The sequence below is a fragment of the Leptosomus discolor genome, chromosome 6 (genome assembly GCF_034619465.1).
Source record: "Leptosomus discolor isolate bLepDis1 chromosome 6, bLepDis1.hap2, whole genome shotgun sequence".
In the NCBI taxonomy this organism is placed as follows: Eukaryota; Metazoa; Chordata; class Aves; order Leptosomiformes; family Leptosomidae; genus Leptosomus; species Leptosomus discolor.
The window spans coordinates 62,887,440-63,175,797 of NC_141396.1; the positions used below are offsets into that span (position 1 = coordinate 62,887,440).

Below are 288,358 nucleotides of genomic sequence, written 5' to 3' on the forward strand. Positions count from 1 at the left end.
GTTATCACAGTATGAGCTGTCACCTTTCTGTTCATGGAAGTTGATGATGTTTGCATCCTGGAGTGCCTGAGCAATGATCTTGTTATCCCCTCTGACGGTAAACAACTGCACCGATTCTCTGTAAAACTAGACACGTACGTACGTGTTAACAGGGTGCCAGCGTCTCCTGCTCCTTCACTCTCTGACATTGACAGTTTAGCATTTCTGCTGCAGTTATTGTCATTGCCAGCTGCTTCTGGCTGGAAAACTGTAAAGTTCTACTCAATGCATCAGTAGAATGGGCAGGAAGAGACACTAACCTGCTTCCAAAATGCTTGCAGAAAAAATAGATCCATTTGACAAGTTCCCCCCATTTGTCTCTCTTCTCTTAAAAGTTGGAAAGGCTTTAAGGCTGTTTTAACAAGTTAGGGGGTTTTTACCTCAGTTTTTGTGGCTCACTTTCTTTCATGCCACATATGTGTTACCTGCTTCAGTGTTTGCCAAGCAGCTGCGATATTGCTGACTGCATGGCTGATTACAGCAGTGCAAAATGCCTCGCATTAATGCGTAATGTAGCGGGGCAGTCGTCACAGCCTTTCACCATGCTCACCATGGGTTTGGCTGCCGTTTACTTGAGAAAGAACAATGTACAAATTCTCATAATGCATCCACAAATTCTCATAAGACATACACAAATTCTCATAATGCATCCACAAATTCTCATAACGCATCCAACATAATGTGCTTGCTCTGTGGAACCACAGCCCTGTTTCTCTGATCACCTGGCAGCTTGTAGGAATGAAGTTTTCTTTGAATTAAGAAACCAGAGAAAATATTGAGAACTGAGACGGAGCACAGACATAGCTATTGAATGTGAATGCACGTGCTTATAGCCATGCTCCGTATTAACACCATTTGCCGTGAATGTTTATGTTGTAGATCTTGGGAATGAGCTGGAAAACTCCTAAAAATCAGAGAGGAGGTGTTAGCGCATAGCTAATAGGAAGTTTTTCACATGGCCTGTCAACCACATGGCGTATAACTGCTTAATCGGTTTTGGGATTACCATCTGGCCTACTCCATGTGCTACACCTTCACCTTTTCTCAACTAGATTTTGTCCTGAGCATCAGTGAAGCGCTTGACAAGTGCAAGTCGAGGATGTTTAGACATGGTAGACTGTATAAAAATGAAAGGCTACACAGACCCCTGTATTTTGAAAAATCTATAGCTGAGGTGTGTTGCATTTGGGTGCTTTGTATTTTTCAGGTACCTTGCACAGAAGGATGTAAGGGAATTGTTCTCTGAATGTTTGCTAGATTTATGAGGTTCTATTTGCTTTTACACTCTGAGTGAGTGGAAACAGCACTTTATCTATGACTTCTATACATGCAGCGCCCTTGCTTACAAAATTACCCTGTGAGCAGATGCACCAGTCATGAAATGCCCTTGAAAGGTGTTTGCTCAGAAGAGGGATTTTACATACAAATAACTATGTAAAAGGATCCCGAAATCTTTCAGTTGGCTTAAAATAAAGCTCACTGTCTGGGATATTTCACAGCTGCCTCCTTACTGGTTTTATAGACCCTCCAGAGAGCTGAGGAGCAAGAACTCAGGTTCTCAGTGTCTCCAGAAACAGCTTTGTTCCTTGTCAGAGCCGGTTTCTCACCTAGTGCAAACAGAGCTTCTGACGCCATGTGTGTAGGAGGCAACATTAGCCACCAGAGCTGACACTACTGTTCAATAAATGCCAGCGGGATGAGGAGAGGTGGGGGATTCTTTGGAGGAGGTATCGACGTTTCCTAGGCAATGCTGACAAAAGCGTGCTGCCTCTAATTGGCTGCACTACAAATATTTACAGCTGTGAAAAGACGTTTGCTGGTCCCACGACGGTAGCCATGGTTGCCTATATTTTAGCTGCTGCTGCGCTGGTGAGAAACATGAATAGGTTGCGAGAATCCCTCCCTGGCTTTGCAGTAGGAACATTTGCTGACCCAAATGTAGAAGCCAATTAAGCGCTAAAGCTTCTGTGTGTTTTTCTGGTAAGCCTTGCCATTTGTCCTGTTCATTAGCAAAAAAAAAATAAAAACAACCAACGAACCCATGGTGAGGGGCTACAGTAAATCCAGGGCTTGTTACCATTTATATCGCTTGTGTGTATATAAATAAAATATTACATTCCAATATAATGTCAATGTATCACTCTACGAATTCAAATTCCCACGCTGGCAGTGTCTGTTTGCAGGCCTGTGCACACAATCGGCCCCTTGAAGTCAAAATGTTGGTGCAATAAGTTTTAATATTTGTTCTGAAATTACCTGTTGGTTTGAACGTGTACTCACTCCTGATGGGAGGAAGGGAAGAAGATGGAGACAGGCTCTTTACAGTGGTGTCCAGTGACTGGACAAGATGCAACGAGCACAAACAGAGATATTGGAAATGTCTTTTAAAGGTAAGAAAAACTTTCTTGCTATGAGGGTGGTCTAAGACTGTATCAGGTTGCCCAGAGAGGTTGTGGAGTCCCCACACTTGGAGATATTCAAAACCCTATGGACACAGTCCTTGGACACCTGCTATAGCTAACTCTGCTTGAGTAGGGTGGTTGGACCAGATGATTATCAGGAGACCCTGCCAACCTCAACTATTCTGTTATTCTCTGAATGCACCATAAATTCTACACCTTCTATTTTAGCATTGCTGTGTGTTTTGTACAGTGTGTATCTTGTTTTAAAGAATGGATCTGAAGTCCCGCAGAATGAACCTGTAGAAGTTACATTGACCACTTGATATTACACACTGGCATCCTGCACAGGTAATGGACTTTAAAATCCCCCAGTTTGCATGCCCTGGTGCACCAGACTGCACACTCATTTTTAGGAGTTGAAGGGGAGTCAGAATATGCCTGGCAGATTTTATTTTTCAGGAAGTGAAGATGGTTACCCATGAAAATTTTAATCAGAACACTGCCTGTTGGCAGTTGTGTGCTCTAATGGAAGAAAGTATGACAATGACTATCTGCTTTCAAGAATCTGAAATAATGCCACGTTTTTCAATAGATGAATGTCCCCAGGGGTCGCTATTCCTTCCATGCTTCAGACTTCAGTAAAATACGATTTTTTTGGTGAAAATCCAGGCTGCAGAATTACTTGGCAAACTTAACAGCCTTGCTTGCTAGTCAAGGACCATTAGGCTGAATGTTTGCATGAGCTTGTCATAGGCACTGTAACAGGCAAGACTTCACATCATTGACATTTAATGCTGAATGTGTTTCTTTTCAGATAAAATGTGGGCTGCTGTATTGTGCTGATATTTGTTCTCTGTTTTCCAGCCAGTTCTTGAAAGTGGCTTGTGAATGCACAGTGAATTATTAACATCTGTTTACTTTCAATTTAGCTTGAGAAATTTTTCATGAGGTTTGTGCCTTCTTGCTTAATGTAGTGCTTGGATGGGCTTTACTTCTCATAGTTACTGCTGTCAGTGTTGAGTCTTGAGCTGAGACTGATGTTGCCAGTGACTTGATATGTGGCATAATGTGGCCAGTCATGTGAGAGCTTTCTGTAAATATGCAATGTAGTCACAGACAGTAAAGACAGTAAAGATTAAGCTTACATGTTGGTTTTGTATGTCAGCAGTTTGTCAGAAAAGAATTCCATAGTGATTTAGTATGTATGTACTTCTGGAAATTGTGAATTAGACTTACTTTGTGCAAGCAAATATGATTTTGGTGGTAACTCAAAGCACGGACAAATGAGATCATAAAGATAGGTATCTCATTGATGAATTAACAAGTTTGTACTCCTTTTTTCTCTTAAGTTCTATTTAAGCTATTAGCATGCCTAATAGCGTTGGAGGACTTGTGCATTTTCTCACAGAACTGTGATTTTACCTCAACTATGAATCATTGCATTTAGTTGCAAGAGTTGATTCTATGCTTTGTCTCCTGGGCAGTATACTCTGTGGGTAGCAAGCAGATAACTTCAGGAACATATAAAAAACATTAGTTTCTTTCTTAATTTATTTCATTTTTCTTGTGATCCTTTTCCTAAATGTGTGCTATGTTCTAGTCTCTTTGTTCCTTTGCATTGAGTTTATTCCGTATCATTCCAAATCAAGGCTTGCATGATATTTTTGACTGGAGGATCTCCAGAGGGCTCTTGCTGCTGGAAGCATTAACCCTTCCTGTTTACAGCAAATGGAAATAGAAAAGAGTTTGACTCAAGGGAGGACATGTCTTGCTGCAATCTTTGTTGGTCTTAAATTGGTCGTTGTACTTCCTGGTGCTGGGATAATGAGACGTCATCTTTCTCAGGTGCGTTTTGTTGCGTGTGCTTTGTCTGCACAGAAGTGAGGACCGTCCCACCTGCCTGCTAAAGGTGATCACCTTTCTGTCCCATTTTATTTGCCCCAGCTGTGGTTTTCATTTGCTATTCCGTAATTCTCAATTTTTTTTGAGATGTCTGCCAACATATTCAGCAGATTCCCTGACTTAATGGCTACAAGAAGACGCATATGGCTCTGCGAGCAGAATATATGAACAGCCTTCCATCACTAACTTATTTTTTCTTTTCTCCTGACATTTGTGACAACTGCCCTATGGTACCGAGCTGGGCTTTACAATCTGCTGCTATTTTATGGTAATACCTGTTTTACAGACACTCGTGACAGGTTTCAGCTTTAGTAGCGTTGTCTTACTTAGGTTGCCTTTCCACCCAACCAAGTCATTATTCATTCACTTATTCCTTGATGTGCCCCTCTGTCATGTTCTGGTGTCATTAGCTCATGTCCCACACACCCAGACAAGTTTTTTCAACTCCAATTTCCTTTGTCCCTTTTTCTTCTAATTGATTAGCTGCACCGCTTCCTCCACAGTAATTTCTTAGGTTTCTTTCAAGCCTGCACCTATTTATTGCAAGTACATCTGCCTATGTTCCGTGCATTGTGTAGTGTTTTACTGATCTCACTCTCAGTTTTTAATACATATTGTTAATCAGTACTGCTGCTTTTTGGCAGTTACCACTCCGTTCCAGTGGGCAGTCACTTTTCTGGTTTTGAATTTTTGACTCCACTCTGCTGTTTTGTGCTTTGTTTTTTGTTTTTTGTTTTTTTTTTGTTTTTCTTTTTTTTTTTCCTAATTTGTAGCTGCCTTAGTGTTAGTACCACAGCAACATGCTGTTTGAGCTTTTTCCCATCCGTGGCCACCAGGTTTGTGTCTTCCCTACAATAAGATCAGGTCACTAAGTTCTTTCTGGCAAGCCCAGATAAACTCCACGTGAAAAGTAATGCTGTGGGTGATGATAATTTCTTCCAGCTCCATGGCCACAGCTGACAATTCTCCAGCTCTGCAGTTCTACATATCTGCAGATCTGCAGTTCTCACTGTGCTGAATGAGCATGATACAAGCCTGATGGATTTCTTTAATGGATTTAAATGCAAGACCAATTTTAGGTTTCTTTTTAGCACACTGTAACAATCCACTAATAAATCCTGATATGCTTCAGTATCCAATTTCCTTTCTCTTAAGGCACTTTCTCTAGGAAGGTGAGATTTGCCTTTTGGAAAGAGGCAGTCGTGGGCTTACCAGAAAACAGTATATATGTTTATCAGAAACCTCCCTGGGGGTGTGTAGGAGCTGCATTTAAGGTCAGGCCGTTGTCCTATGTCCTTACCTGAGACAAGTAAGCTTGTGCCCAGCCTTGTACCCTACTGATCCTGACCTTGCCTTGCTGACATCTTCCTGGTTTGATCTTGGCCCTGCCACATCACTACTGATTTCCTTGGTCACCTAGGTTCTTGGATGATAACGGCTGCTCGGACAATGAGGGACTGTGCCCTTGTTGGTGAGGGCAAGGCCTTACCTGCCTTTCTGTCACCCTTCGCTCAAGGCTCACCTTCCTTTGTAGGGCTCGCCCACTACTGTTGCTCCCTGACAATGGGATAGCGAATGGACTACTTTTCCTTTCTGCTTGGAATTCAGTAATCATCAGAGATAAAGAGAATGTTAATGGTCTGTTTCATGATACGTATGTTTCCTATACCATCTGTATAAATGATTAATGTTCTTTTCTATGTATTATTCTGTCACGGCTTTGCTCTCAGACCTGTTTCTATTTCAAAGACTTCTACCATAGCAGTTTTGTTTTGAACTGGTCTCTAAATAAGAAGTTAGAGTGTTTACGAGTAGAGGTTTCTAGCTCCTTTATGTTTGGTGACTGATAAGGGGAACAACTTTTTGTATTCTGAATAACGTTTTCAGCAATGTCTAGATCATCCTGAGAAGTATTTCAAGGTAGTAACACCACAAAGGAGGGAAAGCTTAGTAAGTATCTGCAGCTCTGATTTTTGAGCTTTTCACTCTTTTTTTTTTTTAGAGAGTGATTTCCAAGCAGTTCAATATAGTCTTAGCAAATTCGAATTGTTTGTTTAGATCGGGGTTTTTTTACATTTAGATGTGAGAACACAATCCGCACAGACTGTCTCACTTATCCTTTTGGTGGATCAGATCTACTATTTTGGGCATGTCCAAATGGGGAAAACCAGAGATGTTAAAAGAACTGAACACTAGCCAGCAGTTATGATGCAGAGGTATTGTCTCAAATCAGCTTGAATTTTTTAGGATGGAGACGGCTTCATCTCACAATTACAGCTGTCATATAGTGTTAAGAGACTATTCTGAGTGCTGTCTTAGGAATGACCTTACTCAATGCCAGTTAATTAAGGGCTGGCTGGCGTACAGTATCTGACTTCTTTGCTGTCAAACTGTGAGATCTGTTTGTAGGATTTATTTCAGCTAAAATTCACATTGTCCTACAGATGTAATTGTAAGTGTCAAGCTTTTCTTGGGATAGTACTTCCCTGAAGATAAAGACAACTAAGTACCTGGTCTTCTAAATACTCACATCCATGAACTGTATTTTAAGTGCCAAAATATATATGATGATGATTTCCTCTCTAAAACTGCCTCTTTCTCTTTTTTTTGTTACAAAAGAAGCACAGAGAATTAGCTCAAACAGGAGTTTTAAATGGCTAAAATAATAGGAGGTGAACCCTGCTTTATATGCAATGGAAGACCCATAAACTTTGATTCAGACAGATAGAGAAGACATCTTGACCGTGGAAGGCATGAAGTACTCAGCCTCTGTTCTCCTGGCTCAGATGGATGCATGACCCTTTTGTTCTCATCCAGGTCATATTTGCTACCTATTACACAATTTGTAGTCATTTCCACTTTCCCTGTGGTATGTCCCTCTGTTCCCCCAACACTCTTCAAGAAGAATGAGATGGCAAATAATGCTATGGGAGTTTGTCATTGTCTTTTTAATTCCTCTGGCACACACTTTAAAAACTGAGAGTTGTGTCAGCCTCTGTTCAAGGACCGACACATGCGGATACTTGGCCCTTCACAGGTCCACGGCTTGTTTGTAGTACCAGTGATAGATGGGAGAAGGAAAGCAGCACAGTGGTACAGATTTTCAGATGTTGCAACTTGATATTTCTGCTGTGGTTGAATTGGGATTTTTGTCTTGAATTCAAATGTGCTAGAAACCTCTAAAAACTCACTGAGGTAGGACCACATGGAGTGGTAGTGGAATTTAATAGTGTATAGAGGAATATAATAACCTCTGATGGCAATTCTGAATGATTGTGGATTTGATGAAGATCAACTCATCTCTCAACACCAGATCTTCTCTGTCTTTATTTACAAGGCAGCTAAATAAATACACATCAGTGCATACTTGGCTCTTACTAGCTTTTCAAGCAAGGTGATTGTGATCTTGTAAAATCATCCTCTGTTTTCCTTTTATGTGGGTTTTTTTTTCTGTAAAAGAACCGTGAGTGTGAAATTGAAATTAAAATTTGTTATGGAACTTACAAAAGCAGAGAGAAAAGATATTGAAAAGACAATGCCAAGTGAAGGCACTGTACAGCAACACAGAGAGGCTTTTGCAATAGGGCATTGCTACCTGCAGTGAAGTAATCCTGGGAACCAGTGGTAATGAGCATGTTCTACAAAACACAGGAGAGAAGTCAATACAAGAGTCAGTGTGCAAAACCAACAACATATTTTTTCAGACTCAGCTATCTAAGCAAGACCAACAATAATATTATTTGAAATACAGGATGCTGTACGAACAGTGCATTAAGAGACTGGGTTTTTCATCTAATGAACCAAATTGCTCTGTTCCTGCCTGCAGCTGAATTTCTACAAACATTCATGAAAAAGATATGCTGGTAGAAGAATGCAGAACTAAGTCCTGAGCTTTTTAGAACACGATGGACTTCGGATCAGATCCTTAAAAACAGTGACCATGGAATACAAATGACTTCTTTAACATGCCAGGGACAACGGTGTAAAACAGGTCTTGATCTTATCTTCTGTGCCCAAGAAGCACAGTGACTAGTGTTACGAATTCAGTTGCAGAGCTCTGCACAGATGTAGTGTAATTATTTCATTTGTGAATCATTTAGTCTCATCGTTCAGACTAATCATCTTTCCAGCTATTTATAGGATGCAGCTGCCAACTGGAAAACCAGCAAGCACGGGAACAGTAGAGAAAAAACACAGTTTCTTACGTGCTGTAGGCTGCAACTGAATGTTTTAACTGATCTTGAGACAGAGGTAGCTATTCCTCTGAAGCATAGTTTCCTTGCCTAACAAAAGGTTGCAGTAGCAGCACAATAATCCCCACCCCAAAATACAGTTACCAGGGAGGAATTTTTGAGTTATTGCTTTTTGCTACTATGTATTTCCTTACATTTTTCCTGTGAAACATCATTTAAGGAGAATCTTTACTGACCTGAAAAGAACCACACAGAGGAAAAGTAATTAAAGAATTTTCCTCCATCAGTGTAGTTGATGGGAAAAAGCAAACACAATAATGGTTTTTCCTTCCGTGTATTTCAAGATAAATCATTGTGTTCAGCAGGGAGGTAATGGGATTTATACAGAAGTACTACATCAAAATGCCTTGTGTGCTACATCTTCCTGAAGTAATAGGAAGAGAATGCGTCTGCTCTTAGCTGTGGGAATGTGATTTCCAGACCAGGGCCTGAAAATTACAGTTTTTACCTCTAATAATCCGGAATGTTGATTTTTTTTTTTTTTTTTTTTTTTTTCCTGAAGCATGACAGTGCTGCACTGCTAGTCTCTGTGTCGATCTTCCTTGGTGAGTCTTAGAAGCTCTGCCCTATGCACTAAATGACCACTAGACCTTCTTATTTTTAACCTCTGCTTCCACAACTGGGAGAGACAGTCATTGACATTATTTCTATTGTTCGCATTCATGCTTGAACAGCTAGTGAAGGAATCAGATTCAGTCCCCTTTCTTTGTTTGACTTTCTGTTCCTTTCATCGCTGTGAGATAAGGCAAGAAATAATCAAATCTGCACATACTTGTAGTTAGTAGATCAGTCCAAAAGTTTTTTAAGATCTACTAGAAACTCCTTTTTCTCACTTGCACAAGTGTTTGGCACTAGGGTTTAGATCCCTATTTGTTTGCTAGATCATAGAATTGTAGAATGGTTTGGGCTGGAAGACACCTTAAAGGTCACCTATTTCCAGTCCCCTACCTTGATAATGACGTGGATAAGCCTGAGACTGACTCTGGGACAGGGATTTCTGCGAAAAATCCATATAAATGTGGTCCCAGAGAGGAGATACACCTGTAAGAAATTAACTTTCTTGAAGGTGATGCTCTACTTAACTCAGAATTAAAGTTTCAGGCATCTGTTGAATGGAGAGCTGTCTGCTTCTCCAAAAGGATTTGCCCAAATTTCTTCCAAAGTAGCAGGCAGGATTTATTTATCACCAGTCAACATGGGTAGCTTCAGGTCTCCGGTGACATCACCACCATTTCTATTTTTACCTTGAGACACTACCACTAGGCTGACAAGTCAAACCAACAAAAGGTGAACCACATTCATCTGAAATCCTGTGAAAGGCAAAATCTTGCACTCAGCCTTATAACCTGGCCCTTCTCACTGTTGTTTTTAGCACTTCTGCCTTCTACACGGTGCTTGTTGATGTTGGGCTGAATCAGTCAACGGCTTTCTAGGCACTGACTAAAGACTTCCTGCCTGACTGCTGGGTGCAGGAAAGTCAATTATTTGTTAACTGAAAATTCAATGCTGTGTTACAACACTTACTAGGTTCTTCTTTCACTTAGAAGCTGTCCGGAAGTTGTCGCGACTCTTGACCTCAGTGTCCTGAATATGGGTCACACAGGGTGGAATCCATTTATCCTTAATTTAGGAACTTAAAAAAAGCAAATGTCAGTTTTTAAACTCACTTTGGAGTCAGGGAAGCAAATACTTTTTTTTTTGAGAGGGCAGTTTCTCTTGTTCTAAGACAGGTAATTTTGGGGAAATCAAAAAAAAAAAAAAAAAAAAAAAAAAGCAGCTCTAGAGGTAACTATTTTTTCCAGTGGCTATAAAAGAAGTGGTGAACAATTTAATAAAAATTAATACATCAGCTATGCTGGTGGTTTGTTATTTTTTTGCTGGTCCTGTCTGAATCCTTTGGGAAAGGCACATGGAAAAAAATCAGCCTACGGAGGAATAGCTTTTTTACTTAAACTCTACTTGGTGAGTAATGGAAATACACATGCATTTTGTTCATCCCCTTTTCCCACACCAAAGGTGGCTGCAGTTCTACCTACTCCTTCTGCAGACAAAGAGCCTGTCTCACCATCTGTATAGGGTACAGCATAGTAGGGGAAGGTAGCAGATTTGACCAATCTCTTTCCTCTGTGTCTATGAACGTGGAATAATATCTGCAAGCTCTATTGATGAACTCAAACTTTCTCTTCCAGTAGTGATGCTTAGTAGCTTGCTGCTTTGTTGTTTATTCATGCGAAGGAGCTGTTCAAGATGAAAGATAAAAATACGTCAACAAAATTATAAATTTTAATTGTAAATTAAAAATTAAATAAAAATTAAAATAAGTTAACAAAAAATTAATAAATTATAAAACCCCCAACAGTTGCAAACCGTATATTTATTTTTAGAGGTACTACAGATCAATAGCTTTTACTGCTGTGGCAGCTTATCAGGCTGTTGAAGATGCTGGTATGCATGCTTTAAATACTATTTCTGAGTTACTATTAATGATCGTACTCATCACAGATAACTAACACAGGCAAGTGTTGGTTAGTTGTGCAATGAGACATGGGAATGAGCATGGCACACACATGCTTCCCAAGTTTCTAAGAGAGAAAAGGCTTCTCTCTTTGCATATGGCACAAATAAGAAGAGGAAGATGCTCTCTAAATAAATGAAGGAGCTGACTGAAAGGATTGCCCATCCAACAGTCGACTAAACACTGCCATGCGCTTAAAGCTAGCAGCCATGCCCAAAGGATAAGCAAGCAAGACCAGGGAAATGTATGACATCAAACGTGAGAATACAGCTCTCCTCAACAATTTTTCTAGATCTGTAGATCTAGATCAAATCTGTAGAAGATTGCTTTTATGTTGCCAGAGGTCTGAGAAGACTGCCACTCTTCACATCTTCACAAGGCTGAATACCATCCATGTGATGAACCACGTGCCAGCTGAAAGCCTACTCCAGGTGCCTGTACCAGTGTTTGTTGCTGAAGATGCAGCTTATTTGTTGCTTCTATGGGTCCACATCAAGACTGGGAATCACTAGACTGAATGTAGATTCCCCTGTCTGAGATATCTGTACAGTGGATTCCTTAACAGTCAGTAAAGAATGGATCAGCACCATCAGCAATTTCTAGGGTGCAATTTTTCTCATCTTATTTAGATGTAGAAAACTGATGAACAAAATCAGTCTCTAAATGTTTCACTAGAAACTCACTAGCTACCCAGTTAGCTGCTCAACGTGCTGTGAAAGAAGAGCTAGCAGCAGGCATGTTTACTGCAGAGGAGTTGGGATAAATGGACATGCACGTGTGTCCCTCAGCAAGCCGAAGACTGATTATGATCCAGCAGAAGAGTGGTAAAGTAGGTTAGGGAGGAATTACACATGTGGACGAAGGTTGATGTGTGAAAAAATGGAAAAGTTACAATTTAGCTCCTAATTTGAGTAATCTGTCCCCTCATTCTGTGGTTGATGTTGTTTGCTGCTGTGTTGCCTCTTTAACATTATGAGTCTTACAAGTTAAAAACCTTCCTGTTGGCTTTCCAAAATTTGATTCCTACTAATGTAATTGTTAAGGGTTTCTGTGGCATTTTCTTGCTCATATCTTGTCCTTTCAGTTTGGTCTCTTTAGCAGCCAGCTATATCCCTGCCTCCAGGGATGCTGAGAAACTGTAAGGAAAGAAAAAAAAAGTGGGAAGGAGCTGTACTGAGGAGTTAGATGCTTTCTGAGGAATTAGATGCCAGGGTAGATTCTGGTCTGTGTGGGGCACGCAGGAGGGTTTGTAAACAGAAAGCAGGGATGGAAAACCAGCAGAACTCCTGTGGGTTACTTATATGTGTCCATGCCTCAGTTTCCCCAGTGGAACTGAATAGTCTCTCAGAGAGTTATGAGGAGAAAAAACCTGAGGGAAAAACACATACTTGTATATCGGTATCCTCCAGCCAGTCACTTTCAACAGTCCTGTTTAGGATGTCATTGAGCCAGGGGCTTAAGGCTTCAGAGCTGGTGCTGACTCCTGTACCCAGCACTGGTGAGGCCGCCCCTCGAATGCTGGGTGCAGTTTTGGGCCCCTCACTGCAAGAAGGACATTGAGGTGCTGGAGCATGTCCAGAGAAGGGCAGCGAAGGTGGGGAAGGGTCTGGAGAACAGGTCTGTGAGGAGCGGCTGAGGGAACTGGGGTTGTTTAGTCTGGAGAAGAGGAGACTGAGGGGAGACCTTATCGCTCTCTACAACTGCCTGAGAGGAGGTTGTGTCGGGGTGGTGTTGGTCTTTTCTGCCAAGTAACAAGCGATAGGATCAGAGGGAACAGCCTCAAGTTGCACCAGGTGAGGTTTAGATTGGGCATTAGGAGAAATTTCTTCACCAAAAGGATTGTGAAAAATTGCAACAGGCTGCCCAGGGAAGTGTCTGAATCACCATCCCTGGAGGTATTTAAAAGACATGTAGATGTGCGGCACTTAGGTACATGGTTTAGCAGTGGACTTGGCAGTGTTAAGTTAATGTTAGGACTCAATGATCTTAAAAGTCTTTTCCAACCCAAATTATTCTATAAATCTCTGACTGGGTTCAGCATCAGCTACAGTCCACTATTATTCACCTCATCAGTCACAGCTTCTGTTTGCTGTTCCTCACTGAGCTCATAGCTGCTTTGTAACGATCCAAGCACTACCGGTAGGATTTATCAATACCAATCTCCTTCAGCTTTGGGGTATTTTCCTCATAAATGCACAGAATCTGTTTATCCTTGGAAAAATCACAATGGCGCTTCTTTCACAAACTGGTGAAGTTGTGGTTGAGTTAAAGTGACAGTCACATTTAGTGTGCTAAAGGAGGTGAAGAACGAACGTTTCAGAACTGTACATTCACATAGCATCACCTGGAGATACTCAATGTATTTCCACCAAACTCGAAACCCGAGTAAAAATGTGCCTTGCTTTGAGGGCTTGCTGAATACTTGAAATTCACTGCAGTTTAGTTATTGTTTAGAAGTATTTGCAAACATCTGAAGGACATCTGAGCTTATTTACATAAGACTACTGCACTGCACTTCTCCCTGTGTTCCACCTGAAGCTCTCGCAGTACTTGACAAACTGTTATGAATTAAACATCCTGTTGTTTGACATTAATGTTCTGAGCTGGGTAGGCACTTTGGGTCTGATCTTACTCAGCTGGAGGAAAATGGCTTTTGTCTGTCAAAGAGAAGGCATGTTGACTTTTGCATGCTGAGGATCTGATCTCAGTGGAAGAGTTACTACATGGAGGGCTCAACTTTTTTTACATAGTCTTCTGCAAACTCAAAAACCTGGTTGGGATGTATGACGGGAGTTTGAAAGCAAAGACTAGGGTGGTAAGAAAGCCTAGATAAAAATTACTTTCCCTCACCACTTAGAGAAGACAAGAGCATTACCTCTGAGGTAATGAACAAACTGATCTAGTGAAAGATGTCCCTGACTATGGCAGGAGAGTTGGACTAGATGATCTTTAAAGGTCCCTTATGACCCAAACGCTCCTGATTCTATGATTCTGTGACTAGGATAGGACTAGGGAAAGTCTTGTTTTACCTCATCTCAACTACTTTAATAGTTGGCAGATTCTGCATTTAGACAATTATTAGACTTATCCTGCAGCCAGTGAGGAAAGTCACAAGTCTGTCCTCCACCACATATTGAAGATGGGTCTTATGGCATGAGAGAGGAGAAGTTTCTGGCTCATACACCTACCTCCCACCTCAAATGGTGACAGTTCAATCTGCTGTCCCTCAAAGTCCTCTCTCAGTGTTTGAGAACGGTCGAACACAGGCTCCATAGAGAGACTGTGGAATCTACATCCTTGGAGTTGTTCAAGACTCAACTGAGTATGTCCCTGAGAAAACTGGTCTGATGATTAGTCCTCCTCTGAGCAATGGGTTGGGCGAGGTGACCTCCAGAGGTCTTTTCTGACCTAAATTATTCTGTGATTCTAAGACAATGAAATATTTTTTTTTTGCACATATGTTCTAGTAGCACAAAGAACTGCTGAGACATTATTCTATATGAAGGCAAGACTAGAGGAGAATGACTCATGGAGCATTACTCTGTCTATGCTTCTGTGCTCTGGGCAGTTAAGGCTGGGATAAGCGGAAATCAAAAGGAAAACTTGGAAGACCAGTGTTTAAACTTACATAGACTTCAGTGGAAACAGGACTTCATCTGAGCATGTAAAACAGACAGTGTTTCTTGGTTCTGTTTTCTGGCATGTTTTCCATTGGCCTATTGAGTTTTTAAGTCCATTTACTGAAGCATACCATAAATAAACTTGCTTCGTCTCCTTTCCCACCTCTCTGATTTAAAGTAATTTAAAAGTCATTTGAAAACTGAAGGTTCTGTGTCTAACACCCACTTTCCCAAATGTCAGGAGACTTAAATTACAAGTTTGTTTGCAATCACAAACCTTACTATGATTAATGCATCAAACCATTGCTGGGAATTGCCTTGATACCATTTAAGTCTTCTTCAAAGGAAAGGCACATAAACTGAAAGTTAAAAAGTTTGTCTCTCTTTGTATATCTTTGAGTATATGTTTATCTAACTTCAATGAAAAAGATTCAGTGGATTTGCTTTTCTTAGCCAAACAGGCATTGTCAGCTAAATAATAATTCCTCTGGGGAAATGTCTTTTGGTAATTGTGAAAGATAAGTTTGTCCTGTAAAGATATTAGCATTGTAAACATAGTTATAAATGTTTGATATGGGATACTACTACAGAAGTATTCTAATCTAAATGAATATTCTGACAGCATTCTTATTCTGGTTGCAGGCCATATGAGAAATGTGCAGAACAAGGGCTTGAAAAAGACCACCCAAGTTATGACTGAGAAGCACTACACATGATTTGGGAATGACTTCCACAAACAAGTGTACGAAGAAATGTGTTACATCCAGCAGGAAACCAAATAATAAAACTAGTGGATAAGTCACCGATTTGCTGAAGCGTATTCAGAAGAGGTCAGTAGGAGTCCTCTCCATCAAACTGCAGAGATCTAAAGCGGTGGGAGATAACCAAGTCTCTGAGATCTACCCTTTTAGAGGAGATCACTGAGGCTGACTCAGGCCACTTTTTCCAAAAATGCAAACAACTAAAAATTTGAGCTTGATGGTTTTTCTTCCCCCCAAAAAATTGCCTTCCTGGAAGCTCAACAATTTTTTTTTCAGCTGAATCAAAAAGTTGAAATGCTATAACTTTCTGCACTATGAAAACTAATTTTCTTACCAGCTGTGGAGGTATATACACCTAATACACCCATCTGACAATGCTCAGCACAAACATCACTGTGAAGGCTTAACAAGATTTCGTAGTGGCTCTAAAAAAGCCTCCTTTCTCAAACCACCTTTGTAGGTACAAATATTCTGAGGACTGAACCAGCGTCATTTTAGGCATTGTAGGGTATCTTCTCTGTTTTCCAGGTGACATTGCAAATCAGTCTGTGTCTTTCAAAATTTCTTGGTCTTATTTGCCAGCTCTGCATGGAAGTCTTTAATACAAGACATCTTCAACAGTGGAACAAACCCCACATTTGTGCAAATTAATCCTGCCCCCTTTATCTCTCCCCTACTTATAAAGGAAGCTTTGGTTAATGCTTTAGACTTACGTATCTAACTTTCAAACATCTGAAGTGATCTGTTTTAAGCACATTAGTGAGGATATATCTTTTATATATTCAACAGTTTGACAAATGCCGACACCTCTGGGTGAAAGCAGTATAGGTAACACGGAAATGCTTTACAAACTGAAAGGTGACAAGTTTAAACAAGAAATACACATCACAAATGGAAAACTCTTCAGGATGGGCACAGTCCTTTGTTACACATGTGCACAGTATACATGATTTTTATGCCTACCAGTAACTCTCTAGTGCAAAGGAAACAAGTCTGGTAACCCAAGTACTTACATTGTTGTAGTAAAAATCATGGATGATACTTGCGATCAGAGGGAAGAGGGACGGAAGGGACTGTAGGAATCATGGAGCATCAGGATCATGGATCATGACCATTACTGTTTGAACAAAGTCCTTCAGCTCAACTAAGCCTTTTAAAAGGACAGATTTGGAAGAAATAAAGGAAGCTTCAAGGACGGCTTTTTTGATCTCTTGGTCTGTGGCTTCATCCATGCCTTGATCTCTGGCTCAGTGGCCTTTGGGTCCAATAGCAGATTATAAAATGTAATTTTTTGTTTCCAGACTTTCTCATTATCTATATGAAGCCTGGTCTTACTGTGGGCGACAGAAGACAAGATTGATGGACACTTGGTGACAAAACCTAACGTATCTTCAGGGCATGCTGGCACATCAAGTGTTTCTTCCTCTAGTCTATTCTGATTTTTCATCCCTTAGCTACATTTCTCTATTTTACCTCAGAATAGTAGCTGCAGTAAGAATTTATTTTTGTATTATCATTGTTACAGTGAAGCAAAAAAAGTAAATAAACGCGTCATACCAAGACCAAGATACTATGCTGAAAAGGAATTGAATCCCTTGTTCACTTTGGGTATCGCAATCGTTGTGGATGGGGAAACAGAACTAAAAGGTTTTATTTTGGAAAGTGAAACCAAAGTTGACGGAAAGAATCTACTCACATAGTTATCATGGCACAGACCATATTTCAGATGCTGGTCTCAGTGCCTCAGTGCTCTGATGACTTGTGCATTAACACAGCATGGACATGCAAGAAGATTAGAAGATATAGGCTTTATTTGCCCTGGAAATCTAAGTCAGCCTGATTGTGCTCTTCATACAGAAACTGGACTTACATTCTCTTCACTATGGATAGCCTCTGCTATTTCAACACCACAAATGCCTTGTTAGTATTAGAGCAGGAGAGTGAAATCTGTTTCCATACAAGAAACTAGAAGAAGAGGCAGCACAATAAAATAGTAGCATGGAGAAGAGCAAATAAGCCTGGGCACACTAACCCCACCTTACTCACACCGTGCCACTCCAAAGGGTACTTCCTTCTTCTTAATTCACCATACAACAAGAAGGAAAAAAAACAAACAGCAGTGCTACAGGAATAGAGAAGTCAAGTTGTTCCCTTCTTCTGCTTTTTCCCTTGCACACTGCTTGGAAGAGAAAAGGAGCTGGAACATTGTCAAGTGTCACTACACAGAGGAGTCCTTAGCTGGCACGGAGCCTGCATAATGTTTCCTAAAATCTGTTTTTTTCTGATGGGATTCATCTTCCCTAACCTTCACCATCTAATAATTAGGCATCTAATCTAAGCCTATCATTATGTTCTCTCTGGAGTCGATGCGAAGAGAGAGGTTGGATGAATTGCCCTCTGGGGGTACTTGTCTCCGTGTGTTGACAACAGAGACAGCCTAAAAGACTGGCTTAGAATAGACAGCTAACTTTTTGGCAGCTAAAATTAAATCAAATGAATCCTAGCATCAGCTGTACTACTGTGACTGGCAGGCTGACTCAGAGTAAGTCACAGCTAGCTATGGTACTTTAAATGCTCAACAGGAGCCAGTGTATTTCTGGCCGTGGGACCACTGTGTACAACTTCAGCCCCGCAAAGTCTGGATTAACATATTTTCTCTACATGTAACTGTCGAGGCAGCTAAGCAGGTCCGCAAGGAAATCAGGAAAAGATGCATGGAGTATGACCACATGAACGTGTAAGATAAATGCACAGTGAGGTGGTTGAAAACTGGCTGAACTGCTGAGAACAAAGGGTTGTGATCAGCAGCATGAAGTTCAGCAGGAGGCAAGTCAGTAAGGCTGTAACACAGGTGTCGATACTGGGGTTGATAACATGTAATATTTTTACTAATGACATCGATGATGGGACAGGAGGCACCCTCTGCAAGTTTGGAGATGGTAAAAATCCAGGAGGAGTAGTTCACCACATGGTTGTTCAGCCATTCAGAGGGACCCTCTTGGTCTGGGAAAATGGGCAGAGAGGAATCTCATGAAGTTCAACAAAGGGAAATGTCAATCCTGCACCTGGGAAGACCTAACCGAGTGCACACGTACCGGCTGGGAACTCATGGGCTGGAAAGCAGCTTAGCAGAGAAGACCCTAGGGCTCCTAGTGTGTCCTCAGAGCAAAGAAAATGAAAAGCACCTTCAGCTGTGTTATGAATAGCAGCAGCAACAAGTTGAAGGAGGTGATCCTACCTCTCTCCTTGGCCCCAGTGAGACATATCTGAAGGGACATGTCCAGTGCTAGGCTACCCAGTGCAAGAGAGGCATGGAGATACTAGAGTGAGTCCACTGCAGTTCGACAAAGGTGATTAAAGCATCTGTCTCACTAGGAGAGGCTGAGAGAGCTGGGAGAGTTCAGCACGAAGAGAAGGTTGAGGGAGATCTTATCGATGTGAATAAATACCTGGCTGGGACGGAGCAAAGAAGACACATCCAGGGTACTCTCAGCGACACCAAATGAAAGGACAAGAGTAGTAGGTGCAATCTGAATTGGAGGAAATCCCATTTGAACTTTTTCCCATAATTTATTTACTCTCAGAGCGTTCAAGCACTGGGACAGGTTGCCCAGAGAGGTTGTGTCGTCTCCATCCTCCAAGATGTTCAAAATCCAACTGAATGCAATCCTAGGCATCCTGCTGTAGTTGTCCTTTCTCTGAGCAGATGGGTTGGAGTGGATGTTCTCCAGAAGTCCCTGACAACTTCAACCATTCTGTCTTTGTATATCCAATCTCCTTGCTACATGAAGAATCAGCTGAATCCAATATATTTCACACTCTGTAAAAATGCAATTATTTAGATGCCAGTTTTATAGAATGTAGACAAAAAGACAGTCACATCCACTCTTTCCTTTGAGATTCTTTCTGATCATTTCTAATTGTTCAAAACTAGTGCAGAACTGAAGCGCGAAATCCTGATGCCTATGTCAATAGAACTCACGAATCACATCTAGAACATAATGCAAGAGATCACAGATATTTGATAGAAATAACAGATATTTTGTCAGGAAAAAAAACCCACAGAACTCATGCTGGTAGACCTTCATGCACATTTGAAATGTTTTTCCTTTCAGTTCTAGATTTCATGATCTAGAAATTTGTTACAGAATTCAGTCCTGCTTCTAAAATACAATTAAAACTATATTAAGACTCTCCAAAATTAAAATGTTCATCTCAGATACTCAGATATTTGCAGACAGCACTTTTAAGTGTGGCTTTCTTAAATATTTGCAGTCAGTAGATGGTCAGTATCAGACGATCAGATACTCCAGCCAATACTGGACATTAAAGAGTTATTGATTTTAATTGTTTACACTCTCCTCAGGTCCTTTTGTACTCTACAGCGTGGGTTAGGTACCTGAATAGGTACACTGAATTACTTCAGAAGACATATTTCTCTTTCTGTTGGGTATAGAGTGGACACTAACACAGTAGGGTTGTAGATGTCTACAGTTCACTGAATTCAGTGATTCATTTAAGACTAAAATCTATCCTGAGGAAGTTTTCCCTGATACATTTTAGGTCAAGACTCAGAAATATTTCCTTCTCTCATTTAATGTTTAAGCATTCACTTAAATTCATTAAAGTCTGTAGAAACGAATATATAAAACAGGTTAAGGGTGAATCATTTTTTTCTAAGGATAGCTGTGTCTCTCATGTTTGAATTCCTATTTTTATACTGTAAGAATAGTTTTAATTGCATATTGCTGCATGTATAATTTTAAGATAATTATATAGCAAGTAGATTAAGCTCTTATTTACTCATCACATCTGAAGATCTCATTTAGCAATTACTTAATATTCACCTAATGTAAAACTGTCTTATTAAATCTATGCTGAACAGCAAAGACTTTTTTTTTAAATGTTCACAACTTTGCAAGGGAAGAATAGAATTGTCAGACATGTATAAGTCTTTAGCTATTATAATTTAGCTTGGGTTTTCTTAAGAAAATGCATGTGACATGCATTTATTGATGCTGAGGCTGACTAAAGTGATCTCGGTATCTCTGCCTACCCAATTACACAGTGTGCGTGGTGTGTGAGCTTCGAGCTATAGGACAGAAACACATCCATCACCACTTAGAGGTAAGGAGGTGACCAACTTTTTACCCTTTGAATCGTTCAAAAATTCCTCTCTGAAGGGATTTTCCACTGATACAAGGAGCACAGAGAGTAAGTAACAGTTTTCCTAGTAATCACGTGAATAGGGCAAACCATCTCAAATGGAAATTACATTTAGTGAGGCAAACTCCAAATACATGAGGTAATATAGGAGATCAATCAAAAATAAAGCTGATGTCTATTTATCCTCTGCTGATCCACAGATTGATATCTGATGTCTTTGCACCTTTAAATCATCCTGCAGGCTGTGCCTGAATGGTGCCTTTAAGTCTTGTGCTGGTTTTGGCTGGGATAGAGTCTATTTTCTTCATAGTAGCCAGGGGCTATGTTTTGGATTTGTGCTGAAAACAGTGTTAATAACACAGGGATGTTTTCGTTGTTGCTGTGCAGCACTTACACGGAGTCAAGATCTTTTCTGCTCCTCACACCACCCACCAGCGAGGAGGCTGGGGGTGCACAAGGATTTGGGAGGGGACACAGCTGGGACAGCTGATCCCAACTGACCAAAGGGATATACCAGACCATATGATGTCATGCTGAGCATATAAAGTTGGCGGAAGAAGAAGGAAATGGGGAAAGTCAGGAGTGAAGACATTGTCTTCCCAAGTAACCGTTATGCATGATGGAGCCCTGCTTTCCTGGGAATGGCTGAACACCAGCCTGACAAGGGGAAATAGTGAATGAACTCCTTGTTTTGCTTTGCTTGTGCGCAGCTTTTGCTTTATCTATTAAACTGCCTTTATCTCAATGCACCAGTTTTCTCTTTTATTCTTCCGATTCTCTCCCCCATCCCACTGGGGTGGAGTGAACAAGCAGCTACATGGGGCTGAGTTGCCAGTTGGGGTTAAACCATGACAAGTCTTCATAGGATTGGAAGGAAATGTAAAGCAGATAAGCAATATGAATGTCCAGTCATTTATCCCTGGAAGATTAATGCCTACAACGAAAAGTAAAAGACACTGAATCCCCTAAGTGTCTTTGGGGCACCAAACACTCAAGTGATGACCAGAATTCTTTATCCTTTTGGGGGCTTTTTGCCAGATGATCTACAGGTAAACAAAAGTGCATTGTGATTAATACAGTGCTCATATCACATACCTTGCCCTCCTGTTTCAGGTTTCCTGGTAGTTACCACAGTGTTCTACTTTAATGAGTACATTTGCACTTGCTTTGAAACCTAAAATTGTCCGTTCACTCAATCAGGATTACACACTTGCTCATGGCTAAGCATTTGTGCCTGTTGCATGTGGGTTAAGCTGTAGACTATCTCTTTATTACCTAAGAGTATATATAATGTTTATACAGCAATATGTATGTGGGCAAGGTCTTTGATCAGAGTGTTTCAGAATTTCATTGATGTCTATTAAGCAACCTAATCTTTCTGTGAAACAGGTAGATGTTTTCTTTTTTTAAAGTCAGCTACATGTGAGGAGAGTTCAGGTACATATAGGGTTTTTTTAAAAAAAAAAAACAGATGCAATCATTAGCATAAATAGGATGCAGAATTTACACCTTAACTGTGTTTTGACTCTAGTCAATCCCAGATAGGATAAACTATCCTCACTTATTTTAGGGGTTACTTGCTTTTGCTACAAGTTAGGTACTTGGATTAAGCTTTTAGTCAGATGATATGTATGAGTAAGATCTATGAGCATCAGGACCTATTTTCTTGTTAGACTGGAGTCTGCGGTTCTGGTATATGTTTTACATATAGCTAACCTACAAAGCCATGATTCACTGACAGATACTAAAGAACAACAACTTAATCAACCAATTAATTCAAGACTTAACTTTTCAAAGAGGAATTGAGATTCTGGTGATCTACGATCATACCTTTAAACCTTGAATAAACAGCCATGAATCAGTACAAACTAGGACTGTCTGGTTTCTTGCCTGCAGCCACAGGACTTGTTGGCTCAGTTGTTCGAGCGGGCTAAGCTTCCCAAATTATGTTTTCTAGAAACAAAGAGGGTAGCCCAAGCATTCAGAGCAGGAAGCACAAGCTAATGTATAATAGGATTAACTTTGCTCCTCCACCCTCCCTGTGGCTTTGCTGGGTTTTCTCTGGTAAGATCTCTACTACAGCTGCTCTGTTTGATTGCAATTCTGTCCATGTCGCCTCTCTGCTGCAAACCAGGGACTGGTTTTGTGTTTGTTTGGGTTGTTTTGTTTACCCCAGTCACCATACACAGCCACCTCCACAATAGATGAATGTCTCTCAGCAATGCTGTGGAAAATGGGCTATATTCACACAAGCTTCGTTGGGAGGCTTGAGAATTGCCTTTCTTGTTTGCTGTGCACCTCACTGAAATAATGAAGTGGCTCTATGCAAAAAAAATCCAGTCTTGGGAGCTATAGAATGTGTTATGCTTGGACCTGCCTGCTTGAGTCTTCCTACAGGTACAACAGGGGATTCAGCCAAACGTTAAAACAACTAAATTTAATTAAACATATGAGGTGTGTGTTTCAGTTCTCTGTGTGCTCAGTAGATATCTAGATCTGGTTTAGTCGTTCACAGCTTTGTGTCTGTTTGCAGTACCATAGGATATCTTGCCAGAACTTCACTTTAGTTTGAAGAAGACGTGGATCTTCCATAGCTGCAGTGTCATATCTGCCAGCTCTGTGTGGATATCTCAGCTATCCTAGTCTCAGAAGCTGTTGCCTGACCATATGAGTAAGTAAACCCACACCCTGACAAGAAGAGTCCAGAGAGCATTTTATCTGGCCAAATGTCACTGCCTGCTTTAGGATTGCTGTTCCTCTTTAGCATCTGTCATTCTTCCGGTGGTGACCAAAGGAAATTCACATTCTGAAAAACATTCAGGTGTCTGCAACCTGTCGAGTCCATGATAGATGTTTTCTAACGTTTGAGCGTCATGGTGTTGAAAGCTTTTTTTTTTCCTTTGCTTTTGTGCAATTCCGAAAAAACTGCACAAGAAAATTTGTACTTCTCTATACTTCACAGAGCATTTACTGCCAGCAGGATCTTACCACAGGTGGAAATAAAAAATACACTGTTTGGATAACAAACAATAACATACTTGGTAAAACTTTGAAGTATTGGCAGATAATGACACGGTACAGTCCTACTTTGGTCCTTTATCCATTTTGTTTATTAGATTATTAAAAGTTATGACAAGGGTGGTATATTGTTACTTTGTCACTATCCAAAGAGACTCATTTTCAGTTTACCAAACGTAAATCCCTATGAAAAGTACTATATTGTAATTCTTTAATAGTATATATTATAGCATAGTATAGTATAGTATAATATATCCTATTATATCATATTATATCTTATTATATTATATCATATTATATTATATCATATTATATTATATTAATTGTATGTGATATATTTAAAGACGCCATAAAGCTGTTGCCAGTTACTTGTGTATACCCTTAACTCTCAGCAATAATGTTTCTCTGTAGTGGTCTTAGAAGGAGTGAAAAATCTGTATCAGTAAAAAATGTGTAAGTGAAGCCTTTGTCAGAGTTTTTGACCACCACGTTAGCCACAGCTCATCCTAACTCCATGACTGTTATAAAATGACTAAAGGTTTTTGATGGCCTTTTGTTACTGACACTTGTGTTTAATGCCTTATTTGAGGCACTGTAAGAATATTTGCTCTGATCAGATGGAAGTTCTCCCTAACTTAGCATCATGTCTGACAGTTTAAAAGAAACAGGGCAAATACAACCTTGACCTTATCTTGACGTGTTCATTCAGCTTCTGACAATCAGCTGTTTAAGGAAGCTGGTATGTCTTTTATACAAGGAAAACAATTATGTATTTTTTGAATTCTGCAGTTCAGAGACTAAGGGACTGTCCCATGTCTATACTCTGAAAAAAACATTTTCAGAGAAGATAATATATTTTCCCTTTGTTTGTCTCAAAACTATCAGGAAGCCAAAGAATCGAAGGAAATTCTAATGCCAAGTGTTTACTGTCTATTTTTTTACTCTGCAAAATGGGTTAACAGCTGAGTCTGTCAATAGCTGGTTATCATAGAAACATAGTTATTTTCATTATAGATGTATTAGCATTATCATTGTGATTCAACAGACCCGTTGCTCCTTTAGAACTTCTAATTAAAGTGTAGAGTAAATGAATCTTTAGTAACCTTTCCATATCATTTTTTTTCTGATACTGGTGCTAGAAACTATAATCAAAATCATTACACAGAAAGACTTAAACAGGACATGGCTCATCTGCTGGAGATACATTCCCCCAAGTCTGAGTCATAATAGCTGGGTAGGACTATTATAATCTTGTATAAAAGTTAAACATTTGAGTTAGTATGACAGGCTCATCTTACAGTTAAATAATCACCAACAGAGGATAATTCAGGTCGTGCTAACCTAAGTATCCAAGATAGACACCACTAGGCTTTTAGATATCTTACATACCTCCTTTTATTGATTAAAAGGGTGACAAGAATGATCAGCTCCAAATTAGTTATCTACCTTTTAGGAGTCCACGTTACAATAGCTAGATCTCACCTTTGGTAACTTAGCAACACATAAGTAAAAGGACACTCTGACCACCTAAGGTGGCTACACAGGGAGTCACCTGGGTGTATGATTGGAGACTATAACAGGAAAAGTTTATCGTCAGTCATTGTGCAGAGAGTGCTAAGCAGAAAAGGGCCTTAAAAGGTATTTTTTTTTAGGGCAAGCAGAGAAAAGAATCAAATAAAGTCCACTTGAAGCAGGGAAAAAGAGGAGGGAGAGAATAAGAGGAAGGCTGATTCAGAGGAGAAAGCAGACTGAAAATTGCTTGAAGGACTGCCAATACTGGTGAGGAATCTAAGGAAGGAAAATGCCTATTGCTGGAATAAATTAAAATATTGATTATGCTACTTAAATGAAAGTGACTAGGTTTGGAGAGAATTGTGAAGCCCTCTGAGTGTACATCCTTAATGTATCTCCCTCTGAACTTTTTGGGATGGAGCTCAGAGATGAGGTGAAACTTCATACCTCGTGGGAGAGAGACAGCTTTGAGAGGGAGGAGCCTTTGTTCTGTGGAGAAACAGGAGTGGGGAGTTGACACTCAAGAAGGACGCGTCATTACTGTCCTGCAGCTTGGTTAGACCCAAGGAATGTGGGGGGAAAAAAGAATCTTGTTCATCAGGAACGAGGATAATAGTCAGTAGCTGGTTTAGGGAAGCTCTATTAGTGTTATGTCCCCTATTTGGGCAACTTGAGAATAGTGTGATGCATTGTCTTCCTGTGAAATCATAGTTAACTTTCACTAGTGACAGTGCACTTGAAAATTACGTTTCTTATTTTGAAAAAAGAGAGCTTGCAAAACTCACTCTCTCCAGCCCAGTGAGAAGAGTTTCTTCATTAATATCCTCTAACCATAACTTGTGGAACATCCAATTTTCCTTACAAATTGATGATCATAGCAGCTGCCTGATCAAAGATTCCTCCAACTTTCATTTGTGGGGTTGAAAAGTAGCAGATGCTAATTGCAGATGCTGCCATGAAGGCCAACTTCCAGGATTTCTACTTAGAGCTGGTTCTTTTCCAGAGTAAACATAGGTGTAGCGACATAGAAACATAGAATTGTTTGGGTTGGAAGGGACCTTAAAGATCACCGAGTTCCAACCCCCCTGCCATGGCAGGGACACCTCCCACTAGACCAGGTTGCTCAAGACTCCATCCAACCTGATCTTGAACACTTCCAGGGATGGAGCATCAACAACTTCCTTAGACAACCTGTTCCAGTGTCTCGCCACCCTCAGAGTAAAGAACTTCTTCCTTAGATCTAGTCTAAACCTGCCCTATCCCAGCTTCCAACCATTACCCCTTGTCCTATCACTACATGCCCTTGTAAAAAGCCCCTCCCCAGCCTTCTTGTAGGCCCCCTTCAAGTACTGGAAAGCTGCTATAAGGTGTCCCTGGAGCCTTCTCTTTTCCAGGCTGAACAAGCCCAAGTCTCTCAGCCTGTCCTTGTAGGAAAGGTGTTCCAACCCTCTGACCATCTTGATAGCCCTCCTATGGACTCGCTCCAACAGTTCGATGCTTGCCATCAGTATCATCTACTGATACCACAGCTACTTGGTCAAAATCCATCTTCTGACCACTTATTTGGGAATAACTGGTATTCCTTTTTGAGAATCATGGTCTCAGTGACAGATTAGGCTTCCTCCAGCCTTCAGCAGAACTGATCCCTGATGTGCTTGAAAAGCACATAGAAGCACAAAATCACAGAATGGTAGGAGTTGGAAGGGACATCTGGAGATCATCAACTCCCCCGCCAAAGCAGGTTAGCCTAGAGCAGGTCACACAAGAATGCCTCCAGATATGTTTTGAACATCTCCAGAGAAGGAGACTCCACAGCCTTCCTGGGCAGCCTGTTCCAGTGCTCTGTCACCCTCAGAGTAAAGAAGTTCCTCCTCATGTTCAAGCAGAACTTCCCATGTTCACGTATTTGGACATATCTAAGCTTCCTAACCTGGGATGTGGGAGTGGGAGATCCCTGAAATTTGTTAGTATGGTCACCACACCAAGTAGGACACAATGTAGACAGACAATCTTTTTGTACAGCAGAGACACTGCCTTCGTCAAAGATATTCTTTGTTGTGGTTACGTATTCTTTGTTGTGTTTCTAGAGTAACACATCTGATGCTGAGGCAAGACATGAAGCACACACCTCCTCCTGATCCACAAAATTTTGCATTTTAAAAAGTTTTCTGGTTTGGATCCCAAGGGCAATCTCAGAGTTGTCCAAAGTAAGTTATACGTTAAAAACTCATTGTTTTAATTGTGTCTTATTCACTGGTTTTGTTCGTAAAACTTATCAAACTGTCTAGATTCAGTCTACCTGCAGTGTCAGCTCTGCACTTGACTAAAGCTGAAGATCAGACCAAACATATCCTGGTATTCATCGGTTTGGAAATGTGGTAATTAACAGCAAAACAAACACAGTGCTCTGTCGTACAGCTATAATAGTTCTCTGGGATAACCTAAATAACCTATTATCTGAAATTATGTTCATTGGGCCACTTTTTCCAGCATTGCTTCAAGCTATTCTCCATTGTCTCAGTATTGCATGATACAGTTTTGTTCTCATATGAATAATCAGATTAATTGTAAATACCCTTTTAGGCCTAGTGGCTGGTGTCATGGTTTTTTACAACATGGTTTGTTGTAAAATAATTAACATGTCAATTTAAATACTGCAGCAGAGACCATATATGCTCCTCATTAAGGAATGGTGCTTTGAACAAAGTTGCTTAGTTATGCCTAGAGCACTAAACTGAGAGTTGAAAGATCTACTTCTGGGTTTATTCCTGGATTGTTTTGAATAAGTCATTTTTCTTTCCCGTCAGTAAAACGGGGGTGATAACATAGGTACCTTCATCTGCAGATCTCAAGGCCTTTTGCAAGTATGAAGTATTTTATTTTAATTCAGTGCTGTCTATAAGACTAATTAATGAAATGGCTCAAGAGAATCTTTTGATCATTGAAGGTGACACCAATTTCTCTTGATTTTGAAGGCAAGAAAGCACAACCAGCCCTCCACAGAACCAGACCCTTCAAATTATGTAACTGTCAAAGACCAATATGCTGAAGGTCATTTTCTTCAGACGGATTTTCATAAATTTTATTATTCAGAAAGTACTTAGAATACTGAGATGAGAGAACTTATAGACAAATAACATTTTTATTTTCTATTTCTCTCTTCTTTTGGCTAATCAAATGGACATTTGAACTCATTTCTAAGAACAAAGAGATACAGGGAGTGCCATTAAAATCTTGATATTTGCTGTTCCCAGTAATTACATTTAGCAGAATGTTCAAAGCAATCTTGCTTCTAAAGACAGTAAATGCAGTGGGTCAGGTAAATGTTATGATTCAGTAAATACTGAGGGTTTCGTGGTACCTATGATGACATAAGGACCACATGAGGATGCAGGCACCGAAGAACTCAATTTTTGCACAGTAGACAAGGGTTAATTTTTCATCTTCAGCTCAGTTCCCCTTATGTCCCCTATCAACAGTGTTTAAGAAAAGGCAGAATTTTAATCCCATTATTTTCTCAGAAGACAGTTGTTTAGCAACAGAGCTCAGCTTAAGAAAGTGATCCAAGCAAGAAAGTTCTGGTTGGAATGATTAATGGACTGACAAAATTAAAAGCATCTGGCAAGGTCTCATAGCAGGATCTGTTTGACAGGACCAGTCTAACATTTATGTTCCAAGCAGTTGACGAAGATGCTGTCTTATCTGCTATCTTATCAAAATGTCTTAGTCTATTTGCTTTACAGCTAATCACCACGATATGGACAGGGTAAAATCCTAGGCTGAAAAAATAATCAAAAAACCTACAACTGAGGCTCTTGGGGAGAGATTTTTTGACAAATTCAAGGTTCTTGGGGTCCTACATCTCACCCTCAGGCTGGGAGTTTGCAGACTGGCAAGTTTCTTAGCTTTAATGCCGAACGCATGTGAAGAACTTTTTGTGGCAGTTTCCTTATCTGGAAAATAGTTTTAATGATACTTTTATTCTCTCTCTTCTTTCAGCACTGATAATGAAGTGGTTACATGATAGTTAATACTAAACCACTGGGAGAGGATCAGGCCTCTTGAGAGGCAAATAATAAGTCTTATGTATTTACTAAGTGACCATGTCAGAGTGTTATTTTTCCTCCTGAATGATCTTCTAATTATCATTTTTAAAATGCACTTAATGGAAAAGGGGAACAAATGTTTCAGCCTTGGGACCTCATTTCAAGGTTGCACACTGTACAAAAGTGCATTACGAAAACCCTTTTGTACCAACTGTAATTAGAGATAATTGCCAGCAGTCTAGCTGTTCATTTTCAGGAACTAGGCACAGGAGGTTATCTCTGCTTAAAATGCCCATCACATTTGTGCCTGCTTGCATATTTTTAAAGCAAGAACCTCTACAATTTTACTTAAGGATGTGAAAGGATAATTTACAGCCTGGCTGAGTACAGTGTACCTGCAAATACGCAGTGTGGATAGTCCACTTCACCTCTGATGCTTGGAAAGTAAGAGTGCTCTTCTTGCATGAAATTAGACTGTGCCTGATCAAATTAATTCAGCTATTGATTCTACTTTATGGGATCTTAGGAAAGTAACTTCATTCCCTGTGTAACTTGAATAAATCTGCTCGATTCTTACATTATCAATTTGCACTCAGTGGAAGAGTCAGACTGTATAACCTGGGCAGCTTGTGAATATAACATGTGACTGAGGATTTTGAATCCAATGGTGGTTAGGAGATGACCTCAATTCTCATATATCTGTACCATCTACAATAGAATATTAATTATTTTTTTCTTGCCAGTCTCTCAGGTTATGGTATGAAAACAAAACCTTTAACATATCCTGAAAGTGTATATATAAGACATACTTTTATATACACGGACATAAAGGTATGTGTTCTGTACCTATTTCTGTATGTGTGTGTGTGTATATATTTATGTACATAAGTACACTTCGTATTTTTGCTTTCACTGGCTCTTCAAAGTGTTTACATGTCAGTCTCTTACAGTCATGAAAGTAAAGAATTTGTATTAGCTTAGATGGGATTTGTGTCAGAGAGCTTTTGATACCTAACATGTAGACATTCAGATCTGCACCAATTATTCCAACCTCTCCTTCTAAGGAACAGATGTACTTTGGGCAAATAATTCATATTTCCTGTTACAGACTGTACGCATCCCCCAAACTATCTATTACTTTCCTTAAAATATAGAGGGACCCAGGAGCCACTAGATCAAAGGTAGACACCTGTATTGCACATGTCTGCGTTTAGCCAGATGAGTCCCATCCCTTCTTATTCTAAGACACTGATGGTGCCAGGACCGAGCACAGGAGGGGACAAACTCATACACAGAACACAAATGAAGTGTTGGCCAATTTGTAGCTGAAATACAGGACACCAAGCTCAGATGACTTGATGTACATAACACAGGGAGTTAAAGGCAGAACCAAGAGCAGACTCGATATTTTTCTGAATCACTCTACACAGTCTCATTTACAAACTACACTTAACTGTCAGTGTAACTAAAGTAGCAATTAATATCAAAGTAGCAACCTTAAATAACTTGACCTAGGCAAATCATTGAGTCGTTATTCTGGTTCAATATTTGTCTTGTTTACTTCAGAGGAGGAATTGCTTAGGTACCATCTGTTTCCTGCTAGCTGTATTTTAAGAAAAAAATAATAAAATATTATCTTGAGAAAATCTATTATAAATGAGTGCTCAGGAAATATACAGCACAATGTCTAGCATGAAAGATGGAGTTACAACCTGTGGCTTACAAGGTATTGGCAACAGTAAGGCGAGATTTCCCATACCATTATATGTATCTTTTTATCTTTGCCTTCAGGAAAGATCGAAGGAAGTTCATCTTATTTCTATCTCTGCTCAGTGCTTTGTAAGTTGTACAAATATTTTGCCTAACACAGCGTTACAGTCCTTTGAGAACTGGACTGAGTCCACTGAACACACGGCTCATGATCATTTTGCCCATGCTTTTTAATCTCTTTGTAAAACAGTTCTTGGTCCTCAGGACAAATTCCTTAACCTGTTATTGTAGACAGCCAGAAGCCAAAAAAACCCCAGCAATTAAACAGGAAATGAGTACACTTATTTAGAATGCTTTTGACTAAGATTTTCGAGAAATAAGAGCCAAAAAATTAAGCCCAAAGATTCATGTCTTGTGTATTGCATGAGCTCTCGCTGTCATGACTTTCAGAGACTCAGAATATGACACTCCTGGAAGTTTATGAGACCTGCAGGTCCTCCTTCCTACTTTTAATTAAAGACCCTTAAACGAACTGCTTCTGCTAGAAATGTCATTGATATCACATTTTTTATGCTGAAAATGGGTATCTTCAATCTATACAAGGTATTGCACGGCAAGGGGAGAAATGCAACCTGAACATTATAGTTCTTGTAATCAAAGAGAATAAGTAACATTTGAGCAAAGGATCTGAAGAATCACATGAATTTAACATGACAGATAATGGTAAATAGTAACAGAGCGTTGTCATCTGTGTCTGTCTCCCTGTTCTTTGACATGGTGAACCTATTCTGATCAGAGTGAGCAAATTGCTGCTTCACTTATTTATTATGCATCCCAGTGAGCAGAGCTATTAATTTGAGCTCGGAAAGGATTCTTTTTTGTCCATTCATCTGCTATATCTCCCTGTGTGAAATAGCAAATCTTGAAATCTTATCCACCATTGATATATAAAGGGTTTCTTAATGAAAACCTATAAGACACTAATTATCTAGTTGATTTCTAAGTGGGAACTGCATTGTACTTGAAGTTCAGCTGCTAGAAGAGGTTGAAAACTGCGCAGAATAGAATATGTGGCTCTAGTTCAAAAAAATCTGTTGAGCATATACTTAAAGTCTAGTTGTGCAGACGCTTGAAGCTGCACACCGGTTGTGGTAGTCTGCTGTATCATGGTTAGAAATCAATGCATTCATCATTTAACTTCTTGATTCAGCCAAATGAAATGTTTGCTGATGAAATTCTCATCACTGGAAAGAGCAGTTTAAAAAAAGGTACTATTATCTTCTCTCTTTGTAAATAAAGAAATCCCTTGTTTAACAGATAGCTTTTCTATTCTGTTAAGCAATGCAGTTCATTAAATTTATGGAGATTTTTACTTATACGACCGTACTATTTTCAGACTAAATTATAAATTCAGAGAAGAAATAGAGTTCATTAAATGTCTGAAAATGTCTTTTTTACTGATTTTCATTCCAGATGTCTTTGAAAATAAGCTTGACAGATTTTTGAATAGGTTTTAAACATTCCATAACAATAATAGAAGACTTAGTCCTACCTTGTAAAGAAAAGGAAGATTATACAGTGATAGAGCTTTTCAGGTAATTCTGATTTCTGTGCCTATTGGAGTTGGAGTAATTTTACCCCAGCTGAAGATCAAGACCTGAATGTGAACATTGTAACATTAACTGCTTTGGTTTAATGAAATGCAGAATGTACTATACTGAGAAATGAAATGTATCTTGATGTACATTTAATAACTGGAGGGAGTAGAGTAATTAAACAAATAATCTACATATTTCTAGAGCATGAACAACACTAAAGTCGACTACATTAATGTTCACCAGAATGTGCTAGTTGCCAAAGGGATTTAGAAAGGAAAGAATAAAGATCTTCATCATCGTTAAACTTCACAAAACCTGTTTCCTTTTCCATTCTTCAGATTCTCTGGCATCAAATATTTTGACTGAAATCCTGAATATCCTATTCTTAAAGTTGCAATAACAGCCATAGTCCATCTCCTCTTTCTTCCTAACTACCCTTAGCAGACTTAATACCCTTGAACATATACCTCTTTTCTAATGATGTTTGAAACTGGCCAACATGTTTAATGAGTAGTGGGGACTGGCAGACATACAGCAAGATTGCAGAAACTTCCTTTCCTTAGAAAATTGATTCAAAAATGATGAAGATTTATTTTGCATCTTGCATTTTGTAAGTTAGTGGTGTTGGCCAGGTCAAAATGGAAAGCACATTTTGTTAAGGCAATTAAGAGAGAAGAGATGTACAATTAGGCTAATATTATATGGCTCCACTTATAAGCAAATACACATAAGCAAGTCCAGGGACTTGCTAGAGTGTGCATGCGTGTGTCTGTGAGACTAGCTCACCTGAGAACTGTCTTCTAAAGGCCAAGTGAGGGGATGGCTGAGAAACAAGACAGATTTTACAAGTCCTGCCAACTCCTTTCAGCCACGTGAGCTTTGTGAAAACAGCTGCTGTTTTCAAAACTTGACATTTCAGAACACCAGACAGCCTTGGTGCTGGTCAATCTTTGAGCAACTGCTCTGCCGAGCCTCCCCAGGGGCAGAAACATCTGCAGAAGGTTCTGTTTAATTGGCATTAAAAAAAAAAAAAAAAAAGTAGAGAATCAAAACATGTCAGCCTCATCTGCTGCACCTTCTTCCTCCTCAGCTACTCATCACTTCTGCAAAGTTTTCCCTCAATGCAATCTAAGTATGCCAGCCTAATGAGGGAAGAAAGGTTTAAAGATCTCCAGATGGTTCCCATCGTTTTAGCAAGTAAACACGCATCCTGGGATATTTGTGGAACAGTATTTCTTGGTGGTGTAGTGGCATGAGGATACTTTTGGCTGGAAGTGGCTATATGGCACAGATCAACATTATACTGATTTATTTTTTTCTTAATTTAGTATCTTATATTGCAGGCTGTATTCTGTGGAGTTTCACACTAAACTACTTTCATAAGGTAGCACAGGAGCTTCCAGATAAAGCTTTTCCCCTTGGATTTTATCTTTACCTTTCTAATTGGGCCAACTGATTTTAAGAGGAACAGAGTAAAAACCACAATTTACAGAGGTCTGTGCTATCTTAAGCTGATGATAGAGGATCACAAAGAAAAATTGCATAAAGTCAGGTCACACGAAATGCCACTTCATCTCAGATACTTTAGCGTGTTCCTGCACTGGTGATAACATACAGATACTGTAGCTGGCTTGTATTTTTAAGAGCAGAAAGGGAGGTTTTATCTCTAACCTGCATGTCTATGGCATGACATTATTTGGAGATCAAACAGCTTTTACCCTGCTTGCACTGTAGCTATTCCAAAAACTCTCAAGGTTCTTGATTTAGTCTTAAGAAGCTTCTAATCTGTTCTGATACTAAAGTGGGTCGGTAACTTCAAGATTAGGTATTGAAAGAATGTCATTCTGTTCAAAACCAAATTCTGTTCAGTAACTGGGACTTTACTCCAGGTTAATGTCTGGATTAATAGCCAACAAGAACAGATATTTCTGTTCCACAGAGATTGCTTCCCTATGGCTTTGCCTGCCTTTGCCTGCCAGCTACATTATCTCTTGTTTGCTAAGAAAAAAATTCCACATTTTCATCTTTCCTGTCTAGTTAAGGCTGGCTTGTGATCTTGGCAAAAATTTAAGATTTCCTTTGAGGGAGAGGTGGGACTATCCTTCAAAACAGGAGTACTGAGTTTACTCTAGTTGGTTTGGCTTCTATAGTTCATGAAGAGTAAAAGATAGACCCAGAATATTCCTTTTCAACTTAAACATGCCTTCAGTAAGTGAAGTTCCCTCTGGAGATACCACTGTGTCTCTATTGATTGTTAAATTGGAGAGATATTGAAGGCATCTAAGAGCTGTGGTTTCCCTTTTGACCTTTCCCCTTCCCTTCCCTTCGCTTCCCATGTTATGATATAATGATGATAATAATAATAATGACTATAATGAAAATAATGAAAAGATAGAACCCAAGAAAAGGCAAGTGACACACAATTCAATTTCTCACCACCCGCTGACCAGTGCCCAGACTGTTCTGGAGCAGTGATTGGCCTCTCCTGGCCAACTTGCTCCCCCTCCAGTTTATATGCAGAGCATGATGCCCTATGGTAGAGAATATCCCTTTGGCTACTTCGGGTCAGCCGTCCTGGCCATGCTCCCTCCCAGCTTCTTGTGCACCTCCTCGCTGGCAGAACATGTGAAAGTGAAAAACCCTTGACTTAGGATAAGCACTTGTTAGCAACAACTGAAACTTCAGTGTGTTATCAACATTATTGATAACCCAGCACCGTAGCAGCTAGTAGGAAGAAAATTAACTCTATCCCAGCTGAAACCAGGACAGCTTTTTAATTTTTTTGAAACCTCCTAACTTGTTAAGGTAGCCTCATGATTGCCAAACGCATGGCTAGAATATGGCACCTATGCAGATGGTGGGCAAGCACCTTCAAAGAATTATGAAAATCAGAAGTTGTTCTTTATTCTGGTGCAGGCCAGGTGCACAATTTAATATCTCCAGTCTTTGCTGAACTGTATCTGATTTCCATTGCAAAACGACCATTGTCAGTTACAGTAAATCAAAATGGGTTTGTAACTCTGGGAGTAGGTTTTGCCATTTGCTTTCCCTCCCATCCACAACTCTCACCATCCCAGCCATGCTCCGTCCTGAACTTTAAACCCATTTATTTTTCATTTATGGGAAGTAAATGATAACATGAAGACACAGATCAGCAGAGAGTTAGGCCTACTGTGAGCTGTATGAAGGAGCCACAAAATGAAACTTTAATGTTTGTGTTTTCCATAATAAATGACCATAATTGTATCTCCTGGCCTTAAATTCAATGGGTGTTACTACCACATCTACAGAAAAATGAACACCTTTGACAGTATCCTTCCATTAAAATTTCTGTATTACTGTTTTAAACTTCTTAGAGAGGAACATTTGTGTTCCCCTAGTTGGTCCATTTCTCATGTACAGATACTGCTTCCATGCTACAAAATAAAAAAAAAACTAAAACAAAAGTACAGAGAATTTGGCTCATGCTGGAGCTAGAAATAAAGATTTCTAGCTCTTTGAGACTCCTTTTGCTACCTGCATGTAAACAACTGCAATGATCTTGAAGGGTTGATAGCTTAATCTCTGGGGAACAGTAAAGGTGAAAGGAAAATGTCAAACTCTGACAGTAATTGCATAAGTATGATTAAGCTAAACTACTGAATGGATGTCTACAAACTTTGATTGTGCTACAGTAAAGGAAAAAGAAAATTATTTCCTGCTTCAGAGGAGCACACAGGAAAAAATATATTCTAATTTTTGATATATCAAATGACAGAGGAATGATCCCTCGGCATTTTATTTATACAAATACATTTGGGGATTTAGAATCACAGCTCAAGAAGAGTACTTTCAATGTGCATTATCCAGAGTCATCAAGGCTACAATTTAATTTGTGATAATGGAAAGAAATGAAAAATGTGGATTAAAATGGTGCTGTGTGCATGCATGTGAGTGTGTGCATAAATACAGCAGTACGTAGTGCTAAAATACATCAGTCTGTGTTAGCAGTAAACCGCGATTATTTTGGAAGCTGTGGAAAGACAACAGAGGCATGACCTGTTTTTCCCTTTTGTCTTTATTCTGCAGGGAGATGGGAATGCTTAGTTCTGTTTAACAGTGTTTTCATCTGCCTTTGATTCAGTGTTATCACGTAGTTATCCTCTTGGGTCCAGATCCACAACAAGTGTAATTTGACTGGGCGGCATTGATTTTACTGGAATCACACCAATTTACTGTATTTGAGAATTGGACCTGCACTGATTTCTTCTTCTTACTGTAGCAATTTGTAGTCTTTTATTGCCTTAGGTTTTGGGTTTTTTTAAATAGTTAAATATGTTCTTTCACAGCCTATTAAACCCTGTTGTTTGCAGGTAGTGCAACAAAGGTTAACATGTCAGGTCTTGCTAACTGATATAAGTGTTTAGGCTTGACTGAGGTCACCAGGGAATGACTTTACAAGCTACAAATTGCTCATTGGAATCTGTGAAAAAACTAATGTCTTCAGAAGAATTCAACTAATACGTATCAACTAAATTCCCAATGTCTGGTAAAAGCCAGGGTAACTGAAAAATCATAATAGTCTATAGCTGTACCCCATCTGATCAGCTTGGTATGTGCTGTAATCAAATATTTCACACCAAAGTGCAAGAAAATCTGAAGATGACAATTGCAGCACAACTTCAACTATTCAAAGAGGTCTTGATCTTTTTCCTGGAACAGTCTTATCTATAAATTGTCCTTATACTTCTCAGCTCCCGCTTAACCTGCAAAGGGCAGCTAGGGTGATGGAGTCGGTAATGTGCAGAACCATTTGCTAATCTATGTATCATCTACCCCAGTGACTCTTTTTAATTTTGTTCTTACAAGAAAGAGAAATTTCCAGAGGGGAAGCTGGTACAGTGTGAAAATAAATCCAAGAAGGTTCTATCACAAAACCTGACTCAAGAAGAAAACATCAAAGGGTCTTTTTTGAGGGAGAGAGGAAGGAAGGAAAGGAGATAATCCTGTCCTGGGATGGAATAGTCCTTTCGCTTTCCCTTTCCCAGAGCTGAGGACTGTTCTGGAGTTTAGCACCAAACAGCCCAAAGGCCTGGAACAAATAATTATTTCCTTGAGCCAACTTGAGCGTAGGAGCAGCGTTCAAAATCAGTCAATTGTATGACAGCCTGTGTTTATGGTACTCAATTCTCAAATCCTCAGCTGTCTGTGCAGGAGTGGTTTTATCCTTCATCCAAGTTATATCTCAAGATATATCTCTATATATAAGCTATACCCCAAGATGTGAATTCCAGAATGCCAGGGCTGATGTTTCTGTTACACAGACACAGTCAAAGATACAATACATTTTCATCTGTTCTTTATAAGACATGTAGATGCAAGTCATCAGTCTTTTTCTGGTCAGTTTAGAGAAGATAAGAGTTGTTCTACTACCTTGCTAGAGCGGTTCGATTTTGCAGGTCAAGGTATATTACCTTCTGGTTTTGGGTTAGGTACTCCTCAGCTCAGTTCCCAGATGGTTGGTCACAATGGTGGCCCTTCCGCAGCCTTTGACCGTGCTGCTCAGTTTGTACCTGAATTAATGCATGATCTGGATTATGTGACAGTGTAACACTTCTTGGATGGCTCCTGTAAGCACAGAGCCCTGTAATGTAGTGTCTGTTTTCTGGCTGCTGCATAGTGTCACCATCTATCACCTTTGCAGGCGTCTTTCATGTCAAATCTGTTTTTTCACTGGTAGCTTGGCAGCTGGGCCTGCCGTGTAGCAGATGCAGGAGAAATTCTTCCCTACTTCCTGACCAGTGTGTCTATCACAACCAGAACAGATACATGGTGAGAAAATATGAGGCATAAAGAGTGGGGGCATCAGATACTCCTTGCATATGACGTGTTGGATTTACCGGCTCTGCTGTCTGGGTGGGATTTCCTGCACCTCTGATCAGATGTCTGCAATGCAGACGTGGATGTGAGTTTCTTCCCTCAAGGCTTCCTTGATCATCAGTGGACAAAAATAGGTAGTTGTGCAGCATGGCTCATCTCACCTGCTGTTGTCTGGTTGAGGATGAGACAAATTGAAGCTTACTGTCCGTCGACTGGATTGATTAGAGCTTCTGAAGGATCCCTGGGGAACTAGCTCAGGCAGAAACGTCTACTTTAAAGGTGCTTATGAATAGTAAAGGTAATTCCTTTCCTTTCTTTTGTGATAGATCTTGTCTCTTTTTCTTTCACACAGACGCCTAGAGTCAGCTTTTTAGCCCAGAGCCTCCTGTTTGCTTCTTTTTTTTTTCTTTTTTTATTATTAAGGAATCTGCACACAAATCTCTGTTTCTCCAGGAATTTCTCTCTTCCTCTTTTCATATACTCACCTAGAATTGCCTTTTTTTTTCCCCTGGACTCGTAATTATCTCCACAGCAACTAATGGGGATTCTCAAACAAAGAGTTGTTATTTCAGCTGAAAAATAAGCAGCAGAAGCAGATACACAACTGTAGCAACAGATGTACTGTCTGATCTGTTTTTCAGAGATTTTGAACATCCCCTGTCCAGTTTTATTCAAAAGATATGACTCCAAGGTCAGCTTGAGTGCATAGCCCTTTTCTTACATATTCTTGCCACTAAAAATCATTAATTCGGTAGACACTGAAAAAAAAAGCTTTGGAATTCCAAAATATTAACTTGACATTTAAATCTGAACTTCTTGCTCAAATGAGTAAAAATCCTAAAGATAACCCACCATGGATATGGAATTGATTAAAACCAGTTTATTTTCTAATATGGTCAGGAAGGGGTAAATTTTGAAGCTGGTGCTTAACAGTCATTAGCCAGGAAAGGAAAAAAATATTATTCTAACATTTCACCTGAATGACAATGAAGGAAAAAATAATACTTGCCATGTATGAAGGAACCAGAGTGTTCCCAATTGTAATGATATCTATTGCAAGTCCTAGAAAGGAGACTGAAATTCATTTCACCTAGCAATATAAAAACATCCAAACTATCTGTATCAGTTCCCTCTGTGGTCAGCAAAAAGAGAAGGGCATCTCCAGTAATTTTACCTAGACACCTTGTATCTAATATAAAATCACCCTGTGGATGAAAGCCCAATTTAAATGAAACTCAAAATTTTTTCCTTTTTTTTTTTTTCTTAAAGTCCCAGTTCCTGTGTCAGTATGAATATGTTGTAATAGTGCCCCTATTACACCAGGTCTGAGAGATCATCTCTGTGTAGCACAGGTAAATGGTGGTGCAACCAGATGGAGACTTCCCACATCTGCGGTGGCTGATGGATGTTACTCCTGATGCCACTGGAGGAAACCCTGCTTTTGACCAGACACTCTTTCAACTTTGTCAGTCTTCTCACAGGGGGATCAGAATGGGGTAATTTCCATCTAATCACCTTCTTTCTGGCTCGGGACACCAGGTAGAAAGAAACAATTCTTGCCTGAGATGGAGGGAGATAGAACCATAAGAGCCCAGCACATTTATTTTACCCCAGGCAAATACTCCTGCAATGAAAAATTCAGAGGTGAACTGCCCTTCTTCAGTTTGGGCCAATTTGTGCCAATGCTACAGATTGAAAGGGCCAAAGTGAAAAAATAAATAAATAATAATAAAAAAGAATCTATTCTGTTATCTTCAACTGATGTTATATACACCTGTAAGGGGAGGATGAGTGAGGTCCAGCTCACTAAAAGTAAACACTGACATTATAGACATTTAACATACAGACACAGAGTCTAGGGAATTGATCTGTATTAATTTTGTTCCTGTGGGTCTTCTTATGTGACTAGAGCCTGCCCACCACCCTGGGGGTGTCAGAAGATGCAGATGTGATGTGGAGAAGCAGGTTAACGCCCCTCAACTACATGCCAGGAAAAAACTGTCCCGTTATGTACCTCAGTTCCTTTTGGATGGAAGCCCAGGCATGCACATAGGAAAAAAAGAGGGTCTTAAGGCACTGCAGAAAGTTAGGACGGTCAGGATGACTGATTGTTCACAGATAACTGACTGGTCTGTCCTGACTGTTCCAGAATGACCAGGACAATGACCTTCCTAGCAGTTTAGATACAGCTATCCCTGATAAGCAGCAAAACAGACACAAAAAATGGTGCAATTCACTCTTTGCTTGAGAATACTCTAGATTTTACCAAACAATGGGCAGATTGACATTCTTTTTTCCTCCAATACCTTCAAGAAGAGCCAGGATTTTTTTTTTATTTTTTAGTCTTCTTATGATACACTAATAATAATGGTGAAAAAGACCTGAAAACATGGCTAGGCAGCCTTTGAAGATGAGGTTGTGTAAGAAGTTACCTCTTTTCCCATCTCAGCTGGGAGTTGCAGGTCTCAACAAGGTTGCAGCTTCATAGTCAGATTATGCTGGTCTAACTGCAGGCTGATGATGAAAAACTTAGTCTTTGATGTCAGCTAGTCATCCTGCACTATATCTTATCATCATTGCTTGTTCAAGTTTGTGTGTTGTTCTAGTATCTTCCAGCTGCTGATCTAGAAGGCATTGCTCTCCTGTAGGTGTTGTGAGGTACCTGCTAGTCCCATGTGGATGTTCCGTGTAACCTAGGATAGCTGAAAAAGCATTAGAAGCTTGCATCAGGAACAAAGCTCTGAGAATTGAATTACATGGATTAAACTTTTAGCAAAGATTGTTCTGATTGATTGTCTAGCTGTGAATCCAACTGGAAGGGATTAAGAAAAAGGTCAGTAAAAACTAAAATTATGGAAACTTAAAAATTGAAATTAAGGAGGACTGGAAAACTAAAATCAAAAAGGATGTGACTAAGGTCTCTGTGTGTTATCCAGACATTCTTAAAATCTTGTTTTCCTCCAGAACAGGACTTCAGTTTGAAAAGAAGATGGAAATAAGAGGAAGTTCTTCAAGAGAAAGTAACAAAAATGGCGACTTGCCAGAAGGTAGAGATGACACACAAGGGAATCATGATGATGACAAGAAAAGACTTTCTGTGCACGTGAAGAATTCGGCAATATAAAAGTTATTTATGGGGCACAAAGGTGTCTAGAGTACTGACCATAACTAAATACTGTGCTGTCCAATTTTGGGCAGTTTATAGAGCAAAGGAGGTACGCAAATCACAGAAGCAGTCATTTCCTTTCAAGAAACTGTTGCAGTTCATTTGTTTCAGGTATATCTGTGGACTTTTTTCGTTCATTATTATTCTGACTCACTGTCAGAAGCTTTGCTTCCAGGGGTAGAAAGGCAGTTACAGACGTATGCAAGAGTCCCAGACTGCCTGACTTGGGATCTATTGCTGCTGAAAGATCAGCCATCAGGTCAGTCTGGGCACTCATCGATTTGACAGTAGTGACTATTCAACTACACAGAAGTAGAAAGCTGCAAGACTATTTCTAGGCAAAAGAAAGAGCTTGACCTGTCATCAGCAGTGTTAATGGGCCGCTAAATTCAAGGTGTGCCCAGGAAGATCGAATTCCCCTTAAGGCTGTATACAGCATAATCTGGCATACAGCAAGTTCTTCCCTTGTGCATGTGTTTTCTAAGGGGCTTAAAAGTTCAAAGATTGCTTAAATCAAGGATATTTTCTACGTGACAACTTTTGCTATCCTATTTTGCAGCGGTGTGTTCTAAATAAAAATTTTATGCTCAACATGGACTGAATAAAACTACCCACTTCTGGATAATTACAAGATTATTTGGCTGAAAAATCACATTTTTGTGAAGAGAAACTTAAATAGCAGAAAATATTTTGGGGTAAGTTTTCGTTTCAGAGGGAAATGGAGTTGACAGCCGCAATCTGAATGTTTCATGAAAGAAAAATTTATGAAAAATTAAAAAAGTTCTATAAATGTATGACCAAATTAATTTTTTTTTTTCTGGACCAGGGAAAACAGAGGAAGAAATGGAGAGGAGGAACAGGAGAAAAAATATCAACAAGAATTTTTATTATATGGTCATAATTACAAATCAAAACTCTAGGACTGTAAAGTCATATGATCTGTCAATCTGTTCTGCAGAGAGTCCAAAGTCTGGTTTTAGGAGAAAAAGAGTGATCCTCATCTCCAAAATCCACACCAGAAATGATGAAGTTTCACGAAGCTTTAAAGTGATCTTCCCCTGTGATTTTTTGCTTGGGCTCTCCCTTGTGCTTGGAAAGAAGTTCCCATAAGGACCTACAGTATCTCAGTATCTTGCTATAAATGTTCTTTTCATGCATACCTGCAAGTACATTGTTCATCTAGTCAGCTGAAGATCATGAGCTATGCTAAAGAGTCGCAATATTGACCAATAGCTTCTTTAGAAATGTCTTTGGAAAGCAAATAATCTACGAATAAGGTTTTCTCTGTGTTTCACTGTTTGCACCGTGTGGTCTCTCTCCTTGCAGGTATATTCTGCAGGTAGACACATAAAATAAAAGGTTGTTTTGTTCAAAAGAACATTTCAGTCAATGGACAGACAATTAAAAAAATACAAATTAGAAAAAAAAAGAAGAGTTAAAGTCAGCTGAAATATTTTCTTGTTAGTGCATCCCAAATCAGCACCAGTTGCTACTTCCCCGCATGATCTGCAGACAGGTCAGGTTTTGAGTCACCTAAGGGACCTGAAACAGCAATGTCATGGGAATACAGAGGACCAGGCAGAGATAGCCAAAATCTGCATTAATTGTTTTCGTAAGACTTTTGAGTAAGACACAGCTATCATCAGTGAAAAAAAAAAAGTAAATTATTCCTGCAGGCAAAAGACAGATAACTTTTTGTGTACTGATGTTGCAGGTGTTTGGTGGATAATGGGATGAAACAAGCACATGCCTCTAACAAGGTTAATGTGTTTGACAAAATGGCAAAAACAGTCTTGTCAAACATGAGGCTGTTTTCCTAATTAATTATTTATAATATAATTATAATCCCATGATTAGACACACAGCCAAGGTCCTTTGTAATAAATAATTCATAAGTCAATGAATAAAATTCAGATATAGCAGGTTATAGGAGATTTGATAACACTAGGTAGTGGCAGAAGGCAGAAGCCAGGCTACAGGCACGAGGTGTTTAACTGAAACATTGAGATGCACATAAGAAGAATGTGTATGACCCAAACAGGATGATTTAATTAGTCTAAAATACTCTGTGAATCTCTTTGTACAGTCTCTGAGGATAAACGGGCAACGTTATGGGCAGTATCTAAGCTCTTTTCTTTAAGCGCAGGGAAGACATTGAATATCAGCTTCTTCTCCAGACCCAAACTTGGAAATCTTGAGGGAGAATGTCAAATAGAGCAGAGCTCCTCTCCTGCCTTTCCTCTGTCCATATATTAACCATGTGATCATACTACCTACACTAGCAAGGCAGGATTCTGTTCTTTTCTCTCTTGGATGGAGAGGACTTGGATCCCAAGTAACAATGACAAGATAAGAAGAAACAGCCTCAAGTTGCGCCAAGGGAGGTTTACATTGAATATTATGAACAGTTTCTTCATCAAAAGGGTTGTCAAGCATTGGAACAGGCTGCCCAGGGAAGTGGTTGATTCACCATCTCTGGAGGTATTTAAAAGACACGTAGATGTAGTGCTTAGGGATATGGTTTAGTAGTGGACTTGGCACTGTTAGGTTTACGTTGGGACTCAATGATCTTAAGGTCTTTTCCAACCTAAATGTTTCTATGATTGTATAATGTTATGAAATTCAGCCCATGCTGAGCCTGTGCTCAATGATTTGTGCCTGGCTAAAACATTCTCTCCAGAAAGAGATTAATTTTGATTTGAAGATATCAGAAAGGAAGGATTTATGGCTTGGCTTAGAGTTGTTTACTATTTTAAGTACTAAAAGCATGCTTTATTTCTAACATGAAGTAGTCTGACACTAACTTCCAGCCACTTCTCCTATGCCTTTTCCCATTAGGTTAAAGAGATTATCAGAAGGCCTCATTTCCTTCCAATATGGTATGTTCATATTAGACCATTACCAGTCATCTCTAAGTCATATTTTTATTTTTGTATTTCAGTCTGTGGTTTATACAGCTGAATATCAATTTTTTGAAATAGAAATATCTCTACTGGAGGTTTTCCCTCTTGACTTGTCAGTTACTGGAGAGCCAGTGAAAACAGTCAGCGGAAACCAGGACACGATTTATCTCACCCTAAAATAAATATTGGAAATATGCTATATGACTTGCACCTGCCTATTTCTCACCAAAGACTATAAAATGAGCCTGGTATGACCTGCTTAGCAGCAAATGTCTGTTTTGCAGATAAATAGTGTGAAACAATTTCTGTAAACTGTAGTAGCTACTTCTTTTTTTCAGCAGCAGTGCACAAGGGCATATATTTTTCCTGGGTGAATTCCACAGAAACAGTATAGAGAGCAAAACAGTTACGGTATTCTCCTCTTCATACACCAAATAACTGTTCCCACTCTTTTTTTTTTTTTTTTTGCATAGACAAAGAGGATCACAGCGAATCTTGCCTTCTCTCCCTCTGAAACATTTTTAAAATAACTGCTTGTCAAAACACACCCCCTGTTGTGTCTTTCATTCCTAATTGTCGGGTGTATAACTCTCCAAATCACTAGAAATCATCGCACCAGGTTTCTTGGGTTTAAGTGCCTCATTTGCTGTCATTAGATTATTTGCTGCGACACAAACCACATATAGGGGAAACTTCTCCCCATGAAGGCACAGATTTAATAACAGTCAGCATCGTTGTTAATGCTGGTCATTAGAGCTATCTTGTTCAATCTGTCTCTGGGCCTACATTTCATCTTCCATCCAGGCCTTATCAGGATGCTGCAGTTGTCAATTAACCTCATTATCTGCAAGGAAACACAGGCTTGGAACTGCTGGCTCGTGTACTACCTTTAGTGGTGATTAAAAGAAGATTTGGCCATCTGAAAACCATTGTATTTACAAGTGAAGAGTCTGAATTTTTTATTACAGTCCTAAGCTCCTTCCCTGATCAATCCCTTCGTGTGGGACTGAAAAGGGTGCCTCTGCTCTCTATGAAATTGTATTTACGTTTATCATCAGTCAGCTGGATAGGAATCTTAGTCAGCTTCTAACCTTCCCTCTTAAAGATCTTCTGTCTGTTGGGTTATGCACTGAAATGCTTTCCACATCTTTAATCGCCTTTAATAGATTTTTAAGACTGTCTGCTCCCAGTTAGGATAGACAGTTGCAGTATTTTAATATTACCCTTTATTATATTTAGAAATATCTCCCCATTTTGCTTTAATGGAAATGATGATTTTGATTCCTTCCAGACCTCACCCTTACATCACTGAGCCACTGTACATAGCAAGTAAATGCTGCTACAACTCATGAGTGTTGTGGGGGAAAAAAATGAAAAAAAAACCCCAAACCAAACCTGTTTAGGGCTTGGGGATTCCAGGCAGTGCTTTTGGGCCATCATTGCTCTGCTCTTCCCCGTGTCGCTTTGCGTAGGCACATGATATGCAGCTCAGGGACACAGCAAGGTAGAGATAACAAGCCCAGCTATAAACCTGCCAGAAACTGGAAAAGCAAAGCAGTCTGTAACAAATCCAAGGCAATCAGGGACAGTCCAGCTTCAGTTTGCTGTGTGACATAATTGTTTGCTGTTCCAGAGTGATCACAGGGATAATTCCCTGATTCTAAGGAAGAAATTTTTTATGATGAGGGTGGTGAAACACTGGCACAGGCTGCCCAGAGAGGTGAAAGAAGCCCCATGCCTGGAAACATTCAAGGTCAGGTTGGAGGGGGCTCTGAGCAACCTGATCTTGAAAGAGTTAAACCCTTGACAATCCCTGACTAAGATACACAAAAACTTTACTTGCATTTTCCCTGAGTTTTTCTTCCCCTGCAAGGATGGTTTTAGCTATTTGCTGAGCAAAGCGGATAAACAGATAACATCTTGCCTGACATTAAGGAGACATCAAGGAGACATCAAGGAGACAAAGCTCCAGACATTAAGGAGACTCGTCTAGTACAGGACTGATGGTTACAAAAGGTTGCATCAGAAAAGGGGCCCTGGCTTGTGCTCAAGAAGGAGGATTCAACTAGAGGACAGCTGAGGAAGACTATGAACGCCGGGAACTTATCACCATAAGACTTCCCTTCTCAGGAAATCTGATGAATGTGTATGATTTTGGGGTAGATGAACTGATGTGTTTTCCTAGCCCGTTGGAGCACTCATGGTGCAACATCCCCAGCGCTGCAATACAGAATGCCTGCTTAAAAACACTGTTGTCATTGACTTTTTCATCGGTAAGGAGCGTTAGAAAGCCAGGGGGTCTGGAAATTCCGAATCTTGTATCAATCTAGTTGAAAATGCCCCTTCTCATTGCAGGGGGGTTGGACTAGATGACCTCTAAAGGTCCCTTCCAACCCAAACTATTCTTTGATTCTGTGATTCTTACTTCAGCCATCCACTGCCTGGGATAAAAGAGACACGTGGTATGGGGCACATTACGAGTTGTCTTGAAGCAGATGCAGGTACACATGGATGTCCTTGGCTTATAGTCTCACCACTACCAACCTCATAACAGTTTTATTTTTAGATGAGTATTTATTGCCTAGCAAGACATGGCTGGATGTCATGACTGATTCTGTAAAATAAAATCTTGCTGGGAAGAGGAGGAGATTCTCAGGCCATGACTGGAAGACCTTGGCTAAGAAACAAAAATCTACTCCTTGAAAAGACAGCTGCCAGAGTGACATGAAGTTCATTTGTATGTAGGAAATTAAGCCCATTTGATTGACATATCTTTGAGATCAGAGGTGTTCGAGACACACTGAAAGTGTTAAACAGATCTCAGAAAGAAGCGGCTGTAACAAGATATGATTGGAAATAGGTGTTTTACTGACGAAGAGATGATGAAGAGAGAAAGTTAGGTACCTAAGTTACACTACTGAGCAAATCTTGTCTTATAAGATGTTTGTTTCCCAAAGACTACGCTCAAAAGCTTTCTCAAACTTTATGTCACATCCCCTCAATGGCTTGGGTTGCAAGGTTTTCTTCTCCCCTACACCCATTTATTTAGCTAATGTTCAGATTATGCTACTCCTTCCTCACAGTCTGAGTGTGATTTATTTGGGCTTGCAGCTTAATTGTCTCTCGGACACCCTGACCATAGAAGTTATGTTGTACAGGATCTATTTGATCTCAGTGGATTTGTTAGCATAGATCCAACATGAATGTAATGATACTACCTTCAGGGTTGGCTCCTCCGGACCACAAAGAGATTATTGGCATTCTCACAGCACAGAGCCCAACCATATGCATTTTGAGGATCAAAGGTGGCTACACACTGAGCACCACAAACCTGGTACAGAGATGCCCTTTTCTCAGCAGCTCTGCAAGTGGCCAGTTGAGGATTGCTGAGATTGCTAACTCCAGTTGAGTGCTGTAAAACGTGTCTGACTCCTGAAAACCACGTGGGGTGACTCCACACCAAGTCTCTTGATAAATACTATCTTTCTGTTATCTGGAGGAAAAAAAAAAAAGAAAAGCCAGGCAGTCTTCCTCCCTCCTTTCCTGTCCTTTTCACTTGAAAAAAAATGTGGTCAACTATATAAGATTAAGGGAGAGCAGCACTGTGCTGAGAAAATACAAGGAAAGCAAAGCAATGTTGTGCAAGGTACTGAATAGACCCGTAAAGATAAAAGTCCCAAGAGCACCACAAGAACCAAGGGTGCCTTTTTCACAGACAAGCTGCTGCAAACATGTCTCTGTGTCAAAAGCATATCTAACCTCCATTCTCCAGCTGAAGATGTGATTGCCATGCACACGGACTTCAGATAGCTTCAAAGGGGCTGGCTCAGGGGCTGACATCATCGTTTTCTGGTCTAGTCTTCATCTTTTCTAAACTTTCCACTTATTAAATTACTACTTCTTCTGCTCTCTGTGCTGTTCTGTCACACAGCCGTGAATATACAGTTATCAACTCCCTTACAAAATGTGATTTTATTTTTGAACAGGATTAAATCCATCTCTGCTTCGTTGGCACCCAAAGCTTTCCTGGCCTGAAGGTGGGGCTGGACTCATTGTACTCTTCCTTTCCTGCCTACTCAGTTTTTCAGTGGCCTGGAAAGTAATAATTTTTAATTACTCTAGAACAACATATGACCCATTTTCCATGATGGCTTCTGGTATCTAAGACAGCTGCGATGTTTGTAGGCTTAAATTTGTTATATAGCACTGGAGGGAGAAAAAAAACAGGGGTCCACAGATGAGAAGATACTGAAAATCGCTGCTTTGGATTTACAGTAAAGGAAATATGAAAATTGGCAAACTGTTTGTTTTGGTTTTCTGGACTCATTCGTGATGAAGGGTCTCCATAGGCAACACTACTTCTAGTTTCCAAGGCAAAGCTAAGAAGGTAGCTCCTTGTAGGTATTGCTAGGTACCTAAATGCCTTTAAAATCCTTGTCTGATTGTCAGCAATCTCAAATCTATAAAATACTCCCCTTTCCTGCTCTTTTTTTTTCTCTACCGTGTTGACATTCATACTCACCTGTGCAGGAAAAATACTTTTTTGTTTGGAAAGAATCTAAATACAAAGAGAAGAGGGCATGAGGCTGTCTAAGCATCACTGCGAACATCTATCTCTTCTATAATGCTAAATTATCCAGGAGTGATGCGCTGTTAACAGGTACTGTGCTTCTCTTCAGAGACAAGTCTTCTCAGTGACGCAGAATACAAACCCTGTACTGACTGCCTGAGGGCATTGCAGGGCTCTGTGGTGATCCGTGTTGCAAGCACAGGGCATAATTATTATTTCACTAACATTGTGTTTGTTAATCAGGAATTCCCAGGCTGTTTCGTTCCCCCATAGAGCTAATTCCAATTCATATTACAAATTTCTGCCTATGATTCCTTTGTAGATGCTATGAAGTACTTCAAATGAGAACGATCACTGGCAATTTTACTTGGAGACAATTCTGTACAATGTGAAATGATTGTGTTAAGCCAGCCTGCTTGGCTGTCACGATTTGGGAAGTCTTTGAAAAAAAACCTGAAAGTGACGTCCACCAAAATTGCAGCTCCACAGCTTATAAAGTCCTTATTGCTAGTGATGACATTTTGTTGTGGTTTTTCTTTTTTTTTCTAGATTTCCAATCCATGTTCATTCAGAGCATTTCATTACGGTCCTAAGCGTAAAATAGCAGAATTGATTGAATGATGTGCCTTACTGCTCATAAAAAAGAGCTATAGAAATGAATAAAGGGAACATTTAGTGTTCAGAGGCACTGCAGCTGGAGTGTGTTTTCATGCTTATTGCAGAAAACTGCATAATGCTACAACGTTATTGCTTCCTTCGTTCATTGAAATATTCATCAGTAAAAGAGATGCTGCAAAATTATCTGTGATAGTCACAAATATAGAGAGAACCAACTTTCATTTTGACCTCTCCACGCTGATGGTAAAGTCTTAATGGAATGTGAGTTGCCCTGGGCTGAAGTGCTGGTCTCTAGTCCCTGAGAAAACAGCTGTGTCCAGAAGTTGTGCAGTTGTAGCTAATGTGTGTGTGAACATGTGTTCCCACGAGATGGAGGAAAAATAGTTTATATTTAATAGATGTTTTATTGGTGTTTTCCAGGGGAGACCAGTACCAAAATTGCCATTTTTTAATGTGGAAACTGAGGAAGAGAAAGATAAATAAGACAATACAGTCCCTCAGGCCACTGTCACAACTTCAGCTCAGGTCTTTGATTCATCAAGCACAGACATCACTCCAGAAAAAAGAATAACCTAGGCTCAATTCTTAATGTATTTTCAGGATGTATATTTTTTACTTAGAAAATACATGGAGATATCGTTTTGGAAGATTAAATGGTACTATAACAATTTTGAAATACGTAAATTTATACTCGATGTAGATCCAATAGTATTAAGTGTGCATGTACTTGGTGAAAAGCCAAGGATACCATGAGAGACATCTGAGGGATGTATTTTATCTCTGGCTATTAAATGCACTTAAAAGCAGCATGAGCAATGTGTATTATAACAGAAATTACTGACCTTAGTTGTACTAAGTATTTGTACATATGGAAGAGGAGGCTGTGGTGATAGTCCCTCCGCATTTAAGCACATAAACATTTACACTGTAGACATCTTCACTTAATGGAGCAAAAACATCTTATATTTTTACTTGCAGAAGAGACAAACTATTTTAAGAACCCCCTCACTAAGAGTAAATGGGTTGGATCCTAGATTTTTATCTATGCCAGTATTTCTAAAACCTTTCATTCACCTCTTCTTGTAAGGATGGTGGCAAATTTGCTCCCAAAGGTTGTGAGACACTCAGATACGGCACTGCAGAGGCGTGCAGAAGCTTCTGGAATAATGTAAGTGAATCAGATGAACATCTGACTGAGAACCTTCTTTAGAAAGGTCCACAGAAGAATGAGAAGATGACAGAAAAAAGGGAAAGACAATACATAGGCAGATGAAACCAGCTTTAAAGCAGCAGCACAGGTGGACAGAAGCCAGGGGGATGAAAAATAGAAGAGACATGCAAACAGCTACAATTGGATAAAGTGCAGACATCCAAACTGACTGAAGAGAAGATGCTGCAACCTTTATACATGCTTTTAGACTAAAATGAATAAGAAAGGAATTAGGCTCTAAGGCAGACATTTAGTGAATTAATGATATGTCGATGAAAAAAAATAATTACTTGTTATCTGATTCTTGCTAATCTTGCTATGGCAGGTAAAAAAAAAAACACTCAAAATCCACCAATTTTTTAGGATGAGAGTGTGTTATATCTACCTTATGTTGTGTCAGCCTGCTAGGATCAGACTGTGCTTTGATTGAACAGAGAGCAGTAACAAAGCTGTTATTTAAAACAAGCAACATGTGAGGAACTCTTTATTTCAAGTGTAGAATATGTGTAGAGTTATGCTAAGTTCTGAGATAACGTTGCTGTGACAAAAATACAAAAGTTATTTTAAACCTATTGACTTTATGCACTGTTTATTGTAAGATTATGCAAAACAGGTATAAAGGTTTAATGAAAATGGAAGTTAGGCAGTTCAAAGACAAAAGAGAATGCTAAAGAATCATTTTTGGGTGCTTTTCCCTGAAGTGACACTCCACCATGTCTTGTTTCTGCCATACTAGGGTGTGAAACATGAGGTCTTTTGTTCTGCATGACTTTGATTTTAGTAATTAAGTAACTGACTTTCTGTTGTGCTTTCTGCAACCTGTATTTCTCTGCATAACTCTAACAACATCCTTGTTAATGTTGAAAGAGAACTGACAGAATCAAGAAACCCATAACCTATTTAAAGAAATCATAAGAACTTCAAAAAGCGAAGCTATAAATGCCAGCACAGAATAGAAATCCAGACACAAACGAGAACAGAGGGTGGGGTTTTGGTTTGGTTGGTTGGTTGGTTGGTTATTAGTACTCACATCAGAAGATAAGATGAACGGGTTGCCTTTTCCAGGAAGTTATGAGAATATAGGGATCTCCTGATTCCATCAGATCTTTTACCTGTCTAATCCAGTCTTCACTTTGCCCAAGACAATGTGTATTAGATGAAAGTATAAGAATGTAATGCCTAGGGTAATATCTTTTCTGTATTATTTTTGCCCTGCTCTTTGGTAATTAAGAAGCGATTAAAGCTTTCTGACTTTAACATATCCTACTAAATTTATTTCAGCATTATTAATGTTTTTGCTGGATAATCTTGGTATTTTTCCTATTTTCCAATTCCTTCCATTCTGAATTGTACTCTTGGTCTCTATTTTTTTTTATTTTTTCTTTTTTTTTAATGGGAATGTATTCCACCACTGAAAGCTTTTCTTGCAAAGTATTTCCTTTTATGAGAATTGAGTTCCTCAACTTTTCATTCATCTTGCCATCAAAAGCCACTAATTTTTATTGATTTATTTAAGTCAGTGGTTTATGTCTGGATAAAGCATCTCCTTAAAGTGAGAAATGGACTTGAAGAAATCTAGTGTGGGATTCATCTCACCCATCCTTAGATATTGACAACACAGGTACCTTTTTCTGACCCAGGATCCTTTAAAGTTATTAGAGAGAAATAACACTTTAGGTTGAGGTGATTCATGTACGGATTTCTGGTAACAGTGTGAACTAGATTTCTTTTGCCTAGAAAGGGAAAAAAGGATTAGTTCAGCTACAGGCATCTACATTGCAGGTACATTTAAGCTTTGATGGATGAATCCCTTAGAGATTAAGAAGCTTCCCCTTCTTCTGGTACATTATTCCAGTGGTTACTTTTCCTACTTATTTAAGAAAGAATTTTTTATTTCTGAAATGCATTTGTCTGGCTTTTGCTTTCAATCACTAGCTTGTCTTTTTCTTTTCTCTGCTGGGTTTGACAGATCCCAAGAAGCAAGTATACCCTTGTGAGTATTTAATCTAATTTAATGTTTTCATACGTTCATGTTACAGGAGATGAAGACAGAAACTTTGTATGAATCTGCCTTTTATTGTTTGTATAGTATTTTCATGCTCAGAGAAGGGGATTCTCAGGGATGCTACAGTCTTCTTTAGGAGACCAGATTTCATACCAATGTACACTAGACTGCAGGAAGCATGGGAGCAGCGGAAGAGATATCTATTAGGAGTCAAAGGAAAAAGATTTTTAGGTTTGTCGTATTTCATTTAAGAGAACTGGCTTTCAGCCAAAAGTAGAAGAAGACAATTTAAGTAGAAAAGAAAAAATACATATACAGGGAAAAAGCAGGGGAAAAAAGAACATATTTGAATGTAATTACCAGTTATGTTCCAGTGACAAAGCATATTCATTATTGCAGAGTCTGGCTTACTAAATGATGACAAACTGCTACCAACAGTAACAGCTATTCCTCTGGTGCAAGTGCAAGTAAGAGATATTTTGTAATGGTTAAAGTAGCATCTTTGTTCGCTGCTAATGACTCATGTTAGAAGGTACTATTTCACATAATAAATGCTATGTAGCACCTAGGGCCCAAGACAGTGTATTAAGAAAAACAAATATATGTAATAAAAAGAGTAAGAAATTGAGGTGGTGAAGAAGTTCTCAAAGAAATATAAACCAAATTAATTCCATTCTCTAGATAGAAGATGATTTCCTCATTCCACATAAAGAATTGCATCAGGTAAAACATCCAGCAGGCATCAGCCCCACAATGAGAAAGCTCCATGAGTGGCATTTGCAGACAGTAGCAATAAGCTCCTTCCATTAAAACCTTTTCATTATGGCTGGGCTAACAGAGGTTTGATACTCAGGCTAATCATACACCTTCTATAGCCCACACTAGTCTGTTATTTGTTTCTATCTTCTCCTATTTTGAAGGACAAGAGATTTGCTGGTCATCTTCTATAGCTGATTTTTTTTCCTTCTTCAGCAGTAGAGAAGATTGTCCTCCAAAGGGTTTTCATGCAAGAAGAAAATACCGGTTATTAGTCTTCAGTAATTTTGAGTGCCAGAATCAAAGACAGTAACTGCCGTTGGATGATCCTCACCTCACAAAGAGGAGTGCAGCAAGGAATTTAACTCAAGAGATTCTGTCAGAGAAATTAGAAGAAAACCATTTGACTGCAGGGTTAGAGGAGCTATCTGTCTATGCCTAGAAATAAAGGAAGACAGAATCATCCAAAGTGAAAAAACCAGCTTATAAATCAAGATAGTTCAGATGGGAAGTGTGACCTTTGAATTTAACCACAAGTTGCTCATTAATAACTCTAGTAAGAGCTGTCTAAGTAGGACGTAACACATCTTTCAGCTGCTGTAATAGAAGACTCTGTCCGAAAGATGAAGGTCTGTGTCAGTTGGAGATGGAAGCTGGATAGATCAGTGGCTTCTTCCTCAAGTCTGTTTTACCAGTGTCTGTATTATGCTTTAATTAAAAAGTTGTCTGGATCAGGGCTTGGGCCACAAATTCTCAAGCCACCAATCTGCAGTACAAAAATACTTGTGTGGATTTGCCTTCAACCACCTTCTAGGCTTGAAAGTCAAAGGGATCATTTTCTCAAGTGGCTTTGGTTTTGAGAAAAAATTTAGTATATTCTGATAGGAATCCACACTCTTCAGATAGAGTAAGAACTCCTGAAAGGAGACTTCTGCTTATCAGTCACATTCTGATAAATTTCCATGAAGTTTTGTATGCTTGTGGAGGGTTCTTTCCAGACTTGATGGCAAGCAGGAACTACAGGCAAATTTCAGCCTTCAGAGGACCTATTTCTTCTAACATTTTTGGCTTAGGCTCTTTATCTCACTGTGACATCCACTATTCTAAGATAAATTCTGGTAGGGAATACTTAGACCCCTATATTTATTTATGGTTGCATGATTTCTTTTGAAACAATCACAAATTCATACTAAAATACTGTTCCTATATATATTCTTTATAGCTGGCCTGCAAGCTCCCTAGCAGAGCATGCCTTCCTGTTATTCCCAACTTCTGGTGGGTGATTTCTGCATTTGCAAAATCCTGAGCCAGAGGCAGGTAAGCCTTACCTGCATGCACTGCAAACCAAGCTTGATGTGTGTCCTCCCTCCCCTCATTTTTCTAAGTAGTCAACCAAAGCATCTTCTGCAGCAGAACATGTGTGAGGGAAGGCGCAGTTATTCTCCAATAAACCTCATTACAGTGCTAGGGGAGGCAAAGAAAGGATGGATACAGGAATCAAGGGGTTTGAGTTAATTAAATTCCCTTTGAGGACAGCCAGATCAACAGCCTTCTGTCCAGTCAGCCGGGAGTGAACTTACAGCACCTCAGCTTCTCACTGGCAGCCACTATACCACCTTCCAGCATCCTGAGGTACACACCTCTGTGGGCTAAGCTACCTTGTATTTACTAAGAGTAGGCACACAACAGGATACCTCCTGCTCTTTAGGTTCATGCTTTGAGTTACTGCCTTTTAACATAGCGATGTAAACCTTTGCCTACACGTCCCAGTTAGTCATAGCAGGTGGAATATTTAGCATATTGCATTCTCCCTGGCTGTGGACACAGTTCTACTGGTAGAAATGTCTTAAAACAGTACAGCTCATTTACATAGCTAGGAAGGGAACAAATGGCTGTCGCTGTCTGCATAAATAGCTGTTTTCTCCCACTCCCTACCTCCACCAGATCTTGTCCTCAGGAGCCATGATATGTCTCTTTCTGACTGTTAGAAATCTATTGGTTGGTAGGAAGTGACTGAGAAATATGCAGACCAAAGGGTCCCATTTGACATGAGATGTTTCTCAACCTCGTATCTCAGCTGCAGCACAGGAGAGCTTTCTTTTCCTCTGGGTCTCTTTTTGATCTCCAGCGCAGCTGATAATCACAGTAGAGGTACTGCAGGCCCCTAAGGTCTGGCAGGTGGGACCTCAGTGTGGGTGGGGGGCTGTGGCACTATCTGGAGGTAGTTCTTGTCCTGGCAGAGGAGAACAAGCCACCTGAGTGAGTCTCAATATTTCAGGCTTGTCAAACCTGATAGTGAAAGAGGGACTCATCTCATTAAACCTTAGAGGTCTACTTTGTGGGTGTTGACAAGCTGGGCCAGTGTTCCCAGTGTGTTTAACATCAGTGGGGAGAAACAGGCACATTTAGGGCACAGTTCCTGTGAGCTGTTTTCAGTATCTCCTTGGGCTGAGGTGGTTCATGCCGTATATTCCTGGGACTGCACTGATAAGATCTGGCCTTAATACGAAGGGAGAGATGGTTGGCCAGCTCAGACTTAGCTGTTTCATTAACTATATCACACCTGAAGTGTCAAAGTAAAAGAAGAGGACAAGGACCTTCCAACAAAATACCTTTAACCCAGTCTCAGCAAGCACTCTTGCAGCCAGCTTGTCCCTATGTAGGATGATGGATGGATGGCTGTCTGGGTCACTTAGCAGTAACTAACACTTTTCTCTCAGGAAGCCTTCTCCTGCCCCTGTCAGCCTCTCATGCTAGCCAAGATAATGGCTATTATACTTTACACACACTTTAATAATCAAGATCTATTTAATAAACTGTTCATGAGGGTAACAATAAAGCATGGTTTACCTGAAAATGGCTTTTTTTTTTTTTTTCTCCTCAATAAAATTGTCTTCTTCAGAGAACAAAGTTCTTAGACAGACTCTTCTGACTGCTTCAATAGCAAACTAATACGAACATCAGCTGAGATCATCTAAGGCTGTCCAACTGCGGCTGGATATGGGCCACTAGATGATTCTCTTGGCCCACTGCCTTTCTCCGGGGAAAGATAAGGAGCAGATGTTGGAGCAGCACATAATAATTGAACAGCTGGGAGCGTCCTTCCATGCTTAGCAACTCAAGACAACATTTCATAGTGAAGCTTCTGGTTTTTGAGGTAGGGCTGCCACAAATTCTGGAAGTTTTGAGGGGCACACAGCTGGGGTTTTGTGGTGGTTTCTTTGCCCTACATCTTTATCCTTTAGGATGCAGAAAAACGATGCTTGCTGAGATACATCTGACTAACAAATAGGTGCCTACATCTGGTTTTGTTAGTCTTGGATCCCTTTATGATTTATGAAAATCTAGTCAGGTGTTTTATTCTGTGCACACATATAAAGTAGGTGCAATAGATGACATCCTAACAGTGCCTCTCTCTCTCATTAGTGTCTACAGAGAGTGCATGGGCTGATTAGCTCAGCCATACAATGTCAACATTTGCATCTTTTATTTGTATTTTTTTTTCACCTTGTATTTAGTGAGGTCACTGAAAGCTGTGAGATGTGGCTAGAGAAGATGTCATAACTGCAGGAAAACATGCAGAGGAAAGCTTTGAAAGGTCTAGTTGATTCTTTGGACTGCTCCATGGTGCTGGAATAAAACCAGAGCTGAATGCATTCACGTGTCTGTGCATGCTTTTGTCAAGAGAAGGCATCTATGCAGCCGTGGGGCTGTTACTGTGCCAAGGGACTGGGAGCAGGTCTGTGTGGTCTAGTGCTTCTGTTGTGGAGCTATGTCCCCTCAGGCTCCTGCACCTGGACTGAGAGGGACTATGACACAGAAGTAAGTAATTGGGTCAGGGATTTTCACACTGGACGGGTAGTGGATTTAGTTACGTTTATGACTAAATTGCCTTTTTTCTCCTTTGCTTAATCTGGAGCAGGGTAAAAGCAAAGAGGATTTGAAATGAACTTACATGCGAAGGGAAATGGAAGACGGGAGATGCCGAGTATGAAGGGGAATTGCTAAAAGATAAGCAGAGGAAAGGGCTTCCCCAATGGGAAGAGCAACAGTATCGATATCCCAGCTCTTGTGAAGTTTCAGGGTAATTAGAAGAACCTCATGCAGCAGGAAGCTGCTCTTACAGCTCAGGTCTCATAGAATGTGGGTAAGGATGTGGGCATTCAGCATCTCACATTCTTGGTGTGGATCTGTAGGACCTGAGAGCTGCGTGGCTGGCAGCAGCAAAAGCAGCATGGTACCAAGCATGTCCATGGGATGCCCTGGCAGAGGGCTCCTCTGGGTCTGCTATAAGTTCAGTTCAGACTCCTCTACTGATCATTTTCCAGGTCTGGAGAGCTTTTCCTTGAGTGCTACTCCCTGCAGAAGGGAGCAATGTGGATGATTTAGTGCACTTACCTAGCAGGGGACATGTGCCACCCTGCTCTTTTCCAGATACAAGTCAAAGGAAACAGCTGGACATCCCTTCCCTTCTCACCAGCCATCTCAACCTTCTCTACAGCTCCACTCCACTGGTTTTCCAGCAACAGGTACCACTCCTGCACTGCTCTTGGAGGGGTCCTGTTGCTGTGTAGCTCTGAGGCAGGGCAGGACAGTGCAGATGATGCTGTTCCTGCGTGATCGCTTCCCTCCCTGGGTGTGTGTGTCTGCTGTGGGAGGGAAGCAGATCCTTTTCACAATCTCAGGGGGCTCATCCTGGGCACTGGCCACCTGCCCATCCACAAATACCATCTGCAAAATGCTGCTTCCAGGTGAAATTCCTGCTCTGCTTCCCCTCACTTGTTCTCCTCGACAACTCCAGCTACTTTATCGCTTTTCTTTGCCATCAACTCTTCTGCAGCTCAGGGAGAAATCGCCTCGCTTCACCCTCCCTCCCATACCCCCCTCTCCCCTCCAGCAGCGAAGCCATTCGCCCTCTCACCACCGTGTTTTGCTGACCTCGTCATGCTAATTAAGAAAAAATAAATTAAAATCTCTGGGATAGCAGAAGCCGCGCTTAGGTGACAGGGAGAAGGAGGATTTGGGGGAGGTAGGAGGAGGAAAGAAAAAGGGGGAAGATAAAAGTGTTTTATTTAAGAAACTTAATTTGAATAAAGCCCTCCTCCCGCTCCTCCCCATTGGTTTCCTTTCCTTCCTCCATATTAATAAGACCAGCCAAGGAAAAGCTATTGGTTCCATAGCCCCATTCCTTTCCTCAGGCACTGGGGGGAGGAGGTGTTTGCATTTCTCCGCAGGACCAGCTCGCTTTGCAGAGCATTGTCTGGGTATGAGAATCACACACACACACACACACACACACACACAGAGAAATACAGGGGCGAGCACACCACAGCCTTGACTCGCAGGCAGAGCATCTGGTCCAGCCTCAACACCCTTCTCTTCTCCCACCCCAGCCCCTACTTCCCGAGAAAGAATAATCAGCCCTAAAAAAATAAATAAATAAATAAAATAAAAGCAGGAAAAAAAGAGGGGAAAAAAAAGAAAAGTTTGTAAATCTCCTGCCTGCCTTCTTGGGGATTTTTTTTTTTTTGCTTTCTTTTTTAAAAAAAAAAAAAAAAAAAAAAATTAGCGATGGCAAATTCCTTCACGGCCAGGAGCTGGCCCATCCCCTGAGCAAAGGCAGCCTGGACATGACCGGCAGGCAAGGGAGGAGGAATTTGGATTCCCTTCGGAGGCACCGACCCCTCCTCCGCCCGGTGCGAGCGAGGCGGGGGGGAGCCCGGCTCCGGCCGCCCTCTGCCACCGCGGCCAGCCCGAGCTGGGCCGGTTCTGCCGGGGACCTGCTCGGTGCGTGTGTCCCGTCCCCCCCCCCGCGCCTGGCTCCCACCCCACCGGCACCCGCCCCGCCCCGGCACGGCGGGGATGCAGCATCTCCAGCACCGGGACGGATCCCCGCTGCGATGGTAAGTCCTTTCCTCCGGCCTCTCCACTCCGGGGGGGGGGGGGGGGCGGCAGCGCTCCGGTTGCCCAGGGCCGGGCTGGGGGCGGGGGGGCAGCGGCAGCCGGGCTCTGCCCCGCTCCGCTCGACCCTGGGGATGCCAAAGCGCCGCTGCTGAAGCCGGCGAGGGAAAAGGAACCGCCAGCTTGGCTCGGAGTGACATTGATTTACCCGCTCTTCCTTCGCTTCCCCAGGTCCTGGGAATACTTCTTTTTTATTTTTATTTTTATTTTTTTTTGGGGGGGGGGGGGGAGGTGGAATTGCATGCAGGCTTTCTGCCTTCAGCCGGAGCTGCAGGCTCTGAGGATGCATCCGTGAGATAGATTTGATTCTTTCCAAACAAATAAATCTCCCTTCGCGAGTGGTGACAGGTTAACGTGCTCGGTATGGGAATCACGTCTGTTTTTAACACAATATGGCTGGTAAATAAAGCCTGATTGCGAACAGACCCGGTGCTGCTGTTGGCATTTTCGAGCTCAAGGCTCCCTTTGCAGTTCTGCGGCTTCACCTGCCGCAGAAACTCTGATTCACCCTTCAAGCAGTGCACCAGGACTTCTCTGTTTTTACTGCGGGGTAGTAGTAAAAATCGCTGTTAACGCGCCTTTGACCTCTGCTTGCATGCCTCTGTGCACTTCTCCTTATCAGTATTTGAACAGCTGGTTCTAATAATACCATCTTTATGCAAAGCGCATCTTGAGTGAGAGGGGTAGCACACAGGACAGACTCTTTACCGCTATGCTGTGAATTTAACATGTGAACAGTTCACTATTGGAATCTGGAGGGTTTAGAGGGAGAGAAAGATAATGCAGCATGCTGTTCAGGACCGGAAAATGCATGGAAAAAAGAGAGCGAGATTTGTTTAGTGACATACCGGTGTTTACGGCTAGGCGATCACCCCACTTACATAGAAGCACGTCTGGAAGAACTCCCTGGAAGTCAGTGGCTTTCCTCCGCGTCTAATGTGCTGGTAAAAGAATCTGGGCTTTAGCTTGAGGAATATATTGCGGTGGCAGTGGAGGTAATTGTAATGATAATAAAAAATATTAACCAAAGTGAATAAGGCGACAAAGTGACCTGATTCTTTCCTAGGGTATTTTGGATTACCACCTGTCTTGTGTGTGTAGTTACAGTGCAAGTGTTGGACTGATACGGCAATATGCAACGTAACTGAAGTAGCTTTTGGTGTTTCTTTTTTAATCTGTTGGAGCCAACAAACAACAAATGGATTTTCGTTTGGTGCTGTTTGTGTACACAGCCATCTCCCTTCTCTATTCAGCCTGTGCAACACTGGTCAGGTACAGTAGGGAAACGTTTCCATGGCTAGCACATGCTAATCGAAGGGAATGTATGATTACTTAAGGCTACTCTCAATGACGGCATGAAAGCAAGCTCCTTGAAGTGGTTTGGTATAGCTGCAGAGAAAGAGCACGTTATTCAAAACCTATACCTGGCTAATGCAAAACACACTGGAGCTGCCCTGAAAAGTTGTCCTATCGAATGGATAAGGCAACACTGCTCCAATTTGATGAATAATTAAGGAATGCTATTCAGTGCAATAACGGGAGTTGGCTTAAAGTTGATGTCTCTGCTTGTGTCTCGGTTACAGCTCTGGGTTATGGTCTTCTATCTTTTCTTCCCCCATGTTTCTATGTGCTGAGGGCAATGGTTGCTGCTCTGCTACAATCGATCTGTGACTGTACCGGCAATCTGTCTCGGACATCGTGGAGTGGAAGGTTTCTGTTGTTTTGTTTTCTCCAATGGAAGGCATGTGTGCAGTGGCTGGAAGGGTAACCATTGGCACTGAACAGGCTCCAAGGTCATGGGGGGCTTTATGTGGGATAAATACACGTATTTATCTTTAAACAGGGAACGAGCTTTCTGGTCATTCCTTGGCTTTAGCCTTCCATCATTTTTTGGGGTCCCTGCAAGCAAACAGGAGGGCTCCCTCCTCCCTGTAGATTTAAGATGCCTGCTGTTTGCGTGGTGGTGCCACAGCCGCTCTCTAGATTTGCTGTTGTCGGTTTGTATGTGAAGCTCAGAAACACGAAGGCAGAAGCTTTGTTGTGGGTTGCTACCAGGGAGAGAAAACCAGAGATTTCTGAGATTGTGGGCTGCGCTGTTGATCACGTTCAGACCTTTGTTCATCACATCTCTCTTCCTTCGGCTGCCTGAGCCACCATCCTGGAGATATTTTTTCTGGGGTTGAGTTCCATATGTGCCTACGCCTTGGATAAGTTGAGACCCATGTCCCCAAGCTGATTCACTTCAATGTAGCAGATTTTGTTTTCCTTTCCTTCCTTCTGAGCACACTTAGTACAAACAGTCTAATTCCTAAATTAGCTCAGATTATCTTTTAATAATATTTGAGTTAAGAAGCACTGAGAAAAAGTAAACTCAGGACAAGATCATGCTGTAACTCATATCTGGTGGAAAGACCTGCAGAAATGTCAGGTCTTACAGTTAGTCCTGATTTAACAGAGGAGTTATTTATTTCCCACAGTTCTCAGGAGAGGTAACCTGACATCAGGGTACAGAAGTCAGTAGGGATACTGAATTTTATTTTACCCCACTATTTGGCCCAGAGAGTGCATCCTCAACATTTAAGTCAGCAAAGTGTATTTTTCTGTTGGCTCAGGTTCCTTTGTTTCCATTCCCTGTTCTCCTTTCACATCCAGCCGTCCCATATCACCTGTGAAGACAGCAGGGGCGGGATTCGGTACACGCTGCAGTCAACAGGATTTTGGAACGAGTTTTCCACACCGGTGCAGAAGTGGAACAACTCTACTGAAAGGGCTGTAAATGTAGCAGTGAGGAACTCCCTCTTTTTTACTATCCACAACTCTGAAGTCATCTTTGCTGATAATGTATCACAGGGACAACTATAACACACTCTGTTTCAGAGTACTCCGGCTACCCAATATATACAGCATCCCTTGATGAGATATTTTTCCAGTGCCCTCAGTGCTGAACTTGCTCTGTTCTTAAGAAATGCTTTGCACACAGAAAGGTATTTGGTAGTTTTCCACAATGCTAACAAGTATTGCAATTCACGTGTCTGTGGTGGCTGTTGAAACTGTTTGGATTGTAATTGAGCAGGAAGAAAGGCAGACCTTTTTGCGGAACGCTTTACGGCAGAATGCCCAGTCCTCACCCCATTGCTTTGCTTCTGCTTTATTCTCTGACCACCTTTCGCTCTCTCGATTTGTTGATCTGTCTTTGTAGGCTTGAACTTTTATCTCCACAAGACAAACTAGGAACTCGTGTAAAACAAGCCGGATTATTCAAGTCATGTTTATGTAATTCATTGCAGTCCATTGATTACATCCCCATGCAAGATGTTGGGCTGATCTGTAGAGTAGCCGGATTAGTAATCTCACGCTAGAACTTCTTAGGAGACACTAAATCATTCTGCCTCCTGAAGGAAAGGTAGAGGCATCATCACGCAGAGCATTTAAAACTAACATGGCTGTTGTGCTGAGGAATATTCCCTTGGAAAGGTTCCTGCAGAAATACACAGACGTAGTTGCAGGGACTCTTGTTTGCTGCTCTGCTTTGATGCTACTGTCGAATCGAAATTCTTCTGAGATAATCGTCTCATGAAATGAGCTGATTTTCATTTGACACTGGAGTTTATCTGCCCTGAAGACATCCTGACAATCTCATTCCTGCTCGTTCAGGTGTCACATTTTACCCTTGGATGGCTTAAGGTAGGACTATGTTCCGAAACTGCTCTGATCTATTTATTTGTCAGATTCTTTTAAAAACAAGTTTAAAAAGGTGGAAAAACCTCTGCTTAATACCACTGTTTAAAAAAAAAACAAAAAACAAACACCTCCCCATACACAAATTAACTCAATAATTCTTTTTTTTTTTTTTTAAGTTTACCTCATAATTCATTCTAATACTGACAGAAAACGGGGTAAATGTTTATATGGTCTAATTATTCTTTTTGATAGTAGTTATAGCAATAGCAATAGTAATAATTTCTTTTATAACATGTTGGGAATATTGAAGTCTAAGAGCTCCTTACTGAACATACAACATTAAACTTCTGCCACATGCGTTTGCCGGTTTGTCCATCCAACGCTGAGGCATTTCGCAAAAAGCCTCCATCACAGTGGCTTTTGCACTCAGCTAGAGATGACTGGGTCTAGATTGCTCAGGGGCTGCAAAAGGAAGGATAATTATAGTCCGTTATCTACGATTTGTTGGGCCTGCTGAATGGAGCCAAGGGTTAGGGCAGGAAAAGCCTTTTTAATCTGCATGGTGAGTTAATAGCCTAGATTTTTTTACTTTTGTTCTTTAGTTCCTCAGAATGAGGCAAGTTTTGCTCTTTCTTTTCCTGCAAGGGACAGCGTGTTGCTCTATATGATTGGGTAGGGATTCTTAAGGAAAAATGCCTTATTGAAAAGAAACATGACAGAATCAAGTTCTTTTATGAGGAGTGGATGTATCATTAGGTCCATCTCTGAGGAGTGGAGGAGGTATAAATTTCCTCATTCTCAAGGTGAAAACTTGACCCCAAAGGATCCCCTGGCAAAATTATCATTCGTTTCATGTGGAGGAAGGTTTTCTCACTGAAGAGAAGTGTTTGGCAGCCTGGGTGACGTCCATGTACTCTCACTTAAGTATCTGAATGGTCACATCCAAGATAATCACCCCAATTCCCTAAATTATAAGTGGCAAGGGTGGTTCATCTCATCCTGAAGTGGGTCAGGTGAATCACCCTACATATAGAGGCTCTTGCAGCAGCTAGTTCAGAGATACACACCCAAAAATCAGTGAAAAGATGCCTTCCACAGCATCTCAGAGCTATCCCTGTGAAGTGTAATTCCTCTCTTGCTCCTATCTTTGCTCAGGATGGAGAAGACTGATAATTTTTTGCTAGCTCACAGCAATAGCAAATTGTGATAGTTAAGTTTGTCAAAAACCCAAGCCTGCTGTCATGGCCCCCACATCAAATTCACGCCACGTGTCCCAGGCAACATCCTATCTATTTGTCTTTTTTTTTTTTTTAAGTTATTCATTGATTATTTTAAATCGCCGAGGCTTCCTCAGTGTATCGAGACTTTCTGTCTTCAGACCATGTCAAATTACTAGGAGGGATTTGCCAACTGAAGACTGTATGCAGTTTTGTGAACAGGTGGGGATACATCCACGCAGGGGCTCATCTAGGATGGCCACGTGGTTTTCTGCAGGCAGATGCAAGCTTGCTCTGCCTGTTCTCGGAGCCACTCAGAAGCGGTGCAACGCTCCAAGCCTCATGTAACGTACCTTACTTGTGAATAGCTGCACTGTAAGTTGCAAGAAGCTGGAGATGAATGCTGACCAGCTTAGGGTCGGCACCTTGTGAGATACGTTTTGACCAGCTTGGAGCACTTGATATGCTTAGAATTAGGTGATCTAAAAGCCAGCTTTTTGCCATAAATCAATAGCTGAATGCTCTTACTATAATACATTCACCCTCTGTCCTCGGCTAACCAAATCCCCCAGTCAGTTGACAAATGGATTTAACCATCACCTTCCTCCTTAACTATGGCCTTTAACATCACCTTCCTCCTTAACTATAGCCTTTAAAAGTATTTAACAAAATCCAAATAATGAAAAAAAAACCAAAACATGAGCTTCTCAGAACACATTGATATGTAGACTGGAATTAAAGTTGTAGTAGTAAGAGACACACTTCCCCACAGCAGAAAGAAATTATATTTATTTGGAAAAGGAGTTTAAGATAGCGAAGTTATCCTAAACCGTTAATTCCTTTTCCTGGAATGGTAAGACTTTATTAAGTCATAACATTTCTGTTTCTGCTCTGTCACATTTTTTAAGTAGGTTTATAGAGGGTTTTTTTTTTATTTCTAGCAAAAATATAAAAAGACACATTTATGATCGTAAGTAAAAAGCATTTCCAAAAGCAATTTTTGTGGCAATGTCATATGTATCTAAGTTCTTAAATTGATGTAACTGGTATGAAAAGCAAAATATGAGCTTGGGCTTAGTAGATATCCAAGATGTTGGACACACCACAGAACTTTCTGTCTTAGAATTGGCCTAGAAACAAATTATATAAAGAAGCCAGCACAAGTGCATTATATAAAGGTCCAAGTTAAAGTTAGTAAAGTTACTCATTTCCTGTGTTTTAGAGAGCTGGATCTTTGGATTGCTTCCAGGAGTTTTGTGCTCTAACTTAACATGCAGAGGAGATGAGAGAGCATCAGAAATACCACAGATGCTTAAGCTCTTCATGACTAAGGCTGTGAATGTGTCACAGCTGTCACTAGAGCCTCGGATTCCACAATCCACACTCATTCATTCGAGTTGCGTGAAGTTTGACAGCTTGGATGGTGTTTTTGTGCTAGTGAAAGGGTTAGTTAGCAGCGATGATTATGTACAGTGGGCAAACAGCTGGAACAAGATTCATTAGAGAATAGTTCTTGGTGACTGCAGAGGAGAGAGCAGCCATTATTAGCCATGTTGAAGTTGCTTCTCTGCAGCATTCAAATCTCTGGACACTGCTCCATATTCTCCTTTTTTTTTTTTTTTTTTTTTTTTTTTTTTTTCTCTGACATACTCTTTCTACGATAGCTGGATGTAGTAATGATGGTCATGGAAAAGAGCCTTCAGATAGAACCAAAATCTGAATGTTATTCAGAAGAGGAAAAGAACCGAATGATGTACAATCATCTATAATTTTACATAATTTCCCTTTTGCTTCTTTTGTAAGTACTTGCTCTAAACATGTTGCATTTTTGTGTTTGTAGATTTCTGGGTAGGACTAAATGACTGTTTATTATATGCTGCCTTTATAGGCAGTGGAGTTCAGATTTCAACTCTTTTGACCCCAAAGTAGGTTTCTAAAATAATTCATGCAAATTGGACATCCTTTTTACCTCCATTAACTATGTGGGGATACTGGACAGTAAGAGCTGTGGAAGAGCCAGGTAAGCCAGACAAGATGATGTAAAAAATGTTAAACAAGATCTACCCATTTAATGTAAACTGGCTAGATTGAAAAGACTATGCAGGCACACCTGACTACATGTCCGAGCTAATCCATATCACTCTCTTTAGCAGCGTGTTCAAACTTGTATTTTATAAATCAGCTTTGAAAGCTTTAACCCAAAATGTTACACCTTGTCATTCATGGGCTGGTTCCAACCTGCATAATTTTTCTACACTTTCTGCTGTGTCCTTGCCATTTCCAAAATACATCACCCTAGTGTGCTACTACTTCTGTGTGGCGCTGAAAAAATCACCAGCTTTAGTATCTCAGTTTTACATTTAGCCTGCAACAGGCAAAAAATCAGACTAGATGAAGATGATAGACTTGAAGATGACTGAACCTAACTTGCTGTTTCACATCTCTGCCACTGCCCTCAACATACAATAATCTCCATCTTTCCTCAAAATGCATCTCAAAACTTAGCTTCCTTGGCTGGTGGGGCAACTTAGATCAGAATGTTGTCCCATCATCCTCCTGCCTTGACTTTCAGCACTTCTAAACATTGTATTAACCTTTGTGGCAATTTTTTCTCCTCCAAGATCAAGAATGCCAAGAAAAACAACCGATGTAAGGGAACACAAAGAAAGAAAAAGAAATCTAACGTGTTCCAAATTCAATTGGTAGTAGTGATATCATCTGAGGCTGACCTTAGCCTCCAGCAAAGGGCTAGTCTCTAAAAAGATATACTCTTCCATACTCAGCAAAATGAACCATGTTGATTTTCCAGCATGTTTAATGATCAAATAAGCAAAAGGGTAAACAAATGCACGTTCCTCCAAGTACTTTCTGCTCCCCTATGTGCCGTGCTTGTTCAGTACCATTTTTGCTCTGTGCCCTGTTTGTCCAATTGGGATTCAGGCTCTACTTACCAATGCCATGACTTCAGCCATCATTAAGAGGAGATCCGTGGCTGGCAGCTCTATGTGTTCATGCCCGGCCTTACAAGATGTTCTGTATGATTCCACACCTTACACTTTACTGTCTATGTCAGTAGACTGCTGTTTTTAGTGACCCATACGTAACAACACAAAACAGACGAAGTACAGCGTGACTTACACATTGCTCCACATGTTGCTTTGAGTTTTCCCCTCTTAGCTTCCTGTGATCAGTTTTGGAAGAGCTCCTACACAATGTTTTGCAATGAGCTAAGGAAGGAATCTCTGCTATTAATGTCAGTGATGTTGAAATATTTGTCAAATATATTCTTCCTACTTGTTGCAACTTGGCCTTACTATAATACCACTGAACCAAAGAGACATGACCCTGATTTCTTACTTCATCTCTCAGCAAACATTCTACTAGTGTTCTTTGAATTCTTCTAAAATAAATTATTTAAATGATTCAATCTATATATTGAAACTTTTTTGTTCATTTGCTGATTTCTTCAACATGGTGCTCCAATAACAGTAAAGCCCCATTGCAAAAGCATAACATCCTGCACACAGATACCTGGACAGCTTATAGTTTAAACAGATTTCTACAATATATCTATATCTGAGATACATCTAAGGAGCATAAGAATATAGGGTTCAATTAATTTTTTCCTGAAGCAGTAATTTAAAATATATCAGATGAGTCATGCCCCAAAACAGCCTTTTTCCCCTACTGTCCATTATGGGAGTCTGAGATGACTTGGTTATCTACAAACATCCAGAAAGTGTATATCTGAAGTCACTGGAGGGAAATCCAGTTTGGTTTGCATAAAGATATACAGAAAATTTGAAGAAAGCTAACAGTTGAGTACAATTTCTCTGAGATTTCATATACTGTTGCTATCAAAACACTCTCTTAACTCTTCTCATGGATTTAAAAAGCAAAGATTTTCCACATCAAGGATGGGGCACCAGGATTAATAGATTTAAAGTAAAAAAAAAAAAAAAAATCAAAATATTTCCTTCATAGATTTATAGAATTTGAAAGGGAATACTTGCTGTTCTTCTCCCAAAGGAGTTCTTAAAAGTATCACTGTCATTATCCTAAATTGGTAGTTAATAAGGAGTGATCTGTGGAAAACTCACAACCTCAGAGCTCCCATGTGCCCAGAGAACAACAGACTCATTGCAAAATTTAAGCAATTGATAAATGTTTGACAATGTGCCGTTTTATTTTTATGTTACACAATGACAGAAATTTCTGTTGTCTTTTCAAGATAAAATAAATCTCCCTTGATGTAGAAGAAACTCTTTTCAGTAAGAGCTGTTCAGCAATGGTGCGTTTGCTTGACTCAGCACTGGCATGAATACCAATTAGACTGGACATGGTTAGGAAAACAGATAATCATTTACACTGCTGTAATGGGAGGAAACCACAAAATCTGCAGTAACCTGGGAGAATCTGATTTCCAGACAAGTTGCTCTCTACGCAACATCTAATAAATAAGATATTTAACAAAATAAAGGCCAACACCACAATTACAAACCATGCTGAGTGAAAATCAAGGCCCTGAGTCTGTTCTCATAAGTAGTTTGAATGAGGCCATTTTAGTGTGTGGCACAGCAGTTTAGCAGAGCAAGTAGAAGTCATGGCATGTTACTTGACCACAAGGCCAAGGAAGGGTCCCAGACCTGGTGTATTTAGCGATGGGATTGTAACAATAAAATCCATTTATTTTCCTTGCCCCTGCTATAAAACCACCATTGGTGATTGTTGGCTACTCAGTTTGCTTCCTTGAGCTCCTTCTTATTCACAAGAAGTAGCTGACAAACACTTCTGATACAACGGTGGGTAACAAATCGAACATAAGAGCGAAGGCTCCTGGCTGGCTGGACCGATAGATTTTTACCCTGGTAGAGGATTGCTCAGTGGTTATTGAATTGTTGCCATTGACAGATGGATTCACTGTGGTCCAGCTGTTTACTTGGACAGAACAGCTTTGCTTTTAGACCTTTTAAGCATTTCTGGTCTAGAGGCCACACAAAGGAGAGCTTTTACACAAGGGGAAGGGAAATAGAAAACTGGAGACTGCAAGGAGCTAAGGACATGCCAGAAGCAAACTTGTCTATGGGGAGACGTTCTGGTTCTTGGATAAACATAACAGTACATAAGCCTTCCCTGACACTGCCAAGGTACCTTAGGAAGTGGGACCTGACATGGACACATGTCAGTGGTAACAAGAAAGTATTTTCAGAGCTCAAATGCTCTGAAATGATTTTATACTAGTGAAGTCTTTCCACATATTCTATTTAGCCCATTGTCTGTAAGCCTTGGCTGAGTCCCTGGTAATTAAGCCAAAGAAATCAGTTCCTTAGTTGCTGCCTGTTACAAGCTAGTGGCTAAATTCATTGAAAAGAGCCATATTTGCTTTTTAGTCTGCAGCAGAACTGGTGGCAGGGGATATCCACATGCATGCTCCTGTTTGAATGTATTTCAGCAGAATATGTAGTTTATCAAGTTCTTTGGGATACACACTCTACAACTGTGGAATACGTTAGCTGTGCTGATGCTGAGAAGATAAAGACCACTACAGAACATACTGGAAGTCTGGAATTAGGTTACTAAATTATCTATGTTTAGCTTGTACCCAGGGCTAAAATAAAATAGTTGCTTTATCACCCAACAACCCCTCACCAGCCAGGAAGGGGAATTGGGAAAAGAAGAGCAGACCCATGGGTTGAAGTGAAAACAGATTTAATGAAATAGCAGTACAAAGGTATACAAAGTTATACTCAGCCAAATGAATATGCAGTCACCACAATCGACAGGAGAGTAGTCCTCATGAGCAAGGAGAAGCCAGAAGAGGAGCAGGAGTAACCCCAGGAGGAATTCCCCCAGGAAATCTCTTCCTCAGTAGACCTTCCCCCATTATGACCATGACATTACGGTACAGGCTACCGTAATGTGGCAAATGCATGTCAGCTGCCCTGGCTGACTCCAAGCTGCTAACAGCTGGGCTGTGATTCTAACTCAGTCAAACCAGGAGGTAAACTTACTAAATTAATGTTAAATTTTTTGTATGGCACATTGAATGGGTTTGCAGACAGATCAACTAAGATTCTTCTTTACAATGCCTGGGCACAGTTCGGAGATTATCAAATCTCGTATGTCGTTCCCAATAGGCAGCCTGCAGATGGCCGCTCTGTTTGAAGGGCTGAAGAGGGTAAACAACCTATACGTACCCTGTTGGCCTCAGTGCAAAAAAAAATATACATCTAAATTATTGCGGGGGTCGGCGGGGGTGGAGGTGAGGGTGAAGTATGACTGAAAACAGCAGCACAAGTGAACAGGCAGAAAAAATTCTGTCTTGTGCATCCCACATCCCTAGCTCCCGTGCTATTCTAGGTCTCCTGGCAGCACTGTTGGACTGCAGAGGGGAGTATCTCAAGGCAAAATCCCTTGGCTTAGTCATGACTGTGTTTTGATATCTCATGTTCTGGCAAGTCTGGACTATGGCTTTTGTGAAGCATCAGAGTTCAGTCTCCACGTGAAGTAAGGACTCAGCTGAGACAGAGCAGGAGAGATCTCCCTTGGTGGGCAGACCAGATTCTCCAGAGAGCTAGGAAGTGTATTGGAAGAGAGAATTGGCTGCATATCAAAGTCTGTATATTCAACTTGCAGAACCCTAGGAAGTTGTTTCCTTAGTGACAATAACAACAAGAACAAGTTTAGAGTATTTTCTGCATGTCTGTTTTTAGTGTTTTAGATATGTACAACTGGCACTTCTCTGCAGAAAGGGGTCGGTTTTGGTTGTTTTTCTTTTCTGTTTTGTAGCTCTCACTGGCACATAGAAATTCTTGTTTATAATAGGGATCTGTCTGTCTTAATACTCTTGGCATTTTTAAATCCACAGACACCATGGGAGCTGAAGGAACACATCTTGCAGGATTATTAATGTGTCTTGGAAACAGTAGCAAGTTGGGAGTTTATCTCTGCAAATGAGTGCTGTGGGCCATGTGAGGTAGACACACCTTAAAGCCTACCCAATTCTCAAAGGAGAGAAGAAACTCACCAACTCTCAAAACTAGGCTTGTGATAGGAAAGAGTAGGAAAGTGAAATAGAAAAAATGAGGGGAAGTTGTGTTTAAGAAACAAATCTTGACATGAGCTAGCAACCTCTATATTTGCCACTATACACAGTAGATTTTGAAAACAAATTTTGGAGATGATGTGGAGGAATAAAGAAGAAATTAGCTGCAGAACGGGACTGCTCTAGCAATTAAACTAATTTTCCGCTTTAGCATTTGCTGAAGAAACCCTGTAGGATGAACACCCACTCTGCCTCCTGACGATTAAAGACCCTGAGCACAATCAGAGGAGTTTAGCTTTGATTTCCAAGAAAACAAGACTGATTAAAACTGGCACAAAAATGTGCAATTTGGAAGCTGGGAGAAGTTTTAGAGGTCACAAGGTGCTAGTGAAGCAGAGGTATAACAAGGAAAAAAACTGGAATGAGCTATGACAGAAGGAAGTCCTAAAAAGTGAAAACATAAAGACGGTTTTAAAGAGCAAACTCTACTACCACATCTGAATTAGGAGTGCGGTCAGTAAAGGCTTCCTCTTTAACCAAAGAAGAGAGTTAGGCATCTGCAAAGAGTGACTGAAGTCAAAGTATGATTCATGCAATGGAGGTGTCTGGCTTTTTCCATTAACAATAGAACGAGTTTTAAAAATCTCTGATTATGATTTAAATGCTAATAATTAACTGGGGAGAACTTAAGCCCTGGTGACCAGGAGCAGTACAGTCAGTTCACTAACGCCACATGATACTTTCTTTGTTCAGGAAATCACATAATTATAAATAAAATTCAATGTCATGAGGAACTTTGTTTTTCCTTCCTCAGTCAGCACAGTGGGGCTTAAAACATTTTGTGTGTGTGCATTTCCAAATGTGTTTTTAATTTCTGCTCAATTCTGACACAGTAAATCATGATTAAATTTTGAATTTTTATAAAGTAAATTAGAATGCATCATATGGCATGTTCTAATACAGCAGAATGAAATTTAAAAGAGTAATTAAAATATATATCCACCCACTTAACAGTTTCCTGAAATACCTTCCCCGGTTATCAAAAAGTATTTCCAAACTGTGTGTCCCAAATCAGTTATCATCAACCTTTCTTTTGGGAAAAAGAAAAGCTAAAAATGTAAATGACAGATTGAAATAGTACTTATGATTAAAATGTAGATTGCCCATTTTCTGTTTTAACACCTTGGTTTGAAGCATTAATTTAAATGGAAACCCCTGATAACTAAGCAGCAAGGTTAATTAGACTCAAAGTCCTGTTTTGGACTACTTTTGCTGATATCCTCTTTTCACACCATTGGTTTGGAGCCAGATTTCAGTCTCTCTGGTGAACTGTTCCTTGCTCCTATACAACTTCTTTTTTCAGTAAGTCACCATTATTAAGTGATTCCAGCTTAGACTTGAATCTTTATCCTTTCATCAAAAACCTGATCAGGTTTGACTCAGCCCTGAAAGGCATGGATGATAAAATCTGAGATTACAAACTGTGCACTGCATGTGTATTTTACATTAAACCACTCAGTAGTATCTAAGAAAATGAAAGTGATTTTTCTTAGCTTCAGCCTTCCGGGCTCTTTCATGGGTGAATGTATTAGACCAGAATACCAAATTAGGAATTAAAAGATTTACTAGGTTAAATCAGAGAAATCCCACATGGGATGCAAAATGATATGCCAGTTATGTACTGAGGAAGGGGGAGGTAAAGGGGATCAAAAAAAGAACCACAATAATAGTTGAACAAATTTAACTGACAATGCACCATTTAATGTGCATGCTAAGAATACACTGATTACATGGCACATGAAATAGCAGGAGAATTTGCTGTATATTTTCTTACGGAAAAATGTTTCTCATCACAGAATATATGCATTACTAAGACCCAATTTGATCTCCTCTGTCAAGAGCGGCAGAATGAATCTACCAGTTGATAGTTCAAATTATGAACATCAAGAGTGAGGAACAGAACATACATGAAAAAAAAAACACCTCCAAACTGTTGTAATGTAGGAAGACTTTGGGTTTATGAGTGCTGTAGTCTGAAATCTATGCAACAGCTGGGAAGTCCTGTGGCTGTCTGAAGGCACCACACCTCCAGCCAACTCCACCCTCTCGTTACCACCTCTTGAATCTGCCGGCTGGGTTGCTTGCGAGAGCGCTCCCTAACCTGATTGTACCACATTGACCTTGGTTAGCAAAGCCTTGTTATTTAAGCTAAACCAATTTATATGGAATAAATTGGGTTAGGCAACGCTCATATGATCAGCTCAGCAGGCAGATCGGAGGCAGTGCAGCGTGGATTAGTGTCTCTAAGCTGGCTGGGAGTAATGTTCTTTTCAGCATGGCTTCAGCTGGAGAAAGAGATGTCCACAGCCTAATGCAGGTGTCAAGAGCTGGCAGCTGTTCGGAGCACTCCTACGGGATTTACACACAATGATGGGCACCTCATTCCTACAGGCGGTTAGCAGAAAGAAAGAATTCACGTGTTTTCACGAGGAAATCTCCACTACCTTCATCTAATGCAAACAAGTTCTATTAACCTGCTGGCAAATACTTAAAAAAGAAAACATTGTGAAAGACTATGTTATTCTCTAGTTTGGTGATCAGAGGAGATACAGCTGGTACTCAGAGTTAATTACTCCTATATATATCTGTCATACTGAAGCTATCTAGGTATGAAGTACTGAATGCCCTCATTTCTCACTCGAGTCACTCAGAGCAGAAGTTGCTACTTTTGTCTTCAGAAATGTGGGTCTTTTATTTGCTTTATGGCTTCTTTGATGTGCAAAATAGGAGTGGTAACCCCAGCACACATACGCGTTGTGTCTTCAACAACAGGGTATATTTCTTTGTAGGAAAAATAATCCTAAGAGACTAAGATTGCCTTCAGGATGTCTTCGCATGTGTGAACAAACCAGGCCGTTAGGTTTGCTTTGGAAAACAGATTAAAAAGGCAGAGGAAAAAAGCCACATAAATTTCCATTGCAGAGACATGTTGATCTGTTTTAGAAGACAAGGAACGTGCCGACCTTTTTGATCGGAGCTGGATGACTGGCATTGAATAAAGTATTACTCTACTTGGGGTTTATTCACATACATATTTACGACCTGTAAGTCCTAAAGTCCTGGTTTGGTTTGGCTTTCTTTTTGGCAGAGTTGTTTTAATGTGATCCTACATTATTTTGTTTTAAAAATATGATTATTTTCATTACTGGCTTGAAGCTAACTCAGAATACCACTACTCCCTTGCAGAACATGAGCCAGAATTCTTTCTGTAAAACCTATAGTTATTGCCCATCAAGGAAGATTTTTGTGATCACTTAAAGCCAAGCAATGCTGGATGAAATTAAACAATCCAAAGGTCATCTAAATCCATGTCACAAAATTTTGTTTTCATCTAAGTGGGAGACATCCACACACCCAAAATGTGCAAAATATCATTGGAAAAATTATTCTCTGCCTCACACATCATTTTAATTTCATGTCTGTTTCTCAATAAAGCGATTCTCAATAAAACACCAAATTCTTTGGGCACGTCTAATGGCAGCCAAGCTGTGCCCTGGAGAGTCCTCTAGTTCATTGCATAGTGACTGAGTATCATCCTATCCAGACTCCACCACAGAATTTATTCTGCTTGCCCAGAACAGCCTCACACTGTGCTGACTTCAGGTTATCAGACATTTTACTATTTGCCAAGAGCAGATCATTCTCTTCCTTTCCCTTATGTGTCCTTACCCTGGTCTCCCCAGTGAGTTACACATTTGAGAACAACATACAAACTCATCCCATGCTTCATTTACTCCAGCTGGCAACAGACTCCAGGGACAGAAGTGAACTCTGGGATGTGATGAAAGAAATACCATAAAATGCAAACTCACTTTTTCTACTACACGTGTGGGATTTTTTTTTAAATTTCGTTTTGGTGTTCTTTTTTCCCTAGTGCCTCAAATGAAGTGCTGGCCATTGCTGTATGATATATTCCTAGGGGACAACAACTGAGCTGCTGGTTCAGCAGACTGGGTTAAGCCAGAAAACAAACGTAAGGGTAACTGAGAGTTACTCTGTGCCACCGCCACCTAGTTCCTAAGGTTGCTTTCATCTTCCTAGGACTGCTTTCATGTTTAAAAGCAAGGGTATCTCAGAGGTTATCAGGCTATTAGCCAATGCACAGATGAGCCATCAAACTTTGGCCTATGTTTTGCTAGTTGACTCGCACATGCCACTCATGGTCTACTCTTTACTGTGCTGTCCTGGTCCACCTTTAATTCTCCTCCTTACCGGGGATGAAAAAACCCAAGAATGCTACTTGCATGTAGCTCTGCCATCTGCAAGCATGAGGGTCATTAATAATGCAGCCCGCAGAAATGAGGGCTTTGGGACATCATTATTTCTCATCTTAATAAATTGCATCCTTTGGAGGCTGCTGAAGTGGATCTCCCAGTGCTGAAGATCAATAAAGCTTTCTCTTTCTTAAGTTGCTTTTCTTTTTAAATATTTTTTATCAAATGCTGACTAGGACTGGCAGGTACTGTGTTCTCCAAGATACCAACGTGTGAAGCTGTGCCTGCCTACAGCAATGTGATTGTAGTTATCTTACGAGCCTAGAAGAAATCTGTTCCACAGAGCATAGAGGAATAGGGGAATAATGGAAAACTGGTGTATTATACACTATGGTGAAATTGTGAAATCTTTGGTCAAAATCCCTTTTCCTAATGAGTTTCCAAAGGTCAAAGTTTCATCCCTAAAGTGCTTGAAAGGCACATGATGATGATCATCATGATAGAACCATACCAGCACTTTAAGGCCACAGATTTTAGTTGTTTCTGTTTTTTTCAGCAAATTACCTGAGCAATCTTTGCTTTGCATGACTGCTGCACTTGCTTCTCAAGCCACCGTTTGTTTGGCATCATTTCTGCTGAGCATGAATTGTATATATAGCAAAATAACCCACTTTTTTATAGATCCCATTGACTCCTGTTCACAGAGCTTCTGTTTATAAGAATTCTACTGTAGTAACTTGGAGTTCTACAGAAGTAAAATCAATGCTATAATGGACACAACCGATCTCTTCCAATTATATTCTGGTGGGTTTCTTTTGTTTGTTTTTTTGACATCTCTTGAATTAACAAAAGAAGAGTACATATTGCACCTCAGCCGATATATTTTGCATATGCTTGTATGTTTATGTGTGTGTGTATGTTTATATTAAACTATTTTGATCCTCCATTGTTCAAACCTTCCCACATATTCACTTGGGGCCATATTCTGCCACCTTATAGGGCACAATAGGGCCAACTTATCTTTTAGAATTGTCATATGGAAATCCATGAACAGATCATGAAGATGAGTATAGAAATCACTAGTTTTAATCACAGGCTGAGAAGGTGTTTACGTGGGAATGAATCACTTCCAACCATTTATATTTACTTCTTTTTCAAGAAGCAGTAGTGCTGCTTTGTTCAGAATAATAGTGAAGCAGTGGTGTATGAATTAAGCTGAATATTTACATTATCTAGATTAAGTTTTTAAAGAGTAATCCCCATAAGAAGCTTCACTGCTGTAAGTTCATGGGTATTCACACCTTTTTTAAGGCACTGGGAGCTCTGAAATGTGACCTCAGCTAAGACGTTGTAAATGCCCTGAACTATGGATTGGAAAATCAGTTTTACAGTGTGGAATAATTTTAAAATGCTACCCAAGTTATTAGGATTTCCAGGTTTTTTAAAAGGTAAACTGTCTAGAGACAAGGTAAGAGAAAGGGCTGAGAGGGTTGGGATTACCTGCAACTTTCTCATCATTCTGTCATCTGCTGTGTCCTTGCTTCATGAGACAGTGCAAAGGCCTTTGTAACCTTCTGAAACACAGAAAAAAAATAATCCCGTGACATTTTCTCTAGACTCATTTCTTTCTATGTCAGACCAAAGAAAGGAGACTTGGGCTACCTTTTGTGTGAGCAGGAGCTTTTCTACCATGGGCTGAACTGCTCCTGTCTATCCATGTGTCTAAGCTACAATCACCCTTGTCATCTACTACCACAAAAGGCTCTGCAGCCTTCACTGCCTCTAGATTACCGGGAGCAGGAATAGCCAAGAACACGTTGCAGTTTCTCATTGCAGTTTTCTCCTGAGACATGAGTTCACTCAGTGCTTTAAGGCGGCTGGATGGGAGCCAGCTCTGAGTCAGAGGCCATGTGTTTGGGAAACCATATCTATTAGCGCTGCAACAGTCCACGTGTCAGAGAAATCGGTTTACAAAATATTCACATTGTATAGAATCCTCTCAAAATTCTAACCTTTTTTGGCTATCCTCCTCTCTCTGGAAGACACTTCCAGGGCCTCTTTCTGCTGATGGTCTGAAGCTTTCTTCTAATTCCCAGCCTAACATCTTGTCCTAACGCTGACTTTAATTTCAATTGCTTTTCTTCCCTCTTTGTTTATATTTCTGCCATGCTCAAGGATGTCCCTACTCAACACAGACTCTTCTGAGCTAATCAAACTGGTTTTCTGCTTCACTAGCTTTCTGTCTGCCAAGATGAGTAGCACATTGTCCCAGAGCAAAGCAAACCATTGTGCTGCTGAGGTGAATTCCTCATCTTTTGTTCGCTATGCAGGAAGCTGAGAGAAACTAGCTTGGATATAGATGTTTCACTTTCAGACAGACAAATTTATGGGACATGAATTCCATTCCTGGTGTTGCAAGAACACGTGCTGTGGAAGGTCCTAATACTGTCCAAATGCAATGAGTTCATTAACCACAGGATGAGATACAGCTGGGAGAACTTAAGCTGTTTGAGGCGCAATAGAAAAGGAGGACAATAGGAAATGTGGGTGGAAAAAAAAGAATTATGCAACTTGCTAGTGATTATGCAGTGACTTGACGTTGTCTTTCAGTGCAGGAATGAAACTGTTGGGGAAAAAAAAAAGAGGATTTTCCTCTCCTTAAGTACTGAAGGGACAGGGTTGTAGTCCCACGCCAGTTCTGGGATACATTTCCCTGAGAACCAGACAATATGCACTTGAGTAATCACAATAGCAGGGGGATCATTTTCTCTACCCAGTGAGGAATCAGGAAACATATCTGTTCTTTTTTTCGTCAAGATGGGCTGAACTTTGGCCCATGAAAGCTTTCTATGCTTTTGTTCAGAAGTGTAGAGGAGGCCAGTGGATATTCATCTGGGACATCACCATAGATTGCCAAGTCAAAATGCTCAATGTAGTCCAAGCTGTTACACTCAGAATGGCCCTGCCTTTTGCATTGGAAAATGACAAGGAATTGTGCACGTAAGGCAAAGAAAGATCATTTGGTGATCCTCTCTGAACAACTTGGCAATTTTCCCACACTTCCAAGCATCCTCTGTCAATGCCAAGGTTATATCAAACTGTTTTCTGCACACTGCCACATATTTATTCCTTTGTCATCAGGAAATTGCTCATTGTATTTACCACCTTCCAAAGCAACAGATAACTCCCTTTCGTTGCTTATTTTATTACTTTGGTTCTGCTTTCAGACGGGAAGGGTAGACTTATTTCCAGAGACAACATGAGGTTGGTGTGCTGTTGCTGGAGTTCAGAGGTTGTGTCTTGCCCGTGGGTCCATCGCCAGCTACAGGGCCACTCCTCTGGAGTCTACCTGTACTAAATAGTTAAGTGGCTTGTTAAAGGTACCCCTGGTATTTCCTCACAGGTGAGAGCATGCAGCACCTTGCACAGAGACTAGCTTGGGTCTGGGAAGGAACAGTCAATTCATAATGAAAGATTCATCTCAGGATAGTCAGCTCAGCACATCAACAGAGCTAATTAAGGGTGCTAAGAGTGGCATCACACTCCAGTAAATAAATTATTTTGAGTTAAGGAGTTGATTTGAAGTTACTGTATAAGTACTGCACTTGGGATGATCTTCAGACACAACAGGAATAAAGGCCTCTGCTCCAAAGCTGAATTCTTCTGATTTTACACTTTCCTCTGGCTGTGATAGATGGGTTCAAAGCAGAGACCGATGGCAGTGTAGACGGATAGGTAACAGAGTCCTTATGAGCTCCCATGTAATACTGAAAACCGGTATTTACACCTATAGCCAGGGCAGGAATTGCAGACCACCGGTCGAGGAAAGCAAATTAATCAGGTAGCTCTTATAAAACTTTGATACGCCAGATAAAGAACACATTTTACTGGTTGTGGAGTAATGATTTTGAAGGACCTCGCCAAGCAGCACTTAAAGCTCTGCTGGAACGGAGCAGCATGTAGTTACCTTTATGATCCCATATTAGTTGCATATTAGCTACGAAGTACTGCATACATCACAGATGCTTCAAAAGGGTAATCGATCAGCCTGTGAAGATAAAAGCTTCTCATACAATTTTTACTTTGCTTACTAATGCTTCTTAAATGCACGGTAGTTTATAAATATTTCCCTGCAACTGAATATCCATGGTCTTTAGTTAAAGAAGTCATGCCATTCCACTGGGTCTCTGGGGAAGTCACAATATAAAGACACGATAAATCTGATAGATAATACAATAGGGAAAAAAATGGCAATCAAAGCAAGAAGTGCTGGATGAATTTTATGGGTGATGTTACACTAGAAATCTGTCAAGAATAGCAATCCTGTGCACAGGGAGTTATGAGCTGTGTTCTGTAGTCTTTGCTTTTGTAGGTCTATATCTGCTGTAGTTGCAAAGATAAGCTGGAGAATCTTAACGTGTAGATGAATGTCAATCTGAATTTTCAGAGAGCCTGAAGCAACAGTTCCAACGGACTTCCAAGTCATTAAAATGTCAAAATACTCAGATATCCAGAACAATCTTTTAGATGTCAGTAACCTTGTATGTTTTATCATACCTCTATGGGTGAAGCAGTGTAATATGAAGGAGACAAATTGTTGTATCATGAAAATTTTTATTACTTATAAAATCCAGGCATTTTAACTGGAGTTTGATTAAGAAATCAAGTGTTGCTTAGTTTTATATGCTATGTCCTGGAAGAGCATAAACTTTTAAAGTTCAAGAAAGGCTGGGCTTTATGATCGCACATATGAATGGTTAGGATCTAATGGATTTGGATTTTCACAAAGTTTTTGATAATGTCCTTACTGAAGAAAGTTTCTACCTTGAAGGAAAGCAGACATCAGCTGGTATCAGAGGAGACGAGTAGCTCAAACATTACTGATTTACCTTCATTTAACAACTTTCCACATGTATGCTGGCCTGTGGTAACTTCTTTCATGTGCTCTTTGCCTATGGTGAATGCTGCCCATCATGGTTTAACCTCAGCCGGCAACTAAGCACCACGTAGACACTCACTCCTCCCCGGTGGCATGGGAAAGAGGTTCAGAAAACAAGTAAAACTCATGGGTTAGGATAAGAATAGTTTAATCATCGAACTAAAATAATAATGATAATAGTAATAATAATAACAGTAATGAAAAGGAAGTTAACAAAAAGAGAGAGAAAGGCAAGTGACGCGCCACGCAGTTGCTCATCACCTGCTGATCGATGCACAGACAGTCTCCAAGCAGCGATCAGCCCCTCCTGGCCAGCTCCACCCAGTTTATAAACTGGGCACGATATCCTATTGTACGGATCATTCCTTTGGCCAGTTTGGGTCAGCTGTACTGGCCCTGCTCCTTCCAGCATCTTGTGCCCCTCCAGCCTTCTCACTGGCAGAGCATGGGAAAGTGAAGTCCTTGACTTAGTATAAACATTGCTTAGCAACAACTGAAAACATCAGTGAGTGTTCGACATTATTCTCATACTAAAACCAAAACACAACGCTGTATCAGCTACTAGGAAGAAAATTAAATTTATTCCAGCCAAAACCAGGACACAGCACAATGAAACTTAGCTTACCAACAAAACTAAACCAAAACTAAATTAAACTGCCTTGAATTTGATGTAAAACATGAGGGATGTATATACTTATTGAGTATCAGCTGCGACATAAGTTTGTAAGCTGTAAAAATGTTTCTGTGAGTCTGACCCCTAAACAAAGAGAAAACTAAGCAGCGGGAGTATACGGTTCTTTCTTAAAAGTAATAGTGAGTGCCGCAAGGAGCTATGCTGGCCTAATCTCTTGTAAGGTCTGAAATCGAATGGTATGTTAACAAAATTTTCAGATGATTAAGAAATGAATCAGATCTTCAGAAAGTGTAAATTTGGATATCTTTCTTGAATTAGCTGAGTGACACTTATTAAAATCTGTTCTAGAATAATTTTGAAAGGTTTTTTTTGAAATGTTAGGAAAATTCTATAAAGCTAGGGGACTAGGAAATGCAAGAGCTGTCAGGTTATACAGAAATGATAAGGAATGTACTTTGTAAGGACAAATTATAATACTCTTACATCTTCAGGGAATTTCAATTTAATTGAAACCACTCAAAGAAAAAGAAGAAAAACACTTCACCAAAATTATAATCAGGGACAGCTGAAGTAAAACATACATGGAAGTTATTAGGCTGTGTTAATAAAAGGAATAAAGATAGTGCTGAAAGTAAGAAAAGGCCGTGACATAGATGGAAGTCAGTGCTCTGTTTTGCTTACCGTTAGTGCTTTACTGTCTTAAATTTTGGAGGTGGAATTTTCTTTGTTTGCCCTCATCAGCCTGAGTAAGCAGAGGGAAAAAAAAATAGACTTTTTCAAAGTCATAACTCACCTTGTCCAAAATTAAACATCTAGCATTAAGATACAGAAATTGCTGCCTCACGATACTTACCTCCTCTCCATTGACTGTAAAGAGAGCCTGGGTAGACCGGGCTAAACTATAAAGGTGTAACTTTTGGATGTGATCAATGCTGTTTTATGTTCTCATTAATGACCAGGATGATGAGGCAGAGTGTGTCTTCAGAAAGTTTGGAAATTATAAAAATTTGGGAGGAGTGGTTGATAGACCAAGTCATCGGTTGTGCTGTTATTCAGAAGGAACTGGACAGGCTGGAGAAACAGGCAGAAAGGAATCTCATCAAATTCAAGAAAGAAATGCAAGGTCCTGCACCTGGAGAGCAATAATCCTATAGAAAAGAACAGGCTGGGGATGAGCTGGCTGGAAAGCAGTATGGCAGAGAAGGGCCTAAACCTCCTGGTGGACGTGAACTGGGTCGTGAGCAAGCAATGTGCCCTTGTGGCAAAGAAGGCCAAAAGCATCCTCAGCTGCATGAGGAAAAACATTGGCAGCATATCAAGGGATGTGATACTTCCTCTCTCTCAGCCCTGGGGAGGCACCTCTGGAGTGCCAGGTCCAGCGCTGGGCTGGTGAGTACAAGAGAGACACGAACACACTGCGGTGAATCCTGTGAAGAGCCACAAAGATGATTAAGGAATCGAGAGGAGAGGCTGTTTAGCCTTGAGAAGAAAATATGTGGGTGCATCTTATCAACGTGTAGAAATATCTCATGGGAGGGTGTAAAGGAAATGGAGCCAGGCTCTTCTTGGTGACCAGAAACAGGCCAAGAGGCAACAAGCACAAATGGATATATAGGAAATGCCAGTTAAGCACACAAAAGGAGAAAAGTGAATAAATATCTTCTTTTTTAAAAGAAAGGTAGAGCCAGATTCTCAGCTGCTGTGACCCATGCAAATACTTTAATTGCAGTGAATCTACAAAGATTAATGCAAGTAAATGAAAATATGCCAAAATATTTAAAATCCAAGAAATAAATAGTGGTATGTTAAAGATAGTAGAAAGGCCATGATGTGGTTCTTTTTGTTTGCCTTAATAGGATTGTTCTTTACGGACTACTTTCTACAGGAAACCTTAGAGCTCTTCCTGTCTGATAGTCAGTTAAACTTTCTTTTAACTTTTCTGTCACCTTAAATATTTTAGCATCAATTTATTGACACCCTAAACAGTCTAATTCCTCCTCAAGCTTTTGTGGTAGGTCAAACTTTGCTATTTTGGGTTTTATATTGTTGATCCATATACTTCAGAAGAGACTGGAGGTGGGATTATTCTGTCAAAATTTAGATATTCACAATGTAGATGTCAACAAATGTGCTAGCTGTTAAGAATTCCTTTACACTCATGGGAGAGAAGTAGAAAGCTTAAAGTAGACAGTTAAAATAGGTCAGACAAACAGCTTTCTTTGTATGTCTACTTCTCTCTGTTGACTATATAAAAAGAGACTTGACAATGAGCTCATATGTATCTTCTAGGTTTCTAAAATTAGATGACATGTCCTAGGTCACTGAAGGGTTGCTTCCGCAAGTCTGCTTATTTCTTGCTAGCAAGTGCCTCAGTTGACATGAGGAAGGTTCATTATGTCCTTTAATATAAATTATGAAGCCGGCATGCCTTATTTGGCAAGTTTTAGGAGGGAAATAATAAAATGCACTGGATTTCACAACTTGTATTGAGATCCTAAAGAAGATAGTGTAACAATTACATGATTACCTGTTCAGATATAAGCCAAAGATGTCCATCTAGCAAACCTTGTGCTATAAACAGCTGTGGAGTTTCCTTCCCTGGGGAGAGCTTGGAAATGCCAAGTGAGTGGTCTGTGAGCCAGACTGACTGGTGATGGTTGGAGTATTCTCCTCTGCACCTTCTTTCTTTTGCACCCCATCACTCTCCATCCATGTTTATTTTGCATCGGAAATATTCTTCCTGTCACTGGGAAGTACTAGGATAACTGTGCAGTGACTTTGCTGCAATGTAGAATATTCAGCCTGCGAAAGCTCAATTGATCCTGTGTGTTGTCAGAAGCTTTCAGATTTCCGCACTTGTGTGGTAGCTCGGTCATGGTGCAGGAGAAGGATGTGGTGGGCAGCCCTGACTAGACACTGAATTAAGATTAATTAAGTAATGAACTCTCTTTTGATCACCACTGGTCTAAGCCACTGTGGGTCAGCTTTGAAATGTATTGCTTTCCTTTCAAACCACTGGCACACGTCCCAGAGGACCATAACAAAGAACCTAGCAGATCAGGTTGTTTCTTTCTTTTGGGTGAGATCTCAATAACAGCTCATAACTGCCTTATAAAGTCACTAAAAATCCTCCTTCATTCATCCTACATGGGTACACTCTCTCTGAGATGCCGTGTAACAATTCCACCCGCTACTTAATGTGGTGAGGTTTGATTCTTTTAAGCAACGATTCTTTTATGCCTCCCTGGGAGTAAGCACATTCTACTTGGAAAGGAATCACTGTCTGGTTTTGTTGGTTACTGATATCCTGTTGTGCACTTGGCACTTATGGGCTTCTCACGGTGCGACTTTCCTCACTGGCCTTTAGGTTTCTATAACACAGTCTGCATACGAGCGAAGCATTCCCGAGTCACTTTTCAGACAGGGGAAAGAAATGGGCACTTGCAGCAGAACACGTTTTGCCGGAGCTTTTCCAACCTGCCCTTGAAGAACCTGTGATTCACCGCTAAATAACACAAAGAATCTGCTGTGGCCATGAAAGTGTCTACAGTGGACAAATGAATCCACCTTCACAGATGATGAAGTACTATCTCAAGTCATTACTTGACCAAAATAACTTTGTTTGGTTTTTTTCTTCCTATATTTCAGCCGTGCTTAAAATAATGACCTGGAGTCTATTCCATTTTAGTAATAATCAAGTGATTTTCAGATTCTCAGGCACTTCAACAGCCCTTCTGTTTCACCAGAGATAACTGAAGACGTTTTTTGTATTGAGGGGCTGTATATGCATAACCAAAAAGGTGCAACACCCCATGCTACTGGCTATTCTGACTTCACTAATTTTAATTACGGTAGCAGGTGCAGATAAAACAGCAACATGAACCACCAGTGTCTCCAATTTGCTAATGAATTTACAGGATTTGCCTACCAGTGACATCAGAAGAGAGTATAATTCAAGCTTCCTTTCCAAATCCTATATTCATATATTTATTTATTTTCTCAGTGCTGAATGGAAATGGAAATGCTTTCTAAAAGTTGCCTGCATTTTTAAAAAGTTCATTTTTTTAGTATGACATAGCTGACAGTACCTTTCGGTGAGATAACTAGCCTTTTATTGGTAGGAGGTGAACTCTGCACCTGTGTATATCGTACATGCTAGGAGCTGCTAAAAGATATATATGGATTCTGCTGCAGGTCCAGGGCATAAGTTCACAGAACTGGTAGTTGTTATTATCTAATAAATACTTGAGTCTCTGTGGATGTTATGAAGGCCTCAGCCCAGTTTTTGATACAGGTTTCCATGACTACCTTGAAGGCAAAAACAAAGTCGATTCTTTTACTTTCTCTGCAAAATGTGAAAGAAAGGCAATGAAATGGTTTGCAGGTGTTCTTGTCGTCTCTTTAGAAGTTCCTTTGAAACGAAGATAAAAAAGAAAACATCCACTCTCCTCTTCAAACCTAATGAATGCCAGGTTAAAGCAAAACTAGGTCTTAAAATACTGGAAAGCGTGTATTTTAAAGGTTCCTGCTTTCCCATGGGGTACCTGTCTATCCATTTAGTCAGGCATCTCCTACCCTTCCATCGTATTTGAATCGTATTTCTGATGCATCACAGTGGCAGAATTCAAGGATAGAATTCAATCCCCACACCCCTCTCGGGCATTTCTGGACCGACCTGTACACAGGAGCTCAAATGATCAAGAAATAATTTCAAATCCAATGTCTGCTAATGTGTCTGTCTGTTCTTCTGTTGCTTCTGTTAATGGAGTGGCTTTCTTTTTCCAGCTCCTCACTGCTGAATGTCACCATGGATGTTTGCTGTCCTCCTCAGCTGAGATCTTATCAGTCCCTCATTATTTGATAAACCACCAGAAACATGGTTTAGTAATTAAATTCAGTACCAGAGCAGAGCAAGAGTGACTGATCGAGTGAGGATGAAAGAAAGCAGATCAGTTTAGAGGAAATTTTGTGAATCATTGTTCTCCATTTAGTCAGGGTCTGGATAGAGAAGACAAAAATTTAGAAAAAGCTTAATATTACTTTTTTATTTTTTAATTGAAAGATTCTCTCCTTTCTAAATGCTGATGTCTCGTACTGTTGCAATCAATACAAAAATTGAGTGTCCTTTCTTTGTAAAAGTTCTTTTACATTTGCCTTTGTCATTCCTTTGTTTACTTTCTGTCTTCAGTCTGATTTCTTTCCAGTCTTTTCTCCTTTGTTATATTTCCTCACATTCTCTTTGACATTTTAAATGTTTTTCCAATATACCCTTGCTTTATTCTTTCTCTAATTGTTTGTGTGTCCTGCACCCCTGATTTGTTATTATCTATTTTTTCTTCTCTCAAACATTTACATATCTGTTTAAACATTTGTCTAGTTGTGAAGATGTATGTCAGTTGTGTTTATGCCCATGGAGGTGACAGCTGGTGGCATGCAGGAAACCTACATCAGACAAGAAGATTCTAAAAGGGACCTCGGCATTCAGAGGCTTCCTGTACACTTAGAAATAAAACAGATGAGAGACAGTTCTCTGGCTCTGAGACAAACTGGTGTGGCACAGCTCATGTCCATGGGGCTAAACTCTCATACCTTCCTAAGCAGAGAGGTTGCGTCTAAACTCTGTAGACTTTGCCAAAGAACATCTGACTGAGCTTATCTTGGAGGAATTAGGCCTATAGGATAGAGGAGATACACTGATGGAGTGTGGTGTGTCAACCCTGGTTGCCCACCAGGCCATTCTGTTACTCCCCTCCTCAACTGGACAGGGGAGAGAAAATACGACAAAAGGCTCGTAGGTCAAAATAAGGACAGGGAGATCACTCCCTGGTTGCCATCACAGGCAAAACAGATTTGACTTGGGGAAATTAATTTAATTTATTACCAATCAAATCAGAGTAGGATTACGGAAATAAAACCAAATCCTAAAACACCTTCCTCCCACCCTTCCCTCGTTTCTGGGCTCAGCTACCAAATTCTCTACCTCCTCCCCCTGAGCAGTGCAGGGGGACAGGGAATGGGGGCTGTGGACAGTTCATCACATGTTCTCTCTGCCACTCCTTCCTTCTCACTCTCTTCCCCTGCGCCGGCATGGGGTCTCACCCACGGGAGAAGTCCTCCATGAACTTCTTCAATGTGGGTCCTTCCCATGGGCTGCCGTTCTTCAAGAACCGCTCCACCACAGGTCCTTTCCATGGGGTGCAGTCCTTCAGGAACAGACTGCTCCAGTGTGGGTCACTCACAGGGTCACGAGTCCTGCCAGCAAACCCACTCCAGCGTGGGCTTCTCTCTCCATGGGATCACAAGTCCTGCCCGGAGCCTGCTCTAGTGTGAGCTTTCCATGGGGTCGCAGTCTCCTTTAGGCACATCCGCCTGCTCTGGCGTGGGTTTCTACATAGACTGCAGGTGGATATCGGCTCCACCGTTAACCTCCGTTGGCTTCAGTGGGACAATCTACCTCACCGTGGTCTTTACCACAGGGTGTAGGGGAATCTCTGCTCTGGCACCTGGAGCACCTCCTCCCCCTCCTTCTTCAGTGACCTTAGTGTCTACACGGTTGTTTCTCTCACATCTTCTCACTTCTCTCTTCCAGCTGCTGTTGTGCAGCAGTTTTTGCCCCTTCTTAAATATGTTATCACGGAGGAACTATGACTGCTGCTGATGAGCTCGGCTTTGGCCGGCAGTAGGTCCATCTTGGAGCTGGCTGGCACTGGCTTCATCAGACATAGGGGAAGTTTCTAGCACCTTTTCACAGAAACCCCCCAGCTACCAAAAGCTTGCCATGAAAACCCAGTACAAGGGGATCCATCTCAGGTGAGGGACAAAGGGGGAAAGAAAACTAATGAATATGAAAGTATATCACCATGTTAAAAACCTGGTTGTAGAATATCAAATGAGACCTCAGTGTCACCAAGGTATTAAGATCTGAGGCAGGATTGTGGTTTAAAAGGTAACGAGGATTGGATCCAGCCTGAGATTGAGACAGAGAGGTTCTCTTGAATGAAAAACTGAGGGATCATCATGATTTTGAGAAAGCAGGAATTTTAAACACTGGGTTCCGGCAGGAGGTGTATGATGGAGCTAATGTCAGGTCTATCTCCTTGCAATGGACATCACAGATATGTATGACACTAGCATCCGTATAAGTCATGGATGTCATGGATGAATCCTTAGCCTGACAGTACAATTCATTCCTTTGCACCCGTACTGCTGAGTTCTCAAAAAGCTGTCAGATTATTATCAACTCTGGTCATGGATTTTGTTTTCTGAACAAGTGATGTCTGGGAGCAAATCGTCATGTCATACGGTCTCCTAAAAACCACTGAAACAGTTATGGTTTTGAGACACTACTGAAAATCATGAAGATCAAATCATGAATTCTGAAACAAAGCATATGGTTAGGTCCTTTTCCTGGTCCAAAATAAGCCATCCTACCTTTTCTTCTGGGTACAGTTTAGGTCTTTGTAGCTACAGAACCTGTTTCAGTAGTTTCTGTGATACAAGTTACTGGTCACAGAAACATATCCTTTGGCTTTAAATGAAGTATCCAAGACCATCTATAATAGATGTAATCCAAACACTATGGTTGGTCTCTAATACGCACAACTCACAGTTCATGTGTTGGATTCTCTGGTTTCTGACCATTTCTATTTCAGTTTCTTCATGTTTCCCATAGTTATAATAATTTTCCTCTTTCACTGCAGAGATCTGAGCCTTGACGTGGAGACCTTAACCAAAAGATCTGCAGAGAGAGTGTGCTTCAGCCCTGGTAATAGTGTTAACAAGCAAAACTTGACTAAAGTTCAAAATTAAGAGAGAAGATGGCCATCAGTTGGAAGACCTGCTTCTTCACTCTCGTGTTGCTTCCCATGGTAAGGAAATATGTTTTTATTTGCATTGTACTGATATAAATATATGTTCTGAAGGGCAGCACTTGCTAAGAGTGAAGGATCCGTTGCTGACACTGATTCTGACACTTTTTCTATGCAGCCTCATAGGTTATGTTAAGACTTTTCTAACATCCTTTATGGATGCAATAGAACTGTGATCACTGCTCGACCTGTAGAAGGGCAAGTCAGTTCCTTGAGGGGATTTGTTCACTATTTGTACCCAGGATTAAAAATAAAATAAAATAAAATAAAATAATAATTAAAAAAAAATAGTGGGGCTCCTGTTTCAAATCCATTGGTTTAAGATTATTTTTTCCAGACAAAGGGAATAAAGTTAGAGCTTCTTATCAGCTCTGTGAAACCTAAGCCTAAAGACATTTCAACCAGTGCTTTTGGATGCCTCCATTTTCAGAAGGCCAGTTTTAAGAAACCATACAAGTGGGCCTCTCAAGATACAGGCACTCCAACTCTTTCATCACTTTCCTGAGGTTATTCAACTCTTTATGAAGATTACAGGGCTTGAGTTTCACCATAAGTCTTTACTTAGTAACATGCTAGCTCATGAATCACTCAGTCTTAATGTGTCTGAAGAGTTCTGTTCCTGCCCGTTGTCCCCCTGTGCATTGTGGCTGTAGCTAGCCTCACCTCACAGCCATCAGCCCACTGAAGAAAGCACACTTTTTCACTTTGTAACTGTGAGGAACAGTATACAACAAACTCGTCTTGCATTTCAACTCAGCGCTTTGACAGACCATTGATTGTAACTGCGCATTTCATCCCTTCTCAAGGAGCATTACAGAGGGATAGTGTAACAAATAGCTCTAGTATTTAAATCCTCCATCTCATGCTCATTAATAGCCTTCCATAACTTCCACGCAAATGCTTTATAATTGCTTAATATATGGATGTTCTCATGTTATTGCACTTTAATAGCCAGGTATTTTAAAGCATTCTTGACATACAGTTTGGTTGTATTTTAAATAAGAACTATTCAATATGGTAGTGATGTGACCAGCGTATCTTTTAGCGATTTTTAGAGTTTCTTGCTCTTAAGTATCGATTGTGTGACCTATCATACAGTGCATAGCGGTCAGCATACAGGGTTCATCTTTATTTTGGCACACAGAAATACACATTCTTTCCTCTTAGGTCTTATTTAAAGACCACTTTGATTAACTGCATACCTGAAATATAACATTATTCATCTAAATTCTGTAGAATAGAACTGGAACTGATAATATACTTCTGTTCATCCAAATAATGTAGTCTATTACCATAGAAATGTCTGGTCTTTGAATTTCTTTCTAGTGCATGGCTCCTCTGACTATGGCCTAGCTTTCCTGGTCAGGTACAAAGTATTATTAACAAAGTGAGTAGGTTTGATTTTTATACTGTATCTCTGAAATAGTTACACTAGACTTCCGCTAAGGTAATGAGGAGGGGGAAAACCCCCACATTTAACCTGTTTCAGATGCTTATGTTAGTTTGAGATTCCTGTCTTCTTGACTGTAAAAGGAGGTTAGCTTAAATTCAGATGCTGGATTTTTTGGGCATACATTAGGTTTCATAAACACACCTTGTTGCTTCTGGTTTGAAACCCAGAAATGACAACTGTCATGTCTCAGTTTCTTAGGAGCTCCTGTCTTACAGCTAAGCCTAGGGCAGCCTCAGTGCTTCCTTGTCTATTAGTGCTGGTGAGATACATCGTACACCAGGTGAAACTGGAAAGCAGATTGGTAGAGCTGGTGAATTCCTGGGTATGGAAGCACATTTTTCAGATCAGAACAAAATTAATTAAATGGTCATATGGATGGAAAGGTAAAAGACATTTTTTTAAATAGCTGGTGCTCTTCAGCATTTTAAGATTTTTGGAGTTCAGCTTGAGACAGCCAAAAGGCGTCTTCTAATTTAGAGGTGAACATTTTTTAATTAAAGGAAATAAATGTGACGGAACGTACCTCTTGAGCTTTCAGATAGATGACCTTCCTGGCAAATGACGAAGGACAGCAAGTTTCCAACTCCTAGCATTTCAGGATGTAACTGTGATTGCTGAGCTGGATAATTAGTGATCAGCTCCAGCTTTTGGAAAGAACAGCTCTCTAATGAAATATTATGAAGTAAACCAGAGCTAATAAGAACAAATATGCTTCTATATATGCTACTTCTGCAATGTTTGTGATCTTGTTTATGAGTGCAAGGTTTATTATAGTCTCCTGCAGGAACTCAGGTACTAAAGTTTACAATTTTACGCACATGAACTTTTGTATTTACACACACACTTCTTTGGCCAGTGAAGAGAGTTACATCTATGACAGAGATTGTGCCATAATTTGTATATAGTATTAATTCCTTATTACAACCTTAAGTTCCTTTTCAGAGACCAAAGTTCGTGAATGATACAATGCTATTTATGTTTCTTCGCTTGCTGGGATTCTTTTGTAATGTTTGTGGTAACACATTTTCTCTCCATTGGGACGCACACTTCGTCTTCAAACCACTTCTAACATGCTGTGCTGATTCCTCAAATTGTTATTTTTCTGTCATTCAGATTTTCACATTTTCTATGAGAGTGAATTTTTAAAAAATTTAGAGTAAACGTGAATGTCATCCTAGCCTCCAAGAAGTTCCTGAAAAAAAAAATCTTACTTTACATTGTTTTCCCCTAAACACACCTGGTCCTGTTCAAGAAATCTCCAGTTAGTCTCAAGGAGAGCTCCTGTTCTCAGCAGTTGGGATTAATCCCTGTTTTGTGGCATCCCTCACAGTCCATGTGGCTGCATCAGCTCCTGGGTCTGTACACCTGCTTGGGTGCGCAGGTTTTGGCTTTAACCATAGAGAGACCCATTTTACCATTTTACAGAAAATCAAAGCGCCCACATTATTGTCTGTGTTCCTAAACAGGTTAAAAAAAAAAGCTAAAAGAAGACAAAATGTAAAGGAACATTTTAGGTGGCCCCAAGTATAGATTCACACTAGGCAACTAAAAAAACGTATGCTGGGCATGTTAAGCCTATTCTAATTGTCAGAGAGTAGTGTGGTTAGTTTTTTCATGTGTTTACCAGGCTATTCTATATTTGCCTATGGCAAAGATATTCCGTGTTCTTATCAATCACTTGGGACCAAAGGCAGATCTAGAAGTGCGATATCTGCTAGGCCTTTTAGAGGAATTCTTGAACTTTATTGTTTTCCACATTTTAAATGCTTTTCTAGCTTTAAATGTCTATGTTGCTGTTTTAGCTGGTTTTAACCCATTTTTTTTAGCTAGCTTGCTTCTTTCCAATCACTCTCATTCTTTCCTTTGTTTTGCCTGAACATCTCCTCTTTTCATTTGCACATCAGTTTTCTTTTCCTACCTATTTTTTGCTTCTGAATTCACTTGCAGTGCCATTTTGATTGATTTCTCATACCACTCATCTATGACAGCAGTGGGCTTGGCTTTTTATTGGAAATATTAACAAAAGTCATCACAAAATTATTGAGGAGATAGGATGCTAAACCATCATTCCTTTGTCTGGTTCCAAATGTACTTGAGAAACAATGAAATTCATGACTCACAAAGTTGGCTTAGTATATGAACTGAATTTCAAATGTAACTGCAATGCAGGTGTTCTATCTGTCTGTAATATTTCAATCAGATGTATTTCTTCAGCTAATACTTGGAATTTCTTGTGGATGCCATTTTAATATTGCCAAGCTTAAATATTTCAAGTGGTAAGGTATTCTTCGTAGTGTCTCATTAGCTGGCAAACATATGTTCACTGACTTCCTTAGAAAAACAAAAGAGAGATGCAAAAGAAAGGTGTAAGTGGTGCTTCTTGGATACCAGCCGTGAAGTACGATCACTGTATGAGGGTCAGATAGGTAAATACAGATTTGGATGTGCAGGCAGCATCCCACAGATCAGAGAATGAAACCTCGATCTGATTGTGTTTAAGCTATTCATTAGGAGGTGAAGAAAGAAACTAGATCTGTTTGCTCAGACCCTGAAGGGGGTAATATTTCTCAGTCTTTTAAGGGCGTGTATAGTCTACAGAGCACAGAGCTAGCTGTATCCTCCATTGTTATCTCTAGCTGTCACTTCCAGTGCCAGGCTATGTTCAGACAGGATCATCTATATCTACACCTATATTGTTAATTTTTAAAGGTGAGACAGAGTGTATTCAGAAACCCTATTCTACTAGTTTCTTTCCAACCCATGTTTGTTTGTCAGAGCATCCATTTTCTGCTGCAGCCCAAATGTGAGGTTCGTCAGGCACAAACATAGATGGTTGGCCCTTGCTCTTTAAGCAAAATATTTTTTCCATGCAGGACTTAATGAGACAGCTTTTAATGAGTTTATCTGCCTTATGGTTTGTAACATCTCATAACTCTATTAGAGAAGTCAAGTCCTCTGTCGGATTGCAGCCATCTCCAACATAATGCAGTCACATGGGACTTCCCTGTTAGTTATGCAATAAGAAAATATAGCTAGGGAACTCTTCTCTAGAGGAGAAAAAACTCAGATAGCCAAGATGTTACTGCTGCTATAGTTTTCCTTTTTAATATAAGGAGATGGTGCTGGGGACAATCAGCAGAATATAACAACCTCTTCAAAGGTTTTTTTAAAAAAAAAGTGTCAGGATGTGTAATATTGGGTAAGGTAGCTTCAAAGAGAAGATTCAGAATTTCTGGTAAGGTGTATCACAAAAAGCATCTGGGAAAATCACTGTTACAAAACAACGACAGTATCCTTGATAGCAACCTACTTCGGGCACCTTTCAGAGGCACAAAAAATAGGATTCTAGGTTCCAGATGGTACTCGGCCTGTCAGCTAGGTGGGATAGGTTCTTACAGAGAGTGACAGAGTGATAGATATCTCAGGGTGATACCTCCACCTGAGTTATCTATGAGTCCCTAGGTTTTTCTGAGAAAGCCTAGCATGTTGACACTCCTGCCTGAAGCTGGTAGGAGACCTTGACGTTGTGTTAGTGCTCTGTCTAGTACACTGGCACTTGTAATCTCACACTGGGCACATCAGGTGTCAGCTACGGTTGTTGCAGAAGTGCAGAAAGTCACACTCGGTTAAAATATTTTCGAGCTTATTAAGCTTATTTGCACAAATCATGAACGACAACAAAAATGTCTAGAAATGTTCTACCAATGTGCGGTTCACAATGCTATGCACAAACATGGGTATCTACTTGCAACTTTCCTTATTTAGGCAGACGATATCTAGGTCTCAGAAATGCATAGCAGCAGGTTGCAAAGTAGAAAATTGTTGCCCTACATTAATGTGTCACTTTTTTGCCCTCTGGTAGCAGTAATAATTTCTGTGACAGGCAAATAATAAGATGACAACACTGATTTAAGGACGTTAATATGATTCTTTTCCCTGATGATTTTGATTTCATGAGCTTGGAAGAGCGTTGGATGAGCGGTCAAATAACATACTGGGAAATAAAAAAAGATCTCTTAGAAAAGGAGCCTGTAAAAAAAAGAAAAAAAAAATCAGAATCAGTGATTTTTTCATGTTGCTCAGCTATTAATATCTAGCACCTGGAGGGATATTGTACAAGTTTCTAGCAAGTGTGCTGCTAGCCTGCTCTTCCTTCGGTTTGCTGAGTCAGCAGCCTGAGAAGATTTACCGTGGAGTCAGCTTGAAGAGGTAGCTGTGATGCAGAACTGAAGCTACATTAAAAGGAAGGGGGAAGTGGAAGGAAGAAAGCAGGAAGAGAGGAAAAGAACACGAAAAAATCCACATTTGTATCACTGTACTCTTAGGGATTTGGTCTTTTATACACCCTCCTGCCTGTCTCACCATGGCTTGTAATAAATAACTATTCTTTACCTTTGCTTCCTAATCTGGGAAGCAAACACTCTGCTGCTTCTCAGAGTGAATGTATGGCCTGCGGCAAGAATTGGGGCCTTCCCGAGGATCAAGCAGCTATGCTGTAAGCCTGCCTGGGGGAGCATACAGGACCAGAGCTTGCCCAAGGGTTACACACCACAAGGCCCTCCAGATGAACTGTCCAGAGGTTGCCTATAGGGTTAGGAAGCAGAAGCAAGGCGGAGCGTACGGTGCTTAAGGCTGCTTCCAGGGCTTCTTTTTCAAAGCAACGGAGACATGGCTATTCAACCAAAATCTATGAGGTCCATTAAAAAGCACTGCCAAACATAAAGCCTAAGTGTTGCTACCATTGCAGTCCCCAAGGGCACAGAACCCAACTCAACAAACCCCTCTTTGTTCCTCTGGGCCAGTGGTGAATAGCTCACTCCAGGCTAGATTGTGCTCATGCTTCTTGAAAAGAAAATTTGGTTTCTCTTGGATTTTTTTTTTTTTTTTCCCCTATGGTAAATCACTTGGAAGTGAGGATTTTGGAGATATGGGTCTCCTTCTGTACTAAAATACGGTGATTTCTGTGACATATTTATTCCACGCTGTATCATGCTAGTTGTGCCCAGAATGGAGGACATCACTTTCCTAATGAATGGGACCTGTCTCTGTTCTTTCCTGTGCATGTTAGAGCTCACTTATATACCTAACCGATGTCAGGAAATGTGCTTAGGCCAGTATTTAACCACCTAAATGCTGGATGTCTGAATTAAGATATTTACCCATATTGATATATACTAATGATGCCTTTACATTCAGTGGCAAGGGACAGACACCTCTAGATACTGATATAATTCATCATAACCCTCCCTAGTGCTCTCCTTACTGCAGGGTCATTAAAAATTATCTAGGTTAGACTTTGGTTTCTTTACTTTTTAGAAACCTCATCTTTATTGAGCAGTGTGTAACATTTTATGAATGTCATGTGGATGATGAATAGATGACAGTAAGTCACTGTTGCCCAAATGATTGTCTTGTGTTAGCAACATCTTGGGACTCCTGTTCATAGGGTGGTTTGTAATGTTATCACAAATGGTGTTTACTCCCTTTCTTGGAATATGTTTTTAAAACTGAGTATTGAATGTGTGTTCCTCTATAGGTGAGGGCAGATGCCAATGAGTCATTGTGTCTGTAGAAAACAAAAATAAAAAATGCATACCATTAAATATGTCAGGATCTTTAAAAAAAGGAAAGAAGATCCATTCTAGAGAGAACAGGAAAAATATTTTCCCTACATAAGAACGTTTTGACATTTAAAATATTTGTAGTACTTTGATAGACTTATACTTTCTGGTAAAGTTTAAAGAATTTAATCTCAATTTCAACCACTTTTTCCCCTTTTTTGTACACAATAAACTTTCTAAATAAAAATTTTCTTCAAACAAGACTCACCATATGGAAAGGGGGCACTTTATAACTCTATTCCCACTTTTTAAAAAGGAAGAAATGACAGCTTTTTTTTTTTTTCCCCCTAACAGTACAGTTTAGACTGTAAACTTAATCAACATGTTTCCTGAGGGAAAATAGTCTCAATGAATGTCTTTCAGCCAGATTTCATTCATGTCAGTTGGTGGGTTCAATGGTTTCCCAACCTTTGTACATGCTTTGTGGCTTGTGCTTACTGTTCCAGCGTACTTTATACATCTACCTTTACGCTGAAAAATTCTGTTGAGGATTGCAAAGTGATTGTTTTTTACTGTGAAAGTTTTTCACTGTTCCTGGCCTTCCCGATAACACATTTGTGCAATGTCCTTTCCTGTCAAACATTGCTCTGCAGGCTTCTTTTGAAATGTAAAATTCTTATTAATTCTCTAGGAGCTTTAGACAGAAAAAGAAAACACATTATCTTCTGTGCACACTTTTCAAATACTTTTGGTCCCAAAATCTCGCTCTGACTCAGCATCTGTGGCCAAAGCGGATTATTCGGGGGTTATTTAGGTTAAATATAGGCTGTTGATTTAGTTGTTTGAAGACTCCTAAACAGTTTGTCAGTAATTTGAGATACTGGTATTTGCAGATTTGGGAAGGGAAAGTACAGAGTTATTTGTTGTTTTTTTTTTTTTTAAGGTTATTCTTACCTGATAGCCACATCTGAGCGTGTTACATGTTTTGGCATAAAACTGGTTTGAACCTTAATTTTGTCTTTCTTGTTTGTGAAGGGCTTGCTAGATAACTGATAATGCAAAATTCATGTTGGATAAGATTAGAGATATTCTAAAGCTCAAGGCTATAAATTTGTGTTTACTTCCTCACAAATATTAAAATGTTCTTTTTTCTTGCTGCCCCCTGGCTGGGCTCTTTTTAGTTATTGTATCTCTGTTAGCCAGTTTTATGATAATTTGCTCCATTACTCAAAAAACATAACAAAATACATGATATGTTTGCATTGCAATAGGAACTAAATTCTCATACAATTACAGGCTAAACTAGTCTGTTTTAGTATCACTTCCAGCAATGTGGCTGTGCAAAATCCAAACCCTTCTGGCCAGCGCGTGCTGTCTGTGTTGTCTGTACTAATGCAGAAACATCAGGTGAACAACTGTATGTGAATTTAAAATAACTTTTGAATCTCACTGCGCATTTTCAGTCTAAAAGCTTTGACATGGAAAGTGATGAAGTTACTATTCATCCTGTAACTGGCTGTAGCTGTAGACTTTCCCTTGCACACTCCATTTGCAGAGCAGCTGTGGAGAGTCAGGGATTTTGTACAAGCAGAAGCATCAGTGGGAATGGGCTGTAAGATACTGAAGGGCCTTTAATACCCTGAGGAAAGCAGACTAATATGATCACATCTACACATATATTTATTTTTTCCATTCCTCCAGACCATCTATCTTCCCTCAAATCCTAAGTGCTGTGAGTGCTTTCAACTACATTTGACAGAAGGACCACATTCTCAGACAAATTAGTTTTCTAACAAGTATATACAAATGTTTAGGCAAAGACAGAAATTTTGCTAATTCCCTACAGAAAAATGAACCTCAACGTAAGCTCAAGTCTCATTAGACAGCAGAGTATCCAAACAGGAGCTCATCTAGAAGTCACTTCTCCATGCGATCAACAGCTAAAGCTTTGTGCTACTGCTCATGAAACTCATCAGCTTTTTAAATTTTTTTTAAATTTTAAATCTAACAGCCACTTCAAGTATTTGACAATTCGGGATCACTGGCAATTAGAGCAGTAACCTAAGGCATGAAACCTTAAAGAGCAAATGTTCTTATAGCCCCAGGTTGGTGCTTGATTTGAGCAATGCTGCAGCTTCTTGTTTCTCAGTTCTCTCTGTGTCAAACAAGGTCAGCTGCACCACCCTGTCTCTGAAAGGTGTGGAAAAGATAAATCCACTTAATGCTAAGCTCAAGTATTAGAGTGATGGTGCCAAAGACAGATGTATGAGATATGAGAAGTTTGGTTAATCTCAGTGCTGCACTATGGAGAAGCACGTGCTTGTGAGCTGCCTGGAGATCTGTCCAGGGTTAAGGAGCGCTGTGAGACACTTGACTTTCAGACATTCTGAGATTCGTATCTTCAGCTAACCTGAAAAAAAAAGTTGGGTTCTGTGTTCCATTTGTTTTGCAGCTCAAACTATAAACAAAATCGTCAGTCGTATCCAAGTGAAACAGGACATTATTTCATCAGTTTGTTATACTGAACTGATGATCAAGCATCCTTTTTTTTCTGCCTCTTCTCCCACATTTCTTTGAATATGACCTGATATTTAACATATTCTCACCTATAAAATCCATGTACATGGTGCTGGGGGGCACATGGTGCTCTGGAAAAGCAGATGTGGAGGTGGCCGGAGCACAGTGCGGTGACTTCTGATTTTCTAACACTGGTGTGGAGTCCCACTGAAGTCTTTATCTGATGAATGCCTTCACGTTCACATTGACATATTTATGCTTTCTCCACAGGATGTTATTTGTTCTATTTATTCAACTCTTTACTAGGTGCATTTTAGGGATTTTCTGTGGATTAAAGGAGTAGATGGGGACCAGAAATTACAAGGTTATTGTACTTTGGTTTTCACACTGTAACCTATTAATTACAACATTAATTCTGCACATGCTTAATTACAAGACACAAAAAGGGTAATTCAGCGTATTTCCCTTTTACGTCCACAAAATTTTCCTATATCTCTGTTAATGAAATGCAAAATAACACCTTGTGGATGACATTTAATATTCAAGGGGCAGGTCATCTTGTACTAAGGTCAGCTCCCACTACATGGCACTGCTGACGAATGGAGGCTTTCGGATGTTAAGCAATGTGAAGTGGCGATCTTCCAGCTGTGTTCATGGCTTTGGGAAAAAAAAAAAAAAACCAAACATCAAACAGCTGCAGAAGCTGGCAGAAGCCATTGTAAACTAACACCATTAAAACTGTGGAAGAATGAAATCCTGTTTAATGTAATATAACAAAAAATAAAGGGAAAGTGGAAGGGATGTGCATGAAAAACACTAGTCTAGAGAAAATTCTGTTTTCAGTACTAATTGTTTGCATGTTGGGGTAGCAATTTTTATTCAGGTTTCTTTTTATATACGTGAAAATGTGAAATATATATATCTGTTGTCAAAGGTGTAATGTAGAAATTCTGAACACAGTTATCTTGAGGATCAAATAAATGACAATTAATGTATATTGGAGTCACCCAGAATAACCCATGAGGGACAATATGAGATAGGTTTCAGCAATTTTGCTTTCAAATCTTTGTTTACCTTAAGTATGACAGCAATTTGCACTAAGGAATGTCTACACTTTCTCTCTCTTCAGTATGTATTCGCCATACAATATCTACATGTGTTAATGCTTTCTTCTGATAGCAAGAAAACCAAAGCGGTCTGAAACAGCTGCCCCTGTTTCTGACCCTACCTTTCCCCATGGAGACTGAAACCTTCTTCTTTCTGTTAATTTAAATCTGAACCGAATTAAGAGATTAAGGTAATATAGTGGTGCCATTTCTTTTGTTCTCGTACTACAATTCAGAAATAAGTGGAGAGGAAATGCTTTGCATGTCTTTTATCCCATTACACAGAGATGGCTGTAGGATGGACAATAAGGGTCTAAACTCCCCGGGAGGTGAAAACATTGTACAAGGTGGAAAAGAGTTTTCTTTCTATAACTGGAAATACAACAGCAGAAGAGAAATTAACTTCCTGATACGAGTAGGGAGGTGAAAATGAAGCTGTTAATGTTAATAACTGAGAAATTCTGGCCACTTCACGTCATGGGCAGGCATTCGTGTGGGGAAATTCATCTGAACATGAGCAACAACCTTTTCTGAGGCTGCTGGCTTACTAAAAACAGCAATTGAGGGAAAGACACAGGCGTGAACTCAGGGCTATCATGCAAAGCAAGGCATGTTTTCTGAGGTCATTTTACATACATTGCGTAGCTCTTAGCAGCCACCACTGTTAGCTAGAGATAAAAAATGTAGCTTGTACTGCTGGGATGTATACTACGTCAAGACACACCAAGATGTGTAGGAATCTAGGATGAAGACTTCAGGCATCAGTGAGGCTAGGATGTGGTCATTGTCACAGATTAAGTAGGATGCAGCATTTTCAAGCCCAAATACGTAACATTAGGCTTTCTTAGTCAACATACAAGGGCCCTATTAAATATGGCATGCATAAATACCCCAGCAGAACCCTTACCTCTATCTCCAGGCCAATTTATTGATGCCTCCACTCATTTAGGAAATTAAATTTGGGAAGAGAAGTTTGAACATATTGGCCAGCACTTATTATCTCTGCTGTAGAATAGTAACTATGTATGCTTGGGCTTTAAAGTCCTTTTTTTTCTTTTTTTGTGACACTGAAAAATTGTCTCTTGTTTAAATATGCAAAAGATTCTGAGTCCTAAATGTCTGCGCATTGCAGTCAGCTGCAAACAGCACAGCTGAAGCATCTGTTACCCTTGGAGAGAGCTCCTGTGCCGCTGAGTTCTGCATCAAGAATGCCCTTGTACCTGCCAACTGAGGTGACTGACTTAACACTTTAGATACCTGCTGCATTTTTTTGGAACTGAGGACAACAGGGGATGTATCATGAGGATAATAAAAGGCATCCTGAGCCTGTCCTTGTTCAGTAAGATATCCCTCATCTGAGCAAATTTCTGTATAGCACTAGGGCAGAAAATGCTGAAGCAGAATCTGGGTCATGACAAGACTCTGAAAGTGAAACCTGTGGCTTATCTGTCAGGGTCTGAAATGCATCCAAGTCCTGCTGGTTTATTTGGAATGAAGTCACCCTTTAAGGGGGAGATCTGTTCTTAGAAGAGGACCATCTCTATCACTGCATGTTGTCCCTCCTTAAATCAAACCATACCCTGCAGTGATATAAGAGTAAAATAGGAATTTGGTATAGGGTATGCAATCTGGCACTGTGTTTCATTGTTTTGTTTTGTCTTCTAGTAATTTTGCTATGTTATTTTGTAACACATCGTATTTCTGAGCTTCTTGAAACCTGCTCGAGGTTCAACTCATGAAGTATAGTGTAGTCACTGGTAGGATTTTCTAAGAACACCTCACGCTCAGTGCATGTGTGATAAATTCATTGTTGCATGCATTTTATGTTGCTAACAGAGCAGTTAGAAAAGCAGGGGCCGGGTCCCACCTGTCTCCTACCCACATGATTTTCTCATGGGCAGTCTATGGCCAGCTTGTCTGTCCTCATGCCACGTGAAGCAAAGCATTCAGGTAAGGAGTCGTGCAGGGATAAGAATCCCACTTTTGCAGGAAACCACTTCATGGTTCGTAAGAACTTTGAGTTAGCGTTTATAGTGGCCGAATATTCTTGATACAGCAGATAGTAAACAATAATATTAGCACATAAAATGTTAGCAAAATTAAAAAAAAAAAAAAAAGAAGAAACTTTCGGACGGAGAAAGAGGGAGCCGTATGTCAAACACACCTGCAGCTAGAACTGGCCTCAAGTACATTGTTCCATGCCAGCCCAAACCTTTTATGCAGTGTGTTACACTTCCAAAACACCATCTCTACTTTTCACAGCAATGTGAAAAAAAAAATAAAATTAAAAGGCAGGAGTGTTCAGGGTTGGTTTCTAACAGGGAGGCTTTACTGGGGTGTAAGAAGGGTATAGCTGGCCCACTGTTAGCATGTGGCATTGCTGAATACTCTGCCCAGTGCATGATGTGGACTGGAGATTTCATCACGCATTGCTGGTTCCTACCTGTGCTCTCCTTTGCTATAGCTGCTGCTCTCAGCTCCTCAGAAGATGGATTTAGGTTGGTAGGTCTGGATTATTACAACGTGTAAAAAGAAAATCCCACTACATGTCACACCTCATCTAAGACGTTGTAGAGTTCAACTCCTGTGATTAAAGAAAGGAATTGGGTGTGATTGTGTTTCCGTATCTCTCAAGCTCCTGTGAAAACGTCAATTATTGCTGTCTGCCTGTTGTGCTTTTATTGTGGCTAATACATGGGTCCCTGCTGATAGTGAGTCTGGGCATGTACTTCTCTTTTTATGGCTTATACAAAAGCAATATGTTTTTATTGTTCCTGTGAAATATCAGGAATGGGGAATTGAGGTCCAAAATTGTACTCCATCATTTGTTCACTGCGTGTTCTTGAGTGGGGCACATTTGAACTGCATTCAAATCACAAGGCTCGATCCTAGTTCAGAGCTGCAGTTCTCAGGTTCTGAAAATATAGGTTATAGGGTGAAAGGCAAAGGCCAAATCTCTCATTGTAAGTCATTATTTGTCAGTGTACACTAGTTGAGAGAAGTTGACTCCTTCACTTTAACGAGACAAACACTATACAACAGGTAATGTGGTTTTTCACATTGAGCGATGTCTAGGGCATCTTTAAACAGGTATCACTTTTAAGCTTACAAATGCCCAAGACAGAAATGTTGCATGTGGTTAAATTACTATGAATCACAAACATACCAAATATCATCTGCTGCATTAGTGGAGGGAATTGTGTTGGTGGAACCAATCACCCCTTTGGCAATGATTTGTCTACCAAGAGCTTAGCTACTCACTGTCATGATATAACTGTATAGCACCAGAGAGAAAGTTTTCTGAGAATTACAGTTGAATGTTACTGTTGACGAGCTCTTGCCAGATATTTGTGATATTGGTGAGCAGCCATGATGATTAAACCATGTGTCCAATGGCAGTGCAACACTTTTGCTGGCCTATAAAATCTGGGGTGCTTAAGGCGAAAAAATAATGCACTGATAATGGTTTCCAAGAAGTAGGGTGGGGATGGGATTCGTTAGTGCAATATGTACAGCCACACAAGTGACCTTGGGCTCTCATTTTTGCTCCTAGCAAGAAACAAATACTGACACTGCAAGTCTTTCCCCATACCATGTTTTTCACCAGGAAAACTTAGACCATAAATATTGACCAAATAGTGTCCAAAACATTAACCGGCTGTAAGAAGAGTGTCTGCTGATCCTTCTCAACAGCACAGCATTGATTTAGCCCTAAATACAGAGATAAAGTACGCATCATTAGGCAGACAATCATAAGAAGAGGAAGTCTGTTTTATTAGATCACCTAGTGGAAGTAGCATTAGTATCACTCTCAGTGATATAAAACCCAACTGAAGGATTACAGTGGTTAACAACTTTATGCAGGAAAATGTTGGAATTTTCTATCATGTGGAAAACTTTGCAGTTTTAATATCTTTTGTTATCCTGCAAGAATATATTCATATATCTAGATTTTTTTTTCATAGAATCATAGAATCATTAGGTTGGAAAAAACTTCTAAGATCGTCAAGTCCAACCAACACCTTTAAGCAGAGTAAAAACTTTCCTTATCCTTGAATTGGATTACTTGAATGATACCTCAGGTCCTCAACTGATCAGGACAACATTTTATATCATATTTTGTGTTTGTAGCAATGTTAAATGGCTGTGAATGTGACCTACTCATCGGAAAACATAGCTACATCAAACTTCGCAGTCATAAGCTGGGCCGTCAGCAGCTCATGCACCGTGACTCTGCCAGCAATCTCCTTACAGCCACTGCTGTACTTTCCTCCCAGGAAGTGTCCATAGCCCAAGGACAACTGAAGCTGGTCATAAATGCCTCTTAAGATGGCTCTTCTCTTTCACTGGTAATTTATTGTTGGTGGTGGTGTTTTTCCTGTGTACGGCCTTACTGATCATCATTAGGAAGTTTTCCTACTTTGCCTCTCTTCCTCTGTAATCCCTGCTGCTGAGCTCCACGCTGGCTTGTCTCACTGTGTTTGTGCTCTGACACACCATCCAGTCTGCTCCCTTCTTTCCTTCGTTAATATGTACTTTGTTCCCTTCCTTAAGTTTTTACAATGAAATAGTGGCGAAACCCTCCAGAGACAGGAAGGAGAAGGAAGGGTTTGTTGAGAAAGCTACTCTAGGCACAGTCTTTTCTGCAAAGATCTGATTCCTTGTGGAGTTTTTTTGGTTGTGAGTTTTTTTTTTCCCCCTCTACTTTGGCACAATATCTAAACCACTGTCTCTTAGTGCTGAAAGGAGAAGGAGGGAAAATGAGAATGAGCTTGAGTACTTCCCATTACCACTGTCGTAATGAGCTCTTTGCCTCCGTTCTTCAGTATTCTCCCCAGTCCCAAAGCCCCTTTGGGGAATATTAGAGAGCTGTAGCACGACGCACTTGCTGGAGCCGCCTGTGGGGAGGAGTGAAAGGGAGAAATGTGTGTGATAGTTGAGGGCAAATAGCTTTAATTTAATTAGTAGATTAATTAAAGCTCTCTCCCTTGGGTAGGGTATATGTGTGTGTGTGGAGAAAGTGTTTCTGCAGCCTCTTGTAGCTGTTCATCACGCATTTCTGTTCCAAGTGTGACTCAGATGGGGTTTCCATTGAACTTGCTGGGAGCCTGCACAAAACAAATTTCCTGTCTAAGATCTTTTCTCTTCAGGGTTTTGTTTAAATGTAATGAAGTATAAATGGGCAAATAATAACGAGTAATAACAAGAACTTGCCTTGCAATTGAATGTGGCATCCGGCAGCACGACAAATGCAGAACTCCTAAAAGCTTCTCTGTTTCCCAACGCCCTCACAGTGAGAGGAGTCTTACGTTAACACAGATTCTCTCAGCCTTCACTCAGTGAAACTCATCAAGAGCTTTTTTCAGTGTGGTAAACCATTCAAGGCTACTTGGCAGCTTTGACTCTGCATGCTTTACATAGATCCCGAGGAAAACAGACTAAGGCCAACAGTGTCCTGGGCTGTATTAACAAGACAATAGCCATTAGATACAGGGAAGTGATTCTCCCCCTGTACTCAGCACTTGTTGGACCCCTTCTAGAATACTACATCCAGTTTTAGGCTCCTCAATATATTAAAGATCTCAACCAACTGTAGCAAGTTCAGAGGAGGAACACCAAGATGGCCTATGAGGAGAGAATGAGGAAAATGGGCTTGTTTAGCTGATGAAAGGTGAGAAACTTTTGGGGCAACATAGTAGCAGCCTTACAGTATCTATAAGGAGATCCTCAAGAAGAAAGAGCCAGGCTTTTCATCATGATGCATTGCTGGAAAACAAAGAACTGTGGGCATAAACTGAAACAAAGGAGGTTCCTACTGAAGAGAGGCCTTTTTACCCTGAGGGTAGATGAGCATTGGAATAAGTTGCACAGAGCTTGTGCAGTCTCCATTCTTGAAGTTTTCCAAAACTCGGATGAAAAAAGCCCTGAGAAACCTAATCTGATCCCATCGCTGACCCTGTTTAAGTGAGAGGTTGAGCTGTAGCCTTCTGGAGGTCCCTTCCAACCTGAATGATGCAGTAATTCAATGATTCTGTCTGGAAGACAATGTCAGAGAGTTGCTATGGTCTTACAACCACCAGAGACAAGGATGTCCAGAGGCAAACGTGTATGAGGGACTGAAGCTTTAAACATAAAATCTGTAGACCAGGAAAAGAAAGCTAAAACATCTTTGGGCTATCTCTTATATCCTCTTGATTTTGGGTTGATCTACCACCTGGTACAGCTACTTTAAACAGGAGACACCTATTACAGGGCTGTTTTAAACAGGGGACTTCCCTGTATTACCACTGCTGCCTGAAGCGTGAAAAAGAGGTATGCCTTTCCCAAAAATCCTCTGGAGACAATAGGAGAAGGGAATAAGGCTTTCTGTCTGTTGCTATTGCTCTCAGAAAAGGCAACTCTAAGGATGATTGGTCAGGGACCTTCTTAGGGATCATCTGGAAGCAAAGTAAACCTGTATTCAGAGTTTAGGTGGGAACTTCGAGTCTTCAGAGTAGACCAATCTTTTTACCAAGACAGAAGACTGATTTAACAGAGAAAATCCAGGAGCTGGACAAGCAAAATCATTGTCACCTGTATTTACACGATTGGATCAGCAGTTCCTCAGATTAGATGAACAGTGGTCAGAAATTAAAGTGTTTCTCTTTCAGTTCCCTCATTGCAGATGTTCACCTGAATCTGAACACCATATCCCAGATTTCTGTAAATATAAATCCTCATTTCTCAGCCAGAGACAATGTGTTAAAAAAGGTAGATCCTACCCTCCAACTTCCACTGCAGTCATTTCTACTTATTAATCAATCAGAACCGTTGTGCCGAATCCGCACTAAATAGTTGCCTGAAGCTTAAGCAATCTGACCACAGAGCCCAGAGGGAAAAAACCCTCATTATTTATCTTTCGTTGCCAATCACAAATTCCACCAATTTACATATGCATTACTTGCCTGTAATCCCCGTCCAGTGAATTTCCACTTGCTGAGACAGTCACTTACCGAGGTTTGGTTGAAGCTTGGATCTACACCGGGTTGCTCTATTGACAATGACTTTGCCATGTTTAAGGCCTGCTGTGCCATGGCCTGTGTCAAGAATTGGAGGGTGTTCTTGGCAGCAATTGCCAGCGATCTCTGCAAGCTCTGCAGCACTGGTGTCCTGCAGTGAGGCCACACAACCCACTTTTGCTCAATACTAAAAACTCTCGGAGGGGTGGGAAACTTCCCATGAAGTTTCAGTCAGATGTGTGAGGGAGTAGACCTGAATTGGGTGTTTAAATACCACTGCTCTTGAATAGTTTTGAAAAGAAGTGGGAATTGCAATGTTGGCAGGAGACAGTCAGCTTTTCGGGCCTAGGTTGACTTCTGAGGAGTGAAGGAGGAAGGCATCTAGGATGATGATCACACTGATGCAGAGTTCTACTTCTAGAATTTTATCTTTGGAGGAGAAGGTCCCAGGAACTGTGGGAGAAAGCTATTTTATGTAATACAATCAGCAGTCAGAAAGGGCTGTGGAACCTTTAGTTTCATCTCAAGCACACTGTGTCTTTTCCAATGAGTGGTTGCATCTTGCCAGTACAAGGTTTTGAGAAGCATTACTTGTTGCCTGCTATTAGAGATAGAATAAAGGTGTATGTTGGTTTAACTCAAGATGTCAGATCCTGTGGAAGTCATCAACTATACTGAGAATGTCTCATCATGCTCAAGAGAGGTTTTTCAAGTGGTCTCCAACATAAAAAGCCAGTTAAGGAAAACTCAAAAACAGGTTTACCCCACGTTGCATAACACATCTTTTGTTCCGAGTTATCACTTCAGAAGACATCCACTGAGTGAAGGGAACTGTTGTCTGTGTTGCTGTGTTGATGGTATTGCTGCTATTTTCTAATCTGCAGTGAGGCATCTCTGAAGGAGCCATCAGTGTTAGAAAGTAACCGTATCTTAAATTCATGTAAGCCAGTTTGAAGGGGTTCAGTGCCTTTTTTTGGCAGTGTGCTCTGTTTGCGGGGCTTTTTTTCCTGCACAATTCGCTTAAAGCATGGTGTCAAAACTATGCTGCGGGTTGCACAAGTATGCCTTGGTTTGAACAAGTTTCTGATCACTTTACTCTTTCACTTAGTCCAAAGTATTTTGAAACGGCAGTAGTTTGAGTGCCGTTTGAAAAATGCAATCAAGCAACTTCATAAGGTCTTCCTGGAGACAGCAATTTGTTTGACTGCCAGGCCGGTGTTATGGGTACCAGTAATGATGTAAATCAGTTCTGAAAAAATCCAGATAATCAGAGCCCCTTCCCAAACACCTCTATTTCTAACATGCCATTTTGCAGATCTTGGCCCTGGTTTGACCAGTTGAATCACCGTTTGATAAGAACAGGGATTAAATCTAGTAACGTTGTTTCCATGACAAAGTAAGGTACTTTTGGCAGCACTTGGATCATAATGTATCATTTTTTAAACTAAGTTTTTAAAACTGAAAGTCATAATGTAATTAGTAAAAAGCGTAATTAAGTATGAAGTGGGTGATCTAATAGATTAAAAGATTAAACTCCACTCTTGCATTACTTTAGAGATAACACAGACAAAAAGTGAAGCAGACTAGTTCATCTCTATGTTTATACAAAACTCTGTCCATAAAGAATTTAATGAAGGTTTTTTTCCTGTGGTTTCTTCGCTTTTTCTTACCTGTATTTCTTTACCTTATTGTCATGGTGCCTGATGCGATATACCCTGAATGGAGTAGAAATATTCTCATTCACTTTCCAAAAAAAGAATCAGGAGTTTACGGACATAAAACAGAAATAAAGAAGAGGAAAGAAAAGCGAATGGTACTGAATAGCTATATTTGATCATGTCTTTGTAGAAATGAGGCCCAGTCTGTGCTACATGCTGGGAAGAGGTGCAGAGCTATCACTGTGCTCTCTGGATCTTCATGCACCAAATCAGACAGCTTGACTTGTTGCCTTTCCAGCACAGAAATCTTGGGGAAAGGAGGAAGTTGCTCTCAAGGTTACCTTCGCCTGCCCTGCTCCCAGTGTTTGATATAGTTGATACAAAAGAAGAAGAAAGGCAACTTATTTAAATTTCCTGATGGAATAAGCTGGCAACACGTTTTTTTTTTCCATGAGCAGGGAAGTGTATGGTCCTCTTCTAATCTGCACAATTCCTGCCACTTAGTTCCTTCCCTGGAGTATCCATATATTTAAGCAACACCCTGCTTAAACACATGACTCTAAAACTTGCTCATCTGATTTGCACATATAGCTAGGGCAGGTCAGAAAGCAGCACAGACGTGTTCACCTGTTTTTCTGCTCAGGTTTATGTACTAACAATGCCTTTCTTAATGGAACAGTTCACTAAAGCAGCACCTTGAGAGTATGTGTGAGAGAATATATAGAGGTTGTGACATAATAACGTGATTGTTATTAATATTACTATAATGTCAAGGGAACAACAAAGAGTTAAGCACTGCAATTTACACACAGCACGTGCCAGTTTATTTTTGTGGTGGCCACCTTAATAAAAGCAAATGAAGACAAATGGAATCTCTTAATTTGTTGTACATCTATAGTGTCATAGCAAGCTGCTCTCGTCTTGTGTTTTCTCAGAACTAAACGTTGATCATATTTACTGTATTTGTATCTATACAAATACATGGCTTTTCAAAATTGATGTCAGTCAAACTTCTTCACTCCATTGAGAGTAATATTTTTTTTAAAAAAGAGTGAATTTCATGCACTACCCCCTTGTTTTCTTGATTTTTCTAGTATGTGTCAAAATATTCTTTAGCTGCCCATATCACTGATATCTTCTGGGAAACTGAAACCAGACTGTCTCTACTGAACTCAGGAAATTGCAAATGTCCTTGAGGCAGAAGAAATGAAATCAGGAGGCCATGAAGTTCAAGCTTACACTTCTATTTGAATTGTGCTCTGCTGTTCGGTTGTTAAAGACTCGACAGATTAAAGGCTCTACCAGTAGATAGTTAATGGAGAAACATGAAACACGTGGGTCCTTTCAAGAGCACATGATAACATTAAAGTATCCCTGCATTCAACAGAGAAACCTTTCATTATTAATAATCTAAACCTAGTTTTATTTTCTCAGATATTCTTTGCTCTTTAGCAGAGATGACAGGCAGCTTCTATTCTCTCCTCTGGCACTGAGGTTTACTTTTCCTTCCTTTCTTTGCATTCTGTCTCAGTTTCAGTGTTCCCCAATATATACATATATATATATTTTAGATCTCTCTGTATTTTTTTTTTAAATCTGTTGATGAAGAATGATGTAAAATGGCATAACATTGGTTATGAGAAGTCACATCAAAATATTCTGCCAATAGTGAAAGCTTAAGGAAGGCTACAGGGACAGGTGCAGCACATCGCTCTAGTGCTCTCTCTCTGCCCAGCAGTCTGCATTTCAAATACCTCCTGAGCCAGACTTGGATCCAATTGACTAAATTTAGTCAGTTTAGTCAGATACATCTGTCTAGATGTGCCTGTCTGCAAGGCAAACGATAAAATCTGAGCTTTTAACCTTAGGCTTTCTTTATAATCAATCAAGCCTTGCCTTTCATTTACCTCTACTAATGAAGACACCAAAAATAGGAAGGATAAATCACACTCTTTTATCCTTTCACTGCAGATCGAATCTAAACTTTCTTCTCAAAGGTCTATGGTTACTCCATAGGACATAAAAATCTGGCCATGGTGGGTTTCTCAGTGTTTAGTATCCTTCGATGGACTTTGCACATGTGTGTATATATATATATATATATATACACACACATATATATATATGTTTTGAACTCCTATAACAGTTAACATCCGCAATATCAAGCTCAAAAGAGTTCTGCAGGTTAATGATAAGTGTGTGGAGAAACATTTCTCTTTGTTTATTTGTGTGCTGCTTGTGTAGTCAATATATATTGTAATTAGGTTTTTATTGTTATTATTATTACCAAATGAGAGATTTTCTCATCTGCACATACTGAACTGTATAGAAACTGCCACTTTCGTGTACTGAGACAACCCCTGGACCCTCCTTTCAGACCTAGGCAACTGTGGAGAGTAAACCAGTACTAGCAGCAGGACCCTGATTTACTTGCTATTTCTCTTTTTTATCTTTTTAAAACATATTCTAAGAACTTGAATGGCAGCCAATGCAGTTTTCCTAATCTTTGTTGAGGTTTAGGGAATGATGTAGTAAAAGCCCTTATGTTCTTGGGAGATCCTAGAGATCTGTGACAATATATTTTTTCCAGGCCCTTGAGAGCCCTTAGAACAGAACAGTGCTTGTTTTGAAGATAAACAAATCTAATATGATTATGCCTAGTGTATCCCACAGAGAAAATAGCTGAAATTTATTACTGGGATCTCAGAGATGAAGCTGTGTAGCATTATCAGTTCCTACAAATGGTGAGCTGAGCTTTCCAGCAGAGGTTCATTAAGAAACTCTCTCTGTCTTTGAAATAATGGTGGTGGCTTGTAACCGTTACAAGGACAAAAGTGTACAAATGGCTCCACGTCTCTCGACACATACAAGAGCACAACACAAGCACCACCAAACTAGGATTACTCATGCCTTGGGGTTTACTGTAGGTGTGTATCGAGTGTGAGGTGGCAGTTTGATGCTTTAGTGACCCGAACTGTTCACTCCGTTCCCTCTGCAAGGATGTGAGGGAGGTAAAGTTGAACTGTACAGGTGGGGCTCCAAAATAAACTGAAGTAGAATTGAAGCATTGCTTTCCATGTTTGCTTGTTCCTACTTAGTAGGTAAGGGAAAACAGACCACTTGACTTGCTTTCTCTGTAATTCTCCGTCATCAAGAGTGGAAGAAATGGGATGGGAAATACAAAACAGCAAAACTGCCCCAGTGAACCAGGGTGATCTACCCCATCTTCAGCCACTGCACTGATTTTCACAGAGTGTGTTTTGAACGTTAGCAGTGCCCCTGTAAAACAATCTAATGAAACCTAGACTGTATTGCCCCTGAATTGGTATTCCCTGGCCACTCTCTGCAATAGGAATGAAATCTTGTATTGATTTCTGGGAATGGGTCGCATTCTTATTTTGTTGCTGCTTTGGGATTGCCTGCATTGTGTTGGCTGCAATGTTCCTCTTATAAACTAACTTATCTCTCCTCTCTTCCTTTATTTTTTTTTCTTTTTCTTATAGCAGGCTGCCTTAGAGCATTAAAGATAGGGGAAAAAAAAAAAAAGAAATAAAAAGAAAATATTTGGATCAAGTCATCTGTGTTTAATGGGCATTGCATTCCCTTTTGGCAAGAAAGTTGCCTTGTATTCACTGGGAAAAAAAGGAAGAAGGAAACATTAAGGAATGGAGAGAGCTGAAAGACTGAGAGAAAGAGCTTTTGATTTAATTTTTAGTCCTGAGTGAGGTTAATAGATTGTGCAAGACTCATAAGAAACAGGTGGAAGATCAAACTGAGCCTCAATTGATTTCTGATTCCTCTTTAAATTCTTTCTTTATTTAGAGGCACCTTTGCTTGAGCTTTATATGAGAAAAGAATACAATAAAATAAAGCAAACACATTAGAAATTACACTTTGACAGGAGAGCAACATAAAAACCTCCAAAAATTTATGAACACTATGATTCCATAGAGTGTCCCTAAGCATTCTGGGGGAAAAAAACAACAAACATTTTTCTCACATTTTCTGAGGATGTTTTTATTTCTTTTTCTTTTTGAAATGAGACCTCAAAGCTTATTGATGTTTCATCATAAACTCACTAGCTATTTTAAGTTTATAATTGTTCTTTCTCCGCATTTTTTCCCACATTTCAGGTTACAGCAACCCATTCCAACTGCATCATTAAAAAGGAGCAAGAGACTTGTCTGGAGAAGATCCGGAGGGCAGCTGCCCTGAACCCTCTCAATGACTCTTCTCCAGGTGAGTTTCAGCTCGGGATAGACCATGTACGTTGAACTGATGGTTTCTAAGCATTTCCTGACATGTCTGCAGGGGTTTTCAGCAATGTCGATGCAAACATCTTACGGTAAGAGGTGCAGTCACTGCAGCAGAATGAGCTTAGAGAAACATTATAAGGACAAAAAAATCAGTCAGTGAGGATGTATCAGAACAACTGCTGGTTAATATCAGAGGTCAGGAATTTGCTTCTGTACTTTAGGTGATACAGTGACATAGATTTACAAAATTAATCCAAAAAGTAAAAGGAGGAAAAAAGAAGAACAAAGAAACGGTATGTCTGGAAAGGCCTAGATAGTGTTTAGGTCTTCTGCTTGTGCAGGTGCCGACAGATATTGGGGACTGGACATAAGACTAAGTGCATCGTTGGTCTGTTTTGTAACAGCTCATTCCCCCTCATCGACTCAGTAATAATTTGTGCCTCTCTTTCACGTGATCTGAAAATCTTTACAGGGATTAACATTGTGATGACTGTAATCTTGATGAATAATACTTGTGCTATTACTGAGATAAGAAACTGAGGCAGCAAGCAAAGAAGAAATTAACAGTTTAATATCCTGTCTCACTTCCCACTGACTGCAGCAGGAGCTGCCTATGGCCAGCACCAATGAGAGGAGGGCACAGAATGACAAAGAAACTAATCTTAAATCAGGGTCTATCTTATGAGTCCTGTCCAAGCTGTTTCTACTGTGACTAGAATTGGTAGAACTGCAGAGAAAACAGAAGAAACACATTGTGTGTGTGATAAAAGAGGGGAGATTTCTCTCCCCTTTTCCTCACCGTATTTTAGCCCAGAAGCAAGGGAGGGCAGGATGCAGATATCTGTGTTACTAGAGCATCTTCTGAAGCAAGGCACTCCTGCGTTTTAGCTGCTAGGAGTACTTCCATCAGAGTCCTGCTATTCATCCTACACTGTCCTGGTTTCGGCTGAGATGAAGTTAAGTTTCTTCCTAGTAGCTGGTATAATGTTCTGTTTTGGATTTAGTATGAGAATAATGTTGATAATACACAGATGTTTTTAGTTGTCGCTAAGTAGTGTTCATACTAAGGCAAGGATTTTTCAGCTTCTCATGTCCTGCCAGTGAGAAGGCTGGAAGGGCACAAGAAGCTGGGAGAGAACACAACCGGGACAGCTGATCCAAACTGGCCAAAGGGATATTCTGTACCACAGGATGTCAATGCCCAGTATACAAACTGGGGAAGTTGGCTGGGAGGGGTCGATCACTGCTCAGGGACTGCATCACTCAGCACGTGGTGAGCAATTGCACTGTGCATCACTAGTCTTTCTTGGGTTTTATTTCTCTCTCTTTTTGTTAACTTCCTTTTCATTACAATATTATTATTATTATTATTAAACTATTCTTATCTCAACCCACTATTTTTACTTGTTTTCTGATTATCCTCCCCATCCCACTGGGGAGGAGGGGAGGTGTGAGCAAGTGGCTGCATGGTGCTTAGTTGCTGTCTGGGTTTAAACCACGACACGTGCATTGTTGTTCTGCTTCCCAGCTTTGGGCAAATCAGTTGTGTGGTTTGGTGGAACTGGGGAAAACATGTTCTTCAGGCAGCTCATTTCAGCCCCAGAGATATGTTTTTGAGACCGTCTTTGTGCATTATAGAACAGCTTTCCAATTCTTTCCTGGTCCAGCCGTGGCATAAGCAAGAACAGAAGGGAAAAAAAACCCTCTTTCTGCTCCCCTACCCCCAGAATAATATCAGAAGCTAACCATGACCCCTACTTCTTATGATTATGCAATGACTGTTATTTGGATTCAAGAATTCATAGATTTTCCCAGGTCAAAAGAAACCATTTCACCAGTTAGTTTGTTCTTTATCACTCGAGCCCAGAATACCCCTGGTAGTTAGGAGACTATTCAGACCTAACTCCTCCCCTCTGCCTGTTCCAAATTCAGAGTGTGGCTCAGAGATAGAGGAGATCCAGAGCCATTGGATTGGCTTTTGCATCTCAATGTGATTAAAATGTGTCTCCCACTCAGGCAGGAAGGGGCTGAATCCTTCCAGGCACTAGCTCAGCAGCAGAACCCAGCTGCTCTTTATTCTGTTCCCCCCGTATTTTCTGATTGAATTGCTGTAAAGATTTTCCCAGGCTCATTGTGTGTCTTTTGGTTGTTCACCACATCCCTTGGCAACGAGTTCCACGGTTTATGTGGCTTTGGGTAAAGAAGCCACATCCCCTCAAAGACATTTATTTTCCAGTGAAAAATTCTGGCAGATTTCTTGTTTGAAAGGCATTTCATTCCATGTATCCTGTTTGTTGCCCTTTCTCTCTACCTTTTTTTGATTACTGTAGATGTGTTTTACACATATACCTCTGGGACTACAGCATTCCACTCTATCCCCTTTAATTTCTGATTTTCCATACTCACCTTTCATTACATGATTCTTATTTCAAGTCAGATCCTGCCACCCTTATTCCCAACAAAGCCTGATGTTCATAGTCAAAGGATGAGACATCAACAGAGCTCTACCACCTTCTTACTGTTTGTCACTGAGATACTACTTTGTTGTGTGAATGACACTTTGTTCCTGCTACTAAGAAGAGGTGTATTGACATGGGATACTCCACACATGATGGATTCACACTCCACAGTAATTGGGAAAGTGCCAAAGGCCTCTATTTGCTCCCAAAGCACTTTTGCTCCTGGTCTATTACTGGAATGAAGCACTATTCACCACAGCTGGACATAGTTTTTAGGTTAAGTTATCAGGTATTTTTTTTGAGAAATTTTATTATGAAATTCCCTGAAGAGGCAGTAACTGCCATAAATTAAGCAGTCACATGTGCAGTGTGTTGATTCCCCTTGACTCTCACCTGCTGCAGACAAACTATTTTTCACTTGGGAGAAGTGAAAATTGCCCAACATTTGGTTTTTGTTACTCATCTGTAGCAGTAAGACTCACTAATGATGGCAGGTATTGAAGAAATGTGTTATTAGCTTGTTTCCTTCAAAGAAAAGAGAAATATAGGAAATAACTCCCTTGCTTGTCAGAAACAGATGAAAGAAGGAAGAAATCCCTCCTGGCTGGTGAGTAAAGCTCTGTTTATTCAAGAATAATGAGAAGCACAAAATGGCCTCTTCCACCCTCTGAATACTTCTACATGCAAATTTCCATAGAACAATTCAATATATAAATTTTCTAAGGATTTATTTCTCCTCAGAGGGTCTGCAGGATATAAAATGGGATTGTGAGTTTTTAGGGAGTCTATAGAAACTTGGACATGTGTTCAAGTTACTGTGGCTTAAAAAAAAATATCCATCAAATCAGCTGAACTACAGTAACCTCTGTAAGGAAGGCAGCTCCACGTTCTTCTGTTACAGGTGACACAAAGGCAAATGACCACATATAAAACTTGAATCTGGGATATGAACAGTCTTTGTGATCTGTATGTCTACAGTATGTAGAACAATAATGTTGCAGATCATGAATCTTACTTCAAGGCACCTACATAATACAAAAAACAATAACAGTAGTAGGAGGAGCTCTGCTCTTGTTCGGAGACCTTTTCTTCTGCACTGATATTTCTCCTGCCTAAAAGTACTGCACGGAAAGCAATGCACTTGGAAGTCAAAAGAGGAGGAACATCTTATTGGTTCCTACATTTTGCAATAATTCAACTCTCCTGCCTTCGCTTTGCCCCCTTGCTGTGTTCAGCATCTGTGAACACAGACATAAACTAAATGGTTCCCCAGAGCTCCTCTGGGTGAGGTCCAACACAAGCTCAGTGTTGGTGCTACAACTGCAACCACAGGTCTTGAAAAGCAAGGCTGGCACTATATTATGGAAAGCATCCAGTCCTGTCTTATCAGAGCTCTGATGTTTTCCCTTCTGCCTCCCTCTCTAACTCTCATGCCCAGATGTTATGCTCATTACTGTTTTATTCTTCACACCACCATTTTCTCTCCTGCTGCTATGTAATGCATAGAATGCTTCAGAGACAATGATTGCCTTGAGATTTTCTGGTTTGTTTTCTTTTTTTTTTTTTTTTTCCCCATGACTTTTATGATGGGTTCTTCCTCTTAAATTCTTTAAATTCTTTAGGAGTCTTTATATGAAATGAGATAAGGGGCATATGCTGACCCTATGTGTCCATCCCCATTCAGCCGTCTCCTACAGCCTGAATGAAAAAGAGAGTTTGAAGAAAGTGAAATCTCAGCAGGACCCAGAATGTGACTCCTTTTCTCTGGAGAGGGAATTAAAGTGATAAAGGGAAATAATGAAAGCCAAAGGCAGAAAAGAAAGGAAGGAGGGGAATGATTACTTCATACTCAACTTCTCCAGGCAGTGGAGACAAGCTATTTCTTACATCATTTTTTCTAATCTCCTTGTTCGAGTTTTTGACCCCATTCTAGTGTAGAGTTGCCCCGGTTCCTGATGGACGCTCTTCTAACTGTCAGCAGTCCTCAAGGGACTTTCTGCTGGATAAGAATTGATAAAGCTCACTGCTAATCCATATGTACCCTTTTTAATTTTATTTTTTTCCCAGCCAGACTCTGCTGATCTGTTCCCAGCACTGGAAAGAATGGCACAGGAGTTACTCAGATACTTAATGATAGTTTCTTGGATCATGTACACATAGCATGGGATTCATCTAATTAAATGTTGATACCTGCAGATGCATCTACACTACAAATAAACAAGTCACCTTGCTCGTTTTCTAGCTCTGGATATCCAATAATTAGAGCCTGAGATGTAATTCATTTCATCCTCAAAGACGATTAAATGAAGTCTTTTTTTTCTCTACAGACATAAATGGAAATAAGGGTGACCATATCCACTATAAATATTTACACTGTAGATATCTACATTCTATCAGACAAATCCCACCTTTAGCACCTGTCTCTGTTTACTGACTAGGTCAGGCTAGAGGTCTGGATTACCCGAAAAAATCTAGACTGTGATTTTTACCGTGGGACGTTTTGATATGTAGGTTTCTTCTTCATGCCATCCATATACTTAACTGTAGTGGATCTACTGGGACTTGTGGGACCAAGTTTTGCAATCAATGCTTCCTTGAGTGTTGACTTCAAAAGACAGAGGCACATGTTCAGCAGCCTGCACATTCACACTTGACACATGCATGCACTGACAAAGAGACTCTCCTAGATGTCCTTTGCTTCCTGATGGGCTTGTATCTCACCTAGTTGTAACTCCAAGGGCCTCACACATATTTCTGGCTTGATCTGGGGTCTACTGACCAGCTGTATTGGATAATGTCCATGGGGGCACAGGATCACAGGAAATACACCACTCGGAGAAATCCCATAATGGAAAGAGTCCTGCTGATGAGGTGTAGAATGTTTCTGCAGCTGTAGGTTGGCATGATAGACTTTTCCCAGCCTGTTACCTGTCTTGCTTTCCGCTGTTGGAACTCGATATTCTGGACGTGTCCCCTGAATGTGTCTCTCTTTCAAATGGTGGAGGAATTCCTTGAGTGATATGCAGATTTGGGCCTCTGATTTGATGTTTACAGTGCCTAAAATGCATTAATCTGGAATGAGCCAAGGTATGACAGTAGTGAACACGGTGCAAGAATGTAGAAATAGAAGTAATGAGGACTCATGGGTGATTATGTGGTTCATGACTCTCTGCTAAATTAATCTTTAACTTGTAGTTCTAGTTACCTAGTCCCACTCCTGTTCTTCCTTTGAAAAATTTTGAAGGGCAGTAGCATTGACAGGCAAGTCAAGAAATTCAAATGAAATAAGTATTTGCAGGGATGTGATGCCTACAATGATCTTTTCTAAGAGGAATCCTATCAGCAAGTTACCCTGTAAACCAGCAGGAAAGAAGCTGGTAAGGGTGCCAAGGGAGTAGGAGGTGGTAATTGGGAGGTAATGGTGGTAATGCAAGGAGAGAGTAGATTTTGAAAAGTGTTTTTCCATCTTCATACGATGATGGAACAGGTTTTTTTAGTGACAGATTTTTATTGGGTGTCTCATCATCCTGCTGTTCTTTCTGAGGCTTTTAGTTACCTGCTCTTATTTCTCTTGACACCACTGGGAAGCCATTACTTCATTGTGTGCCCGTGTATGTGTGCATGTGTCTCCCTTATTGATGCAGCTGAGCACAAGAGCGATAGGACTAGGATTGTTCTTCTCACATTCAGCTTTTAAAAGCTATTGAATTCTTAGAGTTGGGAGGATATAGCTAAGAATACGTCTCTACATCAAGTATCTTCTACATCTCTACACCCAAATGCTTTCTACTTGGCTCCTGTTTGAGCCAGGATACTGACCTAGCTTCGATCTGGCTCAGTATATCTGTCTTTGTTCAAAGATGATGTTTTGTTGTGATGGATTCATCCATGTGACACTGCAGGACCTGTCTTCTGCTATCCTCATGTTAGAAATGCTTGAAGCAAGAACTTCAAAGTAGAAGCTAGGGACCATGCGATACCAAGGTTAGGATCCGTGCTGTTTCAGACATCGACACTGTAAAGGTCTCTATCTGAACAAGACCCCTGTGCAACCCTCAGTACCCGAGCTGTAATCCAGCTTTGCTGTTTCTCAGGCAAATACAGTAAAAATAACTTCACTGATCCCTGTTTCCCAAGCACTGATTCTTTCTTTAGCTCTTCGCTGAATGTTGCTGCTCTTCAGAAGTCTGTTTGTCAGATACAATATGTGAATTCATGTCACCTCAATATGGGCTTATAAAGTAGAGACACCTTCATCAATGCTAGTTATTTAGACTGTATTTATAGTTAATAGATCAAAACAGGTACTTAGAAGCACTTAAAAGTACTTAAAGGACTTAAACTTGCCCTATTTTAGACATCCATCTCACACTGAGAAGACTGTAAGACAAGTGCCCATTTCTCTCCATTGCCTATTAAAGCAATCGTTATGGACGTATGAACTTATGAATTCTGTTGATAACAATGTAGCATTACTGGAATGAACAAAATCTTCACAATCTAGGCATAAACCAAGCTTGCAGGTTCTATAAAGAATCTTCTTCTCAAATGGAGCTGTGGAAGCTGAAAGGGATGTTGTTAGCCTATTGTAAATTTAGTCACATCAGTGAAGCTGAAAGCCTGGAAGTGCGTTGTTATTGAAAAAGTTCAGGATCAGGTTTGGCAGGGGAAAGAAAGGGTGCTGTGTCACTGTTGTATTTTAACCCCAGCCAGCAACTAGGCTGCGTGTTCGCTTCTCTCCCCGCCAGGGTGGGGTGGGGAGGAGAACAAGAAAAAAAAGTAAAAATCATGGGTTGAGAGAACAGTTTAAAAATTGAAATAAAATATTAAAATAACAATAACAGCAATAATAATAATAATTAATACTACTAATAATATAATAGTAATGAAAAGGACGATAACAAAAAGACGGAGTCATAAAACCCAAGAAAGGCAAGTGATGCACAGTGCAATTTCTCACCACCCACTAACCAATGACCAGGCATTCCCCAAGCAGCATTCGGGGTCCCCCTGGCCAGCTCCCCCAGTTTATGTACTGAGCATGATGTCCAGTGGTATGGATTATCCCTTTGGCCATTTCTGGTCAGCCGTCCTGGCCATGCTCCCTCCCAGCTTCTTGTGCACCTCCTCGCTGGCAGAGCACGGGAAACTGAAAAACCCTTGACTTGGGATAAGCACTACTTAGCAATAACTAAAACATCCGTGTGTTTGTCATCCACATTATTTTCATACTAAATCCAAAACATTGCACTGTACCAGCTACTAGGAAGAAAAATTAACTCGATCGTCTGAGCCAAACCCAGGACAGTCACAGACAAACTGCTTTGGAAAGATCTATGGAAAAGTTTCTTGCTAGTCACAGCTGGGACAGAACAAGGCATCGATGGGTGAACCACTGGTATGCTCCTATTTCTTGGAAAAGCCTCTAGCATATATCTTTCTCATCCTTCTATAATATACAGCCAAGTTATACTTATATATGGTCTGCCTGGGACAATGAATAGAATAACAATAATTTTACTAGTGAAGGATTCCTTGTAACAGGGATTAAAAACCCATCCACGCTGTACTCTAGGCATAATATGAAGATGCACATAATGCCAGCTGAGCAGAGGGATATTAATTTGGCAATGTAACTCTCAGCTGAGATCACGGTCCTGGGAGGAGAAATAATTTGCTGCAGGGCAGTGCTGTGCTTGTGCAATCCTACAGCTTTTCCTTCCAGATCTAGCTGGGCTGTCGTTAGGCTGGGGATCTCTGTGCCGCTCTTCAGGCAGGACGTCTTTGGTAGTCCTATGTGTCCCAGTGTCAAGAAAATCTTTCCTTAATATAAAATACCTTTCTCTCCAGTGCCACGTGCTACCCACAGCACAGTGCTAGGCCATGGTAAATTAGTGGAGCGTGTAGGGTCATAGATGCATCACGCAGTACCAGAGCATTATTCTCCTATGGATTTTCTACAGCACATATGATATATATGGATACCTTAGTCTCCGTCCTAAGAGTTTTAACCCCAGATCCTACTAGTTCTTATTCACTGTTTTGTCTCCAGTGATGTAGCATGTCTCTTGATTTTAGTAACTAACACCTTAATTGTCTAGTCTAAACTAAGTCTAAGTAGTCACTGAAGAGCTGCAGGTCCTTTCTTAGGGCTATTCCTTTCAAACTGCTACGAGTTCCTGAGATTTGTGGGATTAATTGTTCTCTGGAATGGCCTTTTTCTCTCTCCTGACTCAAGAGGAAAACCAGAGGACAAGTTAAGCTACGTGGACTCTCTAAGCTAGTTAAAACTTAGGTGAGGTGATCATCAGCCTGGGAATGGCCAGTTAAGGTGATTCAGAGAAAGGATGCAAAAATTGATGTAATGGAGCAGAAATTTCTATTCTGTCCTTGGGCAGCATGAACACATTGTGCCGACACATTCAGTAGTGTTTTGGTGGTTTAAATGAGGACTGCCTCCTTTGCAAGCCCTGCTAATAAACCTAAGTTTAGTCATCTTCTCAACATTTGCTAGACTTCCATTCAGATGGGAAATGAAGAGAAGGAAAGATACTGGAATTTGACGCCTACAACTCTGAAAATACCATTAACTGCAGAGCATGTGTATGAGGACTATTCCCATCCCACAGTATATTCATTGTAATGATTCCTACCTGGTTCTTTCAAAGCTGTTTCTTTTGTAATCTCCAGAATAACCAGGAAGTCCTTTAATAACCAAGGAACATAAGTTAAAAGAAAATAAAAGGCAGAATGAAATCTATGCAGGCAACTGGGTAACATGTTGACTTGGATAAGATTATTTTCTCGGAGCAGGACTGAATAAAAATATTTTTCTGCAAGCCATTTATTCATTGAAAAATGCAGGTTCAGATTAATTTTTAATATAATTTAGGCTGAAAAATAATAACCATTAACAAATTTGGAAAGAAAAATGTATTGAAAAATTTCATGACAGAACATTTTTTCAGTATTGATACTTAAATTTAATTAGGGTTAAAAAATAAAGAAATGTTAAAATTAAAAAAAAAAAAAATAAAATTCTCTATCTGCCTGTCCAACTCTCTGCATGTCATATCAGCCAAAAAGAAGCAAAAATTCTCATTTAGTTCAACAGAATACGTTTGGTTTGTTTTTTTTTTTTTTTTCTGTTAAACCATTGAAACAAAATATCAATTATTTACACGGTTCCACTTATGAGTTCTTTGTTTCTACGGTGACAGCTAGTTATAAAACCACAGCAGCTCTCTTTTTTTTATCTGGAGTTAAAGAGTATTAAGAAGCCCAGTCTTACCATCCGCTACGTGGCGTACACGCTGGGCCATCTGCAGTACACGGGGGCAGCTTCTTTACAGTGTGTGCGGAGGCTGTCGGGAAGTGAAGGTTTGCCCCATGCACTTATGTACTCGCTTTTGTTTTGAGGCTGTTTTTTTTTGAGGGGGGTGTGTGTGTTTGGTTTTTATTTGATTTTGTGTTTGGGGGTTGTTTTGTTTTGTTTTTAATGACCATTTTCAAACGCAAATTGTAGTAGATGCATTTGCAATGGATTTTGCCTGTGGGGCGGACAGGTTGTTTTAATTCCTGTTGCCCCAAGGTGCAATTGTGGGCATTGCATGTAATTGCAAGCAGGATATACCAGGTCACTCAGTTAAAAAATGAACAATGAACAGCAGTAAAACTTGGGCAATGAAATGAGTGATGGTCTTTCTAGGGCTCCTGTGATCTGTCGGTATCTTCAGAGCATGGACATCTGGAAGCTGTGACAATTTGCAATCATTTTTTAATGTCTGTAGTACCATGGCAGAAGAAAATCCCCAAAAGACTACTAACGTGTCATCTGAATTATAACTGAGTGACTATCTATGATTTTATTATGATTTTCATCAGGTGTTTGCAACTTCATTTAAACTTGGGCTTGCACTATATCCCTCCAGGCAGCTGCCGTAGTCTTCTGCCAAAGCAGATACATTTCAGTGCTGAATTAAAGTGTTTCCTTGAATGCAAACCATGTTTTCATGAAAGTCCTAAGACTTGTTATATTTCTGTAAAAACGACTGAGTCAGGTGTCAGACAACTGGATATTATTTTAAAAGGTAATTCTGTGAAAATGCTTTTTTGTTCCTATTCCCATGGCATATTCTGTGGCTGTCTGCTATATTTTCTGTCAAAAGTGAGTCTTTATTGCTTCTTTACGTTGTTAGTCTCGCTGAGAAAAACACAGCAGTAAGAGAGTGAATTTGATTCTTGCTGGAATCAATGTCACAGTTGAATGGTTTCTAGGATCTTTATTTCTAGTGAAGGAACAGGGATTAAGACAGCACTGATTGACTTTGAATTTCCCTGCACTGGCAGTGACCACCTTTCAGAGAAATCCTAATTGAACCCTAGACTTTGCCTGTAAATTGCATTCTACTGTCCAATAAGTTCCCAAAGCAAGAGAATTGGAGAATTACTTTGGAGATTTTTAGAAGCAGATACAGATGCGTATAAACAAGTGTCTCTAGATTCTTAGGGTATCGGGACATTTTGCCACAGGGCCTACAGAAGATCTGTCTCTATCTGGACTGGCAACCTGATCCCCTGAAGCATCTCAAATTGCACAAAAACCTTGCCTTTGTGGAAATAAATTAAATCCTTACAGTGGAAATATCTGACGTAGCTATGTAAAAATTGTGTATTCAGTCTAAGTTAGTCACGCAGGCTCCCTCAATAATCAGTGATAAAAAACAGAAGACTTCTAAGTGCAGATCATTACCCTGCTCACTGGAGGGGAGTTGGACTAGGTGACCTTTAAAAGTCCCTTCCAACCCAAACCATTCTATGATTCTGGTAATCTTGATGAAAAGAGATAGGCACCTCCAGAGAATCAGTCATGTTTCCTAAGAAAATCCGCTCAAAAAATGAAGGAAAGTTTGTTTGCTGAAGGATGTTAATCAACATATGGAAAAAATGTCTAATTTTTGCGTTGACTGTAGAGACAAAAGAAAAAAAAAGAGATTACTAATGTGAAGTATGCTGAGTACTGATGTACACAGCCATGTTTGGTTGTTTTTAACAGAGAAACTACAGGATTATTGTACACAAGCATCCACCAAGTTTGCTTGTATTAGTTGAATTACCCAAAGGCAAGGAAAGGACAATACAGCAGTAATTTATGATCTCTACTTGAGTTTATAAAAGTCTAGAAGGATGTAAAAGATACTGGTACATACGCTAATAGTTAATAAAGACAAAATACAAATGTTGATCCTATAATTCCTTGGGTTTGGGCTTCTGTTGCTAATGATTTCATACAGTATGGACAGTGAATATAATAGAATCTACCAAGATAGACTGAAAGTAGGATTCTTGGCTGTATTAAGGGTATGTTTTATCATCCTGGTATGATGAAGGATCTGTAGCACATCTGCCAATTCCCGTTTTACCCCACAATATCTTCCCAGATGTAATGACCTTTCCTGTCACTGGTAATGACAGTCAGGATCCTTGTTCCTTCTTCTGGTTCTGTGTTGGGAAGAAGCACAAAAGGGAATAGGGACACTAGAGCAGAGACACAGAGTGTGACACTGTTTTTTTTTTTTTGTCAGCTGACAGGGCTGTGAATGTGTGGAACTCACAAAACTCTTCCAAGAGAAGCGTGTGTGGAAAGCAATGCTCCAGCCTGAGATCTGCTGCAGAGCAGCATGACCAGACCCTCCCTTTTATGTACACTTGGAGACTGTGGTCACCCAGTCCATCACTTGCATATGACAATGACAGCCATCAAGCATCAAGCAGTGTCCTTCCATTTCTGCCTTGTTTCTATCCAGTCCTTCATTCTCATTAGAGTTAGATTTAACAGGTTTAGCAGTGGCACAGCCCAGGTAGTGAGCTGGTTGGACTTTATTTTCTGGGATATAATGGGACTTTTGTGAGTCTGTTATGAAGGTGGGAAGGTGGCATTGTTTGAACTTGATTCGTTATTCTTCTGTACCTTGATATGAAGATGAGAATATCAGGTGGGGTTTTTTTTTGCAATGAAAGAGCATGGAGTTTTTCTCATGGAATTTGAGATTTCTATGCCATAGGTATTTTTATCCCTGCTATTGTCCTGAAGCTGCCTTCACAGTCAATGGACAAAAGTTGGCTTTTTGAGGGAATGACTCATCAGACCTATCTTAAATGGTGGCTTTCAGATGAGATATATTGTTCTCTAGGATTGCTTGTTTCTATCTATTCCTACGAGAATTTTGAGGGCTATTCAAATGTAGATGCTGGCAATTGGTCAGTTGAATCGCACTCTGGAAAGCACATTTGCCAGTTACTGCTTGCTTTTTTAATGGGAATGATTGCCTGTACTTAGACCACTAGTGGGAGGACAGTAAATGTGATGGCAACAAGAAGAAATTAGAACAAACTCCAATGACTTTCTGTTAACAACTTTATTTGGAAGGTTTTCTGTACACTCTTAACAAGCACTTCCTTTTCATCACTATATGGGCTTCTGGAGGAACGTTCTGACGTACCACATTTTGTATATTTAGAATCACTCCTTTTAGTATCTGCGTGCGTTGTAGGATCACTTGGAGAGCTCTAGTCATGGATCAAGGGTTGTTAGACCAAAGACTCTAGAGAGAGTCCTCTTAGCCTATTTTTTACCGAGCAATGTTTTTTCTTGTGAGACTTCACCAAGCACTGGTATTCTCACATAAGTGGCCAATGACTAAAATTGGCCAACTGTATGGTTTAATTTCTTGTTTCAGCTTATTCTGAGCTACATCCGCTACTTCTTAATATACCTCACAAACTTAAGCCAAGAACTTCATTACAGGAAACTGCCTACTCAATAATACATGCAATTGAATAAGTGTAATAATTTGGACTCCTGACAGGTTTTGCATATTGATTTTTCCTCAGCAAAATAAAACTGAAGAACAGTAAGTTAAATCATCTTCAGAGAGATGAGCAAGTTACTGTACTATAACAAGTTATTAACTACTCCGACTGCTAAGTGGTTGAAAAATATCTGTACTTCTAATGGCAAAAATGAGATAATTCAGTTTTACTCACCTTCAAAACCAGAAGTGCAAAGTAACTTACATGCAGATAACACCTTAAATATCAACTCCCTGAGCCCTTACTAAGCCCTTTATTTTTTTTTTTTTTGCACAGAATCCTTTATGTTTTTACTTCATTAGACACTTAAGCTATGCCCTTTCTTTTGTTGGAAATTATAATGGATCAGATCTTGATCTCCTCTGAAGGATGCTGGAGAGATTTAGAAAGCGGAGACAGCCCTGCAGTATCTGCTGAACTTCATGGCCTCTTCCATCACTGGAAGAGCAAGGGAGCAGGAACTGCATGTCCAATATTCATAGTATTTTTTTTAGTTTCTGGGCAAGAGAGGTTGGGAGTGGGGAAAGGGAGATCCTTGGCTTTGGCCAGCACTGATGACTCAGAATGTGCATGGTAATTCGCTCCTGGCCAAAGGGAAGAAAAGAAAAGGTGTGATTCCTTCCCCAAACTCCTCCCATTAAATAAAAGGAACAGGAAAGGAAAAAGGGAAAGGCAGCTTAATTTCATGCAGTTTTACAGCCTTTTGTGGAAAAAATGAAACAAAGAAGAACCCTTCTCACATGTTTTTTTTTGGGGTCATAATAGTTAATGTTTTCAAATATTTCATCATAGAGAGAAGAATTTTGCATACTATACTAGAAAAAAAAAATAAATTGGCCTGTGCTATTGCTATGCTTCACAGCTTGAGTTTTCATTTTCTAATATGAAGTCCACCACAGAAATAGGTTACTCTGTGATGCAGGAATACTTTAACAATACCACGCCGAAGTCTAAAGGTGAAATTAATCTCATGATAGCTGTCAGAAAGCAGAATGTTTGCTTATAGTGGACTTGCAGGCTTTTCCATAGTCAAAAAAAAAAAAAAGGGGGGGAAAACAGTTGATATGATCAGCCCATCTTTGATATATATTTTCAGATAATTTGTTAATTTCAGATACTTCAGAAGTAGAACAGTAGGCCTTCTCTCCTATTGATGTGTGAGCTGGTTTTTGCTCGTTTCATATCTACAAGAACCTTGAATGTTAGAGTCCAATTCTAATCCATCTTTTGGTTTTGTTTGCTTGTACAATATATATTATTTATATATATATATACTTTATTATATATTATTCCTACAAAAGAATTGGAAAGGAATAGCATTTTGAAAACTTGCCACCTAGACTTCAGATTGATCTCACTTAAAATCAGTGTTCCTCCTTATTATTATTTCTGAATTTTGCTCCTGGATGCCATGAAGACTTGTGATTTTGACAGCTCCATGAATACATACTGTCTTATAAATGATTTACAGATTAATAAAAGCAATTACCTGCTTCTTGCATTGTACTGTAAACATGGAGTTTAGAGGCACTTTTGCTTTTGACATGGGTAGTTTTGAGCCTCAAGCCATACAGAAGCATCCAAACAGACTCATCTCTCAGCTAATAATACATTTATAGCAGTCATTAGCTTTTCTGAAAATTTCACTAACAAATCACACTTTCAAGATTTTGATAATTCTTAAACTAAACATTCCTTTTACCAAAATAAGAGCAGAGAGCACCAAGCTGGTGGTGGGAGAGTTCTGGGGTCAGCACAAAGAACAACTCCCCCCTTCTCCAGCTGTCATTCTGCTCCTGTCAATCCTCAACCCCAACTCCCACTGAATTCAACAGGCATTTTCTACACGTGTTTCAGTAAAGAGAACTGCACAGGGCTCTCTGTTTAGGGGAAAATGGCCTCCTTGGGGAACGATTGCATCACTGGATATTAGACATCTAATTTATTGGCTAAATTAGCTGGTTAGTCTCCCAAGACTCCTTGTACAGTTGATAGATACTGAGATTTACATCCCATTTGCACGTTAAAACACCTAAATTAAGGTGTCTTCATATGCATGATGAGTCCTACTCAAGGTGTATCCATCATCTTAAAGAGCTTAGCTGCCTATTTCACTTCCCAGGCCTGGATTTCCTCTTTCTCCATAATTCACATATACTACTTTATTTTCTTTCATAAACCAAGTAGAAACCCTACCCAACTAGCTTTGTCAGGTAAGGCATGTGTCTGAAGTTAGATGGTGCAGTTTTCACCCTTCAAGAGCAGGTAGCTGAGACTTGTGGATGAGCACTTGGAGCTGCTTTTCTTATTGATCCTTTTCCTTGCCTTTCTCGTTACCCTAAAAGCCATTTCAGACCTCCTGAATGCCCGCCTTTCCACAGCAGTTTGCACTTTTGATAATCAAGGCATACATTTCACGCTCATGCAGTTGCTACAATTGATTGGCTTGTTTCCTTTACAGAAAAACAAATCAAAGTTGTGAAACAACACAACTAGAAATCACAACCAAAACAAAAGGCAAGGTTAGAATAATCCATAACTGAGTGACTAAGCAGGACCTGTGAGAAAAAAATTACCGGAAATAGAAGTCAGTGCACAAAGTAATGCTTTAGAAGAGAAAAACAATAATTAGAGTGTGTAGCAAGAGCGTGCCCAAACGATGTGACAAGAGCAAAGACAAACTGAAATAATGACCACAAACAATTAATTAAAATGTGCTGAAGGACTGTCGTATACATTTTGAGAACATGCCTCATCTTTGTTCCCAAGACGTGAAAGCACTTGAATCTGCTCCAGGTTTTTGGTCGTACAGCCAAATGACTAATATAATTCTACCTCTTCTCTGTTAACCTGCAAACTACTTAAAACAGAGCCCATTGTTATCGTAATTGAATAGGCTAGAACAAAATTAAATACAGCACTCCCAGTCAGTAGAACCATTTCATAATTGTTTTCATACAGGACATATCAGAATCACTGATTTGTTTCCCATTGTTCTTCTGGATTGAGAACTGATAAAGAAAAGTTCAAATGGTGTGATTACAACAGCTGATCATTTCTGTTCACACGAATAAGATTTCTCACTTGGGTTACAGATGGAGAATTTTTGTGTGCTTTCTGATTTTACTTCTACATGTACCATAACCTATCTGAGGATGTATGTAGATATATGCCTACACTCTATACCTGCACAAATACGTACCTATACCTATAAATAACTCTACATCTAACTGGGTTTTGCAGTAGGGGTTAATTTTATACCTGCTAAGTAATACAATATCTGTTCACTCTCAGAATATCATGAAGAAATTTGTTACCATCTTTATATATGACACTGCTACTACCACAGCCCCTACAAGTTAAAGTTATGAAATGATTGAAACAGACAGAAGTTTCTGGACTTTTACTCCATAACTCAAGCATGCATAATTGTGCCTTGTAATGTACTTTTCTCATCCTTTCCCCAGCTAATAAGAATGTCACAGACAATGAGAATTCCCAAACTTCCTTTTAGATATTTTAGTTATGCTTCATTTTGCCTGGGTGCAGGAAATCTCTGTGACTCTTTTTTCATATATTGATGCCCCTCACATTGCATTTTCATTGACTTCAGATTGTAACCTACCTAGATCAAGGCATATATCTTTATATATCTTTACTTTTGACAGGAAGGCATCTAGTAGCTGGGAACTTACTGCATAGTAATGTCATTTTCTTTAGTCTCTGTCATACTGACACAAATTTCCCAGGTGTATGCAAATCCTTGTGAGGCTGCATTGCATTTAATCTTTGGTATTATTTTTTATGCTCTTTGAATACATTGCAGAGAGAGTCAGAGAAGTTCCAATACGAAAAAGCAGACAGGCTTTGTTAAACTCCGACATTGTTATCGGATCGCACCTTTGCTTCAAGATTTTTTTTTTCATTTACTCCAAAAGCTTGGACAAAATGCAGCTTCTGTCTTCCTGTTCAGGAGCAAGAAATGCAATGTGTTAACATGCCTCTTAACAGACTATGAACTGGCTTTTTATAATGTATTTATTTCCTTTGTTTCCTCCACTAGATCATAAAGTCCCATGGGCTCTAATAAGGAATTGCTTGACTCACCACTAGAACAATTTCCAGGAGAGATTATGGAATTTGCACACTGGAAGAAATTAAGTTATTTAATTCAGTCATTTCTCATTCTCAGAAGATTTGGAGGACTAAACAAGGAATAAATGCCTCTCAAGAGTATCCACATTGGCGTCACTGTGGTTACATCAGGAATGAATTTGGCCCAAGATCTGTAATAACTTATCTTCCAGTACAACCACACCTTTTCCACTGAGATAACTCTATTTATAAACAATAGAAAAGCAAAAAAGTGAGGAGGACAGGAGTCTGAATATGAAGGGGCAGCTTGCTTCTGAGCTCTGTTACAACTCTTGCTCTGGAGAGTGTTGAGCTTTCAATGTCACTGTTTTGGTTTGGTTTGGTTTGGGTTGTTTTTTTTTTTTTTTTTCCCAGCTGTAAAAAGAGCAGAAAATCTTACTCTCAGAGCCACCATGAAACCTTAATAATGATAATTTGTGAATTCCTTTGAGGGAACTTAATATGTATGTAACAGAATTTAATATAAGTTCTGAAATAATCAGTTATATAGACTTGAGGTCAGTTGCTATTTTCAGTTGTTTAATGTCTGTCTGTTTTGTTTGGTTTATTTATCCTTTAAGAAACAAGTCAAAATTCCTGACAAATGTTAATGACTAGGCAACTGTTAACCTCGGGCTTTGTCTGAATAAGCCTGTTGAAAATCCTGTTTTACTACACTGGGATTTTTTTAAGACTGAAGCGTAACCCCATACCCAGAGACTCTTTCAAGGTTTGTGTCTCATTTTAGTCCCACTTCAGTGTTGTTGTGAGACCAAAGGAATATGGTTTGGGTTTTGTTTCTTTTTTTTTTTTTTTCTTTTTTTTTTTTTTTTTTGGTCACAGAACAGATTTGAAGCCCTGAATTCATTACTGGGAAACCTCAGTGCTCAGAACACCTGCCACTAAATCTTCTCATCTTCCTTGCAACTAAATCCTCTCTCCATTTTCAAAGGAATGCAGACTCCAAAACACCAAAAAGACACACTGAAAAAATTTCTGCTTTCTCTGTATCCATGGCAACTATTTATCCTAGTGACCTTTACAGATGTCTTCTTCAAAGGCCCATAAATCTCCTAATGGGCCAAATATCACTACTCTCCATGGGTGGGAAAAGTGGCGATGTGGTGTTCAGCTATACAGCTTGGAAAGATTCATTACCTACAGCCCTAGTTGAAAGCCAGGGTTTGCTGTGAGGCACGTTAATACTTGCGGGGAAAAAATATATTATATATAATATTTTATATGTATTAATATATAATGTGTATTTATTTCTAGCCAGCTGCTCCATCATCTCTACATATTATAGGCTGAGTTAATATTGTTAATTAAAAGTATTCAAAAAGGTAAGCCACAGCTGATGGCGCTTCACCCTGCTGTCCATAGTCAATCACTTTTTAAGGGTAGGTTGTACCAGTGAAGAGGAGGATCCATTTGGGTATGATCTGACAGAGGAAGGTAAGGCTTTGTGGAAGAGGAAAACCTTTTTGGTTATTACTTCATTGTTTTCTTCTCAATCTCTGTCTTAACTCTGCAAATTTCAGCCAGTATTTTTACTGTGTTCTTCTCAGACAAGACTTTGATCCCAGTCACTTAAGGATTTTTAGCACTGTGATGCATGCAAAGCCTTCTAGGCACTGGTGGAAGAGTCTCCCTTTTCCCCTCTTCCTCAGCTTGGAGAATTAATGGAAGATAGAGCTGATAATGAAAAGTGCATGATTTATTCTTCTCTTAGGAAGGGAGGGAAGTGAGTCAGAATGGCGATGCGGTGGGGTATGACGATGACAGTCTTTTTGTCCGACACCAGCAATAACAGTGAGAGCTTCTAGCTGCTGCCAGGCAAGGCTGCCTCCAGCAGTACCCCATGATCTCACATAACCCATGTCCTGAGCGGTGCCAGATTATCCGCAGCTGGAAAGCTTGGCACAGGCTAGGGTTCTGGCAGCTTGTAAGTGTCATTCTGTCCTCCGCCAGCGTTGGAATAAAATCTCCCAATTTTTTGAGTAGATTCGCAGTGTCTCTCTGCCTACAGAACAGCAAAGTGATGGCTTTCTCATAGATGGATAACCAATCCTTTTTATTATATTTAAAGACAGATTTTGTTGGGGTTTTTTTTTAAAAAAAAACCACCTCTCCAATTCCCAGATTATTGGCTTTTTATTCTTTTGTATAATTAGACAAAGAAATGTTCCAAAGATTTTGCCAAACTGAATTTTCTCTTTAAAACTCTCCACAGCTCATCTAAGGCCAACTGGTTGGCAGCACTTAAAGGATTCGGGAGATTTTCTTGGCTGAGGTTTCCTTGGCAGGTAACAGTGCAAGAACAGCAATAAGTGTGAGCTTAGAATAAATACCCTGTGACTGTAAAGAATTAAACAGCTTTAAAAGAAGAAAAAGGTTAATACCTCTCTAATTATAGATAACAGCTCCTGTCATTTAAAAGCTGATCTTTGCCATGTATAAAATGTCCAAGGAAAAAAAATAGTAATTTAGTATTAACCTTTCCTTTTGAGGTGTTTCATATGAGACGTAGACAAGAACCTTTCACCCTCTTGAGGAGAGCAGTTCTAATGGTTGAGTTTTTGCACAAATGAGAAGGTCTTCAGTCTCTTTTTACCTCTGGGACAGATCATGGTCAAAGAGTGACTTGCATGTGTATTTGTGTATGCTTTTTTCCCACCAAAAATAGTAGGAATAAGGATAGAGTTCTAACTTAGAATTTGTGGCTCAGTCCTAAGGTTGTCGGAAGGTGAACCGAGGTGCTTGTGTGATTAAGAACACCCAAACCAGGTGAATTCCTCAAACTCTGGTAAAAAAGACTAGCTTCCAGTTCTGAAATATACAGTTTATGTTTGGCAAATGCAAAGCATATGCACTTAATCTTTTGAGAGCTAAAGCCTGCTATCTTCAGCTCATCTTTTTCTACAGTTATGCTATAAAACTCATCATTCCAATCAAGGAGAAACCATTATTTCTGTTTCTTTCACTTTCAGTTTTTGATACAACCTGGGATTAACTTGGTCCATAAGAAATGATACATCTCAAGTAATTTTTTCAAATATTCTCTTTCATAAATTAAGCTGATATTTTAAATATTTCTTTGTAAACTGTTCTGCACTTAGTACATCTTCAAAACTCACTTTACTGATAACGACGTACCAGTAGAAAATGCTATCATGGTTTATGTAATTGTCATTACATAAGGAATGGATTCTAAGTAATAATATAGTGTTGCTTAGTTTTATACCAAGGGCAGCAGTTGTCTTGAGAAAAGTTATGGAAAATATTAGGGTGGGCCAACTGCTGGTAAGTTTGACCACACTTTCTTTTTCTTTACATACAGCCCTAGCTGAGTCACTTGGACTATACGTGTGGAACTCCTCTGCTCTAATTCCAGCTGGTTTAAGTCTAAGATTAGACTTTCTCTTGGTGCCTTTTCTAATCAGTGGAAGAAAATACACATCTCCAGAGGATAATTTATCTTAGAAATCCTCTAGCAGTGCACTCCAGAGATGTCTGTTTTCCTTCAAGCACTCTAAAAAAAATGTAGAAGACCTTAGCTCAGATTTACATATATAATGTTTATACTGTTAAGGTGAATGAATACCATGTTAGACAATGAAGGTGCATATTGGAGCAGCAGTAGCAAAATTTGGATAGAGGAACAAATTCTCAGTGTAATAACTGGTCTGGATGAAGTATGCTGAGAGAATAAACAGACTTTGTTCATACAATTCAAAAATCTATCTGGAGCAGAACTGGGAAGGAAAAAAAATCTTTCATTTTTCTCTGCTCAGCTTCCCCCTGTACTTGGCCTTTCATGCCTGCTTGGTATATGAGATATTTTGAGGAAGGAATAACTTTTCTTTTCCCTCGTGCGTGATCAAGTATTCTCTTTTCCAACATAGAATGTCTTCCTTTAGTGGTTTTTTCCCCCTTTGAGGTTTTCTTTCCCCCCCCCCCCTTTTATAACTTCCTTGGGAATTTCAGTTGATATTTCTTTTCTACGCTCTTATGGCCTGGACTTTCAAAAGAGACTGTTGGATCTAACAGTGTTATAAGTTTGCTGACTAACTTGAAACACCTAGAGAACCACCATTTCTGTAATAGGAGCTCCTATAACATACCGTTATTTTGAAATGTCAGTTTTGAAAATCTAGGCCCCATACCCAGGCCTTGCCTAAGCCTTTACTTATTTTGGAATTTACCCAGATTTATGAAAGAACAGAGAGCACCTACCTCGTATTCCCCCTCTCTCTGAAAGGCTTTATATGTAGTATGCCCTTTAAAAGTTATTGTTCATCGTATAATTCAGTTTAATGTGCTGGCTTGTAACATTATGTTTCCTTTGGTATTACTCTCCTGAAGGCAATATGACTTTGAAGGTGATATTTTAAACTAATAAATGAGAAGAACTGAAAATCAAACTGAATGCTGTAAGCTAAAAGGATGGGTTTTCATCTCAAGCCTTTATTTCCATACATGAACAACACAGACATCTGACATTTGTGTGTTTATATTTTTGTTTACCAAACATGAATTTCAGTCTGCAGGTTGCACAGCAGACATGAGAAGAAAAGGCAGAATTTGTGCTTTCTGCAAGGTGCCTTGTTTCCAAGACCATCCGTTAGCAAGAGCACCATTATATTTTTTTTCACTCCGTCCCACACGAAATCTTGTTCTTTAAAACTATTTCTTGCTGTTACTGATTTCTAACATGCTAAGAACAGGGAAAATTTGCCCACTTGAAGCTACACCTTGCTGCTTGCAGTATCCGAGCTACTTCTTTCAAAGCTAGCTTGGGCAACCCTGCGTCACACGGCGATGGAGACATACCATCAGTGCCAGGGGAGAACCCCGCTGCGCAGTTTCACGCTCAAGTCACATTGATTTCCGTGGGCAGATTTCACCCAGCAGGAGTTGCTGGCTGTATCATGGTTTACAAGTGTAAGGATTGTGTACACTGGCTTTTACTCCATTTAATTTTTTTTGTCATCTTTTTCTTTGCTTTTCTAAATTATTTGTTTCAAATACGCTTTTCCAGGCAGGATCAGGCAACATTCTAATTGATAGTGAATTCTTTCTAATCTCCATCACTCACTTATTTTAGTAACTAAGGCAAATTACTTGCCTCTCTGCTTCTCTTTCCCTCTCTTCCAATGTCAGCACATCAGTGCTTTCTAGCACAATGAACTTACAGTGTTTTTTTACATGGAGCTGGTTTTAGCTCTGCATGGTGTTGCCACAAAAGCCACCACCTGGTATAATTGAATTTGATACACAGTGCTATGAAATAGTTATTCTGTGTCTACACTTTCTTTTCTACTGTATGAGGATTTCCTTGCATTTCTCTAGGTTGGTTTGCAGTATCTGTTGCTATCCCAATATTTGGAAGATAACTGATGTTGAAGTAATAATAAGAAATAAGAAAGCTTTCCTTATTCCTATCAAACCCATTTAATTTAAGTGAGCAAGGCTAGCAGGTGGTTCTCAGAAGATCTCATTAGCCGCTTTTATGGTCTCTAACACCTCTTGTAAGTGAATGTCTCATTACCATGGATATTTAAATATCCTTTGCTTTTGTACAGAGTGCCATACATCAGTGAACTATAAACCAATTACGACATGTCTTCAGATTTATATGGTAAATACAGTTCTTAGTGTGTGGACAGACACTAGCTATTAAAGACAATAAAATCTAATAGCACTCAATGTGATCTTGATTTCCGTCCTTAGTACATTAACTGTATCACAAAACTTTTCAAACCCTAGTCTTTGAGCCTTTGGGAGATGTTCTGGTGAATCACAGTACTCATACAGTGAGATCCTCATCTGGCAAAGGAAACAACCGAGGGTAGGAGCGGAAATAAGAGAGGAGGAGGGGGAAATGTAAAGGACTCTTTTTTTTTTTTTTTTTTTTTTTTTTTTTTTTTTTCCCAGCTCCTGTGATGATTTAATGAGCATTTTTTGCAGACTGGTGAGTCTAGAAAAGCTGAGGGATTTTTTTCTAATAGGGTCAGGATTTTATATGGTTATTCATTTATATTATGTAATCTGATGCTGCATCCTTTAATTTGAAAGACAGATTATTAACTGCTTAGCATATGCCATCATTGTAACGTCATAACAGTGTTGTTTGACACTGACCTAATTCTTCAAACACTGTATCACAGAGAACTGCCCTATCCATCACACATGCTACTATCTGGCTAATATTTTTATGAGAAAATGTAGGGCTTGATTCCCTGCCACTGAAGCTGATGTAAAAAATACACCAATTCCAGTCCTATGAGCACACATTCTGCTACTATCACCAAAGCTGATAAAGCCCCCACTGTTTTTACAACTTGATCACCCATACCTCATTATATTGTACTTGTGCCAATCTGAAAGTATGACACTTTGAAGTCCTATCTGCTTTTACTAAAGACCTTATTTTTCTTGGCACATAGTCAAAGAGAGAGCATATTAACGGAAAACCACTTAGAAAACCATGGAGCTTTCGGCTTTTAACAGTTGATAAGATTGTGTGCTCGATCTCAACATCAAATGCAAATAGGTAGTAGGGATATTTAGATTTAGTTTTTCTTTCTTTTCCTGCTGGGGTAGAAGATGATTCCTTCGCTAAGTTATTCTGATAAACATCAATAGAAAATTTGAGAGATTTGTCTGGGTTTTTCTGTACACTGGATAAGTCTTCTATGTTTATGAGCTAGCAAGAGTCTGGTTTACAGAATTACAGGAGGGTTTATGCTTCTTACAAGTCATAGTGTGCCATGATCATGACTCTGACACAGTGATCAGGAGGAAGCAGGAGTTGGTGTCCTTTGTTGTACATGGGACCTGAAATTTTCCTGTATCCTGAGAGAAGACAACTCCCACCCACAATCTCACCACCTCCTCTTTCTGCATACATATTACAGAAGGTTGGTTCTTTACCACTCAGATCTTTAGTTCAACATGTTACCTGAAGCCTAATCTCTGAACAGTTGTCAAAGGTCTGATTCTGTCTTTAGCTTGTGCAAGAAATCATTAGAGGTCAAAATCGTCATTTTGGTGTGGTGAGTTTATACTCTCTAGAGCAAAGACTGCAGCAAAGATGGTGGTATTACAGCAGTTCTTTACTAAGGAACGACTTTTCTACTGTCAACATTTTTTTTTTAAGAAAATAAAGACCATGAAAGAGGTGAGCTTCCCTGACCTATCTGCAAAACTGGCTGTAGGATGAAGCAGAATCTGTTTTTCAGTTTCCAGTCATCTCCCCGGGTCAAATTCCAAAATATGCCAGTGCTGACCCTATAGCTAACAGAAATGTATAGAATTTAAATCAAAGATGTGATCCATAAAGAAAAAAGATTTAACCCGGCACTACTGAAAGATATCTAAACGGCAGCAGATTTCATGCTCAAGGGAAAATTTGTTTCTGGCATATGTTAGAGTGATTTAACTGGAACTAAGAAATGTCATCCTCCGCAAGGGCAGAGTCTGGTCATTATTGTGCCATGCAACTACATATTTTATACTATTCTTATGAATGAAAATTATTTTATTCCAAATAAATCTTATTAGAAAATTATACTGTTTATTATTATAAACAAGCTCATTTTTATGGGTAGAAGAAAGAACCAACTATAAAGCGCAATAACAGTGTGAAGAAATGAATGGATTTCCACCACTAATGTATTTTATACCTCCTTCTCTTCTATAGGTTGCCCAGGAATGTGGGACAATATTACATGCTGGAAACCTGCAAGTGTGGGCGAAATTGTCTTTGTCAAGTGTCCTGCACTGTTCAGATTTATCATCTCTGAAGACGGTAAAGTATTTTCTCTCTGTTCTTTGTCTCTGTCTCATAAAGCTGCATGGCCAGCATGAGTGTAAAACCTCACTTAGATACTCAGTAAAAATGGGAATGCTACAGTGGTCTGGAGTTTGGCTTCAGTTTAAAAAAATACTGTAGAAAACCAGGACGTTTGTGCATAGATATGTGTGTGTGTGTGTGTGTGTGCAGAGGTGGGAAGGAATATGTGAAAAAAGCCTTCACACACTACACAACATGAGAATATCACCAACACTAATTACTAAAGCGGATGTTCTTGAGACCTGAAACTGTGTTTGAGTCTTGGATAACTAATCATCACAATTCAAAGCTATTTTAGAAAATAACTAAAACTCAGGATGGGTTCTGCTCACACCTAAGGAGAACATAGGCATGAGACAAACAATGTGAGAAGCTCCCATGTTGGGAGTCCAGGGAAAAGTCAGTGGGAATTAAAGATTCCTGGAGAGATGCAGAAGGTCCATCATGCCTTTCTGTGGCCTGTGAGATGTCACCATCCTTTTGCCCCCTGCAGCTGGCATCAGCAACCAAACAAGCAAATGAAAGATCAGAAATTTGCTGTTTCTATTTCCAGCATGCATTGCTGCCTAAGAGAGTTGTCCGTTGTCTTGCAAAAAATACTGCAGACAGTCAGCTAGGCTGTGGTGTTTTCTATTTTCTTTCTTTAAGCTTGGATCAAAAATCCCATGCACTCACCATGCTTGGTAACCAAACCCTATCAGACCCCAGCTTCAATCCTTATGGAATACAACTGCTGCTCCCAAATGCGCTGCTTTTAAAAGGAGAACCTGCCTTACTAGCAATAACACTAACTATTTGACCTAATTGTTAATATTGCCTAGTGTTTTTTAGTGGGGAGAGTCTCTGTGCAAGCTACTGTTTGCATGATACAAAAAACGCTTTGTCCTTTCTCGATCTTTTTTAACCTTTAAAATGTACGAAAATTTGACAGGTTAAAGTGAGAGTCTGTGGGCAGGAGGAAATAGCTATTAAGTTGTTCACAGCAGATACATAGATTGATTAGATGTTCTCTTGAGATTCTGTTTTTATTTTTTTCATGATTCCATGACTTTATCTTCCCAGCGGAATGACTGAGAGAGGCTAAGTCCTCCCATCAACGTTAGCTAACAACAAGCCCTTGCTGATAACTAGCACAGCTTTGTCCATCTCCTCCCAGCACCCATCTAGGCTACCGCAAATCATTTGATAAGCACTTTCGATTGAGGAACAAGTTCATCATTAGCCCTCAGGATCCTTTTCCTCAAAGATTATTTTACCAATGAATTATTAATTTGCAGTCTTGAGTCCAAAATCCTCCTTCTCTGTGTTGCCACACACAGAGCACAATTTCTGGGAGACAGCAAGTGCCTCTTACACGGCTCCAGGAACTCTGAAATCCTCACCTTTAAATACATCCATTTGAACTCGTCCAGACACTGAAGCAAGTGCCAATGCTCTTGTGAAATGGAAAAGAATTTAAGGGTGGTCATTACCTCATCTAAATCTACCCATATGAAACTCGAGGTTTTTCTCTCTATGAGTCCTCTAGACTCCATCTGTAGTCAGTGGAGACTAAGAGAGACCCACAGAAGGCAATTTATGTTATTCCAAGAGACATGAGGTGAATCATACCTTGGAGAGACCTCTCTTTATCCAGCAAGTACTAAGGGCAATTCACTTAAACTGGTCACCTAATTTTTGTACAGGGAAAGATAAGTCCTTCTTTAAATTATCAGGTATAAAAGTATAATTACTACTGTAATTCTATGTGCTTTAATTATAGCCAGTATAATTAAACATAATCTTTACTGCTGTAATACTGGTTCAGTATTGACTCAGTGGGTACAATGGCACTTACTGAGCCATCCACATTTAGTGATAATAAAAAACCCAACAGTCAGCATCCAATAGTGTTCATATCTAGCATAGATGAGGAAATATTTTTCCCTCTCTCAGTTGGTTTTCTGGGATTTTTTTAATTTGTTTGGTTGGGTTTTTTTTTCAGTTCTCCATGGCTTTGTAATCAATTTTTGCTGGTTACTTGTCGTTCAGCCTGTTTGCCTAACTAATTCTGATCACCCTTTGCAAAGGCTATACACTCAGCCAAAAGTTTTCACTATCCACTTATCAGTGATGCTTGCAGCCTGCAGGCAAAATACTTTTATGTTGTTTATTGCACATCAGCAGATGGCTCATATATTGTTGTCTTCTGATTTAACCGCAGGAGGCCTGTTGCTCAAGACAGCGCCTGTCCAAATTTCCATTAGGACTCTTCCTTTTCAGTGACTTGTAATCCGCACACCCTACATACCCTCAAGCTACAGCCTGCTAACACATAGTAACGTAACATAACATAACATAACACTTTCTCTCTCTCCCTGCCTGTTCTGGATGCAATTCTCAGAGATATTGCTAGTTTGATACTATGGACAATGGTGCCATATACATCTATAACACTGGAAATCTCCCTCGCTGCCAGCCTGTCCACACACCTCTGCCATGGATCTTTTAACTATTCTTTATTTCAAGGGATGTCTCTGATGTTTCTATTTATATCCCCCAGAAATATATTACCTTTTCACTTTTACTGATGACATTTCCTTTCCATCTTGCTACCTTTTCTGAAGTAATTAAGACTACGAGGGTTCTTGAGAAATTGTAGAATGACAGAATAGTTCGGGTTGGAAGGGACATCTAAAGGTCATCTAGTCCAACCTCCCTGCAGTGAACAGGGACACCTTCTACTAGATCAGGTTGCTCAGAGCCCCGCCCAGCCTGACCTTGAAAGTTACCAGAAATGGGGCTTCTACCACCTTCCTGGGCAACATCTTGCAGTGTTTCACCACCCCCATTGTAAAAAATTTCTTCCTTATATGTAGCCTAAATCTACCTTGCTTTAGTTTCAAACCATTACCTCTTGTCCTATCGCAACAGGCTCTGATAAAATGTTTGTCCCCATCTTTCTTACAGGTCCCCTTTAATTACTGAGAGGCCACAATGAGGCGTTCCCTGAGCCTTCTCTTGTCCAGTCTGGACAACTCCAACTCCCTCAGTCTTTCTTCATAGGTTCCATCCATCTGATCACTTTCGTGTCCTTCCTCTGGACTTGCTCCAAGAGGTCCATGTCTTTCCTGTGCTGAGGGCTCCAGAACTGGATACAGCACTGCAGGTGGGGTCTCACCAGAGTGGAGCAGAGAGAGAGAATCATCTCCACCGACCTGCTGGGCACACTTCTTTTGACGCAGCCCAGGATTAGCCTTCTTGGTTGTGAGCACACATCGGCAGCTCATGTCAGCTTTTCACCCACCAGTACCCCCAAGTCCTTCTCGGCAGGGCTGCTCTCAATCCCTTCATCCCTCAGCCTGTATTGATGCTGGGGGTTGCCCTGACCCAGTTGCAGGACCTTGCACTTGGCCTTGTTGAACCTCATGAAGTTCACATGGGCCCATTCTCAAGCTTGTCCAGGTCCCTCTGGATGCCCTCCTGTCCCTCTAGATGATATCCTGTCCCTCAGGCATGTCAACTGCACCACTCAGCTTGTGTGTCATCTGCAAACTTGCTGAGGGTGAACTTGATCCCACTGTCTGTGTCATTGGTGAAGATATTAGACAACACTGGTTCCAATACGGACCCCTGAGGGACACCACTTGTCACCAGTCTCCATCTGGACATTGAGCTGTTGACCACTACCAACCATATGACCATCCAACCAATTCCTCATCCACTGAACAGTTCACCCATCAAACCCTTGTCTCTGCAATTTAGAGAGAAAGATGTTCTGGTGTACCACGTTAAAGGCTTTACAGAAGTCCTGATAGATGACATCCGTAGATCTTCCCATGTTCACTGTTGTAGTCACTCCATCATAGAAGGCCACTAAGTTGGTCAGGCAGGACTTGCCCTTGATGAAGCCACGCTGGCTGTCTTGAATCACATCCATGTCCTCCATGTCTTTAGCATAGCTTCTAGGAGGATCTGTGTCATGTTCTTCCCAGGCACAGAGGTGAGGCTGACAGGTCAGTAGTTCCCAGGGTCCTCCTTTCTACTCTTGTCAAAAATGGGTGCAATGTTTCCCTCTTTCCAGTCACCAGGGACTTCACCAGACTGCCATGACTTTTCAAATATCATGAGGAGTGACTTAGCAACAACATCAGCTAATTCCCTCAGGATTCGAGGATGCATCTCGTCGGGTCCCATAGACTTTTTTATGTTCACATTCTTCAGGCGGTCATGAACCTGATCTTCTCTTACAGTGGGAGGGACTCTGCTCCCCCAGTCCCTGTCTTGTGGCCCATCCACTTGAGAGGTGTGGGAAGAGAGGTTGCCAGTGACGACTGAGACAAAAAATTTGTTGAGCACCTCAGCCTTCTCCTTTTCCATTCTTCTCTTCTTGTTAGCACTTGCCAGTCTTGCTCATCGGGGCAGTATGCTTTCTTTAACCTTTCTTTTCTGGTTGACATACTTGTAGAAGCCCTTATTATTATTCCTTACATCCCTTGCCAAGTTCAGCTCCAGCTGTACCTTGGCCTTCCGGAACCCACCCTACACAACTGGGCAGCGTCACTATACTCTTCCCAGGATACCTGCCCCTGCCTCCACTGTCTGTGCATTTCTTTCTTGCCCTTTAGTTTGACCACCAGGTCTCAACTCAGCCATGCCAGCCTCTTTTCTTGCTTTCCTGATTTCTTGCACCTGGTGATCGAGAGCTCTTGCGCTCTTTGGAAAGAGTCCTTAAAGATCTGTCAGCTCTGTTCCACGCCCTTGTCCCTGAGGGCAGTTTCCCAAGGGGTCCTATTGACTAACTCCTTGAAGAGCTGCAATTTTGCTTTCTTAAAATTCAGGGTCCTGACTTTACTCTTTGCCTGACCGATATCCCTCAGGACTGCAAACCCCACCACTGCCTGTCATTGCATCCCAGGCTGCCTCCAATCTTAACACTACCAAAGTCATCTAACCCAATCTCCCTCCTCAAAGATAAGGTTGGTTCAATGTGATCTGTTCCAGAGCTTAACTAACCTGTCATCTGCTAATGGGAAACACTTTAACAAAAAATACAGGAATATATGTTTTAGAAAAATACAAAAAATAAAAATGAAAAGCTCTGTCATAACTAGAGCTATGTAAAATAAAAGGCTGAAATAATATTTTTAAATTATTTGCCTAGGATTTACAGACCTGTTCACATACTGTACTTCACATTTTACCTGTAGCAGGGTGACAGTATGACCCTAAGGGAGGAGGAGGCAGTCCAATGTAAACGTATGTCCCGCTTTTTTATCTCCTTAAGGGATCACCTACAAAAGTTACAGCTGTTACCTCTTGCAGGGCTGGGTTTGAGGGGGTTTAGGACATCTGTTCAGTAGGAACAAACCCAAGATTCATAATTCATTAGATAAACAAATAAACATTTAATCTGGAGTAGTTTGAAACCTCTACAGATCTGGCTGGATTTGCACTAGTGACCCCAGGGTGGAAATATCTACATCCACAATCACTCTCCTGGGTGAACGGGCATGAGTGTTCACTTTCATTGCTGCTAATCTTAATTAGCTAAGTATATTTGTTTCAATGAGGCCTTAATGAAAATAGTCACATTTTATGATGGTTCCTTAAATAAAGCTTTATAGATACCCAAATATTTCTAAGACATGATTAATCACATTTTATAGATTGTTATAGTACCCTCTGGCTGCTGCTACTTTTCTAGAATGTGTAACTAGGCTAGGCACTGACACTAATATTTATTAATAACACATTCATCTTTAATGCAGCAAAATTTTTATATGACCATAAATCATTTTTACAAACAGTAGCGATAACTTTAAATTATATTTTTAAAAGGTTTGTCCTGTGAAGTATTGAAGCACCTGTAGGTACAGCTGTTCGTATAACAACAGGCAAACCATATGATGTCTTAATCTTAAAGAGGGCACAGGAGTTAATCTCACTTAGCTTTGGATAGCTAAAAGTTAGGTCTAAGCCTGATCACATGGATTTCTGGTTCAGTAAAATGGAAAGCAATGGGTACTTGTAGATGTTTCCTCTGGCCTATCTCAAATGCTGATCTTGAGATGAATGAAGTCACTGGAAGGGGATGTTTGTTTTATGAATTTCAGAAAGGAATTTGGCTGCCTGGACTCGGATCTCTGATTTCCACATGCAGTAAAATGAAAAAAAAACCCAAAAAACCAACAAAACAAAACAAAATAAAACTTAACCAACCAAACTGACGTCTGGAGAGATGCTTGGTTAAAAATTATTTACAGATTTAGATAAAAATACCAGCTGTTGCTGGTTTTAGTTTGAAAATACACTCTGCTCTAACCTTCATAATTGAACCGAGGAGTAACATTCGAACAGCTGTCAACCTCATACAGAAAGCCTAATGTTAAATCTCGTGTCATGTGGTTGGTGACCCTTCCTTGTAAAATTTCATTTCACCACTCTGGTCCTCAAAAACCTCCAGAATTTTTCATTTCTTTTCAGATGCTGACTGTGAATAAAAAATCATTCTCTAAAATCTCTCCACATGAAAAAAACATAGTAGCTCCTGAGTCTTTTCTAATCTAGTAAATTAAGGGTTTACAGCGTCTTTCCTTGAAGAGGATTCCTAAATATTAGTTTGTTTTCCTCTTCAACATTCATTTCTTTGATTGGTATCCACCAACTCACAATTTTGTATTCACCAGGAGCTATAACTTCCATGATGTCACTGTTGTGTAGTATGCTTTCTCCAGTGTCTTCTCAGTACCAACACCAGAGACAACCACTCCAGAACAGGGTGTACTTAAATCATTCTGAGTATCTTTGCAAAGGGAGAAAAAAAGAAAAGGGTGTCAAGCTTTCATTTTGCGTTTCAATATGACATAGCAAGACCTAGAGATGGCTGCAACACAGTGGTCTGTGCTCCCAGCTGGAAAATTTTCTCCGTTTTGTTCTTCTCCCTTTTTTTCCAGACAGAGGTGATACTGGCTGGCAGTGGAAATCTACAGAAGCCAAGTCTGTGCTTTTATTTCTTTGCCCTGCACAGCCGAGATATTCTGGAACTTACAAAGCCACATTACTCAAACGGACCATTGAAAGAAACCCAATAGCCAGATCAGAAATTAGCATATTTTTAGATCTTTGACTTGCAGTAAAAACTAATACAAATGATAATAGGAAGTTTCTGAGCATTGCCATATGCTCCACATTGAGAATATGCTTTCATTCACAAATCCAGATAACAAATATGATTAGCTCTTACTGAATCTTCCAGCAAGTCAAAATGTTTATCTAGTGCTCGGTCGAGGACACTACCTGCTACACCCAAAGGAGCATTACTACAAAGCATGGTTTGCTATGTAAGACAGAAAGAATGTACGTAATTTTTACCAAAGACACATAACACATCTTATGTTGATACCAGGATTAAGGGGTCATAGTTAAAATCCAGTATAATGAGGAACATATCCAGGTATTATAGAGTTTAAGAATGAATTATATGCTATGTTCATATTTTTGAGCCAAAATTTTTGGCTTGCTGCTACTCTGGAAGTTGTATGACTTCAGTGCTCAACAAACTTTGGTGTCCTTGAGAGTAAGAAATTGAAAATAGTCTATTACTGATCCCATTAAAAATGGTAGGAGACACTCAAGTACTTTGTCGTAAGAACACTAAGCCTTGTATATCCTGCACTAGAGATATCATGGGTGGACAATGGGATTTATGAATGCAGGATTAATTGGATTTGGGAAGCCATCTGTGGCTTTTTTCTCCAGTCTGCATTATCTCTAATCAAACAGAATAAGATGACAAAAGAAGAGTTAATGAGAGGTGAAGTGATACTACATGTTCATATGTGGAAAGCCCTTCTGTGTCATTTCTGGGGAAACAGTCCTGGTAAAGTCTTTAGGTGCTGACTATGTACTGCTGTGAAAATGGTACGTAACTCCCAAACCAGGTGGAAAGACAATAAAAGTCCTTGTCTTCCCAAGGTGAAAGCTGTTGAAAATATCTACGAGATACAGTTTCTATTAATTTGGGATATGTATTGATATTTTTTGATATAGGCAGAAAGAAAAGGTGACTGTTAAAGATCACGGGCCTTCTGAAAAACAAAATTTATGTGGAAGATTGTGCACTTATTTTCTACTGAAGTAGAAGATGCAGGTTTTCTTTGCTACTAGCTGAAATTAAGGTCAGCATTGCAGCAGACTGAAATTGGAAATTGCATTTGCCTGTCAAATAGGCAAGGCAAAAGATCAATGCAAAGGTCTAGATTTCTATTCAAGTCTATCTCACCCCTGATGGGTATTTCAACATCCTGCATGAAAACCGAGGGAGGAAAACCAGCAGAACCAAGGAGCTGTCTAAAAAACAGACATGACCCATCCCATATATTTTCATCATGGGAGCAATAAAGAGCCATCAGAGCTTAATTACTCTTTGAAGCAACCAGGACGCTGTGCATACCTTGGTTTCATCCTTCACTTCATATAAGACTCTATGTAGCATTCAGAAGCAAGTTCAATGCAAAGGTATCTTTTATATATATATATATATATATACATACCAGCTAAAGATTTTGGACAGCTTTCAAAGCTGACTGCAGGTTGCATATGTGTTATTGTTGCTTAGCATTCAGTAAGTCCTAGAAAGAATTGTGGCATAAAGAACAGGTACAAAAGACCTACGAAGAGCTGATGTTAAAAATAATAAGTCTTGCCAATAACCAAGATAATAGTGCTTACTCGATAACAAGTCCTTTCCTGCTGGTTTTCATCCCCAGGCTTTCCATAGGCTGTAAATCCATGGGATTACTTCAGCTTTTCCAAAGCAAGAGGACAAGCTATAATTAAGCGTGCCTCCTTGGTCACAGCATTGCAAAGTCTATCTGCAATGCAGAGGGAAACGGGAGGAAAACATTACCATCAAAGAATAGTAACTGTATCTAAATTTCCAATCAGGTAGTTAAGTTCTCATAGATACTTTTTACAGGAAAAGGACATTTTCTGGCCTTCACCACCAAATTATGGGGACATAAGACTCTGTGCCTCTGATAATCAAAGATACAATATGACCAAGAGCATTTCAGCTAAAGATCAAGTCCTTTGTCCTTCGCAAGATGACATCCTGCAGTGATCAGGGGAAAGCTGTAATGCAGCTCAAGACCTTTGTCAATATGATCTGAAAGATAATTTGGCCTTGGAAAATAAAAAAAAATCATGCTCATCTGGGAAGCACACAAGGGCAGAATGTGCTGAGAGTTGCTGAGTAGTTTGGAGAACACTTGGACAGCAAAAAATAATACATTGAAGTATCACTGTAGGTGCAACATGGGCAGATGCTTCAACCTTTACTAGCAGTCTTTGCTTCATTCCTGTTTCTGCTCTTGGCTCAAATAACCAAGAAAAGAGTTCTAGCTGATTGCAAGATTTCAGGTGTGCTGGGCACACATTCGTTCTTGCCTTTAAGCAAGTGATTTCATGTTTTCTTCTCTGGGACTTATTTAATAACTGATATCCTCCGATGGACAGAGTTTCTTATTATCTGTGCTTTTTGTTTGAAGAACATCTGTTTTTCTCTGAAATATGAGCGCTGTTCTCTTCAAAGCTAGGAGACCCTTCAATAGTATTTGCATTAATTGTGCACTCTGGTGGTTGCTCCTGTGACAGCCAGCCTCATAGAAAGGATATACATAATGTTTAGATGATGCCCAGCAGTTGCTATGGTGACCTCAGTCCACTGCTAGTTTCATAGCCTTTGATAGGAAAGAGGAAGAAAAGAAGAAAGTCATAATTTCCCTTACATGTTATTGATCATATCTGTACATCAGTCCTGCCTCAGCCAACTCTATGTACTATGGCCTTTATGTTCTCCATATGGGACCTTGCTGGTATTCTCCCATGATATCCTGGCATGATTCACTGGGTCTTCTTGTCTCTGTGTCGTGAAAGCATGTGCCCTGAAATTAGTATGAGATGAAGGAATAAAGAACTTTTATATTAGTTCCATCACTGGCTTTACTGCAGTTTTGCACAAACGAATGTATAACAAAGAAGTTGCAGAAGCGAGTTCATCTCATCCTGTAGTCGATGTCTAAGACAAATCGCCCTCTGGAAGTGCCAGTCTCTTTGCCCTTTATGGGACTTGAACCTACCTTCAGGTGGGTAAATTGGATGGATGAATTTGCCCCACAGGATCAGTTCCTCAGATGTCCTTAGGCACCAGTTCTCATTCACACACAGAAATACGAACCAGGCTTCCTAACCTCACCCTTAATTTTCCTCTGCCTCAATTTTCTGGTTTTCTAAATAGAATGAACAGGTTCACTCAGTCCTGCACTGTCTCTGTGCGAGCACTGTGCTCACAAATCCCTCTGACAAGGCAAATGGCAATATACAGCAAATGTCAAGTGACTAATGACTTTCAGTCTGAAGTTTGAAGTACTGTCTATGGGGCATGAGGTTGGAGAGACTGAAACCCCTGGAAATAGCGGAGGGAAGCGCTCAGCATAGGCAAAGCTGTGGGTACCTGTAAGGCCATATACTCTGTAACCTTGCCTGGCTGCCACTTTCTACAGAACTTGTTAATGAGATTGTAAAGACCTAGCAGCTGATTCTGGATCACTTCCCTTCCACCCCCAATAAAACCCAAACCCCAGTAATGAAGGAACTGGAATGGTTGGATAGTGCGTGTGTTGGGATCATGTGTGCCCAGGTGCAGGACTGGGCAGAGGGCATTAGAAGCAGCGGGCAGAGTGTGCAAGCAGTATCTGCGTGGGGAGCTCAGAAAGCCCCAGGAAAGCTCTGAAGCAGGCTGCTGTTCCCTACTGCGGCTTGGCCAGCCGGCTGAACAGATTGCTGGTGCATGAGAGCAGCGTGCAGCGATAGGGAAGGGAGTGAAAAGGCACAGTGTGGTGGATGCTGAGGAGTCGGGCATGAGAGCTTGCTGATTTATTTTGTATTTAGAAATTAAATATTAATCTTCTAATCAGTGCTATATGAAACAGGAAAAAATTGAATTTCTGCCTAACCAGCTCATTATCCACATAGCTGGACAGCACGATAACAAGTGATTGCAGGAAATTTTCCATAACCTCTCTCTGCCATACTCTCTGCACTTTTCTGAGGGGACAGAATTAACATGCAGTAAAAAAAATGCAAGATTTTGCATATTGATCTCAATGCTGTTGAAATCCAGACTTTTGGAGGATTACCTATATGGACCAGTTCTCCTACCTGAGGCTGCTGAGATGGGAACAAGAGGAATAAGGGAAAAGTGTGGGCAAGACATTTCAGGGCAGAATAGTTCTGGAAACATTTCATTCCCCCCCACCCCAGAGCTAATAAGGGACAAATGCTGGAACAAAAGGGTTAAATGCAAGTTGTGCTCAGATAAACAAATCTACGGGAGATAAAGCAGTTGCCATGCCAGCTGACATCGAAAGCAGCCAGCACAAATTTGGCATGAAGGAGATTATCTAAAAGGCTGCACTGAGATCCGAGGCTCATCGTACACAGGCTGGTTCTTGGCTTGAGCTTCGCCAGTCCTGTTCGCTTTAAATCAGAAGCAACAATTGCTTGCATCAAATTTCTCATCAGTTGGAGGACAGTGAAAAGATAGTTATGTTTTCGGGGACTTAGCAAATGACGAGCAAGGAATAAAGTGTGATAAATGTGCAAGGGCACGAAAGGTCTGGGTCTCTGCCACTAACTATGGGAAGCCATTGGCAAGTCCTTTGACTTCCACCACGCCCACCCCTTTCACCTCTTCATGTAGAAAATAGAAATAAGTAGTATTTTCTGTGTTTGCTTTCTCTGTTCTTTGGAACTGACAATTCAGCGCTCCGATGGATCTTCTCTAGGGTCTCTAACTAGTACTGCAAATAACATTTAATTAACAATGTCAGTTAAAGCACTAATGGAAGATTTGCTTTACTTCCCAAAGGGTGACACTTACCTATTCAGGCTGCTCGAACAGTGAATAACACAATCTGTCAATACACTGGATAAACCATCCTCTGTCAAGGATAACATTAGCTTCCTCAGGAGTTTATTGACTAATGTGAGCAATTATTGGTTTAATAAATGGTGTTCTAAGACACTGTTTAATAGCTGAATAGCTGCTCTTCGCTCCACCTTTCCACAGTTTGGGCTGTGCTGTGGTTTAACTACATGTCAGGAGCACAGGTGTTATTCGTGTAAGTCATGAATTAAATGACTTGAATTAAACCCCTTGAATTAAATCCTTGAAAAATGGGTTTCTGGTCAAAATGCAGATTAAAAGAATATTTTATTTATTCTTCACTTCTGGGAGAGTAATGCATTTCATCTAGCCTGTTGTACAATTATCTTGATGGGTTTCTCTGCTTCATGGGTGAAGTCTAATGCACAAGTTTCTCGTGGTTTATGTCCTAAGAGTAAGACAACGAGAGGACTCGTGTGAAAGCCCGTGCAGTGAGGTGCCTTACAATTTTGCCCATTATATCACTGACACCAGAGTAAAATTGCTGAGGTCTCTCTAGAGTCAGAAAGGCACTCAGGTGAAAAAACAAAACAAAACAAAACCAAACACCAAAATACAGTTTCAGAGCAAAAATCTGAAAAATGAGAGGGACTGCTCTATGTCTGGTCTTCCTACAAACCCAGCTCAAATGCAAGTTCAGATCTTGTGCCTGGTGTGTGTCGACATTAAATGTTAAGCACTGAAATAATCCAAATGAACTCCATTGCACTCTCATACATGTGAGTAAACATAGCCATTGGCACAGTTCTCTATCATGCAAACATCCATATTCTGCAGGATACATAAACATTTGGTGTCAGGGAGAAGGGCAGCAGCAGCACGTGGGAATTTAAAGCCAGATGGTGGCTCTGTGTTGCCTCATTGTGTGCTTTTATATATATATATATAAAAATATATATAAGATATATAGACAGATATACAAGATATATATACACATATATGCATACACAGAAAAATATATTTTTATATGTGTGTATGTTATCCCAGCACTCATTAGGCAAACTTTAACTTTCAGTTATAGTTCAGGGCATAATGTCGAGTGTAAATCTAATTGACTTTCCAGTAGCTTAGCTTATTAGTGAAAATTAGGTTGATGGATCAAGCCTAAAAGCCTCTATAGTAAAAGGTTGTACTGGAACTTTCTTCAGTACATTAGCTAGGACTCAAATGTAGAAAAATATGTTAATAAAAGACAAGTTTGCTCCTACAGCAATCAGAAAATTAACATTGTTGAAAGTATGAATCCTTTCATAATGTCCAAACACAGTTAAAATGCAATAATAACTTGAGTATGTAAGAAAAAAAATTAGTATAAAAAGTCTCTTTACTTTACAAACTTACATTAACTGTTGTTACTCATTTCATGAAATTAAAAATGAACTATAATATAGTATTTTAACACCAGTGTGACCAACTACCACCCATATTTAAGGTGAAATAATGGTAATTTTTATTTCTTCCTTTTTAGATTACAGAAATAAAATAGCTAAATTTAAAACAATTAAATTTAAAAAAAAAGAGTTTTCTGATCAATCAGCGTAACATGCCAGCGTGCCGGGAACATCAGGCTTCACTCTACTTAATATTGTCCTGGTCTTTCTCCAACAAGAGTTCCGGAGAGTTTGTAATATCACATTTCAGGATTTAAGCCACATTGTACAACTGATAAACTAAAACTGGATTTTTATGAGTCAAAGAAATTTTTTGAGCTTTTCTTGTAACTTCTTCTCACGCTGCTTCTGTGGGTCCTGGCAGATACAGGCTACTGAGTGAGGTGACCTCATGTAAGGAACCAGTTCCCTTACTAGCTACTGATTTGAGTGGCAGCCAGCTAGGAAAGGCACTAGGAAAGATAGTGGTAAAGGAACAGTGGCTCACTCTTTGATCCTCTAACTGCCTAATAAAACTGCAGATAAAAATTCCCACAGGGTATCCTAAAGTTGGTATCCTGAATTCAGATTTTAGCAACAAAGGCATTTACCTCTGAGCTATATGAACATGGGGTTTGGTAGACTCAGAAGGTAAACAGGTCTGTACAAAATATTCTGCAGAGGCATTCCTGTTATCCTGCCAAGAATCTGGAGCACAGCCATAGCACTTCTGCAGCACCTGGTAATTTAGTCTGATGCAGCAGGTTGAACGATCTTCGCTGGAAAACCTTTGCTCAGAGCATCGGTGACTTATCTTCAGAATTGGTACACCTACCCAATATTTGCAAACATCCAAGAATTCTCATGTATATGAACTCTTAAAAGCAGCTGGAGTTGGGCAAAGAAGCCAGAAGGCCAAGGGTGTTCTCATCACGGCTTTCAGGATTAACCCTCCAGAGTAACTGGTGGGTTGAATTTGTAGGTTTGATGTCGAATACATCCATTCAAAGACACAGTACGGCTAACCTGATGCTTCAGCTTCGTTTTCTAGACTCCCACCATCATCTCCACATTAAATACTCTGTTTTCTGTCTTAGAAAATGAGAAAGGTCTGCTGATTTATTTTAGAGGAGAGAGAGAAATAAATAAATTTTAAATTATCATGTAAAAAAGAATTTGAAAAAGTCTAAAATATTAAATGCATTTCATGCTGTACTCAAAAGACTCATTTTACTAATTTGTTTCCTTAGATGCTGTCTTTCTCCTTTCCCATAGGATCAAAATCAATCTTTGGCTTTTACTTTTAATAACCACCCTCTCATAGAATGTGGTGAATGACTTTTCCAATCCCTAGCTAAGATTTGACCATAGGTTTAGGGTTAAAGACAAACAACCTGAAGCCTTATGGTTACTCCAGAGGATACAGAACAAAGTTAATCTAAACATTTAACCTGCTGTAGCGGTCAATGAAAGGTTGGAAAGATGTTTTCCCTGCTCTGTGGGCCACTAGCAGAGCTGTTTGCAGAATCTTTGTCTGGCTCCTCGGCATCTCTCTCTGCACGATGCAGCAGCACCACTCGGTGGCTTAAGGCAGCTCCTCTTTGTGCGTCCCCCAACACCGAGCTTGAGCCAAAATCCACCGAGGATTCGGGAAAGTCTAACTTCAGTGTAGCTTGGGTTAAGTATTTGGTAGGGTGGGTGGGGGATTGGTTGGAGATAACCCCAACGGTTTATTTTGGAAGGACAAAAGAAAGGAAAAGGAAATTTTAAAATGCAAACTCAAACTTCTATGATTTCCTATTCGAACATTTTGTATTTTCAGTATACAAACCAGTATGGATTTCAACACAATATTTTGGAAGTGTGTGCGTCTTTCTTATTTCAGAACCCTCCCCACCCCTCTATAAAAAAAAAAAAAACAAAACAAAACACAAAAACCCCACAAAAAGCTCCCTCATCTCTTTTTCATATCATTCCTAGAGTTTGATGAAACTCCATGATAAACAGTGATTTAACAATACAATGCAATTGAAAACCACTTTCCGGTCATAAATATTCAGCACTGATGTTGAAAAAACGATTTAAACAAAACGTTCTTGCAGTTCTTATCTGGGCACTGCTACATTCACTTGTCGTATGGGAATCAAGCTACTATCAAGATCAAATTAATTATTTTTATTTTCTAATTTCAGGTTGGGAAGTAGATAACATGGGGCAAACCCATGCAGGTAAGAACCAGTTGTGCTGACTGTCTCCTATGTGCCTCTGTTCTCAAAAATTGTATGTAAAGTGTATGATAATGACAGATTATTGAAAAGTTGTTTGTGTATCAACCAGGATAATGAACACACGTATTTCACTGTAGCTCTCTGGTAAAAGATGAAAGTCTAGAAATCGATGTGACCTTACCTAAAACCACAAAATTAAACTGTCTTACTTAAAACCAATTAATCATTGCTGTTTGTCATTGAAGGATGTAAATAATTTTTCATTAAGTCAAGTGAAAACTGACATACCTAAGTATCTATGCATAAATGTAAATTTCTAAAGTTATAATATCTGACTTTTATATTTTTACAACAAAGTTAGTCCTAGTTTAATTTCATGTGTTTTTAGCTGTGTGCTCACTGCTTGCAGGAACAATTTTTTAATTTTATAGGTTCAGCTTTGATTTAAACTCACATGTAAAACTGTGTTTACTTCCTGAAAAGACAGAGTCAAGTATTTATTGCCTTTGGGCTTGATCCACACAAACAAAAATCAATTGTATCTTATTCACTGATTTCTACAGAGACCAGTTTGGGTCCTAATAGAAAACACAATCAAAACAATTTCATACCGAATTTCCACTTTTATAGGTGATTATGACCTGCTGGAAAGCACAGCCCAGTCTCCCCTAGGTAAGAAACAGAATCATGGACTGTTTCTCTTTTTAACTGTTAAAAAGGAAGCTCCAAGTTTTTTCTCCTGCCCTTTATGTATTATTTTCTAATCTCCTTTACTTATGTTGACACATTTTCTGGTGCATTATTTTTAGCAACATTATGAAAATTCATTCCTCCACTATTGAGCCTTGCAATCTAGCAAATACGTTGTCATAAATCATATCTACCTGCTTAACAGTAATTACTAAATGGTGTTAAGGAAAGCCAACACCATGATTCAGTGGTTATTTTCCACAGAAAACTAGGGGTGAATGTGCAAGTGTAATTTTCCAAGTAATGTAATGTTCTTAAATGAAAGCTGTGATTAAATAGATATATTCTACTGCATGGATGGCAAACAGATTCTCTAAAAATAAGGTCACTGCTAGTGTTATGAGCTACTTGACTAAACTGCTCTAAGAATGTGAAGCAGCACAACTTCAATTAAAAAAAAAACCCAAAAAACAACAAAAAAACCCACAAACCAAAACCCAGACACTTGGAAATTTCCATCAATTTTAGTCAAGATACAGCTCATGCTCCAAAAACTGTAATAGTTCAATAAATGGAAACTGTTCTATTGTGCTGGAGAGGAATAAGTGCAGCCAGCAGCCCAGCTCTAATTTTTCAACCAGGTCACTGAGCTCTGGCAAGAATAATGGTGCCTAAAAAGAGCACCATGGGGCCCGTCACACCTCAGGCAGCCTCAGTAACAAAGCGAGTTTCCTCTTCTACTCTCAGCTCTTGCTTCCCAATACAGTTTTAAGCCTTTTGACTGTGTCAGTGAAAGCCATTTAGGAGCTAGTCCTTATATGAGATTAACCAAACAATTAGGGTAAAAAGAGAGAAAAAGAGATCGAGCTTTTTCCTGAGCCTTTTTTGAGCCTCCTTGCAAACACTTGCTTTAGGGTAAGGTTATAAACCAGAATTGGAAAAATAATAGGTGGAGGAATGTGAGAAGCTCTGAAATTGTCAACTGAAGCCACGTTGGGCATCTGGAGATGTAAATGAAGACAGAAACGTGACTGCTATGAAGACAGAAACAAGGAAGAGATTCACACTCCATCTTTCCTTTGTTTTCCTACGGTCCCTTCTTACAAAATCACTCTTAGGTCAGAGCCTGGGCTTGAAGAGAAATGAGAGGGATACATGTTATCTGACTATAAGAGAACAATCCGGCTGCCTCACTATAGACATATAAAGGCTATTTTAGATAGCCTACAGTATCCTGCCTGGATTCCAGCAGTCGCTCCAAAAAATCATATTAGCCTTTGTTTTCTTGCCAGTCCCATGCATATGTCTCAGATACAGATCATTGTAAGTACAGTGCCTATACTTAAGCACTGGACTTACCCTTTAGCTATCTGAAGTGTAGGCATCTGCATCAAAGCTGTATTCCCTAGATGCTTTTCAGAGTCAATGGAGAGAAATGGACATTTAGCTGACACCTGGTTTAGGCTGAGAATGAGATCTTTGGGGGCCTGAAGGCATGACTATGCTCGTTAAATCTTTTTTGCTCTCTGGAGACCAGTTGTAGTAGTAGACATCCCAGTAGGTGCCTATTGTAGAACTGGGTCTTTAAAGATGTCATTAAACTTTCCAGATACCACTAAAGTCTTCTACAGAGAGCCAGTTAAATAGTACCCCCGATGGTACTGCAGGGTTTTCTTTGGTCATGTACCAAGGAGAGGGATGGTATGTCCTGGGGTTTGCTTCAGCAATGTAACATTCCAACTGTATTTGGCACAGGGGACATCAGCAGAAATTGCACTGAAGATGGCTGGTCTGAACCTTTTCCTCATTATTATGACGCCTGTGGCTTTGATGAAAATGAAACAGAGTCCGATAACCAGGTGGGAATTAATCTTATAATTAAGAACAAATGAAGGGGGGGAGCAGCAGGCTACTTTTTGTCCACCCTCTGGTCATGTTCTGGTTTGATGGTGATTAGAATGAAACAATCGGATAATTACGGGTATAAAAATGTGAGATGCAAGATTTAAATCCTTCCTAGCCCTGTACTGAATACTTCCAGAATATGAGTGTTTACTGTTGATACAGCTTGTAACTTCTAGAAGCATGGGTTAGCCACCAATTCTTCCCCTATTGACTAAAGGTGAAGCCAACTTCTTCCCTTAGCCAACTACTTTTTTTTTTTCTACAGATACATGCATAGTGGTCAAAGAAAAGTAGACAGCCTTTGCTAGCTCACTGACAAATAAGCTTCACGATATACAGACCCCGGGGCATGCCAGACATAGAGCAATGTTCTAATATACAGTGAGATCTCAGGGGAACAAAGAGGAGAAAATAACCAGGCTGTTCAAGAAACAGATCCTGCATATGGTTCCCCCTGCACGTTGACAGGGTAAAGAAGATGTGACCATAGATGTACCGTTTAACCATGTGCTGTTTGCCTCCCAAGGATTACTACTATCTATCTGTGAAGGCTCTGTACACGGTGGGATACAGCACTTCTCTCGTTTCCCTCACCACTGCCATGGTTATCCTGTGTCGTTTCAGGTGAGTCAGGACATGAGCGGTGAGCTGTTCAGTCACTGGAGGAATGAAACTGGAGCTCATCTGCCCAAAACAATGTTTAAGCTTTTATCTCACCAGATGTAGAATAAGAGGGAGACAACCCTTTAATAAAGATCTTTCCCCAGTTTGGACACACTCCAGTAGTCACATTTTGGAAGACTGTAAATGCAACTGCAAGAGCTGTGGGTCTATTTTATGCAACTGCAGAAGCTGCATTGGACTGGGTCTATTTTATGCTACCCTGCATGATTTTACAGGAAAATCTCCAAATCCTCCTCTTGATCAGGTTTAGGGTCAGTACTGCCCACACTGCTGGCTTTCAGATGTTGCTATTCTTAGCACCATGTGTGCAGATAGTGCTATTTCCACGAAAGAAAAGTATTCTTTTTTTTTTTTCCTCTTATTTTCCTCTCCCTTGCTCTTTCCTCTCTAGGAAGCTTCACTGCACTCGAAATTTTATCCACATGAACCTCTTTGTTTCATTTATCCTACGTGCAATATCTGTATTCATTAAAGATGGGGTTCTTTATGCTGAACAGGATGGCAACCACTGTTTTATCTCAACGGTAAGTAAAACCAAGGCCAAAGCCTTTTCATTTCGTCTTTTTTTCAGCATGAGATAACAAAAAATAGTGAGATAGGCAGCAGTCACTTGAGTATCATAGGCTAAGAAGCTGTTGAGAGAGAAAGTGGTAAACTTCCCTCCAGGTTCACAGCAAAACTGTGGATGTTATCGTCTCATGATGTCATCAGTGTCCAGCAGCCTGTCCTTCAGGATAAACTTACAGGTTTTGGTTTCTGACTCTGCTCAGGCTGTTTTTCACTTTCACAGATCTGCATAATGATCGGTGGGATCAGAGTAGACACAAGGAATTTCCTTCATCTGAAGGTGTGTTTTTTCTCTAGAGCCTTATTTGTTCTGGATGTCCAGCAGGGTCATGTGTAAACAGGGTAACCATTCAGACACAGGCCCTAGTGACTGATGGTCACACTCCCAAAAAATCATTAGTATTAGCCACATGTTTGTCTCTAAAGTTCATCGTTTCATGGAAAGCGGTCTCTCACAGATGCACTTAGCTATATATTACACATAAATCCCAGTTCCTTTCACATTTAAGGCTAGTATTTGATTTGATAAATCAGCTCACTGAGTGTAATTATGATGGAATTACAGTCAGTTCCCAAACTGAGATCTCCTTTATCCATCCAGTTATGAGCTAAATTCCCTATGAGTCACTTCCACAAGGAAAGTGCAGCTGTGTAGTTTCTTAGTCAGCCTTTTCTTTGTCATTGAAACAAGTTTTTGCTTTTAATTCTTCTCCACGATAAAGCCGAAATCATGTTAGATCTGTAGTTTGTTCATACCGCTCTTCTAACAGTGGCATCTGCCTCTTTGTTTTGAAACACTTGAAGCATAAACCGCGTTAAAATCAGCCATTTAATGACCAGATCTTCAGACAACGTAAACTGGTAGAGCTTCCATGAAGAAACTCAAGTGCTGATGGTTTAAAAAATTTGGTCATAGATTTGTCCCAGCGGATGGAGTGCAATTGGAAACCTGTCAAAGTTGTCAGGTTCCCACCGCCCCAGGCAGGACCTTCCAGGTTACACACTGATTCTGTTCTGATGTGTTCAGAAGTCCTGGTTTTGTTGGACTAATGATGTCTCACTGGGATACAACACTGGAAAGACAAGTGTGTCCTGCTCTCCCAGAGTCATGATAGAGCTCAGGTCCCACCTAAGGTTTTTGGAGTTTGTTTTTTTCTTCCTTTTTTCTTTTGCCTGCTCCTTTTCCTCTCACTAAATGAAGGAAAGCTTCTATCATTTTTTACAGTAAATCACTCTGCTTTCTTTCTTTACACTAACGCTTACTTTGATTTTCTATCCCTGTGAGTGTGACAACACCCGCAGATGGCAAGGAAGTACAATTCTCAGCTGCACGCAGGAGGGTGCATCTTTTCTGATCCCACTCTCAGGGCTTTCTAAAATCATCCTGCCATTTCACATCCTTCCTTAGGTTTCTCAGTACACAACTGGATTCTTTTCTTCTCTGCACTTAATGCCTGGAAGGGGGCTTACATCTAGCAATTATCGTTCATTGACGATGTGAACTCCCACTAAAGCAAGATGTTCTCAAGCTGTCTGTAGATGCTTGTCAACGACCTCCCACCAGTAAAATTGGCTACCTGCCCTTTCATGCTTCAGTCTCTAAGTGGCACCTCACATTCTTCTCATGCTTTTAAAACTTTACTTTTAAAAGTCTGTAATACTACTCCCATCTGTGTTCCTTCCCACTAAGAGATCTGGAGAGGTTGAAAGCATTTTCTCTATCTGTTAGGTGGAAACAACATGGAAATAACTTTGTTTTTCTTGATTCTCTGCAGGTGGAATGCAAAGCAGTGATGGTGTTTTTTCACTACTGTGTCATGTCCAACTACTTCTGGCTTTTCATTGAGGGATTGTACCTTTTCACTTTATTGGTAGAAACCTTTTTCCCAGAGAGAAGATATTTCTACTGGTACACTATTATTGGCTGGGGTACGTGACTTGTCTTGTCTAAAACATGTCTCAGTGTGCAAGATGACTACACAAACTACGTAATATTTCCACATACAGTTTCAAAGTATAGTTTTAGTCTTTGCATAGGAGTACCACTGCAGACTGAACCATGTTGTGATTTTTTGTCAGAGTTGAACTGAAACCTGGAGGATACCACATCTCTTGCAGAGATGTACTCCACAACTGAGAATTGCCTTCTATAAGATATGATCTTAATGCCAAGTTCTTCAGCTTAATCAAATCTGCAGTGCTAAGTCCAGTCCATTTTCTAAGACATCATTTATGCCTTTCTTTCGGATAGGAGATAAACTGAAAACATATCCAAAGGGTATCTGCATATTCTTATCATACTTAGTTGAGAAATGGAAACCTGCAACAGGAAGAAACAAGATTTGTTTCAGAAAGGCCAGTTGTATAATGATAACCTGTGTAATTATTTTTCATGTTGGCCTTCAGGAGATAAGTTGATTCCCGCAATACGTTAATTCAAGTAGTTCTTTGCGGATGTTTTTGTGCAGGAATCAGATGCTGAATGCAGAAGAATACATTAATTTAAAATGTACTCTAAGAAGGTTAAGCTCTTTTTTTTTTTTTTACTTAAACTTTTTATTTAAACAAACATATTTATGAAATAATCTGGAAATAATCCTGTATATTTATGTGTAAAGTCTACATACAAACTATATATCTTAAACTACTCTCCTTTGAAAAAAACATCCTCATGAAACCTGAAACATCAAGTAATCCACAGCTGGTTTTGTTTTTTCCCTCCCGAGGCAGCTGTATACACATAAAAAATCTCATCTCCTGGCAGACTCCCAACAATAGGAGCAAAGGTATAGAGAAGAAAGAAGAAACGATCAGAAATAACCTATAACATTTAAGGGTTTTTGGAAAAGGATGCCATTGGAAAAGTCTATTGGAAAAGAAGCTATTGGAAAAGGATGTTCTATCCACATATGTATAATCACATTATAGCTGAGATATGACTCTTTTCAAAGGGAACTTGGGGTTTATGTACATGAAAATGTGACCATTATGAAAGAAAACAATGCATAAATCTTTGCAATCTGAACATAAATCAGAGGCTGCTTTCCTTTAATGAAGTTTTCACGAATTTCTTATCTGTAGGTTCATCTGAATGTGAGAATATTGCAATTCAGTGTATTAACTGGATATTATTTTTTTTAAAATCAGTCTCTGTAATGAAAGAACTGCCCAGATGGATTGATTCTGCAATGCAGCCTCAGAACATTTGGTCTTGAGTTGAATACCGTAAATAAGATCTAGTTGTTCGGTATCAGTAATATCCATTGATAACATTAAAAGAATCTCCAAATGTGGATGGTTTTCTTTTGTTCTTTGGTGTGTTTTGGTTTTGGTTTTGTTTTTTTAAATACAATATTTTCTCAAGTCCTGCATATTTCAACTTGAAGAACAATTCCCCTGACCTGGTAGGAGCAATTGGCACTTTGCAAAACCAGAAGAGCTTCCAGACTCTGACTGCAAATCGTGTCGCACAAAAAGCAACCCCTCAGCTCAGAGCCAGTGGGGAGGGAGTTGCATCGAAGCAGCCATAAGCAAGAGCTCAGCATTTTGCAGCATCTGGATGTTTATCTGTTCCTTAAAATGTGCTGAGCACGTCAGTGTGCTCATTTGATTGATGAGAACTACATATGGCTGTGTCGATCCAAACAATTTTTTCCTCTTAAGTATGCAATATGCTGGTAAGTTCTTCGGATCGACTGCTGTCTTCCTGAGGTCTCTCCTAATGCCTCCCTCTTACTCAGGCAGAGGCACGGTCAGCAAGACTAGCTCTCTTCTCAGCCTTTGGGGCTCATCTGTTTTCTAATGTTACTCAGAAGCTGAAAAGAAGGTGATGAAGATATACATATCTATTGATGTAAAGAAAAGTAATGTGAGTGTATGTTTATTCTTTTAGCAGATCGTTCAAACCCCAAGCTGATCTGCAACGTCTTTTTTTAATGACACATTTAGTCTAATTCTGCCTTTCTGCCCATGTTTCAGACTTGGAACTCTATTCATATCATCAAACTTTATATAGTGCAAACCAGTGCAAACTAGATAGCACTCATGTTCAATATTTTAAGATTATTTTTATTATTGTGCATCTGTTAAGTGCACAAAGATCTCAATGTTTTCTACATATTCTCATGTGAGGAAAGCAGACTCCAATGTAAATTAAATATGCATGATTTCTTCTCTCCAAAGCCTGTCATTTTGCTTCTTTTTATCATTTTCCTTTCAAATATTTCTGTGTGTGCTTTTTTAAAGGAGGGCGGCTTCATCAGTCATCTAGGTCTAACAGGGATATTTTTATTTCTGTTAGCAGGAATATGAGATTTGACAGAGACTCACTTAAGTGGAGTCAGTCAAATGACTAATTAATGTGACATCAACACAGCCTTGCAAAATGTATGAAACATAATTGTTCCTGTCAACTTGCGACAGTCTCGTTCACTGCTGCAAGCCGGGGTTATAAAGGTCCTTGTTTTGTTTGCTTTTTAGCACTTTATCATTCCGGTGGTGCCTGAATAGATGTAGGCAGTTTCCTAGTCAAAGATTTTATCTGCCATAAAATGTAGAACCATCTTACCCAGAGTTGTCTTGCAAGACTGTTTCAGTGTCTTCAGAAAGGAAAATAAATCCAGGCTTCTCTGCGGATTCTTACTGTTTTGATTTAATTTGTATTTTACATGCATTTTTTTTAAAGAGTAAAGAAAAAGAGTCTGAAATAGAAATTAAATTCTTGCTCTCAATATTCTCATTTAGTTGGGATTTTTTAATGAAAAAATTAAATATGCCTATGAGTAAAGGAAAACTATCCTTTCCTGATTTGTTTTGGTTGAATAAGTAAAGAAAAATCAGTTATTTACACAATAACAGAGTAAACACAATATATGCAAATCATTTACAGCAAAGCCACATAAGAATACAAAGAATACAATAATGCCATTACAGCTCAACTTCTGCCACTCTGCAATTATTGCATAATTACAGTAGGTCTAGACACGGAAGCTGATGTCACTGCTTTTATTTTGTACAGGCTGTCTTTTACTGTTTATGAAACAAGGTGCAGTACAGCAACTTTAAGCAATAATGACCTGAAAAAACATCATTCCTTCCTCTTATCAGTTTTGCTTCTGCAATCCCACCAAGACTAACCCATCCTCTGACTGAGATAGATGTTTCTAGAGCTCTGAATTAATGTAATGAATTGCATTGTTTCGTGCACAAGCGCTATTAGGACACAAAACCTTAGTGGAGAGGATGCCAAAAGTGCTCGTTGCTGAGCACGACATGTGTCTAGACTGCTAATGATATCACCATTTTTATTTTCTGCAGGTACTCCAACAATTTGTGTCACTGTCTGGGCAGTGCTAAGACTTCACTTTGACGATACTGGGTAGGTATCATTGCGTGAGAAATCATTTCACGTGCATTCAGCATGATGGCAAGGATGGAACAGAAATCTAGTGATCAGAGGACACAACTAATTTCTTCCATTTCTGACATGGATTTGTGTATGCAGTAGTTTAGGTCCAGTGCTCGACCTAGAGTACTTTCCTGTTCAGCTACATGGATAACCATCGTTCGATGGTTAAGTCCCTGTTGCACTGGTGGATTCACAAAAGATGTATGCATGTAAAGAAGATGTAAACCTGCAGCTGACCCAGTGGCCCTCCATTCCCTGCTCAGTTAAATTAATGGAGACAAGGACATGGTTTACCCCATCTTAAAAGAGCTGTCAGGTGAATTACACCTGTGATTATCTTCTCTCCATCTGATTGTGAGAGAAAGGTGAAGAGCCCAGCTGTAGAAATCATTGCAGGTACCTCTGATGTGATGAAGGAAATCTGCACAAGGAGCTGCTGAGCTTTGATTAACAAAGGCAATTAGAAGCTTAGCTTCCCCTTGGAGAGTTTTTTCCCTACAAATCTAGTGGGGGAGGTAAGTAGAGGTAAGACAGAAATCAACATCTTGTCTTCTCTGGGAAAAAAAATAGAGGAAATGGGGTAGTTTCAGAAAGAATTCCAGTGAGTAAATTCCACTCAAATGGTCTCTTTCGATAGGGAAAAATCCTGCGAATATCTTTTCTAAAGGGCCAGAAGGAAAGGGTGCTCCCAGAGATCGTCCTGCACGTCTCAGTAGTCAGTAGATTGACCGGTCTGATAGAGCAGCAGACATAGCTGGTAGGAATGGACATGCAATGTTTTTTCATGACAGCTATATTTGAAATTGTTAAAATGTTAGGAAAAATGCTGTGAGTGAGGGATACTGAATAAAATTTGGAAAGTCTAGCAGTGGTTCTTTGAAAACTTCGGTCTAAGCGAAAGGCGCTATTGTGTACTCAAGTCCCATTTCCAAGAAACTTAGGCTTAGGTTTTAATTTTGCCTAGAGATACTTGGACGCAAAGTTTGCTCAAGACTCATTGTTTTGTCAGGTTTTCTTCATCCTTGTTCTTTCGTGCTCTGTTTGGGAAGAACATAAAGCCCTTCCTCCACTGGGGATGCCAGTGCTTTGACCTAATGTTCTATTTTGATATTAAGACAAATTAAATCATTTATTTCCATGCAAAAACAAGCCAGAAATCCCTGTTGTGTTGTTATTATGATTACAACACTGGTCCTAAATACATTAATTTCTCTTAGAAGTCCAAACAGTCCTTGCATTTTGTGGGTAGGGGGAATGTCTTGCAGAAAGAAAAAGAAATAAAAAAGACCAAAAACCTTTCCTTTCTTTTAGTTAGAGAAGCTGTTTAATATGCAACACATTTAGACAGACTCTAGCTGAGCGTCTCAGTGGTGACTTTTTAAAAATCAGCAAGCATTGTTCTGGGGGTGGGGGAGAAGCCAGTACGAGCCTTAAAACTTTGCAGCAATTACTGAACTGGGAAACCAGGGTCGCAAAGGCATGGACTGAAATACAGACTTTGAGCCTGAGTCTCCTCCCGCTTGCTCCTTATTAAGCTGGCAGAGCTCCCATGGCTTCAGCTCCTGATTCACATCACTGTCAGTGACAGGTTTTGTGGGGATAAAGGCAACTGTCTGTTTATCCAGAGCCGTGCTACTGAATTAGATGGAGTTATTCCAGATGTACACCAGAGATGTAGCAGAGATCGGACTCTGGCTTTTTCAAATGGAAATCACATCCCTCCCCCAGCCCACTGGCTCGCTTCCCTTCATCCATCCTGAAAAAGAGTCCTGTGTGTCTGACTTCCACTGTAGCAATGCATTTGAAAGAAATTAAGGAGCCTGTTTACGTAGCACAGCTTTTTGCCTGGTATTACAGACTGTTCTGTTGCGCGTTGCTTTTTTTTTTTTTTCCTTCTGGTCATGTTCGTCTGAGGAGAAGGTGACGTTTCTTCCACCACATCCATCCTATAGATGTCACAGGGACTGGAACAAAAAAGTCCTTGAAAAAACCTTTGTGTGAGCTTGATCTGATTCATTGTTGATGTCTACAAGGTAGACATTGGCAACTGAGCTTGCTGGGGACACATCCTGTGAAAGAAGAGGAGTAAGTCTAAGAAGAGTAGGGGATGATATATCACCCCAGGGTACACATTTAAAATACACAGCGCTGGGGAAAAAACCCAAACAACAACCTCCAAGTGTCTATTTGTCCCAGCTGGAGTCCTGGATAATTAGCTGGACTGTAGATGTCTTCAATATAGATGGCTGAAACTAGAGCAGGTAGATTCCATCCCTTGTAATTTCTCATTTCTACACAGACAAATTGCCATACATTGCCAAACAGTGCCTATTTGTGAAGCCATATTAATATTAGAATTTGCCCAGATGCTTCCAGCCTTGGTCAACTCACTAAAGAATTTCAGGGAAGATTTAATATGCACCTTACAGAGGTTGAGGTCTGCAAATAGAGGGAAATTTTCACAAGAGGGTGTCTAATTCATAAATGCGTACAAAGGATTAAAAAGATAATTGCTGATTTTTAGGTGCTTTTGTTTTGTGGCATACAATTGTTCACATCTGAAGAGAGGCTGATTTCCAAACTGTCAGTGAGAAGCAGTTTCCTCTGAACATTTGTTGCTTCTTAAGGTATTTTAAGGTGGGCATCCAAAGTGAGGTAACTCTGAAGTGTTATTTTTGCAGTTGAAAATTTCAGCCATCAGTCCCATAGATTTTGAGGGATTTGAAGTTTCTAAGCTTTGTAGACAGAAGCAAAATTGTAATTTCGTGCAAATTTGACATCCCATCTTTAATTTTCTCTCTTCTCAGCAGCTCTCCCACACACATCCTTATTGCTGGATTTATGGGAATGCAGTAAAATATTGTTCAACTGAAAATATAAGTTCAATTGAAATTTCTAAACCAGACATCATCCAGGTGCTTAGGATTTCTCTCATATGCACTTTGTTGATGAAATTTTAGCTCTGACTCCTCACACTTGCACATGTACATAGTTTTGTTTAAAGGTTTTCACTGTTCCCCCAGATGCAACCAGACTACCATTTAAAAGACACAGAAGTTGCATTAAGCTTTCACAGAATCAGCAGTGTTTTATTTCTCTATGTTCTGTCAAATCATTTCTTGGCATCTGACAAATGCACCATGACAACCACTGCTGGGACTTTTGGCTGTTGTCCCAGTGGGAGGGAAACCCTCCTTGTCAGAACTTCAGGTACAAAGTAGATATTTTTCTACGATTTTATGTTTTCCAGAGGGAAGCATGAAGGGAAGAAAGCAGAGACAAATAAAAGACATTTTTTTCAACTGACAATCAAATTCTGAATGACTAAAAATAGTGTAGCAGGGGTGGAAATATTTATTTTCGTTATTATTGTTTTCCTAGCTTTGAAAATAGGAGTTAAAGTTAAAAGCCCATACGTATATGGGTCCTGTAATTAGCTTTCTCTACAAATGCATGTCCAAATGAATCTATATGGAATAAACTTCAGGAGAATCCTTTGGTGAATCTGGAGGAAGATTTTAAATGCTGAGGTAGAAATGTCACAACTCCCCACAACTTAAAAAAGGAGCTGACCCCAACTGTTCTCCAATACTTGAACCCTCTTAGATGAATCCTTGCTTCTTGGTAGGACTGGCAACCCAATTTCTGCAAAACCATTCCTATGTGTAAATACAACCAGTCTCTAGCACATCCTGATGTACTAGACGTGTGTAAGAATCCTCATCTCAGGGTCAGGAACTGACATTCATATCTGTTTAGCCTGGAAAAGTAACTGAGACATCAAACTTTGGAATAACCATCTCTTACCCTTTGAGGTATCCCAGTCTTTTTTTCCCTTCTATTGAGATGTTTACATAAAGGGACAGTTTTACAGTTGTACTGTCTGTAGGTTCAGAAACACACATAAAGACATTTTCCAAACTGGCCAAACTGTTTAGTGAGAGGTACCATTGAAATTGCCACAAAAATACTTGTTTTACTTTCAGATAAGTCAGGTAAAGGCTGTAAAAGAAAGTTGCAACAGGGACAGACTGAAGAACTAAAACCTTTGAACCTAAATAAAATAATTTACCTGCAAGACCAATCTCCCAGTCTCTGGTCCCTTAAAAGTTGTTGTAAGTTTATTAACTTCCTTGTTTCTTTCTTTTTCCTTCTCCTTCTCCACCCCATTCGTTCATTAACAACTGCAGCTGTTGGGACATGAATGACAACACTGCTTTGTGGTGGGTGATCAAGGGTCCTGTGGTTGGATCAATTATGGTAAGTAGCACTTGGAGGAGGTTCTTCCTCAGCATTTCTGAGAGCAAATAACCGATGCAAATAGCTTCAAATGGCTTTACAAACCATGCTGCATCAGCTGTTCTGGACTATTGGGCAGCTTGCCTGAATGTCCGCCGTTTGCCATCCACAAGGCTAAGTAATTCCATTGTTATAAAGAAGGTTTAGTACAAGTTAAATGATGGTATGCTGCCTGTAAGAAAAGACTACGTATATAAGGGTTGTTCAGTTGCTTAAACACAGATACCAAGTGCCATAAGTAGGACCCTAGAGGGTATGGATCGTTTGCCTGGTTCTGGCAGATATTACATAGGATGTATGGGAATCCTGTGCCATTTGGGGTGACAGCTGAAGGCCAAGTGGGACAACTCAGGATAACTAAAACAATACTGGATGTCAGTGACTACTAAACTTGACTATGTCTGTTGAATGGAATTCATTTCACAGCGACATTTGTTTACCTAATATTAGCTTTATAACAGTATTTAGACATAGTGCAAGATGCTCAATTGTCAACAAGGTACCTTAGCTCCCTTTAGTTGATGGAGGTTTTGGGTTTCACTCAAATGATGATAGATACCTGTGACTGGAGAACCTCAGAAGTATCCTGTTTGGGCTCCAGCAGCTGCCCTAAAAGAATATAGGAATTTTAAAATGATGTTGAGCTGCTTCAGTTAGGAAATTAAACTGACCACCTAGACAACATGATTAGTAGCACCTGAAAAGCTGTTTGGCTTACCACGTGTGGGTGACTAATTTGGGGCATGCTAAGTTGCTCTTCGTACTCCAGTGACAGCATTGGCCGGGTCTTCATCGCTTGCTGTGGGAATTTAGACATCCAGCTCACAGGTAGCTGTCTACACGTGGGTGGTGTCATCGGGTTTGGGGCTTCTTTTAAGGATTTGGACAGCTGTCTAAAGTAACTTTCAGACGCATTAAAGGTAATTCAGATAATGACACTGAATGGTATCCAGAAGGTGAGGTTGTAGTGGGGTCTGGGTTTTTTTGTGATACCGATGTATGTGAATTGCCATGCTTTACAGACATATTCTATGAAGGATCACATTCTGGCTAGGGGAATCAGTTATATTTGGCTTCTACTGAAGGCATTAAAGATTCAAGCAACTAGCAAGGGATGATTGGGCATTTCCACTTATTTTTAGTCCCCAGATCAGGCAGAAAATTTTTCTGAAAGAGCTGCTCACACCTAGTTTAATTTTTTTGGTCTCCTTACAGGAGTAAAAGGTTGCGTAAGGGACTAACTTAAATTTCCCACTGTTTTCTTCCAGTGCTAAGAAGCTATGGAGAGGTGATAGCCAACTATGAAGCTAAAGCATTGAAATAAACTGATTTTATGAATCTCCAATTGATAAAACAGCAAAACAAAAATTTAAACTATATCTGTAATCACATGATCCTATGAAAGATGCCCAGGAGGACATAAAAGAATTAAAGATGAACATTAACACACATTCCAACCCCCTCACACACACACCTCCTCTCTCAGAAACCTTAGAGGTCATCTCATCTTGGGCCAGATTCAGCTGAGCAGAGGGAAAGTGACACAACCTGGGATTTCCAGGAAAGGCGAGAGACCAAATTGTGACTGATGGATACCGCTAAACTGAGAAATGCACTAGTTCAGAGAGTGAGAGTTAAAGATGCTTTTACTGTTGAGATATTTGCTATGTGGTTTTGATGTGCAGGGATCTTTCTTTTTTATTCTTTGCACTGGTTGATAATGAAAAATGTTGAAACCTTTTCACTTCTGTTTGTCTTATCTGGCTCTTGGGACTGAAGAAATTCTACCTTACTTTAGCTGTTGCAAGGGAGGTATTTTTGCGTGCAAAAGAGCTGATAAGACCCTTATAAATTTATCTCATTACTCCTGACCCTGTAAAACTTCTAGTCTGCATTTTGGAGAAGAATAAGGCTATGGAGCCAGCAAGTCACTGGAAAAATCTCATTCTTATACTTGAAAAAACAGATCATTGGCACTTATTTTTCCTTTCTTTTTCCTCTAGATAAACTTTGTGCTTTTTATTGGCATAATTGTGATACTTGTGCAGAAACTCCAGTCACCTGATATTGGGGGCAATGAATCCAGCATTTACTTGTAAGTACAAAAAAAAAACAGTAATCAATTTAGATTTCTAACATACACATAGGAAAAAAGACAAAGTCAAAAACATGCCTCAGCTGAAGCAATTTGATTTTCAAAAAGAGTAACAGGATCTATTAAATTTATTTGGTTGATTTTGTCTTTTTTTTTTTTTTTTTTTTTTTTTTTTTTTAATCCAAAAGCCACTAAAGGGCATTCTAATGCCAGCCTTCACCTTTCTTTAAATGGCCTGGTAAAAAAAAAAAACCATAAATACAGGATTAAAAAAAACCACAAACGCCCAAACTTCTTTACAGGTCAGTTATCTGGAAATCAACATACTGACCAGGCATAAATATTATTGTTCTCATGGGACAGTCTGCTGTGCTTCATACGTTCCAGGGATTGAAAGCAATGAGATTTGAGGAAAAGATTTCGTTAACTTTGGACTGAATTTTAGTTTAGGAAGATACCCTGAAGTTGCTCATGTTCATGTTTCTGGTAAACTTGAATGCATCCATCTTAAGCCAAACAATTCCCCCACACATCTAGAATTGCCTAAAAATGCACAACGAATCCTAAAATTTTCTTTTAGAAGTTTTAAAACTTCGTTTGTGAATTACATTTTTTTAAAGCCAACATCCTTTTTGTTAGTTTCTGCTTCACTAGAATATAGAAACTGGCCATTTGAGATGGTCGTCATTCCCACTTTAAGTGCACGCAGTCATTCTCCATATAAAAACTATACAACCATATTGAATAACTACGATACGTGGCAGCACATTTGGTGTTTTCTTGGCTTTTCAGCCTGAACCCCACTCACATTTGCTTTGCAATTTTTTAGTGAGCTCTAGTGATCTCTAGCACTCATAAACATGGTAAGATTTTTTGATTTAGTACTGGATTACTGGTGAAAAAAGACAAGTCATACAAACCTTAAATAAAAATAAAAGATGTCAAGGTAAAGTAGGAGATCCTTATTTTGTATTAATTTTTAAAAATTATCCAGTGATCAGGTTCACCTTAAGTAGCCACACTCATAGTATAACAATGTTATCATCTAAATGAAAATTTCAGGGAAAATTATATCCTCCAGCTGTATATTTATCTTCCCTTCTTTCCTAGTGTCTTGTTTACATCTACATGAAATGATGATTTTATGCTTTTTCATCCCTATAGTCAGACATTCGCTTACTGAAAGTACTGCCCTTGAAGTTTGCTCTAAACTGTGCTTCCACAGACAAAAATAATGCTTTAAATTCATTCTGCAGGTGGATGTATCTCAGAATTAAAACTCAGGAGAAAGTGTAGTGAATAAGTTAACTGTATGCATGGTTTGCCTAAGGCTTGCATGAAGTCTTCCCATGTATGTTCTGCTGGGAAGTCGTCCACCGAATCTTAGATTGCAATTAGCACCCAAGACGTGCAGAGCTAGTTCTGATTATGACCTGCTAAGCGCATGTTTGGTGTCTGCTGCACATCTCTCACATATGAAGCAAAGCATGCCATAGACTCAGTGGTTTAACTAGATTACAAAGCATCCTTGTCATTTTTGATCAATATGGTGACTGGGTTTTACTGATATTTTTCCTATGTGTATAGTTAGCCACCAAAATCAAGAGAAGACATCATATTTTCTGTTCCATTCGCTGCCATTATTTTTCATATTTTTTTGCAACTTTATAAATGGATGTGTATAAATTGATCTTGCATTTATGTATGTGTTATGAAGTGGAGTGTTGTTTATCCAAACAGATTCAACAACAGAAAAGCCACACAAAAATGGTAAAAAGAAATTAAATTAGTAAGTCTATAGATATACACCAGACATACTCAATATTTGTGCACACATATCCTGTAAAAAGAGAGCTGTTGTAATGAAGGAAAAAGATCACAGTATGGTTATGTCACCATATTGAAATCTCTGTGACATTTAGACTATGGTCCATATGAAGCATTTTCCATGTCCTATTTTGCTGTTTCAAACTGTTAAATGTCATCCCATTAGACCAAATTCACCATCCGGATCTTTATTCCACAACATATTTAAGTACTTTGCCTTTGGTACATGAGACAGATCAGTTGTGGCTGAGGAAGGATGTTCAGCCAGTTTCTGAAAGTAGTATCACATTGTAGCTGCAGCAGCGATTGAGATCTATTCTAGTATCGGTCTTCCACTGTTTGGAATAACCCATTAGCTGGAACTTCCATCATCAAAAAAAGCAAATAAAGGACCCTACAAAAACTTGATTATTGACTTTGAGTAGGATTAATTTTCTTCTTATGTGTATGGTACCTGTTTATGTTCAGGCCCTTTTAATGATTGTTTTTGTTACGAAAATCAACCTCCAGTTTTATTTTATAGACGCTACGGTCATGGTTCTGCAAAACACTTAAGACTGTATTTGACTTTAAAGCCTTGGGGATGTGCTTAAATTCAAAGATTAATTATGTATTGTTAACACTGTGCATTTATTATTAAAAATTCCCATTACTGAAGTTAGCTGCAAGCTATGACAGGAACACAACAGAAGAGTGTCTACTGGGGAACTAATGCTTAATAAATACAGTGTAGGCACTAGAGAATGTAAGACTTGCTTTAAAAATGTCAAACAATAATTTGTAGAATTTGCAGCACAATAGCGAGAGCTTTACTCTCATGAGAAATCAGACTTTCTCTCTAAAAAACCCTGATGATCATTACAGGCAATAGCCTTTGACTTTAGACTGAGAAAAACTTGGAAACATAGCTAATTCCTAACAGTTTTGTGCAGCAGCCAAATGCTTTAGTGATTATAAACTTCCATTTTATCAACTTGTCTGTTCAGTCATTCATTACCAGTCTCATGTCTAATCGACCTTCACACATTTTGTTCCCCCTCAAAGCTGCCTGCATGCTCCTGATCCCATTTCAGACTGAACGGCTCAAAATGCATCAGATTCTGAGAGAACAGTAACCCCATCTTTCTTTTACTAATGTTTTAGATAGAAATTCCTCCTTATGGCTGAAACGATTGAGGGCTAGCTTCATCAAAAATATCTAAGCAGTGGAGGTAGGAATTAAAAAGGAAAAAGAAGTCACTCTTTCTAATTTTTATTTTAACTATGTGATTCTTTTTCATTTCTTTTGAGAACCTTAAGCAGCTTTCATACTTCCTCCCAATAGTCATCATAAACATTATTTACTTTTTAGAGTCAGGAGAGAACTGCCAAAGGCATAAAACCCCCCATAACTCTGTTTCTTGAACTATGTCCTGGTTTCACTTAATCTTGTGTCAATCCTGAGTAATTCCACCAAATTAAGCATCAAACCAAAGCAAGATATGTAATGCAAATGCCATAGATTTTTATCTGAGTGAGAAGTTCTGAGATCCTCAGGTGCTGGGGAAGCATAAAGTGACCTTGATTGTATGCCTAGTGTACTTAAAACAACTATCTGCATAGGTCAGATAGGTTTTCTGCCCCAACTGGTGAATGAATTGCATAAACAGTGGTAATGTGCCGTGGTCATGGACATGACATACTTAATCCTATAGTACAAATGATGGTGTCTTGTATTTGTACCTCTATATTCCATCCAGTTAGGTTTTACTTAACGTGCTTCCAAACAGAAAGCACTGTCTGATTCTTAGCAGTGTCCAATGGCACAGCTGGCAAATATTTTGAAGAAGCAATAGTTTATTTAGGGACATTGTTACACCATATGCTGAAAGCCAGGTAGCACCACAACCGAAGCCCATGACTCCAATGTGCACTCACAGTTCTGGGGACTGGAAACACATATTCACAACCCTACTATGGCTGGTTCCGCACACAGCGTGTCACATCAGACCCACATTATTTGCGTGGGTTTTCATACATTCCTTGTCTGGAATTTTAGGAAACAGATAATAAATTGATCTGGCAAGGCTTCACTGTTTTTCCTGTGAGAAATCCAGCCAGTAGTGTCTAAAATAGTATGTCAAAATCTGCTTTTGGGCACCCCAGTTTTGGTCAAGTTGTTGTAAAGAGAGTAGGTTCACCGCCCCGAAAAGCCATATTCCTATAGATATGCCTACACAAAGCTTAAATCCATGCTATTATTTTCATGAGCATTGTTGCATTGCTGAAAGATTCGTTATAGACAGAAGATCAAACAGTATCACTACCATAAACCACTGCAGTATTTAAGCAGATATGCATGATGATGTAGATGCATGCTGGAACAACCCTTAACATTGAAAAGGCCCACACATTTCCATCCAGTCTTTGCTTATTCATTCATTTTCAAGAATCAAACACATTTAACTGAAAAATCTTCTTTTTTTTTATTATTTTTTCCTGTTTATCATGGATAGTATAATTTGGGAGGGGGAAGGTTGTTTCTGCTTTTGCTTTAACAGATTCTTCATAAATTTTGTATCACATGTTGAAAACTCAATGAAAAGAAAATAAACCCCACATATATCTAGCTAATTCAGGTCTACGTCATTCCTCCAATTAGCATCTTGCTGGAAAGAAAGGAGAAACATGGCATATATCATAGGTAGGTATGATTTTACATATGGTGCAACCTCGAGGGTTAGGGCAGGAAAAGCCAAGTTGTAACACAAATGTTTTGGTAAACAACACTCCTCTACAGTTCACCTACAAAGTCACCGGACACTCGATGATTCATTCTGCTACCGCTTTGTGTTGCTGCAAGTGCTCAGACTGCCAGCATTAATAATTATTGTCAGGGTCTTCAAGCCAAAAATCTCATTTTTGACAAGAAAATGGCAGATGTTTGACGAATAGTATATTCTTTAGCATGGCACTTTAATTTCTTAACCTCGGGTACTGTCACAGCTGAGTGCTGCGCACTAACCCAGCAAGGAAAGGAACTTGTGTCCCTGGGCTGATCCTTTTCTATGACAAGAAAATACAGTGGAAAACACAGACAATGGTCATTTGGTGATCAGCAAGGACGTAGTTCTCAATTCTGAGAAATGCTAGGAGAGTAGATGTTTGTTACCTTGATTGACACTAATTCTTGATGGATTAATTTAATGCTCTAGAGAAAATGTTCTCATTCACAACTGGTATATTTTTATTTACATTATTATTTTGGGTGTTGGTCTGAGGGTTCTTTGGTTTCTGTTTTGGATTTTTCGGTGGAGAGGTTGGTATTAATTTGTGCAAAAACTTTTCAGGTAGGGATTGGAAAAAAAAATGAGTGAGTCTGTTAGGAATGTAAGGTCATGTAGGCTACAGAATCACAAACTGTAATTAGCGAGAATATAATCACACAGTGATTTATTTATTTTCAGATAAAGTAATTGGAAACCCTATTCTGCTTTGATTATCTATCTATAGATTTTCTGTGGTCTCAACTACTGTAAACCCAAGCAACACAGTATATTTAGTGTGTTCATAATGTTCCTGCAAGCTGTTATTCCCGTTGAACAGCCAAGGGTATGATGCCCAAAGTGGGCTACTCAAAATCCGCCCCAGTGCCTGATACAAGCAGAGGAACATGAACATACAACCTGGGTTGTCAAATCCAGCTTCCTAATCTAAACACTGTCCTTTCATCTGGTATTTATCTTTTATATTCTTACAGTGATGACGGGATCAGACCTAAATCTGTGTCCACCTTGAAAGTGGTTTTGTGGGCCACTTGCCAGAGGGATATTCCAGAAGAGCAAATCAATATTTCAAAAAGAAACTCCATCCATTTTCAATGATATACAAGAGCTTTACTGGAGCTTTGACAGGATCTGATTTTGAAATAGTTGATCGCAAGACTTATTTCTTGTGGTTACAAGATCATCTGTGATGAACGCAAGTTAAAAAGTGCTCTGCTTCTGTCATTGTGAAATCCTTAGAAGGTGGTTAGAGTGCAAATCCCTTGTGCCTTGGCCTGCACAGGTGACGTTTGCATGATGGAGCTAGCTCCTGTTATTTTCTATTTCGAAGTAGTAGTGAAAAATAGGATGACTTTGTCTTTAAACACTATCTGTGCACGTTGCTGTAAGGTGTTTTTATGGGCAATTTTATGGTTCCAATAGATATACAGACAGAGGAAAGGATACAACACTGATTTATGTTGTTGATGAGCTAGCTGGCTTTTTTGAAATCTGCCTAGGTTTCATGCTTAACAATTCTTAATAGGAAAAGAGTGTGTATTAAAAGAGAATCGTCTAATAGATGATCATTCTCCAGAAAGATCAAGGAGGCGTGCAGGTTAGAGAGCGAGAGAACAATTCTTTGATATATTCAACAGTGTGATTCTCTTTATAGAAATGTTCCTTCCATTTTTTAAAGAAGAAAAAATAATGCAAAGCTTGATGCGCTCTCACCAGTTCTATCAAAGGCTGGATTAGAATAATAGAATCATAGAATCATTCAGGTTGAAAAAGACCTTTTCCAAGCAGGTTTAGGCACAAAAAAAGGCTAAATAGTGTGTTATGAATTCCCATTGAAATGTTAGTAGCATAGATCTAGATACTTCAGATTTAAACATCTTTCAAAGCCAGTACCTAAAACAACATGTCTTGATTGCCATAACTGCTATGGAAAGCACTCATAACATCTGAAGGCTCAAGCCAGAGTGGTTCACATGAGTGTGTCTGAGCTTGTGTACCTGTGTAAATATAGATCTTTGCCTACACATGTACTGTCTGAAATACTATATCTATCCGAAATTGTTCAAGCATTGCTTTTTAAAAGACCACAAATATTTTAGCAGCGTGCACAATATAAAGCTTCTTTCTTCAATGTGAAACTGCCTACACTTAGCTAAATTCTCTGTAATATTATAACCTTTGCTACACAATCAAGTTTCCTGATCAGCAAAGAAGGTAACCTTCCTAAAGAAAGCCGGGTACAGACCTCAAATGTGTTTCTCAAGTCACTGCACTTCATCAAAATGAATAATCTAATTTTGAACTGTATTGATAAACTTCAGTTGTCATGGAGATCAGCAGAAGCGAGAACGTCCAGTGCCTAAGGCCATGAATCTTTATGAGTTACCCATGGATTTGGGTGCAGTGTTGTATCCTTTATCAGGGTAGCTTACTTACTAGGAAAGATAATGTGTTTGAGGGTTCAGATAATTTTTCAGAAACCTCAAATCGAGAGCTAACTTAGGAGACAGCAAATTAGACCATTCTGGCTGTTTTCCCTTTCCCTCCAGCACTGCTCATAGCTAAGCATGTTGTTTTGAATGCATTGTAAGGCTGGAAGGGATAAATCTTGAATTTTATTTGTCCCCAAATTAGTTTGCACCTTTTTTTCTTTGAATTGGTTACTTAGCGTAAAGATAAGCGTGGACTTGAAGCAACTGGTCATGCAGCAGTTGTTGCGAGACTGCAGACAATGGGGAATAATTCTGACATCTCTGATCTTGAACGTGCTTTCAATTTACATCAAAGCTTGATGCACACCAACATCCATGGTCTTCCATTTAATTTTTGCTACCATTCACATTTTTACTTCTACCATATGAGGACAAAAGAAGTTTAATTTCCCCTCAGTGTCTCTGCTTCTTCTTGCCATTGATTTCTTGTGTCTCACTCAGCATCTAGCATGCTTCACATCCAGTGGCTTTAGTTTTACATCTGAAGAATTATTAGGACATACTCCAAGCACGTACATAGTCATGAGAGCCTGAGGTATGGAAGGGACAAGAAAGGTGGTGCTGTGACAGTGCAGAAGGTTTTTTGATCTAGAAGGGCAAACTTCTCATAAGCCTCTTGTAACTAACACTGTGCATAAAAGAAACTGTGTGGTGCAAACTAGGTAAATGGTTAATTGCCCAGGAACAAATTCTCCTGCCTCCAAGAGGTGAAGTGCAGACCCAAAGGCCACCAGGTTACAACAGCTTAATATTGAATTAAGTCTCAATGCAGGCAGTTTAAACAAATGTACACTACCTCAAGATTGGACCAATCCGAAGTTGTGCGTATGGCTCACATCATAACCTTAGTACTTCATTTGCTGTGCACCTCTGTCATTACTGAGAGATTTCCAAACGTATATATTTCCAATGAAAACACTGGAGTTGGTCAGCTGATTAAATGTGTGCGAGCCCAGGCCTTTTCAACAAGGGCAGCACTCTCTTTTTTCATTAAGGAGGGTTATAGAGATGGGTTGAAACTTGGATTGCTGTCTGTAGGATTTTCATATAACGTGTAAGACAGGTGAGGCAAGACAACGTAACTGAAGCTTCAGAGCTGCAAATTGCATAAACTGTGCAGCTATACCGGTGCTGACCTCTGCCAGCTGACAGGACTAAGACCTGTCTATAGTACTTGAAAATCCACTCGTGGCAGACTGTGACAATAAATACTCGGCGGATTTTGCTCATTTGTTTGTTTTAAGGACACTGAGCTAGTCACATTCTCGGATATTTTACGTCTGGGTTTGGACAAGCATAGTCTTGATTTCAAACAGTAAACCTAAGTTCAAAAACATTTAAGAATCTCATTTAGTGTGGTACATTTTTCTCACTAAACATACCATACTATTGTCTTCTACACTACAGTTATATTACTGCACCTCCATCAGAATTATTCCATAATGCATGGCATTAGTGAGAATAATCTAGCTTGTTAAAATAGAATCACCAGAGTTAATACAGAGGAAGGATCAGGACATGTAGCCTTGAAGCTACAGTTCATTTAAAGACTGTTTTTGATGGAAGTATTCTGCTCTCTACTAGCAGCTTTCTTCTCTAGAGCACAACTAAATATTAAGCTTTATCTCTTCATTATTTGATCTCTGATGGTTTTCTCCATCCTTGTATGTCCACCCTATAGAAGTTAACAAAGCCAAGAATGAACAGTGTAGAAATGATTTTTGGCTCTCTTTGAACATTCTGTTCCATCTTTAAGCCTCAGTTCTGTGCAAAGGTCAAAATTATTGGGCAAAAGGTTCCAGTTCATACTCATATTTGTTAAACACTCATTTTCAGCCACAGCTATAGTCTGCAAGCAGTAATCTGGCTTCAGCCTCTGGAGAGGTGATAGTGGTTTCCTCACAGACACGCCGTTTCTGTGTCAAATTATTGTTGTAATTTCCTCGCTAGCTTTCAGTTACAATAGATTAAATCTAACTTCAGCGGAATTAAAAGTAGACCCATGTAAAGTGTATAGAGGACATTGAATGTTCTCTATAATACGGGAGCTTTGAAATCCATATGAGACCCTCGTGAGGTTTCCTACACATGTCCTAGTTTTTAGCTTGAAGTTCATTGACTTTGTAAGTATATAGGCATAAAAAAATGCAAATCGTTATGTTCCTCCAAATCAGTGAAAAACAAAGGAATCCACTGAGTTATGTCAGGCGGACCTACACAAAACAGCAAAGAGAAACAAAGCTGACCTCTCAGATGTTAAGCCAATGCAAGAGCCCTAAAAGCTAGAGACTGAAAAGCCAGATGAAGGAAAATTACTACCACCCATTAAAGTAAACTGGTTTTAATGTGTTTTGGACAAGGACTGTATAGGAGACCTCACACTTTCTCTTTTTTTTCCAGCTTGTTTTCAGATTATTCCCAGGTGTCAGAAGATGATCTTGGAGTACCTCAGACCCCTTAGAGAGGTCGGGGAAAGTTTTTTTTTGGCTTCGTGTGTTAGCAGTAAAAAGTAGAGCTGTAGGTAAAAGACTAAGACTTTGTCAAAAGGTGACTAGACGAAGACTTTTGTGCTTGTTTTCAACTGAAGAATAAACAGAGTTGCCTTTTTTTATGAAGAGCACAGCAACGGTTGTACTTTTAGCAAGACAGCATGGGATCCACCTGATTTAATAACATGATCATGCTGGGCTTCTTCCAGAGTCAGTAGAGATCTACCCAGTCCAGAGAACAAAATCCTGAGTACAACTTACTTCATTCTAAACAAGATGTTTAAAATAGGTCAGATGAATCTCACTTTGTGGTCTGTTTCTCACTACTGACTGCAAAGCTAGCATGCGGTGACAAGGTAAAATGCATACAGCTATACTGTTAACTTTGAAAAATAGAAGAAATAACAACTTTACTGAGAAGAATTCATATTCATTCTGTGTCTGGATGAGAGGGGTGAATGAGTCTACTTGCACACACTGTGTCAGGGCCCACAGTTGCTGCGGCAGGGTGGAATCATAGTCTGTTGTCTGCTCAGAGAACGAGTTCAGTTTTCCAAACTGTTTACATCTGATCTGTAAGTCCAGGCTTTTTGTAAACGTAGGTGGTGTTTTGTCCAGGAAGCAAGTCTAGCTTCAGGAAATCCTTAGCTATCAAGCAAAAGCTATAAAAATATCAGCTATAGGTAACGGGGCATGTAGCAGAAATAATAGATGGTACAGCTTAATTTTATTTTTTTTTTTCTCTCTCTCCTATACAATCTTTCTACTTTCACTTTGGTTAATTTTTTTACTGCATTTTCAATACTTTATTTCATTGATTTGTTTCAACATTCCTTTTCCTACTACTACATGGTTGCCAATCCTTGTAGTGAGGTTACACAGAATTCCTTGAGCAAGTGCACAAAGGTTCTTAATGAGACACGGTTTTAATTTGTATGACTCAAATTCTACCTTTATCGTGCTTGCCCAAAGGATTCCCCTTCAGCATATTCAGGGACAACCCACAAACTCCGTCATTCCCTCTGTGTTACTAGTGACCTAACCCCACAATCCTGGTCTTTTTCATTATGGACTACACAGCCTTGGTAGTAGAACATATCTCCATTCCCCTGAACCGGCATGCTCATTTTACTCCTCTTAAGCACCTCTGAGAAACCTACACAGACTTTAGGACTGAATTGCAATTACCTCTGCCTCAAATTTGTGTACTCTCTCATTTGCATTAACTTGCCAGATGTCAAGGTGTTGGGTCTGACGAGATGGTCTTCAGCCACATCTTACATCACTCATTTAATCCTGGGAATGTTTAACTTTTTCTTTCCCCTTCCACCCTAGCACCCTCCCTCTTCCTCCCAGATGCAGCTGCAGTCCATGCACAGGACACATGCGGTGAGACTCAGCTTGTTTGCCTTTAGCTGTCTAAAGTCTTGTATTTAATCTAAGCAGTCTAGTCGTCGTCTATGGTCAAACTGAGAGACCAGGGCACCTCCGTAAGACAATGCATCCCGTATGTCTTAGACACCTCTGTTACACAGGTCAGCCCAGCCTCTGGAAGTGCCTGTTTCTTTCCATGATTGAGTGAGTCAAAGGTTCAGTTTAAATTTGTCTTAGATACATATAGTTAGATGTGACCAGTTCCATTCTGTGTGTGCCTACAGAGATCTGAGGATCCTGCCCTAATTCATGTAGTGTTTTGATATCCATAATCTCATTCATATTAATTTGCTCTTATTTGGCTGTTTTTAACTCCTTCTCATTTCTTTCTGGTTCCTGCCTCCTCTGTCTCTTCTCTCTTTCTCCCTTTCCTTCCACCAACGTTTCTGCTTTGATAATAAATAAATAAACAAACAATTTAAATAAAAAAAGTGGGGGGTGGGGAAGGAAAGAAAGCTTCTATCATTCTGTACTCTAAAGATTTTTGGGTCACTTTACAATATCTACCATCAGAGAGAGGATTCTACCTAAATTAGACAGGATGGTAGGAAAAAATGTTAACAAACAGCACTAAAATATTACCGTTTTCCTAAGAGGTGCTAGCGAAGTTTTCCATCAAAAGCCCATGTGTAAATGTCCCCTCATTGGGTGGGGAGTGGCAGTTAATTCTTAGATACTATTTTCAAAATAAAGTCTGCCCTTTATGATAATTCTAGCAAATATCAAGTGCTGTCATGTTAGGTCTACGCACTAGAAAAACTTGTAATGAAAATCAATCCCTTCCGAATAAAACAGGGCACAAGCAATAAAGGAAACATGGGTGGGGATATTTTTTTCCAGATTACCATGGCAACATTAAGCACATCACTGAAGAACACAACCCCCTATAACACCCCACAACCAAGGGTTTTCAAAGTGATTATTGATTTTTAGATGTTATGTTTTCAGGTTGTATATCTAAAAATGCTTTCACAAGCACTGCTTTTCAACATAGGCTGAGCAGCCCTCTTGTGGTAAAAATCAGTCTGATAAAATGTGTTTCAGATCAGGTGGTCAAAAAAATGAGTGAGGCACTCAAAATCCGTAGTCGATTATGAAAGTCTCAGTCATAGTAAAAAGGAAGTATCTCTAAAACTTCCCTCCTTGATTTGATAATTTTTAGCTGACAATTAATGCACAACTCGGCTCTGTGAAAAACAGAGGTGGTGCAAAATTTTATCACAGAAGTGATACTGTACAAGTAAAAGTCATTTTCATATTTACTCCCTCAGCATCGTCCAAGAAATGATATTCATTTTACAAGCTGAAACATGATTACTATTTCTATTTGCTGGATGCGTGTATGCCACAATACTGTATTCTTTCCAGCTCCTAGGCTATAATCTTTAATCAAAATGCAGTTGTCAGGTATTGATTACCCAAAAGGAAACAAAACAAAAGAAAAATCTAGTAAATGGGATTGGCTTAAAGGAGTTAACAGTAGAGAGAAATTCAATCTCTTTTCTATTTATTCTATTTTACTATTCAATTTATAAACTGCACCTTCCATCTATGGTTAGGTGAACTCAAATTTTAGACTGTACATATTAGCAGAGCAACAGAAACAGAGTTTGATTCGTTTGAATGAAGTTAGACGTTTGCCTTGTAGGCAATTGCTTTAAAGAAATCATAATATTATCATTTATAGTCAATGGAGATTTAGTCAGGGTAGTCAGCGGTGTTTGCTGTGTTGTTCATCCTGTCCTAAAGTGGACATCTAAAATAGGTCAGGTATACCCTGACAAGTAAGTGTGTATTTCTCTCTCTACTACCTCTTCTCTCTGATGATTCTGAAGGGACGAAGGATGTCCGGTTTACTTAGTCATCTATACTGTAAATAGCCATCTCCCCTGAGGTGAATCCTACCAAAACAACCATGTGTTGAAAACAAAACAATCTCCCCTCGAAAGTTGTCAAGAAACCACTGGTTTCAATTCTCATGTTTTTCAGCCCACTGTAACAGATAAAAAATCTCTTACAAGATGCATCAAAATGCCTTGCCATGGTGCTTTATATTACCCTCCTTGATAGCTGATTTAAATTAGCCTCTCTCTGGCTAGTAGTGAATGTAACCATTGCATTCTCCATAGAAGCTTTTTCTAGAATACAACATGTAGAGATCAGCGTCCTGGTCCATAATATAGGTGCCTGCTGCTTTTATGACCACACCTGTCTTAGTGCGTGTGAGAAAAAATGAGCGGTACCTCTGAATTACCAGTCAGACATGCAGTTTCCATACTGAACTCCCCTTCCCATGCATCAAGGAAGCTGGGCAAAAAAGTGCTTTGGTGTCCTTGAGAGTATTCTTCACTATAAAGAAAGAACCCACGCTACCCTGGGTACCTACACATGAAAATGAGGAACACCTGATCTGACTTCATCTTAGATTAATCTCCATCCTACAAGTTTATGTTACTATCTAATTGTTCTCCACAAGCGTGCAGTCAACTTTCATTTAATATATGGTTCCGTTACCCCCTGTACAATTCCAGACTGCAAAGTTCTTGTGTATTTTGGATGCGTTAACGCTGCCCGCCTGCCTCCAGATTGTTCAATCTTTGGTTTGTTTGTGAATCAACACATCACAATCGCCAGCGACAGCCAGTGCAATTTTTTTTGTTGTTGTTCATTTTTGCTTCAGTCAAGCAGCTGGTTTGTGCTGTAATTTCATTCTGTCGTGTCTGTTTTCCATCGTTGTGACGTGTCTCATGGAATGTGTTGAAAGTGACCTACCTTGGCCTGTTCACAATATGCTGAAAAAAATGCTAATCTTGTCATATTTAGCAGCTGCGTTCAGAAATGCTACTGTAAGCCTAAGAGGGCTAACCAGCACTCTTGCAAGATGTCAGAACTATCAACCATTACCCTGTAAGTGTACGCAATCCTGTGACATTACTGTGTTTGTATGACGCATGTTGCAAGTAAATGAATGGATATTAGCAGAGGGGTAGTAACTAGAGAGCAAGCATTCATTTAGTCCTTGTTGCATGTAGAATTTTTTGTTGTTGTTCTGTGCTTTTGCCGATGCACTATGATCAAGGATTTTAAGGTTGTTTGGTGGTTTTTTTGAATTTTGTAATTATGGCTGATGCTATCTATGGTTTTGGGTAGTGTCTGTATAGAACTATTAACAGTTGCTCTTTATTATACAGCAAAGAGATGAGAGCTGGTCATACTGAGAGTAAATTTTTCACCTGAAAGTTTGCTAGAACAGGGGCAGGGCAAGATTGAGTGACTCAGACGCTCAGCTGGTGTAAAACATCTTACATCCATTGAACTGAGTGAAGCTGTGTTAGTATACACCCAGGGGTAAGGAAAGACTAAGCTTAACCTAATATCAAAATATTATTTGTCTAGTCAGAAGTCATTGTCAAAGATTTGCCTATGGAGAGTGAAGCGTCTATAAAAGTGAAGAAGTGCCATTAAGTCTAGAGACATGTGAATTAATCACTTTCTCACAGTGCACCTCACTCTCTGTTACTTGTACAAGAAGCCCACAAGATTCCTTCAGATGAGGCGTACTTTTCAGAAATCTACTATACAGTGTGTTCCCTGATGAACTTTCCCCTGACTTTCACAGCAGTCTTGTAAGTGCAAATCTACACCCTCAGAGATATCCTGCCACACAGATGCAGCAGTCCAGCATTTTGCTGAAGAATACTTAGCAGTTATCTTTGACACCATTAAGGGAAAAAAAAAGTTGTTTTGTAACTTATACGCGCATATTTTGTTATGTTTGTTAGCTACAAAAAAAAAAAAAAGTTAAATATGAAAATAAATTTTCTCTGTGATTTTACATTCCCTCAAGGTATTTAAGAAATAGATCAATGAAGATGCTCAAAAGACTCAGTCAACAGACAGACACTGTGCAAAAGCAGACAGAAGAAACAGAGAATAGAAGAACAGTCAGCAGGTTCATATTCTATATTGAGAGAAGCTTGAAGTCTAAGAACAGTTAGGTTAAACTAGGACCTACTTTTAGGAGGAGATTGAAATATGAAGTTCACTGTTTAATCTACAACCTGATGCAGCATAGAATTCATGTTGAGCCTTTGCAGAGAAACAAATTTCACATTAAGTATGTGCAGTGTTTCAGAAAGGTATCAGATTGACAACTCCCTAAGGTAAAATCCTCTGCTTAGTCAGTGGCAAGAAGAGTTCAGCTTAAACAGAAAAACTCCATACGCTTCCAATAAACATAATTAAACTTTGTTTTTTGTGCTAAAATATGAAAACCTCAGTAAGCTTCCACTGCTTTTCAAGTGCTTGGTCTGAAGATGCGATTTATGTATGGGAAGATTGAAAAGCTGTAAATTCCCATGTTTAAGTGTCACCTCAGGTCTTCAAAAGTGATCCTACAGATGTAATTAAGCTTTTGGAAAAGACATGTATCTGTCAGGGAGATTACTGATGTTCCTGAAAGGCACATGTTGACTATGTTTAGCATCATTTTGATAAAATAGATACTTTTGTTTATTAAACATGAGCCATATTAAGCATTTCATTACCGATGACCTCCTTTACTTTCATGGTTTATCCTTCTTTTTGAAATATTGTCGTGATTACTTTTTGTACATATTCATCACTGAGTTATGGCCAAAGAGATGGGATTCCTCTAATCTAAGCTTCACAAGGCAACAGTGCAGCAATTTATATGACAAACTCAGTCCAGATCCCCTTTGTAGTCAATGGAGAGACTTAGGATGTGATAAAGCCTTCCTTAGGGACAGATAATTCATCCTTGTGCCTGTTACTCTCCTTTGACAATAAAGTGAATGTAGGTGAATCAATTGAACTAAAAATTCAAAAGTGAGTCAATTGAACTAAAAATAGATGTCGTCACTGAAGATACCTCATAACTTTAGTCTAGTCAGTACGTACATCATTAGATGCATTCGCTACACACCCATGGGGTTTACAACAGGAATCACCTCCTCTTGAAGAGGCATCTATAGCAGGCAAGAACTATGCCTTAGAGACATTATGTTAATAATTTCTATATAGATATCTACAGTATGCATAACCAAACCTTGGTGAGATGAATGTTGTTCTACATGACCAGCATAGACCTTGATGTATTCATTGCAAATATTTATATTTGATCAAATTAATTTCTCTTGATGCTCAGCATTTAAACCAAAAAATTCTCTTTGAAGATGCAGGCCTAAATATCAAAGCAACAACTACAGAATCTTCCTTCAAAGGCTATGGTTTTGAAAATATTTTTCTTCTTTTGACAGTCTGTGATATTTTGTCTCAAAAAAGTTGGGTGCTGAGAACCTCTTAAGACAAAGGCAACACATTATTTGCCAGAGTAAAAGTTACTCTGTATTTTATACTTACCTTAATAACACACAGTGTCATTTGTCAAGTCTTATGTAAGTTACAAAGGCTTTTTTGAGCTACATGACTTTGCAATTAATCCAACAGAAGCAGCTACTGTCCCAGCAGAAATGGCACAAGACGCATCTTCAGTGCAGTAGAGATACCTGAAACTGATGGGAGATTAAGCTCTAAGCTAAGATTTTCACCTCTCAGAGACAGAAAAAAGATTGACAACCACAAATTTCCCTACACAATTGCTTCTGGAGCTTCAGGTCCCCGGATATAGAGGACCCATGTTTTCTGATGGCCTCCTTGATTCATTCCAAATGGCATCCTCACGTACCCATCTCAGCAGTTTTTACAGTTGTATCTCCATGTTCAGAATCTAGAAATATATCTTTGTAACATCCCATTCACAGAGCTGGAAGAACTGATTTAAACCATTTAGAACCCCTTGGTCTTTGTTCCCTGTTGCACAGTTGCTCAAAATTTTTATCTTTTTTTTTTTATTTGATGCACAGTTGATGTGTTTGTTTAGATCTAGGAACCCAGTTTAAAATGCAGAGTAGGAACACACTGGAATATTCAGTAGAAATCACTGGAATTTCTACTCAGCAATGCAACATGATGTGTATTTTAATTTGTAATTCATACCCAGTTATGTCATAGGTAATATCCATAGGCACTTCAGCAGTCTCCTTAATAAGTGTGGATGTGCAATGGAAAAAAAAAAGACACAGTTCCTTCAGATACCGGTCAACCTTTCTACTTTCTATTCCTTTTACTTTAAAGAAGTCTTTCCATAATTCAACAGAGAAGTGAAGTAAAACAGAGGACACCATTATCTGTGTCTTTTTGTACTAACACATTATGGAAAGGCCACATTCATAGCCATGCTATTGGAGAAAATATTTTGTTTAAACTCTTTTTAAGGAAAATGAACAGCTGAAAAATAGAATGTCAGCCTCCACAAAAATTGAAATACAACTTGCTTTTTTTTACAGTAACTTTAAGACATTCCTTTACCTGTTGGAATGTAAACAAGGCCTTTGCTAGACATTTTGGAGAGCATATCTCTTGTAAACAGCCAGTTTAAGCCCAGCTGAGTGATTATTGTCCTCAAAACTCTTGGGTCCATTCCCCAAGTTTCTTGCTTGCTGGAAGAGTGTGGGAAGAAAAGAAGATTAATATCTTTGGCTGTTACACTCCTGAGAATTTCACTATATTCTTTAACATCTTCATTTCACCATTGAACATAAACATACGTGTCTCACAGGTACTGCTTTAAGTCTTCCTTCTTCCTAAAGCTCTCGAAAAAACACAGTTCATCATCATCCACACAGTCATTAGTATCTCTCAAGTTCTTCTTATCATTAAAATCTTCTTTTCCTCTTTACAGATCTTAATAATTTATAAACTTCAAAATAGGTTACTTCTTACATTTCATGTGCTTTCTTCCTGACTTTTATGACAATATTGAAGACAGTATCTCTAATAAACTGATGATGACATTATATTTCAAGATTTTACAAACTAATTGTATGATTAATCAGATATTATTAATGCCAGAAAACTGACAAAAAAAAACCTTCCTCTGCATCTTTCCAAAATTAATCTTTTATGACTGCAGTGCGATACAACATACTGATAGATAATGCTGTTCTCATTTATCTTTTTCTTGTTGTTGTTGTCACTAATTCTGAATATAAAGGTTAACAGATTTTGAGAGATGATATTCTTTGTCCAGTTTGCTATCATGATTTTTTTTTTTATTTTATTTTTTTATTCCACAGCTAATTTAAGGCACTTATGTTCTTTATATACTTTTTTGTTTATGGAGATGGTATTATTCTACAATCTTTTCCACAATATTTCTGTTCTTTCTCATCAATCTGATTATATGTCCATAGAGAAAAAGGACTAGAAAGGACCTTGAAAGGTCTTTTAGTCCATACACTGGGTCACTCCTATATAGCTTGCTTTTTCCAGAGATCACTAAAGTCGGCGACTCTGTATGCTCTTCATCAGCCTTCTCCAAGGTTGTTCCTCTCTTGTTAAAAAACTTTTGGTCAGTGCCTGACTTGGTAATTCACAAGAACTGTGTTCTCTGATTTGTGGGGTCTCTCACCAAGACTTGAGATTTGGTGTACATCGGACTAGTGAATCATGTGTGTTTACTACAACCTCAAGGCAACGGTTGTAACTTGTTTATTTCCATTAGTGCACAAGGTATGACCGAGGGACACCAGCGATGAACTGATGTCCCATTTTCAGTTTAGCGTTGGGTATAACACCACATGTTCACAGAGTTCTTGGAGATGTATTAAGTCTCCACTTTCAGTGAGACAAACACATCATTTTGGGGATATCATTGAACATGTATTAGCAAATTCGCGCATGTCTGCAATATACCATATAGATGTAGAGTAGAGTGAACACTTGAATTTAAAAAAGCTATTCCAAAAATCTTTATGGATTTTTAGCTTCCTTTGTTTTCTATCTGCTTCTTTAACTTGAAGGAAATCAATCATATTTTTTCCTCTTTGAAAACATCCTGGAGGTTACTTTAGGCTATTTTGTTTATAATAAAGCACTCGCCTTCTTTTCAGATGAACATTTGCTTTCTCTCGTGTCTTTTTTGATGATCAATCAACAAATGATGCTGACCAAAGCATGTATAAGTCTTGGCTGGACCTTTGCTTTAGGGTAATTTCATCCATAGTAGGTTAAGTGCTTACAGGTACTCAGGTTCATTTTCAGCCCATTTGTTTATACCAACTGGGTTTGATTTCCCTCTAAAAGCTCTTTATTCTGATGCAATGGAAATTAGTTACACAATGGAATTACACTTAGGTTTCCAACAGTATAAATGAGACAAAAATCAAGACCTTGAGGAACAGTCACGAGTATAAGAACATAGATGGGGTTTTTAGCTTTATTTGTATTGCTGTTTTGGAATTTTTGTTATGCAGAAATAAATTCACACACACACATACATAAAGTGATTTCAAACACTCCACTGGCATTAAACAATTGGGTGAGAGGTTTGTTTTCATGTTATGGTAGCAGTCTGAATCCCTTAGCAAGATTACCCTCCTCATGTTTGGCACGGTAGAAAAGGTCTCTGCTTATAATAACGCAAATTAAAATAAGAGTACAGAGTATTAAACATTACTAATGTGCTATTATTGTAGCAGTGTGAAGAAGTGGGATCAAACTACAGTACGTGTGAAATCACTGTTTGGGAACAAATGGGAATGTTGTATATTTGTTTGTACAATTATAGTCTATGTATTTCCCAACAGGCAGGCCACAAAATATTTTCTGTGTTTTCTTCTTTAATTAAAGGACAAGTTGTTTATTACAAGGCTGCATTAAAGTTCTTTCACTCTATTATAACAGGAGACTGGCTCGCTCTACACTCCTGCTTATCCCCTTGTTTGGAATTCACTACACGGTGTTTGCTTTTTCTCCTGAAAATGTCAGTAAGAGGGAGAGACTAGTGTTTGAATTGGGACTGGGATCTTTCCAGGTGATTATACAGTGAATTCTGCTTTTGTTAAAAAGAAATCTCTATTCATTATAACTTCTTTGCATGCACAGTTCTCAGACTGTGTGTTTATTCATTTATGTATATGTTTTGCATACTAGGATTTCGGTTTTATTTGTTTGTTTGTTCGCTTTAACTCCAGCGATTTTCTCGCATTTGCTGAAGGATTTGAATTACATTATTTTTTTCTCTTCCATTTACCTAGGGTTTTGTTGTTGCTGTTCTCTATTGTTTCTTGAATGGGGAGGTAAGACTTCTAATATTTAACCTCCCTCACCCGCCATCCCCATCCCATTTCGTTGTGGGAGTAACTGCTATTCTAACCTTCACTGTAACTCATCATCTACCATATTCCCTAATACCTTAGGCTGAATCTCACAATGTCTCAGCAAAACAAAGAGGATGTGTGATGTCTTTATTAAACCAAAATATTGGCCTTGCCAGAGATGATGGCTCAGATTAATGCCCCCTAACAGAGGCAGGGACTGTGCTTGTCTCTTTGGTTATGTCATCCCAGGTGCAGAACTTGACACGTGTCTTTGTTAAACTTCACACAGTTCCTGCTAGCCCACTCTTCCAGCCTGTTCAGCTCTGTCTTTAAGGTGGGTCTGCCTTCTGACACGTCAACCTCACCAGCCCGATTGGTGTCATCAGCCAACTTGGTGAGGGTGCTTTCGGTTGTATCATCCAGATAATTTATGAAGATGTTGAACAGTATGGGGTCCAGTATCAATTCCTGGAGGACCCACTAGTGACAGGCTGCCAGCCTGAATAAAAAAAACATTGTTCACCACCCTCTGAGTGTGGCCTGTTAGCAAATTCCCTACCCATCTTGCAGACTGCCCACCCAATCCGTGTCTTGCCAGCTTGCCTAGGAGAAGGCTGTGGGAAACAGTGTCAAAAGCTTTGCTGAAGTCCAGGTAAACAACATCCACTGCTTTCCCCATGTCAACAGAAAATATTATTTTGTTGTAGTAGATGATCAGGTTAGTCTGGTATGATTTGCCTTTGGTAAATCCTTGCTGGCATTTCCCAATCACCTGCTTCATTTGGGTTGTGATAGTTTCTAGGAGGTCTCATTCCATATTTCCCCAGAGACTGAAGTAAGACTAATAAGCCTGTAGTTTCCTGGGTCCTGAATAGAATAGAATAGAGTAGAATAGAATAGAATAGAGAGGCTCTTTTGAACCCTTCCTGTAGATTGGTAGGACATTTGCCTTCTTCCAGTCATCAGAGATGTTCCCTGATCTCCATGACTTTTCAAATATTATAGACAGTGGCATTGAAACAATGTCAACCACTTCTCTCAACATCTTGGGGTGGATTCCATCTGGGCCCATAAGTTTATGTGGGTTGAGCTCCTGTGAGAGGCCACAGATCAGCCCTTCCTCCACTGCTGTTTGGTCGGCACATGTATTGTCATAGCTACTTGATCCTTTGACCTGGGGTCCAGCTGCACCAATAAAGACAGAGGGAAAGAAGTTATTGAGAACCTTGGCCTTGTCAGCATTATTAGTGACTAGTTTCCCTGTGTTGTTTAGCAATTGACCTATGTCTTACCTGTGCTTCTGCTTACTTCTCATGTTTCCAAAGAACCATTTCTTGCTGTTGGCTTTTTTGGCCATTTTCAGTTCTAGCTGACCTTAGGCTTCCTGACTGCATCTCTGCATGTCCTAGCAAGGTTCTTGTAGCTGTTTACAGGCATTTGGCTGCCTTTCCATAAGTAGTATGTTTCTTTTTTTTTGCTTTTAAGCAAAAGCATGTTGTTAAGACAGCTTGTCTTTTGTTCTGTCTTCTTCCTTTCCCTTTGTAGGAGATGGACTGTCCTTGTGCTTCCAGGAGGCTATTCTTGAGCCTTCTTCTCAGCCCTCGCAAGCTTCTTTGCCCTCCATGGATGCTTTCCATGGAATCCCTTGTAGCTGAGCTCTGAGCATATTGAAATTGGCTTTTCTAAAATCCAGGGTCTTTGTCATACTGCTGGTCTTCAGTGTGCTCAGCACTACCTTAAGCTCCACAATGTTATGATCACTGTATCCAAGGCTACCATTGGAGGTTAGTTATGTTGTCAAATAAGTGTTCTTGGTTTGTGACAAGTAGATCTAGCAATCACAGAATCTTTTATGTTAGAAAAGACCTTGAAGGTCCAACCATTAACTTAACGCTACGAAGTCCACCACTAAACCATGTCCCTAAGCACCACATCAACACTCTTTTAAATACCTTCAGGAACGGTGACTCCACCACTTCCCTGGGCAGCCTGTTCCAATGTTTGACCACCCTTTCAGTGAAGAAATATTTTTCTAATATCCATTGTAAACCTCCTCTGACGCATCTTGAGGCTGTTTTGATGAATTAATCTACCAGAGTATTGAGGAATGCTCCCTCAAACTTCTCCAAAGTAAAGAACCCTAGGTCCAGTCACCTGAACTTTTTGTATATCAGTGCATGTAGTCTGGGCAACAAATGGGAGAAACCAGAGCTCTGTGCCCGGTCAGAGTTATGATATTATAGAAAACACAGCAATGTGGTGGGAAAACTCACATGATTGTAAGACCACAATGAATGGTTACAAACCAGCTGGCATTACTGGATACCCACCTGTCCCACCTGCAACAGTTGTTTCATCTACTATTTCCATGAGTGCTGAAAGAAAAGCCAGAAGGTCCTCTCTAAAACTAATCCAGAGATAGGCACCTTCCAAGGTAACATGCCCAGTGTGTCAGATTTCCTGTAGCCCCTTGGAGGTGGTTCTTAGCCAGAAGAACACGACCAGATTAATTAAAACCATTTTACCTTTCAAGACATTAGAGAATGTCTTGTGCTTCTGCTAAAGTACTCAGGGTAAGAAAGGGTTCACCTTTGGTTTATTACACTGTTACAGATGCAAACACTATTTTCTTTTTACAGAGGCAGTATACCTCCATACTCTATCTGATATATACCTATCTATATCCAAAATAGAGATGTAGAGGTACTAGAAGGAAAATGTAAGTTTTCCACTCAGATTTTTCCTCCCTGTAGTTTGTGTCCATACATTTGTAACACCTGTTTAGCATTTTGGTGTATGCTGATCCATTTTGACAATTGTATTAGTCTGGGAAACTCTAGCAATGACTGTTAAGAAGAACATCTTTGACACAGCAGCTCATTGGAGACTGGAAAAATATACTGGGAAAAATCTCTCTACATATTGACTTGTTCTTACTCTGTTTCATTCAGAAATATGCTACAGGCTACTGTAGGAATTAGTAATAGACTGAGTAAATGTTGGTCTCAGATAGTATAGTTTTTCTTATACTAAATCCTTGCTATCTTAGGCATATAGGTACACACAGGCACGCTCAGCAGGACTGCAAGAAACTTGGTCATGAATGAAAAGTAGAAAAACTATAGAATTATTTGCTTATTTTATAATTGAACTTCTGACCATGTATTGTTTTACTCTTGGTGATTTACTGTGGGTACCCATGAAAAATCCTCAACGGAAAGGAGGGTGCCACAGAAATGTATTGATCCAAGAGCTGTTGTCTGCTTAGAGGTGATCTGAAAGCAGGAGGCAAAGTTTTCAGTAGACATGCATCCGTGAATAGCAGGTGAGAAACAAGTTGCCTGTGTGGACAGGTTATTTCATTACTGTCACTTAGTTGCTGGTTTCTTTGGCTCCTTGTTGTGTGCTTGATCCTGGACATTGACGAACAAAGGATGTTTTTTCCAAGAAGCTAGCTCAAGAACTATGCTGGAGTTAGTGTTGAACAGGTCTTCTATGTACTTCTGGCCTGATCCTAAAATATCTGAAGTCAGAGAGACAGAACCCAGCCTCTTTTTCCCACTGCATGCCTGGACCTCTTTCAGACATGGAGAAGTCACTTCAGATTTTGCTGAAGTGAGGAGTTTAATAATAGTCTTAAAAATAGTTCTCTCAAATTGTGGGCTTTTTTCTGATCTTGATAATTTGTCAGCATGTCCTCGAGCGGCTAAGTACATAAAAAATGACCTTTTGAAGTTTCTCCCTAAAGGTGCAATCAGAAATAAAGAGAAAATGGAGGAGCTGGAAAGTCAACCGGTATTTTGCTGTGGATTTCAAACATCGTCATCCTTCTCTAGCGAGCAGCGGAGTGAACGGGGGGACACAACTCTCCATTCTGAGCAAGAGCAGCTCTCAGATTCGGATGTCCAGCATAAATGCGGAGAACCTAGCGACATGAGCAGCTAAGGAAACAAATCAATTAACAAGCAAATCAAAAACCGTCCCTTTAAAAAGAATAAAAAGAAATCATAGTTTTGGTGGTGGTGTAGGCCTTTCCTTTCCTTTCCTTTCCTTTCCTTTCCTTTCCTTTCCTTTCCTTTCCTTTCCTTTCCTTTCCTTTCCTTTCCTTTCCTTTCCTTTCCTTTCCTTTCCTTTCCTTTCCTTTCCTTTCCTTTCCTTTCCTTTCCTTTCCTTTTCCTTTCCTTTCCTTTCCTTTCCTTTCCTTTCCTTTCCTTTCCTTTCCTTTCCTTTCCTTTCCTTTCCTTTCCTTTCCTTTCCTTTCCTTTCCTTTCCTTTCCTTTCCTTTCCTTTCCTTTCCTTTCCTTTCCTTTCCTTTCCTTTCCTTTCCTTTCCTTTCCTTTCCTTTCCTTTCCATAGGGGTGAAAAAACAAAGGAAATGTGTATATATATCTTTTTAACAATCACTGTAAATACTGAAATGTACTCAAGGCCATTAATGCAAAAATGTTTAAAAGATAAATAACAGGCCAAGCCCACACACTCAATGATTTACATTTCAGAGCATCTGCAAGTAATCTGTTGTCAGTCAAAAGTAACAAGTGATTGCTGTGCAGTTGTGATCCTTGGTTGCCAAACTGATATTACCCTGTGAATGGACACAACCATTGTTATTTTTCAAATCGGTTTCCATTTTGTTTTGGATTCGCCTTTTTTTTTTTTTTCGTAGTCAAACATATCTTAGCCTGTCCCTGTCTTTTGGCATGTGAATTTCTGCAGTGTTTCTCTTTCAAGTCTTAGGATGGAGCTAACATGCTTGGGTTAATCAAACCAGCCGATTCAGGAAGAACTCCAGAAGATTAATTTCACGGCTGGATTTAGTCAGATGTTCCCAGTGGACTTAAAGAAACTGCTGTGCCAATGTGACGCTGCGTAGCTGCCATCAATATGTGCAGGGACTCCAGGCAAGAGAGATGGGATCAGCTGTCGCTTTCTGTACCCAGGGACTTCTGAGAATGCTTTATGTTCTAGCTAAGCTGTGAATTTTCTAAAAGGGCCATGAAGTTGAGATACAGATATATTTTTGGCATTGACTGGTTGATTGATAGATTGATTGATTGGATTCTTTGAATTATACAAATAACTGTCCCCTCCCTCCCACCTTAAGAGCAAAAGTCAGTTCCAGGATGGCTTTTCCTTCCAGATAACCTTGAACCCTCTGCACCTGTGTCCAAACATGGCATGGTTTTGAGTAGTGCTGTTGCACAGAGTGTGGTGCCTTTGCAACCTGGTTGACTTCTGTGTGTTGATTCTTCCCTGCCAGAGCAAGAGGCACAAGAAGGATCTGGCGTGACCATCTTGGAAGGTAAAAGTCATCTACATTTGGTGAGCAACTGAACTGGTATGGAAGGAAAAGATAAAGACTTTGGATGACACCTGGCAGTTTTCTCTCTCTTTGGATATTCTGTTTAACCACCAATGGTCTTACCACTTTTCTTTGAGAGGAACTAAAATGTTCTTTCAAACTTTGCCTTGTAGTTTGAGCCACGACTGGTACGTATCTACTTCAATCAAATGTCGATGATGTCAATTGTTAGGAGTCTTTATACAGTGTATAAAGGCTTTGAGGACTGTGCTAGCGCTCATGTCATTTTGGATTTATGAACTGATATATATATATATATATATAAATATATATATATATATGCGTGTATGTGTATGCATATATTAAAAAACAAAAATGAAAATGACATTTTAAATGTAAAGTTTTGAACTGAAACTAATATTAACCAGGAAATTCAAAATTCAGGCTTGTTCTTTGGTGGAAGTTGACATGATCATGAACTGAAAACCAAAAGTGACTCAGAATTTTAGTGTCAGATGAGCGTGAGCTTTTAATTTCACTGGTTTTTGTTAGTTTAGATAAAAAGAAGTTTTAATGTCATTTTAAGCATAAGTTTTTAAGAATAATGCTAGTTTCCTTATTTTTAAAAGGAGAGAAAAAAGGTCTCAGAAAGTTGTGAAAGAAATATTAATTATAATACTTAACACTTCTATAGTGCTTTATGGGACATAATCTGCTCTCAGTTGTAGCAGTGTAAATGAATGTAAAAATAACTTGAAACAGACAGAAATGTTGAGATCAATTTCATATTTGTACAGGATCGTGCTCTTATGAGATGCTCACGCCCCTTTCAGGTCAAATCTACCCTTGCCCAGAAGACCAGCAAAAACGTTTAAAACGCCAACATTATACTCCAGTACCTTAAGTAGGAGTTAAATGATCCAGACACGTTTTTTTTCCCCAAGTCTTAAGCACTGGTTTGCTGCTCTGACAGCAGAATTTGCCTCCCTCTACCAGACTTTGCAAAAATCACTGGAGTATTTTTAACTGATAGATTGGAGCTTCCTCTCTCGTTAGACGCTGCTAAAAGCTATTTTAGAAAGTTTCCCAAGGAACCATGCACTTTGCAGTCCAGAAAGACATGGGAGATGGGGAAAGTCAGATCTGTCAGGTAAATGCATACTTAGACTTTTTTTAAATGAGACTATCTAATGTTAGATGAACCAATAGCATTTAGTTTTGTATTTTCTGTAGAAAGGGGTTTCACAAGGTATTGTATTGACAATACTGTCAAAGTATATTAATTAAAAAAATCAGAAAGTATATTTTGCAGGAATGGCTAGTAGCCAATATTCAAACATTAATAAATTAGAACTTTTGAGGAAAAAGTGATGAATAACTGCCTCTAGCTGGAGACTTTTTGCAGTGTTTCGGTCCAGAACAAGGTGTTTGGATTTTTTTATTGTTATTTTTGTTGTTGTTGTTGAGGCTTTTTCTGAGCTTACTTTAGGATTCTGTTGTATTCCTGGCTATCCTACAGTGCTCTGCAATTTGAGTTGGTGGATCTCAGTCCAGTGCCTCGTGGGCAAGTGTCCACATCACCAAAACCACCCTCCAATCATGCACACTGGAGACCAGGACCTCAGCTAGATTAAAATCGGTATGGAAAACCGTTGTTATCAGTAGAACAAAACCACTTCACTTTGGCTTGGGATTTGGCCTCAGCACATTATTATTACTATTATTATTTGGTGGTGTCAGCAAGAGAGGCCAAGGACTGAATAGTCATGAAAACTTGGGCTTGCTCCTTGGATTTCTCGAGCCAATGCTCAGGAGCAAGACAAGCTGGAAGGCAGTGAAGCGGAAATTTCCTGTGTTTCTTGGTCACTGGACAAATTGAAGTCTTTGGTACCTTTCACCAGCACTGAATTTACTAGAAGAAAAGGTATCTCTCAGCATACTTAATATACAATATATTATACAAACAACCCCCTTCTATTATGTTTTTACTGGAAGTGTTGACACACTTGCAAATGTGGCTTTCCTTAGTCACCCAAACTTTCTCAGTGTTACTAGAAAGATCATACTTCAGGTGTATATAGTTATCTAAACCAACCCTGAGGCCATTGCACAAATTTGCTGTCAAGAAATTTTTATGTTGAATGTAAGCTGAAGATGCTGGACATGCATGGCCACCGTTCTTCACAGTGGCTGTCATTTCCATTTGTTTCAGGATGGAAGAAACCAACTGGTGGTTTGCTTCTCAGTGTGTATAAATATCAATTGAGCGTAACAGTGCTTTGTTTGATTTTTCACTGTGAAATATATTTTGGAGCTAGAAAGACTATGTTATTAAAAATGATACATAATTAAAATACAAATAATTGTGCAGTGCTCCTTGAGCCATTTTTTCTACCATGTCCATAATGTATTTCTTGTCTAATTTTCTTATTTTGCTTTTGTAAATGTACGAAAACTTTTTGTGCTGCAGCTTTTCTATTTACTCTATCTAACCGCTGTTTGATTATTGACTTTTTGATGTGGAGTGCTGGTACTACAGGACAATTAACAACCCAAAATGAAAACTACAACCTATATTTCAAAGGACAAGGTTTGTTTCATTGCTACATGATGACCTCACCTCTTTTTACCTTCACCTACATTTTGTATATCTGGAACTCAGAGCCCAGGTAATGAAACTTAAATGCTTAGTTATGGGAGTTTTTATTTCAGAGAGGAAAGATACCCAAGTTCCTCTGCCTCATTTAAGTATTTGTATTTGAAAACCAGGTGTAAGAATGTGGTGATGGGAGAAGAGAGAGATGAAGGCAGGTGAGTAGAGAGTGAAATGCGAAAAAGGAGTTAGTTTGGAAGTTAAATTCAGACACAGTAGTTGGTGTCTACCTTGTCCTTTTCAGCAGCTGTCCATCATTGCAACTAAAGAACTGTGTCTTGCAACTACAAGGCTAAATAACAACCAGAAGTGGGCAGGATCTGACTGTGCTGATAATTTGAGATTATATTTGCAAAGATCTCTCTCTCTCTCTACTCTCTCCATCATCAATGGCAAGTGTGAGATACCTTTCAGAAGGGAATGCAGAGCAGTTCATAGAATTATAGAATCAACAGGCCAGGTTGGAAGGGACCTTGAACAGTCATCTGATCCAACATTGCCTGAGAAAGAGAGTCGTGATAAGATTATCTAGCGCCCTGTACAATCACAACTTGAAAACCTCCAGTAATGGGGACCCTACCACGTCTCTAGAGAAGTTGTTGCATTGAACGATTGTTCTCAGTGTAAAAAAATTCTTTCTTATATCAAGATGAAACCTCTCCTGGTACAACTTGTACCTGTTGCCTTTGTCTTCTCCATGTGGGTCTTTGTGAAGTGACAGCGTCCATCCTCTTTATAGCCACCCTTTTAGTATTGAAATATTATGATGGGTCCCTCTTGAGCCTTCTCTGGGTAGAAAAAACTTAACTCCTTCAGTCTTTTCTCATCGAGCAGATTGTCTATCCCTTTGATCATCTTCATGGCCCTCCTTTTGATCCTCTCCAGTCTGGCTGCATCTTTCTTGAATTGTAGGGACCGAAACTGGACAAAATGTAGTATTTGTTAGACTCCTGCTCAAAACCTGACCTGGGAGAATCTGATCCTCTTCAGGAGTGTTGAGAGGATTAGTTGCCATAATTTGCCTTGCCCATGTCATTTTGTGGCTTTCCATCATATTTACATATCAACGATGGATGCAATTCTTCTTCTGCATAGCATAACTTCTGCGCTTGCATAGGACGGGCTATGCAGGACCTCTGGTTAGCTCAAAGATTCAGTTTTTCTTCATAAATCCCATGGACAAAAGAAATCAGTAATTAAATATATGTAAACCAGAATGATCAAGAACAGAACATATTTAGCAGCATTAGAGCTGTTGGTCTGTGATCCTCAGGTGTTCTGTAGCAGCACAGTGCCATAAGGACACTCAATCTGAAGGAAACTTTAATTGCCCTTATCGTCACGGCATATTACCACCATCCCAAATTGTTCAACTCCCCTTTTAAAATTCAGGCCTTTCTTTGTCTCACCTTCTCTTCCTACTGGAAAGTTAATGTAAAACTTCATTCTTCTGGCAGTTAGAAACCTTTTTCTGAACTCCAAATTAAAATAACTCCTGGCTTGTTTATGCTCCTGGTCATATTAATCTTGCCTCCAGTTAGTTTCTCCCTTTTTGAAATATGAACTGCTTTGTTTCAGATAAAGTCTACTGTTTATCTTTGATCATGCAGCTGAAAGATAAGGCTAAAAATAGGCGTGCTATTAAACTGCAGTTGTTTCAGCTCTAATCTCAATTTGGGCAGGAGAAACAATACAACAAAGCAAACAGACATGCAAATCCATTGAGAACAGCAGGAAAATTAACTGGAAGCAACATGCTAAGCACCCTGGAAAAAAAAAGTAACAATAAAAACTAAGAGAAATATTTCTAGTTCTTGAAAGTATATGAACAAGATTTGGTTTTTGAGCAGCTTTCATTTGGTGACATCTAAAGGCAGAAATGATCCCAATCTCTTTTTCTGGTTTCCTTTATAATCTTGCAAGAGAAGCCTTATTGCTGCTGTTTCCAATCAAAGAGATAGGACACCGATTCAGCCAACATACTGCAGGAAATCAACATTCAAATAGGCAAAAAATATACGGATTGTATCAGCTTGTGAGGTTTCAATGCTCATGTATCTGGCACTGCTAAGTCCCTACTAAATCTGCCCTGAGAACCATACAGGTACCTAACTTTGCATTATCTTTCTAGACCAGCCCTGCCAGAAATTAGTTACAATAATTTCAGGGGGTATAGCAAAAAAAAACATGTCCAGAGTGACTTTAGTAAACAGTGACAATAGAAGAAATGCAAAACCCATTAATTAAATTGGCTTTATTTGCCTTGTTATTTGAAATTGTTCTTCAGTAGTGTTTCAGAAACAATTGCTTACGACAGAGGTTTTCAAATTGTGGTCTGTGGAGACTTCCAAGCCCATAGACTATTTCTGAAGTGTCCATGGAAGATGATTAAAATAAGTTTATTCTTTGTAAATAGCAATATATGCTTGTAGGGCTCCTGAAGGGTTTTTGTCTTACCTGTAATTATGTGAAGGCTCTCACAGATTAAAAAAAGATTGAAAAGTACAGCTGCACACAGCTGAGGATGAGTTACAACAAGCTATTTTCCCAGGACAATCTAAATGACTGATTTTTCAGCTTTCTGCGCATAGCATCATCCAGTCTTGAACCTTCTCGATGCCTCGTATTCAACATCCACTTTGACACAATGGTAGAGAGGAGATGGTGAAGAAAGTATGACCACAATTAGTCAGCTATAATCACAAGGAGTGTCTCTATATCTAAATATTACAGAAGGGCCACGATGAAAGAGCAGTGTAATCGGGTCTCTCTGTAGCCTTTTGACAGTGAGTGACTGGCTTGAGAAGATACAGGTAGAACAGAAGTTACATCCTGGATGAAGCTACTGTACTTACCCCTCTGTGTCCTCAACATCTACAGAAACATGCAAGCTGTGATTTCATGGCTATGGTGAAGTCCTATGAAGCCTTCTTACATGATAAAGTACAGGATCCAAATCCCAAAGGTAGTCCTCATAGCTTCCACATTCAGTAGATGTACCTAGAAAGTTGAACAAATTAAGCTTTTCCTCCTCAGTATGAGTATGTGATTTCATGATAGTAAGACTTTCTTTTTTGTTCTGGGATTTTCTCATGTGGGCAAAGCTTCCGGAGAAATGTAGGATGCTTAAAATCATCTGCTATAAGACACTGCAGAGCAATAAATATGACCTCAGCAGAGCTATTACACCATGGAAGGTCTAAAGGGATGCAAGGCAAGATAGTAAGAACAGATAGAGCAGGATATATGGAACACCAGATGGGATCCTGCTTGGCCTCCAGCTGCCAGACAAGATTACTGTCTCTTACAGTTCCTATGTCATATCTATGAGCTCTATGTGGATATCTAGGAAACTGAGATAAACTCAGTGGATGGGATTCAGCTCCAAACTCAGATAGCTAGACTTTGATAGCTATGTGAAGGCAGTGTCTGTTGGACTCCTGAGTCTACAACTGTAGAGACGTACATAATGCAAAGATACAACCAAATATCTGGGTTTACCTGATTTTCTTTCTTAGAGAGTTAAATATGAAGGGCTATATTAAATATTTGTCCCTTTCAACATCTGGCGCTTTGAGCATTAGACATTCTGGCTCATAGGCAAAGTCCTGGAAAAGATCTTGTGTCACTAAGCAGGCAGCTAAGGAGAAATCCACATCACTTAACTTTAGACATCAACAGTGAAGATACCTTCCTTTGATCTAGTTTCTCCACTTTGCCTTTGTAGTCACAAAAGAGAAATGAGCAATTTTAGAATACAAACATCAAACATATTTTTGCTGTCTCCACTCAAGGGTGAGAAGATTCATAGTTTGCAAATATCTTTTTCTTGCCACCAGGAAGTCTAGCTGACCAGGTCTGAGACAGATGTTCACACTGTGGAAGTCCACATGTAGATGACTTTTCCCCTGGCAACTTTGCCCGGTCACTATGTTCTGTTTTGTGCGTGCTGAGAAATAATGGTCTTGAAAAGCTCGGGGGTGGCTTCTGTTGTGTATTAACAACTAGATTTGGGGGAGCTGCGTGCCTGATAAAGACTTAGTAGTTCTCATCGAGAGTAGTTTTCAGGAAATCTTGTTCTCTCTGTCAGATTGTGTCCATATGACCAGCACTTCTGTGTCTAGAAACAAAGCACGGTATAGAGTGCATACGTAGTGAAAAACCGTCAGGATTTTACCCTCTGCTTTTAGCAGTCAGGGACATGCAACCAGTTCAGAATTGCGTATAAGAGTAACATTAGGAAGGTATGGAGTGTGCAGTAGTAGTTAATGATGCTCTGATGTTAAGCTCCGTGCATATCTGTACTAAAGAGCTAAGTTCAGCTAAATACACATTGTACTTTGTGTATGAAAACACACCAGCAGAGCTTGAACAATGTTTTGAACCTCGTGGTCTTTCACCTTCTTATGATTAAAATTGCAATTTCCCATTGGCTTTCTTTTGGGGAATTCATCCATGTAAAGAATTACTGTGTGATATGACACTGTGTGATATGACACTCTTCAGTGTCTGAAACGACTTAGGCTTCTGAATATGCCTTTTCCAATGGACTTTGTGCTTGCAGAGAAGTCTCAAGAGGCCTTTGTGTACCGGTATAATATGTAAAAACAAATATTCGCTGTGTTCGTTCTCTTTCCCTTCTCCTTGTCAATTTAGTGGCAACGCAACATGCTATAGATCTGAGAAGTACCAAGTTACTGGACGGAAAGCTGTATTTTGGCTTTTGACTGTGTCAAGGTACAAACTTACTGGCCTGTTGGGTCTGATACTGACCTTTTTTGGTCAAAATTGGTTTAATTGGTAATGGGATCTGGGGTTATTCAGCTTTGTTATGAGGTGGAAACACAGATATCAATTGCTGCTTTCTAACCTTTTTTGTGTTTTGAGAAATTGTTTTTAACATGTATACTGCTGTAGATGACACAATAAATGTATTATCATTTTGTATAAGTCTGTTCTGATATAAAATTGCACCAAAGAGAACTTTTTGTCTGTGAAGTTACAGGGTAGTGTATTTTTTCCTATAGCAGTGGGATGGAGTATTTTGGGCTAAACGGGTTACATTCCTCCCTCATGGGAAGGACTCCCTGGATTCTGCTGGACAAAGTCAGTCCTGAACCAGTGAGGTGTGAAGTCTTTGCCTTTAGTGGGCCGTGCGCGCTCTCCCTTCACCATCAATCAGTGGAGTTAAGTGTTTAGCGCACTGCATCGATATCAAGAATGACTATGACCTAGTACTGCCAATAAAAATGCAACACAGTCCCCATTGCAACTTATAGCCCCTGTGGCTCTGAGTTTTTATCCACAGGTCCTTTGGAGCCTACCTATTATTTCTAAGGGGTCTAAAAAGGAAAGTCTGCGGTCTGCAAACAAAGGCACTGCCTCTTGGCAAAGGTGGAAAAAGATTAGGCTCTACAATATCTGATATACTTCAAGGCTTCATTTCTTTTGTAGTCAAAGCAAACCTCAAAAGTTTTATCATCAGGTTCGTTTTTCAAAAGATCAGGTACATTCATCCTACTGAAACAGAGGACTCCACAGTAGATGACCTATTTCTGATATTTCTCCCACCTTTTTTCCTCAGCTTCAGCTACTCTAAGTCTTTGTCTGGTCCTCGTGGATCTATGAATCCTTCACAAAGGTTACATTTTTAATTTGTTATTCTCCCTTATTCTTTAGCCAAAGTACAGATATTTGGAGCCTTGTCCTTCCATGGTCAAATGGACATATATCTATTGGAAGTGAGATGTGTCAGGGAGTAGCCAGGGCCATCTGATCCTGAGGGATGGGGGCTGGGAGACAAGGGGCATTGCATGGGAAGCATACTGGGCCGGTCACAGCCCTGGTGAGGATGCACCCTTCATGTTTTCCAGGCCTGTCTTTTTTTCCCAATGACTTCTACCATCCCACTACACAGCTCTGAAAATCCAGCTCTGGGTGGATTAGGCGTTGACAAAGCAGGTCAAGCTGCCTGCTGAAGGATTTCTTTTAATCTGGAGTCCACACAACCAAGCTTTCTGCAGAAAAAAATGCTGACACTGTAAGAGTTAAAAGGCTACTCTTGACGAGAAATTTCAGTCACCTTAACAGCATACTTTTGCTGCAATATCAAGAAAAGCAGATGAAATAGTTGGTTTTAATCTTTCCAGGGTGTCACTTAGTTTTAAATGGGATTAAAAAAAGAGTACTTGAAGAGTTACACTGTGTAAAAGATGCCAGGGAATTACAGGAAGAGAAAACAGCTTTTCCTACCTGATATAGCTTAATGTGGATTGCAGCTGTCCTTTGGCAGTCATCTAAATCTCGCTCAGGAGAGAGCATATCTCAGGTTTGTGCTGGCTATGAGCAGGTGGCAATGTGTCGGAGCATTGCCTAACTTTCTGGACTGCACACATGCAGACAGGCCAGCAGCATGCTCAGCACACACTGTGCACCACGAGATGGCAGTGCCTCCACGCAGACCGCACAGCACTTCTGGACACGCTTGTGACAACCCCTTTGCTGCCTTCTCAGGCCTGCTGTGAAGCAACATATCCCCAAAGCGTTCCCTGCTCCTACACACACCATCATGTCCTCAGATGTGCCATCCAGAAGAGATTAGCAGACTTTTCATAGCCCAAGCAAATCTTTTATCCAAGAAACTTTTGCATGCTCCAGGATTATTAACCTCATCACCAGGTTATTCTGAGTGTGCCTTTTATATAAATTACGTAAATAGTGGCTTTATATATATACAGAATATCTTCCTATAGCCCTTAATTCCGGTTTACAGTTTACACATCCTGATTCAGAATGTCTGAAAAGTAAAAGGCTTGGAAACATTGATAGCACCGGGAGGGACACAGGGACATTTTGGACGAAGAACTGGCAGAACAGATGGCTGGTGTGTTGCTGAGGTTACTGGAGAACTTTCGAGGCATTGGGCTGGATCTCTGTGAGATGAGTTTCGAGGGTTTGGAAAGAGCTTGAGGCAAACAGGATATCTGGGGAGTTAATGCAAGCTGAATGTGCATGGTGATGGTATATGGGTACAAACCAGCTTGTGGGGTCTGGCAGGAATGTTGGGGTAGTTAGAGCTGTTGAATTTTTATGAGGAGACTGAACACTCAACGACTAATGGAAAGATCTGCCATGGTGTACTGGGACCTATCACCTTTTCTGTCATTTCTCGTTCCCCTGGATCCTTGGTCCAGTAAAGAAGCTCCCCAGCAATAAAGAAAGAGAACATACAGTGGGATGAGTAGTCTTAAAAACAAATGCAGGCCATCCTGGGAGCTCAGCTGGGAAGCGGGAATTGCTGTGTGACACAAGGTGACTGATGCATGCACCACATAAATAGTGAAGTTAGGTGGAGAGAAAGTAAAGGGGAGATTGTAGTGGGAGAAGATGCTTTCATAACATAAAGCCTCAGGCCAAGTTTTTTTCAGAAGAAATGCTCCCAGGTCAGCCAAAAGCAGAAGCATAATTCACTCCAACTTTGTTCCCTCCCAAAGGCAAATGAAGAGATATGGGTCAATTCTTTCACATAGACCACTCAGTAACGTTTACCACAACTATTTCCTCCAGAAAACATTCAGTAGTCAGATACCTGAGCTAATGGTGTTCTCTCAAAAATGGATAGAAGCAGGGTACCACAGACCTTTATCTTAGTGACGGTGTCTTGGAAGGGGAGTGGGACATTAACTCAGGCTGCAGGATTCTATAATGTAAATCTTTTCTCGGATGAAAAAGTCAAAGTTGTACGTATTCATTGGTTTTAAAATGGTATCCATAGTAAGTACAATCACAAGACTGTCCTTTTTTTATAACATCTCAAATGAAATATCAGAACTGATGTAATTAAAATTTACAAACTCAGAACAGCTGTAATTATCACTTGCATTTTATAGATGTACATCATACAAATGTGTTCACATTACGCTAGGCAACAAACTTAAACAACACAGGCACAAAGTTTACTTTTACAACAAAAACTGATAAGGAGGTCAGAATAGACAAAATGACACCTTATAGAGGACATCTGATTTGTTGGGACAGATAGGTCAAATATCTAATTAATAAAGGACTGATCTGAATCATGTTTATAGAAATCTAGACAATTCATCTCTGCTCTAATAATGCAAGTAGAGATGAAGCATCTAAAAATCAACAAAGAGGTTTCCACAAAGTCAAATGCCTCCTGGACTAAGTAATTAAACAAGAGTAGAGCAAAAAGGGGGACTGGAGCACTACTTTTTAAAGCTAAACCAATATTGCTGTTCACAGAAAGCCAGCATGTGCTTGAATGGCCATGATTTCTAGCAGTGCTTTCAAGTCTGAATGCAGGTTCTCCTAGGAATGGTCCTATCCTGAAAGAAACTATAGCTGTGTCCAGTGGCCCTTGTGTGCCCTTTATTTACTTTTGGGGATCTTGAGGTAGAGACCAACTCAATCCTGAAGAAAGAGGAAGGCCACCCAAAGAAGTGATGCAAGCACAACCCTGGTTCGCTTTGTTTTACTAGGCCATACTTTGCTTCACTAGACTGTGCTGTTGTGTTGATAATTCTGACCCCAGAAAGATCATTGAACGGAGTAATAATGAGCTGAGAAATGATGGACAGGGCTGAGATAATCCCAGCCAATTAGTCCTGCACAAAACCGCAGTTTGTGCCTTCCAGCAATGGATCCAGCCAATATTCAAGGTTATGGCAGCAGAAGGTCTGTTCCAGCTACAAAAGGACCAGCATCTGGGCACTAAGACTAGGTCTGTAAGATGTTCTGAGCTCAAAGTAGCCCAGCTGGCTAATGTTCAGCTACTCCATGTTAACCCATGGACAAGAAAGGACTTGGGGTCCTCTGCCTAATTTAAACAGGCATAGAAGAACAAAACCCAAGCAGATAATATAACTCGTTCTTTTTTTGTGTCACTCCTGAAACACCTTGAGATTCCTTTTAAAGGAGGTTGCTGCTCCATACGTAAGTGTTTAGCAAGTTTCTGCCTGTAAGTCACATTAAATTGGCTCAAGTTGACTCAAAACAACTAGCAAAATATCACTAATAATTATGGTCAACCTTTCCCTCCTAACTGTTTTAAATTAAGATTAGGAATAGTGCTTTTGAAAACTGGAAATTTTGGGAAACACTAACAAATATGTGACAAATATGGGAGGAGTGAATGTATTTCCTTATTTTGGTGATTCACACTAGCTCAAGGTCTGGCTTTTCACAACAAAACAAGTGGATTTTGTATGCTTAAGGGCAGACAGAACAAGGTTTGTGATGCTGGTCTCTACCAGGCAAGAAAAGCAGCTCACACTCAGGACAAGAAATTCACAGAAGGCTCTTGACACTATGGAAAGCTGTAAGGTATCAAAGCTGGCCGTCTCCTAGGTAGTACGTTACAATGTCACAGCAACTCATCCTGCTAGAAAAGCTCAGACAGAAGTCACACCGTTCTGGTACGCAGATGTTTTCCTTTTCGGACTGTTTTTTTCAAGCAGTGATAACTGAGTGACATAGTTAACTGGACTGTTTTCTCTGGACAAAGTCCCATGTTTGTGTACAAAGTTCAAGTATTCTTGATACTGCCATTTGCACAGTTGTTTCTTCAGTTCACTTTGAACCTATAGAAAAGGCATGTAAAAACAAAGAATCAGAAAATTAAGAACTAGAGGACATAGAAGGTAATATATGTCAAAATATCTGCCTGACTTCTTTGCTCAGATGCACAAAGGCATACAAATCAGTCAGGATTAAGCTTCAATATGTTTTCAGAAGAACTTAAACTACATCTCTATTCACTTTTGAAAATAAACAGGCTTAATTTCCAAAATTCAGAGGACAACAGGGAAGTTTTTGACTGCAATCTGTTTATTGTTGTAGGTCTCCTTCATAAATATTTCTACCTTTTTGCACAATTTCTATTTTTCCTCATACTGAACCTTCCGTGCCTCCTTGCTGTGACCTGCTATGTACAATAAGGGTCCTTCTTCAGGCTTTCAGTTTATCCAGATTGAATTCCCTCTTAAAGATCTCTTACTGACTCTGAAAGATACTAAATCAACTTGATTACATATCACATTTGAGAGGTCTCAGGGATCCTCAAAAGCATAGGCAAAACTGATTTTTTTTTACTGTCTGCCATACAACTAACAGGTAGGTTGAACAACTCTGGAGGTCCATGACCTGCTGTTGACACTGCTGGGACTGGGGTGAAGGGACAGGGGGAAAGCAGGTTCTGTTGCCCTACATAAAACCACTCCCACTCAAAACTGTAGCAGAGGGAGTGTAAGTAGGTGCAGGAAACACCCAGTCCTTGCCACCATTCACATGAACAGGCTGCTCCTGTGGATTATTTGTTGGCTGTGCCCTGTTACCTCTGTTCATGTTCAGCTTCATCTTTATCTGCTTCTTCTGCAAGTGGGGTGGCTCTCCTGAATTTCTACCAAGTGACTTACAAATTTCATCCCGAACTAAGCAGTTATCTCAAGTACTTCTAACCACATAGCTGCCATCTTCTGTGGTTGTCATTAGTGCTCAAAATCTATGACAGTGTTACAGCTGTAGCACAAACCCACTCCCAAATCAAATGCAGAAATAAACTGTTAAATGAAATTATTAATTCTTACAGGGGATGGACAAATGTTATTTAAATACTCTGAACTTAGGAATTCATCTAGTAATCCTGTTATCTAATCCTCTATTAGATATGGCCTTTACAGCAGCACACAGAAAAGAGTGTGGGACATGCAGAAGTAAATCTTGGATATCAGGTCTCCCTGAAAGTCACTATCAATATTTATCATTGAGGTGGCCCCTATTCTGCCTTTATTCTCTCTGTGAACCACACAGACATGCCAGCCTCTGTGTGCAACTTCAAGTATGGACAGAACATGCCCTCTGTAGCTTTTGAGACTCTCGTAAGTAAAAGAGGGGTTTCCTCCACCAACCCAGTAACCCAGTATTATCCCAGTAAGCTCCAGGCCCTTCAACTCCTGTGTACAATAGCAGCTCTCAGTTTCATCCCATACAGATACTACCTTGCTTGGCAGCAGCACAGCTTCTCACATTGTTGCAAATACTTTAAACTGAAGAGACACACACAGAAAATAATATTTCTTTTTTATGATTGCAGGGAACCATAACAGATGCCCTGCCAAGTTGTAATGAGCGGCCAATCTGCTCCAGAAGCAGTTATCCCTAAGCAGCATGGACACAAGCCAACACGCACCGCTTAATCTTGGGGCCAGAGATCACTCTCTGCCTGTCCCTTTTTTAGCACCTAGGAGATTTGTGTGTTGTGAGATACAATATGCAAGCTATTTAAAGGCTCTTGGCAAGCAGTCTATGCAGACAGAAGGCAGGTGGGAAGTAGAGTGTTCTGTAATTACAGTTAGTCTTGAAGGCACTCTCTCAGAACAAGCACTGGATTGGCCATTATGAATTGCTTTCCTAAGTAACAAACATATTTAGGCATTATTTATTCTTAAGTAGGATTAATTTCACCTACATTTAGCCATCCCTATGAGAAGTGTCCAGCCTAAGCTAGTAGGGAGACTGAGGCACTATTAGTGGGCCATTCTTCTCATCTAACCTCCAGACTTTTCTGAAGATGAGATGTAGTTTTACATTTTCTCATGGCTTTTGATTCATTCTGCGCTTTTGGGGAAAGTGCAAGCAAATTTAGCTAGGCTTTACAATGATAGGCTCTTTAAAATGTACTACATGGAATTTATCCAAATTCTAACAATGTTACAAAAACAGGAAAGAAAACGTTTGAACAAAACTGCTGAAAATGCACAGGCTGCCCTGGAAAAGGGAAAAGGAAGAAACTCACTAGCAGAAAATAAACCTAAAGAAAGTAAGGAGTGTTACAAGCTTTCCATTGAGACATCATCACAATAGCTATCAGACATAAAGCAGAAAAAAAGTCCCCTGACAGGAAAGTCACCAGCCTTGTAAAGGGTCATTACTTCAAAGCTTATTCTGTGTCCTTCTGTGAGAATTTTATGAATACAAATGAAGTCAACAAAGGTACCAAGCGGAAAAAAAGGATACAGGTATTTCATGCTTTCAGGAGCAGATCAAAGCACAGATCTGTTCTGGAAATAGGAGAAAAACAAAAACCACCAAAAACCAAACAAACACAAGAGAGGTCCATGAATTTAAAATGTTTTGATAATCTTGTGCACTTGCTACTCACCTCTGCATTTGAGAAGCAATATAGAAGAGCAACAACAAAACCCTAGGAGAGGGAGGATAGGGGGAAAACAAACAACCGTCAGGATTTAAAGCATAGAATCAGAGAAAGACATCAGGTTTCATTCAAAATTTGCATAAGACAGCAAAAATTACATATTTTCCATTGTTCCATTGGAATTAGGGTGATGTGGCACTATATATTGGGTTTTCATAATGGGATTAAGTTCCTCAATGGACTGGTGGCACTGTATGTATATTATTGCCCTTGTATGGAGACACTGAAGACTAAATTAATGTTTACTGTATCCTAGAAACAAGTTCTCCCTCAGATAAGGCAGTAGGGCCCTCTGTCTTGTTCTAGTCTATATTTACAGTAGTGAATAAACAGGTGAGGACCTGCTCCTGCTTTGCATTTTTACTGCTAAACTGTCTTCTTTCACTCACCAGTGGGTGACTGTGTTCAGCCAACAACCTGTTGGGAAAGGTCTGGGGTTCATATTCACCCAGAACTACAGTCAGGCATTGTTTGGGGGAGTGTTAGTTAGCAGGGAGGCAAACGTTTACACAGACTGTGCTAGCACAGGCAAACACAGAGTTAGACTGCATCTGTATTACCAAACAAGGCACAGCCCTGAATACTGGCCTTTGCTTCTCTGTGTGGTTAAAATGTCAACATGGTCACAGCTTTGGCTTGGACCAGCAAGTATTTTCCCAGAGACTGGCCATGGTTGAGAGGTAAGCATGGAAGAGAGAACATTTTCAACCTGTAACAATATGGACAGTTGTTGAGGTGTACAGGGGAAAGTGGAAGGAAAAAGACCTCAGCTATTGATTACAAAGCGTACCATACCCAGACACTAGCCTCTCAATTCCAAGATATTGTTCTGAACAGCGGTATGGCAAAATAAAGAAACAAGGAAGTATTAACATGATAGATTCACTATTGCTTAAGGATAAGGGCAGAATAGGTTTTTATATATTATCCTTATTCTTTCAATCCTCCTATCACCTTTATTATATGTGGAATTAGTTTCAATCGGTTCACCTTAATCCGTAGACTGGTCTTCATGGCACTCTGTCATTGTTATTCAATAAAGGTAGATACTGTGTCTTTTGTTATTATTAACATGAAGTCTGGGTCAGAACTCAAAAGCAGTGTAAGATTTCAAATAATAACATAAGGGAACAAACAACAGAGAGAGCTTTCAAAGGAGTAAGATGGAATGTGTGTTTTGAATTTAGACACATTATTAACATCTGCTCTAATGACTAACCTAAAATGCAAAACTCTTGAGAGTGTGGTGTTTCAGACCAAGCCACTTAGGACTGATAAACATTTTGTCCAGCTTACCTGAAAAGAACCCAAGCCCAGCTCAATATAAAGGCGAGCTTCCAGACCAGTGCTTTCTGGGAAAAATGCAAATACAATGTAGTGCACTCCAAAGAGGGGGATTAAGAGTAATGTGGATTTAGCAAGTCTCCTGGCAAGTCAAAAATTAAAGAAAATGCACTGTTAGAAATATGGAATTAGTGATAGCCATTATATGTTGGAACAAATTTTAGAACAGAGGACAGCTCCATAATGGAGGCAACTACATCCAATGTAGTTACAAAAAGATTACTTTCTGCCACTCCCTGTCACCACCTGGAGAACAAAGATGAACAAATCAGCATGCAAGATTTCTGGACTGAGCTTTAAGGGTTCCTTTCCCTCCTATACACGCAAAAACCAGGGGCACCAGACTAAGTACTCTGATCTGCTCTCCTGAGACTAATCTCAATCGCATGTAGGTATCCCCCACAGATGTGTCTCAACTTCCAAAACTGTCAATGGAGATCTAATGCCACCAGTGATGTCCTGGGGTATTCTGCTTGGCCTTCAGCTCACTCCAGAAGGGCACAAGTTTATTCTAGGTCCTGTATCATAATAGCCATACCTATATATCTTCAGATGAGTTAAATACCTCACTAGAGTCCTCTGACTGCAGTGATGAGATCCCCATCGATTGTGAAGGGGATCCTAAACAGGAAGGACTAGGTTAAATTGCCAGAACATCAGCATCATGTTACTGATAAGAAATTAAAGGAAATTATCTGCATCTTTCTTTATGCGGCCATTTGTGTGGAAAGGACTGGAAGCAAGGTGGATGCATTACCTGACATTTAGTGTTTACACTTTCAAGCTGGATCCTTTTGGAATTGTAACACTTTATAGTTTACTTTTCTTTGTCCCTAACACATCCACCCCACCCTTCTTCCCCTGAAGAAGAGAGGTGTGATATTTGGGATGAAAAGTTTACATTGTTATTTCTTCTGGGGATTTCCCTTTCTCTTAGTAAGGAGAAGAACATTTTGTGCACCTGCCCATAAAACATTTCTTACAGCAGCTAGAACAGGTCAATGTCAAGAGACTCAGAAATACTTACACAAAGTGGCTTAAATGGCTCCCTCTTCCCTCTTGAGATTTCAATTTATGGACTAGAATTCTAATCACATTAATAAATATAATAAAGTTAATCTGAAAAGACAAGACAAAAAAATGGTAAACTTACTACAAATCAGGACATCTCTTCAGTTGATATAAATTAAGTAAAAATCCCCAGTCACAGGAATTACACTGCTCTAAACTACTGCAGATCTGGTCTCAGATCAAATCAATTAGAAATAGTATTAATTTTTTCCACCAATATATAGTTATGCATAAAGATATGCTGAAAGTTATGTTGTTTAATATAGACCTAAATATCTCAATACCAGTTTGTGTCTGATATTAACTCCTCGTAGTTATCAGCACCTAGCAGATCTTACATGGCCTAGATAGTCCCCCCTGTTCTCTTCATTGTTTATGGCAGGGAGTATAACAGACAGAGACCCAAATGACATACCATTTCCTCCCTAAATTTATATGGAATAAATGTGTGCATAAGGGAGATATTTTGTATTAAGTTACATCTTAAGAACTCATTTAAAAAATATACTAGATAATTTTATCTATGTAAACAGCTTCATATTATCTAAGGACCTTGCCAGTAGGGATTGCCTTTCTTCAGAAATTACTTATAAAGACACAGACACAACTGTGGTATGTGGAATGCAGGTGTCAGGATGATTCCATTGTGTCCTAGCATGGCTCTAGAAAACACAGGATTTACCTTTTATGTTGTGACTTAGGGTGGATTTTGCAGGCAAAAAAACACAACAAACCCAGCAAAACTAACGACAAAATCGCATGCTATGCGATAATTTCCAGCTATTTCAAATTCAATACCGTAGTATGTGCTATTGCTTTTCTCATAACTTACTGAAAGGAGACACTAACTTAACTTCCACATTTCTAAAGATGAAAATGAAAAAAACATACTAATACAGTTAGCAGAATAGGGCCTTTGATGATCCATAACACCACTCCATTTTCATCGTCATCATCCCAACATCTGAAACAGCAAACAAAACCAGTGATGTTTTCTGTCCTACGTGAGCTTTCCACAACACATGAAAGTATTTGTCACAGAATAGGAAAACCATGGACACTGAGTTTTAAATCACTGTTTAAAGGCCCCCCGCCAGAACTAGTACCCTGATACCTCTCTAAAAATTTCTGTGCAGCCCAATCTAAGGGAAGCTTATTCAATAAAAAGCAAGGGTTGAAGAACCAAAGCAAAGTCAAGAAATGCACGTTTGTATTTTAAGGCTTCTTTCCTACTCTTCTATTAAAAAAGTGACTATTTTACAAAGTACAGATCTTAGACTAAACTGCTGTGAATCCATGAACATAACAACTTTGGGATCATGAGGTAATAGGCAAGAAAATCTAGACCCTAATAAAGGAATCCTGAAGGGAAAGAGCAGAATGGGCTTTTGGTCCCTATTTTGAGGCTGTTCACATATTTAACATCAACAACAGTCCGGTTCAACTCCCTGCAGTCAAGTGCCGTACACGCTGGGTTGTGTCATGCTCCCGCTTCCTGTATTTTCCCTTCGAGTTTGTGACACAGGATATTTGGCTGCATAACGATAAGGTTTACAGATGGTGACTTGTGCTAGTCTGATTGTAAGGTGTGTCTTTGCAATATGAGTAATATGAGTTCAGACCAGCTGTGTCTGAAGAACTTGGGTTTCCCATTTACTAAGCTATTAGGTAAAGGATGAGTGGGTCTGACCCCGTAGTTTGTTTATATATCTAATAGTAGAAGAGCAATCAAATGAATGGTTCACCTGACTGTGTAAATTTCTTCATTCATTGACCTATTGAACTACTTTTCCTCTGCAGTCAAAGGAGATCAATATAGCAGGACACAATTGATCTCATTTTAAAATAAACATCTAAAATACGTCAGAGAAGTAAACTGAGCAGGTAGACTCTTTGCTGGAAGAGCACCCAAAGTTCAGACACTTTTCAGACCCCTCTTTAAGCCTTGTCAGAGCTCTTGTTCCTGCTCTCCATCTTTCTCTGAATGCTTTCTGTAACTGGAGTATGTTCTGCCAGATTCTTCTGCTACAGATCCAACAGATAAACTCAGCAATTCTTTGGAAAAGCAGCAGTGGGAAAGAGGAAAAATGAAATCTCCCTTGCACCTCTCCTAGCTACAAAAAGGAAGCACACCATGGGGAAAAGTAGACCACTTCCACAGTGGAGAACTTCTTCCGCAGATGTTCTTCGGTAATGCGCCAAATGTGGTGGACCATAGCACATACTGCTTCTACATCATTAATCCGAGTGCTGAGCAATTGATCATCCAACTGATCATCCATGTGAAAGGCCTTCAGGGCAGCTTTTAATAAACAATCATCTGCTTTATACCTGGCTCTCGTATTAACAGATAAAAATATAAAAAGATTCAAAGAACTGAATGGAAATGAAAGAAGAAACTACTTATCAGGACATAACATGTTTGTTTGGGAGGTACTTATTTGAAGACATTAGTGTTAGTAATTTATGGCTGATTTTATAGAGAATCAGTGATTTTCTTACACTGGAATTATTTCAAGGATTAAGGATTAGGAAACTAAATGATATTTCAATACTTACTATGATATTTCCAGGTTGTATTACTCCTTATATGCACATCAGAATCAGAAGACTTAAAACTATTATCTCACTTACTTGCATATGAAGTGAAAAGAGTAGGTGCACAGCTTCAGAACATTGTTTTTTGCTTTTCTGTTTTTTATATCTTTTTTTTTTTTTTTTCCCACCAGAAAATCAAAATACAATACAAAATCGGCTTCGTTATCCAAGCTCTGATTTACCCAGTATTTTGTCGATGGATTCTTGTCAGGACCCAAGCAAACATCACAGCAGTGGGAGCTCCTGGACAAATCAACATGGGACATACACATAATCATTTCGAATATCATATCCCACATCCCACAGAAACTTTATTACAAGAAGGTTCACAGTGCAGCAAATTGGATGTACATTAAAGGTCAAACAGTGGGTCAGATGATTTTAAATGACTTTATGAAAGAACTTAACTTGCAGTTCAGGTAAAGAAAAAAAATAAACCAAAAAGCAGCGGAGGAAAATGAAATCTAAACAAAGGAGAATAGGGAATGTTGTGAAACTATGTTTTCAAATATAACAGCTAAGAATTACTTGAAGTTTTGGATAGGAATTAAAAGCACTCGTGAAGCCAGAGGAATCACTTTAGCTAGAACTCTCTTATCTTGTGAATTGTGGACACCATACAACTCTGAAAGAGTTTACGTTTTTGTTCTGAGAAGCCTCTGCTAATCACTCTAGACCTATCAGTTGATAAGCATTCCATGAAAATTTAGCTAAATCCAGGAACTGGTGATTTCTAGCGTCACTTTATCTCTGCTTATCCCTCTACATTTATGACTGAGTAGTTTTGTTCCCCGTCCCGTCCCCCCCCCCCACGTAGGCCCATAAACTAGCAATTGCTTTTGTTCTCCTTCTGTGGAATTCAATTTCCAAAGACTAAGTAACTTTCAAAGCTGCCATAAAAGGGACTCTAATCTGAAACACGTGACATTTTCACTGATAAATCTATTGAAATATAGGTAATATCTTTCTAAGTATCATTTGAGATCTGTAGGAAAGTCCCAGAAGTTGTCCTTCCTAGTTTTAGACCTTTGTTCAAGGCCTTTAAGCTGGGACCATATTCAGTTCAAATCCTCTGTTTAATTAATGAAGAGAAATATTTACATCCGTATCACCTAAGATCTGAGTTGCCCCTGAGACGTCTCTCACTTTCCATCGATTACAGGAGATGAGGATTACTACATTATTGAGGTGTTTCATTTGTGTCTCAAATTAGCTGTGATTAGTGAAGTCTAAGCATCTAGTTTCAGGCAATCATAATAGGAATAGCTCCAAATCAACATCCCCTTTATAAAATTCAGACTTTGAAAGTTTAATTACATCAAAAAAGTCTGAGAATCTGAAGGTGAAGGATAGATTACTATTTACTTGAGGAGTATTTGGATTTCACTCCTAAGCCAAAAATGTCAATGTAACTACTCTATTTGCATGCTTCTATTTTAAAATAGCGAAGTTGAGGTACAAGAATATCTGAGTCACAAAAACAATCCTCTGCAGTGAAAGAAATTTTATGTATCACATGCATACATTATGACAATCAGAGATAATTTTAATTGCTGTATAAACTCGAAAGATTCCTTGAAGACAGAAGGGTTCTGAAAAAAAAAAAAAAAAAATGTTTGATTCCTAGGCCTGAACTCACATGATTTAAGTTTAATCTATCCAATTCTGCTTACTAAAACCAAAATGTCAACTCAAAGTTAGTCACCCAAACTTCTTTAGGCAGTGGAGGAACGCAACGTGTACCCAGGATGTTATCCAGTCACATTACTCATCTTCTTGAAGACTGGATTAATCACCATCACAGCATGCATACCTCACTATTGACTGCAGGAGAAACCTGGAGAGATAGTTTAGATTAGAAGGCTAACTTTTAAATTACTGCAGTTGCTTGAAATGCATGGCAATCATAAAGACGAGGGGTGCAGTCTTTCAAGTAGACTTAGAGTGTTTCTAGTAATCCATCCTATCCTCTCCTTCAAAGTTTTGAACAGTTAAATATCAACATATGTAGAAAGGCAGAATAATGGTATGGTTTTGATATAGCAGAATGGGATGAATGGGCAATTTTCATCAGAAAGGTGGCACACTTTATAGGCACCTTTTATCTCAGAATTAATATTTTTTCTGGTTATGAAAGTAAATGTAAATACTAAACACAAAGACAAAAAGAGTACTAACCCCAGCCAGTAGATATGAACCACCATACATACTGCTTGTCTGAAACAAAGGTCAGCAAAAGCAACGTTTGCAGGTATATCCCTTCTATAAGAAGCCAGAAGAAATTGGCTAAAATACTGAACTGGAAGAATGCCACAGCAGCCTTACAAGCAACCTGGAAATGCAGAGGAAGGAAAAACTATTACCTCTACTGCCCATTGTGTCTTGTTTCTCTACAAGTATAGGTAAAATTCAGTGTTACCACACAAGAATGAAGAAATTATTACAAGTTTTCATTAGGTTTGAGATTCCATCATTTCAATTGACTTTACTTCAGTTTTTTGAAAGGGAAACATTGACCCTCTCTTATAGATTAAATTCTTTACTGATAGAAATCATTACAGCTTCATTAGAGTCAACAGACCTGTACCTCATATATCAAAGCTGAATGTAGCACAGTAGTCTTTGGGTTTGTGTAATATTGTCTGTTTTAAGATTTTAATTCTAGGAAACTAAAGAGAAATGGGATTAAGATATCTCCATGTTCTCTTCAGGTCAAGAATTAAATGTTAAATCAAGGGTAAGAAAGAGGGGAAGTTTAGTACCGTTGACATTAGGCAGTGGTCCATAGTTTCATCTGCAAACAAAACAGCATCTTTGGTAAAAACAGCAATTGCTCTCAGGATAAAGGAGACAAACAGGTGCATATGGATGTAATTCCGTGTACAGTGGAATTTTCTGACATGGAAAGAGAAAATAACAGTTGTTCTTCAGTAGAAATTTCTTCTGGTCTCATCAAAACTCAGACAGGAATACAGGGTAACTTCAGACACCTTCCAAAGCAAATAAATGATCTGTCATTATTTGAGAAGAAGCTGGACACAAGGGAGCAGAGCAGTTATCTGTTTAAGCTAATAGAACTGCTTGTATAACTGCCCTTGAATCACCACACAGTTAAAGGAGATGCCAGAAGCAGAGACTAACTAGGAGACTCTTGAACTGTATTGCAATAATGCCTTTTAACTATTCTAAATAGCATTTTTTGTTGAGTAATTTCCCAAACCTGCTCTTTATTCCCTTTCTGGCCAGAGAACAGAATATTGAGTGGATGTCAGTCACATGTTGTGGGATGGCCACCAGAGAAATAGCTGCCTTACCCTAGACTGTCCTGTCCATGGTTTGGCCTTGAGCTGAAGGAATCTCCGTTCAAGGTTTGGACATAGCAGCACCTTGGTCCTGGGTCTCTCTAAGTGATAAGAACTTTGAGACTGCCAACCCACTCCAGTTAGGAAGTTGCTTCTGTGCTCTGCACTCCTGTCTGCAGAGCAAGCTTAAGGCTTTTGTCCAAGTGCATTGGAACCAATCAAACCCAGGGTCCATTTCCTAATATCCAACATCACCAAACATGACATTTAAATTTCTTTAAATATCTTTCTATAGCTCCCATTATGGAAACAAAGGCCTTTCATGGAGGGAATGGATAGTTTAGAATTACTGCTGGTTCAGGGGCATGAGGCACCCAGTTTATGCAGAGTATGTCCTGCTGTGGACTGGAGGAATAGTTATCTTATATTAATAATGATAACAAGTTGGAGATTCCCACTGTATTATGCCATTGAAGAGACTAAGACAGACTTCCCAGGCAGTTTTATTATTTTAACATCTGCAGGGACGTGCTACAACATGAATAAAGAAGGACCCATTGCCATCAACAGCATTAGGTCTGAAGAGGATTGGAAAATAATAATAAAAAAAAATCCCACCAAACAAAAACACACAGGGTTTGAGAAAAATTAGGATGAGACTGTCTTAAGATATCCTGAAAAAGAGACCATTTTTTTTTACCTGAAGGCAGCAAAGACAATTAGAGCTGTAATGAGTGAAGTCACTGATGCTGCATAGCCAGCAGTGTAGACACGCCAAAATGCAGAATAATATGATTTCTATGAGAAAAAGAGAACACAGACCAATGCTGGTGGTTATGCAGCATGCATGCTGGTGTGCTTATTTCACCGAGATACATTTTCCCTTACTAGTCAGTCTCATCACGTATGCACTGCTTTGCGTGCTTGAGATCTGCTTTGGGGTTTTTCATCCATTGCTAACACCTTTTTTTCTTTTGAATCCTTACACATGAGACAGGTTTCACAGCCCACAGGCTTATCTGCACTAGCAACAGCTTGCAGCACGTTCAACAGGAAAATATTAACTTTGCTGAGTAACTACATTTTCTGCTATAGGTACGTAAAGACTCTAGGGCACTGAGACCTGCTGATGGGCAATTTGTGAATCCATCACTTTAGAGCTGGGTGGGATTTGATACATATGGGTTTTCATAAACAGCTATAGTTAAAAATGAAATAAAACTTGCATTTTGCAGGTGAGGAAACAGAAACACTGAAACGGTCACATCGTATTGTGGAGGTAAGAAAGTTAAAGCCAAGGAAATAAACTCACAGTCTTTTAATTCTTTGGAGAAACAGTTCATTCAGTTGCCATATACTGTAACACTGAATGCTTTATAGTTCATATGTTAATTTGTTTTGTATTTAAACATCCGATGTCCTAAGAAAAATGAAGCTTGTTTACATTGCTTTATCTACGCAAATTTTATCCTGATTCACTACAAGATCACCTGATTATTTAAAAACCCAAGAAACTAAATTTTCTGAATCCATGCAAATTTCCTCCTTGCAAATGCAATGGACATTTTGTTCTATAATTGTTCCAAACTCTGTTTATCCAAAAGGCAACAATTCTAGGTTGAGACAACCAATTAGCAATTTTAAGTAAATCCATAACTAACTCATGCAACTCTGACAAGCTAGGAATCCTCCTGGTGTTTCTGAAATAGTCCTAAACTTTTATACAGTATTTTCAAAATACAGATCAAAAAACAGAAAGCAGGTTCTTCAGTTGAACAATGAAGTATTTTGATGCATTTTATCTGGTTTTGTAGAGCAGCTAAAAAAACACAGTATATGCAGAAGACTTCCTAAGTCCTGACTGCAGACACAAAATACAAACCAAGCAGTTCTCTTAGAGTATAAGTGGATTATTTTTACTTCCTTCCCCATGTTTAGAATGTAGTAGAGCTTATGGATCTTTTCTTCCTTTTATAGACGTTGTGGGTTTGAATGGAATAGCAAACTAAACACAGCCACAGCACACACATGAGCTCTGCTCTGAAATCTTCCATAATGATGAAGTATAAATCTAGTCTCTTGCTTAATTTCAGCAAGAGGCCAGCTACAAACTATGCCTGCCTTAGCACAAGCCAGGAACTGCTTGGAGAAAGCCATCCTGGATATTAAGAGAATTTAGCTCCGTGGACAGAGCCATGCCATGGCAGCTAGTCCCAGGGCTGGAGAACTCTGCTCCAGAATACATGCCACCTTATGAGTCTTAGATCCCTTCTGAACTGTTTGCATGGTTTCCATCATCTTTCCAGAAGTTTTAAAAAACATTTCTCTTCCTAGCTTCCCCACAATGAAAGGAAATACACATATTCTTAGTTTGTAGGTGGAGAATTGAGCTCCAGATTGTCTATCATGTCTACTACCATTGTACTTGAGCTTCTAAGTTCATGAAGCCAAATGGCTGAAGCCAATTGCATCTACACTTCCCAAAGATTCAGGTATCTGAACCAGTACTTCTGTGCTTGAGCTTGCATGCCTGGAGAACCAATGGTTTACTCCAGATAACATCCTCTTCGCTTTTGTGTCTTGTTTTGGCCCATGAAAAATGACCTCTTTCCACTGTTGAGTCATGACTGCACACTCACAACGAGCTATGAGTTACTCTTTTCTTTCATATATTGGAGGGAGACCGTTGTTTCTATCAAAACACCACAGTAGGAGGAGGAGGAAGCAATGTACCCTATCTTGCATTTGTGCAAGATGTACAAGCCTTGTCCAACACAGACTGGAGATGAGGGAACTGAGACACCCCTGTTCTCTTCTGCTGGAACTGTCCCATTTAGCAAAGGTCAGAACTGAAAGGCAGAGGCAGCCAGCATACCTCTGTTAATCAACCACCAGCAGCCACGAGGCTAAGTTCGCCACTGAGGCACAACTACCACCAGTGAAGTGTGAGGCATTCCTATCCTGGGGCCAAGTATGATGAGGAACATGGAAATTGAAATCGTATGAAGATGTGGGTGAAAAAGAAATGCTGCTGGAGCCTAACTGAGTACCAGAGATGATCATCAGATCTTCTACTTCACTGAACACCTAAGATACATTATGGAAGTACTCAATGGCATCCAAGAGCCCCCTCCTAAAGATGTGCATTGACCACCATGTTATAAAGTTATGGAATCTTTCTCTCTGACTCAAAGAATATCTGGGGGAAAAAAAGGAAAAAAAGGAATCAACAGGAGGGATCCAAAGGAGTTTTCCCTGAAAAATTCCACCCAGACAGGTTGGTAGATTTTCCTTGGGAGACAGGTGCATGATGAGGACTCAAATCACCTCTGTCAGAGAACCAGTCTTTGTTAGGCAGGACAAATGAACTGATCATGAGTCTACTCATTAACACCAAGAGGAGACAATTGGATGGAGAGGAAAGTGCTACCTGCTAGTTTCTTGCTTTATATTAAGCCTAATTTGTTAAACAGGCTCTAAATATGCCTAAAAGATTTGAGCTTAGCACTGAAGACAGGTAATTACTGGATTCTGACAGTGCTCAGATGTGTGGAGGCATCCAACTACTCAGCATGCTCAGAAGAGGGTGCTCAGGTGGCGTCCACAAACAGGGAATAAAAAACTCACCTGATCCTCGGGCCCTTTACTGGAAACTTCATCAAATCCACAGGCAACGGTGTATGGCGGGAATGGTTCTGACCAATATGCCTCCTGTGTACAGTTTCTCTGAAGAAAGCCTTTAATGGTAAAATATATCAGAGAATGTGTTATAAGGGAGGGCGTTCTTTAAGTTTTGATGAGAAACAAAAAAAAATTTTATTACTACTTTGATACTTAAGTTAGGCACTTACAGGTCTAGTCATGTTCAGCAAGATTAGCTGTAGAGTTATAGTGTTCTATATACCTATCGTTTGAAAAATTGAGACAGATGTTCCCATTCATTTCAAGATGCAGTAGAACTTATATATTTCATGTAGGAAAATCATTCTGTAAATTCAGTCCTTACACAGAGGAAATCAAATTATGCAGTCTATCCTGCATTTGCAACATAATTTATGCTCATGGACAAAGGCCTGAGCCACGTGATCTAGCTTTGAAGTTAGATACAATTTTTGAACTTGTTCCTGCTCTGACTGGATGATTGGACTAGTTGACCTGAATAGGTCCTTTCTAACATTAATTGTTCTAGGACTTAATAAATGAGTGATTCTATGCCATACTTACATTCCTTTATCACCTTAGCAACATAGTGCAATTACCCATATTTTTAGACCACCAAAAAGACTAGACAATTCAGTACAGCATAACACAAAACAAAAGAGGGCCAAATATTGACCATAATCCAAGATGTTTGTCTGGATAATTATTGCATGTCAATTGACATAAGATAACATCATGAATTAGGAAAATATGCAAGTTACCGGATCTTTAACTATCAGAATTTCTTTTAAAAAATAGGGATAAAAAGGATAGGAAAAAGTCTTGCCATGGATATTGGTGATTTCTTCAAAAAATCTTGGACAGGGAACTTGAACCACTTCCCCAACAGCAGCTCTGGGCCAGCAGGTTAGACCATCCCAATCTCTGGCACATCCTGAAAAAAAGTGCCTCTAAATAAAGAAACACACACAGAACAGCACACAGTTGATCTCCCATCATGAGATTGTCGGTGGCTTTCCCACTAATTCACATGCAAGAGCAGCCACAACAGGGCATGCAGTGTTGTTTTCCTCTTCTTGAATGCATCATCGCTCACATATGCACTTGGCATTCCAGTTGGACCTTTCCCTACCATATCTCATGAGAGCATGTACCTGAAATTCAAGTAGACACGATCTGAAAGCCAAATCAGCTGGAGCACTTTCTATTGTCAAAACAAAGGTCACCAAAATCAAAACACTGAATAATAATTAGCACTTGAGAGTTCTCATTAGTGGTTTCTGAGAATAACTGAAGAACATCAGACTTAAAAATTCAGGCTTAGTCTCTTGATTTCATGCTTAATGTCCACCAATTTCACCTGACTTAAAGGAAATAAGGATTGAAATCCTGGTCTTGAAGTCCAGGCAATCAGTGGTATTTTTACAATGGATTTCAACAAGGATTAGATAGCCATCAGCAGGAGTAAGTACAACTGCTTGGCATTCATGAGGTTCCCTAAATCAGAGACTTCTAGCTGATGACTCAGGGCATGCTGCTAGCTATGAGTCCGATAAAAAGAGTTTTCGAAGTTATGGTTAATCACAGCTTTGTCACAGACGCATTACACTGAGACTCAAGCTGTGGTCACAGAGTGTCTGTTGGCAAGTAGGTGTGGGTGCAGCACAGAAAAATTGTCAGCAAGTAAAGGTGTTTGAACCAATAAAAAAACCACCATGCTGTAACTGAAACTAATCTCTAGGTAGTCATAAGGTAGATATAAAACAGTGCAGGAGTTTCACTGGGGAGGTGTTATTTTCTTTTACTGATTCTTTTCTGTTTCCTCTGATGACAAGGCAAGTCTGAAATTGTCGAGAGCTGAAATGTGGAAGCAATATTACTTGCCTGTAGCTGAGCAAAGTTACTCTCCAACTTCTGAAAGGATAGTCCTGAGAATCTCCCTCAGCATTACCCTCACATCACCCTTGGGAGAATGAAATTCCTGGTATCCCCCGTTTGCCAGATGGGAAAATAGAAGCCCTGTTTCATTATCTCTAATTTTAATTGTCTAAAATACGTTAGCTAATCTTAGCTATGTTCCCTCTGTAATCAGTAGAACGAGACAGGGATTTTCTGCGCATGATTCATCCCATATATTGGTGCCTTCTTTCTGAGGACAGGATGAATCACTCGCTGCAAATACCTCGGTCTCTCTGATGATTATAACCTAAACTAGGCTTCTAATTTTCAGATAAATAAATTCAGGTAATATGAGTCCCATTTAGATGTGCAGTGGCCCACACACTTGAGGACTTAAAGGATCCCTCTTAGAGGGACTATAGTACCTTTGAGGAGCTGAGTCTAAAAAAAATCCATTGTGTCTGGCAACGTGGGGTTAAAAATGAGAATGGAGTGACCTTATGTAGGAGTGGAACCTGTATGTTTGAAGTCTTAGACCTGGCTTCATTTCCAGTGACTTCTACTGTTCATATCAAAGAAACCACTGAGGGCTGTGGCAGAAAGAACCTCTCACACACCAAAGTTTTCAAGAGACTAGTGATTGTTCAAGCCAGCTGAGACTCCATAAAGACAACTGCAGTAGGAATTGTATAAAGGAATGTTGACGTCACAGGTATCCAAGTCTTTTTCAGCTTTTTATTATTTTTTATAGACAATAGAGAAAAATAAGCATTTTAGAGGTAGATTCAATTGACCTATTTTATACATCTGCTTCAAGATGAGACGAATTGGACCCTGGACTCTACTGATGACACTCATTAGACACTGCTCTGTACAACAAGAATGAAGTGGTACTACGTAAAAAGAAAGTCTGCAACATAGACTAATTCCAGCACGGATTCCCTGTGACTACTGAGAAGTAACTCTGAAAAATTGTGACCTTCAGTTTGTCTTATTCAGATCCTGAAAACTGAAATGCAAGCTGGGGACTTTTACCAGTCTTATAGTATTAAAATACCCCAGATAAAATATTGGGGATGAATTATTTTTCCAGATCTAATATTTAATTTTAAACTATATTGAGAAAGGCTGTAAATACCAGAACAGATTTTAATTAAAGTCTTTCCATCTCTAGAGAATAAAAGGTGGAAATGAGAGCTTTGAGATCAGAGTTGAGAAGATTGAAGATTTTTGAATATTTTAACAGAACTTTGAGTTTTATTTCTTCGTATAGCCTTTACTACAAAAGAATTTCAAAATCGTGTAATTATTTTTCCAGCAAAGAGAAAAATACTTGGAATATCCTGCTGTAATACATGTAATAAATCATTATTGAAAAAACCCACAATTTTTGGCAGAACTTTTTTGGGTGGGTTACTGGGTGTTCCAAGCACAAAATGTGTCCAGTAGATATTCTGGACTTGATTAAAGGAGGGGAAAAATAGAGGAGGCAAGTACAAGAAGGATATCAGACATCAGCGTGATTGGAAAGGCTGCAGAAAAATAAATAAGAAAATTAAGGAAATATCCTGGGGGTTAGTGTCTAAATTTCAATAGGCTGCTAAAGGTAGACTCCCAGGCTGTTGCAATACTTCTATTCATACCAAGTGCATGAGGCCTCTTTGTCTCATAACTCATCTGTAGAAAATGAACATCTGATAATTCATGAAACTAAAAAGTCTCACTGAGGTGGATTCATACTTTTCTAAGCAAATTTGGCCAGAAAAACTATGACTAAACTTTTGAAAGAATTTGAACATTTTTAAATTTCACTTTGAAGCAATTCAAAACATGCCTCCGCAATACAAAAACCCCACCAAAGAGAACCCCCTACACAGCACTTCAGAAATATTTTACAGGCTCTCTGAAATAGCCATTTTAATTTTTGAAATTTATGTTCGAACTTGTAATAGATTTTCAAAACACCACCTCAGTAGATCTTTTCAAACAAACAAAGAAATAAAGAACCTCCCTTAAAATGTAGAAATAGAATATTTTGAAGAAGTTGGGATTATGTTTTTTCCTTCTGTTTTTTCGCAAAGAACATTTTCACCAGATTGGAATGATTTCACGATAAAATTTCAGCATGCTTTTTAGTGTCTTCTGTAGAAGCTTCTTTGGAAGACAAGTCTTGACTTAGATTGAGCTTTTAAAGAGGTCTAAAGTGAGATGAGGTAAAGTCCCAACCTATAGAAGAAGCACTTCAAACTATTAAGAAACCAAATAAAATAGGAAGCAAATCTTGACCCAGGAGAACAAACGGCATCTTGACATTTTGCCCCTGAAATGATATGCAAGGGATATTTATATAAGAGCTTGACAATGAGGACCATTACCTTCAAGATCGGATGAAACAGATTCATTCTTTTCTAAGCAGAGAGCCTCCTCTTTGACCACCTGCTGGAATATCTTGCATTCTGGATGGATTCCCGCAACCTCGGTGAGAGAAAAACAAAAGAAACCAAGAAGTTTTGCTGTTACCAGACTGAGAAGAGACAGGTTTCTTTCCAGTTTGTACCTCCTAGCTAATACTTTGAGGTCTAAGAAAGTGAAAACTCCAGCTTAAGATTTTTCTGCAAATAGCACACGCAGAAGGAGGCTGTGGTCTTGTGCTTTTATCAATTTGTACACATGTCTGAATGTGCACGATCATATATATATGTATACAAATTGATAAATATACAAGACCACAGCCTCCTTCTGCATGTCCTTCACCCGCTGCAGACAGTCTAATATTCCCTATAGTCCTGCATCATATCTGATGTCATTGTGAAGATGTTCTTAATACCCTAGAACATCCCCAAGTAGTTGCCTCTGGCAACTAAATTCTGAGAAAGAACCTACAGTGTCTACAGGTAATCTTATTATCTGAGCTTTTTTTGCTGTCTATGAAATTTAAGGGATGTCTCGCTCACCCAGGAATAGTTGTTGCCCATTGGGATGCTATAAGGTATCTCAGCCCTCATGAGTCGATTCTGCATTAATTTTGGCCAGCCCCATGTAGAAGTCGCAAATGCATTATCTGAGGTCTCAAATATTTCTACACATTTCCGTTTAGTTAACTGAATTAAACACAGGACCAATAGAGTCTAGAAAGCAACTGAACTGTGTTTAGACAACTGAATACCACACCAAAGCCTCCTTTGGGATTTTGAAGACATAGGGAGTCTTACATGAAATAGAGCAGAGGATTTCTCCTTTGCAAGCTATGCTATTTGAGGCAAGGCCAGGGGCTCAGTGGGTGGTGATTTTAATTGAAATGATGGATTGAAGGCTTTCTGAGACACTTCTGAGGAAGACTGTAGGCCATTCTAAACCTCTAATGACTTTGAAAACACAGTACAAATGAAAACATCACTGCTATATTGCCTTTTTGGTCTCAGGAAGTTGATTTATTGGCCTTCAGAATGTTTTCAGTGAGCAGCACAACCAGGACTTCTTTTAGCCCCAACAGAAACTTTACTGAAAGTCATGTAGACTATTACATCTTCTCAATAATAACTGCCTAGGGGGAAAAAGAGAACACAACTTTATCTTTAAAAACCTTTAAAAATTCTGCCTACATTTGGGTTTTTTAGAGTAGCATAGACAGACTGATTTTAATTATGAGGCCCTAGAGATAGATCATACATCCTAATATTAGAACAGAAAGAGGATTGAGGACACTGTTTGAAAAGAAAATTAAGACATGGCTTTTTTCATGCATCATATTCCTCCAGTGGGTAACTCAAAATACATTTTATAAAACAGCATGAGTGACTCTTAAAATAGTACTTCCTGTTGTTCAACTATAGTAACACAACTCTGAAATGAAATTTTTCAGGTATTAATAAGATCCCTGCTCATCTCTGTATTTTAACTTAAATTTCATCTTGTATTCAACCTACACAACAAACGAATTATTTAAATAGTAGTAACAAAGTGACTGCTACATAAATTTCTCACTATTTCAGTATATAAAAATAGACTCAGCTGGATGAGAAAGAACTAATTTCTCTGTTTTCTGGAATTTCTGGACCATGTTACTGTGGAGAAAAATTTGTATTTGAGACATTCTTAGGCTTGACGTTTGAAAGTCATAACAACTTGACATGATGATATCCAACTTGCCATCTATAATGAGTCCTCTGGTAAAAAGCTTGAAAGCAATGGCCAGTCATAACCCCAAATGAAATCAAAACCATGAAAGGAGATTTGAAATGCCTTTTAGAAACAAGCACTTGTGAGAGATGGGTTAACTTAATTCCCACCTCACACCAGAGGTGCTGGGAATGGTAGAAACAGACACATAATTGGTTATTAAAAGTTTCAGAGAAGGAAGGGTTATCTTCTACAAGAGACAACTGTCTACATTTAGCCACACTAGGGACTAAATTATAGCAGTTATACTATCACTTGATGACCCCTCCTTAGTTGAGAATGGGAATCAGGAAAAGGAGAGGAGATCCAAACGTTGAAGCAAAGACAGATTTAGTGAAACAACAAAGCAAATAAAATACACAAAGTTACACTCAGCCTGGAATGCCTAACCATCACAGTCCTCTGAAGCAGGAGGAACACTAGCCAGGACTCCCTCTTTCTTAGCAAACCTTCCCCCTTTATGACGAGCACAGGATGGGCTACCCTTGTAGCTGACTCAGGTCAGCTGCCCTGGCTTACTCAAAACTGCTAACGGCCTGCCTGGAGTGGATGGACTGGGATTCTGTCCCAGCCAAACCAGGACATCAACAAAGGGACACATGCAGCTGGTGCAGGTGGAACGTAAATGAGGGACTAAGCAGCTGAGCTCTCCCAAATCGTCCATCAGACATTGAATACGTGTGCCAGACTGCCTGCTGCTCAAAGTAGGCTGCATCTCCTTTTTTCTCTGCTTTGGTAAATCTACACCAGCTGAACCAGACCCTCAGTCACCGTAACTGGGCAGAGTTGTGCTGAAACCAGTGGAGTGCTACTCATTTACAGTGGCTAGTGGCTGGGGAAGCCCATACCCTACCCACAGGGAAGTTGTACTGCATTGGTTTTACACACGACAGAGGAATTGCTATAACAGATCAGATTCCTAGTCCACGCAGTCCAGACTCCTGTCTCTGAAAGCAGTGATGGATCACCAGAAAACATGATTTTACAGTTACTTCTAGAAATCCCAACCAGCTGCTGGTGGTACTCACCAATGATGAGACTGTAGTCAATCCCACTCCCACTGATAGGTAAGCAACTGATCAGCATGCTCACATTTTGTTTGCTTCAGGTTTACTGGATTTGGCTGGGGGTGGCTGTAGCCACCAGACCCCCCAGTTTTTGTTACAGGCCAGTGCATATGTTAAATATTACTGACACTTCAGTGTTTGAAAATCAACATCAAGTGCAATTGCAGATGTAACCTACAGATTATCCTGTAAGAAGCGAAAATGAGGCTGGTGGTGTTAACTTACAATCCTGTAGCCTCACTGGAAGTAATTCCACTGTTAGGGAAAAAAAAAAAGAAAAGAAAAGGAAAAAAAGAACACCTATACAAGAAATTGAGAACAGTGATGATGCTTCAATTTGTTGCTTTTCTTCAGGCTTTAAGAAAAAGAAAGACATTAAACCATTTTACAGCTAACAAAAAGCCTTCTGGGCAGAACATTACTTGTGATTTGTTTACTATGGCTTACTTATTTTTTGTTATTAATCTCACAATGCCTTGAGAGAAAACCGCATGTTCTTACTCTCATCTGCCTATAGTGGTTAGGTGACGGGGCTTCCTAGAAAACAGGGGCTCTGCATTTTTTTCAGGGATACAGTATTGCAATTTGGGGGGCATCTGCTGAAACAACTGAGTTCTTGCAGGAAAAGAGTTGCTCCTCTTCACTTTAGAAAGGATAATTTAGGAACCAAAAAAAAGCAGAGGTTTCTGAGGCAGGAATGTCTAATCTGGCAAAGTCTTCCCTGCCACAGTGAGAAGTGTAAGAGGCTTATTTAAAAAGCTACTCCTTGGGTCAACATTTCCCAGTAGCTAGGCAGCAACCTGGCATGAACCTTACTGAAAATCACAGTGGGGTGCCTTCAACCCAGGGCTTAAACAGAAAACTTAGAGATTTCATGCAGTGTTGTAAACAGCACTCAAGGAATCATGGAATACCAGGTTGGAAGGGACCTCAAGGATAGTCTGGTCCAAGCACGCTGAGTGTTGCTGAGCACCGTAACACGACGATCTCTATGGTGGCTTGAGCATCAGTGACCAGCCAAAATTTTAACTCAAAGTCCTAACCACTGAAACAATCTTTCCTGGAACAAAGCAGTCACATAGTGAACACCAAAAAGTTACCCAGGACAGGCACTGGCATGCTAAAAACCTGAGATGGTTTAGAGCACCAGAGTTTAGGCTTGTGCTTACTTTTAGCCTTCTTTTTCTTAACATCTGTGAGGTTATTGCATTGAAAGCTTAAGCGGTATACTCACTGACAGTAAGTACAACGTTGTTTTGTATTTCCTCTGTTACATGATAGTCTATTTGCCCAAAGCTGAACAGAAAAATCAAGCTAATGGCACTTTAGGCTTTGATTTGCTTGTGTTGGACAACATCAGACTTAACAAACAGTGGGGAAGAGAGATTTTCTAGCAACATCCTCATGCCATGCTTAGCGCAACTTAGTTAAAAGAAATCTTTCCTGACAGCCCATCCAAAGATGGTGCCCCTAGGCTGCTGTGGTGGTAGAAAAACTGTAATTTAGATGTCACATAAAAGGCGGATCTTCACTCATTAAGGAGTCCATTAGCACACTTGGGAAAAAGTAGGGACATTTTCTATGCTTCTGAAAACAAGTGACTGCTTCAAAGCTGGGCACCAAATATATTAGTCACTTTTGAAAGAGCAATTCAATGGGATCAAAGAGCCAGAAGTAAATTGGTAACACTTAGTCTTTTTGAAAATTAACCAAAAATCAAAGAAGTGGCTAAATTCATTGGCGAGATGGAAAGGTTTAAAGAACTTGAAGGATCTTTCCAGTGATCCAGTTTAGTTTCCAATGCCGTGCAATCCTAAAAACTCACTAATAAGTTTTACATCAAGTGCATAAATCATTTACTAGGAATATTCATCACTGTTCTTTTTGCCTCTGTCTCTACAGCTTGCATTTACGTCTCAGATCTTATCTCAGATCTGCTCTGAAATCATCTCTGTACTCCCTGTTCTCCCTGTCTGTGCTTCCTCTCTTCAGTTTTCTGATATGACTCTGATGCCTGAATATTTAGGCTCTCCCTTTGACAAAACCAGAGTTGTCTGACGTTCATGTCACACACACTGACTCCCAGCTTGGAGGATTAAAACTCACCTGGTATTTTAGGATATAAAAAGGCACAGAAAAGACATTCAAAACTCATGCGTCCCCTGCCTATTTTTGGCTGTGGAATGAAGTGTTCAGTCAGTCCTGAAAGTCGGCCAGTGATGCCAAAGACAGTGCAGAGAACCAGGATATGCTCTGAAATGCATACATTGTTTTCAGCTGAAATTTTGATGAACAGGAAAGGCTTATAGGATGGAAAGAGGCTCATGAAAAATCTTGAACATAGGTTGAATAACTGAAGAAGACAAAGAAAATTTCAGCCTTTTTCATAAACTTCTCAGTCTGTGGAATATATCTCATCAAAATCTTCTATAAGGCCTGTCTCCATACACCTGCCTAACCCCTTTCTCAAAAGGCCAAGTACTAATTAGAAAACTTTGAGACTGGGGGTCACAGCTCACTGAAGTCAGGGCCAATTTTCATATGTGCTTTGAATGGAGCTGGGACCAACCTCGAGCTCCATAAGCTCTTGTCCATTTTGGTACAACTACATTCACAATCACTGCAGTATCTTCCTATCTACTGTGCCCTATAAGTAATTTTGGGGTATTTATAATGTAATATATGTAGTATTATGTTCTGTTAGAAAACTACAAGAAACTATAAAACAATAACCAAAGACTTCTTATGCAGCAAAAAAAGTCCACTGCTCAATTTTGTAGTAATAGATGAGCATCCAGTTTGCTTCTACCCTATCCAAGCCATGTCTACCACTCTTGATTTTGGCTGACTGTAAAGCATGAAGTCTCCACAGCAATGACATGACTCCGGTCACCAGCAAAACACTGAGTTAACCCAGAAAGTCCTGCCCTCCACTTGTAAGCTCTGACGTGGTCTTGATCCCAGAAGCTTTCGACCCCAAAGGTAAAGAACTACTTCAATTTTTCTCTTCAGCAAGTTAAATAGATTATTTCAGGAGTCTTTTGCACTTAAAATGACTACCTAGAGGACATTTTCAGTGTTTGTTTTCTCTTTCTAACTCGATTACCTATGGAACAAGAGAAGCTGAGACACTGATTGCCTTACAGTCATTTAGAGGAATATCTTTTCAAGATTGTTTTTAAGACATTGGAGTAATGTTTGAATGCTCCTCTGTGTATTGGATTGTATTTATCTGACTGTATTTAACTGCATAGACTTATACAGAACAGTATTTGCTATACATACATATCCATGTATATGATGACTATATGCATTTACTCACAGATATTCTGCATGTGATAATACAGCCATACTGATTTATTTTGTTTATAAACCCTGTGTAATTAGTATTATCTTGATAAAAATGAAAATTAATTTCTTAGATCTATGCTAAACTGGGTAGAGCATTTAATTATCACTAGCACTTAGAGAGTAACAGAAAACTAATAACTGGAGATGTTAATTTTCTGCTATTGCAAGTGTTCCTCTAAATCAAAGAAAAATGTCTCCCTTTCTACATGTATAACGTGTCTAAAGGTGGAGTTCACGTTTCAAGAACTGAAGCCTAGATGTCAAAGTCCATCAGCAAGTTCACTCAGCTGAAGCCATAGCCATCGTTCTTGGAGTGTTTCCACCTCTTCCCAGTAGTATTGAAGGAGGCTAAATGAATAGATTTAGACAAAATTCCTAATTTTAGATAGATAATTTTAGATGATTATTCTAAACTCCCCCATGAAGCCTCCCTTAACAATCAACGAAGGCAGACAAGCAGTTCCAGGGAAGGATTCCTCCTACCTTTCTCAGATATCTATTTGAGGACAGAGTGACTCACTGTACAGGAGCCTGTCTCCCTCCTTTTACTCCCTCCAGGCTAATGAAACGTCTAAACTGACTGATTCTTCCATACCTCCAGTTCCCTATGGAGGGGAATTTAAGGTCTGCAGGGACTGGATCCCTGGAAGAAGCATGTATGTCCCTCCAACGCAAATTAGCCAATAGTAGCTGTGTCACAAATTTAGGGACCCAGCTTTATCAGGAGCTCAGCATCTTGCCACGAATTTGGATCCATAAGCCCGTACCACAAGAAACGCTGTGTTAAAGCAAATGTACGGCAAAGCAATAACCCATCTATGTTTCCATTCTCACCTCCATTCGTTAGATCAGACTGAATCCCTTCCTCAGAAATGTGAAAAGCCATTACGTGTTTGAAGAAGAAAGCAGTTTAGCTCAGCAGGAAGGACAGTGAATGCAGAGTCTTTTCTGTTCCCTATCCCCTCTTTCCTGAGACTCTGAATTCTTTAAGACAGGAAAAGTCTTTTTCATGCATTTCAGCACCCACTGCTCTCTGTTCCTTGTCACTCACAAGCAAACTGTAATTTTTAACATGAAAGACTGTTCTGCAAGGCACAAAATACATCCTGCAACATCCATCCCTGTGGAGTTGATAGGAGGTAAAAGTACCCAGTTTCACAAAGGAAGTTTTCAGGATTATCCTTCTGGTTTATTTTCGAATCTGACAATGAATTATTTGCAAAATCCACACTAGAATTATTCCTCTGCTCTGACACGATGCTTTGAAATATGAAAGGACTGTTTACCCTTATTCTATGGGTCTCTGGCATTTTCTGACTGTCTGATTTAGGATGCAAAGCTTCCCTTGAGACCTAATTTGAGACACGAAAACCAATGATATTTAGAGCACGGACTCTAATCAGACATGTAGTTGGAGTTCATATAGGAGCAATAGTTGGAGGCCAAAAGCTACGTAGAGCATGTAGTTTGTAGAATTTCTTTTATTATGGGCACAGTGTGCTGCAATATGCTAAAACATTAAAATGACGCTTGGCAACCTACAGATGTGCGTGATACATCACTTCAGCTTAGCTCCACTCTGCTGACAGCTGCAAGAGTAAGTTGTGCCTCTATTATGTGTAAAAAGCTTAGTCCAGATGGCAAAGTCACTCTACCTGTAGCAGTGTAACACTTCAGGCTGACTAGTTTTTCCTGGAAGAAGGGTATTACACATGACAGAAACTATACGTGACAAGGTTTATGTAGCAAGGACCTATACCCTATCACTTGTATGTAAGGCTGTGTGAATACAGAGGAAAAAAATGAGTTCTAGAGGATGTGAGCTGCAGGTGTGAAAATTTACATCCCATCTTTCACCTTTTAAAACCGAAGGGTGAAGACCACTCTGTAACCGTCTAGGCTCTCACTATTGTCAGTGGAAGAAAATAGGCCCTTGGGGAACATTCACTCCATCTGTCTTTCTCAGGACAAGATGAAATGCCTCCTGGGAAGGTGACTGTCTCCCCCTTGACTACAGCAGGAGTTTGAATCCCAGCCTACACCGAACATTTAACTGTGAAATGGCTAAAGCTAGAATTAACAAGTCCCTGGGAATCACACCCATAGGCAGGTTTCCAAACGCTTCTCTGAGGCTGAAGATTGAGGGGAAAGAGGATAGATGACTGTACTCATGCTTACACCAGCTCTGGCTAACGGGCCCAGGCAATGCCAGCAGTAGAGCATGGGGCTTAGGGAGGGACATACGTGCTTGAGTTGTGTCTCTGCTCATACATCTTCCCTGATGTTACAATCTCACCTGCTGCCTCCAGTGCACAGCAGATGTAAGACAGTTCATGCGCCTGCTTGGTGACATTATAAGCAGGTGCCTTCAACAGTAAAAAAATCAATGCCCTCTCAAAGAGGTAAATGTCCCAAATCCACCAGGAGGAGCTATTCCTTTTGAGTTATCCTCCTTCTTTAGCAAAGTTGCCTTTCTTAGGACAACTGGGACAGCAAGCTGTCCCTTTCTGTCCCTCTAAAGTCGTGCTACAACTATTCTGGTGTAGGGATGCTTTTCTAAGAAACTGTGATTCTAATGAATGGAAATGAAAAGATATTTATTAATAGCATATTAGGGCCAGAAAACTTTAAAGAAAAGACTTGTGTCAAACCTTTAACTCAAGTATATTTTTTTCTTTCCTCCCCTGCTACATCCCCATCCCCGTTTTTTAACCCTTCCCTTATTTTTCTGTCTTTCTACCTGCTCCCTGTTACGAGGAAAGTTACCTTGTCTCTGCAGACATCCCCCACCCGGATGCTGCGGGGCAGCTGCACAGCCATCCAGCTGTGGCCAACAGGAGCCAGATGTGCAGTGCTTCACCCCCCCACCACCCCCCACCCCAGAGGGACCACCGCCGGGCACTCACCAGCGGCAGCAGCAGCCAGCACAAACTTCGCATCCTCCTCCTCCTCCTCCTCCTCCTCGTCAGCAGCAGCAGCAGCAGCAGCAGCAACCGGCTGCTTCCCGCTCCCTCTGCCTGTTGTGAAGCTGCCAAAAGCCGAGGTTCAGCCCACCCCCACCTGCCCAAGACCCGCCCCGGCGAGCCTTGCACCTCCCTCCCCGGACACCCGGAGCCCAGCACCATCCCGCCCCCGTAGGACGAAGCTGGCAGTGGAGGGAAGGAGATTCTCCATTATCCCCCCCCCCCCCCCCCCTTCCCTGGGATTTTGGATCCACCTTTATGAATTTGTCCTCTGGTCTCGCCCACCTGCAAAGCCGCGGGGAGCCGGAGCACCGGCTGGTCTTTTAGGGTGCGCTTGGAAGGAGATGTTCTCCGTGCAAGAAGAGACGCTGGGTTCACCCCACCGTCTGCTAACGGGACGGTGCTTGGGGCCAGTGGCAGCAGGTTCTCATCTGGGCTTTCAGTGGGTTTGACAGCGTGGTATTCCCTGGGGACTCAGAGATGGAGTTTCTGGGGTTTGGCATCCCCCTCCTCTCAGATGGAAAATTTTGAGCAGCGATAGAAAACGTCCCCCACAACTTGCATAAGGTCTTTCTGACCCCTGTGTTACAAAGATGCCTCGAATGTAGCTTTATTTCTTGGTGCAATAGGTAAAAGCTAAAGCCCTTCCTACCTATGGCTTGGATTTTGTGGGTGAAAAAAAAAAAATAAAAGGGAAAAAAAAAAGATATTATTTTTTTAAATGACAGGGTTCATAGTACCTAGGCACTAGTTTTGAGCTTTGCCACAGTGAAAATTGCATCAAGCCGTTTTCAGGGCCTGTGAGATCAGGAAAAAAAGTATTTTTGCTTGATAAGTTTGAAGTGCTATTTTATATCCTGTTTATCATTCATTATTTCCCAATGGTGTTAAACACAGGAGTTCTGTATAGTCAGAGGAGACCCAGGACTCACCTAAGTTACCCAAAAATATTACCTAAAGACATTTGAGGAAATATATATTTTTGCAGCCTTCTTCATAAGTGTATAGCTCTTCTACAAATCCTATATAATTTTGTCAGCTCCACCTAGATATTTCAGATACAGAAGGGCACCCTGAGTGGAATTCCTTACTTGTGTTTCAGAAACTGAGTCATGTCAGTGGTATCTGCTCATTGCTCTCTTTGCACCTGATAGTCCTGACCAAACCACTCTGCTGTAACGGCAATCTAGACAACTTGTGCCTGTGCAGACAGCTGTATTAATGCCGAAATGTGTGTGGTTTTTATCAGGCTGTACCCCAGATGGGTGGCTTTTATCAGGATGTAGTCTTGCAAATCAAAGGAATTTGGGTCTAAAATCAAATATTATCGCCAGGCTCGTGATAGAGAGACAGTCCGCTCTACAACCTGTGCAGAATAAAGAGGGGGGAAAAGCGATAGATTTGTGAGATAACATTTGTAACCTAATTCTGATTTACCTCCTCTTTTCTATATGTTTGTCTTCCATTAGTGCATAATGGCATCTGATCACAGATAAACCTCAAATGCTACTCCAAAGATCAAGTTTGATACAAAATAGAGAGATTAAACCTAAAAAACATCGTTTGAAAGCTGATTTTGACTGGGTTTCCCCAGCTGTAATGTATGAATTAAAGCTGTGGCCAACTCTCACTAGTCAATAAGGTGGTTCTTATCTCACTGGAATAATTTTTAGGACCCAAATATAAGGCAGGCATCACAAGGTATCAGGCAGTTCCTAATTGTAATGCAAAGGAAAATGCAAAGTAGAGGCCTATCGCATACCCCCAGAATGGGAACATATTCTAATTCCTGCTGAACAATATTCAAACAGCTTGAGTATATAAGATCATAGAATAACAGAATAATTTAGGTCAGAAAAGACCTATGGATCTGGCCCCAACCATCCCCTCCCCTCAAAACAGGTCAAATTTCAAAGTCAGGTCATGCTGTTTGGGGATTTGTTTGCTGTGTTTCAAACCCAATTGCTCTCAGGAGTCACACTGTAAATACAAAGATGCAATCAAATTAATATCACCATGGCATCCCTGTCCACAATATTTCAACTGGAATCTGTTATTTAAGGCATCCCAGGTCACTCTGATGAAGTCTTTTAGGTCATCATACCCAGTCTCGCAATTTGGAGCAAAACCAAGTGAGAATCACTTTTTTTTTTTTTTTAGTAGGTTTTTTTGTGTAGTTTTTTGACATGAGTGTTCATAAGCAGTCCTTAGGCGAAGGCATCGCTTCTTTAAGCAGATGTGGTCTCTCAGTGCTTCCTTCCTTACACATTTTCTCTCCTCCATCTGATTTTCCTATCTGGTCTCCAGCTGATCTGAAAACCAGGACAGATTCCAATCCTTGAGCTTTAAATTAATTAGCTGGAAACTCCTCTTGTAAGAGTTTTTGTCCATGCTAATAAAAACCCCAAATCTTGCTCTTGTTCTTTTGTTTCTTTTGTTTTTCTTTCAATTCCTTAGTTTACCTAAAAACCTTCATTACTTTAAACAGATCTTTTTGTAGGCTAAAACCTTATTTAGGCTAAAACCTAATTTCTATTTATCATTTTCATTTACTATATTCATTCTACTCTTCGTTATTTCTCAGTATGTACCCAAAGAAGATCCAATGACGAAATAATGCATGAAAATAACCATACTTCTCGTAATCTCTTGTATGCTCTAATGCATTTTGTTACTTTTTGTCACAAAATAGTTCCTTGCCTGATAAGCTGGCTATAACTAAGCAACTTTATTTTCATCAGTTACTATAAGATAACTAATCTAAGGACCAGCTCTCTTTTCCTACTGCTCTACACCACCAACTTGGGCTCAGAATATAACTCTGATGTGCATAAAAATGTCCTCTTGTCAACATCAACAAGCAATCTAACCATTGTGATGGTATGAAACTTAATCAATGCAGCCATAGACCTGAGATTCTTCCTAATCCCCATTGTGGATATTCTGAATCAATTGATGCCGTTTAATGAAAATGAGTTGACATTTACTGAGCTGCTTAGAACCTTTGTAGAAGCTGAGGAATGTTTTTTCCACACCATATGCTACTTGAATAAGGATTTTCCATAACAAAATTCTTTCTGAAATGTGACTATTTCCTCTATGGGCATATACAAGCACCTCTTTAGACACCAGAAGTATAGTGCACCAGCACCACATTGCAATATGAGACACCAACCAGAGAATAAAGGTGAATCCATTGCCATTTCTAAAAAATCTTCTGATAAATCTGACTAAAGATGCAAAACAAAAAGCCCTGGGAGTACGGGAAGAAGGCTGCAATTACTGAAAACTTGTAATCCGGTGGTTAGATTAAACATGACATTACTGAGAAACATATTGCAACCATAATTAAAAGCAAAATTCCACTATACTTAAAAGATGGGAGGTATACAAAAAGGAGAGGAGCTTTATTCCTGAGGGTGATCTCTGTGTGATATTTGAGAGAGTGAGGTGAAAGCAGGAAGATAAAAAAAATTAAAAAATGGATTGGTTTTGCAGTACTAAGGAGGTAAGGCACTAAATAACAGAAAACAAGAAATTAGAGCTGCATCAGGATAGTTTGTCCAATTCACTTTCTTTGTATATACTAGCTGTGTTATCTACTTACTATTTTTCTTGGGTAAAACTGACTCCTGCTGTGTCCTGGGGCTCTGACTCCATATGTACCCCCATTCTGTTACTGCTGCCTGGCCTGGCTCCAGGGACATCACAGAAATACAGGCAGAGTTTTGTCATGCGGTCATGGACACTTGGTTCATGTGAATCCTGTCCCACATGTTTTGATCCGTAAATTTAATTCCACCCAAGCATCTAAGATGCTTTCTGAATTTGAAAAACATATATTACCTGTACTTACCTACCATAAACCTACTATTTAGATTCTTTTAAAAATTAACTCCTTTAATCTTTTCAGTATTTCTACTTAAAAAAAAAAAATCTGTCAGTGATCCCTTCTCTATTTCTATTGTATATTATTTGTTGAATAAGAAAGTAATTTTTTCAAACCTAAGGGAAGTCACTTTTCCCAGCGACACACAATGCAATACTCATTCCTATTAATAGTCTCTAAAGAGTTGACAAACCAGCTGTTCCTGTCCTCAGAAATAGTTTTATGTGTTAAATTATTCATTTGTTTTCTTGCTTTCCTCTGGCCGTTTCAACTCAAATTCATTTCTGTTTGGTTTTCAAGATGAGTAGAATAAATCTGATTTTTATTCACTAAAATACAGTTTTAGGACTAAGCTTGCTCCCCTTGTGAGGGCCAAGAAATGATCCGTGTTTCTCCTAGGTATAGATTGGGCCTAGAAATTAGAAGGTAGGTAAACACAAGTAACCTATTTTTAACAACATAGAAGTTCAGTTACTAGTGTATACTGGTCTCCACTTATTTTATATTTAACAGAGAGAAGGGCATCTTTTGTCCAGACTTTTCTCTTTGACTACAGGGGGGGCTCAGAGCGCTAGCTCATCTCACCCTGCTACAATAATACTTGTCTCATCTGATTTCAGACATTAAGAATGTAAATGTGAACTGATTATTCCAGGTTATTTTCACAGTCACAGCCACCGTTGAATGCAATTTGCCTGACATAATTTGGATGTCTACAGAGTACAAGATAATCAGTTCCTCAGGGTATACTCCTCTCCGCTGTCTCTAAAAGGAGGATAGGATGATCGCTCGGATGTAGATGATTACTTTAGGGGTGAAACTCCACACGCTGGTATGGATACCTAATGTAGGCATCTATCTGGATGTGTAAGCTGGAAAAGTGAGCTCCCACTGTGGTTAATAGCCAGTCTAAACTAATTAGCTAGGCTTCCTTTACAGTTATGGGAACAACACAGAAACTTTGTGTTAGATACTCATTTGTGCTATTGGTGGTGGGAGGTACTGAGTCCTAAGTAATTCTGTCTCTTTTAAGTGACTTTAAAGGGAGCTGAGAGGTTGAGTTTGTTAAATACATTGAGAAATGTAGATGTCAACATGTAGTCTAGGTGCAGACTGGATGTTTAAGCTTCTGTTGGGGTCAAAATGACACCTTCATTTATTCCGTTAAATGATTCTTTAGACTCCATTGCCAGTATTGGCTAAGATCCCGTACAACTTTATACACTTTAAAGCTCAATAAAGTTGCCCAGTAATAGGTGACCAGTGCCAACTAAGATGCCTTAGTATATTTAAGATTCACAGGAGGCTAGCAGACAGGAAACATGGGCACTGAAGGTGTGGCAGTTTGAGCTACGTGGGTATATGGAACTACATTCCTTTGCGTGGGCAAATGAATCAAGCCCCGAAATCAAATAAGATAAATCCCAGCCAGACTAGACATCTGATTTAGGTTGACTTTTGACATTCATCCTCCGTCAGATGAATCCCATGCTATGTTTTTCTCAAAGATAATCTGAATTACAACAGGGCCTGGCTGCATTCCTTTGCGTAAACCTGTTTTTCTCACCATCACGAACTGCTTCTCCGTAGGATGCTAAGCTTCTTGCATGGTTGTATCATCTGATTATACTACACTTAACTGATGATTTCACTTCCTTTATTTAAAGCAGCCCCTTCAATCTCACCTAAAAAACACATATAGTCTTTTGCTGTGGGTACATTATCATTAGATTTTTGTTTCTTGCTGTTTGTATTTCTGCATATTCCAAGGAACCCTATAACTAAATTTTGTGCTATTCACAGTTGGACTGCCAATAAGACAGGGATGACGTCCTTGACTTTATAAGCAGACTGCTAGTCCCCTCATATATGCTAAAGAGCAGAGATCATGTAAAGGATCCCAAAGTTCATTTTCTTCTCCAGCCTCCTAGGTACGGTAACACCACAAAAAACCTGACCGTAACAGAATACAGTTTCTGTGATGATTTTAAAGATGCATGGATATTAACACCAGCAGTTGAATAAGAACAGTTGTTATCATTCATTTCTGTTCTTTCAATGCAAAATATTACTGCATACTTCTAATGATCCCACTGCTAGCACAGTGTATTAAGGTTATTTGATACAAGCTTTGGAAGGGTAGATGATAAGGAGAGCAGACTTGTCACAAGAGCTGTGTCAGGAGGTCTGTAGCATCTACAGAACGTGTCTGTCAGTGGCAAGCCAGAGTGCTCTGCTGTTAAAAATTGTGGTAGAACAATTGTTGCTGTGCCTTCCTGTGTTACTCTTCACATTAAACATAAGGAAATGTGGTCAGATTTGTTATGGATATACACCAAGACCCAAACCTTTCTCTGAACAATGACTAGAAGACTGTCTTTCCACCACTAACTTTTCTAAACATCAACAACAAAGTTCTTGATGTGTTCCAGTTCGTCCTGTCATTCCAAACAATCTTCTTAGCATCTCTTCCTAGTCTCTCAGCTTTGTGGAAATATCATATCGCACTCAGTTCAACCCAAAACCCAAACCAATGGGAAGGGCTTTCTGAGAATTGGATCAGGTCCAAAGTTTACAAATCAAAATGGGCAAGGGCCCATCCTGCGCCTGCAAGAGCAAGTGGTTGAGACAGTTCCTATCCATAAGGTTAGCTTCTCTTTCGCCCAGAAAGAGCTCAGCCTCATCCTTTCCATCCATTGGAAACAGTCTCTGGACTGTGCTATCACCTGGAGTGTGTCCAGGCATGATCTGAAAGAGTACTAGGTAGTATGCTAACAGTGAAACAATATAGATGGATGCCACAAACACAACAATGCTTCTGTCTATCCTAGGCCTTCCTTATTTTCTTGTTTTCATGCCATGCAGATAGCCCTGCTCTGAAGAAAAGGCCTTCCCAATCTGACACTGGCAGAAGCGAGGGCAAAGAGCCGATAAAGTGAAACTGAACCAGATGCCGCATTGTTACATCCTTCAAAGACCGCAGAGGAAGACAGAGGAACACAGTGAGCATTACAGCAAAAGTGTGTGCTGCTCCTACCCAGCCAATTAACTCAGACAAACACACCCTTGTGTTTTCAGGAGATGATGAGGGTGCAAATATATTCTTTTTTTAATGTCTGAAAGCAGCATCACTCCTGGGAGGAACAGCGTAAATAAAGTGATACATGGGTGTGATGCAAACATCTGGTGTATGAGTTTGATGATTTGGCCAATTTCTTAATAGTCATAGGACAGCGTAAAGAAGAGCCATCTAGGAGGATGATTAGCTAAGAACTGATTACCTTTTGATTAGCTAAGAATTACACACAGAACAAGATTGCAGTATGTAAACGCACTGATTTTTTTAATGACCAGTTGTTAGAAAAAGAATGTAAAATAACTAAATAGCAATAAATACTAACACACAACTCTGATATATATTCAGCCACCATTCCTAGGTGATTAATTCATCCCTTATCCTCGAAAGTACGAGGTTCTTCTCACCTTCTTTAAGTTTTTATGTGGTAGATATGTACAGCTGAGCTTCTTATGCCATAGATTTATTTACAATAAAAAGAAGAAAAGCAGACATGCTTAAGTGTCTTTTTTTCTGATTTTTTTATATTTTTATTTTAACATTAGACCAATTGGATCCTGTATGCCATTGGCTATAGTGGTTAAGTGAATCCAACATATAAATCCTTTATGTGATCTACCCCCTGGACACTCATTATTCTGAGTGCTGGCATTTTAGAAAAGGAGAACTAAACAAAAATGAAATCATAACAGGAACCAAAAGCTTCCCTGTGAGGGAAACCTTGTGGGCTCAAGGCCAAACGCTGCCAGCTATGCGTAGGGGGAAATTAGTTGACTCAGTTTCTGTGCATGCAAAATACTGTACCTAAAGTTTTCTGAGTCACAACCCTCAAATGGGAGAGAATCAAGTCTTATAGGGATGAAACTTTCTTTTAGATCTTCCAGCTAAAGTTGTAGAAGTCAGAGCACTAGTATTTTCCCTAAAAAGTAACCGCCTCAGGAAAAGAGGAGGGTCATCAGTCTCTAGGATTAAACAGAAAATTCTTTTGGTATCTATTTAAAACGGATCAATACCAGCCTTCTCCGTTCAACACACGAATCTGGCCTATGGAAGGAGAACTGTGGAATACCTTCATTTACATTAACCTTGGTTGAAAGTTTTGTATTATTTTCCTCTAAAGAAACTCGGGCCCTAGGAATGCCAAAGTTAGGCTGCTGCTCTCAACAACTTTGTGGAAGGGTGTTTCTCTCCTTTTCTGCTGACTAGGGGGTACCTAGGGAGACCGTCCCCATATGCAACATACCTAAAGGGTGACAAAGTAGGTGGTGGAATGTATTCCCTAAATGCTACCCCGAGGAGCACAGGTAAGTAACTGCACAATCTGAGCTACCACACATCTCAGAAACAGCAATCCCTTCAGACTCTTAGGAACCGAAGTGTTTGCTGTTTCACAAATAGTATCTGACAGGCTAATAACGAGAAAGGATCAGATATAAAATACATTAAAAAAAACCACCATCAACCTTGGCTATGAAAACTACTACAGGGAGATCTTTTTCTCCTTTAGTCTTCTTTATTCCCACTTCCCTCCAACTGCTTTTTCTCTTTCCTTTTCTAGTATAAAAGATTCTACACACACATCCCCTGAAGAGATTAAATACATAAAAAAAAAATCTTATGGCTGTCAAAATGTTTTCAAATAACTGCTTTTAGATTTGATGAAAGCCATATTTCACATAATGTATCTAGCTAAAATCATAATCCAAACCAATAATCAATGAACATTCTTAGTGGCAGAACATCTTTTAATAGAATCACAGAATCATTAGGTTGGAATAGACCTCTGAGATCATCAAGTCCAACTGTTGACCTAACACCACCATGCCCACCAAACCGTGTCCCGAAGCGCCACATCTACACATCTTTTGAACACCTCCGGGGCCGTGATTCCACCACTTCTCTAGGCAGCCTGTTCCAATGTCTGACCACTCTTTCAGTAAAGACTTTTTTCCTAACATCCGATCTAAACCTCCCCTGGCACAACTCGAGGCCGTTTCCTCTTGTCCTATTGCTTCTTACTTGGGAGAAGAGACCGACCCCCATCTCACCATAACCTCCTCTCAGGTGGCTGTAGAGAGCGATGAGGTCTCCCCTCAGCCTCCTCTTCTCCAGGCTGAACAGCCCCAGTTCCCTGAGCTGCTCCTCAGACAAGACATGCTCCAAATCCTTTACTAGCTTGGTAGCCCACCTCTGTACCCTCTCTAGCACCTCAGTGTCTTTCTTGCAGTGAGGGACTCAAAACTGCGCACAGCATTTGAGGTGCAAAAATGAAAAATCTGTGACAAAAATAACATGGATTCCTGTTTTCTTTTAGAGCTAGGCTTTTATTTCATGTTAACACAAGCGTGGTGGCACCAGATAATTATCTCATTACCCTCTGATACATGAGTGCAGGAGGAAAAAATCCATGAACCTCCGCCAGGAATAGACCGATGAAACAAAGAATAGTTTTCATTCTGCAAAATTTGTGAACTTGCAACAGTATAATTGATCTGCAACAGTTTAACTAATCTGCAGGAAAACTGTAAAAAGTTACATTTGTCACTATTGTGGCATTCATCAGGAAATTAAAACCAAAAAAATCTTAATTTAACTCACAGTAAGAATATTTAAACTTTCAGCAAATCAGTAAGACAAAGTACCATCTGGGGTCAGAGGCTGTGGTCATTGCTTAAGTGAAATTCTGTTCGAGGAAACTTAACATTTCAGAAGAACAGATTATATATTTTGTTCCTGTATCTGCTCCATTTTTTTTGGTCATGAAACATTTTTCATAGTGATTCAACAATATGGCATATTAAGGGTAAGTGGATGCAATTTTGAGTGTTACCTAATTTTAAGAAAAAAGCAGTAGTGGAAGCAGAATGAGCTAATTCTGCAACTCAAGTGACATTATTTGAATCCTGTCTAACAAATCAACCATTGCTTGATTTAGTAATTTTAGATGATTAAAAGCTAACTACACTGTTTTTATCATAAGTATGTGTGGGAGATGCTGTTTTCTAGATTTTGTGAAGAGCTTGTCTATTGTTACTCATGTTTTTCTAGGGGTTATTTTAAACAACAAAAATAAAACTGTTTGACTATACGCATCAAAACCATTTTCTTTCTATGAAAAAAATCATGTAATTCAACTACGAGGTGGTTTTGATTTTTTTTTGTTTTGGGTTTTTTTTTTTTTTTTGAGAGAACTGTGCAATAGGAAGTGTACTGCACAATTATGTTCAGAGAAATAAGTTAGTTCCTACAGCATTAGTTGAATAATGTGGGAAATTTCTTATTGTAAACACACTTGGAAAACAGCAGCATGAAAACCAAGTCAGCATTAGGATTGATCTATACCCAGGAACCCATGAATAGAAACTACATAGAAATTAAGACAGCATTACAATGGATTTACACCCAGGAGAGCACAAATAAGGAGCAGCATAAGTGTGCCACGGAGCACAGACAGGGGAAAAACTTACAGTTTGGGATCGTGATATTTTACCTTTTCAAAGATCCTGTTGTGTGGACTCACTTATTTGTCCAAAATTTCCTTTCTTTTAAAGACAATTGTGATTGCCACCTTCTGCTTTCTCCAACAATATTACAAAACTAGTAAAAAACCGCTGGACTTATGGTAGTCAGGACAGAGAACATAAAACCACAGAGTTCCTCTTAAACAGGGATAATTCCATTTATACTTATGGTATGACGTGATATAAGTTTTCTGTGCAGAACATGGTGAACAGTTTATCATTTATACATTCTCACTGAGCCACTTTTCTTGTTTAATATTTATAAACAGGTTTTAATTCTCCCAGATTCATTATTTGAAAACTGGTGAATAATTCTTGCATACTGACAAAATAGCTTTGACTTGAAGTTTCAGGCACATGGTACCTTTGTATTCTCTGGTAACACTGACTTAGCTTTCGGTCTTAGTTTCCTGATGCAGAAATTGCAGTGATTATTTCAATATTTGGTCTTTTTTTTTTGTGTCGGTAATATGCAATACTCACCTGAAGAGATCATCAAAGTGCTTGTTTTCTTACTTTTTTCTTTCTCTCACAGGAAAATAATTGTAAAAAATTAAAATAGAAAACAAGTCCTTGCAGTAATGTTGGTTAAAAAACTCTCTAATGTTGCTCTAACCTGTAAGCAGAGTCAAGATTTACACACAGGGCAGCTAAAGTACCAGAAGAGGAGACCATGACTACAGTGACGCAAACAGATGAAAAATAACTGAAATCACATACCACCCTTAACAAATACCTACTTTTAATAGCAGTCAATTGTCAATTTATAGGACGGAATGAGTCAACAGGCATTCAAATGTGACCAGCTGAACCTACTACACGGTGTTTAGATTGACTTGTGTAACAAATAACGAAGCGATTGACCAATTTGGCCCAGAACATTTTTCAGAAGGGGCTGAGCTGCAGATTGCTGGAATTCAGCCAGGCGTTCTTGGAAGAATTACTGCATAGTTGTTGTGCTCTTATATCTTTACCGAGCTTTCTGCTACAGCCACTGTGAGAGAAAAGAGTCAGCTACCTATTAATACCTTTGTGCTGAACTGTACCACTGATTTTCATGCTCTTAAGCTTAAAGGAAAACAAACAAACAAACAAAAAACCCCAACCAACAAGCCAACGCGTTTTAAGTATTTTGGGACTGGAAGGTTGATTCTGCTACTTAAATAAATTCTCTTTGAGCAATAATGTTTTATTGTAATGTTTGCCATTAAGAGGCCCTGAGTTTTTCTCTGAGATATTATTAAGGAAATAATAAAACAACACTCCCATTTACACTTGCTACTAAATCTGAAACTCTTGATGCAAATATTAACCAGCAAATCAAATTAAATCGCAGCAGAATGCAGGCGAAGGTGAATGCACAAAGCAACGCAGGCTTTTCTCCATTGCCAGCTTATTCTTAGAAATGCTTTTCAGGCAGGCATATGAATCCTGAAAAGATACATGATTACAACCTTGAGTACAGGTCTGGCCTAAGTACACATCCTCAGATCTTTTCTTGGAAACATCACCACCTTAATTCAGGTTGAAATGATCAGGTGATTAGTAGGCTATTTCTGCAGCCTCCTATTGCAAGGGCTATAACTATCAGTTGCAAATACAATGCTCTTCTGAGAAGGGTGAAAACGGCTCCTGTGGCCTCTGTTAATTAATAGATGGCAGTCAGCTTTGTATCAAGGACTTAAATGATTCCTCTAATGCAGGGTTTGTTGTTATTATTGTTTCTCCTTCTGACAGTGGAGGGCTTATTATAGTGCAAAAGCTACAGAGGTAGAATCACCATAATTAAAAAGACATTTAACGAAACACGAAGCAGCAACGGGAAGACTGTCCTCTTTTGTGTTGGTTAAATGTGGAACTACTTAGCAGCCTGAAGGGTCTGAGGGGCTGGTGGTATGTGCCCAAGTGTTTGTGGCGATACACTAGCCGCCATGGCGGATTGAGCAAAAAGAGATTTATGCAGCAGAGAATCAAGGATCTAGTGAGAAACAGAAGGCAAACGCAGCTGGCAAGCTTTAAAGACGCTGGTAAAGCAGGCAATCCATGCAGATTCCCCTGATGCTGCTCAAGGTCCTTTCTCCCCTGTACATTGTCCTCTGCCTTGAGACCTGACAGGGAGGCAGGTTGGCATCACCTCTCATTAACAGCTTTGTGCTGGTTTGCACTCAACTGCCAGTGCAGAGACGAAGGTCTTCGCTCTGACAGGGAGCTGACACCTGAATTTCGTACTAGAAGTGAGCAAGTGCTGTTGGTTAGGAAGGAAAAGAAAAAGAGCGTGCAAGTCAGGGCACCACTGATATGAGATTTTTTGAAGTGGAGTAGCAGGAATAAGTGATTTTTCAGCTTGCTGTTAATTCTTATAAATGGAAAAGATGTTCAGGCTGACCTGGTTGGTTGTTCCCCTTCAAGTATAGCAGTGAATCAAAAAAAAAAAAAAAAAAAAAGTACAGGTCAGAACAAGTCAGAATAGTTTGCTTAGGTTTTATTAATTTCTTATTTTTTAAGTAAAGTTCATGGAAAATCACAACATGCCAAATGTTGCGTGATAAATATCAACATACTGTAAAGGAAAAACCATACAAAAATCCTCTTCGATATATTTATCACCTTAGTTTATCTCCTCATATCTCTGCAAAGCTAGATCAAGAAAGTAGAGGCCAAACACTGCAAAGTGCTGGAACGTAAATGCTACATGTATGTGCAAAACTGGGGCAAGTCAAGCACTTGGAAAGGTGTTTTGAGCTCAGACAGGTGCAAGAAACTAGTCAGATGGTTTATTAGCATGCACTTGCTAATAGAAATCACACAGATATATTTTTAAACTAATAACCAATCATCGTTATTTTGGAACACATTACAGCAATTTAGGTACACCAAGAAACTGCTACTTAATGTACATTTATAAAGCCAGTAAATGCTTGTGCAAGGCCAACTCTTTAAAGATCTCCTGTGGCACAAATATTGATGACAATCCCATGGCAAAGGAAAAAAGACCAGACAAGATTAAGTCACATATAAAAGAATCCTAGACAACGGGCTTTTTCTGAGCAGAACCAATAAGCCTGACAATAAAAAATAATCGTCAGATTTTATTGTTGTCTAGGCTTTTGAGAAAGGGTATAGGTACCCCATCCGAGGAAAGTGTTCACTTACACTTTGAATCCTACATTTGCAACCAGACCAACAAGGTGATATTTGAGGAGACACTCTGCGGGCTCTCTTTTGCTCATAACCGTGCCGCAAAATTTGAATTTTGTTCTAATGCAGTATCCAAAGCTAGAGCTGAAGGCAGTGGAAATTGGCTATTTCTTCACCGAATCCAGCAGAATGCCACCAAGGGAAGGCAGTCCATAACCTAAATTGTGTCCTTTCATCCTCACCCCCCCCTTCCAAAACTATCCTAACCCAAGAACTATGCTTCAAAATTAAATTACAAATTTTCCATCTAGATACAACTTTTCTTTTTTTTTTTTTTTTTTCTTTTTCTACCCAAAATGTCGTAACTTTTTTGTACATGTGGTTTTTGTGAGGTTTTTTTCTTAGGAAAAAGTTTAAATGTTTTACTGAAACCCTCCAAGTCAAAACAAAAAACAAGTATTCCCACAATGAATCTGACAAAATAATCTTTTTTTCTTTTCCCAGGCAACTACTTAAAGAGTAATTCAAGCGCCTAAGGTTGGACATCTGGCCCCATCTGAGATACTCGAGGACATTCTGCCTGGCCTCCAGCTGCTGCTCCAGAAGGACACACCATCTCTGTTGAGGTATAACCCCAGTAGGGAGCTCGTCCCCACACAGCCACTCACTAACCTCCCCCCACACACACCCCCGGTGGGACGGGGAAAAGAATTGGAAGGGTAAATGTGCAGGAACTCATGGGTTGAGATAAAGACAGTTTAATAGGTAAAGCGAAAGCTTTCTGCGCAAGCAAAGCAAAATAGGGAATTCATTCACTACTTCCCCTTGGCAGGCAGATGTTCAGCCACCTCCAGGAAAGCAGGGCTCCATCACGTGTGAAGGTCACTTGGGAAGACAAATTCCAAACATCCTCCCCCTCCCCGTTCCTCCTTCTTCCCCCAGTACAATCTCTTAACTGTGGAGTTGTATCCATCTGCCTGGTGGAGACCTCTGAGCTACCTCTGGATGTCAGCAGTGCGATGAGATATCCACCTTTTCATGGCTGAAGTGCTCCTGTGCTGTGAAAAGAAATGTCAAGAAAAATGGTTTTTATTAGCAATAATCGAGGAAAAAAAAAAAAAATCTATCTTTGGGGAAGTAGAAATCAGGCCTTCTAATAATTTCCAGGCACTGGAACAAAATCCGTGAGGCAAGAGCAAAATGCAGTGCTGAAATTAGAGGTATGAGGCATCCTAAAATGAAATCCCTCTGTGGCCGCTTCAGTGATTTCGTGGGAAATGAAATGTGTGATCCCTGCCTACTTGTGTGCTCTCACCTGTTTTCCCCCCAAAATTTTGAAATACAATGTCACATTCCAGCTACTCTTGACATAGCAACAGAGGCTGAATAGCGTTAGTTTTTATCCAGTCTGATGAAAATAAGGAACAATATAGTGGAGCATGAGCTCTTACTGAGAGCACTCCTTACTGAGAGAAAGAACAGTGCATGAGACCAAAAGCTGGAAATCACAGAAATCACATGAGTTCAAATCTTCAGGCTTATATACATTTATAAAAACAAAAAAAAAAAATAAAAATCTATCACTGTTTCCACCAGTTACAGAACTACTTGTGTTATTTACGATCTATAATATTTAAACACTGAGTAAAGGCTGATGGTTTTTTTGGCCAGGAAGCACTTCTGGCACAGAAAAAGATCACACAGCAGTATCATATATGTCAGCAAATAAAGCTTTGTCTCTAAGACACACTTGTTATTCATTAAATACTTGGCTACTTGAAAAATAGAAATTATTTTATTTGCAGACGCACTGGGGCACTGCTGTTTCCCCTACCCAGTTTGTTGCAGGTGAGTGGGGGGAGAATAGAGACATAGATCCAATAAATCATTTTTAAGCCATTAATTAGGGAAAAAAATGTACTTTTGTGTTTATACTAATGTGTGGTATTCTTTGAGATGAATGGTTATTCTTTGAAAAATGAAACTTTGGATTGACTGAACCAGTTGGTGAAATAACTCTAATTTCATAACTTTCAACTGAATAAATATGCAAGTTATAAGTAAAGAATAGAGGGCTTCAACATTCTAAAATAAAAAAGATATTCTTAAAACATTTTTTTTTGATTCACAGCAAGTAGTTGCTCCAAAAATTTTTGTTTTGCTTTGTCATTTGTAACCTTTGAGGACTTCCAAACCTTTAGATTTGAAGAGACCAAGAAGATCTTTAAATCTAAATGAAACACCATACAATTTTGCAAATGTGGAAAAAAAAACAATCAGGTACATTCACATTTGACTTTGACTTTAAAACCAACACTTTACCTAATTTCTAGGTAATAAAAACTAAACACGAAGTCAGATATTTACACGGCTGTATTTGCAAATGCTGAACAAATACCACTGGGCGTAAAATCAATTTTTCTTCTCAAGTCCTAAGTATAGTACATCTGACCTCTGCCTGACTGTATGGATCTCACACAAAAACGCTTGTATATCTTTGTGATCTTGGAAGTAACCACAGATTTGGGAATGATTTGGCTCACATTGAGCTCAGTGGCTTGTTCTTCTCTGCATAATGGCAAGCTTCAGAGGAGAATGGAGGGAAAGTGCCCTCAACACAGAGCAGAACACAGCCAGGGGCAAATCTGCTTCACTGGGAAAGGTCAATTTGAGTCCAGGCAGACTGAGGAGATGGCTACGCTGGGTTATTTCGTGAGATCTGTGAATGCCTTAAATATATATATTTTTTTGAAGGGACAACTGCGCCTCCACAAGCCCTCTGCATCCTGTGTCTTTAGGTGACATCAGAGAACATCTGCAAGCATATTCGAAGCCTCTGAGAAGGATGTCAAAGAAATTCCAATGTCAAAGAGCTGTCAAATTTGGGGTCTGGGTTGGACATTACTATAAGAAATGCTAAAAGTCCCTCAACACAGGAAGGCTAAGTACTTCCAGGAACCAAAAGAATAATAACAAGTGGGGTGGGGAGAATAAACGTGTGTTTATGGAGTTCTGGCTCATTCTGTGCAGAGATTTTTAGAACTATAATTTGGACTTTGGTACTTAACAATTTTGTAGTTTTTCTTTGAAATGTAATTCTATGGAACATACCTAAGATACACAGCTCTGGAGAGGGGAACCCAAGTACTCTGCCGTGCTCCCATTGACTTCTCATGCTGGGCTTTCCACTAGAGGACCAGAGCTCTACCCTCGGCTCAGAAAGCTCAACCCTGACAGTGCTTCTGTGAGCCACTCAGTGTCTCCGATCCTTGGAGACGTCAATCATCCCTAGCAAAGCTGTGGAGGAAAAAAAGACCTGTGGCTGCCACAGGTTAAGAAGACAACCCTTTCCGAAAGAGCAAACCCCTCTCTATTCTTGCTAAGAGGTGCTTCACACCCCGAAGTGTTCCCTTGTGATGTTTCCTTTGGTTTCTGGCTGTTTGCTCACCCCCTTGCTGTCTGGCCCTGTGGCACTAGATGGAGCTGTGGATCTGCTGAAGGCACCGGCTCCATCTCTCCTCCCGCCCGCAGGGGGGAACCCAAGCTCTTCGCAGGTCCGGTCATCCAGGGGAAATCAAGACAAGGTAAACTCAGTCCTGTGACACCTCAGTCGGGGATTTGGAGAGGTCGGGCAGGCAGCGGGTTTGAGTCAATCCCTCTGAATGACGCTGGTCTCGGGGGGTAGTTTTTTAAACTGCGTCTTGAGCAATTTTTGGAAGTACGCAGGGATGGGGACAGCCAACAAGTCCGCAGCAAAGAGTTTGCGACTGTGATGTATTTGCGCTAAGCTTGGCTTTGGGATGCTTTCCCAAGCTTAAGAGTGCAGGATGGGAAAGGAAAGACAGGATTGCTAAAAGCAGGGCTTTTGAGAAGCTGCGTCTTTGCAGAAGCGCGGGAGGCAGATGGAGCCCTCCTCCTTGCTTCCCACCGCCAGCATGGCTGGGGGGACAGCCCTGAATTGCCCTTCTGATGCCTCTGATATTCCATCCTCTCTCTTTTCTTTGTCACTTTCCATCGAACTACAGAGCCAACTCATGCAACTCTGTGGCCTGATGTTCACCCTCAGCTCCTTCACCTGTGCACAAGGTCCTCAGAAACCCCAGGTACTCTCCCAGCCAAACACCAAGCCATCCCAGAACTGCCCTATTTCAAAAGGAAATGTTTTTACCTGACCGTGGCCGCTTATCACTCAGCTCCATTTCTAGCCTTTGTGCCATGCAGTCAAGGGAGCTTGATAAAAGAAGGAGCAGTTTCAACAAGGTGACCAAAGCTCCCAGGTGGTGTCCCAATAATATCCTGCATGATGATAATAATCCATAGAATCGCAATTCTACAGCAATGTTTAAAGTTTATTTCCCGTCTCCAAAGTAAATTAGGCAGATGTGCTTTCTCCTATTAGATGACGAAAGCACCATGAAAAGATTTAATGGCAGATGACCCTAGTAAGCCGTACACTTTGTGTGAAGAGTTTTTTAGTAAATAAGCTAAATAAAATATACATGTCTCTGTATGTTTTTATCAAAGTGTGTACAGGTTTGTACATATTTACCTTCTATTGAAGATAAACTTTGCCATGTTTACTGCCTATTCAGTCTAGAAACATCAGTCACTAATTAGAGGGTATGTTTGTGGAAGAGAATTAATTGACTCTTTACTGCTCTGTCTATCATGAAAATAGAGCTAGGCAAATATGACAGCTGTTGGGGAAGACTTCTGTTCTTTCTTTTGCTCTTTTTTGCAGTATGATAATTTAAGTTTTGGAATAGTATGTAGGAATCCTCCTTTTGTAGTGCTTGGGACATTTTTTTCCACTGAATTTATATGCAACAGGTCTGTGCCTTAGTGAGATCCAATAGGCTTCTCTTTGAAAAGGGCATATTTGTGAGTAACTTTGACTCACATGTCCATTGTCTGCTTTGTGTATGATGGCAACGTTGAAAATTTGACCTTGTTCAACAGCAAGATTGCTTCCAGCTTTAATGAAGCAAAGCCTGGAAACAGAGGTGATACCTTTTGTTAGAATTGCAAACACGACAGCAAGAAGCAAAGGTTTTGAGCACACTCTCTCTTCTTCAAATCTGAAACAGCAGTAGCAACAATGTACAGCCTCAACAGAGCTTGGGGACAATTGTTCCATGTTTCACGTAGTTGTGCTAATCAGCTTTAACATAAGCACAAGCAGGCTCTGGAAAATGGGAAAAATTATTCTCTGTGTGAATCTCTAGGCATTTCTTTATTCACTTGCTGGTAAATTAGATGCCTGGAAGGTTTTTTTTTCCTAAAGTCTGTTCAATTTTGTTTTCTGTTTGGAAAAGACGACATCATTAATCTTTTTAAACCAACCCAACTTTGGTCTCCAGACCAGGCCAGCAGGGCTGGTTCGTACCACTCCAAGTTGTATTTACCTTCCATTATGTAAAGTCCTCTGGACAAGGAAATGGTAAGTCATAGAAACAAAGTTCCTGTAGAAAAAGGGAGAAGAAAAAAAAAGAAAAGAGGAAGGTGCCTTTTAGAAGGCACTCTAACAAGCTGCCAGGCTGATTTACTGCCTTTATCTTCTCTACCATTCCAGTACATTGTTAAAAAGCCACATGTGCTGCTGAAGACCCTTCAACAGTGCATCCAAAATTCAGTGGTTTTTCCCATTTCTGAAGTACTGAAGCCTGATAACTCCTGCAAAGGGAACATTGCATGAAAGACCCAAGAAACAGGGTGAGGGAGATTCAGAAAACCAGCTTTTTTTTTGTATTCCTATTGCACCTGGAGAATAGGAAAGGTGCTTCTGAGATGCTGTTGCAAGGGCTGCTGAAATGTGTTCTCTCCCTGCAGTAGGGCTGGTCCTGTCTCTGCAGCTTCTGTCCTTCTGGGGCTAAGCAGGTAGCAGAGACTTAGTTTTGGGGGTTTTTGGTGTGTGGGTATAGGGGTGTTATTTGTCTTCAGGACACTTCACCTATGCCTTTTAGGTAGTAAGCTTGGCTAATATTTGGAGACTGTTTGATCTTCCTTAGACGCCAGGGAACTTTTTGTCCCTAGTGAGCAGTTCTTTTCTTGTACCTGTCTGAACATTGAACAACAAAATCCAACTCTGACCAGTAAGTTCAACTGTGCGTTCATGCTCTCAAGGTGTTTAGAGAGCAATTTAATTAGCTCACACAGGATATACTCAAAACACAAGGATGCTAGAGACTTTGGGGAGAAGAGTCCATCAAAGAAGTTATGCATCAGAGAACATGTCTTGGTTTGTAATAACTCTAATGGGTACATTTCTGCCCTGAGTGCTGTGTGAATTGACTCTCTCTTTCAAACCTTCTGTGTGATTGCTCTGAATATCGTTTATATACCTGCTTGCTGGTAAAGTAGGAAAATATCTTGTTTTAAGAGTCTTGCTTGCATTAAAAAGTCATTTATGCTTTAATCTAGGATGACCGCTGATGGCAGAAGGAGTGGAATTAAAGCCCTAATTATAAGAATCTCATGCTGTGGCAGGCACTGATTTTGCTTGAAAGCAAGTCTCACAGAGATCATTTATGTTTTCAGTTAGCCTGCTGGTGATTAGGGGCAGGTTGGCCGAAGAAGTGACCAAGAAAGAGATTATAGGCTGATGAGCTAAATTCATAAAATAGCAGAGTTGATTAAAATAAAGCCTTTGAGGCCTTGATTTTTATTTTTATTTTTAATTTTGTAGAACTTACTATGGAATGTTTCTATACAGCCATTATTATTTTTATGATTTTTTTAAAGTGCTAGCAATTTTACAATCTTGCTGATTTTTTTCCCTTAACTTCTGCCCTGTGTTTTCAGGAAGTTGATATTTTTACAGAGATGTAACATTTTTTTACTGTATATGTTGACATGGATGGAAAAATCCCTTCTGTCATATCCCAACACCATCATAGCTACAGCATTATACTGCAAAAGTGGATTGTCACAGTGTATTTCCTTCCTTTGTGAAGTCCTCTTCAAGGAGTTGCTTATATATTGCCAGACCTTAAGTTCCCATTAACATTGAAGGGAAAGTCCAGAGTCCAGATTTATCTTCCACACCTTTATTTCTCACTGAACTGAAGTCAAAGAAGCCTAAATGTATCCAACCAGCCCGTAATTGGGGATTATTTCTTTTTCAAAAACAAGCCTGCGTATTTTTAGATTTTGAGTAGTAGAATGGAAAAGCAGAATTAATGTATATGGCAGCTCTTACTGATAGGCGTGGGGGATCATCTTCTCCTCAGCTGTAGGCAGCGTATTTGTCTTCTCAGTGCTTTGATGCTACTTTCATATGTGCCTTCTCTGTTGTTGACAGCTGTTGTATTTCCAGCCTAACATGATTCAGATGTTAGTAGACCTTGACTCCATCATGTGAAGTGACCATCAAGCAGCTGTTAGCGGCTGTTCCAACACAAGATATGAATTCTTTCGATCCCAGAGAATAACTGTCAAAGAAAGACAGAAAGCCTCCCAGATACCTCCCACACAGTAAAACTGGGCAGGGGTGGGGGAAATGAGGCCCAATCACTGTCCTTTTTTAAAAATCATTTTTGGAAAGTTTTGAACTGTTTACGTGTTATTTTTGAAAAATAGAGTTGGTGGAAAAATAGACATTTTCCATCCAAAAAATCACCAGGGATAAATGTCATCCGCTTACACGGATGGAATCAATGAGCAATATTGAAGGATGTATTTCAGCTCTTTGTTTTACGTAATAACAACAGCTCTGTAGCGAGGACAATATTTGGATGCAAGGTCTTTAGGGAAAAGTAGTAGTATTTATTCTCCCAGCTGTGATGAAGATAGATAGAAGCCTGTCCATTTTTTCCAGCTGTATCAGCTGTAGATATTGAATGCTGGAAGGAATCTTGTCTAATTCTTGTGTCCATTTTCCTATGCATTGGAAACAGACTACTGTGTTAAATGAGCTCTTGGTCTAAACATTTATATTCTCATGGTCCTTCTTGCATTTCTTATTTTATATACACAGATGGAAAAATCCAGTCATCCTTGAAAGCATGCGTATGTCTAAGATAACCAGTTAGACCACTGTGTTTCCAATAAACTCTAATTCTCCCATGTGCTGAACACATTTGTGTATCTCCATTTTTAAACTTGGATGTCGAGATCCTTCTCATTGCTATGTCAAATCCAAGCACAAGTTTCTGGAGCGGGTTGACACAGAAGTCATTCTGTCTTTGCTGGAGGATGGTAAGGTCCATCTCTACAAAATTATATTACCACCCAGTAAGATCTTTCTGAGTGCAAATTTCCTCTTGCACTAGCCCAGACAGCACACTTCCTCCAGCCAAGCCCAGTAATTCATCACATCAGAATTGTATGTATCCTGTGACTGCTTGGTAGCCATTACGGAGGGATTTTCGTGGCTATCCCCAAAACTTCAAAGACAGGTTTTCAACAGTCCAGACTGAGCATGAAATTTGAATTACCTTAGGACAAAGTCAGAAGGACCAAGCCCCATCAACTGTTCACAAGATGAGAGCAGAATTTATTGTTCAAATGCATGCCTTCAATCCTCATTTTGAAGACAGAGTCGAATAAGAACTTTTGGGGCTGAAAAACATGTTCAGCAGATTCATTAGAGTCCTCATGCTGTGTATCTGCACAGAAATCCACAGTGGGGATTTTGCTGGCTACCCCAAAAGTTGCAGAAGTGGACATATATCAGCTTGGCCTGAGTGCCAAAAGGCACATGTAGGAAAAATTACAACATCCTTTAAAAAGTACAGCTTTTTTTTTTTCTCGCACTTACAACTTCTAATAACTAAATATTCCTGTTTTGTTACTATTGCTTTGATAATAAATAGCCTACACTGTTTCTGTTTTGTACAATGTTGTTCTCTTAAGTGTCTGTTGCTTCATAAGCAACACAAGTCTGCTACAGATTTTTCTGATGCCATCCCCACTAGTTAAAAAATATTAGAGCTACTGATAATGGCTATGTCCTTTTGTTTTGCTCTCATTCACATAGTTCCTGCTACTGTGCCTTTTGCTTTACAGCATCCCATCTGGTGACCCAGATTGGCTGGCTTTCTCCCAGGCTTGTCTTGCTTCTGCCTCACTTGCCTAAAATATCCGGCTATTCTAAGGGCATTGTCTCTTCTTCCAACCACTAAGAGCAGGCTTTTGCTGAGGGCTGCAGTGACTTTCTAGGACTAGCCACATTTTTTCTGCTCAGATTAAATCCAGTAGCTCTTTTCAGAATAATCTTTTCTGTCTAACCAGAGACAGAGAAAAATGAGGAGTAGCCATCAGGGGTGCAACTGATGGAAGAAGACTCTACATTTCCTTACCACTTCGCCTATATTCAGTTCTGGTGTAAAAAACTGCATGGATCTCTGTCAGCTGGGTCACCAGCAGCACCTGTTCTAAAAGCTAAATGCCTCCCTCAAGATCAAACATATCAGAGTGAAAAAAACTGCTAATGACTTGTTAATAACCTGTTAGCCTACTAGTACTCTAAGAGGATGCCCATGGGACTCTGAATCCCTGGATCCAGGGATGTGTTAGCACAGCCAGCCCTCTAGCACAGGTTGCTTGGGAGCTGCCAGGGACACACAAGAAAAGAAGCAGCATGGTCACCTAATGACTACTTTTAGAGCCTAATGGTCTCTGAGAGAAAATCAACAAGGAATCCTGTAGAGAAGCCAGTAAAGGGAGAAAAAAAGGCTTATCAAGACTGGTTGAGACTCCTTGCAGCATGCTTGTGCAGGATGTTTGGTGCTAATGTCCACGGCGCTTTAGAATATAAATAATGATATTAAGGAATGATTAGGCCTGATAGTTTGTGCCTGTCTTCTAGTGAGACTGAGGGAGGGACAGTAATGATTTACACTCTACCATTGCAACGAGGACACCCTTTAATTTAGTAGATAGCTCAAAACAAGCAGACTATTCCATTACACGCCAAAGTTCAGATCCCCCCCATCCATCTTTGGCATTTAGATCCCAGCCTACTCCTGCTGTGTGCTACCATTAACATTTCTCTAACTCCACCATTCTTGCCACCTACTGGACATCCGCTTGCAGATGCTAGTGGCTGTGCTGTCTATGGGGGGAGAGAGGGGCTGATTTATCAGGTCATTAGGCCTCTCTTAGTGAAGCTCCCTCATCTGCAGGATCTACTTTATTTAGTGAACTGTCTCCAGGCTTTTGGTCATACTGGTTTAAGGCACTCATTATTTTAGGGAGAGAAGGCACACGCTGAGCTAGGAGATAGCTCTAATTATGTCTATTGACATACACAAAACCTTTCCTGAGGGTTTTATGGTGGGAGGAAAGGAGAAGGACTGATCAGCTACATATTGCCATTATCATGAGTTCCTTAGCTAGCTCGTTTAGCCAGTGAAGTGGTCTTTGCTGTCCAGGGGACCTTAATAACATTTAATATCTCTTCTTTCTTTTTTTTTTTCTTTCGTTTTCATTAACTTGCTCTATTTCCAGCTCTCCAGGATTTTTTTTTTTTTTCCTGTTCAGTCACAAGTTTTATTTGCATCTCTGTCCCAGGAATATTCCACTTGCAGGTCTTCTCTCTGACCTCAAAAGTTTATATTCTGCCCTAGCCAGAGGCTGAGCTAGTTTCCTTCCAGCTTTGGAAATAGTTCATAGCTGCTTCGCAGATTGCAGACACAATAATGATTTAACTGTAGTTTCCTCTTTACTTCTTGAAGAATAGTATAAAGATATGAAGTGCTTGTTTGTAGGCAAACATGTGCTGCAGTCAGGCTTTTTGGTGTTAGGGACGATGTTAAGTTACCTTATCCAAAAGTTTTTTGTTCTCTTGAAGAAGAGCACTCATTTTTCTGTGATAAAAATGATAGTAACTGCAGGACTTAAATGTTGATAATGAAAGCTACTCCAGATGAAGTGTTCTAGCCAGTGGCATAGGGCACACAGAAGAAAGACTGAGCAATGTGCTATTTTCAGCAAATTCTGTTGTCCTGTCAGCTTCTGAAGAGAAAAACAAGCCTGAAGCAAGTTTTTCTGATGCTGAGACCAATTAATAAGGGTTATAAAGCTAGCATTACATTCATTGGAATGATCAGCACATTTCCTTGCCCACTGGCACATTAAATGGCCTTCCTCCCACTCTGATTTCGCCCCTAAGAGAGAGTCATACTTGGTGTGCTAGTCTTTGTGGCTTGCCTCTAAAAGAGCTCCTCTGAATTTTATTTATTTTGTTTCTTTATATTTCTGTTATACTTTTATTTCATTTATCTACTCTTTCATTTCCTCTGCTGAGAAGGTGACCTGCTTGGGAAAGGGCCACAAGTCTCTGTTCAGCACTTTTTTTTTTTTGTTTGCTTCTGATTTACTGTCCCTTGCATTCACTTTAATTAGTGAATTTGAGCTAGCTTGCAATATGCTTGGCTTCTAGTGCAGCCTTTAGAAATAGTTTAAGGTTTCCACAGACACGTGGACCACGTGTTGAAAACCATTGTTGCATGTACTTATAGCTTGATGGACTGTTTAGTTACACTGGAAAGCAAATATTGACAGAAAATCCACTAATTACAGATGAATACGGCAATAGCATTGAGTGCCTACTACTCTATGATAATGTCCCAGCAGACGGCTTTTACCCTTGTCCAGATTCCAACCTGAATTATTCTATTATTCTATGAAAATATGAGCAAATTCTGAGCAAGATGAAGAGTGGAGTTCTTCATCTGTGGCGTGTTGCACAGAAGGCAGGGGGAGGGGGAGAGAAGATGAAGAGTCCAGTGGAGTGACATATAATGTGCTTAAAAATCAATTATAACTTGTGCTTACTCCCTCTTCGCCCTTCTCCACCTGTTTCCACTTGAGGAAGACAGAGCAGGTACTCCCCGTTCTTCATTAAAGGTAAAATTCACAGGATTTAAACACTTTAATAATCAGACATTTGATTTTATTTTTTTTTTTGTTTAGAAACATTGCTCTGTCTTGGGTGATCCACACAAGTGTGCAAAAATGGATAGTGACAATGCCAAACTTTATCTGCTGATTCGCACAAAATCACATTTCAAATCTGACACACATTCAAAAATACAAGATAAACCTGAAAGATTTAGGTGCCTAATCACTTAATCACTCCGGGAATCAACGGGAGCCAAACATTAAGTGTGTACTTAATTCTGAGATCTACCTAATGACAACCTCACTTCATGTTATGTGCATGATTAGGTATATTAATGCTTTTGAAAATCTGGTTTTCAGTGACCAGCTTCAAAATTATATCATCAATGAACAGAGAAGATGGAAAACATGTTAAGAAGTCACAGTGGCAACATCTCACAGCTGTGGTGTACTACAGAGAGAAGCAGTAGAAGGTTTGTAGGCGGAGGGTTTGCATTATGTAGCAGTAAAATTTTATTAGACTGGACAGTATAATAAGGAAAAATACAGAAGGGCTTCAGGATTTCAGTATGCTTTGTTCTAATAAGAATACCAGATTTATCAACAAACTTTTCTTACATTAAAAGTTATTGTTTCTGCCTCTTTGCCTTAATCATGAAAAGACTGATCTCTCCTCTCCTCTCCTCTCCTCTCCTCTCCTCTCCTCTCCTCTCCTCTCCTCTCCTCTCCTCTCCTCTCCTCTCCTCTCCTCTCCTCTCCTCTCCTCTCCTCTCCTCTCCTCTCCTCTCCTCTCCTCTCCTCTCCTCTCCTCTCCTCTCCTCTCCTCTCCTCTCCTCTCCTCTCCTCTCCTCTCCTCTCCTCTCCTCTCCTCTCCTCTCCTCTCCTCTCCTCTCCTCATTTTCCAATGTCAAACTGTGTTATGCCAGCAAAGAAAGACTGGAAAAGGACATCTTCTGTACAGTTACAGGTGTTAAAGCATTTTATACACTGGCTTAGGAACTGAGACACAGGGGTTCATTTTTCTCCCCGCACTGACGGGCTCTGACCCAGAAGACTTGAGTCTCCATGTGCTCAGGAATTTTGTGTGGGGCCTCTCTTCTCCCACTAAATCAAAGTAGGAAGGAGTATAAAGGTTATACAGGAACAGCACTAGCTCTACATTTGATCCAGTTTTCCAAGTGTCATTGATTTCATTATGTTTAGAAATATTTGTTAAACGTCTTCTTTCTTGTATTGCTGAAGGCACAAATACAGGATTCAAACCAAGCATAGTAGGGCTGTCAGAAAACTGGGCTTGAAAGCTACAGTAAGAGAAAAAAGAAACCTTACTTGTGTGAAAGAATCTGTGGTATGAGCAATTAACATGCATTCTGATTTGTTTGCCTTTAAGCCACTGTCAGAATCTGTAAGATGGTTATATTCCTTCCCACTGGTGATTTCTATCCAGTCAGCCATCCCTGATCAGTGCTTCCTGGAAAACACCAGTAACCTTCTGCATACATACAGTTTTCCTGCCCCTGTTGGAAGGAGCGTAGCAAAAAACTGAACATCTCAGTGAGGGAGCCAGTTCAGCCCCTGACTGATGCAAATTAAACAAACAGGATCATTTATGCTCCTAGACACAACTGTAAAGATCAAAGGACCTTTCAGAAACTTGTGCTGGGTGCCTTGAATAAATCCAGTACTGCCATTCCAGCTGCATTCACAGGGAGAACATTACACTATCTTGTGCAAGGAAAGGTTTGGATGGAGATGTATTAACTTTTTGTCAGATCATCTGAGACAGCTGAAGAGTACAGATGAGGTGTTTGACACTCCTGCCTTTCTCTGGGCCTGAAGAGCAGCGAACTTCAAACTAAGAGCAATTGCTCTGAGTTTAAATCAAGTAGACATTTTGAAAGGAGAGAGTGGTTGATATCTGAGGGGCAGAGGGTTGTCACCCAAGGGAAACCGAGAGAGAGAGGAGAAAGAGACAGCTAAATAATTGTCTTCTCCATAAAAACATTGCTGTGCACGCCTGTGCAAGGTAAGAAAGGCCACTTTCGTAGAGGGTTCAGTCCTGACAGAAATCAAGTGGAATATAAATCTTTTGTGGTCATGTGGATGATACCCATGATTAATTTCAGCCATGCGATCCGTGAGGACTGCTAATGTGCTTTAGCCCTTTGGCAAAGTTAAGGCCTAAGGGACAGCTTTGAAATGGGACCTGAGCTGCACCTGGGTGCCTAGGTTTAAAACTGCCACCCTGAAAGTGCCCCTGCACATCATTTCCAATGCTGAAATGCCTCAGGCACCTACATGTATGGGCTGTCTGTCTCCGAGCATCTGAGTCTTGACAGTGCTAAGGAGAATAGTGCCTGCCTTGTACATCCCTTTTCCTCCTGACAGGCTTCATCGGAAAAGCACTTGCTGGCAACAGGTATCTACTTCCTACATTATCTGCCATGTGAAATGTTGTCTCAGTTTCATGTTCTTCTAAAACACGGCTATAACTACATGAACGTCCATTTTTCTCCCCCGAATATGAAAAAGTTTGTACAGGTACAGTGTGTCGACTTCCCTACTGAGCCTTAGTGAATTTCCTCCATCATCTCTGTGGAAAATGCTCCGGCCGTGAGGATAAGAAGAAGCTTGTGTAGTTTTGCTATGTCAATCCTTTTCACATTTTTCCCTAGTACATTGCTGTGTGTCTCTGCTATTCTATGTAAACCTGCAATGCAGCTTTCAAAGTGCCTTAATACAACCCAAAAGCTATAGCCCTTTTTTACTTTAAGGGACACCTCTAGTTTTGACATGAAGCTTAATCCTGAATAAGGAATTTATTACTCCTTTTAATAACCTTTTTGACTCTACATGTCCATCGAGGCACTCTCCATGTTTGCCTAAAATAATTTTCTCCCGAAACAATGCAGCCAAGGAAACAATGGAGCTAATTATCATGATTCTCTTTCTTAACCCTAACTACCTACAGTTGCAATGATACCTACTTCTCCTCATTGCAGTCCTGCATCCATACCCCTCATACCCTACTTGCTAAATACTAGGAAAGCACAACCTGTATGATGGCTAATTCCAAGTTACATATTTATTGACTGGATTGCTAGCACTTGCAAATTGGTTGATTAAATCAAGTGAAATAAATAACAGCTGATCCCACAGGGAGGTTCTTTTCTTATGCTGTAAGGGATGAGTTTGAGTCTTTGTTCTTTACTCAGGTTTTTATCCTTATCTTTAAGACTACAATAAGGTAACATTTATGAATGTTCACTAAGCAGATTTAGCGGTGCTTGAGAAGCAGCGGTGTGTTATTACAAATTTCTGAGTGTAGTTTGTAATAATTGTTGGTCTAAAAGACGCACTCTAACCTTTATATTGTCTGTATAACTTCATCCATACTTTGCCCTTTTGGATGTTGGTTGAGACATGTAGGAGCTGACACGGTCTAAAACAGTTTTTGGGAAAGGTGTTACTGTTTTCCACAACCACCTCAGTAAGGAATTCTGGTGTATCAGTCTGGCTGATAAATCAAGGCTCTTAAATACAGCTGGTACAACTATTAGCATTGCTACAGTGCAATTATTATTTATTTTTTCTCCTGGAAATTGACAGAAATATTGCATATTTTTGGAATTTTTTTTGCATTGTAAGTGAAACTACTGACTGTCTCAGGTGAGGCTGTTGTTGGTGAAGGACTCTGTGAAGAAGAACTGAATGAGCTTGACAGTACAAAAGGCTCAGAAATCTTGAGTGCGGTTCCTGTTCTGGCAGGCCTTATTTTATTGCTATCATCATGCCATTCCCTGCTCCCTCCGCTGGAGCCGACAGCCTCAAGAGCTTCTTACAGGCATAAAACACTTTTTCTTCTGAAGCAACAACTCATAGTTGAATTGCACAACTGCACTCTTCTCATCATCCATTAGACTTGAAACCTGTTACTTCTGTTTCAGATCCACTTTGCTCTGCAGAAAGTAAGGAAATGTAAGTCGTCAGACCTTCAGGTCTGGCTTTTTAAACAAAATTTAGTTGTTTGTTCCTTTCATGAACTTTTCAATATTACAAAGCAGAAGTTGCATGTCCTTTTCCTAATCTGTTTTGTCTTTCATTTTAATATTGCTACTGGTATTGGCATTTATCTAAGTAATCTAAACTCAGTTTGATCTTGTTAGATTGTTTTTTCTGTTTACTGAGAGTAACACCAGGAAAATATTTGTATAGCTTAAGTGGGTCTGTAGAGTCATGCTGTAATATCCATACAGTCTTTACATAGTTTATCAACATTGTCAGTTCTTCTTATCTAATTCTGACACTTACATGACCCCATTATTGAGAGAGCTGAGCATTTCAGTCTTTTTTTTTTTTTTTTTTTTTTTTATCTTGACAGCTTTCTTAAGAGATAGGGACGTAATATAGTCTTTCTTTTACAGTTGACTGAAACCTATAAGATAAAGTCTGGATTTATTAGTTTATTTTAAGCAATGTTCAATCTACTGTTTCTCTGACTCAGTTGTTCACTCTTTTAGGGACCACAGTCCAATTAAGAAGCAGATTCTTAAAGTTAACTAGATTTGCAGAAGTTACAATGGTGAAATATTTACATGGAATTTATAGGAAATAAGGCTTTAAATCCTGTTTTTTAAAAAAAAGTAAAATGTATTTGGGAAATGGGATTTAAGCATTTTGATTACTCAGGTCTTATAATATTGCATGAGGAAGCACTGGATATTCTCTTAAGAACCTGGTCCCAGCTGGCTTGCATAGAGTGATGTTGGCAATGCCATTAAAAGTAACTGAACCTGAACTTTCACACTAACCATTCTCCCAGTCTCTACTTGCATCCACCTATTAAATTGCCCTGGGTAATGAATTTTAGACACTGCACCAACATGGAAGAACTGTCCCACTTCAAAAACAGGAAACAGAGAAACCTAGCAAGCTCTCCTGTTTCCCAGTTCATGTCATTAGGAGGAGGTGTCCTGGTCTCAGCTACTCATTTCCTCCTTTAGACAACTGCATGTGTTGGAGAAACTTTCACTCCTGTCCTTTTGCCTCCAGGTCTGGGTTCTCTCGCAAAGAAGTGATTCAGTTTGGGAACGTGGACTGTTTCCAGGCACTTTCACTTCAACTCATAGGTTTTCTAACACCCTCCACACAGAAGACAAGGACCATTCTCTTCCATGAGAGTACTCTTGGCAAGTTGGTGCCATGGGCTTTTGAAGACCATTACCCTCCTTTGCAATTGGTTGGGCCATGGGGACAGAAATACAAAAGTATTCCTTAAAGAACCTGGTAATTAAGTTGAATGTCTGCTGACTTTAATGTGTCAGGATCAAGGTAAAAGGCAGTTTTTGCCCCAAAAGCTTATGTCTCACATAAGTAATTTGGAACCTAGGTTTCTAGTCTAAGCTGGTTATTGAGGGTCCCTTCAGTTTTAATGGAGAACTCTAGAGGGTGGTTGATCCCAGGTAAGAAGACTCAAAAAAAGGTAGGTGAACGACTCCCTACCTTGATTCTAGACAACTGCTTTAGCCTTTATCTTTTAGGTGGCATCCTAAATCCTGCCATAAGAAAAAAAAAAAAAAAGTGAGACAAATATTGTACACAAACATCCACGGCGATTAAAACAATCCATACTGGTAGTGGTGTAAAAGTTTTTTACCCCAACTTCTGCTGAAACTTCAATTTTTGTTCCATAAAGATTAAGCAAAATGATCAGAACACCTGAAATATAGTGATTGTACTCCCTCTCCTGAATAAAACTATTAAAATTAAAAAGAAAGGAAACTGTCTTGACTTGTTCTCCTGAGATAGGTGATTTTGTCGAAAGCAGCATTGAAGAGAGTGAAAAACGGCTCAGAAGAAAGCTTTCATTACTATTTCTATTTTGAGATGTGGACACCAAACAATGTTTTCTGTGCCCTGTTACACCCACTTGCAGCCACAGCTGCTCAGTCCCTTGATAAAACAAGAACAAGGTTTACAACTACATCTGACTGTCTCACTGAAACTGTTTACAGATGTTTATTGTTGACCTGATCATGGTCAGTACCCCTTTTTTTTACCTAGTATCTTGCCTCAGGTAGTGTCTTTAGCCTGCAAATTTCTGCTATAAGAAACATGTTTTACTGCTGTTTGCAGCACTTGCACAAATCAGGTTGAGATGCCTCCTGCAAATCATCATCATCATCATCATTGCAGGGTTAATAGTGGAGGTTTGATTGGATCTTTTATTCTTGATAAGAAACTTTGGTTTCTGCGTGTTACTTTTTTTTCGCTCTCTTACAAAAAGTACTTAAACCCAACCTTATAATTTTCAGAGAAATGAGTGCAGCTGCTGGAGCTGACAGTGTCTGACAAATACTTTTCCTTTGGGGTTATGTCAATTATGTTGTTACAGAACATGCTAAGCCTGGATCCATCCTGGGTTGGGTTCTTTTTTTTTTGGCATGTTGCTAGGAATTGTCATTTGCAATGATGGATGAAATGGTTACATTCAAGCAGCACTTTCTAAAGAAAGTTGTCCTTTTGGGACAAAGATCAGTGTTCAATTGCAGGTTGGAACCTCTGTAGTCTGTTTCATCAAGAAATCTGGTAATTTAATAATCATGCCTCAACTTCTATGACTGTCCAGGTAGCTGCACTCAATAAACATTCAGAAAGCTGCAATGTCCTTTTCCACACTGAAACTGTTAAGCTCTTTTTTTTTTTTTTTTTTCTGTTGTTATTCCTGCCCCCCCAGCATTTTGTGACGATTTCCACTCAGGATTTCTGTAACTGATAGTATTCTGAGATAAACACACAGAGCTTGCTCCAATGCCTTATGATTTAATTGAGCTTCATCTTTTTTTTTTAGTTTGGTGTAGGATCCAATAGTTTTTAAAACTGATGTCACAGCTTCTGCCCAGCAAACTATTCAGGGCCGGGGTAAAGCCCAAGCACTGACGGGATTGATTACCCATGTGGTTCGGTAATGGTGGTTTCTGGCATGGTTTTGGCCGTGCATTAGAAGCAATTCCTGATTTGTTTACATTAATCAGCACAAGCCATTGGCTGTTGTCAAGAAGCTCTTTGTGTGAAGCCACATGCCCTGAGAGGAGGAAAAGGATTTGGCTGAACGGCTGTGAGCCATGCTGTGCCAGCATGTTGAAGGAGAAGAGCTACTACCCCATTTTGGGTACTGTACAGATGAAGCCTAGTCTAAAATACAGTAACTCAACACAGTCTCAATGGATCCCAAGGAAATATAAGAAATGTTAGGGCTGAGGTACTTAAAGGGCAGGATTCCTTTCTCCTGCCTTTAGACCATCACAGGTACGTCCACCAAGACTAATCATGTTGACTTCATAGCCAATGGAGAGAAATGGACACTTTTGGACCATTATTTCCTTGACATTAGACTTCCATACTAGGATGAGAGAAACTACGTATGCAAAACTTTATAGCTCAGACATGAGAATTGGAAGGAACCCACCAGAGCTGCTGTAGTGATGTGTCTAACTCCCTACTGAGGATCTGTAGCTCTTTGTATGACACAAATTGCACCCAAAAAGTTTGCTTCTCAACACTATTTGGGGAGTAAGTGCATGACTGTCCCTGATGCTGCCTTTGGAGCCATAGACTCCAAATTCCAAACGGGAAGGTATTTCTTTAAATATAAGGGTTAGCTGCTTCATTCAAAAAATCCCTTAGTTTGGATTTAGAAAAAGTAAGAACGCCTCTGTTTGTTAAGAGGAATCTCTGAGACAGCATTCAATTTAGAGGAAGGCTTAAATATTTTGAACTTTCTGAATCTCTGATATCATTGTTATTAAACATGCACAACATTCTCCCAGACCACCAGAGTGAAGGCAATTCATCAACAAATACCATGAAAGGAAAAAAAAATTCTTGTGAAACATACTGTTGTTGGATTCAACCTTACATTGCAGTTACTAATCATCTCCACATGTAATAGCGTATAGGTAATTGTGTTATTCCTGTGCCCTTTTTAGAAGTTCACTACCAGATTAAAGTTTCCTTAAGTCGCTCTCTTTGAAATTCCTCCTAAGTGCCAAAGCACAGAATCCAAAATCCAACATTGTATCACTCAATTTCTTGGCATCTTTTTTCTAACCACAGGTTATGAGAGTTCTGCAACTTCTTATGACACTTCCCATCATACTATTCTTGTCTCCACCTGATGTCTTCTGTTTGCTCTTTTACTTACTTTATGACTACGTGACAGCATTTAACCCTCCTCAGAACATTAAAGACGTAAAAACAGAACAGCTCTGCTTTGATTTTTGGTTTAGTAACATTACACTGATTCCTGATGTAAACAAATGTCATAGTCATTTTAAACATAGAACTTTTCCCTCCTTTGTCCAAGAAAAAAATATGAAAATGTAGTGCTCCTGCTTACAATTAGTATTTAGAATGATACAGGATGACAAATCTGTGAGAAAACTGATCCTCTCGCTCATCTCAAATTCAGTCAATCAGACAAAGCCAGATGCTTCTAAAAAACAAAATTTGTGTGCCCTGTTTCTGCAGAGAAAGGAACTTCTGTCCTTAAAGTAATACTCCAGGATCTTAAGGAGTTTTGCATCAATTTTCCTCAGCTTACAGTAGTTTATGTCCTGTGGCACTTGACGTATTACCAACCTTTTAAGCATGACTTACAGTTCTCCTTCCAGTTTTTTTATACCTTTTCCATCAGGAAAGCCTTTTAACACAAAGACCACTTCAGTTCCTCTATTCTACCTTAACAAGGACACCAGCTTTATGATAAATGCACCCAAGAGTTACATTAAAGTCTCCATCCCATTGCACATCCCACTGTAGGTCAGGATAAACAGCTGGGAAAGTTTAATTAAGGCAGAAGAACACGTGTCTTTAATCATACGTGCATATGCACTTCTGATCTCTGGGGGTACCCATAAAGGCAAGATATTCAGGCTGGATTAGTCACTGAAATTTGTAAGTAGTGATGCATATAATCTCTCCTGTTGCTCTTGCATGGGCATCTGTCCTGAAACACGAGAAGGAATAAGAAGAAAAGTGATTCCTCTTGGAATGGATTTTTTCTATAAAGGTGGAACCAAGCAAGACCTAAGCAGGTAGCATGCTGTCCTACATGGATGGTTTACATCTCTTCCTGGTAACCAGTCAGCAAGGACCAAATGTGGCCTCTTATTTAGCTTGGCTTAAATGACATACATTTAAACACTGTTCCAAAGCTGGGACAGCTGAGAGTGATGGCTGGCTGTTGGGAGTGATCGCCACTCCCTCCCCCCGCCACATATCTCAGCAACAGCGGACACTTCATTTTGCCTTTCCATGAGTAAAGCTGATGATGGGGTCCTGATCATCTCACTGACCCTGTCTGCTCGCAGGAAACAATCTGCTTTGTCTTCTGGACTTTGGTGGTTTGCTGAGATGTCCAAGCTAGTGAGACTTCATCATCATGAGTATATTAAAACTGGCTATTGGGCAGCGTATTGTATGCAGTATCTTGTAGCTTTACAGCTTCCAGAATAAAGCTGGTTCATGTCTGACCAGCTCAGAAGTGTAAGCAGAGGAGCTCACATCCTTCTGCTCCTGCCTGTTAAGGCCTATCCAAAGTCTAGCCTGGGGACATTACACTCCTTAGAAAGAGAGTGCAAGTGTAATTTAAAACAACAAAGCTTAATCAAGATATCTGACAGAGCTGACAGCCTGATTTACATAAAGATAGAACTGGAAAATTAAGCTAGTAACAAAGGATTTTTTTTTCCACAGTTATTTTTATTACAGAATGGGTTACCAGGTACAGGTTGTCCAAAAATTGCTACCAATCTACTTTCAAAGAAATCTGGCTCCTGCAGAGAAATAATTCCATTACACCGATTTATCTGACAATCATCTTTGATGATTGTTGATTACAAATCCAAGCTTCAAATAACATAGTCACTGTTACGAGACAGCAAACTGCATACGACTTGAATGGGACAAATGGGCTATTTCAAGAAAAACTGCATGATTACCTCCACCATAGAGCATGCAGGTGTCCTCAAATGGACTACAACGTTACAAATCTGCATCGGGAACTGGCTCATGGTAATCCCCTGTTTGCTTGCTAAAATCTGTGTCAGTGCAACCTAATTTCAGGTATGAATGAGGAAAGCTCTGATTTTCTTCAAGCTTACCCTAAGCGGAGTCAGAATTAAGGTTCTCACTTCTCCTTGAGACTTGTTGTCCTCAGGAAATCCCAGGAAACGCTCATGAACTGCTTAATTCCTGCTGGCAGCCTTGTTCTTGTTCAAGTTCTAGGCATTTAAGATATGGTAGTTGGAGGCTGTAATGTGCTATATGAATGACCATGTATAAATCTAGTGAGGAAATCTCTTTGATAAAGTAAACTTCGAGAACTACAATTTCTGGGTAAGATTCATCTCATTCAGCTTTAGACATCTGCAGTTGATAGCTCAGCTGTTCCCACTGGGAAACTCACAGTCAGCAGAAAGAAATGAGCACTTCCAGAGTGATTCATCGTGCCTTTTTAGATGTGTATGGTAAAGTGAATTGTGCCATAGATTTCACTGATGGTGTTGATTAGATCTGCCATGAAGAGTGTCCAAGGTCACAAAATAACTCTTTATCTACATAGGCATTTGTGTTTAGTCAAATGCTTTTACCTTTGAATTCTTCATATCAATTAAAAAGTAGCATCTTCCTTTCCCACATGTATGTTCTGCTGTTGCAGTGTTCGTGGCCATGTTGGTTCAATCACCTCTGAGTTCAGGGAACAAAATTTTAGCTTGTTTCACTCTGAATTTTACTTTAGTTTTGCCTCACAGTTGAATGCTATGATTACTAGGCCGTAGGCAATTCTTGAGGGTGAGCTTTTGAAGAGAAAAACCCAGCCTGCATCTCAAAAACTATCTTTATAGAAATATTTTTTGACATAGAATTTTTTTCTTACAAGTCTCTGTTTACAAAAAAATTGTCTCTGAAGGGGATGGAAGTGGCCCTAGTTATCTTGCTCAGCAGTCACTTTTATAAAGGTCCCAATACAGATATTCTGAGTATTTATCTATGCATTAGCACTGGTATGTATCTGGGAACAGCAGGCAAAAAAAATCCTGTACATGATATAAAAAGATTTTTATTTTACTTTGGTCTTGGAAGTGACTCGGATTATAGGCTGTTAGAGAACTTGACTTTTATCATTTTATAGCACAGAAATAATGAATGTTTGTGAAGGGTAAATATGCTTATCTAGGCCAGTTCCTACTATCACGCTTCCAGCTTTTTTTTGGTCTACTTTGCAACATTTCATTCTAGTTCACCTATGGAAAATTCCAATGAAGTCTGAATGACCAATGGACACCCCCAGTTATAACTGTTGGTATTTGTTTAGCTGACATTTGCTCTGTAGGAAACTTAGACCCAGACCTTGAGCAAGTACAAATCAGCATATCTCCGTTTCATTCTTATCTCTCTTTGCAAGTTGACGTGATGGCTGAATCTGGTCTAGTGTTAACTGAGTCACCATCTCTGGAGGTGTTAAAAAGTATAGATGAGGCACTTTGGGACATGGTTTAGTGGACACGGTGGTGTGAGGCTGACGGTTGAACTTGATGATCTTAGAGATCTTTTCCAACCTTTATGATTCTGTGATTCTTTCCTACATTGGTTACTGCTTAAACCAATGTTTTCTTAGTATCACCGCAGCAACCAAGCTTCATTTATATCTGGAAAGTTTGCTTAATAGTTTTTCTATGTTTTTTCATAGTGATATTTCACACATTTAAAGAAATAAAAACAGCCCCATGTGGTCTCTTCTCCATCACGTGTTTCATCCACCTAATCAGCCTTAGAAAAAGTTGTCGCAGGAAAAGAGATGTGTCTGTGTTTCCTTGGAAAGCCAAATTAATCCCTACAAATGGGATAGATGGTGACACAAACCTGTATATTCCTTAAGCGCTTTTCAAATGTTGCTTTCCTAGATCTCAGGTAATGACCGCCTAATTAACTAATTGAAACCCCTAATTAATCTCTGTAAGTAATTTAATCAGCAGCGAGTGGACATTTTGGATGATCAAATCAAGCCTGATTACTAATAATACAGTGTTTTATAACATAAAGACGAGGGGGCAGAGGATATAAGACATTTGTTATTCTTTATCAAGCTTCCAGCCTGATTTTCCTGACCAGAGTAAGATGTGGCAAGCCGCCCATTTCCAGTTTCTGCTCTTAAGTGAGTACTAGATACCAGAAACTTAAGAATGACAAGTTTCTGAGTGCCTGGGACTAGAAAGTTTTCCCAGAAGTTATGATGAGAGTAATCTTAAGGAAAAGATGCATGGTTCCATCTGATAAGGTCTTTGCCTCACTACTGATACCGATAATAGAACAGAGGTTTCTGGAAACTTAGTCAAAAATTTAACACAATTGCTTACAGAGTATATCTGTTCTTTAATTGTATGCAATGAGCCACGATTCAAACCATGTTTATACCAGTCTTATCGGATGTGTCATAATGAATAAGCACAGGGACTGTCACTTTTCACATGCTGCACATATATACATATTGGAGTGAAAAAGGCGAGTTATGCTTTTGCCTCCTCATGCTCATTCTTACAGGCAGCTGACTATAACCACTGCTACCCTACTGCCCAGAGCAAAAAGGAAATGAGGATGCCATGAGACAACCCAAGGCTCCACCTAAGCCAACGTGGCCAAATGGATGTAAGCTCTAATTAACCCTCTCTCCCAGAAGTCCTCCGAGTCTGAGACAATAACACACCCCATACCTGGGAATCCCAACCGGCAGTCATTTTAACTTGTAATTGAAGGTTTGGTCCATAGCTATTCATCTCACCTGCCCATGTGAGGGAAAGTGGTTTAAAAACACATTAGAGAGGACGTCAGGACTCTTGGCTCCTTTGGCCACGTGCTCATACTGTGTCAAATGAACCATTTTCATTCTGCTGTACGATCAACCTGGAGAGAAAAAAGTCCATCAGGGACAAGCTACCTCTTGTTTTCTCCCAGCTGCCCCATGATAGAAGCAAACTTGGAAATTGCTTTGCTTTAAAGCTGGATTGCTGGAGTCAGTGCTGTCAGGGAAAAGACAGCATCATTTTCTAAACAATGAAACACCCTCACTTATGGGATGTGGGAATGAAGCTGTGTAACCAATTTAATCCTTGCAGAGCTCTTACTTTATCAGCCTACACACTATTATCCCTTTCACTGCTAGCTGTAGCCTGCATTATAGACTTGTCACTCCGGTAAGGACCTGGAGGGATTATATTAACTCTTGGGCTGTTGCCAGGCTTCCCGTTGCAGGACTCCCACTGACCCAGCAAAGCACAACTGGACTGGGTTTTCAGCTTCCTTACGCAGCTGTAGAGGCAGGCTCTGCTGTAGCTAAAGACAATGTCCTTGTCCAGTGCTCCCATATGTGACCCTTCCGTTAGGAAAACAGCAGCAGGGATTGGATCCCAATTTAAAATACAGATTCTGGTGCTCACACCCTGACCTCAGGAAATTTCCTACTTCCTTTTGCAGCAACCTGAATGCACGGTTTAGGATTTTATAATTTGCTGAATGGTAAGAACTTTAGTTGTACAGATCTGTTGATGGTTCCGTAAGCTTTTCATGCTCTCCAGCTGTTCCTGTTGGCCATGCCTCGCATTCATCCTTGCTCCCACTTACCTCTATTCCACGCTATTTCCTTTTTCTATCAACATTTCTTAGATGGACCTCTCTCTGTGGTAGTGACAGCTACTCTAAATTGAGACTTTTCTAACCATTAATATTCCAGGTGATAGAAGAATTAAACCATCTCTCAGGTCACATAAAACTCTTAAACCACTTTTTCCTGATCTTGAAAAAGCTTCTTGCACAAATACAAATACATTTCATTCTATATTTTATAAAGCTTTAATCTAGCTTTTAGGTTTCTATGCCTTATAAGGCATGAGTGACTTGTCACCTCATGCACGTGTAGACGGTGGTAAGTGCTCTGAACTTCTAAATGTTATCATAATTGTGTAATGACTAGCTCGTTTTAAAAGGAAACCTTTCAAAACATTGAACATGTACATAAACACATTTTAGTTCTGGCCATTTCTTTTTCCCCCGCTTGTGTCTCCTTCATTGCACCAGATATCAGAAAACTACTCTTCGTAAGCTCCACTTGTAGCTCTTGGGGTTTGCTTTAGGCATCGGGCTTGCAGATGGCTACCATCTGCTCCAAACAGTATCTACATATCAGGTGTATTGTTGAGTCAGGCTCCAACGCAAGAAGGACGCAGGAAAATCTGGCTTTTCCTTTTCATGCCTGATCTGTAAAACTGCCTTGGCTGTAACACTCAGCCCCCAAAACTGGCGAAAGCCTTGGGGAATAGGGGATGGAGGAAGAAGCATGGTTGGGAGCTCATTAGGAGTCAGCAAGGGCTGTGTGCAGGGAGGAGGGGCGTAAGATTTATTAGTATTGGTCTGTGAAGATGGGAGGGGCTTATGTGAGCAATGTTCCCAGTGCAATGCTATTTTAAAACAGCTTGATGTGACTTATTGTGGAGCAAGAATTATTGCAGATAGACTATTACTTTAATAAATATTGTGTTTAGTAGTCTGATTAAAGGCTTAAAAAGTTAAATTTTTAGCACTTGATCCCACAACTTCAGTTTGATTCTGTAGAGATACTACAGATTGCCTAGAGTGTATAATTCAATATTATACAGAGCATAAGCTAAGGTGATTGGTTCAGATGAAGAATCCTATTCTGATGACCCCAGCCTAGACAAGTTAGTTTTGCACGCAACTGACCCAAATTCTTTTTATTCATAGTCAACAACTCAACTGCAGCCTTTTTTTTGGCGTCTCCAGAGGGACAGAATGTGGCTCTCTTCCTGGGCTACCATTTAATTCCATATTTGGTCATATTTCCAAGTTGGAATTGCATTTCCCTACTGGCGCAAATCAACACATAGTCACTGTAGTAAACAGGACTCCAGAGTTGTGTCGGTTAAGGATGTAACTACTTTTCCCCTAAGTCTTTACATTTCTGTCCACCCTTATCATGCCAACTTAAAAAAGTATCAATCTATCAGTGCTAATGGAGTTGTGCCTGCTTTATAATGTTGCGACACTAAAATCAAACTGAAAACCCGTAAAACTTTTAATTAATCATTTTAACATGCAGTAATCAATGTAGCCTACTTCCACGTGAAATATTTTACTTGGAGAAATAGATCATCATTAATTAATTCTATATTTTTTCGAGATAAAAATGACTGCAAGGTATTTACTCTGTGCCCACAGCACTGAAGGACTCTGCAATATTTCTGCATATTCCTTCTCTGCTACAATTGCTTTTATTCAGATTTTTGTACTTTCCACAATTTACAATAATTTATAAAAAATAAAGCCACTGACCTAAGTGATTCAAACTGCATGTTTCAGCTTCCTTGGCATTAACCTTTCAGCCTCACTCTTCCATTTTTGACATCCACTCTAAGACAATAGAGATACTGGATAGAAAATTTTTGAAAAGAATAATAAACAATTGGGATCAGATAGATCAAGATATGAAATTGTGTTTTGACTTTGTTCTTCAGCCTTGATATCTTCCTAATCTTGTTAGACAAGCTCCATCCAAGTCACAGAAGTCAATAAGAACTGCTGGCAGACTGTGTTGATTTAACTGGTCCCAAAAGGATAAGTAAGTCCCCTGAAGTTTGGCTGATTCAGGATACACTACTACAAGGCAGTTTTGAAGCTTCAGCACCTCATAGGATGGCAATTGCCATCGTCTGGGCTTTCCAGATATGCACATATGGTGTGGTGGTACACTGAGAGTACGTCTGACCTCCACTGTCCCTCAGTTTCTGAAACGAATTCTTAAGTCACAAGAATAAAACAGATGAATTCAGCTAATTTGTAAATATTACCCTGAAAGTTGGATCTTTTTCAATGTTTAATTGTACACACACACACACACACAATGAATCACTTTTTCTCATTGAGACCCCAATATTGTTTCACCTTAGCTGGTGAAACAAAAATATTCCTGGTGAACGTCTAAAAATTTCCTAATAGTGGAGTTGATAAAAATGTGCATTATTGAATTACAATGATCAGACATCCTCTCCAAACCCCAGTAAAGACATGAATCTCTATGTCTTCTTCACAGCCATTACACTGTATGCTTTATTTTCCCTCCTTAAAGGACAGAAGCTTCCACGTCACCTTGCCATATATGAAACGTTGCTGTTAGAACAATAGCTGCAGTTTTGCTCTGATAGTTCCACTTCACAATTCCCAGCTGTAATTTTTGTCATTGGTGTAGTCCTTTTCACCAGTATACTTTTATTTTCTACTTGCCCTGCTGGCATGGACAGTGGGAAAATGCCAAAGTTGTTCTGGAAAGTCTTCTCAGGCCATGGCACTTCATAAATGTCATTATAGAATGTCACCTTTCTAGTGTTTATGCAAAAATTAGTGGTCTATCATAGCAAAAGAGTAGCAGAAGGTACCAAGGCAATTGTCCGGAAGGAGCTCTGCTTATCACACTGGAAGGATCTAAACCTACCAGACACATTGACTGAGTAAAATTCCCGATGTATCTAGAATTCCATTTCCAGGTGAACCTCCCAGTGCTTGCACCACCCCTACCTGAAGTACAAGGGGGTTCCAAAGGTCCTTGTCCCTGTGCCTTGACGGCAGCAATAGCCTAATCCCCTTGTTATGCATAAAGCATATCTAAAACATATCTTTCAAAGTTGGATTGCCTGCAAACTAAATTTATGGCCATTTTATTTCGAAATGCACTCAGGCTGGCATATGTGCTTACAGCTTGATGGCCAGCAGAAATGATTTAGAATGGGAAAGATAAAAGCTCAAGTCTCTCCTCACTCTGAGACAGACAGATTTAGGCCATGCTTATGCTACTTTTAAGGTAGAGCTTTCCTCGCTTGTGGGGAGGGTGTCTCAATCATGCTACACCTTAGCAGTGGTTAAGAAGCCTCTTCAGTGTAACAGCATCACCTGCTGACGGCTGAAGGTGACCTACTTTCTGCAAAGTAGGTGGTGATCGCCTATGAGAAACAAGATTCATTTCCACAAATGCGGAGGAACAACGGCAGGCAGAGGAACCCCAATAACCTGATCAGAGAAATGAGCCTCAGCTGCTCCCAGGGTTGTCCCAGGAAAGCCTTGGACCCACAGACTGGGGGTGAAACCCATTGCCACGAGGTAACGGGAGAGGGCCCTGGATTGTCTTACAGACTGAAAGGGGATTTACTGCTCAGGAAAGGATGTAGGGGAAAAGCATCCTGGAATGGTACGAAGCTTACTGTGAAATGGTTATGGAAAGGACCAAAGGCAGGGAAAGGGTGGGACTGCGGTGGCTAGGGGAGGAATAGGAATGGGAAAATAGAGAGATAAAGAGATAAAAGTGGCCAGTGACATGTAAAAAATGGATGGTCAGCATGCTTGTCTGGCCATGCCCTACACCTGATTAGTGCAATCTGTCCTGTCTCCTCATTAAACTCCATTCATAATCATATTCCTTGGTGAGGGGCTCCCTATTCTGTGTGCACATTGGTTTGTGCAGCTCTGAGTGTAGCAACCATAGTCACACCAGGGGTCGCAGAGCCCATGTGTCTATGGTGCTGGCAGCTGGAGAAACTGGAGTGTGTGCGTGTTGTGTGGGTGTGTTTCTGTGTGTAAGCAGTACTGAACATCAAGCCAGAAAAGCTGGTGAGGGAGATACATGGCTTAGGAGCCAGGTACTGGGATGGACAGAAGTCTGGGTCACATACTGGAGAGATGCGAGACTGGCGAGTTGGTTGCTGGAGGGATGAGGAGGTCCAGGACAGCTACTGGAGATACCATGGGGTTTGGGGGTTATCTGAGCCCCCCTGTATGTGTGTGTCTGGGTGTGAGGAGACATGAGGATCCAGGGCCAGATACTAGGTAGACTGAGTGTCTAAGGCCAGTTACTGGAGGGATCCATAGTGTGTGTGTGTGCGCAAGGGGGGGTCAGCATCTCAAGTGGGTCTGGAGGCTTTTAGTGCTTGTACATCCAAGTGCCAGCAGCTGGGCAGTCCAAGGATCCAGGGCTTGGTTTTGGATAGACTGCATGTCTAAGGCCAGTTACTGGAAGGATCCACAGCCTATATAAGTATGTGCTTCCCACTAACTGACCTTCCCCTTGATCAGCCAGAGAGGGGAACAGGGTGAGGCTATTGGTACTGTTTGTGCCTGCATGCCTGCTGTGTTTTCTCTCTGTCTTGATCTGTACGGGTTCCACATGGTTTATACGTGTGTGTGCCTATTGGAGATACATGCCCAGCTTGGCTGCTGGTTGGACCTGGGGGCATGGGGCTGCAGCAACTTCACCCCTATGAGCTACCAGGTTCAGCAGCTCCCCAGCAGACAATACAGTTGCAGTCAATTGTATTTCTCAAGTGGTCCACAGGAGTCTGTTAGATATAATTGCAAGGCATAGCAGGCAGAAGGAAGTTTTAAGCTGGATCGGGATATTAAATTTGAAGAATATAAATGCAGGAAGAAGCAGAAAAGTAAACGAATCCTTCATATACTCCTTTACCCTTAATCTTGTGCCACCTGGTACTTTTTTTCTTAGCGAAACACTCATAAAATTCATGTTCCAATAAGTAGCAAAAGGTCATTTCATAATTATTACAATCATTTTCATTAAACCACCCCCATCTAAACAACCCTGGTGTGACTGCTCCAGAATGAATTACCTTTTCTAAATTAGTTCTGCCAAAAGCTAAATAGACTCGTATAAAACTAGAATGAAAATTAATATTAGAAGAGGTTTTGTATGGTTTGAATACTGTTGTGATCAGCAGTTTTGGGACAATGTGTCCCACTTGGAGCTGCAATGTAATTGTAAATGCAAGTGGTACTAACAAAGGTAAACAACTGACAGTCCAGGGAAACATTTCTCAATCATCTCAAATCCAGCCCTTTATAACATGTAGTGCTTATTTGCATTAATTTGTGCTAAAGCAGGAATAAAAGCCACACAAGTGGCAAACTCCTAGATGAGAGTACTCTTGCACAATGTAACAAAATTCAGAGGCTGCAGAAAACAAGCGGCAATAAATCCATAAGCCATACGGGAACCAGGGACCAGGAACAATGATGAGAGCCCTGTTATTATTATTACCTTTTTTAGCAATAAGAGATCACAGGCATTTACAATTTGAGCTAGAGGAAATATTTACAGGCTTATGCACAGTAAATGTGGTTTATTCCCTGTGTTTCAGAAGTAATTTTCCTTCACACATGCACTCTTCGAAAGTACTTATATTGCTATAAGGTGAATAACGTAGTTATAAGCTGGTGAACTGAGACACAGAAACGCAGTCTACAGTTTCCCAAACAGTATTTCTACTAGTGAATTCAGCAAATGTTTTAAAACAAATTCCCCATAATCCAGTCTATTCAGTGGGGGTTTTCCACGTAAATACTGGGTTTTAGTAACATTCGTGGAAAGTATCAACATTTAAGTCCCAGCTTACTCATGTTAATTGATAGTAGTCTTCATCAAGCTTCCTTCTTCAGACTTCAAGGACTGCACCAATAATCATCAGGGTCTACTGTGAAGCCAATTATTCTGTTGCCTCCTAAAGTAGGTGAATGTTCCCGCCATGCTTTCTGAGCTGCTGTGCTTTTTGCAGTCCTGCTGTTGGTCAGAACAGCATCACTGGAGTTGGTGACCTAAGCAGACAAGTCCTAGCTCAGTTCACTACCCACCACCTTCTGCCATGCCTGGTTTTGACACTTTTTCAAGTTCGCTAGGAAGGATACAGAGGGATTCATGTGGAGAACTGTCTACAGCTGAAAACTCCCTGAGCAGAATCTCTCCTTTCCTTTAAAAATAAACAAATATGTACATACATAAACCCCCAGAACTTCCTTTTCCTATGACTTTTCATCCCAAAAGCAGAATCCACAACTTTAAATGGTGATTAATTCCCTCTGCAGGACTGACATGTTTTGTCAATGTAACAATGTGACTGGAATTGTGAGGGTTTTCTCATCTTTGCACTGACCTTCCTCACAGAAATATTGGAAGGTATCGGAAAAACAGGGACTGATGCGGTTCAGTTTTGCTCCATTCCTGTAAACTTTCCATCTTCGTCTTCAAAATGTCAACACAGGGATTTCCACCTGTGTAGGGAGGTGGGAATTGTGGTTTTTTGTCATTCTGTTTGATAACGTTGGGCTTACGTCAGTTTATTTTTCTTTCCACACTACACCTGTTTCCAAGATTTTTTTCCTCAAATTGCTGTGATACAGTATAGCTTATCAGTTTTGGTCTGCACAAGTTTTTAGCCCCTGTAGTATTTTTCGTGACAGACGCTGTCATGTACCTAATCCTTGAGTGCTGAATTTTTTTCTTCTAAACAGATATTGCCAAGTTATTACTTTCTGTACATGGGTGATGCTCTCTGTTACGTTCCTGTTCTGCCAGAAGGCAAACCCATTGCCGTGCATCAGATTCAGACATTTGAACTGGATGTATAAAATCGATGTGGTGGACCATGAACGACGTTAATTATAGCCAAGGACTTTTTGCTATGTATTGCTGATGACCTGATTGTCACATATGCTAAAAGCATTGCCCAACTCTGCGACTTCTTTTGCAAGAGAAATTCTCCCCACTCATCTGTCTCTCTCCTAATAAGTATCTGAGGACCCAGACAAGGAAAAGAAGTAAATAATATTTGAGCAGACTTTGCTGAGAAACCCTGTGTATAAGTAACTGGAGAAGCAGAGAAACTTTGAAGGTTCTCGGTCTGTACTGCAGTGTGGCAGAAAAACAACTTGAGGTCTCTTAGAATAAACCTTTATTAAATATGGGTTTGTTGTGGCTATGGGTCACCTGTAGGAAGAAGAAAATAAAAATAATTTAAAAAAATTCTCTGTAGTGAGAAAACCAATGCATTGTAGCAGCAGTACCAAGATACCTGTGGAAGGGCAAGTTAAGCTGTGTGAGGCAATCCTTTGCTTAAACCTTTGATGCTTCTGCTCTAATAAGGAGCCCAAAGATGACACATAGACGTTCACAGGCTGTTTGTATGTAAGAGGGGAAGAATGAAATGAGTCTGAAGTATGTCCAAGAGGGATCTTTAGAGTCAGACCTCTCTGTTGAAGACAGGCATTAAAAAAGAAAAAAAAAGTTTGTGTCAAAACAAGCTTTAATTTTTATTTAGTAGTAAAGTGATGAGTACTTCCCTAGCAATTGGCACATCTGGATCACAGACATGTTGATACTGTTATTTATATCTAAACTGAGTTAGGTGAGCCTTCTGTTCCAGCTTTCGAGTTTTTTTGAAATTAGCTTATCCTGAGAGCTAAACAGCAGAGAAAAGATTTTGAATCCGTGGTGGTGATACATACTGATCACAGAAGTTGATATAGTTGAGCTTTGCTGCTCAGCACATTTGCTATTTGTAAATTACTCCGGATCTCTGCTGAGCTGGTACTTCGGCCTATATCCTTCGGTAATGGATTAGAAAGGATCAATGCAGATACAGACTGCTTTCTCCTCCTGCAATGCATTACCAAGCCATCTTACTTCATATCTGTGATCCTATCATTCATTTTCAAAGGACAACAATTAAGACACCAAGTGAGCTTGAATCAATTAGGTTCAAAGCATCACATGTGAGTTTACTAAGTCTGGGAGTTTCAAAGGACCCTAAATAAAGAATACAACTTCCTTGGTATTTCAGTGGGACTTCGAGAATCTGAAATTTCCAGACCCTATAAATGAGCAAAGATATGGTCCACCACCCCTTCTACACTTCAGCAAATAATGAAGTCATCTGCTGTGTTATTCAGTGTTAAGAAATATAGTAACAGTATTGCCATTGCTTGCAAAACTCTCCACTGTGCTATGGATATCTTCGTTGAGTAAATTCTCTCACTAGTTCATTTGTTTGAAGCTGTAGATGGGGATGCTGTCTACACCCTAAAAGAAAGGAAGGTAAACTGGTTGGCAGTTCAATTCTATTATTCCTGCAGGCAGAAAAATTTCTAGTCCTGGGAGTCTTCAGTTTTTGAAACAGGTTTTCCAGCTCTGGGGATGAAAGAGAATGAACCCTGTTAAAATGGTGCATGTTTAATAACAATGTTTAATTAACATGAAGATGCACACTTTGTATTCTACAATTTCAGGCATGTTACAGTTTCTTGTTTGCTTTAATTGATTGCATATCATCCACGGGTTAGAATATAAAATTTTGATGAGTATAATATTATATATAGTACTTACATGTCTGTGTTGTCAAATCTCTTTCTTTTCAAAGACCTCTTTTCAAAACTGTTTTCAGCTGAACTGCTTGATCGGAGGAGGACTAATTTCTCTCCAAGTCTAATCAGTTTCTAACAAATCGTCTAAAACTGTTAGCTACTGCACTTGTAAAGGAATTTTTCTTTTCTAGAAACACACAGGGGCAGCAAGATCTCATTTGAATCCTACAACACAACAAAGAAAGAATTGTAATATTAATAACGCGTGGAATTTATATTGCATTATTCATTTTCAAAGCACTTGGCAAATGTTGCAGCTAATTAAATTCATAATACTGCTGTGGAGTGAGGCAGTAAATATTGTTGTGCGAGGACATGTGAAGGTATATGAAGGCAAGATTAGGGGAATGCTACTGGACCAGAACAGAGCCCCAAGCCTGGACTTGCAGCGCTATCATGTCCCTCTTTGTCCCAGAAGTCAATCAGTAACAAAAGTCAGGAAAATTATTTCACAGTTCAGTGTATTGTGCCCAGCCAGCTTAGATGTTAACAACACTTCATCAGCGATGTGTGATAGCAGTCAAAAAGACCCCTGTAGAAAATGAAAACTGGGCTCTTCAGAGTTCAGATACCAATATTACTTATACATACTTATACCAATATACATTTACCAATATCAGCATCTTCCATTTTGTCAGTCACAGGCACAAAAAATGTGTCAAGTTTAAAGAACAATGATTTTGGGGAGCTTTTGTAATTAAATCATGGGCTTTCTGTGCTTAATATTGCCCTGTTAATGCTTGAGTTTTTTATTACGTTGTAATGTTTATCAAGCTTGTCTCTACAATAGTAAAAACTGAAAGTGTTGTTTGGGGTTTTTTGTTGTTTTGTTTTTTTTTTTTTCCCCATGGCAAAGTTACTGTTTCACATCAGTTCATGATTTCAGCAACTGATGCTTCAAGAAACACAATAGCTCTCAAGCCCTGAGGAAAGCTTTTGTTTTCATCACAAAAGCAGAAGTGTGTCATGCTCTGCTCTACTTGATCTTTTGTGGTGTCTTCAGTTTCACAGTTCCAGGATCGCAGACTTTGCTTCACAACACCCAGAAAAAGAGCAAAGACCTCCTGATGAAGGGAGAGCCAGCTGTCAGTGATGCAAAGCCTAGTCCTGTGGTTCACAGCGTGGGTTTGCAACAGATTAAGTAATTCAGGGATGTCCTGTGGGCTCCCCTTGATCCTTGGCTTCAGTGGACCCACCGTATTATGTGGTGTTCACACAGCACAACAGTCCCTTCCCAATTTACTTCATCTTCCAGTGAGGAGCCACACAGTGAATCCAGTTCTGCAGATTCTTTCCTGGTTCAACTTCATCTATTGTTAATCGCTGTGTTAAACGATGCTGTGGAAACATTAGCTCGCTGCATCGCAAGGAAAGCTCTTAGCCCTCTGCATAATACTTTTCCAGCATCACAGGATATCCTACTAAAAGAATAGAAAACTAAATTATGCAAATGAGAGCTTCTTTACTAAATAAAGTTCCAAAACATTCAAAAAACTTAGGTTTATAACAATACGTATGAGGGAATTTACACTATCTTAAATTTAGATAAATCTTAGAGTACATTATTCCCAAGATCTAGCTGACTTAGAAACTGATATTTATGGCTTCAATGAATATGTGGAGGGGAAAGTTGCAGACAGGGAATCTTCTTACATGTCTAAGAAATACAACTACTGGCACATTAGGCCTTCAAATAGTTCAGGGCTGACTCTCTAAGCACTCAGTATCTTCCTTTATCTGGTATTTACGTAGCCTGGAGAAGCAAACTAAATTTTCTGACCTAGGATGCTGTGAAATGTATTTATGCTCATTTACTGTTGCTATATATCATTGGAAAAAGCACAGAAAAGCATTGTCAGAAAGATTTGCATCACCAGAAGAAGCCTGATATATACTAATTATACTATATTTTAGGTACAGAGGGCAAGAAACTGCAGAACTGAAGACATAACTGTGTATTTTTTACAATTCAATTTAATCCTACGATATTGAAATTAATAACTGAATAAAGGATGCAGTGAGCTTAAAATATTAAAATAGAGTGTTCGGTGTTTGAAAAATTATAGGGTACCTCTACTTTTTCATTTAGTAAGATCAGTTAATCAACATGAAGTATACTTGCAAAAGCTGTGTGAAGATATTTTGGTTTTATACAGTACTGAATGCAGCGTGATTTTTCAGCTTGCATATTGACATTAATAGAGCTCCTCCAGGCCGTGCTAAATTATGTTTTATATGCTGTGGTGTAAGGAGCCAAAAATAGGCTTGATAAGGAAAAAAGTGAAATCTAGCATACTCAAAAGACAAGGATGAACTTTTGGCTCTACGTATCCTACATGGCCTTGGAGCCCATATGGACTGCTCAATCAGCTCTTTCACTGCTTCTTGAAATTTTAATTTTAAAAAATTTTCATATGGATGGAATTCATCTGCCCACATGTGGCTAGTGCTTTGCCTTAGTGTGTAGCAGTAGTAGTAGTGTTTGCCACCCACTTCTCCCTTTGTGGTTGACAGAGATCTAACCACTATAATGAATAGAGTCTTCAGTGAATCTCCTTTCATTCTGAAGTAGATATTTTGTATAGATGCTTAAAGGCTGAATGCTTGTTAAAATGGAAAAAGTAATTTGTTAGGATCTTCCCACAGGGCAATGTTCACATGTGAAATCAAATCACTTAAAATGGACAATATATTGGTTGTTGTCCTACAGTCACAGGGATGTCTGTTGTATGACACCTTGCAGGATTATCTTCATCTGAATCTGGGGAGGCTTCCTGAACTGTTCTTCTGTTTACTTCTGGTAATCCTGCTGGCATGTGGTCCTGTTGAACACTGCATCTCATCTACAATCCATCTTCACTGGTAATATTAACCATATACAAAACATCTCCTAAAACCCTTAGCCACCTATGAAAGACTGTCCTACGTGACTATTTCTGCATCTACTTGAAAGTTTGCATTGTTTGTTTACGAATATCTGTGTACAATTCAGTAACTTTAGCAGCAAGGAACTGCCTGGAAATCAATGATTTGTTTTACCCAGGGTGTTAATCAACACATTTAAGCATATAAATTGGACTGGGCTGAGCAGGATGTGCCTGGAGGAATCTCCAAAACTGTATGAAATTCCCGCCTGGGGAGCTCCCGTATACTCAGTTAAATGGTTGACTGTTCAGTCGGTACCCTCGTTTCACTTCTGTCCCATGCCTCAAAGTAGTCCATTATCTCATCTATGCAGATAACTAGTTGGACAGTCCCCGAAACACCCAGGGTATTAACAGCTTAAATGCATTGTGCAAGAACAGGCACAATCCTGATACCCAGCTGCACTGCAATAGTGACTAAGGAACAAATTTTGTTTTCATACCTACAAGTCATTTATAACTGAAGTCCCATAGCTCTTGCCACAACCTGGGCAGATGAATTGTATCCAGAAAGTGCTTCTTTCTCACCACTTCTTTTAGGAGTCCATAATAACTGCTTAGCTGCAGATATTCTACTGTGTATGTCTCCACTTAGTCTGAGTCCCAGACACTGTGACTTCCAGGCATGACTCACCGTTATCTTATGACAACTAAACCATATGCTAACGTCAACTGGAAATTAAGGTGGAAGTGTGAAAGTTTTGAACAAACAGAAGAAAATTGCTGGAACAGCTTTCTGATCAGAGCAGTGCAAGCTAAAACCTGACTGAATTCTCATTCTTATTCACTGGTGAACTTTTATTCATTTCGAAGATATGGTTGCATATGTAGTAGGATTCAGAATATGATAATTACATCGCTCCAAGTAAAAACTGTTTTGAGGTGCTGGGACATGATTATCAATGTTGCTAAACTGCTAGAATGAACCTTGGCATGGCTTCCTCCTGGGCCAGACAGCACTCTCAAACCATTTCCAGGCAGAAGAATCAAGAATCAACTTGATATTATTATATAGACAAGTATATTTATATAGACAAGTTGCTCAGCTCAGTAGAAGTGGTAAAGTAAGCAGAAATAGTTACGATGGGAATTCGACTGCTAAACTCTACAGTGGCAGGGGGGGCAGGCATGTTGCATCAGATGAAGTCTAGTTGGGTCCCACGGGTGGGATTGCCCTTTAGTGATGGGAGCACATTAGTTGCACTCTCAGAGTCTTCCCATATAGCTTCATCTGCAACGACCACAGCTCACAGTTTTCAAGGCCACTCCACAATGTAAAACAAAGCACAGGCATGAGGACGATCAAGAGACTAACTTTTTGAACCAATGCCTGAGCTGACGGTAGAGTTCCAGTGACTATTGTCAAAAAGCAGTTTGGAAGAAATCATTCTGGTTTGGAAGCTAAGGGAATCAACCAGCATAGATGCACACACTGCTGTGCCAAGTGACCTTGATTCCCAAGGACTTTTGTCAGGCATACTGGCATAGGCTCAGTCCGTCCCTGACAGTCCTTTCCAGTCTTCTATTGATATAAACCTAAAACCTGTTCTTTAACTTTGTTATTTCTGTTACAGAAATTGAAAGTGTCAGTTAAAATCTGAACTTCTGAAAGGTCTCAAAGTGATCCAGGGTAGATTTCTGGTTCAAATACATGCTTAATTTTGGCTTAAGTTGTTCATATAGTTCTCCTTTGGAAAAAGAAAAGTTTTCAAAAATCTCCATTTGAGAAGACAGAATACCTCAGGCAATACCATACTGTGGAAGTTTTGGGAAAAGAGAAGGAAGAAAAAGGGAAACAAAGTCTCTAATAATATTATTTGTTGTTCAGAACTTCACTGCAAGAAGCAGAGTTACAAAGGCATTTGAAATACTTACAGATGAAGCAGGTAGGAAGAAAGAAGGCAGAGGCATGACTGAAAGTTTACAATTCAATATTTAGAACAACTTTAGTAATCCTAGACTGATAAACCCACAGTTATCCCCTTAAATTCTCTATTGTGCAAGTAATGCTTTATCAGAAGTCTTCATAGGGTTCTGATATATGTGTTCTCAGTTATTAGAAAACAGATTTAACATGATGGATGTTTGCTACCTCTGATTCTGTCCAGGCATCCTTACACTCCCTAGAGAAATCAGTAATAAATAATTTTCTACAATATATTGGAAGGAAAGCACTTTCTCAGACTCCAGTTTTTCTCTCCCCTGTCACTCATGTATTGCATGACATCCAAGGAAAGATCTACTGTATTATTGTTTTTTGTTTCTTTTAAAATGATTTTCTTTTATTGTTTTGCCCTAAGGATCCAAGGGGAAAACAAATATGTAGAAGACTAAAGAGCATCAAAAGTTTGACAAAGACAAAGGATATATAAAAGTACTGATCAAAGACAATACAATCTTAGTCTTTGATGATGGCAATGAAATACTAAGAGGATCTAATTCTCTCTGGGGTAACATTTATCTACTTAATTCA

General features: G+C 39.7%; 2 protein-coding genes across 2 annotated transcripts; one reads left to right on the forward strand and one right to left on the reverse strand.

Annotated features, from left to right (window-relative positions):
• Positions 1-59,259: 59,259 nt before the first annotated feature.
• Positions 59,260-193,488, forward strand: ADCYAP1R1 (ADCYAP receptor type I). Its single transcript, XM_086467335.1, has 17 exons — positions 59,260-59,532; positions 112,675-112,780; positions 137,968-138,075; positions 153,672-153,707; positions 154,338-154,379; positions 156,153-156,256; positions 156,829-156,926; positions 157,378-157,510; positions 159,329-159,482; positions 162,870-162,930; positions 167,151-167,220; positions 169,263-169,354; positions 180,263-180,316; positions 183,185-183,268; positions 189,128-189,257; positions 189,481-189,522; positions 193,279-193,488. The coding sequence occupies exons 1-17, from the start codon at positions 59,260-59,262 to the stop codon at positions 193,486-193,488; spliced, it is 1,797 nt and encodes a 598-aa protein (XP_086323461.1).
• Positions 193,489-206,911: 13,423 nt separating this feature from the next.
• Positions 206,912-235,143, reverse strand: LOC104340583 (vasoactive intestinal polypeptide receptor). Its single transcript, XM_086466989.1, has 13 exons — positions 235,111-235,143; positions 225,983-226,082; positions 222,535-222,642; positions 221,676-221,785; positions 218,749-218,846; positions 217,509-217,641; positions 216,925-217,078; positions 214,929-214,989; positions 213,040-213,112; positions 212,105-212,196; positions 211,030-211,159; positions 209,680-209,721; positions 206,912-207,100 (listed from the first exon to the last, which is right to left on the reverse strand). The coding sequence occupies exons 1-13, from the start codon at positions 235,141-235,143 to the stop codon at positions 206,912-206,914; spliced, it is 1,323 nt and encodes a 440-aa protein (XP_086323115.1).
• Between the last annotated feature and the right edge of the window lie 53,215 nt (positions 235,144-288,358).

Coding starts and splice junctions, on each gene's coding strand:
- ADCYAP1R1 (XM_086467335.1), top strand. CDS start 59,260: ATGACCGGCAGGCAAGGGAGGAGGAATTTGGATTCCCTTCGGAGGCAC. Junction 167,221..169,262: donor CTGTGGTTGGATCAATTATG/GTAAGTAGCACT, acceptor TTTTTCCTCTAG/ATAAACTTTGTGCTTTTTAT. Junction 169,355..180,262: donor AATGAATCCAGCATTTACTT/GTAAGTACAAAA, acceptor CTTCCACCCTAG/CACCCTCCCTCTTCCTCCCA.
- LOC104340583 (XM_086466989.1), bottom strand. CDS start 235,143: ATGCGAAGTTTGTGCTGGCTGCTGCTGCCGCTG. Junction 226,083..235,110: donor GCTGGCTGCTGCTGCCGCTG/GTGAGTGCCCGG, acceptor TCTCTCACCGAG/GTTGCGGGAATCCATCCAGA. Junction 211,160..212,104: donor AGCCATTTAAGCCACTTTGT/GTAAGTATTTCT, acceptor TTGACTTGCCAG/GAGACTTGCTAAATCCACAT.